Genomic DNA, 286,254 nt, shown 5'->3' with positions numbered 1-286,254 from the left:
CCCAATGCCACCCTCCACTCCTTACGTACCTCAATACCTCTCATTTTCAGTGTACATTGACATTTAGGGTAAAGTACAGACATAAAGACTTAAGTTTCTCCCCGGAGGAGGCCTCATTAGTGAGAATCACCACCTTCCTCATAAATGCTTTTATTTTTCTGATATGCCTTTGGTCTTTTGTTACCGGGACAATTGGATGCTCAGAGTACACACATTTTTTGTTCCACTAATTTACTTCCTTGTAGCTCTTCCCTTTGATTTCTCCAGAGTCCCTAATTGAAAAGCTGGTAGATTAGCTGAAGGGTGATAAGCTAACATGTTATATAGTAAAGTGCATATTTAAAGGCACGTTTGTATTATTTTGGCAGCACTATAATCAAACCAGATGCCATGGAAATATTTTCAGGTTTCTGGGGAAAGTTTCCCAAATATATTTCTTGAAAAGACTGAAGTCAAGAAGACAGTTCCAATTTTATGAATGCATTCTCAACTCTCTCTATCTATCTATCTATCTATCTATCTATCTATCTATCTATCTATCTATCTATCTATCTATCTCTCATTCTCTCTCTCACTCCCTTCCTCCCTCTCTCCTGACACAGGGTCTTATTAAGAAGCCCTGGATACCCTGGAACTTGCTATGTAGACCAGGCTTACATTGACCAGTGCCCACCTGCCATTGCCTCTGGGGTGCTGGAATTAAAGGCATGCATAACCAACACCGGGCTCATTTTCAGACTGTTTTACACAAGACAGGCAAGTAATTATGATTTAATTCTGTAGAAGCTTTACAAACTAATGAGATAGGTCATGAAGAAAGACAAAAGATATGTTTGACTCATGAAGCTAGCTTTAGTTTGTTCTGAGATTCATATCATATACCAGGTTTCTGGGGAAGAAAATAATTTCAGATTAAGAGGTTGACCCCATGTAAAGAAAATGGCAATATTAAAAGCTAGAAAGCATAAGAAACTTTCGGGCTCAGGAGCCCAGAAAGTGTATGACAAAATAGTCGATGAAACACAGTGAGCAGAAAGGCTTGATGGCAAAAGGCCTTCCATTTCATTTTAAAAAATTAATGCTGTATACTGCAGCTAGTGAATGGCTTAATCAGAAGAGTAAAATGATCAGACTTGTATCTCCATGAAACTACTCTGGCTTAAGTGGAAATGCTGGATTAGAAAAAAGTTCAAATTGAAGTTCTGAAGTTAATACAACAGCTTAATCATAAAATAAAGGCCTAGGCTTAACAGTACAAGTAGCAATAAATCAGAAAGTAATGGTGCAGCCCATCAGCCTCATCTTCAGATCCTTGCAAAATAGGCCTCGGATTCAGGTCTGGCTGTAGGAGCAAGTGAATATACAGATAGAAAATTGTATTATTTGGCTTTGATGAGTACATGAACCTTGTATTAGATGATGCAGAAGAGCTTCACTCTAAAAAAAAAAGTCAAGGAAACAACTGTGTCTGATCATGCTGAAAGATAATATTATTCTATTCCAAAGTGTTTTCAACTAGAAAACACAAACACTCAAGAAGTTGAAGAAGAAATAGTGTTTTTTAAAGGTGTCCTCTGTTGGGAGCACAGCCTGAAACATTTATTCATATAAATGTTATGTTATTATCAGGTTACAATAAATGTGTGAGATTTAAAAAAAAAAGATTATTCAAGATATAGTAAGAAGGTGGGATGAACAAGGCTTAGTGATTAATTGGGTGTTTATAAATTATTGCCTAGTTGATTATAATGACCTCCTTTACTAATGACTGTGTTATCATTAATAAGTATAATATCAGCATCCTTTCTGTGTTATTAGCAGTTTAATCAGAGACATCCTAGATTTTAGCAATGATTTCTGTAAGGACTGACTACTGCAGTTGATTCTGTCTACCCAGGTAAAGCATTGTTGAGTGATGCTATTACTTTTTTTAAATATCAGAACATATATAATAAATATTTTGTGAAAGTTCTAAGACATGATATGATGAAATTATATGTTGCATTTTATGTTTGTATAAATACAGAGTCCATTGCTGGATCTTAAGCAATTCTGGAAAATATTAAGAGTTTTCTATGGATGTCCTTATAAATTCCTAGTAGATAAAGAAGAATATGGAGATAAAAATCCAAACTGAACCCATGACAATCTGGCTGTCAATCAGCTACTCTGTTCACTAAAAGGTTTTTCCTACACCTTACTAGACCTGGATGGAGGTGGGTGGTCCTTGGACTTCCCATAGGGCAGGGATCCCTGATTGCTCTTTGGGCTGACAAGGGAGGAGGACTTAGTTGGGGGAGGGGGGGGAAATGGGAGGCAGTGGTGGGGAAGAGATAGAAATCTTTAATAAATAAAAAAATTATTTATTGGATTTATTTGTTTTAGGTGTGAGTGTTTGGCCTGCATAGATATATTTGCTTGTTTGTATGCCTCCATTAATATATTGTGTGTTTGGAGCCTTCAGGGGTCAGAAGGAGGGGTCACATCCCCTGAAAATGGAGCTATAAATGGTTATGAATCACCATCTTCATGCATGGGAATTGAACCCAAATCCTTTGCAAGAGCAACAAGTGCTCCTAACTGCTGAGACAGCTCTCCACATTCCCCCATTGCCTACTTCTTAAACATAAAACTAAATGAAAAATTTAAAAACCATGTGGAATCTTATATTTTAATCAGGAATTACTTCAAATTTCTGAAATACCTATACCTGACACTGTAGATAATTTCTCAAGATCTTGAGTTTTACTAGAAATACCTATAGGTACTATTGACATGAAATAACAATGTTGAGGTCTTTAATGAATTATTTTATTTTTTAAGGTGATAAGAAATTATAACTATTTTCTTCTGAAATTAAATAAGAAAAATTACAGGAACTGGTTTGACAAATTCTCAAAAGTTTCCTGACATTGTTTTTTTCTCCTTTCATTGAAAATTTTTTTTCCTCATTCCCTCCCATGTAAATCCTTCACTATCAGTTCTCTCTGCCAACTTCATGTACTTTTTTATGTTAAGTTCTTTTTTCTTTTTTTGTTTAATTTTTAAACAATCTTTTCTCAATTTACATACCAATCCCAGTTCCTTCCCCCTCCCCTCCTCTTACTCCCCCCACCTTCCACCCACCCCAACCCCCATCTACTCCTCAGAGAGAATGAGGCCTCCCATCGGGGAGATAACAAAGTCTGGAGCATCACTTTAAGGCAGGACCAAAGCCCTGTCCCCTGTATCTAGGCTGAGCAAGGTATCCCTCCAAAGAGAATTGGCTTCGAAAAGCCATTTCAAGCACTAGGGATAAGTCCTGGTCTCACAGCCAGTGAGCTCACAGACTGCCCCAGCCACACAACTGCCAACCACATTCAGAGGGCCTAGTTTGGTCCTATGCAGGTTCTCCTGCTATCAGTCCAGAGTCAGTGAGCTCCCACTAGCTCAGGTCAGCTGTTTCTGTGGGTTTACCCATCATGGTCTTGACCCCTTTGCTCATATTATCACTCCTCTGTCTCTTAACTGATTCCAGAATCTTGGTCCAGTGCTAACTGTGGATCTCTGCATCTGTTTCCATCAGTTGCTAGATGAAGTTTCTATGATGACATATAGGGTAGTCATCAATCTGATAACAGGGGAAGGCCAGTTCAGGCACCCTCTCCACTATTGCTTAGGGTCTTACCTGGGGTCATCCCTGTGGATTTTTAGGAATTTCCCTAAGTGCTAGGTTTCTTGCTAGCCCCATAATGGCTCCCTCAATCAAGATATCTCTTTCCTTGCTCTCCCTCTCTGTCCTCCCTCTTCTCAGCCATCCTGTTCACTTATGTTCTCCTACCCCCTTCCCTTTTCCCCTCGCACTTCCTGTATGCTCTCCCTTCTCTCCTCCACATGGTCCCAATTTTCTCAGGAGTCCCTGTCTATTTACTCTTCCCAGGGGGATCCATATATGTCACTCTTAGGGTTTTCCTTGTTGCCTAGCTTTTCTGGGGTTGTGAATTATAGGGTGGCTATCCTTTGTTTTATGTCTAATATCCACTTATCATGTACTTGTTCTTTTTTTTTAAACTGTTGAGTTCACTTAGTGATACCTGTATGTACAAGGGCTTAAGACCACATCCTGGAGCATGTGCAGAATATGTAAATATGTGAGCATATGTGAAGAAACCTGGCCCTCCCTACCCAAAGAGTCCACAGATGCCAATTGTCCTTTTATTAGAAGTGGGACTTTGCAACCACTTCCTCTCTCCATGTTGTGATTTTGTCTGACTTGATCTTGCACAGAATTTATGCCTGCTGTCCCAAGCACTGTGATTTTATATGTGCAACTTCCCTGTCGTGTCCAGAAGACAGTGTTTCCCTGGACTCATCCATCACCTTTGATTCTTAAGTTCTTTCCTCTTCCACAATGATTCTTGAGCCCATGGAGGAAGGCATGTGATACAGATTATCCCATATAGGACTGGTTCCCTCCCTCCCTCCCTCCCTTCCTCCCTCTCTCCCCCTCCCCTCACTCTCTCCCTCCCTCTTTCCTTTTCTCCCTCCCATGCTCGAAATAGGATTTCTCTGTATTATAGCTCTGCCTGTCCTGGAAATCATTTTGTAGACCAGACTGGCCTCAAACTGAGATCCTCCTGCCTTTGCTTCCTGAGTACTGGGATTAAAGGCATGTACTGCCGCCACCCTGCGATCTCTTATTTTCTGCATGTTGAACAGTCATATGTCTGTTTTAATCTTTATCTACTGCAAAAATAAAGTAGATAAATGATGAGATTCTCAGGTGAAGGGTGAAAGATGCACTGTTCTATCCATATAATGATAATTTATTAGGAATCAGTGGTCTATGTGTCTGTGTCTGTGTTTGGGTATGTGCACATTATGGGATCTCCTGGAGCTGAAGTTACAGGTGGTTGTTAGTTGCCTGACATGGGTGCTGGGAATTAAAAATCTGGGTCCTCTGAGAGAGCAGTAAACACTCTTAACTATGGAGCCATCTCTCCAACTCCAGTACTGAAGTCTTTAAATGGAGCAAACGTATTTTACAATAGTGTTCATTTTAAGCAAAGTTCTGTAATTTTAAAAATGTAAGTAAATTTAAAATATTCAAGTAACTACTCTCTAATGAGCTAAAAAGGTTCAAGCATTTATTGACCAAATAAACCAAACATAATTTCCATACTACCTGAGAATATAACATAAAATAAGACTTGTACATTAATGGAGAAAGAACATTGCAACAAACAGACCAACTTTGCCTGCAGCATCTTGACACATTTATCTTAAAGAGACCCAAGTAGATACAATAAAACTACTATAAATAGCTGCTGCAGCCACAGATCACATGATAATACTTTATGTAATAATTACACCTAATTTTGGATAGCATTTTGCAACTTATAAAGTGCCTTTTTCATACCTTATTTAATTTTCACATCAAGCCTGGAAGATAGGACTTATTTATTAACAGTTTTATTCCATATTTATAGGAAACAGGTTGTGACTTGACAGAGGTTGCAGAGATAATGGGAACAGAGACTACACCGAAATTTAATGACTCAATATACGGTTCTCTTTTCATTTATTACTCCTAAACTTAAAGAAAACACCGTGTGTTTGGAGAAGGCCACCATGATCTTTTTGTTACTTGAAAATGCCAGAACTTATTCTCCCTTTAGGGCTTTTGTTCTTGCTTTTCTCTCTGCCTGGAACATCTCTCCTGCAGATTTGTTAATGACTTTTTCTTGCCCTTCAGGTCTCAGCTCAAATGTCATCTGCTTAAAAAAAACTTCCAACAAGCACCTTATCTACCCCCCACCACTATTGCTTCTCCACATTGCCCTATTTCCATTAAAATCTTCCTATTCAAGCTGGGCTTGGTGGCACAGGCCTGCAGTCCCAACTACTCACTAGGCTATTGCAGGAGAATTGAAAGTTTAAGGCCTGCTGGAGAATTCTTTATAATATTTTTATTAATTCTATGAGATTCTCATACAATGTATTGTGTTCATATTCATCCCCATTTCCTTCCAGGCTCACTCCTACTTCTCTACCTACACAACTTCATGTTCTTAATTTTCTTTGAAAATAGATTCCTCTCTCTCTCAACACATGTCAACCACAGTTTCCCCTCCCTCTGCTCCTCCCATCTTCCCATCACCTACCCTCTCCCTGAGATCTACTCCCTATCCATTTCCCTTCAAAAAGGAGGAGACCTCCAAGAAACAACAATCAAATACAGTAAAATAAGATACAATAAGAAAAGGCAAAATCTTCATATGGAGGCTAGACAAGGCAACCCAGTAGGATAAAAAAAAATCTCAAGAGCAGGCAAAGGAGGCAAAGACATATCCATTTTCACTGTTAGTAATCCCACAAAAACACCAAGCTTACAGCCACAACATATACACAGGGACCTGGGACAGGTCCTATGCTTTCTGCTTTGGTCTCTGTGAGCCCATATGAGCCCTGATTAGTTGATTTGTTGGGCCATGTTCTCCTGGTGTCCTCCATCCCCTCTGACTCCTGCAATTTTTCCTTCTCCTCTTCAATTGATTCCCTGACCTCCAAGGGTAGGGGCCACATGGAAATCTTTAGTTTAGACTCTCTATCTACATAATGTTTGGTTGTGGGTCTCGGCACCAGCTCCCATTTGCTATTGACAACTAGACAAGGCACCTATCTACGAGTATAACTAAAACTAAGAATCATTTCATTGATTTTTTTCCAGTTTGGTTCTACCCTGGGTATCTGGGCTATCCAGTCTCCTGTTCCTGGTCATCCAGCCAATGTAGAGTGGGGGATCACTTGTGGCAAGGGTCCCAAGATTATGGAGTAGACATTGGTTGACCATTCACACATGCTCTGTGCCAACCTTGCCTCCACACATCATATAGGCAGGACAGATTGTAGGTGGAGGGTTCTGTGACTAGGTTCGTGTCCAGTTTTCTCTTTCCATAGCCTTTAGAGTACTTTCTCTCACCAAAGAGACTAGAATGTTGAGGAGAAGGCTCCATGCAGATACCAACTTTTCATTTCTACCTTCAATGAGCTGTGTGAATGCTGTTCTCGGTAATGGGACCTTGTTGTCAGTTTTCAGAGGGTGATCCCCTCTTCTAGCATCAGCCTGGACCTCCTCAGCCAAGAACTCAAGCAAATTCAAACCTGGCCCATCACTGGAAGCCATGCTGGCTATAAAAGAAGGCCAGTTCAGACTCCATAGCCTCCATTACTAGGACTTTTCACTAGGGTCACCGTCATAGATTCCAGGAAGTTCACACTGCACTAAGTTTCAACACTGACGCCCCTCCCAAATGACCCCCAATTCCATCTGCCCTCCCCACACTCTCTCCCTCCATCCCTTCCAACACACACACACAGACACACACTTGAACCCTCCCTCTCCCATCTCCACCCACCCCAAGTCCTCTCACAAAATTCATTCTATTTCCACTTCCCTGGGAGATCCATGTGTCCTCCTAGATCCCCCCTCTCTACCTAACTGCTGTGGAATATTCCTCTACACTGTGTAATAATATATTGCTGTGATTGGTTTAATACAAAGCTAAACAGTCAATAGCTAGGCAGGAGGTATACCGGGAGAGAGCTCTGGAAGAAAAAAAAAGGCGGGGTTGCCAGGAGATGCAGAGAGATCAAGACATATTGGAAAACAGGTAAAGCCACAAGCCAAATGGCAACACGGAAATTCATAAATGTGGGTTAAGTTGTAAGAGCTAGTTTTTAATAAGCCTAAACTATTGGCTGAGCTTTTATAATTAATAAGAAGTCTCTGTGTGGTTATTTGGGAGCTATCCAGTAAGACAGAAAAATCTGGCTACACCTAAACTCTCTGAGTTTGTGGATTTGTAACTTATTATCATTTACTTAACAGAAAATATCCACTTATAAGTGAATACATATGTTTTCGCTAGGGTTTTTATTGCTGTGAAGAGATGCCATAACCATTGCAACTCTTATACAAGAAAACCCCACCTCAAATCCCACCTCCACAGTAACATACTTCTTCTAACAAGATGACACCTTCTAAAAGTGCCACTCCCTTTGGAGACAGTTTTCTTTCAAATCACCACAACATACCATATTTCTCTTTCTGCGTCTGTATTGTCTAACTCAGGATGATTTTTTTTTCTAGTTGCATCCATTTGCTTGCAAATCCAAGATGTTATTTTTTAAACATCTGAGTGATATTCCATTGTGTAAAAGTGCCACATTTTCTTTATCGATTCTTCAGTTGAGGAACATCTAGTTTATTTCCAGTTTCTGGTTATTATGAATAAAGCCACATTAACATAATTGAGCAAGTGTTCTTGTTATAGGGTAGAGCGTCCTTTGGGTATAGTCCCAAGAGTGGTATAACTGGGTCTTGAGGTAAATCTATTCCCAGTTTTCTGAGAAACTGTCATATTGATTTCTAAAGTGACTATACAACTTTGCACTCCCACAGGCAATGGAGGAGTGTCCTCCTTGCTCCACATCATTGCCAGCATGAGCTGTCACTTGCATTTTTTATCTTAGGCATTCTGACAGGTATGAAATGGAATCTCAAAGTAGTTTTGATTTGCATTTCCCTGATGGCTAAGGATGTTGAACATCTCTTTAAGTGTTTCTTGGCCATTTGAGATTCCTCTATTGAAAACTCTGTTTAGATCTGCAACCAATTTTTAAATTGGATTATTTAGTTTGTTGATGTATAGTTTTTGAGTTATTTATATTTTCTGAAAAATATAAATATTAACCCTCCATTGGATGTGGAGTTGGCAAAAATATTTTCCCATTCTGTAGGCTGCCACTTTGTTGATTGATGGTGTGCTTTGCATTACAGAAGCTTTTCATTTCATGAGGTCCTATTTATTAATTGTTGATATTAGTGCCTGTTCTGTGTTCTGTTCATAAAGTCTTCTCCAGTTCCAATGTGTTCAAGGCTATTCCCCATTTTCTCTTCTATTAGGTTCAGTGTATCTGGTTTCATGTTGATGTCTTTGATCCACTTGGACTTGAGTTTTGGGTAGGATGACAATATGGATATATTTGCATTCTTCTACATGCTGTGGCCCAGTTATGCCAGCACCATTTGTTGAAGATTCTTTATTTTCTCCTGTATGTACTTCTGGCTTCTTTATCAAAAATCAGGTGTCCATAGCTGGTGTGGGAAGACTTTCTGTATATGTGTTGCTTTTATTGGTTAATGAATAAAGAATCTGTTTCAGTCAGTGTTTTAGCAGAGTAGAGCTAGGCATGAAGACTAAACTGTGTGCTGTGAATAACATTGGTTAATAAAGAAACTGTCTTAGGCCTGCATAGGGCAGAATGGAAATAGGCAGGGAAAACTAAAAAGAATGCTGGGAGAAAAAAGCAGAGTCAAGAGAAGCCATGTGGCCACTGCCAGGAGCAGATGCACCAGAACTTTACCTGGTAAGCCACAGCCATGATTAATAGAAATGGGTTAATTTAAGATATGAGCTAGCCAGAAATATGCTTAAGCTATTGACCAAATAGTATTGCAAATAATATAGTTTCTGTGTGGTTATTGCGGGACTAAGCAGCCAGGAACAAACAAGCAACCTCACATAACACCCCAGAACTGTAATTACAGACAGTTGTGAGTTGCCTTGTAAGTGCTGGTAATTGAACCCAGGGAAGAGCAGTCAGTGTTCTTAACCACTGAGTCATTTCTCCAGCCTCTCTAGTACCTTCTGTAGGGGGTAGATTTGTAGATAGATATTGTTTCAATTTGAGTTTATCATAAAATATCTTATTTTCTCCATCAATAGTGATTGAAAGTTGTGCTGGGTATAATAATCTGGGCTGGTGTCTGTGATCTCTTAGACTCTGTAGCACTGCCATCCAAGCCCTTCTTGCTTTTAGAGTCTTCATTGAGAAGTCAGGTGGTGTTGTCAGGGTTTCTGTTCTGCCCAGTTCCCTGCAATCGTTAAGTCCCAAAGAAATCACACGGAGGTCTACATTAGTCATAAAATGATTGGCCTAGTAGCTCATGCTTCTTATTAACTCTTACAACTTATATTATCCCATTATTCTTATCTGTGTTAGCCACATGGCTCAGTACCTTTTTTAGAGAGGCAGTCATATCCTGCTTCTTTTGTGGCTGGGCAAGGACTGCAGAGGAATGGGCTTTCTTCTTTCCAGAATTTTCTTGTTCTCCTTGACCCACCTCTACTTCCTGTCTGGTTGTCCTGCCTATACTTCCTGCCTAACTACTGGCCAATCAGAGTTTATTTAAAATATAATTGACAGAAAAAAAATATAATTGACAGAATATAGACATTTGTCCCACATCAAGGTGGGATTCTAATAGGTCTGGCCTTATATCTTACTATGTTACTTGGTCTTTTTCCGTTGTAGCTTTTAATATTCTTTCTTTGTTCTATAAGTTTAGTGTATTGATTATTATATGACAAGGGAACTTACTTTTCTGGTCCAAATTATTTTGTGTTCTATAAGATTCCTGTACCTAAAGAAGGGATCTCTTTTTTTGTGTTTTTTCAATACAGGGTTTCTCTTCATAGCCCTGGCTATCTTGGAATTTGATCTGCAGACCAGACTAGCCTCAAACTCATAGGCTGCGTCTGTCCCCTGTAATATGAAGTTTCTCTCCTGCCCAATCCCATAGCCATTCACTCCCAAATAAATACACAGAGGTTTATATTAATTATAAACTGTTTGACCCATTGCTCAGGCTTTTTACTAACTAGTTCTTTTTACTTAAATTCACCCATAATTCTTATCTATGCTTAGCTATATTCCTTGATACCTTTCTCTCAGTAAGGCATTCTAATCATCTTGCTTCCTCTGTATCTGTCTAGTAACTGACTCTCTTTCTTTCATCTTCCCAGAATTCTCCTAGTCTGGTTGCCCCACCCATGCTTCCTGCCTGGCTACTGGCCAATCAGCATTTTATTAAGCCAATATGAGTGACAAATCTTTATATTGTACAAGAACATTATCCCACAGAAACCTCCCAAGTGCTAGGATTAAAGGTGTGCACCAAGAAGGCATCTCCTTCTTTAGGTTAGAAAATATTTTTTCTGTGATTTTGTTGAAAATATTTCCTGGGTCTTTGAGCTGGGATTCTTGGCCTTCCTCTATTCCTATTATACTTAAGTTCGGTCTTTTCATAATGTCCCAGATTTCCTGGATGTTTTGTGTTAGGAATTTTTAGATTTGATATTTTCTTTGACTGATGTATCACTATTTTTCTATTGTATCTTCAATGCTTGAGATTATTTCTTCCATCTCTTGTATTTTCTTGGTGAAGTTTGCCCCTATAGTTCCTGTTGCATTCCTAAATTTTTTATTTCCAGATTTCTCTCAGTTTATGTTTTCCTTTTGCTTTCATTTTCCTTTCAGGTCTTGAAACATTTTATTCATTTCCTTCAACTGTTTTTTTTTCCTGGCTTATTTTAAAGGATTTATTTATTTCCTCCAATTTCTTTTCTGGTTTTGTTGTCTCTTTAAGGACCTCTATAATCTTCATATAGTTGGTTTTAAGGTCTTTTCCTCATGCTTCATCTGTGCTGAAATATTCAGGGTCTGCTGTGGTAAGACAGCTGGACTCTGGTGGAGACTTATTGTCCTAGCTGTTATTAATCATGTTCTTATTTTTAACTCCTCTGAGTCCAGTTTGTTCTGTCCAAATACTCTTGGGTTTAAGCCCTACCTTAGAGCTTGATCAACCTAGCAAAAGTCACACCCTTATAGAAAAATGATTCTTACTCTTCAATGACTGCAAATTCCAATAGCTCCTCAGCTAGTGACCCTCAGCTAGTGACCCTCTTCCCCTTCCCTCCTTGCTAAAGAAGTTTAGGAGTCTCTATCTTAAAATAAAATGTTAAAAAGGAGATGTAGCTCAGGAGGAGTCTATTACTTGTCTGTCATGGGCAAGACCCAAGGCCCTAAGTTCAGTCTGTGGAAGTTAAAAGAATGAATCATTTGGTTTTTTGCTGTATGCATGGATCAGCACTTGCAGGGCAAAGCAGAAGGCTGGTCACAAGTTTAAGGCCAGCCTGGCCTCCAAATTGACTTCTTATGCAGACTACCCTCCAAGTAGTCTTTATTATAATAATAAAAGTTGGCTGAATGTGTAAAAAAGTATGTATGTATTATTAATATCATGTAGTTGTTAGGGTCACATAGTTTTCTTATATGTCCCTTATATCAAGATCACTAATTGTCCATATGCTAGATACGTAACTTTGTTTTGGTTTTTGAGACAGTCTCTCTACATAACCCTGACCTTCCTGAAATTCTCTATGTAAACCAGCTTGGCCTGGAACTCACAGTGTATCCACCTGCCTCTGCCTCCCAGAGGCAGGGTACTGGGATTAAATGTGTGTGCCATTGTGCCTAGTCAGACATATTATAAAGAATAGGTATCATGCCAGGAGGGATAGAGTATACCTTTAATCCAAAGAGTTAGCAAGCAGAGGCAGAATCTCTGTGAGTTCAAGGCCAGGCTGGTCTACATAGTGAGTTCAAGGATGTTCCAGGACCACGTAAAGAGATCCTGCCTCAAACGAACAATAAAGAAAAACTATATATATGTGTATATATATATATATATATTTTAATATAACATATATAAAAAGAGATACTTAATATAATTCAGTACACAAGATTTTCAAAATTATAGTTAACTAGTTATAGAAAGACTCTTCTCTGATCTCATATAGTGTATACCTCCTGCCAAAATAACCTACTTCAAGCATTATGTTTATTGATGAGACTACAGTGGGATCTGTGGACTCCCAGCCATTTCAGTGTGCTAGTAACATCAAGTTACATGGTAATGAAGGAAGGGTATGTCTACAGAGGACTGTGGGAGAATTAGAGAATGAGAATTGTAGAACTGCTCCATATCTTTATTACAAAACTGTAAGAACAATATAGTAACAGTATAATGTTACTTTGTACCTTAACTTCTAAAAGAAAAGGGAAAAAAATGTCCCATTTTTTTCTATCATTTAATCATATTTGATTTGGATAAGATCAGAAGCATTTCCTTTCTAATGTCCAGAGAAATCTTTGATTCCCTTTCAAGTTCGATGATACATATTCTAAATCAATTTTTTAAGATTTATTCTTTTTTATTTTATATGTATGGATGTTTTGCCTGTATGTATGTATGTGTACCATGTAAGTACCTGGTCCTGGTAGAGTCCAGAAGAGGGTGTTGGATCACCTGGAACTGGAATTCCAGATGGTTGTGAGCCATCATATGGGTGCTGAGATCTTAACTTGGTTCCTCTGCAAGAGTAGTAAGTGCTCTTAACTGATGAGCCCTTTCTTCAGCCACAACGATGCATATTTTAAACAGCGGGTTTTATTGTTTGTTTGTTATCTAGCTTGTCTTAGTGTTTGAATCCTTCGTGAAAGTGTTTCTCATATTTGCCAGTTAGCTTTCTTTATTGTATAACTTTTGAATTGATATCCACACTTTAAGGAAATAAAGCCCAAAAATCAACTCTAAAGAAAAACTAGTTGAATGGCATAAAGATCTTAATATCAGTTTTATTCATAATAGCATCTTTGAAAATTGATTCCAAATATTCTAAAAGCAGCAATTACATGAAATACACGTATGTTGAAATGTGGAAGAGCGTGTATGAAATAATGTTGAATGAATCAAAAAAATGACACTTGTTATGTTAGAATTTCAAAAGAATGTGGTCCAAAATAAATAGCTGATCTTTCATAAATTTTCATTTATCACCTTTTCCTCTTTTTTTCAAAGAATATTTGCTGAGCATTTATTCTGTTTTAAGCATTGAACTAAGTTCTAGTAGCATCTCCAATTTAATCCTCTCAAAGCTCGTACAGAGTAGTTTCTGTTATGATCCCTACTTTAAAAATGAAATAAAGGATGGTTAGAACTTGTCTACATAGTTTGCAAGTGGTAGGTTGAATATCCAAATCCCGGTCTGAGTCCAAAGTCCATACGTTTATTGACATGCTCCAGTGTACTATTAATCATGCTTTGTTGTATAAAATGGATTTTACAAATTAGGTGAGGGCCAGCAAGATGGCGCAACTGGTAAAGGCACTTATCAGCAAGCCTAACAACCTGAGTCCAACCCTACAACCCACATGGTAGAAGGTGAGAACCAACTACCACAAATTGTCCTCTCTCTCTCTCTCTCTCTCTCTCTCTCTCTCTCTCTCTCTCTCTCCCTCTCTCTCTCTCTCTCTCTCTTTCTCTCTCACACACACATATACATACACACACGACACACTAAATAGATGTAATTTTTAAAATTCATGTTAACCCATGTCCCATGGACTAGGTGGGTGGGCACTACTTTGATGAACAGGTATGTGGTGGCAAGATGGGAGAGAAGGAGAAGCAGACCTAATCGATTGCTTCTCTAAAACCAGCAAAACAATAGCTTTTGCTTTGAATATTTCTTTAAGTAGAAATCTGGACCCTCATTTAAAAGACTTGTCTGATTAAATAAAGCCAACCTAGAATAATCTCCATTTTAATTAACTCAAGGTCAACTGATAGGGGCCTTTATTACATCAATAGATTCCTCCCCTTTTCTCATATAGCATAATTAAATCAAGGAAGTGTTATCTTATTATATTTATGAGTCCCAACCACATACAAGGGAGAAGGCTATTAAATGGCATGTATACTATAGTATAGGGATCATTGGAACCATTTTAAAATTTTGCTTATGGCAAAACCCCTGATATTCAAGGTTAAGTTATCAGTAAATATATCCACTCAAAGATCTGTACATGAATGTTTATAGCTGCCAAAAAGTAGAAAATGTTAATGTTATAAAGGTGAATATTCATAATAGCCCAAATGTAGAGCAACTCAAATATCCATCAACTGGTGACTGGATAAACAAAATATGGTATAGTCATCCAATGAAATAGTATTCAGCCATACAAAGGAATCAAGTATTGGTTCACACCACAAGACTGATGGACCTTAACAATATTCTGCTTAGTGAGAAGACCCAGAAAACCATATATTGTATGGTTCATTTGATATGAAATAGTTGGAGTAAGCAAATATAGAGATAGACTGTATATTAATGGTTGCCTACAGTTAGAATTAGGTTCTTTTTCCAAGGTAACAAAATATTCTAAAATTAATGGTAGTAATAATTGTAAAACCCTATGAATACACTAAAATCCACTGAATTGTATGCTTTAATGGACAAATTACATCATGTGGAATTACATCTATTAAGCCATTTGAATAATCAAGTTTTACTACCTGCCAACTTCTTTCATGCTTGGTAATTCAAACTCAGCTTCCTCATCCTTACATGGTTATAAGTGAACATAATACTGTCCTTAATCGGTTATAATGTCTACTTCCCAGTTTTTATAATGTTTGAATAAGTAATTATAAGGGAAAAGGGAATAATAATTATTATACAAAATACTATACAATTTTTAAATTAATATGCATTCTATTCTGTAGCTTTGCACTCAAGAAAAGACCTCTGTAATTCTTTAAAGGCTGTATGGATAACAGCACCCAATACATCAAATGTGAAGGCTGGATATTATTTCTGTATTTCCAAGACAAAGATCCTTCTTACCCCAGCATGTCTATTCCCTTTCACTCTCAAATAGAAATGCAGAACAGTTCTACCCTTTCATCTACTTCAAGTCTCTTATTTAAAATCCCTCAATCCTTCTTCGACACATCAATAAGCTAATCCAGTTTCAAAGCTAAAGAAGCCCAATTTTTTTAACTTTTATTTATAAATTGAAATATCATTGCCCTTCATCAATCTTTGTATAATATAAGAGATAAACAAGGACTACAGGCTTAAAAGTAAGGTTTACCAGTAGTCTGTCTATACCACACTATGTTTAAAGCAAAGGTCAAAGAAAGGAGGAGGGCACTGGAAGAAATATTTTATTTTATTAAAACTAAGAAGAATTTATAGGGATTACAATTCTCTAAAATTTGAAGCAGCACATGAACTCACAAAGAAAAAGGTTTGTGGTCATGCCAGTGACATGTTAACATACTCATAGTATTTTTTTAAAAAGGCACAGACAGGAAAAGTGAGAAGGGGAGGATGGGGGGAACTTGGGGAAACAGGATGATTGAGATAAAGGAAGGTTGGATAGGGGAGCAGGGAAGCACAAATCTTAGTTAAGGGAGCCATCTTAGGGTTGGCAAGAGACTTGAACCTAGAGTGGCTCCCAGGAGCCCAAGGCTATATCCCCAGTTAGTTCCTTGGGCAGCTGAGGATAGGGAACCTGAAATGACCCTATCCTATAGCAATACTGAAGAATATCTTGCATATCACCATAGAACCTTCATCTGGTGATGGATGGAGATAGAGACAGAGACCCACACTGGAGCACTGGACTGAGCTCCCAAGGTCCCAATGAGGAGCAGAAGGAGGGAGAACATGAGCAAGGAAGTCAGGACCACGAGGGGTGCACCCACCCACTGAGACAGCGGGGCTGATCTATTGGGAGCTCACCAAGGCCAGCTGGACTGTGACTGAAAAAGCATGGGATAAAACTGGACTCTCTGAACATGGCGAACAATGAGGGCTGATGAGAAGCCAAGGACAATGGCACCGGGTTTTGATCCTACTTCATGTTCTGGCTTTGTGGGAGCCTAGCCAGTTTGGATGTTCACCTTCCTAGACATGGACGGAGCGGGGAGGACCTTGGACTTTCCACAGGGCAGGGAACCCTTACTGCTCTTTGGACTGGAGAGGGAGGGGGAGAGGAGTGGGGGGAGGCGGAGAAGGGTGGGAGGAGGGGGAGGGAAATGGGAGGCTGGGAGGAGGCGGAAACTTTTTTTTCTTTTTCTCAATAAAAATTTTTTTAAAAAAAGGCACAGACAGGTGGTGGTGGTGCACGCCTTTAATCCCAGAACTTGGGAGGCAGAGGCAAGCAGATCCCTGTGAGTTCGAGGCCAACCTGGTTTACAGAGCAAATTCCAGGACAGGTTCCAAAGCTACATAGAGAAACACTGTCTCAAAACCGCCCTCCCTAAAAAAAGAAGGGCTAAATAAACAATAGTTAAGTAGGAAAGATAATGAATAATAAGGATGACTGAAAAGCCACAGGGAAGCATTATAATTACTTAAATACATATGTAACACAAATATAATATATATTTTATAAATAATTTAAATGAACTTATACCACTTGGGGTGATAATACCTCCCCCAAGAGTCAGATTATCTAACAAAACCTGCAGTCTTAGATGTGGGAAAGCTCCCTTTGAGTCCTTGGTCAGAGAAGTCCAAGAGATTCCAAAACCAACATAGGCAATTGCCATTTTCCTGAAGGTAAAACCATTTTGCTGAAAACAACAGGTATTTAGGACACAGGAATTAGAGGATTTGAGCAGGAACTTACTGCAAACCTCCTCTCTGAGAACTAGCTCTCACAGTATCCAAAGATGCTGTACCGGCTACCAAAGAGAAACACAATTAAAAGTCCTGTCCAGTTGTAAATCCTACAAACCACAACAATGAGCAACATGGAAAGATCCCCAAGGGTACAATAGTAGCACTTATATACAACACAGTCCCCTAGACCTAAGGCTTAGTGAACATTGCTGAAGAGGGAGCAAAAGTATTTTAATAGCCAAAGGATCAGAATGTCTGCTATGAAACACTGTCTTCTATATATGACAGGGAAGTGCACCCATGTTATCTTAACAATATGGTCGCCTAAAAACAGATCTGCACAATAACACCAATAGTTGATGGGTCAATATGGACAGGGGAAATCTCAAAAGGCCCCACCCTTAGATGAAGAGTTATAGGAAACTAATGGCTGTAAAGAGAGAAAGAACAGTGTTCTCGAACCCTGATTGCTTTTCGGGCTGGGGTGGGGGGGACTTAATTGGGGGAAGGGGAGGGAAATGGGAGGCGGTGGCGGGGAAGAGACAGAAATCTTTAATAAATAAATAAATTAAAAATAAAAAAAAGAAAATAAAGTCACTACATTTGAAGGTAAAAAAAAAAAAAGAACAGTGTTCTCCAGGGATGAAACCTCTGATAAATTATCCAAACCCAACTGGTCATCCCTAAACATATATACATAGAAGAACTTGTCATTTAAAAAAAAACTTTAGTGGTTTTATAAGATTGTTTTTTGCTTACTAAATAATAAATGTAAGCCAGGTATAGTGGTACACATTCTAAATTCCAGCACTTGGAAGATCCAAGCAGGAGAATCTGGAATTAACAGTCACCTTTAGTGACACAGCGATTTCTGTGCCAGCCTGAACGATATGAGATTCTGTTTCAAAAATACTATTACCACTACTACCACCACTAAGTATAAATTTAAATGATATGAAAATTCACATCATGGGAAGTTTTTGAAACACAAAAATTTATTCTATGGTATATTTCCCTAGACAGATTATTAGTAGGATCAGGGTAGAAAAAAGCATTATCCAAGCACATAATCCATCAAAGACACTGTAAACTTAAGAGTTTAAATGTGATATGCTTTCAACAGTAAATCTAAAATACAACTGAGCAAAATGGAATGGGTGCTTCTTCACATGCCAGAGTTAGGGCAAAAGCTGGGGTTCCAGAGAGTCCAAAACGACTGTGCCCAGCTGGCCAAACTGGGAAGTCATTTAAAGCGAAGACAGCAGGATAAGGAGCCTTTGCAATAGCTTGGCCACACGAGCAAATAGAGACTAACTGAATTAAATCTGTCTCTGAAGTGCTTACAACAGTCTCCGTGTTTGGAGGAGAAAGAAACGAAGGTAAAGATGGGGACCTTTCGTAGCAGCACTTCACAGTAATAGCGTACCGTGGTCTGAGCAGGCTCTGGCTAATCATTACCGCAGGCCGTCATTACGCAATGAGTTCTAGCTATGCTGGTACATAGAAAGTCTCTGCTTGGTTAGGGGTAGTTTTGACCTTTTGTCTTATGACGTTCATCAATCATGTCCAAGATGACTACACAGTGAAAAGACTCCAGAAACCTCCAAAGGAAGGGAAAGAAAGGAAATAAAACAGAATCAGTAATATAATGAAGTTAGTTAGGATCACAACTGGGCCTGCCTTCAGTGCCCACTGCTAGGCCACATATTCATTTCTGAGAGTCCAGCTAAACATGCCCCACTATGTTTCTAATTAAGCCTAACCCATTTTGACCAGAATGGACTTCTTATCATTTCTCCCACTTTTGTAATCATGGTTTGTAACAACTGAAAATTCTATGAGATCCAAAGAGGTGACTTAGTAGGTAAAGGTCTTAGCCACGAAGCTTAATAGCCCAAGTTCTCTACCTGGCACCCACGTAAAAAGCCAGATGTGGTGATACTCATCTGTAACCCAGCATTCCTATAGTGAGATGGAAGGCAGAGATGGAGACTGGCTAGATTATGTGCCTCAGCAGAAGAGAAACTGTGCCTCAACAAGGGGGAGGCATCATCAACTCCAAAAAAGTTTCCTCATGCATGCTGTGAGCACACTTACACACACACACACACACACACACACACACTACAATTTTTAAATAGCATGATTTTTTAGATGGAGGTTCTCACTATCTAACACTGACTAACCTGGAACTTGCTACATAGACCAGGCTGGCCTTCAACTCACAGGAAGTCCCCTGCCTCTGCCTTTTGAGTGTAACTTTGTTGAGACAGTCTCTTGTTGCTCAGGTTGGCCTCAACTTGGTATGTCGCTGCGGATGACCTTGAACTTCCGATTCTCTACCTACCTAGTGCTGAGCTAACATTCAAGCGCCACAACATGAAGATAAATGCAGTACTGGAGATCAAACTGAGAACCTCGAACATACTAGGCATTCTACATTCATTACTATGGGGAAATTCACAGGAAAGAAATGGGAGTTGCTTCTTGTTGATTGGACAGTGAGAACGGAAAGTTTTAGGTGCATGCTTCTGCATCTGCTCCATAACCATCAAGGGTCTTCATATGACTTTTTAAAACTTATTTTTATTTTGAATGTGTGCTTGTGGTGGTGGGAAGGGAGGGAGTATGTGCGTGTGGGTGCAAGTGCCTGCAGAGACCAGAGGTATCAGATCTTCCTGGAACTGGAGTTTGCAGGTGTTTGTGAGCTGATTGTTGCAGGTGCTGGGCATCGAACTCGGGTTCGCTGGAAGAAAAGTATATGCTCTATACCACTCATAAGATATTTGAAACCTTTCCATTCTCTTCCTTGTATTTAAACATTTCCTCCCTGCCCCCTCCCTCTTTGTCAGTTTCTCTGAGGAGAGAGGGCGTTTGAGAAGAATGGTAGTGTGATAACAGTTAAACATCAGACTTTCTGCTCAGTAGGGATAGTGATGGAGAGCTCAAATTTGGCAGTTTGTCTCTAACATTCGCTAGAGAAGAGGAAGCCTGGAAGAATATTGCAGCTGTTTTCATAGCGAAGGTGGTTACATGATAAGATAGCGTGATGCCCCCTTCTTCAAAACCACTCAGTTTCCCACTTTGGGTTCTCCATCCAATAAGTAGCATTTGATACTGAGTGAAGTCAATACTGTGGCACCAGTCCGGACGAAAAGAAAGAACTTCATTGCAAGGTAAACTGGTGAGAAAGTCACAAGCAGAGAAAGGAACAGAAACTTCCAATTCATTTTCTTTTCTGCTGGGTTTCTATAGGGACATTTACAGAAAAGAAATGGGAGGTGCTTCTTGTTGATTGGACAGTAAAGAACAGAAAGGTTTAGGCTCATGCTTCTTCACAGGTTGCATGTTTCTGCTCCATAATATTGACACTAAAGAATAGTTGAGCTTGAGTTTCACAAGGTCATTGTTTGAACAAGTTGTCTTCTTTTGTGTGTGTGCCTTCTTGAAAAATCAGTTCCAAATTGTCCTGAGATTCTGAAGGCTTTTCCTGGAAAATGATTTAAGCATTTTGCTATTCAAGGAATGTATGGCATGTCTGGTATACCCAAGCTTTAACTGATTTCACCTTCTTTCCTCTCTTATTTTTATTTCTTTTATGATGAAGAACAATAACTCAATATGGGAGAATGACTCAGTGTTAGAGGACTCCACAAAGAAAGCACAATCAAGCCAAAAGTATGAGATGAAAATTAGAAGTTTTGTGAATTTTTTCAAAAAAATCCCAAGCAATTGTCAGTCATATGAAAAAAAATTGAGCATTTACAATGTCTAGAAGACCACAGAAAATAAAGAAACCCTTTCAGTCCAGGTGGCGGTGCATACACCTTTAATCCTGGTTCTCTGGAGGCAGAGGCAGGAGGATCTCTGTGAGTTCGAGGCCAGCCTGGTCTACAAGAGCTAGTTCCAGGACAGGCTTGAAAGGTACAGACCAACCCTGTCTCGAAAAACAAAACAAAACGAAAATAATTTTAAAAAAAGAAAAAGAAACCCTTCAATACTTTCTTTAGTTATTCATTTCATTATTTTCAATTTTGTTAATGAACTGACCTATGATGTCCTAAATATTTAAGACATATTATTAAGGACGTAGTATTGCTATAATGGGACACCATGACCAAAAGTGAATTGAGGAGAAAAGAGTTTATTTGACTTATACTTCCACATTCTAGTCCATTGCTGAAGGAATTGAGGACATGACCTCAAACAAGGTAGGAACCGGCCGGAGACAGGAGCTAATACAGAGGCCATGGAGGGGTGCTGCTTATTGACTTGCTCCCGTGGCTTACTCACCCTGTTTTCTCATAAAACCTAGGACCGCCAGCCCAGGGATGACCCCACACACAATGGACTGGGCCCTCCCACATCAATCACTGATTAAGAAAATGTCCTACAACTGAATTTCATGCAGTCATTTTCTCAATTGAGGTTTCCTCCTTTCAGATGACTCAAGCTTACTTCAAGTTGACTTAAAAACTAGCCAGCACATGGATTTACACAGAGATTTTCAGCATCCTGTATCTTTTCTACACTTTATTTACTAACTTGTTTGTTTGTGTAGGGGTGAACGAAGGTGGCTTGTGCTACGGTGCATGTGTGGAGGTCAGAGGACAACCTATGAGAGTTGATTCTTTCCTTCCACCTTGTGGAAGGAATCAGCCTCAGATCAGCAGACTTGGTAGCATGTGCTAAGTAACTGAGTCATTTTATGGATCTCATCCAGTGATTTTTGTTTTTTGTTTTTGAGACAAGGCCTCACTAATATAATCCAGTCTGGCATTAAATGCATGACTTTCCTGCCTCATCTTCTTAGGTTCTAGAAGACCATATCTGGATAATATGTGTTTTTTATTTTATTCACATTTTTGTTAGATTTAGTATTTTTGTCAACATTCTGTTTGTGAAGTCAATCCAGATGGTTATACAGAATTTTATTATATATTTTTATTAGCTTGTAGTATTCCTTTGTATAAATATGCCTCATATGTTTCTCCATCTTCTTAAAAATGAACATTTGGGGTTCTCGTGAATAATCCCTTGGTGGGCATACACATTCATCTCTGTTTTGAATAGACCTAGAATTTCTGACTCATGTATCCTTGTCAGTACATCATTTTGGACATCCGTTTCACTTGGAATGTTCTGTTGTATGATGAGATCACTACACTTTTAATTTTTCTTTTTAAATTTGAACTATATGAAATTGAGCACTTTAAAATATATACCCATAACTTATATATAGAATATATCATATATGTATACATATGTATATAATATATATATTTACTTATTTGCAGCTTTTGTTCCCTTTTTTGGTTTTTTGAGACAGGGTTTCTCTATGTAGCCCTGGCTGTCCTGGGTCTTGCTCTGTAGTCCAGACAAAGTCAGAGATCTGCCTGCCTCTTTCTACCAAGTGCTGAGATTAAAGGTGTGTGCCACCATCTCCTGGCCCTTATTCATTTTTGTATTTTTGTTGTTGTAGCTTTTCTTTTTTTTTTTGAGACAGTATCCATCTATTTACTGCTAAGATTAAAGGTGTGAGCCACCATGTCAGGCCCCAAGGATTTATTTGTAGTATGTAATGATATGCCCTTAATTACTTACTTAGGAAATCTGTTTTATTCTATTAACTCAAGATTCTTTCTGATCATCAAAATTCTCCATTTTATTTCAGTCAGAGTTATTTACTTTCCTCAAATTTATTGTACATTATTGCACATTAAAGGTGGTCTACCTTTGTGTTTAATTGTATTAAATATAAACATTTCCAACTACTACATATAATAACTTTAAGCAAGGTATTTCAGTAAAGGTTGGTGTCGGGAGAAACTTCAAGTCATATTTTGCAGCCACAACTACTGAATATGTTTAATGAAAAGCCTCTTCCTAAAACCCTTGGATATATTAAAATTCAAACTCATCACCATCAATATCCTTGCCAGCATTTGAGCAATGATACTGGACACTAGGAATTGTAACAAGGATTATGTGACACTGAAATCATTTGTATGCAACTAGCAGTTGATGTATATAGGGCCCTTTAGATAGTGGCAGTCAGGACACAGTAGCTCTTTGTGGTTTAAAATGTCAAGGAAAATGAATGAGCTGTTACTTTGACTTAAATGAAGATATTTTTATGATTGAAATTCTACAACCGTGTATAGTTTTAAATAAAGAACTTTTTAAAATGGTTCCTTGACTTCAGGTGCCAATGTCTGTCTATATGGTCTGCCAGACACTCAACTGCAACATGTTCCAGATGATAGTCACTGCCTTTTCCCACCCTTCTCCTCCATGTACCCAAGGCCTCTTCCTCTATAGCCTTAAGTCTACTGCCATCTTCCCTTCATCATGATTAGCATTCTCCTTAGGTTCTTCCACATTCTGAAATCCTCTTCAGTCTATGCCCACAATATTCAATCTGTCCTCTCTTCCTCATTTCCCCACTACTACCATTTTCCAGTCCCTCATTATGGTTTAACTAAACTGTTTCCCTAAGCTTACTAACAGGCTTTTCCCCCTTAGTATGCCTTCTTCCAACTCATCCTACTCACTGTTGCCAGAAACGACCTAACGCAAGGTTAAATCATAGTCATTCTCTTCAGATAACCTTCATTATTTACAGAACAAGCTCCAATATCCTGAAGCAGCAGGTCCAAGTGATTAAAAGCACAGACTCTACATGAAGCAGATCTGAGTTCGAGTGTTTTCTGGACTATTTCCTCCTTGTTAGGCATAAGGTTAACCTGTCTGAACCGTTTCATACTCCATGAAATATTTACCTCATAAATCTCACAAGATCATGCTGTGTGCTTATTACAGCATAAGAGCTACTAAGTGTTAATTTTCATTAATGTACCCTTATGGCATCACCTGCCCCTACATTCCTTTTACTTCATTGCAAAACATTTTTGAAGGTGTATCCTTTCTGGTTCATTAACCTGGAATGCCTCCTTCTCATATTGGATTCTATCATTTCAGATTCAATTCAGCTACTTTTTAATGTCAGATTTTCTGTAATCTGTGTCCTTAACACTCAGCGAGAAAGATATTCTTCTCTCTCACCAACTCAATTTTCTCATTCTTCTATTTGGTATGTCTCTTATTCTGAATTTCACTACTTGTTTACTTTTCTATGCCCTTTGCTGAAGTTTGAATTCTTTAAAGACAATGATTCATTACCTTGACATTTCATTTTCACACCAATTATAGTGTTTTTTAAATGTTACAGTGTCTTGCTACACAAATATTCTGAGTGAATGAATGGAAGAACACATAATGTCCATTAAGGGGAAAGGAGATGTTTTGTATTTACATACTTTCTTTTAAGTTGTATGAAGTCTCTTATAATTATCATAAGTTTAGAAATCCACATTTCAACATCATTTAGCCAGCCTTCAAGAGGAGCATGATACATGATTGCTAGATATCCAAATCACAAAATATCTGGTACAGAAGAGCAACATGAAATTAAAAATTACAAGACAAGTTCTGTGGTCATAGTCACAAATAAGGTAATGGTAGGATAGAAAAATGCTAATATAAAGAAGGGAATTAAAAGAAAAATGTCTAAAAAGTCAAATGAATTTCAATAATTTTACACTATTGGTACAAAGGATAAAGATAGGAAACTCATTCTGGTCAGAGGGATTGTAAGGGTAACATTGTAATCAATTATTACATTTTCCTAAAGGCTGCCTTGACTTTGGTTTTCTACAGTCTTAGAACATTTCTAGTTTTGTTCAAATCAGGATGATTGGTCATATTAGAGTTTCTCCCGATTTCTGGGGAAACTAGTTGACACCTGTAATTACACACCAGAGAGATTGAAGCAGAAGGATTGCTGTATGTTCTAGGCTAGCCTTGGCCACATGGTGAGTTCCAGACCAGTTTACACTAAATACAGGAGACCCTCTCTGAAAACAAACAATAAAAGGACCTCATTTGCTTTAAAATAGTTACTACGATCAATATGGTCTATTTATGTATTCATTAGATTTACATGAGTCTTTCTGCAAATATAATTTAATTTCAGCTGTGGCATATGTATTGTTTCTTTTAATCTTTTCAATTCAGTACCCAATCTTTATATTCTCAAACCGGTGTGCACATAAAAGTTTAAAGTGGTCTTTTTTTAAATATTGTGGGGGGAAATGTAATATAGCAATGCTTGAAAACTACCTTTGAAAGTATTCATATGTGCAAAACAGGCCATTGCTTTAAAAAAAACTACATAAAAAATGAATTAACCATCTTCTTTGATTATATAATCCAAACCTTGTGTCTTAGTCTCACACTTCTGTAACAACATCCCAGATAAAATTAATTTACACTGAGTAAAGGAATATTTTACTCAGCTCTGGGAGTTCTAATCCCTGACTGTTTGACTTGTTGCTTTGGACCAACATGCCAAACTACTTATATCTTATATCATCTTATATCTTATACCAATAGCTGGAAAACAAAAGAAAGAGATGAGATGGAAAGAGATAAGAAATTCCCACTAGGCTTATACCCTCGATGATCTAAGAGCCACACATAAAGCACTACCTCTCAAAGGTTATACCACTTCCCAATTGGGTATCATTCTGGAGACCAAGCCTTTGATGCAAAGTTGTAGTTATTCCTATGAATTGAACCATTCTCTTCCAGAGAAAGAAGAGAGGATCATGAGTCTTAGGAAGCAAAAGAAACTTAAAATATTCAGAAAGCACTTGAAACTTAGTTTCTTAAGAGCACACCCCCAAAGTTCTATGAACAGTAAGCAATTGCTGGGGAGAAAAGATGCTCCAGTTAGCCAAGCTGCCTGAAAGCTGTGCAGGGAGCTCCAAGGATAAAGACTTTATGAATCATCACTCGTGCTAGAATGGGCTTTTCTGTGGTACATTTTCAGCAACTGTGCATGCCCTGTGAAGTATTCTTAACCCATACTCCTGTAATTAACCCCAGTACACTCACTGATTCCTTAAGCTAGACTTGGGCAGAGTCATTTGCTAAGTATACCTTTCTGGGATGAAGATGCTTCATTGTGTTTCCCCAGGAAAAGTCATACAATGAGTATTAGTAATTCAGCATATAAATCATAACAGTTTCAACCCATTTGGGGGCTAATATGATGGTTTAGTTGTTAAAAGATCCATGTTCAGGCCCATGGATCACTTTAAAAGTGATCACTTAAAAATATATATGTATATGAATGTATGGGTATATGTTCCTAAATATATAAGTACAACCTTCTCAGTTTGTATAATGTTACTTGTTTGTATATGATTTCAAGGACAATACCTTAATATTGGATAACCATTAGGAGACTCTTCCCTGAAAAAGACTATCTCTCTGGCTCTCAGCATTCCTTCAGGGAAGATTCCAGAAGAGAGGACATAAAGAGTCGAAGAGTCAGATGAACAGGAAGTCTGCATCTCCTAGAACTGTCAGGGAACCTATGTCCATGAATTCTTGACATTCATTTCTTAATGACTATTGTCCAGGAGCTACCATCTGCTCTTACAGGTCAGCCTCAGGTCATTTCTTGTGAGGTTGACTAATGTGTCCATTTTATTCCTCAAAGTCAATGAAGGAGAACAAGAAAGACCCCATCAAAACAGGTGCTACACAAGATCAAAAACACTAATGACAACTTATGCTGGAGAGGATGTGGGGAAAGGGGAACACCCCTGTATTGCTGGTGGGAGTGCAAACTGGTACAGCCCCTTTGGATATCAGTATGGCAATTTCTCAGGAAATTAGGAAACAACCTTCCTAAAGACCCAGCAATACCACTTTTGGATATATACCCAAAGGATGCTCAATCGTGCCACAAGGATATGTTCTCAACTATGTTATAACAGCATTGTTTGTCATAGCCAGAACCTGGAAACAACCTAAATGTCCCTTGACTGAAGAATGGAGAAGGAAAATGTGGTCATTTACATAATGGAGTACTACACAGCAGGAAAAAAATGGCATCTTGAATTTTGCAGGAAAATGGGTGGAACTAGAAAACATCATACTGAGTGATGTAACCCAGACCCAGAAAGACAATTATCATACGCACTCACTCATAAGTGGTTTTGAAACATAAAACCAAGAAAGCCAGCCTACAAATCACAATCCCAGAGAACCTAGACAATGAGGACCGTAAGAGAGACATACATGGATCTCATCTACATGGGAAGTAGTAAAAGACAAGATCTCCTGAGTAAATTGGGAGCAGGGGAAACATGGGAGAGGGTAGAAGGGGAGGGGAGAGAAACGGAGGGGCAGAGAAAAATGTATAGCTCAATAAAATCAATTAAAAAAATAAAAAAACAAGAGCTACAATTTTGCATATGTATTTTTATTAACTTGGGTGTAATTATGCCCTAATGCTTTACAGAAGTAATTTAAGAGGGGAAAGATTTATTCTGGCTCACAATTTCAAAGGTTCAGGCCCACCCATAATCACTTGATTCTGTGTTTCCAGGACCACGAGGGGCAAAATAGCCATACAGTAGGAGCATGTGTTAGAGGCTCCAGGCCATCCAGATGGTGGGAGCATGTGTTAGAGGCTTTTGGCTATCCAGACAGGAAGAGCATGTGTTAGAGGCTCCAGGTTATCAGACAGGAAGAGAATGTGTTAGACGCTCCAGGCCATCCAGATGGTAAGAGCATGTGTTAGAGGCTCCAGGTTATCCAGACAGGAAGAGAATGTGTTAGACGCTCCAGGCCATCCAGATGGTAAGAGCATGTGTTAGAGGCTCCAGGTTATCCAGACAGGAAGAGCATGTGTTAGAGGATCCAGGCCATCCAGATTGTAGGAGCATGTGTTAGAGGCTCCAGGTTATCTAGACAGGAGGAGCATGTGTTAGAGGCTCCAGGATATCCAGACAATAGAAACATGGAAGACAGAAAGCACAGAGAATCAAGTGGCCTATAACCTTTAAAGATATACCTCTACTTGCTCTAGCTAAGTCCCATATCCCAAAGTTTCTACCATCTCCCAAAATAGTACCACTAGCCGACCAAGCCTTCAACCCAAGAAGCCATGGGTAATATTTCACATGTAAATGATGGCAGTAGTTAATCATGCCCATATCATAGACTTTGTGTATTGTTCTGACTAACATGAAGTCTTTCAAGTGGAGGAAACTACACAAATACCTGAATATTAGCAGGTGAAGATGATGGGTCTACCATGAAGTTTGTCTGCAACCCGGAAATGTTTGAAACCTCCTTACTCAGAAAACTTGTACAATTGTTTACGAAAAGAAATGGAGCATCACTATTTGCTTCTGATTTTTTAAATTTTATTATTTTTACTTTTTTATTCATTTTACATACCAAGTTCTCCTCCCTCTCCTCCTTTCACTCTTCCCCCACCCCCATTCACTCCTCAGAAAGTGTGGGGTCTCCCATGAGGAGTCAACAAAGCTTGGCCCATTCAGTTGAGGCAGGACCAAGTCCCTGCTGCTTGCATCAAGGCTGAGCAAGACATTCCACCATAGGTATTGTGGTCCAAAAAGCCATCTCATGCACCAGGAATAGATCCTGGTCCCACTGACAGGTGCCCCACAAACAGACCAAGCTATACAACTCTTGCCCCCATGCAGAAGGCCTAGTTCGGTCCCATGCAGGCTCCTCAGCTGTTGGTCTAGAGTTTGTGAGCTCCTACAAGTTTGGGTCAGCTGTCTTTATGGGTTTCCCTGTCATGATCTTGACTCCACCCCCACCCCTTGCTCATATAATCCCTTCTCTATCTCTTTAATTGGACTCCTGGAACTTTGCTTGGTGCTTGACTGTGGATCTTTACATCTGCTTTCATCAGTTACTAGATGAAGGCTCTATGATGACAGATAGAATAATCACCAATCTGATTACAGAAGGCCAGTTCAGTCACCCTCTCCACTACTGCTAGGAGTTTTAGCTGGGGTCATCCTTGTAGATTCCTGGGAGTTTCCCTAGCACCAGGTTTCCCCCTAACCACATAATGGTTCCCTCTCTCAAGATGTCTTTTGTGATGATATTTTGTTTGTGTTTTAACAAATAAAGCTTACCTGAAGATCAGAGTGCAGAGCTAAACCACTTGAGACCAGGCAGTGGTAGCACACACCTTTAATTCCAGGATTTGGGAGACAGAGGCAGACAAATCTCTGTTAGTTCAAAGTCACCCTGGCTACCCAAAATTGATCCAGTCTAAAATAAAAACAGAGCTCACACAAAGGTGATCCTAGCACTTGGGATCCCACGCCTTTAATCGCAGTACTAGGGAGGTGGAGACAGGAGGGGGTATGGCTGGGCAGAGAGAGCCATATAAGGCGAGAGGAGACAAGAGCTCATTGCAGTCTGAAGTAGTCAGTCTGAGGATGCAGTTTGAGGACTCAGTAAAAGGTGCGATCTGAAGGAGTCAGTCAGAGGATGCAGTCTGAGGACAGGATCACCCTTTTGGTCTGAGGATTCAGTAGAGATGAAAGATCTCTCTAGTGGCTGGCCACTCTGCTTCTCTGATCTTTCAACTTTCACCCACTAATATCTGACTCTGGGTTTTTATTCAGAACAATTAAAATGTGTGCTACAGTCTCTTTCATTGTTATCCTTTTCTATTCTTCCCCCAGCTCAATCATCCCATCCCCTCTCCTTTACCCACCATCCCCGCCCCCAGTTCATCCAGGCATCACTTTTTGTAATAGATGAAACCTTTAAATAAGTCAAGTATTCCTAGAAGATTGGTTGTAGAAACGCATTGTAGTCATAATATAGAATGTTTTCAGCAATAAAGATGAATTATGTAACAACTACATGAAATAATATGAACCAATCTTTATAACATGATGGTGAGAGAGAAAACAAATGGGTCCCCTAAAGTACCTGTGTCATGAAACTACTTGTGTAAAGTTTACCCAGACATAAATCACTAAAGATGTAATATATGGAATAAAATTATGAAGGAAAGCAAGGCAATAATAAGGACTAATTTAGGTTAGTAACCATTTCTATAGAGAGAGCAAAGGGAATACAATTTGGCAGGGATTCATAATTCTCAAAGTGGATAGAGAGACTGAGAGTGTTTCAGAGGTATGTGATTTTGTGCTTGAGAACAAGCTCTTGGCCTCACACATGTCAAGTAAGTACCACCAGTCCCAAGAGACATATGATTCTTGGTTTTGTATGTATTGTTTATTATTTATTATTAAAAAACAAGTTTTAAAACTCAAGTTCCTATTTGTTAACACTCTTGATCCTTTCCTTGGTGGTCTTTTTGTCTTGAATCTAAGAGGATTCAAAATATTACGGGTTCATAAAATCATTTTTTATGCATTTTCTCTCACTTCCCCAAAAAAGAAGGCCAACAAAAAATGCTTTCCTTGTCACTGTCTAAGTTTCCCTTTTAAGTATCCCAATCCTGGAGTAAAGAGAAATAGAAATTTCATGTCTAGAGGATAGGATGGCTCTCACTGGCTCACATGTTTTAGACAATCTGCTGACAGATACGTAAAATGGCTTAGCAGCATATGTAGAATAAAATCATGTCTGTAAAAATTCATCAGCTATGTGCTCATGGGAGATTTGTGCCATGACACAGACATTCTTAAAACAAGTGAATTTAAAATTCAACAACTTGCACATAAAACAATAAAGTCTTGGAAAATCACAAGCCTGCAAGGTTACTGTCGATGCTCTCCAATGAAAGCAAGAGCATCAAGAACAGCATGTGCATTATCAAACCAGCTAATTCAGAAGAGGAAAAGTAAGAGACAATTTTCCTAGTGAGTGATCTCATGCATTTTTAATAATTTTATTTCTATACCTCAGGTAATTAAAAGAGTTTAGTGAAATAATCCTGCTAATTACTTTTAACCATAGCTTTGTGAAGCTATAGGAATGGCTTTTTCAAGTCTAGCCATGCATAGTGGTGCATGACTATAATCACTGACAGCATACAGTTGGAGGCAGGGAGACGGAGAGTTGGAGATCAGCCTGGGCTACATGACCAGACCCTATCTCAACGAACAATGACAACAAACCAGCCAAAATGAAAGAATGGCCCTTTAAAAAACTACAGAGTCATTGGATCCTCTATTCACTGAAAAAAACTACTTTGTCCAAAGTATGTTAATGTTGCAGTGTTTGATCATGGGATTTCAGTTAACAACTGTGATTGTCTCTTTTCTTCGGATACACAGGGTATACTTATTCTACAATTGTTTTGGCTTATGTACACTCTGAAAAACCTTAAATAATGTCTCCCTGTGGAGTAAGAGCCATTTGGCTATTCCAAGTTTAAGTTAGAATCTGACCTTTCCAAACAATAGCAATATCAGACAAACAAAGGGTAAATAAGAAAGAAAATGATATTTTCTTGAGACTCTTCAACTTCAAAGCTTAAGCCATACATTGATCTAATCTACATGGGAAGTAGAAAAAGACAAGATCTCCTGAGTAAATTGGGAGCATGGGGACCTTGGGGGAGGGTTGAAGGGGAGGGGAGAGGCAGGGAGGGGAGCAGAGAAAAATGTAGAGCTCAATAAAAAAAAGCTTAAGCCATCAACACAAGTAGCTACAAATAAAGTGCAATTAAAATACTACCTTTAAAACTAAGCAGTCTTATATCTGTTTCTACTAGAAAATGATTTGAAGCTAGTCATGGTAGGACACTTGTAATCCCAGCACATAGAAGACTGACGTAGGGGATTTCTGTGAGTGTGAGGCCAGTCTGGGCTAAGGGGCAAAACCCTGTCCCTCCATGTAGTAATAAGGGCGGCGGCGGGGCTGCGTCCCCAACCCCCAGCCGCCTGCCCGGCTAGCTTTTGCCCCGAAATAATTACACAGACACTGTATTCATTTAAACACTGCTTGGCTCATCTACCTAGCATCTTCTAGGCTAACTCTCCCACCTGGACTAGCCCATTTCTTATCATCTGTATAGCACCGGTCTTACCGGGAAGATTCTAGCCTAAGTCCATCCTGGGTCGGAGCTTCATAGCGTGCGTCTTCCCTGGAGCAGGTAGCATGGCGTCTCTGCTGAAGGCGTCTGCTCCCGAGAGGAGAGCTGTCGAGTCTGACCTCACTTCCTCTTCCTCCCGGCATTCTGTTCTGTTTACTCCTCCCACCTATCTCCTAACCAATGAGAGCCAAGCAGCTTATTTTATTTTAACCAATGACCTTCCTCCATCACCTCCAAAAGAAAAAAATTGCTGCTTTAAATCATTTGAACCTAGATATTCTAAAGCCTGGCATAAGGTTGGGTACACCTGTAACCTTAGTCCTAGGGAGGCTGAGGCAAGAGGATCTGGAATTTGAGGCCAGCCTGGAACCTGTCTCCAAAAAAAAAAAAATGACATCCTTGTACATTGTGATGTGATAAAAATAATCTATATCAAATATCCCTTACTGAAAAATATCCAAAAGCCACATTTATTTAGTGATTACTTAATACCTTATGTAGACAGCAAACTGTCTTACATAATTTGGTAAGAATAATTACCATTTAATTTCATCAGTGAGTACAATTTACACTGTCTTTTGAATGTTCAGCACTGTTTTAATATGAGAATTTTTAAATTGCATTTTTTGTCAAGTGTGGTGGTATATGCCTTTATCCTTAACATTCAAGATGCAGGTGGGTATCTGTGAGTTCAAGGTCAGCCTGGTCTATGTAGTGAGTTCCAGACCAGCCAGAGCTCTATGAGACTGTCTGTAATAAACAAAACCAAATAGAAAACCTAACAATTTGACTGATTGATTGATTGATTTGTCGTGCATGCTTCTGTGTTTTGGTCACAGGTGAAAATCAGAGGATAACTTTTGAGAGTCAGTTCTCTCCTTCTATCATCTCATATGGGATCTTGGGAATCTGAACTGAAGTTAGCATATTCAGGAGCAATACTTTTGTCTTTTTCAGAGTAATATATTCTTTTGTCTACAAGAATATTTCATCCTTAGAGATTAAGAGGATAAGATACTGTGGTTTCAGGAGAAATAGGTCTATTTGGATGTCTTTTCTCCAGAACTTATCATATAGAACATTTCTAAAATGAAAGTAGAAATGACCAAAAAATTTCAAACAACAACAACAAGAAACCCACATATACCACACACTGCTCCTGCTCACGCAAGCAGCCATAATTAAACTGAAAAAAAGGTCATCAAAACAAAAGTGGGCTTGATGGGAAGAAGAAAGTTTTCAGGAGGGGAGTCAGAGGATGATAGAGTGTAATGAAGTTGAAAATTAAGTATGAAATTATGAAAAGATTTTAAGAAGAAAAAAATCAGAAAAATTAAAATACATTGTTGACCATTTAACAGGTGATTGCCTTTTTCCAAGTCATTACTAAATTAGCCTTTAACATAGAATCTTTCTCCATGCTCACTTTAACATATGCATAATGTGAGTGACAGTAGCAGACCAGTAGACTGACTGCCCAATTAGGAAACTCAAGGATTGGCTTCAAGTCCCAACCCTCTGTGACCTTGGACCATTGCTTTACCTCCCGAAGACACAATTGCCTCATCTATAAACCAAGCAGTTAACCTTGAAAGTCTTTCCCAGCCCTGACAATTTTGAACTGTTAATGACGTCATTTTCTTATTTCTTTGGCATTTGTGTTGTCCTTAGGAATCAGTGGCCTGGAAGGATGGAAGTGTGTTCAAAATATCTCAGGCAAATTGCCTCAGTTTGTTTGGTTTATCGAGTACACTCGATGAATATTGTCAGGTAATATGCTATAAATATGAGTTACAATGATTTAAATCATTGGATTACATAGATATTATTATGTCGCTAGAGTTTCCTTAGGTGGCTTTGGTGACAGCAGGTAATGTCAGCAATGTTCCTAGTATTTAATGTCTTGCAAAGATGGATATGATGAGCTAGGTGGAAGAAAACTGATAGTACATGAATTTATTCATCCGTATCATTTATCAGAAACTTGACAGCACCCATCACTATAATGCATTCTCATTGGGACAAATGTGTTATTTTATGTAAAATGGTTCCAAAGGTATTTTCTTTTGCCTCAAACGTCATAGTACATTCCATAATCAAATTTACAGTACAAATCTAGCAACATATCATATATGGACAAGTCTTGATCATTATTTCAGATAAATCCAGTCTCCTTATAGTATAAGAGAGAAAGAGAATGATCATAGTCAGGGCATTACCATGTGTTCATACAAGTGGTTAATCAGGGTAAAAGGCAATTATGAATTTATTTGCATGGTTTCATGGAGTTTTGACTTAATTCTTTTTTTTCCACCAAATGCTTGTAGTTATACAGGTACCCAAGAATAGATTAAAATAGGTTGGATGTGAGATAGAATTTTAAAGTTTTATATTCTCTGGCGTTCCAGCATGCCATATATACAGGAAAGAGTTAAATGCATTAGGCCTGAGACTGCTTTTTCAGTAAGAACTGCTTATAAGGTTGTACCTTCACTTGATCTGGCGGTTTAAACTTCGTAGGTTTTCTTCATTTCTTAGCTGATTAGGGTGGCTTAATGTGCCTAAATGTACAACTCTTCCCTCCCTTCTAGAGGACTGCACTCTTGGTACCTGCAAGGCAGTGAGTATCTATATAACCAGCTACCAAGAGACACCTGTGCCACTGAGTAATGGGCTTCTTTGATAGACACTTCATATGTAGAGTGATAATCCAATACTGGAGGAATCAGACAAACTTACACAACTCAGAGGTTCGGAGAAGTTTGTGCCTGTTTTCCTTCAGATTTCACCCCATGATTTTTCCACTCTATTACTTTGCTCTATCATTTTGCTGTTATAAATGTCAGCCATAAATACAACTATGTTTTGAGTCCTGCTAATATTACTAGCTAATCCCTGATCTTGGGGGTGGTTTGTGGACCCTTACACATTGTACTATTTTTAAAATCTGAAATCATGGTGTGTTTGTTACCATTTAAAAATATATGAACTCTGAATTATTTCTATATTGAGATGTACCCATCCATTATGTATCCATAATTGAGATAATTATATACTACATTAAAATTTGAATCAAACAAGAGTGAACTGAATTACAAAATGCTCTGGTATATTTCTCACATTTTAAAAGCTTTCCAAAGTAAAAATAATTCATTTTAAATTCCCTGGTTACTAATGATGTCATCTATATTTCTTTTGAGATCAGAAATGGGCAGGAGGAGGCCGAGCAAGGGTTATCTCTATATGTAGGATATGGTAAAGAATGTAAGTCAGGGAAGAGATAAGAAAATTTTCCAGGTTTAAATATAAGAACTATCATATATAACCTATTTCCTTTATCTACCTCTTGATTCCAGATGTGCTCACGTTTACAACCAAGAATATCCATCACAATGCATACAAAATCAGAAACTGGGGGCAAGGGCAGAAAACAAGATGTCAAAATTATTTTGGTTGATGCTTAAGTCTGAAAGCACCTAATGTGGAAGGGTGGAAAACTGATATAGAGAAATGAGATTGTATGATAGGATACAGGCCTTGAAAGCTGAGCAGAGAATATTTCCTTTGATACAGTAGCAAATGATCACTTGGAGTTTGGGAGAGAGCAAATGAAAATTATTACCACAATAGCTGACCAGAGAAAAGAAAATCTGAAGGAGGCTGTAGCAGTAATACAGGGTTAAGTGATAAGGGTCTATCTACCCCTAGTTAGGAACATCAGAAATGTGGAGAACATGTGTGTTCAGAATTGTGTTAAGTAATACTTTATACATGTAAACTTTTTTACTTTATCCATGTAAATTTACTTAAGCTTCATAACAACCGTGAGATTAATACTGTTATTATTTCCATGACCTTAAGTTCTGCTGGCCTAGAAGCATTGGTCCCAGAGGTGGGAGTGCTCCTGCTAGGAGACAACAAACATTTTATTGAATTGGAAGCTTTAGACTTCTGCCTGGCCACTTTGGCCTTCTGATGCCCTTAAGCCAACAGGCTCAGAATTGAATAACAGTATTAGAAGGGATGATTGATCCAGATTACCAAGGAGAAATTGGATTGCTTTTCCGCAATGAAGGTAAGAAGGATTATGTCTGGACTGCAGGAGATCCTTTAGGGCATCTCTTGGTGTTACCATGTCCTGTGATTAAAGTGAATGGGAAACTACAACAGCCTAAGCCAGGCAGGATGACCAAGGGCACAAACCCTTCAGGAATGAAGGCATGTGTCACTCCTCCAGGAAAAGAGCCAAGATCTGCTGAGGTGCTTCCTGGGATTAGAGGAAATACAGAATGGGTAGCCGAGGAAAAGTATTATAAATACCAGCAGAAATGAGGATTATAATTGACACATGTTTCTGTCATTTTTGTTAAGAATGTGTTCATACAGACATTTGTGTTTTCTTTCCTTGATTTCTTTATTATGTAATGTAACATAAATTAAGAGAATATCAGTGGTTATCATATGTAAGTTTGAGATACCAAAAGAATATCCCTTAAAAGGCATTTATAATGTGTTTATGGTTGTATGAGGGATAGTTATTGCTTGGAAATTAAGCATGACACGAGAAGATAAGCATGACATAAGGAGATATGATTATGTGTCAGGTTGACAAGGAATGGATGAACTCATGATATCTATAAAGGATATGGAAGAAGGAAGCTTGCCCTCTTTGCCTACTTGTTCTCACCCTCTCAGGAAAGTTCATTTCTTCCCTGGCATTAGAGCCTACCTCTTCAGGATTCTAGCATATACTGAAGACAACTGAGACATCCATCGTCGTGGACTGATCAACTACTGGATTCTTGAACCTTCTGTTGGTAGACAGCCATTGTTGAACTAGCAGAATCACAGCCTGTAAATCATTATATTAAATCCCATTTCTCTCTCTCTTTCTATATATATATATGTGTGTGTGTGTGTGTATCATATATAATATATGCACACACATGTGTGTATGTATATGAGATATACATATTACACACACACACACACACACACACATATATATATATATATGATTCTGAAAGTTACGTTCCTCTAGAGAAGCTTAATACATATGTCTTGATAGCACTCAATATATGCTACTGTTCTGGAGACCACTTTTTGAGAGCAGCTACCTGTAATCCTAGAATTTGAGAGTCTGAGATGGGAGGATCAAGAGTTCTTGACTACCCTGAACTATGTATTGAATTTGAGGTCATTTTGCTTACTATTATTTCTGTTAATCAATTCTTCCTTCTCACACCCCCTATCCTATTGTCTTTGCTTAGAACAGCCTTGCCAGCTCAGACCGCATCCCTTCCGGCTCAAGACTCTATCAGTTGTTTCTGTTTTACAAATTAGTATTTCTTAATATAACCTGCATCACAGTTTAGCTCTTTATCTGTTATTTGTCCTTATTTAATGCATGTGACTTGCATGTCCAAGAACATAGTTTTTGGTGCTTAACCTTTTTCATATTTTTATTTTCAACTGACACATTGTATTTGGACATATTTACGTGATTCTATGTGGCATTTCAATACATGTGTACAATCTGTAATGATCTGATCAGGGTAATTTGCATATCTATCACATCAGATATTTGCTATTGTGCAGAGGCTATGCTAATCTGTGTATTATTTCCATCTTAGAATGTGTGCTGACACTTGGGCAGCTGAGGATAGGGAACCTGAAATGACCCTATCCTAGAGCAATACTGACGAATATCTTGCATATCACCATAGAACCTTCATCTGGTGATGGATGGAGATAGAGACAGAGACCCACACTGGAGCACTGGGCTGAGCTCCCAAGGTCCCAATGAGGAGCAGAAGGAGGGAGAATATGAGCAAAGAAGTCGGGACCACGAGGGGTGCACCCACCCACTGAGACAGTGGAGCTGATCTATTGGGAGCTCACCAAGGCCAGCTGGACTGTGACTGAAAAAGCATGGGATAAAACCGGACTCTCTGGACATGGCGGACAATGAGGGCTGATGAGAAGCCAAGGACAAGAAAGTACTGGCTTTGTGGGAGCCTAGCCAGTTTGGATGTTCACCTTCCTAGATATGGACGGAGGGGGGAGGACCTAGGACTTACCACAGGGCAGGGAACCCTGACTGCTCTTTGGACTGGAGAGGGAGGGGGAAAGGAGTGGGAGGAGGGGGAGAAGGGAGGGAGGAGGGGGAGAAGGGAGGGAGGAGGGGGAGAAAGGTGGGAGGAGGGGGAGGGAAATGGGAGGCTGGGAGGAGGGGAAAACTTGTTTTTTTTTCTCCTTTTCTCAATAAAAAAAAGAAAAAAAATTAAGTGTTTTGATCTCTATCATCATTGTTTAGGTCACATATATTCGTGTCAGTGAGTGTTTAAAGAACTGAACAGTGCAGTAACCCAGGTTCAATTGGTAAAATTCTAAACATTTTCGTTATAGTCATATATTTCAGTTTAGATAATGTACTTATGCAGTTTTATGTCGCATGTGTAACCTGAGCATTTTGACATGAAAGCCAACACAATTTCTGTACCTGATCCCATACGTTATCTATAGTACATAATAAAACTTTTTGTCAATAAAAAAAAAGAATGTGTGCTGACAAAGTGAACAAAATGCAAATATTTCGTGGCAAGAATATTTTCTCTGCATTTTCCTCATATCAAGTCCAGTACCAGGTTGAATATATATTAAATACAAAAACTTAATTATATATGCATATGTATGTATTCAATAATTATTTAACTGGCTTTGGTGGTCAGTTAATATATTTTTATTGTGAGACCTTTTTATTTTGTCCATAACTAGGCAATGATAAAGGAAAGAATTATAGAGGTCCAACTTGTGTCTTCAGCCTTACACCCAAAAGCCACACTACAAATCTCATGCCTATGATGTGAATGTTACCTGCCATGTCTCTCCAAATTTGTGTCTGTCTTAGTGCACTCAGAATTGCAGGGCAGTGATTATTATAGAAGATTCTACATAGAACACTGTTCATGATTGCAGCTCTGCACTTAATGGCAAATGGCAGCTGATTGTTTTGCTCTGCTTTAACGTAGGAAGCATGCCATAAAAGACAATTTGATGCTGACTGCTGCTTCCGTAGCTTTGTTATACTTCAAGTGCTTTCAACATTTATGACTCTGGCAGACAGTTGAGAGACATACAACATTTTATTTCATTCTGCATTAAAGGCAGTATTTGTTGCTTCAATCTGCTGCTGCTGCTGCTGCTACTAAACAGAAGATGTGGCTCTTTATAGGTTCACATAAGAATATCTAGCTTAATTTTATGATTGTTTTGTCTGTGATTTTCATAAAACATTTAATATAAAATTTAAAGATGTGAAGTCAATCATGACGCTTGAGTATTTGTTTTTATATTTGTCATCAGTGTAATACAGTTCAACCCTGACTAGAAAAGGTATGTCAATACCCCATTCGAGAAAAGGTGTGTCAATACCCCATTCGAGAAAAGGTGTGTCAATACCCCATTCGAGAAAAGGTGTGTCAATACCCCATTCGAGAGCCATGGTGTGTTCTCAGTTATTCTGAACAGGTTATTTGCAAGATGGGGATTCTTTTAACCACAAGAAAGCAGAGGAGCTCCAATTTAGCCCATGTCTTCCTCCTGGAAAAGCCTGCATTTCAATGGTATTTATTTAATTGTTAAGTCTCAAAACAGGAAATTTAAAAAAAAATGTGTTGAGGTATGTTTTTGCAAAATACATAAATAAAACACAGTAACAATCTCGGCGTATAGAGTTCAATGGCAGAGCTTTTCTAATATTCATGAAGTCCCACATCTAACCTCTAGTATGGCAAAATAAACGAACAAAACAATAGTGCATAAAAATAGGAACCATTGTTATTGGTTCCTATTGCAGTGCTGGTTTTGTACTGATGTAAAAGAACTTTCTTTTTTCTCCTTCACTAACGAGTTGAGTTGATCAGCTCAGGGGTCTTGGAATTGCAAAAGACAGTGCTGCCAAATAGATGGTTCCCAGCAAACATTTGATGTTTGCTGATAAACTCCTATCCACTAGGTTTCCTATAGCCCTGTACATAAACACGGAGTCAGGAGAGGCTCTGTGTTTTGTGTTTTGTGTATTGTTCTGTGATTACTGTAAAAACTGGAAAATTCAAGTAAAAGACTTTTCCTTAACTTGGAGCTACACAGGAAGATTCTGCCTCCTACCACAAGTGAGAAAGTTACGTATACTTATGGGTTATTTGCCTAAATAGGTGCTTGTATTTCTTCAAATACAGTCTTAAAATTTCACCATACATTTATAATATAAATGTGGTATCATATAATAAGAACTATTAACCCTTATGTTTTTCACTTTGCATGTATTTAGAAATTGAATCCTGACAATAACTTTATGATAGAGGGAAGATTAGTGTCCCATTTTAAAGATTATGAAATTGGGCTACACAGGAGTTATTTTAGTTTCTTACAGGGAACACCTCCCTAGGCTGCATATTACAGATGGCTTAAGAATTCTATTGTATTCAAAAAGTATATTTGAGGGGAAAACACATACTTTTTACTTTTCCTCACTAAATTTTGTCTAGATGTTGAGACCACATGACGATAAAGAAATTACTACCATTTACTTGATGACAGTATGTTCTAATTGGAGGCAAAGTATATGGAAGGAAATTAGCAGCCTCCTCAAGAGCTTGCTTTTTCAGACCTGAACGCATAAATTGTTACAATCTAAAAAGGAAGGAAAAAGCAAATGTCAGACACTTTCTCACAATCACACTCCTTCAGCAGGGGGTTAAACCGGACCTCCTGGGATACTGATTATAGTATTAACAAAGGAAAACTGGGTCCTCTCGAAAGTACAGATTCTCATTTAATTTAGGCCTTGGAGATGGTGGTAAACATAATAACTATGTTTTTCAGAATATGGACTACAGAGTGATATTAAATTGAATTCAAATCTCAAAGCCATTCCTAAGTCTTTTCTATCCCTTATGCCAAGTCAGTTTATCTCTTTCGACAAGAGCACCTTCATCTGTAAGGACAGGGAAAGGACAGGTAATTACATGATACCCAATCACAGCAACCACTTAGGAAGATTATTTGAGATCTGAAGCATATAAAATTCTTAGCCCAGGAAAATACCCTGATGCCACTGATTAGGAAATGGCATTCCAAACAGAAAACAGAAATAAGAGTTTGTATTAAGTACATGAAGGTGAGAAACAACAGAGAAGACTAGGAAGGATTCAGTATGGGTGGCAGGCCCTCAAAGTCACAATCACGAGTTAGTTAAGGGTTGGTGAGATGGCTCAGTGGGAAAAAGCACTTTTTGCCAAGCCTGAGTTAAATCCTTGGGACCCATAGGATGGGAAGAAAGAACTAACTGCCACAAGTTAACCTTTGGCCCCTGCATGTACACTGTGCACACATACACATAAGCCACTTTTATTTTCAAGGGTTAGTTTTGGGAGTTGAGCTACACCCCCAACTCAAAGTGTCAGTTTTAAAATGGACAAACAAATTCGTTTGGGCGGTCTGGACTAATGTCTTCCCTGATACACTATCAGCATTGCTTATGTCTGTTAACATATTCCATTTTTATTGTTTTATAATTATGCAATTATAGTTACAATAAAAATTCACATCTAGATTTTATATCTTGTACTGAAACCTGAAAGTATTATCTATTAGATTTGACTGTGAAGCTACAGTCATTTAAGAACAGTCATTGTTACTCTGACATTCTAAATTATTCTCCAGAGTCAGATAATGCAAAGGAATAAAATTCAAATGAAAGTGGTGTTTGGAGAAAAGGTTGATTTATGGAGAAGGGAACAAAATGCCTCTCAGCACCTGATCCTTCAGGACTCAGGACTGTCATCGTTAAGGTAATTCTAAGGCCAAACAGATAGATCCAAACCTGAGGAGTCAGTCTGAGGGCTATTAAGTCAGGAGTGAAGAAGATGTAAAGAGAGAATAAATGAGTCATAAATGTAGGGATGAAATAGTGGGTTGAAACCAGAGTAACAAAGAACTGAAACTGGAGCTGAGGCTAAAAGCTATGTAAGCTTGGAAAGGAGAGATTTTCAGAATTGTTCTTAGGGCTGTCTTAGAGTTACCATTGCTATGATAAAACACCATGACCAAAAAGCAAATTGGAGGGAAGGGTCTAATTCAGCTTAGCCTTCCACATTGTAGTCCATAATTGAAGGAGACCAGAACATGGTCACAAACAGAGTAGGAACCTGAAGGCAGGCACTGATGCAGCGGTCATGGAGGAGTGTGCTGCTTACTGGTTTTCTTCTTACGACTTGCTCAGCCTGCTTTACTATAAAACGTAGGACAAGCATCCCAGAGCTGGCCCCACCCACCATGGGCTAGGCCTTCCCTCATTGATCACTAATTGAGAAAAATGCCTTACTGCCGGATCTCCTGGAGGCATTTTCTCAACTGAGGATCCTTCCTCTATAATGACTCTAGCTTGTGTCAAGTTGACATAAAGCTAGCCAGCAAAAGAGCACATGTCAGAAGCTTGAGGTGATAGGAGCAATAGTAGTTTTGATTTAGATGGCTTGTGCAGGTGGCTTCATGGTTTAATCTGAAGTTCTGTATCAGAAGAAGAATGTCATGAATTGGAGGCTGTTTATAAGCCTTAAATAAATTGCAAAAGTACAAAGCTGTAAAAGTTTGAGCTTATACTTGAATTGTGAATACTTAAAGAAGGAATTTTTACTCACAGGAAAAGATAGCATGTAAACAGTTTATCTGGAAATCATGATCATTTTGCTTTTTATGCCCTGAAAAGATTTAGCAAATAGTAATCCTAATAATCCAGATCTCTGTCCCCGTGTCCTTTGTCCTGAGAAGAGAATGAAGGAACGTGTCAGTCAAGTTTTTACTGATGATTTTTGAAATATATGGTACAATAGGAAAATAGCTACCTAAATTATGGTACACCAACCTGATGGAATTTCATAGTTTATGAGAAAGAGATAAAAGAAAAATGAATTAATGAAAAACTAGATTGAATAAAGGGAAATATAGTATGGAAAGTATGCAATTTTCTGTTGCAGCCAAATAAGCATATCTTTAGAAATATACCGACAAAGACCGGAAAGAAATGTTAAGAAGTAGAAAACAATTTTGGTATAATGTAGATACAGGTATTTTTTTCCTGAAATTTTATAATGTGTTCCTTTGGCACAACACGTTTATTTCATTTATAAGAGTAATGAATGCTTATGAGAAAGGGTTTAAGCAGTACATAATTGCAGAAAGGAAAAAGCAAAAAGTTCCATTATTCAATTTTCAACAATCTTCATTTACAAACACCTTCATATAATGGAAAATGAGGCCAGATTCCAGTTTTACGCAATTATTGAAGAGCACAGTCATGTCTCTTTCTGGGTGATAACATGAAATGACTTTAGGTGCTGACTCTTTATTTTGAGACAACATTTTGATGGATATTTCAGACTGGTCAGACACTCCTAGTCCTCCAGCCTCAGCCTCTGGGGTTATATACATGCTTCATCACACCCAGCTCAACTCTACCTTAATAACTATCAAATAATTTTTAAAATATATTACATTCAGGGGTGGTGGCACATGCTTTAATCCCAGTTCTCAGGAGGCAGAGGCAGGTGGATTTCTGTGAGTTCAAGGCTAATATGATCTACATAGTGAGTTCCAAGATAGCCAAGGCTATGTACAAAGACTCTATTTCAAACAAACAAATGAACAAACAAAGAAGTCAAACAAATAAAAATAAATCACATTCATATGTATGGTGGGGGTTGCTGTAGAATGTGTCTGGAGATCAGAAGACAAGTTGTGAGGGTGGGTTCTCTCCTTCTGTCATCTTGATCTCAGGGGTTGAATCCCAGGGTTGAACTCAGAAAGCTCCTTTACTTGCTGAGCCTTATTGCCAGCCCACGACTCTCATCTTGAATTCTAGCCTTCTTTCCTGATCTTTATATCTTTATATTCATAAACTAGCCACAAAATTGGGAATTTGGGGCTACATCATGGGTACCTCAAATTCTATCCTTTTTCCATCTCCCAAACATGCTTCTCTTTCTTATTCCCTACTTTGGTTAATGGCAATTCAATTTGTCATTCAGGTGAAATTCCTTGGTTCTTTCTTTCCCTAGCAGCAAGAGCAATTTGTCTACTTCATCAGTTCTATTTCTGGAATCTGATTATAATCTATTTGCTTCCATCCTTATTGTACTTGCCCACACTGTCACTGGACTCTTGTAATAGCTTCTTTTTGTTTCCTAGTCTTGATGTACAAGTCCTACATTGCTGTCAAAGTCATTTGTTTCATTTATTTATTTTGACAGGGCCTCCACACATAGCAAAGGCTGGCCTTGAGCTTGCAATCCTTCTGCTTCTTTCTATGTGTATTGTAACTGTAGGTGTACACTACTATTAAGAATATTTGTGGTGCTCAGGATAAATCTCAGATCCTCACAAATACCAGGCTAATATTCTGTTACAAAGCCATATACCCAGCCTAAGTATTCTTTTAAAGCAGTGTTTGAATCACGGCATTCTTTTTCTAAAAACAACTGCATATATATTGAACTCCAAACATTTAATGTGTCTGGCTTTTCAAATTTTTCATGGTCTAACCTTGCCAGAGTCACCTATAAGAAGTTTCCACTTAACCTAAATGTCTGTAATTCCTATTTGGAGCCAAGTCAGTTCCTTTAACACCTCCTAGTCCCTGTCTTCAGCAGTCCTTAAGTGCAAAGTGTCCTTGTTCTTGTTCTGTAATCAACAAAATTCTACCTTGTGCAGCCAGACTAAAATGCCATATTTCTCTGAAGTCAATTTATCTGACTCATTGGAAAGTAATTGTTAGCAATTATTACTCCTTTTTCTGTTCTCAGAGCAGACTGCATGGGTTTCTTCTGTGCCCACTATTCTAAAACCCCTCTATCATAAAGGTTTGTTCTCATGGCAGTGATTGCAGATTTTAGGTGTCTCAAAGATAGAAGCGGTGTTACAGTGACTGCTGCTATGTGCATGGAGCATTGGACATACTCTTTGTGAAAGGATTCTTTTTCTTTGTTTTTTTTTTTTTTTAGTTTTAGTTTTTCAAGACAGGGCTTTTCTGTGTAGTATTTGTTGTCCTGCAACTTACTTTTGAGCTCACAGAAATCCACCTGCCTCTACCTCCCAAGTGCTGGGATTAAAAAGCATGTGCCACCACTGCCCAGAGAAGATTTAATTCTTAGACTGGGGGGTGAGCACAGTTTATCATTTGTTGCCTCTATTCACAGCCACAGGCCCAAGGATACAAACCTTTACATTGGAGAATTTTTTTGTTTCTTTCTTTTTTCTTTTCCTTTTTCTTTCTTTCTTTTTTTGAGATAAGGTCTCTTCATGTAGCTCTAGGTGTTCTGGAACTCATTATGTAAATGAGGCTGGCCTCAGAGATCCACCTGCTTCTGCCCTTTGAATAAGGCGGCCCTGTGAGAACAATTTTTAGTTAAAATGTATTCTGTTGGCCTCTGTTATGGAGGCAAGTGAAGAAGCCCAGTCTCAGGACCCAATATCTTCTCTCTTCTATTGAACATAGCCTAAGTGTAGGCAAGTCAGAAGTAGTAGCAGCAAACTCATCAGGATAGGGACAAAAGAGTTTAGAAAGGGATTGAGAGATACATCGATTGAAATCTCATCATCTATCAGGCTGTTTGGTGTTCTGGAAAGCCAGCTCACTGCTAACTACTTACTAATTTTAATTTTAGACTCATGGGTAAATATGCAGAAAGCATCAGAAGATCCACAATAACCTGTGATAAATTCTCATTGGCTTAAATGTTCGAAAACCTTAGGTTCTTATGATTCTGCTCTTAATTTACTATGGAATAGTAGGTAAGTGAATTCCTTTCTTTTGACTTATTTCCTTTAATTTTTTAAAATGATAAGGTCGAGCCAGGTCATATGCAAACCTTTTTTTTAATGCTGTGACATTGTATGCTGTAATCAGGATAAAGCCCCTACAGGGCAGCCTGTGCTCAATAAATTCTTATGTGAACAAATTTGTAAAAATAATTAAGTCTTTGAGCTTATGGCATAGTGATAAAGACTGAATAAATTTAAATAGAATAAGGTATGGTGAAGTAGAGAGTAAAGCGAACATATTTCAATCAAAAATACAATTTCTATGTTTAACTTTGAGTTTAAGAATAAACTCTGAAATGGTTTCTGAAATCCCAGAATATGAATGATTATTTTATTACTTCTTTTTTTCAAGACAGAGTCTCCCTTTGTATCTCAGAGTGTCCTGGAACTCACTATGTAGAACAGACTGGCCTCTAATTCAAAGATCCTTCTGTTTCTGCCTCTCAAGTGCTGGGTTTAAAGGAGTACATCACTACGCCCAGCTTTATTACTTATTTCTGTAAGTCTTATTTTTATCCAATTTTTTTCTTCATTGACGAGAGGAGTAGAAGGAAAAGAGGAGATAGAGTTTCCACTTGTAAAAAGCACGTGCGTGCACGTGCCTGTACGTGCGGAGGGGGGCACACACACACAGAGAGGAGTAGTTTCTAATTTAACCCTCACAGCAACCATTAGAAAAATGACTTTATTATTTATATTTTATAGGTAAAAATAACTGTGAGAGAGTTTCAGAAAATTCATCAAATTCAATTTTTTAGGAAGAGGCCCATTTAAGGCTCAAACTCACATACAAACCCCTTATTCCCTCCACTGTTACGCTATACCCAGCCCTACGGTACTCACAAAGCCATTCTTCTCGCACCACTTCTGTGTGAACAACAACCAAGACCTTCAGTTTTGGAGCTAAGGAATCAGCAATTTTATTTACATAAGTCTTTTTTACTCAGTGAGGTTAAGTTATTTAAAACCCTTGGTGCCTTCCATGTGATCCCTGAAGTTTATCCTGAGCGCTGAGATCCTAAGGAATGGAATAGATCACATAGAATCTGTATTCAGCAATGAGAGGTTTCTCATAGTTACGAGGCAGGTGGTCTTTCCATATGTTCATATTCATCATCAAAGCCAACAGGAAAAAAACTCAATATAGACAACTAGCAGATTAAAATAATATTATCCAGAAAAATCATGAATGTGACATTCCATTACCTTTTTTTGTATTCTATTCTATTAAGTAGAGGAAATTTACAGATCATGTCTACAGTCAGGGGAAGGGAATTACAAAAGGTATGCATGCACCTTAGGAGGTAGAGATCACAGCACAACCTTAGAATCTGATTGTCACAAACACTATGTTGCTGTCAAAAAGAATGAAGAAGCTAGTTACTGTCGTGGCATAATTTCTAATACCTAATGTTAAATTAAGAAAGAACATATAAAAGAATATCTATAGAGCATTCCCCTTTATAAAAGTAAAGGAGATATTAGAACTTCAGTATGTCATTTGTGTAAAAAAAGTACAAAAAGAATAGAACAAACAATAAAGTGACTTATTACAAACATGGTAGCGTTGTGAAAAGAATCTACATAATGGGAAAACAGACTGTGCAGGATGAGAGAGGAATAATCCCTGTCTGCTTTTTGTATAGCTTTGATACTTAACAACATAGTAAAGTTTTACATACTTCCAAATTAAATAATTAAAATCAGTACAGGAATAGCCCAAAATGGAGTGCAGAGAGTAACAAATATGTATGACTAATGTGGACATAACTATGGTAGAACTGAAGCAGGTGAGGAAGAAAATGTGACTCTTCTATGGACTAAAATGTGTCCTTCAATAAAAATTAGTTAAATCGCTTACCTTATAATATATTTTTGCTTGGAAATAGGAATGATCAAGTTAAAATAAAACCATCTGGTCAGGACCTGTTGTAGTTGAATGAGAAATGTTCCTGGTAAGTTCATTTCTTCGAACACCTGAGTCCCAATCCAGTTTGACTTTGATGCTTATAAAGAGGGAAAAATTGGGCTGGGCGGAACGTAATGCACGTCTTGATTCCAGCACTTGGGAAGCAGAGGCAGGCAGATAACTGTGAGTTCGAGGCCAGCCTGGTCTACAGAGCAAGTTCCAGGACAGCTAGGACTGTTTCACAGAGATACTTTGTCTCAAAAAAGTAAAAATAAAAGTAGGGGAGGGAAATTGGACACTGAAACAAACATGCATAGAAGACAGATGATGTGATAGATAAAGATGAAGTCAGAGATTGGAGTCAAAAACTGCCAGCAATCAATTAGAAGCTAGAAGGCATGGAACAGATTCTATTTCATGGACCACAGAAGGAATAAACTTTGCTAACATTGATTTTAAATTTTTTCTTTTAGATGGCGCTTTATTTTATTGAAAGTGGATTTATTTTCATACAATATATTTTACTTGTGTTCCCCTTCTCCTGACTCCTCCAAGCTCCTCCCCACCTCACTATCTATCTGAATCCACACCCTTTCTGTCTCTTATCAGAAAAATAATAAGATAAGAAAAAACAAAAACTAACAAAAACTAACAAACCAGAATAGACCAAACAAACAAACAAACTGTTTCTCTTTCTCTCTCTCTCTCTCTCTCTCTCTCTCTCTCTCTCTCTCTCTCTCTCTCTCTCTCTCTCTCTCTCTCTGTGTGTGTGTGTGTGTGTGTGTGTGTGTGTGTATGTGTGTGTGTAGGGAAGGGAGTGTCAGGAAACTAGAAAAGGAAGTATGGGAGGGAAAGAAGAGGGTCTAAGGAAAGGGCACAGACTGAGTAATGGAATGTGTGTGACATATATCTTTCTTCCTCCCTCCCTCCCTCCCTCCCTCCTGCAATGGTTCCTACTTTCCTGGCTTCTACGGTTACTACAAATTATACATTCAAACCTTAAGATCCAAGTTAGGATCTGCACAAAAGAAAGAACATGCAGTGTTTATCTTTCTGGGTCTGGATTACCTCACTCAGTATAATAATTTCCATTTCTATTCTTTTACTTGCAGATATTAGAATATAATTTTTCTTTATAGCTGAATAAAATTCCATTGTGCAAATGCACAGTACCACCATTAGCCATTCATTCGTCAATTGATGAACATCTAGGTTGCTTTCATTTCCTATTTATTGTGACTAGAATGACAAGGAATATGGTCGGGCCAGTATCTCTGCAGTAGGATGTTGAATCCTTTAGGAATATGTACAGGGGCAGTATAACTGGACATATGGTAGATCTATGTTTAGCTTTGTAAGGAATCTCTTATTTTTCCACAGTGGCTGCACTGGTTTGAATTGCTACCAGCAGTGAAAAGTTCCCCTATCTCCAAGTCCTTTCCAGAATTTGTTGGTGTGTGTGTGTGTTTGTGCGTGTCTATGCGTGCGTGTGCATGTGTTTGAGACAGGGTTTCTCTGTGTAACAGCCTTGGCTGTCCTGGAACTTGCTCTGTAGACCAGGCTGATGTCAAACTCAAAGATCCACCTGTCTCTGCCTCCTGAGTGCAGGGATTAAAGGTGTGCACCACCTTGCCTGGCCCCATCATTTTCTTTCTTAGTTTTGGCCATTCTGATTAGGATGAGATGAAATCTCAAATTAGTTTTAACTTTCATTTCCTTGATTGCTAAGGGTGATGAACACTTTTAAAGAATTTTGTAGCTGTTTTTATTTCTTCTTTTGAGAACTCTCTGCTCAAATCTGAAGCCCAATTTTAAATTTTCTTAATTTGTTCTTGATTTTTAAGTTCTTCATATATTATGGATATATTAATCTTCTTTGGATGTACACCGGAAAAGATTCTTTCCCACCCTGTGGGGCTTCCTCTTTACTGAACTGTTTCCTTTGCTGTACAGAAAATTTTAGTCTTATGGGGTCTGATTTGTCAACTGTTGGCCTTAATTCTTGAGTAAATGGAGTTCTCTTCAGAAAGTCCTTTCCTACACACACACACACACACACACACATATGGTACTGCCTATACTTCCCTCTAGCGGTTTCAGTGTTTTGGGTTTTATGATATGTTCTTTAATCATTTGGAGTTGATTGATTGTGTGTGTGTGTGTGTGTGTGTGTGTGTGTGTGTGTGTGTGTGTGCGTGTGCAGGGTGATAGACAAAGGTCTAATTTCTTTCTTCTACATATGGGCACCCTGTGTTTCTGGCACCATTTGTTGAAGATGATTCCCTTTCTCCAGTGTGTATTTTTGGCATCTTTGTCAAATATCCGGTGGCTATAATTATGTGGGCGTAAGTCTTTGCCTTATATGCTGTTTCATTGACCTACGTGTCTGTTTTTGTGCCCGCACCGTGCTGTTCTTATTACTATGACTGTGTCTAAAAGCTGAAATACGGTATAGTAATCTCTTCAGCATTACTCATTTTGCTCAAAACTGTTTTTTTTTTTTTTTTTTTTTGGTTTTTCGAGACAGGGTTTCTCTGTAGCTTTTGGTTCCTGTCCTGGAACTAGCTCTTGTAGACCAGGCTGGCCTCGAACTCACAGAGATCCACCTGCCTCTGCCTCCCGAGTGCTGGGATTAAAGGTGTGCACCACCATCGCCCGGCAAAACTGTTTTGACTATCTGGGGTCTTTCTTATTTCCATATGAGTTTTAAGATATTATTGTTGTTGTTTGTTTGTTTGTTTTTACTTTTTTGACTTTTTGTTTTTTTTGGGGGGGGGGGGCTGCCACCCAGTTCCCAAATAAATCACACACGGGGGCTTTCTTTTACTTATAAATGCCAGACTTAGCTTGTCTTATTTTTAGCCAGCTTTTCTTAAATTATCCCATCTACATTTTACCTCTAGGCTTTTACCTTTTCTTACCTCTGTACACCTTTCTTTACTTCTTTCTCCATGGCTTGCTGTGTAGCTGGGTGGCTGGTAACTGATGTCCTCCTCTCCTCTTTCTATCCTTCTCCTTCTTATCCCCATCCAGATTTCTCCTCCTATCTATTCTCTCTGCTTGCCAGCCCCACCTATCCTTCCTTTGTCCTGCCTTGCTATTGGCCATTCATCTCTTTGTTAGGTCAATCGGGTGTTTTAGACAGGCAAAGTAACACAGCTTCATAGAGTTAAACAAATGTAGCATATACAAAAGTAACACAACTTAAAATAGTTTTCTACAACATGTTATTTTCTATTTTTTTGTGAAGAAAATCATGGAGATTTTGGGGGGATTGCATTGAATCTGTAAATTTTGGTAGGATAGTCATTTTTACAATATTAACTCTGTTAATCTATGAGCATGGCAGCTCTTTCAGTCTTCTAGTGAATATGAGCAATTTGACTAGAAAAGATAATACACGGAAATCTCTAAATCATCAAATTGTTAGAATAATCAGCCTATGAAGCTGATATTTTAACTGTGCTCCATGAGATAAAGCTGAACACATGTTCTAGGAGTGAAAAATATATTCTCAGCAGAGAAACACAACTCATAACACTAGAACCAACCACACAAATTTCAGAAAAAGAGAAAAAATTATACAAGCTTGTTAGCAAAATGGAGATGACAAAAGAGTCAATGAACTTGAAGTTTGATTAAGGAAATTACTCAGAATTGGTAAGAGGGATCAGAGGGAAAAGGTGATGACAACCTAAGTTGAATCCTTGAAACTCATAAAAAAAGAGGATGGAAAGAAACAAGTGCACAAAGTTGTCCTCTGACTTTGACATAGTTGCAGTGTCACCCAGGCCTCGGTCCACTTCAAATTTGTGCACACACACACACACACACACACACACACTTTCTCAGAGAGTGAGAGAGACTTTTAAAAAATCTTTTCTTTGTTTTTTATTCTTTTTTTTATTACTTATAAATAATACCAATCAAAATTCCCACTTTTTCCTCTCCTCCCACTTCCCTCCCATTCCCGCTCCATACCCTCCCCCTTCCTCCTCCATCCTAAGATAGGGCAGGGTACCCTGCCCTGTGGGAAGTCCAAGGCCCTCTCCTGTCCACCCAGGCTTAGGAAGGTATGCATCCAAAGACAGTAGGATCCCAAAAAGTCAATACATGCAGTAGAGATAAATCCCAGTGCCATTATCATTGGCCCCTCAGTTTGCCTCAACTGTCAACCACATTCAGAGAGTCTGGTTTGATCCCATGCTGGTTCATACCCAGTCCAGCTGGAGTTGGTGAGCTCCCATTAGCTCAGGCACACTGTCTCAGTGGGTGGCCCAAACCCTCGTGGTCCTGACTTTCTTGCTCATCTTCTCCCTCTTTCTTCTCTTTAACTGGACCTTGGGAGCTCAGTCAGTACTCCGATGTGGGTCTCTGTCTCTATCTCCATCCCTCGCCGGATGGAGGTTCTATGGTGATATTCAAGATATTCATCAATGTGGCTATGGGATAAGGCCAGTTCGGGCACCCTCTCCTCTGCTGCCCAAGGACCTAGCTGGGGACATCCCCTTGGACACCTGGGAACCCCTCTAGAGCCAAGCCTATTGCCAACCCGAAAATGGCTCCCTTCATTAAGATATCTTCTTCCCTGCTTCCATATCTGCCCTTCCTCCATCTCAACCATCCCACTCCCCCAAACTCTCTCCAACCCTCCCCCTTTCCCCTCTCCCTCTCCCCTTCCCTCTACCCCCTGCCCCCATGCTCTCACCTTTTGCCCAGAATCTTGTCTGCTTCCAATTTCCAGGTGGATCTATATATGTTTTTCTTTGGGTTTACCTTATTACTTAGCTTCTCTAGGATCATGAACTATAGGCTCAATGTCCTTTGCTTATGGCTAGATTCCACTAATGAGTGAGTACATGCCATATTCATCTTTTTGGGTCTGGGTTATCTCACTCATGATAGTGTTTTCTATTTCCATCCATTTGCATGCAAAATTCAAGATGTCTTTTTTTTTTACCACTGAGTAGTACTCTAATGTGTATATGTGCCACACTTTCTTTATTCCTTCTTCAGTTGAGGGGCATCTAGGTTGTTTCCAGGTTCTGGCTATTACAAATAATGCTGCTATGGACATAGTTGAACAAATGCTTTTGTGGTATGATTGGGCATCTTCTGGGTATATTCCCAAGAGTGGTATTTCTGGATCCTGAGCTAGACAGACTCCCAATTTCCTGAGAAACCGCCACACTGATTTTCAAAGTGGTTGTACAAGTTTGCATTTCCACATCCTCTCCAGCATAGGCTATCATTAGTGTTTTTTATTTTAGCCATTCTGACAGGTGTAAGATGGCATCTTGGAGTTGTTTTGATTTGCATTTTCCTGATAGCTAAGGAAGTTGAACATGTCCTTAAGTATCTTTTGGCCATTTGAAATTCTTCTGTTGAGAATTCTCTGTTTAGTTCAGTACCCCATTTTTATTTTTTTTCTTTCTTACTTTCCGATTTTATTTTTTTATTTTTTTTATTAAATTTATTTATTTATTAAGGATTTCTGCCTCCTCCCCGCCACCACCGCCCATTTCCCCCCTTCCCCACCAAGTCCCCCTCCCTCATCAGCCCAAAGAGCAATCAGGGTTCCCTGACCTGTGGGAAGTCCAAGGACCACCCACCTCCATCCAGGTCTAGTAAGGTGAGCATCCAAACTGCCTAGGCTCCCCCAAAGCCAGTACGTGCAGTAGGATCAAAAACCCACTGCGATTGTTCTTGAGTTCTCAGTATTCCTCATTGTCCGCTATGTTCAGCTAGTCCGGATTTATCCCATGCTTTTTCAGACCCAGGCCAGCTGGCCTTGGTGAGTTCCCGATAGAACATCCCCATTGTCTCAGTGGGTTATTTAGAATTTTAATGTCTACTGTTTTGAGTTCTTTATATATTTTGGAGATCAGTCCTTTGTCTGATGTGGAGTTGATGAAGATCTTCTCACATTCAGTAGGTTGCCTTTTTGTCTTATTGACTGTGTCCTTTGTTTTAAAGAAGCTACTAAGTTTCAGGAGGTCCCATTTATTAATTATTGCTCTTACTGTCTGTGCTACTGGGGTTATATGTCTCTCCATATCTCTTCAACATAGTGCTTGAAGTTCTAGCAATAGCAATAAGACAACAAAAGGAGATCAAGGGGATTCAAATAAAAAAGGAAGAAGTCAAACTTTCGTTATTTGCAGATGATATGATAGTGTACATAAGTGATCCCAAAAACTCTACCAGAGAACTCCTACAGCTGATAAATACCTTCAGTGATGTGGCAGGATACAAGATCAACTAAAAAAATCAGTAGCCCTCCTATACACAAAGGATAAAGAAGGTGAGAGGGAAATCAGAGAAACATCACCTTTCACAATAGCCACAAATAGCATAAAATATCTTGGGGTAACACTAACCAGGGAAGTGAAAGACTCATTTGACAAAAATTTTAAGGTTTTGAAGAATGAAACTGAAGAGGATACCAGAAGATGGAAAGATCTCCCATGCTCTTGGATTGGTAGAATCAACATAGTAAAAATGGCAATCCTACCAAAGGCAATCTATAGATTCAATGCAATCCCCATCAAAATCCCAACACAATTCTTCACAGACCTTGAGAGAAAAATAATCAACTTTATATGGAAAAACAAAAAACCCAGGATAGCCAAAACAATCCTATACAATAAAGAATCTGCTGGAGGCATTACCATCCCTGACTTCAAATACTATTACAGAGCTACAGTAATGAAAACAGGGTGGTACTGGCATAAAAACAGAGAAGTCGACCAATGGAATCGTATAGAAGACCCGAATTTTAACCCACAAACTTATGATCACCTCATTTTCGATAAAGGAGCTAAAAGTATACAATGGAAGAAAGAAAGCATCTTCAACAAATGGTGCTGGCATAACTGGATGTCAACCTGTAGAAGAATGAAAATAGACCCATATCTATCACCATGCACAAAATTAAAGTCCAAATGAATCAAAGACCTCAATATAAATCTGACCACACTGAATCTGATAGAAGAGAAAGTGGGAAGTAGCCTGCAATGCATGGGAACAGGAGACCACTTCCTACATATAACCACAGTAGCACAAACAATTAAATAATCTTTAAAAAGTCAAATTATCTAATTTGTAAAAATGAGAAAAGAAACTTTGAAAAAAAAAACTCAGAGAATTGCGAAACAATTAAAAAAATTCTAAAGTACTTTCCAATGTGACTCTGGAGTAAGCAGTAGGGGGGTAGAGAAAAAGTATAAAGAAATGATGGCTGAAAACACCCAAAAATTGATGAATAAATTTAAAGATTTGTGAGGCTCAGCAAATTCCAAAAAAGATAAACTTTTAAAAAAATCATGTTTCAATACATTATATTCAAACCTGTAAAAGTTACATTCACTGTTAACCTGACACAGCATGGTGAAAATAATTAACAATAAAGCACTACATATCTCAAAATGTAAGCCAGCATTTTTAATGTTCTCCTTATAAAGAAATGGTAAAAATTTAAAGTTATAGATATGCTATTCACCCAGAGTTGAAAAAAGGAAATAGGAATAAAACCTTATGGCAACAAATAGAAAGCACTAATGAATATGGTTCATATCAACCCAGCTATATCTTCAGTTGTCAATGTTCTTAACAAACCACTTAAAAGATATTGTTAGACTAGATGAATAAATAATGCCTGCCATATATTGTCTGCAAGGAATACAGCTTGAATATAAATACACATGTGAGTAGAAAGTAAATGACTAACGAAGACTAGAATATGTGAACACAAATCAAAAGGAAGTTCAAGTAGCTGCATTAATTTTAGACAGAACCAATTTGAGAGCAGGGAAATTGTCAGGGATAACAGGAGCATTTCACAATGATGAATGGGTCACTTCTTCAAGGAGGCATAATAATGTTATGTGTCCAACAACAGAGCATTAGAAAACAAGGCAAGATGTAATAGAATTACAGGAAAGAATTACAGTTGGGTGTGGTGGATATTCTTGATTGTCAACTTCACTACATCTGGATATTCACTAAAACCCCAAAATGTAGTGGCACACCTGTGAAGGATTTTTACTAACTTCAAAGTGGGAAGATCCACTGCTAATCTGAATCTTTGAGGTAGTAAGACTCGCCTTTAATCTGGATCTTGAGGAGGGAAGACATTCCTTTAATCCAGATCTTTTGAGCTGGCAAAACTCACCTCTAATACAGGCTATGCCCTGTGGTGGAAGCCTATATAAGGACTGGAAGAAGGAAACTCTGCTCTTTGCCCGGTTATTCTTGCCTCACCAGCAAGTGCATTCCTTTGTTGGCATTATAGCCTACTTCTTAAAAATTCCGGCATATACAGAAGACCACCCAAGACAACCAGCCTCATTGACTGAATTACTAGATTTTTAGACCTACCATACAATGGCAGCACTGTTGGGTTAGCTAGACCACAGCCTGTAAGTCATTCTAAAAAATCACCTTTCTCCTCTGTCCCTGGTCTCTGTATCTCTGTGTACGTGTGTGTGTGTGTGTGTGTGTGTGTGTGTGTGTGTGTATGTCCTTTTTTTGGTTTTTCAAGACAGGGTTTCTCTGTTACTTTGGAACCTGTTCTGGAACTAGCCCTTGTTGACCAGGCTGGCCTCGAACTCACAAAGATCCTCCTGCCTCTGCCTCCTGAGTACTGGGATTAAAGGCATGCATCATCATGGCCCAACTTTCCCCCCCTTTTTTATTAAGTTTCTTAATGCAATCTTTTCTCATTTTACAAGGTTATCCCCATTCTCACTCCTTCCCCTCCTCCAGCCCTACTCTTCCCCCTACCCCACCCCTATGCACTCCTCAGAAATGGTAAGACTTCCCTTGAGGAGTCAGCAAAGTCTGTCACATCACTTCAAGCAGGACCAAGGCCCTCACCCCTGAATCTAGGCTGAGCAAGGTGTCCCTCCATAGGAACTGAGCTCCAAAAAGCCAGTTCATGCACTAGGGATAAACACTGGCCTCACTGCCAGTGGCCCCACAAACTGTCCAAGCCTCACAACAGTCATCCACATTCAGAGGGCCTGACGCAGGTTCCCCAGCTGTCAGTCCAGAGTCAGTAAGCTCCCACTAGCTCAGGTTAGCTGTCTCTGTGGGTTTTCCTATCATGGCCTTGATCCCTTTTCTTGTATTATTGCTCTCCCCTCTTTTGGACTGGTCTCCAGTAGCTTGGACTTGCCCAGTGCTTGCTGTAGCTCTCTATATCTGCTTCCATCAGTTGCTGGTTGAAGGTTCTATGATGACAATTATTAATTTTTCATCCTGTAAATTTTGTTACTCTAGAGAACCCTGGCGAACACAATTGGGATGCAGCTATTATAAAACCTGCAACTTAATAGCACTAAATACACATGCCCAAATAGCCACGAGGTTATTTGTGATTAGTGCTGCAGAGAAGTATCAGCAAAGCTCCACATCAATTTTGAGGAAGAATGAATGCATCCAAATGAAGGAGTTAGGATCAGGCAATTTAACTGCCCCAGAAAGAACGGGATTATATTAGTAGGCAGAAGAAGGAATGTTAAGAGCCAAAAAAAGGAGACACAGATGGGAAAATATACATTTTATGCAGAAAAGAGTAATTTGGCCATTCATGTGATAATAAACTGCCTAAGGTAAGAAATTTTACCTATAAAAGAACAAGTTTCTTTGTTTTAAGTTACAAGATCCAAAATGATCTAATTCTAAAACAAAGGTAGTATTTTAGGGACATTTTTGTATCCACGGGTAGTGAGAAGAGGAAGGGTTCATTTTGGTTAATGTGTGAATCAGCACAAAAGAATTTTATTACTAATATAGAAGGAGTTCATGATAAAAATTCTTTGACAGGAAGTTCAAGCCTTGCCGGTTTCTAAAGGACCTGCTAAGTGGATTCTCTTTTATATTCTCATTCATTTGCTTTTGAATAGACTCCAATATAATTAATGACTAATAAGAAGCCATCCAACTGAAGTAAGTGCAGGTAGAGGCTTTTCTGACACACAGAGAGTGTGCAGATTTGTGTTTCCCTTAGGTGAATAAAAGAAGATGCAGAAATATGTTTGGCCCTGTGTTGGGAATAGTGCAGAAACTGGAAGATAGCTCTGCATATGCAATGGTCCTGATGCTGTCCTTTTTTCTTTTTCTTTTTTTTTTAATGAGCAAAGCAAAATCCTTTAAGGAAAAAGATAGATGATGTTAAATGGTTTTCAAAAGGTCTTCTTTTTATTTTACTTTAGCCTTAAATTACAGAATAACTTACTCCAGACTAAAACAAATATAAAAGAACAAATAGCCCTTCTACATTCAGGACATCTTCCTCTTTTAGATAAAAAATGCTTTAATAATGAAAGATGCTCCCTGTATCTTATTGGTTGGCAAAAATAATAGATGCCTCCAATTTATTAGTTACAAGGATCAAGTAATACTCATTTTTGTAACCTTGTGACTTTGATGAATTTTCATGCATTTAGGGGAACAATTTGTATCAGGTAGGTGGTCAAGAAGATGTTTGGAATAATTCATGTGAAGATAATTGAGAGTGATTCATTCATAGTAAGTCAAAATGATAAAGCAGTTCAGAGTCTTCTTCATCCTACCCACTGATCTAATATATGCACCATTGTACACATTCAAATGTACAATGCATTATGATAAGCCCTGAAGACATAATGTGAAAAACATGATCTTATTCTTGAGGGGCACTGTCTGTTAAAGTGTTGGCATGTGGTCAGCAAGCCTTGAGCTGTTGCCCTCTCAAGAATTCAGTAGACTATCATAGGCAACACTTCGAGAAATCTGGCAAGTTGTATTGACCAGTTTCCTTTTAGTCATTGCTTTAAGACATCATTACCACCATGAATTCTTTTGGCATGTCCAAAACTCAACTGTGACAAGGGGAAGGTGAACTCACATTTATGGAGTGTTCTTCATTTGTTAAGAATGTACATGCCAATTTTGTTTCATTCTCAGGATAAACCCGAGAAGGGAAGTCACATGATTTTCAGTATCCTCAGGAGAAAAAGGAGTGTCAAGGCAATTATTTTGGTTTCACGATTTGGAAAGCATAAAGAAACAAAATCCAGCTCTAACTACAGAGCTCATTTATTGCTGTTCTGCCAAATTGTGAGGCTGGTAATGGAAATATGAGTCGTGATGTGAGAGGCCAGGCAGCCTGGGAGCGAATCAGAGTATGTGGCAAATCATCTGAAACGAGGCTTGCGCTTCAGAGGGTGTGGCTGCCTGACTGCTGCGCTGACAGCTACAGGGGTCTAGGGGGAATTCCACCCCTACGTTCCAATTGTTCTCTAGAATGTTTACAAGATCTGTTGTCTTGATGAAGCAGCTTTCCCCCACTTCTATTACTTTATTGTTTTTCAGTTTTCAATTATGTTGATTTCTGTTCTTTCCTTCTGGTTCTTGGATTTATTTTCTTTTTCCACATTTTTTTAAAATTAGAAACTTAGATTACCTACCTACTTGAGACTCTTACTTGTATGTGTACAATATGTGTGGATGTGTGTGTGCACACATGTGTGTGTGTGTGTGTGTGTGTGTGTGTGTGTGTGTGTGTGTGTGTCTGTCTGTCTATACGCAGCCATAACCTCAGGTGACCACCCATATTTTCTACTTTGTTGAGAAAATGTTTCTTTGATGTTAGATGCTATGTGAATGAAGCTAGAGAGAAGTTTTATCAGGACTTTTGGGTGTGTGCCCTTGACTCTTTCTGGATTGCCAACCTCTCTCCAACCTAGTCCAAGCTATAAAGAAGCTATAAAGTAAAAAGAAATTCAAGGAACTTGTTACAATGTCAGTTCTTGCATCCAAGTGTCTGGAACGTGTGAGAAGGAGAAAGTTACTGGTGCTGTATTAAAGCCATGTGGTTACTCGCTTCATTTCCTCTATGCTGAACAGGATTACTAGAGTTCTGCACAGTCTACTCAATCTTCTTGAAAAGGAGTGCAGGGAGTGGAGAAAGCCCCGAGTGAGTGAAGTCCCGAGTGAATGTGTTGTGTTATCATGAGTAGGCCATGTCAAAGATTCCAGAGCCTGAGATCCACGGAGGCATAGTAAAACCTTAGCCCGGGCTGAGATTCAGAGGGGCATGGCAAAGCTTTCCTTGGGAGACTGAGTACAGGTGTTGACAGTGTATGCACAAAATGTCTATCATAGCCTTCTCTCGCGTGAATGTTCACAGCCTGAAGCCATCTCCCCTAAAGAGACTGTTCCTACCAAGAAAGATGAACGAATCCTGGCTCCTTCATCCAGTTGTATACTCTAAGTCCTGCTTCTTTATTTATCTGTATGCAGTAACCCCATTTCTCTGTTCAACACTATATAATAAACATGTTGAACTTCCAGGCTGCTGTGGTTTCTCCAGCTGAGAGGCCAGACTATTCAAAGCCAGCTTTCTGTCTGTGTGTATGTGTTTGTCTTCTCCCACTTCCCCAATAGCTCAGTCAGGCCCAGCTCTGGAGCCATGATGGATAATGGCGAAGGGGATGTTCTATATATCATCAGTTACTTTGGTGTTCTAGTCACTGTGTTCTGTAAGTCACTTTGCATTCACATACTCAGAATATATTTCACAGCGCATGGTTTGAAATCTCCAGCTACTGTTCTATGTTGAAGTAGGAAGAGGAGGGGCCACACTTCAGCCCAGTTCTCACGTGAGAAGCTCTTCTTCCTCGCTGACTGCAGTACTGGCCCCAGGATTTCCACACAGCTTTTCCTGTGTTAAGAAAATTTCTTTCTGCAGATTTTTGTTGAGAGTTTTGTTTTTTTAATCATGAGCAGAGGTAGATCTGGACTGATCCAAGATGGTGGCTGCTGCTGTTAACTGTAGGACTGCAAAGCAGGTCCAAGGAGCCTGAGAGACCCACGGAGGCTTTGAGGGGAGACTGTGAGGAGTCTGAAGATGCTGCACTATCTCGAAACAGTTTAAAAAAAAAAGGCAGGTTGCCTGGCAGTGGTGGCACATACCTTTAATCCCAGCACTTACGAGGCAAAGGCAGGTGGATCTCTGATTTTTTTTAATTTGATGCCAACCTGGACTACTAAGCGAGTTCAAGACGGCCAGGACTACACTGATGTTGTTGATTTTGACTCTTAGACTCTTTTGGCTTTTTAGGGGGGCACCCAGCTCCCAAATAAATCACACATGGAGTCTTGTTAAATGCCCAGCCTTAGCTTGGCTTGTTTCTAGACAGCTTTTCTTATTTTGAATTATCCCATCTATTTATTGCCTCTGAGCATTTATCTTTCTCTATTTCTCTATACCTTTCTTTACTTCTTTCTCCATTACTTGCTGTGTAGCTGAGTGTCTGGCCCCTGATGTCCTCCTTTCCTTGTTCTCTTGCTCCTTCCTCTTTTCCTCCCATATTTCTCCTTCTATCTATTCTCTTTGCCTGCCAGTCCCATCTATCCTTTCTCCTACCTTGCTATTGGCCATTCAGCTCTTTATTAGACCATCTGGTATTTAGACAGTCAAAGAATCACAGCTTCATAGAACATAGTTAAATAAATGCAACACGAAGAATGCAACATTGGGCTGGAGAGATGGCTCAGCCATTAAAGGCTAGGCTCACAACTAAAAATATAAAAGACTGCAACACATCTTTGCATCATTAAACGAGCGTTCCACAGCATAAACAAATGTAACACATCTTAATATTCTACAACACACAAAGAAAACTTGTCTTGAAAAACAAAACAAAGAAAAAAGAGGCAGGTCTTAAGGGAAGGTGCTTTGCTTTTTCATAAATAGGTCTCCTATTTTTTTCTTTTCATGTCTCCTATTTTTTTTGTAAATGTAAGTATCTTCAGATGAGAGAGCACCCATTTAGTAGTTGTCTCTCTGAGTATTATTTATTTTGTTTAACATGTTATCTCCAGTTTCATTTCTTTTCCTAGAAATAATATTTTCTCTACTGTGTCTAAATAAAACTCTATTATGTATGTATGCTATATTTTTATTGTTTATTCATCTGTTGATAGTCACTTAGACTGACTTCATGACTAAACTAGTCTGAATAGAGCCACAGCAAACATGAGTATTCAGGTACTGTGGTCATTTATGAACAATAGTTTTGTTAACAATAGGATTATTGGTGGACAATTTATTATTAGAAGACTGAATTCTGCTATCTTCTGACCTACATTGTTTTTGCTATGAAGCCAACTGTTAATCTAAATGAAAATCTCTTATATGTGACATAAATTTTCTCTTGCCATTTTAAGATTTTTGTCCTTGTCCTTGACTTTCATCACTTTTATTATACTGTATCTGTTTATGGATTATTGGCATTTACTTTACTTGTGTTTTATTGTGCCTTCTGGATGTACAGGTTATTGTCAATAAATTTAGGGAGTTTTAGCTACAATTTATCTAAACATTTTACTTGCCATTTCCACTTGCTTTTTATAGCCATTAGATCCATTTGTGTATTTCATAGTTCCCCACATTTCTTTGTGGCACTGTTTATTTGTCTTCATTCTTTGTCTCTTGGCCAGCAAACTCTATACCTTCCAATATTTCTCCAAGGCCATTAATATTTTTCTATCAATTCAGATCTAATATTGAGTCCTTACAGTGTTTTTCTTTGTTTTTGCAGTTTGGTTATTGTTCTATTCTTCTCTTCCTCTTCCTCATCTGCTCCTCCTCCTCTTCTTGGAACAGGAACTCACTAGGTATCGCAGGCTGTTCTACAACTCTTGATCCTACCGTTTCTGCCTCCTAAGTAATGGGAATACACATGTGTTACCAAGCTTGACTATATTTACTAATTTTGAAAACTCAGAAGTTTGATTTAGTTCTTCTAACTAATTTATGCTACTTGATATGCTCCATTTGATGTCAAAAGGACATTTTATTTTGTTAACTTTTTAAATCAAGTTTTCCTTTAGTTCCATGGATCTATTATAATGACTCTTCTTTCCTGTTAGATCTTGTACCTGGTCCTTCTTGTAGGCAGATTGTGCTGCTGATTTGTTTCCAGTCATGCTTTCTTATTTCTATGAATGCCTCATAGTTTGTTTTTTTCAGTGTTGGAAACTGGATATTAGATGATATAGTGCAGCAACTCAGGGCATTACTTTCCCCATTACACTTACTTTTTGCTTCTAGAGTGTTTGAATTGTTTTATGAAGTTTATCTGTTCTTTCTCTTCATGGTATGCCACAGTGGTAAGCATCTCATGTTGCTTCTCACACACATACAACTTTGGGTATGCCAGAAACCTAGGGACAATAGTGATACTGTATGGTTGTTTTCTTTCACTCTTTCCCTAACCACATCTAGCCATTAAGGTCCTATACTTCCAGGATTGCCTTTGGGGCATACTTTCCATTTCAAAATTGTTTTCCTTTATCTGTAGTTGAATATTCAATGGTTTCACTATTCCTTGATCAGAAAACATCAAATAGAAATTTTCATATAAACGTAATTTCTAATTTAAATTGTATACATTCTGAGTAGTATGTTGAAATCTCTCTTCAACTTTCCCATCCTTTTGTCTAAAATTTCCACTTTCCAGTAGACATCTTGGCCACTATAAAGAAAATCACATTAACTGTTGAATATTGCAATTCTGACATTCAAATAGTAGCCTAATACTGTAGTGATATTTCATTTGTATTTTTAAAAATAAAGCTTGCCTGGAGATCAAAATGCAAAACAGCTATTCTAGTCAGCCATACAAGCTAGGCAGTGGTGGCACACACCTTTAATCCCAGCAGCTACACTAGTTAGCCATAGAGGCCAGACAGTGGTTGTGCATGCCTTTAATACCAGCCCTAGAGAGGAATATAAGATGAGATGAGATGGGAACTCACTCTCATTCAATCTGAAGATGTCATAGGGGTAAGAGCTCTCTAGTAGCTTGACTGCTTTGCTTTTCTGATCTTCAGGTTGAACCCCAATCTGTTTCTCTGGGTTTTTATTATTCATGCTACATAATACTGTGTTGATTATTAATTACTGTAATAATGTATCACAATTATATACATTATTCACCTCATTTTATTTCTTCATATAGGCATTGTTATCACATCACATGAACTAAAGAATAGGGATGAGGACAGTACAATATCTTGCAAGAAAGAGAAAAAAATAAACTTGAGATATTTTAAAATTTAACTTTGACTTTTACTTTATGTATATGGGTGTTTTGCCTTTATGTATGTCTGTGTACCATTTGTGTACCTACTACCCATGGAGACTAATTCCACATGGGTGTTGGGAGCAAACGTGCTTCTCTAGAAGAGTAGTCAATGCTCTTATCTGCTGAGCCATCTTCCCAGTCCCCCAAACCCAACTTTATTACTAGTGTATTTTTATAATTTTTCTGGGTTTTTGCTGTTGTTGCTTCTATCAGTCTTTTACTGTTTTTAATTTATAAATTAAACTTTATCATAGGGGTGAGGCAGGACAAAAAGGTGGGAGATGCCCCTTTCTTCTTCTGGAAGAAAGAAGAAACTTCAATAACACTGATAAAGACAAAATTGCCTGCAGAAACAATTCATGTTCCAAAAGATATCCCAAACAAGGATATTAAGAATAATAAACAAACTATGCCCACTCAGGTTTGAAATGTTTATAACTTTGAGATTTTACCAACAATACTCTTCTATCATCCATAAATCTAACAACACACCTCATAAAATCAGTCTACAGTTTCATTTACAAAATGGAATTCTTTAGTAGATATAAGCAAACAAGCCCATATTTAATTTTAAACTTTACTTCAATTTTAAGCTTGCCTAATCTTTTAACCTTGTTGTAAATTATACCCTGAGCAATATAACTAAAAAACAAACAAATAACAAACAAAAGATCTCTATCTCTGTCTCTCTCTCTCACATTCATACACAGAGTCACTATAAGGAAAATAAGATATGATTTACTTTGAGAAGTGCACAACCATGCTGTCGGATATTCCTTATTCTTTCCCAGAGAATCTCTCTTTATATTAACTTTACACATAAGCTCTTATGTTAAAATATCTTTTTTTTTTTTTGGTTTTTCTAGACAGGGTTTCTCTGTGACTTTGGAGCCTGTCCTGGAACTAGCTCTGTAGACCAGGCACCATTATGTAAACGGAGGCTGTGCTTTTATTTCCCAGTCACTCAGACATGAATAATCACACAGAAAGTACGTTAATTACAACACTGTTTGACCAGTGGCTCAGATGTATTCCTTGCTAGCGCCTACATCTTTAATTAACCTGTTTCTATTAATCTATGTATCGTCATCAGGCTGTGGCTTACCAGGAATGTTCTGGCATTTCTCTCCTTCAGTGGCTATATGGTGTCTCCTTGACTTCACCTATTCTCTCTCTATGATCAGATTCCTGGCCTGGCTTTGGCTGTTCATGCATGCTTCAGTATTGCCAGGGCATAAATTTCAAATTTCAAAAATCTTTTACTCTGCTAATCTATTGGCCAAAACAGTTTTATTCATCAACCAATAAAAGCAACACATATACAGAAGACATCCCACATTAATACATGTTTATATGTGCATGCACACAATCATGTTTAGTTTTGGTAGTTTCTTAAGTTTTAAGAATTTACTGCTGGAGAGGTTGTGGAGAAAGGGGTACACTCACCCATTGCTGGTGGGAATGCAAACTTGTGCAACCACTCTGGAAAGCAGTGTTTCGGTTTCTCAGGAAATTCGGGATCAACCTACCCCTGGATCCAGCAATACCACTCTTGGGAATATACCCGAGAGGCCCTATCATACAACAAAAGTATATGCTCAACTATGTTCATGGCAGCATTGTTTGTAATAGCCAGAACCTGGAAACAACCTAGATGCCCTTCAATGGAAGAATGGATGAAGAAAGTATGGAATATATACATATTAGAGTATTACTCAGCAGTAAAAAACAAGGACTTCTTGAATTTTGCATACAAATGGATGGAAATAGAAAACACTATCCTGAGTGAGGTAAGCCAGACCCAAAAAGAGGAACATGGGATGTACTCACTCATATTTGGTTTCTAGCCATAAATAAAGGACATTGAGCTTATAATTCATGTTCCTAGAGAAGCTAAATAAGAAGGTGAATCCAAAGACAAACACATAGGCATCCTCCTGAATATTAACCTTCATCAGGCAATGAAAGGAGACAGAGACAGAGACTCACATTGGAGCACCGGACAGAAATCTCAAGGTCCAAATCAGGAGCAGAAGGAGACAGAGCACGAGCAAGGAACTCAGGACCGCGAGGGGTGCACCCACACACTGAGACAATGGGGATGTTCTATCGGGAACTCACCAAGGCCAGCTGGCCTGGGTCTGAAAAAGCATGGGATAAATCCAGACTAGCTGAACATAGAGGACAATGAGGAATACTGAGAACTCAAGAACAATCGCAGTGGGTTTTTGATCCTACTGCACATACTGGCTTTGGGGGAGCCTAGGCAGTTTGGATGCTCACCTTAGGAGATCTGGATAGAGGTGGGCGGTCCTTGGGCTTCCCACAGGTCAGGGAGCCCTGATTGTTCTTCCAGCAGATGAGGGAGGGGTACTTGATCAGGGGAGGGGGAGGGAAATGGGAGGCGGTTGCTGGGAGGAGGCAGAAATCCTTAATAAATAAATAAATTTTAAAAAAAAACAAAAAGATTTTACTGAGTATCCTGGAATGCGTGACTTGTGGATAATGGAAACCTACTATAATCTAATTGTATTAGTTACTTTTCTATGGCTATGATAAAACACCAAAAACAACTTAAGGAAGACAGAGTTTATTTTAGCTGATGGCTCCAAGGGGTAAGAGTATATCATGATGGAGCAGAGACAGAACAGCAAAGGACAAGCTTGGTGGGAGGGGCAGGAAGCAGAGAACTCATATCTTAAAATGTAAGCATTAAAGTGGAGAGAGTGAACTGGAAATAGGGTAAGGCTTTAAATATCAATGCCTGCCCCCTAGTAACATACATCTTCCAGCAAGGCCACACCTCTTAAACCTCCCCAAACAACACTACCAACTGAGAATGAGATATTCAAATGCCTGAGTCAAACTACTGCACTAATCAAATTGTGCCTTCCAAGGAATGTTTTAGTCAGGATTTGCTATCTGTTCTGAACCCTGGCAGACCTTTGTGATCTATTTGCTCGTTCTCTCCTGCATGCTTGTTGCAGATAGTTTAGATTGTGTTGTCATTAGATCTACTAATCTCCATCCCAAATCCCTTTATTCTATCTTCATTCCTTTGTGGGGGCTCATAGGTTTAAACAGTTCTAACACAGTTGCAAATGAATTCAGTTCCTTTGAGAAGAGATGGGGGACAATCCATTTTATAGCCTGATTTTCTCCCCCACCCCATCTCCACTCCTGATACTGAGATTCTGAGCTGGAGGTGGGGCAATGGCAAGGCTTCCTAGGAGTGAAGCCAATTCTGTGAGAGATGGCCATTCAGTGGAAGGGCTGCAGTGTTCAGAGTTCTTTTCCCTTCACCTCTTCTGATACGGAATCGGGATTTAATAAGTTCCTCAAGTTAGAAGCTCTATTTTACAAATAGATAATGGGCAGAATAAAAATTCAACCTACTGACCACATTGCCCTGGCCTTTTTTTTCTTTTTATTAAAAATTTCCACCTCCTCCCATTTTCTTCCTCCTCCCCCCACTCCCCGCTCCCCTCCTCCTCCCTCTCCAGTCCAAAGAGTAGTCAGGGTTCCCTGCCCTGTGGGAAGTCCAAGGTCCTCCCCCATCCATCCAGGTCTAGGAAGGTGAGCATCCAAATAGACTAGGCTCCCACAAAGCCAGTACATGCAGTAGAATCAAAACCCAGTGACATTGTCCTTGGCTTCTCAGTCAGCCCTCATTGTCAGTCACATTCAGAGAGTCTGGTTTGATCACATGCTCCATCAGTCCCAGTCCAGCTGGCCTTGGTGAGCTCCCATTAGATCAGCCCCACCGCCTCAGTGGGTGGGCGCACCCCTCATGGTCCTGACTTCCTTGCTCATGTTCTCCCTCCTTTTGCTCCTCATTTGGACCTTGGGAGCTCAGTCCAGTGCTCCAATGTGGGTCTCTGTCTCTATCTCCATCCATCGCCAGATGAAGGTTCTATGGTGATATGCAAGATATTCATCAGTGTAGCTATAGGATAGGGCCAGTTCAGGTGCCCTCTCCTCAGCTGCCCAAGGAACAAGCTGGGGACATCTCCTTGGACACCTACTTGACAACAGGGTTCTACTTTTCCTATGAAGAAGGCCCTCTAAATTGCTAGGAGATAGCCAAGAATGTGGCTTCATGAACTTAAAAAAAAAAGTTTGCATATCAGCTGGGAGGGAAACCAGGAAAAGAGAAGGAAAACATTGGTTTACAAACAATTTCCTATTTGTTTTTTATGACCATTCCTCAGAGTCTTTCAATGCTGTATTTTGAACTATTAGCTCACTTCTTTTACTATTTGTATTGGGAAGCAGGTTAGCAGAGCTACTCACTCTGTCATGCCAGAAGTTTCTTTCTTAAAGACCTATGATTAAATAACCTCTTGTTAAGTTGTCTATATCCATTTCTCTACTCTTATCCTATATCACATGCCTTTAAATGTCAATTATACAACTAAGGATTTTCAAATTTATATATTCTATAAGAATCCGTACCCCTCAATGTGAGTTACATATCTGATTGTCATTTGCACTTGGGTTTCTAGCAGGTACCTCAAATTCATCATTTTAGAATGGGATTGTTGCTCTATACCTCACCCTAAATCTTGCTCTAGCTAAAGTCAATAAATAGAAATTATATTTGTTCTGGTCAAAAACCTTAGGGCCATTCTTGACTCTTCTTACTACACATTCAATTTGCTGGCTCCATTTATAGACTTTCTCTATAAAATACCCAAATATCTTACTACCTCAAACCAACATGGCCAGGTCTAAGGCACTTTCACCTCTTCTCTGGATGGATTGCTGCAATAACTTTGCAATTGATCTTTTGCCTACCTCTGACAGTCTTTGTATCACCTGACAGGCTGGTATGGTCCAGTTAAATTGCATCACGGTACATACTACTATCTGAAGTCAGAGAAAAAGTCCATGTTCTCACAATGCCCTCATTGAGTCCAACACAGCTCTCTTCTTGTGCAGTTTACTCTCTGACCTCATGTCATTACCACTGCTTCTCATACTCATTCTCTTCCATCCTATTTACTTTGCCCCTTTACAAATCGCTTTCTCTCAGTATCTTTGTAGTTTTTCACTTTGCCAGTGACACTTTTCCTTCACCTATTTCAGAAAATTGTATTTTTACTTCTTTCATGTCTTTGTTCTTATTTTAGCAGCACTGGGTATGGAATGCAGTACTATATGCATGTTAGATGAGTGCTTACTGAGATCTATGTCCCTGTCGCAAGCTCTTTATTCTTAAGCCATATTTACAACAAGCCTTTTGTAAAACACTCTCATTTTAACCTGATGTCCGTCCTCTCTCTGCTATCACTCTTTTAGTTTGGATTTGAAATGTCCCTGGGGGCTGTATTTTGAGTGTTTTCTTTCTAGCCATAGCACCACTTTGAAGGCTGTGTGTCTAAGTGGTGGAAGTAGGTCACTATGAACGTATCACTAGCTCTGAACTGCACTTACAGATTCTTGGTTTGGGACCATGTGAGCAGCTTTTTCTTATCTTCCCACAGACACAGATGGTGACTCCATCCTCCTTTCTTGCAATGATGGACTGAAACTTTTGAAATTGAAATTTAAATACATCTTTCCTCCCTTAAGCTGTTTATGTCTGATATTTGGGTCATAGTGACATGAAAATAATGAGTACACTCCCTATTTCCATTTCCTGATTGCCACCCTTCTGAATAATGGACATTTTACTTCTACATTTTGTGTGTTTCTGCCAATTGATTTTAGCACTTACAAGGGTAAAGATCTTTTGATTTATTGCCATACAACATCTAAGAAAAATGTCTATGCAAAGTTTTTATGAATATTTATTAAATGGGTGAAATAGCAGGGTTCAAGTAAAGGAACAGTTAAGAACTTTCTGGGATAGAAGAATAGAGTAGAAAAGTAAAAGAGGAGTTTTGCTCTCATTACAAATTGGTTACATCAGAAAATGAACTTTTCATTTCCACTAAAATCAGGAACAAGGCAAGGCTGTTCACTGTCTCCATATTTATTCAATATATTTCGGGAAGTTCTAGCTAGAGTAAGACAACAAAAAGAGATCAAGGGGGAAGTCAAACTTTCACTATTTGCAGATGATAAGATAGTATACATAAGTGCCCCAAAAAATCTACCAGGGAACTCCTACAACTGATAAACACTGTCAGTAATGTAGCAGGATACAAGATTAACAAAAAAAAAAAAAACAACCAGTAGCCTTCCTATACAAATGATAAACAGGCTAAGAAAGAAATCAGAGAAACATCACTCTTTACAATAGCCACAAATAACATAAAATATCTTGGGGCAACTCTAACCAAACAAGTGAAAGACCTGTACGACAAGAACTTTAAGTCTTTAAAGAAAGAAATTGAAGAAGATAACAGAAAATGGAAATATCTCATATGCTCTTGGATTGGTAGGATAGTAAAAGTGGCAATCTTACCAAAAGGAAATCTGCAGATTCAAGGCAGTCCCCATCAAAATCCCAACACAATTCTTCACAGAAGTCAAAAAGAACAATCCTCAACTTCATATAGAAAACCAAAAACCCAGAATAGCCAAAACAATACTGTACAATAAAGAAACTTCTGGAGGCATCACCATCCCTGACTTCAAGCTCTACTATAGAGCTATAGTAATGAAAACAGCTTAGTTCTGGCATAAAAACAAATACATGGATCAATGGAATCAAATCAAAGACCTTGATATTAAGCCACACATCTATGAACACTTGATGTTTGACAAAGAAGCCAACATTGTAAGATAGAAAAAAGAAAGCATCTTCAACAAATAGTGCTGGCATAACTGGATGTCGACATGTAGAAGAATGAAAATAGATTCATATCTATCCCCATGCACAAAACTCAAGTCCAAATGGATCAATGACCTCAACATAGATTCAGTTACACTGAACCTAATAGAAGAGATAGTGGGAAATAGCCTTCAATGCATGGACAAAGGAGACCACTTCTTAAATAGAACACCAGTAGCACAGACACTGACAGCAACAATCAATAAATGGGACTTCCTGAAACTGAGAGGCTTCTGCAAGGCAAAGGACATGGTAAATAAGACAGATTTGGAAAAGATCTTCATCAACCCCACAGTTGGCAAAGGACTGATCTCCAAAATATATAAAGAACTCAAGAAACAGAATATCAAAATATCAAATAATTCAATTTAAACATGGGGTACAGATCAAATAGAGAATTTTCAACAGAAGAGTGTCAAAGGACTGAAAGACATTTAAGTAATTGCTCAACATCCTTAGTCATCAGGGAAATGCAAATCAAAATGACTCTGAGATACCATCTTATACCAGTGAGAATAGCTAAGATCAAAGACACTGATGACAGCTTATGCTGGAGAGGATGTGGAACACTCCTCCACTGCTAGTAGGAGTGCAAACTTGCACAACCACTTTAAAAATCAGTATGGGGTTTCTCAAAGAACTGGGAATCAATCTACCTCAAGGCCCAGCAATATCACTCTTGCACATATACGAAAAGGATGCACAATTATACCACAAAGATATTTGCTCAACTATGTTCATAGTAGCATTTTTTTTTTTTTTGCTTTTCGAGACAGGGTTTCTCCATAGCTTTTGGTTCCTGTCCTGGAACTAGCTGGAACTAGACCAGGCTGGCATCGAACTCACAGAGATCCGCCTGCCTCTGACTCCCGAGTGCTGGGATTAAAGGCATGCGCCACCACCGCCCGGCTAGTGTTTATTTGTAATAACCAGAACCTGGAAACAACCTAGATGTTCCTCAATCAAAGAATGGATAAAGAAATATGGTACATTTATACAATGGAGTATTACTTAGCGAGAAAATCAATGACATCTTGATATTTGCAGGCAAATAGATGGAACTAGAAAAAACATTCTAACCCAGACCCAGTATGTACTCATTCATCAGTGGATATTAGATGTAAAGCATAAGATAGCCAGACTACAATCCACAACCCCAGAGAAGCTATGTAAAGAGGAGGGCCATAAGAGGGGCACACAAGGAGGGCCCCAGGAAAGGGAAATAGTTAATATATCCTGAGTAAGTGGGGAATGGGAGTAAAAGGGAGGGGATGGAGGATGCAAACATGAGTGCTCAAGGTGGCCGATTTTGGGGGTGGAGGGGGGGCAATGAAAGAGATATCTGTTGACAGAGGTTTCTGTCCTGCCTGGTCCTACAGCCATTCATTCCCAAAGAAACACCCAAAGGTCTATATTAATTATAAATTAGCTCAGGCTTCTTATTAACTCTTACACCTTAAATTAACCCACAATTCTTGTCTGTATTAGCCATGTAGCTTGTCACCTTTTATCAGTGAGGCATTCTCATCTTACTTCCTCTGTATCTGGGTGACCACTGCAGACTGAGCCTTTCCTTGCCCCAGAATTCTCCCATTCTGGTTGTCCTGTCTATACTTCCTGCCGGGCTACTAGCTAATCAGTGTTTTATTAAATCAATACAAGTGATAAATCTTTACAGAGTACAAGACCATTAGGGATTGGGGAGAAACCAGGTGCTAGGGAAATCCCCATGAATCTACAAGGATAAATCAGCTAAGACTCCTAGCAATAGTGGAGAGGATGCCTGAACTGACCTTCCCCTATTATATCAGTGACTACCCTAATTGTCCTCATAGAACCTACATCCAGTAACTGATGGAAGCAGATGCAGTGATCCACAGCCAAGCACTGGGCTGAGATCCTAGAGTTTAGATTCCCGGAGGAGGGATCATATGAGCAAAGGGGAATCAAGATCATGACTGGGAAAATCACAGAGACAGCTGACCCAAGCTAGTGGAAGCTCACAGACTCTGGACCCACAGCTGGTGATCCTGCATGGGACCGAACTGGATCCTCAAAATGTGGGTGATAGTTATGTGACTTGATTTGTTGGGGGTCCCTGGCAGTGGGACCAGAACTTATCCTGGGTGCATGAACTGACTTTTTGGAGCCTATTCCTTGTGGTGGGATACATTGCTCAGCCTTGATACAGGGCTTGGTCCTGACTTAACTTGGTATACCAGACTTTATTGACTCCCCAAGGGAGGTCTTACCTTCTCTGAGAAGTGGACAGCGGTGGGAAAGAATGGGGGGGGGGGCAGGAGAAGGGGAGGGGGAGAACTGAGTCTAGTATGTAACATTTTTAAATAAAAATGAGCTTTTGAGTATCTAATACAGTTTGGCCCCTTCATCTAATCGTTACTAGGTAGTCGATATAGAAATCACTTGGGTTGTGACAATGATTCCCAATATCCAGTTATATGGGCCGCTACTAATCAAGTTGAGATAAACCATTGGGTTTAAAATCTCCTCCATTTTCTGTCAACTAGTATAGTCACGACATTGGATGCATATATATGCATGGCCTTAAGAAGAAGAGAGTGAAGGTGTCGTGAATAGTGCTTGGAATATAAATGTTGTGGGCCTGGATTAAGAGTCCAGATCAGTATCAGTCATTATTTTACTCACAAATTCTGTATCTCATTTAGCGAGCCTTCTAAAGACATTGCATAGATTATAAATATCAGATATCTTGAAAATAGAGTCTGATGTCCGGAAGGGACTCCGAAGTACCCTTTCTTCAGTTCATGAATGAAGATCACAAGGCCCACAGAACAGAAAAGTTACTACAAATATCAGAAGGAAGAAATGGAAATCTTTGTTCTTTTCTTCTAGTTTAATGTTTTATATGGGGTACCCCAACTGAAGAGAACTCCCAAGATAGGCAAAAGCACAATATAAGTCAAATACAGTATAGTGAGTCCAAAGATTGATTTACAAAGTAAGCATAGTAAGAGATCACTGACTCTTTCAAAAGATCTTGTTGTTTATTGGTAGTAAGTGAAGTCAAGAAGACCAAAACTATGAACAAGGCAGAACTATATTATAATACATGATGCTATACTTACCAAGGAAATTTCATCTCAGCAAAACAAAGGTATAGGTATAAAAACAGGTTCATATCAGTTCATAGTCTTGCAACTCCATTTTAACAAATCAAAGCTAGAACACGTCTAATTAATTTTTGTCAATCCAACTCACTGAAAAATGGTTCTGATACTGCAGTTTGCAAAGTAGAAATTGCATGATCTCTTATGATTTTCTTTTTTAATTTTAATTTATTTTTAAATGTCATTTTACATTCCATCCACAATGATTTTCTTTTGACAGCTTAAATAAGTTCATACAGTACTTCGATAATGAGATTACCCAGAATTATGTTTCTTTCTGCTACAGAATGGATACCTCAGAAACAGGCCTAAGTTGAGGTTTGAATGAAGAGAATTTATTCGGGGAGTTTTCTTGAGAATATCTGCCTTGGAATAAATGATATGCCTAGCTTGATGATGCCAGTCTTTAATCCTAGTAATCAGGAGGCTGAAAGGCAAAGACAGAAGGATCTCTGAATTTTTGTCCATCTTGGCCCCTAGGAAAACCAGGGCTACACAGAGAGACCATGTCTTAAGAAAAGAAAAAAAGAAGAGGAGACAGAGAGAGACAGAGACAGAGAGACACAGAGAGAGAGACAGAGAGAGAGTAAAGGAAAGAAAGAAAAAATAAAAGGGAATTGTGTTCAAGGAGAAGCGGTAACAAAGATTCACTGAGTCAAGTGAGAAGTTCTGGGGGTTGAACTGGCCCTTGAGATGCTTTTCAAATTAACTCAAGGTTAATTAGTTACCTTTTTTTGTTGTTGCAACTAAATATTTTTCACGAAGGAATTTCTGGGGGAGAAAGGTTTATTCTGGTTCCTGGTTCAGGAAATATACCATATCATAGTGGAAAGGCATGCCAGCAAAACAGCTCCTATTTGTGCACTGGGAAATTGCTTCTTCATATTTCAGAAGATAAAAAAAACAGATAAAGGGGCAATGCTGAAAGACTGATGTCCCCCTTTTCTTTATATATTCAGTCTGGAACCACATTCCTAGGGGTGGGACCTATTCACATTCAGGGTAAGTCTCCTTCACCTCAGTTAAATCCGTTTTGGAAAAGCTCTTGTAGATACTCATATCTTATTAATGTCATGCTTAGTAATCCAACCAGATTGACAATTGAAACTATCCACCACAGAAGGGCATGAATCCTTGTATTCACACAGGATGCAGTCTGCCCCTGTGGAAGAAAACAGCCTGTGAAACATTGAATACAGCCAATCACCCAGATTCAGCCTAGGATATTTCTTAGGGAAGGAATTAGTTGCAAATCTTGTAAGGTAACATTCCAGGTGACAAAGGAATTAGCATAAAGCTCTTAATGGAAGATGTGGGTGGCACACCATAGTAGCCATTCCACTCTTCTTTCTTTGTATCCCACCTCCCACAATTTACTTATACTAACATCTTCAAATAGTTTCATTCATCCCATGCCTTTCTCTGTACTATAAAGCCTCTCACAGAGTTCAAAAGAATTATGCTCTCTTTTTCTTTGATTTTTAATAAACACTTTATTAATGAATAAGGTAGGAGGAAGTGAGGGAGCTAATCAGAAGCTATAAATTTGGGATGATGATCCCTTCAGCTCTTAGCATGTCGATTTTGCAGATTTTTATACATATAATGTATGCTCTTTTATATGAAATCTGCCTATACTGCCCCCTCACTTCCCTGGAGATTGTTTAGGATCTATCTCTAGGGAAGGCTTTGTGCTTAACAAGTAATTTAACTTCCAAAGACTAAGTGATATATATTCAAAATGTTACTATCATTTTAAAAATGCTGAAATTTTTGATAATATCAAATTTTGATAATATCCTCCAAAGCCTGGAGGATATATCCTCCAAAGCCTTTAGGATATTATGTTCAATGAAGTGGGTCAGGCACAGAAAGACATGTACTAGGCTCATGTTTGTGCTGAATTAAAAAAAAACTTACTAAAAAGTTAGAGAGTAGGATGGTAATTGCTAGGGCTGATAGTATGTAGGAATGAGGAGATAGCGGTAAAAGGATGTGTTGGTTAGCTTTTTATTTTTTAACTTGACATAAACTAGAGTCTAGAAAGAGGGAATATCAGTTAGAAACAAGTTCAAAGCTACACAAAAGGAGTACACTACTCTAATTTGATGTGGGAGTGTCATATATCAATCTGTTGATTTCATTGGTTAAGTAATAAAGAAACTGAAATGCAATAAGAGCCTTTGTGCAAACAAAGAGTTTAGTAGGTTGTGATGGATTAAAACATTTGCATAAAAGTCTTACAAGACGGGAGATCAAAAGAGTTGAATTCTTTATCAAAACACAAAATTTATAGTGTTTGATAGAAAATATTAATATTTACTGTTTCTTAAATGTCTTGAGGAATTCTGTAAGGTGATGTGAGATTCCCCTCTGTATACTGTGAATACCAGTGGTTAATAAAGAAGCTGCTTTGGGCCTATGGAAGGGGAGAATATAGCCAGGCTGGAAGAGATATATATAGAGAGAAGAGTCAAGGAGATGCCATGTAGCTGCCAAAAGAGAAGGACACACCAGAGCTTTACTTGGTAAGCCACCGCCTTGTGACGATATACAAGATAATAGAAATGGGTTAATTTAAGATAGAAGAGCTAGCTAGAAATATACTTGAGCCTTTGATCAAACACTGTTGTAATTAATATAGCTTCTGTGTGATTATTTGGGTCTGAGCAGCCAGGAAATGAAAGAGCAGTCTCCAGTTACAAATGGCATGACAATGTGGGGCAACTACATCCACATAAAAACTGAGAGAGCTTGGGAAGGAATTCTAGATACAAAAGAACAGAGTTAAGTACAACTTCGTACAACTTCTTGGTAGCTGCATTTTTCAGATAGACTCTGTTTCCTGGCTGCAAGCAGAGGTGCAGCACCTTTAGGAGAAGTCTTCCTGACTCAGGGTTAGCAGCAAAAAGTTGCATGGCTTCTTTAAGATCTGACATCCTGGTTCATGCTGCAAAACGAACTCTGGTTCTTTTGTGAAGTCCTACACTTAAATGGGGTCTCTGAGTAGCATGTAACAAATTGCTTAATGGTGACATAGACCCACTAGATCCTTAGAGCTGGGGTAGTAAGAATGTTTCACAGAGATGGTAAACATGCCTCTGCCATGTTGGACTAGGCAGAACAAATAGGCAGGGCCATGGAGCTAGTCCTAGTCATGCCTGCTTAGCATTTAAAAAAACAAAAAAGAAATACTCCTGGTCAGAAAATGGTTACAGATATGCAATAAATACAGATTCAGATGAAAAAAAGACCTCTGGGGCTGGAGAGATGGCTCAGAGGTTAGGAGCACTGCCTGTTCTTCCGAAGGTTCTGAGTTCAATTCCCAGCAACCACATGGTGGCTCACAACCATCTGTAATGAGATCTGGTGCAGAATACAGTATAATAAATAAATAAATAAATAAATAAATAAATAAACAAATACCTCTGAATAGGTCACAGTGTTGGATAAATGTACATAAATGTACATAGGATTGGGAGAGAAAAGAAAAAGTATAGACAGTTATAAAATAAATAGGTTAAAAAATAAAACAAAGTCTTTAAGGAGACAGTAAACACAATATAAAAAAGAACAGACAGTCATAGATCAAAAGAGTAAAGAAAAATAAGCCACATAAAAGAAGAATATACACAGAGAGTCTGGATTATGTATATTATTTTGTTTTCTTTGAATTTTTTGACTACAGAGAGAAATTTGATTCTAGGGGCTGATAAGTTAAACTAACATAAAGGTATCTTGACTTCAAAATTTGGTTCTAAGGATATGTTGCTTTGGAAAAGAGGTTCTGCTTTTGTTTCCACAGCAGATGAGAACCTGAGGATTTGTTCCTGGCTATGTGGTTTGATGGAACAAGACCCCCCTGAAAGGTCTCTGTGAACTCTAAAAATACTTCACCCCCAAACAGTAGTTTGGAGAAAACAATGCCCAAATTTCCAAAATGATTGTTTATAAATGTTTTCAGTTAAAGGGGTTGATTATAAATGATTAATAGTCACAGTCAATTTCTAAAAAGGGGGGAGAAATATAATATATAAAGATGAATACTTTATATTGGTATGAACTTTGGTCTATTGATACAAATTTAAGGTCATTTTGTTACACTGTATATATGTGTTTCTGTTCTTGTTTAAGGTATTGTGTTTGTGCAGCCCATTTAAAAATATAATGTATAGTTAATAAATACAGATTAATAGTCATCTATAATAGTCAAACCGTAGTCATTTTAGTAAGTTTTCTAGATATACAGAGATATATTTTAGATATGTATAGAAATATATTTCAGATAAATAGGTACTTTTCAAACTTTTCAAAGACCTACAGAACATGGCATTTAAAATGTTTTAAGTGCTTAGACTTTTCTCAGTATTGAGACATGTCTGCTTCTGGCAGCACCAATTACTTCAGAGAGGTTTATGGGCATTGAAAAAACTCGTTATGGAATTTGCCTTCAGTATGACAGGGCTAGCCATTTGGGCAAGAAATTGCTTTTGCCTGGACTGCTTGGTGGTATGCTATATGAACTGGACATACAGGACCCACAAAAAAGTGACTACTAAACATTCTTAAAGACAGGATAGTCCATCAGGGTTCTTGCTTCACAGAAGAAGCTACCAGACATTCTGCAGGATACAGAGGAAAGTGACTGACAAACTGCCAAGATAGGCAAAACACCTTTCAAATTTCCTGCTTCATGAAAAAGTCTGCCAGATACTATGGGCCTGTAGGTTGAAGATGGATGGCCCAATGTTACAGAAGAACTTTGGGTGACTATCCAGGCAGTGAGATATCTCTGTTGATTCTAGAGTATTAGAAGTTGCTTAAAATGTACTTCCTATTTACTTAGGTAATATTATATCCTTCTGAGGTCTTTGATGGAGTTGAAGAACAGATAGTGATATAGTTTTCCTTAGTTATAATAAAAGTTAAATTAGATATGAAATGTTCCAAATACAAAGACTAAATATTATAAGTGTAATTCTTGCTTGATAACTCTTTTGTATATGTAATTTTATTACATTAAAGTTAAATATCTTTCTTTTTATTTAGACAGAAAAGGAGAGATGATGTGAGATTCCCCTCTATACTGTGAATACCATTGGTTGATAAAGAAACTGCTTTGGGCCTATGGAAGAGCAGAATATACCCAGGCTGTAAGAGATATAAAGAAAGAATAGGCAGAATCAAGGAGATGCCATGTAGCTGCTGAAGGAGAAGGACATGCTAGAACTTTACTTGGTGAGCCACAGCCTCATGGCAATACACAAAATTATAGAAATGGTTAATTTAAGATATAAGAGCTAGCAAGAAATGCACTTGAGCCATTGACCAAACAGTGTTGTAATTAATATAGGATCTGTGTGATTATTTGGGTCTGAGTGAACTGTAACATGAAGGTGGGCCAGGCTTGTTTTGTTGGGGTTTCTGCCCCACCTGGTATCCCATAACTGTTTAGCCCCAAAGAAAATCACACATAGGTCTCCATAAATTATAAGCTGATTGGCCCATTAGCTCTACCCTCTCACTGGCTAACTCTCACATCTTGATTAACCCATTTTTCTGATCTATGTTAGCCATGTGGCTCAGTACCTTTTTTCAGTGGGGCAGACACATCCTTTTGCTTCCGTGGTCTGGGCAGAAATGGAAGGAATCAGCTTCCTCCTTCCCAGAATTCTCCTGTTCTCATTATATCATTTCTACTTCCTGTTTGGTTTTCCCGCCTATACTTCCTGCCTGGCCAATCAGCGTTTTATTTAAAACATGATTGACAGATTACAGACAATTCTCCCACACCAGTTAACAAGAAATGAAAGAGCAGTCTCTGCTTATAGTCGGGCATTTTCTTGATTAATGGTTGATGTGGGAGGACTCAATTCACTCTGGGCAGTGCCATCCCTGAGCAAGTGATCCCGAGTTTCATTAAAAAGCAAGTAGGGGTGGAGGTAGGGTGGCTTAGCAGTTAATAACATTTGTTGCTCTTAAAAAGAACCTGGGTTCCATTACAAGCACCCACATGGTAATTCTTAACCATCTGTAATTCCAGTTCCAGGGGTCCAGTGGCTTCTTCTGACCTCCATGGGTACCAAGCATGTACATGGCATACCTACAAACATGTAGGCAAAACACTCACGCATAAAATAAAATGTTGTTGTTGTTTTTAAAGAAAGCTGAGCAAGCCACAAGAAGCAAGGAGCAACCCATAAGCAGTGATCTTCCATGGTCTCTGCTTTTGTTCTTGTCTCCAGGTTCTTTCTGGAGTTCCTGATCTGACCTCCCTTCATGATGGACTGGATTGGATAGAGTAAGCCAAATTAGTCTTTTGCTTCCCAAGTTGCTTTCAGTCATGGTGTTTTAGTACAGCAATAGAACACAAACAGGACAAAGGGTACAAAATTTCAGCCAGAAAATGAATGGATTCTGGGATCTAGTAGGCAACATGATGACTACTATAGGACCCAGCCATGACAAGCTCAATAGAGGCCCGAGTTTCAGTTTACCCTAAATCAATACAGGTTCGAAGAAAAGACCACCCAGGCACCACCCAGAAACAGACCAGCCAAAGAAAATTCCTAACGTTCCAACCATTGTAGACAGGATCACCTGCCAGCACACACCTATCACTTTTCACCAGGACACCCTTAGACAAATGTCAGGCAATCGGGGGTTCTAAACCTTAGATATCCCTCACCCCAAACTCTGCTATTATAAACACTCCATGCCAACTGAGTTCAAGGCTCTCTATTATACCAATACATTGGACACATGAAGAGTCCAAGTTTGAACTTGGATAAAGAATAACTTGCTTTTACAAACAGGACTCAGTCTCCTTGTTTGTTTTTGGGGGACTCTGTGATCTGGGCATAGCAACTATCATTCATATTATATTGTATCTTTGATATGTCCTTGCCACAGAGTACAGTAGCCTTTTAGGGTGTAGAAGAGTTAATGCAGGATTTTGTTATAAAGCTCAAGCTAGGCTAGGTCTCACTGCCTAGGCTGATCTCAAACACTCTGTCCTCCTGCTTCAGCCTCCTGAAGGCTAGAATTATACCTGGCATCCACAGCAAGACTTTATTCCAATAAATAAAAAAAAATAACCAATGTAGGTGTTAAGTTTTAAATCCTGGTTAATGAGAATCCACCGCCACTGATGTAATAACCCAATCAAACCAAATTAATAAATCCAGGTTTATTCTGAGCAAAGCATTTCTGGATGGCCCCAGGTGAAGTTGAGGAGACCACAACGGGAACACATAGGTGGGGGCTTTTAATGCCCTTAGGGGTGGAATCACTGATAGTGGGCTTTCTCAAGGCTGAGTCTGGACTGAGGCAACTCCAGTGGAGGGAATTTGGGGTGAACCTCCACTTGAACATTCCAGACTCTTTGGGTATATGGATGTTAGGGGATGAAGTGAAGCTTCCATCCAAAAATTCCAGACTCTTTGGTTATAGGGGCACTGGTTTAAGTCTGGCTTCTTCCTGCTGACAAGGGACAATGTGGGGAGGTGAAGTCAGGAGTTGGTGGGCTCATATACAGCAGAAGAAGCATTGTAGAGAAGCATTCAGTTAACTGTCATCTCGAAGACTTTAGGCATCTGTTTATTGAAGGAGCTGAGAAGGAAGGTTGCCAGGAGAAAAAATAGAATATTATCATTGGCCCTATGAATGTGGCTAGCCATGGGAAGTATGACAACTTCCAGAATGAAAGGACTGGAGAAGTAAGTGCCCTGGTTGTACAGGAGAGGCGAGGTAAATGAGTGAGACATGAGAGCAGCTACGCCCTTTAAAACCAGCTCTCAGTTGCTGGGTAGGTGCCCATTTGAGCCTGGAGAGGTGGTACCAATGATGAAGTCCCAGGAGCTGGTGCAGATGCTGGCTTTATCTGGAGGATACTCTGTACGTTGGTCTTGGCCCAGGCAGGATGAGTGAACCTGCAAAATAAGCTCGAAACTGGGTGGGGTCAAAATGAACTCTGGAGACCGTTAGTTTTCATCATATCAGATTTCTTGATAGAGCAGCAGAACTTCTCCCAGGAACCTGCGGGTGACTGTGAGACAGCTAGAACAGGTTTACGTCTTGGTGTCATAGCAAAAGCTTATGGCTTTAGGCTTAAAGGCATGAACACTTTAGAAGACAAAAGAAATTGGAAACTCCGAACCTCTGAAGATACATGTGAAACCTGTTAATTCTGGACTATAAAGCTAGTGGAAGAGGCACTCCTGTCTGTACTTTTAGCAGGCAACTTAACTAATGAGGTAATGAGCTACTAGTACCCTAGTCATCAAATGCCATCAGACAGATCTTATGAGCAGAAGTGAGACAGCTTTCCAGCTACCCAGGCAATCCCAAGTCTCTCCGTGGTCTTTGGCGAACACCAGTCTTAGAAGTGGCTTCCCCTTAGCTGCTATACCCAGGAGCCTGACAGATTTTTCTGTGTGGGTAGGGCTCAGTCTACGTGTCTTGGCAGGATGAGACAATCGATTCTCCCAGTGTCCTGTCGTCTTTTCCAGGCAGGGGCCAGGCAGCTGATGAGGTCAAAGGCAGCTTTTGCTGTGTGGGTGGATTTGCCACATTCAAAGTAAGCCTCCAGGAGGAAGTTCTTTGGCCAAGTGTCTTCCTGGAGGAGCTACAGGATTCTGTAGGAGCTGGCATGTCTCTTTATCATAAGAATCGCTTTATTAAATGCCATATTCCCAGATCTGTAAAGGTGCTTGGCAATCAGTGTATCATTAGCTGTCAGGTATATCTAAATTACACACATAAGTTAAAATTGGTCTGAAAGAACCCTGGTGCGGGGAGACTCTCACTCAAGTCTGGGGATAACATGACCCCCCAGTAAGTCACGAGAGACCATCCTTGCTGCAATCACATGAGGCTTTAATGATGAGATGAGACAGGAACCAGTGCACTGGGGCTGAGACTCTTAACCCATGCAGGGGGAGAGTTTGACCCCTAGTGACCCGGAGAAGCGATTTTTAAGGGAAGAAACCACAGCCCAGTGATCCGGAATTGGCAGGGAGTGTGTCACAGAAAATACCAAAAATACCAGTGAAGTGAAGGTGGCGACCCCCTGCCTCTCAGGACCACTCCCAAGGTCATAAACAGCTAGTTCCTAAAACACATTACAATGACAATCGCAAGGGGGAAACTCCCTGTCTCTCAAGATTATTCTCAAGATTACAATCTAACTTTATCTTCAGCTAGTTCCTGAAACACAGTCGGGAACAGGCTAATCCTAGATTTTTGATTCTTCTCTTCCTGCTTGGATATTTGGCTATTTTCTTCCTGCTGAGGAGGTCTGGATTTACCCAGGTCTCACCAGTTACAGCATACCAATATTAGTAGAGGCAAGAAGATTAGAGGAAATATTTCGGTCTCTAGCATTTAGTTGTGATCCTGAGACCTAGAATATAATCCTAATCTTTAGAAGGCAGAACCAAGTTTTAATATTGTAAACAATTTAATGTTTTAAATCAATATCAAGGGTTTTACCTTTAAGTTACAAAATTTGGCTGTCAGCAACTTTTATTCCTGTACATGAATGTAGAGGTGCATGCAGCTTTAATATCTCAGCAAATAGCATTGCTATAAACCTTGATTTTTTAGGACAGGGCATAAATTATCATATAGAAATATATTGTAAACCAAAGTATATTGCAGATGAATGCCTCCTTGGTGGGGAGAGCATACGTGGGTCCCCTTAGTAAAGATGGTGTTGAGGTTTTTGTTTTGACCTCAATTAAAATGGGAGCTATTCACGTGTTTGTATTTTTCCAGAGCTGTTGTAACCTGGAGTTACAAGTTTTACAGATTTTAAAACAAGCACACATACACACAGAGACAAAAGCAAGCATAATGCGGTCACACTGTTTATACATTTTCATCCATGCATGAGGAATAAACTCGACTTTTAACAGAAACACAATGTTAACAAAAAGATGGAACAAAACTCTTCCTGGGAACCGTGTCAGATGACCAATTTAAAAAGCCTAAAGTAAGAAAGAAACCATAAGAATGAAAGGTGTTTTTATGGCATCAAGGCAGCTCTTATCAGGCTGGGGCAGCCGCCTGCTGACCAAAGCATGGAGAAGGTACTATGGAGGGAAACTGAGAGGCAGGAACAAGCAAGAAGTGGCAGGGAAGCAGGAGCCATGTGGAGGACACACTGGCTGCATCTTAAACTGTGGGTCTCCCAGGCTGTCGGGGGAAGGGGCGAGCTTCTGTGTGAATCCCAACATGGCTGGGAAGCACAGGCAAAGTTAGAGTGTCCAAGAAAGGAACAATTCGGGAAGCTGAATGCGCAATTGGGTGGAAGCTTGAAATACAGACAAGCCGAGAAGCAAGGAGATTGCCCACAGGCAAAAGCCAGGGCACAGAGAGAAAGACTAGGGACAGTGAGAGGAGAGGGGGAAGGGATGCTGTGCTCAGGAACCTGGCCAGGGTAGCTCAGTTCCGGTTTGGACAAAGTTTGTAGGGTGTTTGGGGAGCAAGCTTGTACCGGGAAGTATCCATTCACAAACCATTAGCCATTGAGTGGAAGACTAAAACAGAACATCCTCCGAAATAGCCTGGGGTCAAAACAGGAGGTTTGGGGTATCCCAGTGCAGGACGTCTTGCATACAAGGGCCCCAAAAGGTAGAGAACAGACCTACCGCCTGGCACTGCAGTGTCTTTATAGGCAGGCTGGAAGGCGAAAAGGATCCTGGATCCCTTTAGGGGCCATCGCTTGAAATTGGGTAATTCACCTAGCAAGTTTGTCCTATGGTGGGGAGTGGAGAGTGGTTTTCCACTGCCACCTGGTAGCAGGAAAAGTTTGCAATCCTAGTTAATGATGGAAGCCACTGCCGCTGATGACCAATCAAATGCCGGTGATGCCGCCAATCAAAATTAATAAATCCAGGTTTATTCTGAGCAAAGCACTTCCGGGTGGCCCCAGCTGAAGCCGAGGAGACCACAAGAGGAACCCATGAGGTGGGGGTTTTAATGCCCTCCGGGGATAGAGCCTCTGGGATTTCTCAGGGGTGGAATCTGTGCTGAGGCAACTCCAGGGGAAGGGGCTTGGGGACCGAGCCTCCATTCGAACATTCCAGACTCTTTGCTTCAGTGGATGCCAGGGGCTGGAGTGAAGCTTCCACCTGAACAGTAAGGAATATACTGAATAATGACACATTTTGGGGAAAAAGTGTACAACAGTACCTATTCATTGGCTTTTCTTTTAAATAATATATTTTTGTTTATAAAGAATTTAAAAGTATAGTGAAGTGGCATGAACATCATTAAAATCAATGCAAAGAGATTACCAATGCAAAGAGTTCAGGAGAGGCCTATTTATTTGTATATTTATTTAGAGACAGTCAAGTAACTCAGGCTCACCTTGAACTCTAGAAAGTCTACGACCTCTCACCTCTACCTACCAAGTACTAGGATTATAGCCGTGCGTCACTATGGTTATCTAAGCATAAGAATTAAACAAGATTATACCCAGATTCCTTACCTCAGTTATTTAACACAAATTTGGCACATATGTATAGTATTACAGGTGAGATATTGTCTAGTCCAATATAAGATGTGGTCCACAGTAGAAAATTATAACCAGGACTAATCTGAGGACACGATTTAAGAAGCACATTGAATTTCTCAAATTTAGTTTTAAATACCTGCTCTTGCATTTACAGCCTGCATGACATTGTCAAGTAAATTAATCTAAGTCTTCATTTTCTTACTTGTAAATGGAGATAATAAGATGAACCACGTCCGAAAGTCATTAGAAAGTCTAAGATACTTGAAAATAGAAAATCGAGTTTATTATAAGATCGCTTTTGTTTTCTCGCAACTTTACAATTAGTTGATTATTTTGAAAGACCCTCGGTGCTGGGGAGACTCTCACTCAAGTCTCGGGATAACACGACCCCCCCAGTAACTCACGGAGAGACCATCCTTGTTGCAATCACAGGAGGCTTTGATGACGAGATGAGACAGGAACCAGTGCACTGGGGCCGAGACTCACAACCCACGCAGGGGAGGAGTTCGACCCCGAGTGACCCGGAGAAGCGATTTTTAAGGGAAGAAACCACAGCCCAGTGATCCGGAATTGGCAGGGAGTGTGTCACAGAAAATACCGAAAATACCAGTGAAGATTACAAGGGGGCAACCCCCTGCCTCTCGGACCACTCCTAAGGTCATAATCAGCTAGTTCCTAAAACACATTACAATGACAATCACAAGGGGGAAACTCCCTGTCTCTCAAGATTATTCTCAAGATTACAACCTAATTTTATCTTCAGCTGGTTCCTGAAACACAGTAGGGAACCGGCTAATCCTAGATTTTTGATTCTTCTCTTCCTGCTTGGATTTTTGGCTATTTTCTTCCTGCTGGGGAGGTCCGGATTTATCCAGGTCTTTCAGTTTCTTTAAATTAAGCTTCTAAGTCTGGATTTTCTTATCTGTTTTGCCACATCAAATGAGGTAAGTGTTCTGGAGCAGGGCTGTGGTGGTGCACGTCTTTAATCCCAGCACTTGGGAGGCAGAGGCAGGCCTCTGTGAGTTGGAGGCCAGCCTGATCTACAAGAGCTAGCTCCAGGACGGGCTCCATAGCTTCAAAGAAACCTTGTCTCAAAAAGCAAAGCAAACAAACAAGCAAACAAAAACATTCTGAAGAGACTGCACAGCTACATATGAAGGACTCTTGTTTTTTTTATTTTTTATTTATTTTTTATTTTTGGTTTTTCGAGACAGGGTTTCTCTGTGGTTTTGGAGCCTGTCCTGGAACTAGCTCTTGTAGACCAGGCTGGTCTCGAACTCACAGAGATCCACCTGCCTCTGCCTCCCGAGTACTGGGATTAAAGGCGTGCGCCACCACCGCCCGGCTGAAGGACTCTTGTTAGGATGTATAATAGATCTAGTTTCTCAAAACCTTTAAGGATTGTCTTAAGTTCAGAACTTGAGCCTCTATATTCGGGAGTCTGACCAATTTAGTGCCTGGACTTTAATCCACCACAGGCTAAAAAATACACAACAAAGGCTTGCAAATAAAAAAAAACTACTCTTGTATTCATTGCTTTTCAAAATGCGTTATCTCTTAAATATATCTTTGTAACAAAGAGAAAAATGTATTAAGCTGATTTAAAAACAAACAAACAGCAAACCACCCAAAATGAAGTCATGTCAATTACCGCAGGGGAATCATCCAGCTTTTAATTTATATAGTTTTCTACCTGTATCAGAAAGGGGTAAGCGAGAAAGCCAGGATGAAATTACTTAATGTTGCTGTTTCCATCTAGTATAAAGGATTTGATGCTGAGCAAACTCATCTCTGCTCTGCAAAGATGCAGGCTTTTCACCACCACTTGAAAATTTCAAGACCTTCATTCATTTATTTGTATCTTTTATCTACTTTGACACCCAGTAAACTGCACAGATTGTAATAGGAAAGATGCACTCAGTATTTCATTAACTGAATGATTTTATGTGTGGGTGAAGATTGGATTTAGAGTTCAAAGACTAGAGCTCCTGTGTTAGCTCTATTCCTTTTGAATGAGTGCCCTTAAACAATTATTTGACTTTGTGAGACAGGGTTTGTGTTTTCTCCCTGCTGTGTGTGTGTGTGTGTGTACGCGCGCGCATGTGCGTGAGCGCGCGTACCCCAGGCTGGCCTTGAATTGGTGATCCTCCTGCCTCAGCACTCTGAGTACTGGGATTATAGTTATTTGTCACCATATCTGGATTTTTTCCTTGAATTTTGAAATAAGAAAATGCATATGAATGCTTTGTAAATTATAGAATACAAAACTTAATGTGCAATTATGATTAATCATTAGTAAATTTTATCCGACCAGAACCTCAAATATAGACCTGCTAATGCTTATTGGTTAATATAAACAAGTGTACATTTAACATGAAAGTAAGGACAGAAGACAGACTGGCAATTGTACTATTCTAATTCATTATTCTATGGCATTGAAAAGAAGGTCACAGGATTGATGAAACAATGGACAAACTCTAGGGCAGTTTTGGAGTCAGGATATCTTTGTTCATGATACAATACTGGGCTTCAGTGAATGCCCTTAAAGTATTCATTGACAAAACAGTCATTTGTTCTTGCCTACTTCACGTACGCAGATGCAGGTTTTAAACCTAGTGACCCTTGCATTTGCATTATGTGCTAGGTGGAAAGGTGTACAAGCTTTCAAAAGTGTGTGGGATTGCATTCGAGATTTTAATTTCACAATGCAATGAAATTTAAGCAGTCTACATTATATTCACAGATAGTAATGGACAGACTTGGAAGTAGGACACAGATGAGACACACAAAGAGGAAAACATGACTAATAACAACACCGGAGCAAGAAATGAGTGAATAAAATATAAAACAGACAACTAGGTCAAGGTTCATTTTCTGCCAAAGGCCTGGATAGTCCCATTATCTGTTACTCATATTTCTGTAAATTTGTGTGTGTGGGCGGGTATACTGTGGTATAGGTAATGAAAATAGGAAGGCTATCACAGCTGGGGAACAGAGGTTTTAATAAAAGGCAGGGGAGAGAATAATACATGACATGAAAGTGAAGAATGAACTACTGGGGGTTGAAGAGGAGAAATAGGGGATGAAGGAGAGGTGCGGGGGAGAAAGGTCAACCCAAATAAAGCATTATGAAAACGATATAATGAAACCTATTGCATTGAAACAAGCAAACAAACAAATAAGCAAAACAGATCTTTGAGTTACTTGTTAAAACTAAAGATTCTTTGGTCCTATTTCATAATTACTGGGTTAGAATCTCAATGGTAAGCTATGAGACGTTGCTTACATTATGAATTTTGAGACTAGGGCTTGCTGTGTAACCCAGGCTGGCTTCGAACTCTTGGGCCTTTTGTGTCAGCTTCCACAGTGCTGGGATTACAGATGTGTGCCTTTCTGTCTGGTCAAAACTTAGCATTTTAACCAGCTCGACAATTGTTCTGATACACACAGATGTTCGAAAATTACTATCCTAGACATTTGTGTTCATCTCTTTTGTGAGTACCTATGCATTTTTGAAAGGCACCTTTCCAAGTATTGCTTGGAAGAACAAAGTGACAGTGTATTGAAAATGACAACAAATTTCCATGGCAACATGTGCAGTGTAGGGCCCAACCAATACTAGTAAGAAAAACTTTGCTGATCAAGCACACTTATGAAACTGCAGCTTCTAAAACTGTCTAGAAAGGCCATACTTTTAAGTGGCCTACTAGTTCTTCCTCCTTCCGTAACACGAATAAACTATTAGCTTGAAGACGTAACTGACTCAAGTACAATTTCTTTGCCAAGTCAGAAAGTCTGAAAGCATGGGCCTAACATGTATAACGCACCCGTATTTTCTCTTGGCTGTACCAAAGGTCTGACTGCAGGAAGTTCTAGGGATTTTCCGGAGACTCAGCAACCAAGAATTTCTGGCTTAGCCGGGTTTGCCAGGCAACGTGTGAGAATCTGTAAAGCAGGAGAGACTCAAAAGAGTTAACAAACCAGCGCGCTGCAGACTGACAGAGAGACAGGCCAATAAGGTGTCTAAGCCGGCAGTACGTCTGGTGTGGGCGGGTGTGGGACAAAGTGTGCAAAAGGACCGCGGAGGCCTAGGGGTGAGAGGGCAGCCAGGGTTAGAGATTGCTGGAGGCGGGGGCCCGGAGAAAGCACGTGTCCGCATCCTTTTCTTTCCGCTCTTTATCTCTTTATCCTTAGGGTTGATAGCTGCGGGGACAGCCCGGGGCCCAGTGTATGGCCACGGAGTTACAGCGTCCGGACTCCATGCCCTGTCACAACCGGCAAGTAAACTCTACTTCTACCCCAAGTCCCGAGCATCTGGGAACAGACGACCCTATCCTGGATCATGCTGAAGAAAATAACGCTGCCATGGCTAAGCTGACTCTCCTCCCTGGGCACGCCCATTCCAGCGTGCTCTGGGAGCGGGACTCTCAGGCCTGCTGTGGCATTAATCTTCACTCTGAGAACCACAGTGACAGTAGTGACAGTGGCAACTACGACGCACCTGTCGGTGACTCCCTCCTAGGGGACTGTGAACTGTCCCGACAGATCGGGGCACAGCTTAAGCTGCTGCCTATGAATGATCAGATCCGGGAGCTGCAGACTATCATCCGGGACAAGTAAGCCCAGAGCGGAAGGGGAAAAGGGAGTGGAGGGGCTACAGGGTGAAAGTAAAAAGCCTGTGTTTGGATTTGGCAAACTGGCCTTTGAGGATTAGAGCCAGGCCTCTTTGGAGTGTGAGTAGGAGAGTCAGTTAGACACATTCAATAGCCCTCTCTTAGTTCTTGTGGCTAACATTGCTTTGTGTAGAAATGAAACCTTTTAGGCAGCTTTCAGCGTCTTCCGGCCTCTTTGTCTCTCTTAAGCAGAACCAATCCTCAACTATGCCTGGCAGGTACACACCCCTATGCCATCTGTTCAGTTCCTGACCACGTGGTAAATGTATAACCCAGAAATGGTAACTGCTTGTGGTTATTATCTCCTAACAGCCCAGGCTCACAGAAATAAAGCAATTGCAAGGGAAATGATACTGTGCTTCTCTGGCCCTCTTGACTCATAGTTTGTGACTGCAGTGTGCCATTTTGTTTACTATTTGGGAGTGCAGGTTTTTCTGGTCTCCAGAAAGTTGATCATTCCATTCTTATCAAGATTGCTTACTGAAAACTTACAGGCCTCAGTTAACTGCAAAGGCTGCCTAAGAACATGTTGGACCCTCCTAATCTCACAAATAAGTGTAGCAAGAAGTTCAAGAAGTTTGAAATATGAGTTTTATCAGATGAAATACAGCTGTCATCCTTCCTTCTTTCCTTCCTTTCTTTTTCCCTTTTTTTTTCTTTTTTGAGACAGCGTTTCCCTAAGTTGTTGCTCATACTCTGGCCTCAAACACAAGCCAGCCTCCCAAGTGGGTGGAACGACTGGACATGAGACAATGCCTGGCTCTTACTGGCGGCTTTAAATGAGTAGCTACAGCATATAAGACCACTATTTTTCCAGCGTGCCTTGACAGTTAAAAAAAATGCCCTAATGGCCCGATGGTGGTGGTGCACACCTTCAATCCCAGCACTGGGGAGGCAGAGGCAGGTGGATCTCTGTGAGTTCGAGGCCAGCCTGGTCTATAAGAGCTAGCCAGGTCAGCCCCCAAAGCTACAGAGAAACCCTGTCTCGAAAAACCAAAAGAAAAAAAAAGAAAAAATGCCCTAACTTAAATCAGATCCTACCAGCCTTACCATGCTCTTGTAGTAGGCTCCCGCATTTCCTCACTGCACTGTTCCTGACTCCCACATACATGCACCTTTTAAACACAGCAGCCTTGATTTGCTGACAGCCTCTCAGCAGCCTTCATTGGATTATCTGAACCTACCAAAGGTGGGAGTGTTTGGCCCCTTTCAATTCTGAGACAACCTTGTTTCTGCTTTCATTTGGATTTCCCTATATCCCCATTTAGGAATGGTCAGATCCTGTTTTTCAAGGCTACACTCATTCTTTCTGGATCCCTTTCCCTGACCCTTTAAAAAGGGAGACTTGTCTTCTATTTTGAATATTATTACATGTGCATGGATCTTACTTTGCGTATTAGGCTTTATTATGCTTTATGACAGAAATCTTTTTACATTTTTGAATTACAGCCATTCCTTGCCAGGAAGAGATGCTCAATCATTAAAGAGTGTTTCTATCTTTTGTAGAACTAGAGTTTTACTATATAGCTATTTGATCCTTCTGCTTTAGCTTCCTGGATGCTTGAGTTATGGGAGCGTACTACTATGCCCAGACCTAGCTCATAAAATTTTATTTATGAAACTGTACTATTTGTTTATAAAGAATCAGTGTTGAAAACTGTGATCATGTGATCTAATGGCATAGAGGTTTTGAAAAAGATAGGGCATAGGCTTGGTAGTTGTTGGAACAACTGAAGTAAACATCTATGAAATAAAGACAATTTGATGATTCTTTTTTTCTGTAGCTTTAGAGTGTGTCCTGGAACTAGTTCTTTTAGACCAGGCTGGCCTTGAACTCACAGAGATCCACCTGCCTCTGTCTCCTGAGTTCTGGCGTTGAAGGCATGTGCCACCACCACCCAGGAATTTTATGATTCTTAGAGTTAACTAATTTTGGTTCTTGGACCCTATTGTTTTTATCTGTAGATGAGTTCCAGGGCTCAGGAAATTTTTGGTTATTTTATTTTTCCATTGTCATGATAGTTTTAAAAATAAAATCTTGAAGGACTGGAATTTAGCTCAGTGGTGGAACTTTCACATTGTAGACACAAGACCTTGGATTTGATTCCAAGCACTGCAAATAAGAACATCTTTATTGCAGTACAATTCATATACAATACAATTTAAGCATTTTAAAGTATATACTTAGTTTTATGTATGTTCATGGTTGTTTATCATCACCTACCACAGTCATGACCTTACAGGTCAATCCCCATTTCTCTAATATTCCCTCAGTCCCTAAGCAGTAATTAGTTTACTTTATATTTTCTTTGGTTTGCCTATCGTGGACATTTTATCTTTCTTCATGTGTGTGGTGTATGTGTATGTTGCTGTTTGTGTGGGTACAGGTATGCATGCATGACTTATGTGTGTGGAGTGCAGAGAGAGGTCGACATCTAGACCCTTCCACAATCACCACACATCATATTTTTGTGTCAGTTTCTTTTATTTTTTTAAAAAAGAAAACTAGTAGCCGGGCGGTGGTGGCGCACGCCTTTAATCCCAGCACTTGGGAGGCAGAGGCAGGCGGATCTCTGTGAGTTCGAGACCAGCCTGGTCTACAAGAGCTAGTTCCAGGACAGGCTCCAAAACCACAGAGAAACCCTGTCTCAAAAAAAAAAAAAGAAAAGAAAACTAGTTCTTTTCATTGCACATACCAATACCAGTTCCCACTCCCTTCTTTCCTCCCATCCCCTCTACCTCCCCCACCCTCAATCCACTCCTCAGTGGGACATTCCTTTGGGGAAGGTCCAAGGCCCTCCCTACTATATTTAGGCTGAGTAGGCAGATTGATGAATATCATAAATGTCATCATAGCGCCTTCATCCAGCATCTGATGGAAACAGCGGCAGAGACCCGCAGTGGAGCACTGGACTGAGCTCCCAAAGTCCAGGTGAAGAGTGGGAGGAGTGAGAATATGAGCAAAGGGGTCAAGACATATCTTATTTTTTGAGACAGGGTTCGTTACTGAACCTGGAGCTTGCTAATTCAGCAAGACTAGTTGACCAGCAAGCTCCAAGGATCCTTCCATCTCTGTTTTTCCCATGTTAGGATTAAAGGTGGGCACCAACCCATCCTTTTACATGGATGCTGTGGGATCTGAATTCATTCCCTTATGCTGGCATGCAAACACTTTACTGACTAAGTCATCTCCCTAGTCCTTACATTTATTTAACTAATATAAAAACAAAAAATTTCAATATCAATAGACTATTACATAATGGTTAAATCAGGTTAAATCTGTTTCTTCTTCCAAGCACTTATCAACCCTTTATGGTAAAAGCTTCCTAAATCTTTTAACCTCACTTTTTGAAATGTGCGGGACATTCTTATTATCGGTAGTCAACCTACTGTGTAACAGTACAGCACGCTTCCTAACTATCTCGAACTCAGTACTCATTGATGAACCTTTCTACCTCCTTCTCTTCCTCCTTTCTCCCCCAGCCTGTGGTGAAATTCATTTCACTGTCAAATTCTTTGAGCTCAAGACTCTATATATGAGTGAGATCGTGGGGTTCTTGCTATTTTGGATAGATCAAATGAAAGGAGTCATATATATGATGCTTATGTGGCTGATTTCTTGTAGTGTAATGTTTTCAGGGTTCATTCCTTTTTGTGGCTGAATGGTACTACATTGTATAGATATAATGCAGTTTGTTTATGCATCCAACGGGTAGCGGACATTTGGGTAGCTTTCTGCTCTTCGGTTATGATGAATAAGGCTGCTGTGATGATTTGCTTATATGCCTTGTGCGGGGGTGGGAAGCTTCAGTTTTCATGACATTTCATAAAGGATCAGGATGTAAAGGTTAAAAACCATTAATACAAAGCTTGGAGAGAGTATGACATTCAGCATTTATATATGATAATATCTATATGTCTCGATTATATTTTATTATTTAGAAAAGCTTGGATTATATAGCAACCTGGGAGTAAGTGGATTCCTTTGTATTTTCCCTTGAGTTTGAAAGAGGAGACAGTAGAATCCTGTAAAGGGATCTTAGGCAAGATGTTTTGGCTTTATCATTTCTAAAATGAAGATGTTGGTACAGTCTCATGGAACTCCTGAGAGGCTAAAACAAGATACTGTCCGTGAGCAGTGTTACAAACTGTGAATCACTGTGTGTATTTACAGCATTTAAATTCTTCAAGTTGGAAATTATGCATGCTTTTTACTGACATAGTAGAAGGGATTTGCTTGTACAGAGAATTCAAATTCTTTATTTGCAAATCAATACCAAAGCTAGCTCTTGTGGCTCTTGCTGCTAATCCCAGCATTCAGGAGGCCGAGTGAAAAATATTGCTGTTGTTGGGGGTTAGTCCGTGGTGATTAGGGAGGAACAAACCAGCCATAGCTACCTAGCAAGGCCTTCCTCAAAACAAACAAAAATACCGAGAGAGCCTACATAATTTGTATCCAGCTTTGACACAGTACAGAAAGACCTACTGTGATTCTCCCCTAATGAGGTGATGCTTATTCAGGACACAGATTTTGTTTCTGTTAAGAAGCATAATCTGTTAACAGAAGCGTTCTCTTTCTTCTTCCTTTCTCTTTCTCTCTTTCTTTTTTTGACTGTCTTGCGGTTATGCAAACAAGGCCTGTTTTAGGTTCTGTAGGAGCCGACCGAGTGTCTATTGTATGTAGAGCAATATTTATGTCAGTTTAATTATGGAAGGTGCAGTCTTCCATATCATAGTCTGTCCTCTTTGAGGCATATACTTTTCTCTGTTTTGAGAGGACAGCATGTGTATATATTATGTGTCTGATAATAGAAACCTTTGGAGTACATGTTGTTTCCTTTATTGTTCCTAGTTCTTAGACTCTGTCTAGTAAAGGGATTGCTTTATGAATTGGCTCTGGCATGGAGAAATGGAGTGATCCAACAGGACTGCAAGTGTTGTATATCTATAAAGCAAGCAAGATTGAGAACATTGTACTGATTTAAAATGACTTTATTTTTTGAAGTGTACAATATTTGAAACGTAATATGTTGGCTGTATTATTGAATTTCAAGGAAATGATTTTCTCTCTTTGAGAGTGCAGTAATCTAAACACCAAATGGAATGGATAATTTACTCAGCTACACATACATGGGTCACTGGCAAACGACGAAAAACAAATGACTCCTTCATTTTCCTGTGGTTTCTTTTTTTGTTGCTGTTGAAGTGGATTAAACTACACATTCTTCTCTTCCTGAATAATAAACCCAGTAGAATGGGAGTGTAATGTACTTTCCCCCCTGAACACGGTTCATGACCTCATACGAAAGGCAATGAAGTGAATTTTTAAAATCATTCTCCAGGCCACAGTTTTCGGGCGGGGGGGGAGGGAGGGAGTTTGAGAGAGATTTTTGTGTCCTGAAATACTAGAGTAAAGCTGTCTTGTGAACTGTTGAGTCTATTCTGTCTGTATCTTCTTGTCCTAGGAGAGGCTTTGGCATGGCTTCTATATAGCCTTAGATGGAAGCTGAATAATGATCCTAAGAGTTTGTCAGTCCATAAAATGGCACCAAAGAACTACTACCTTCAGCCTTGTGACTAGTTTTTAGTCGTCCGGAGAGGAGACATTTAACCTCGGGTTGGATGAAAGTCCCGTGCCAGCCTAGCACGAGTGTTGCTTAATGTGACGTGACTCATCTAAGTCATGTAATGTTCTTAAGCAGAGCTGTGCATGAAAACTAATAGTGAAGTCTGTTTTACAAAACAAGTTCCTGGCTCTCATCCTTGGAGGTGGTTTGTGCAGTGTTGGGTGGGTCCTGTATTGCAGCATTACAAACACCACAAATGATTATTCTGTCCTCAGATGAGACGTAGGTTTTTTGTTGTTGTTGTTTGTTTGTTTTTGTACATTTCCCATTTGAATTTTCTAACTGGCTTTAGTGAAAGAGGGAGGAAATCCCGTCTTTTAGCAGCAGAAATCCCTGATATAATATGTCTCAGGTCTATCCTAATCATGACTCACCAGTGACATTGGACTCTAGCAGGTGAAAATGATACCTCTTGTTTTTCTACCTGTTTCTTGGCATTTATATTGAACTCTGCTTGGAGAGTAAACAATGAATGGAGGTCTCTTTTATGAGCTTACTAAGAAGGTCCTAACAAACTGTGGCTTTGCTGACTTGCACCTGGGGGGTAGAAGAAGCTATTTTTTTTTCAAAAAAAATTCCATTGAGTTAGATTTGTTCTAAGTATATTATTAGGGGTTTGTTGTTTGAAGGCGATGGGAGGAGCAAAATCAGTTGCAAGCCATCTGCGTGCTACAGCAAGCCTTGGAGCTGTTCTTGATTTTAGTAATCACGTAATGGAGACATAGAACTTAACACTGTGTGAGTGCTCATTACACCGTAGCTTGAAATGAAATCTATCTTTTTGATTGAGCCTGCCAGAACTGCTTTTATGCTTCACTCTCCTTCCACCTGTTGATTTTACAAACAAACAAAATGTTAAGTCTGAGTACTCACATTCTTCGGAAAGTTTATTAAATTATTCCTGTTCTTATCAGGTAAAACACAGGATGCCCAGTTAAATTTAAGTTCAAGTAAGCAATGAACACCTTTTTTAAAAATATAAGTGTAACATATATTGCATGGGATTTCTGAAGTTCAGATTTAATTGTGGATCCTGTATTTTTATTTGCTGAATGTTCACCCCAGTCTCCCTTCTCCAAATGTCACAAGCAATCCATGTGTATAATCTTCCAGGAAGAAGAGTGATGTATTTAAACTTTTGAAATGACATCCAATTCAGTGTTCCTATGATTTGATTTTAGTTAAATTGTTTTGAGTTATGACTCAGGAGAGTTTGCCTTTAATTGCTTTTGGGAAGCATGCATTTTTTTTTTCAAAGCGGGGTCTTGTTATGTGGCCCAGGCCTTAAACTTGTTAGGGATGCCAGACTGTCTTTGAACTTTGTGAACTACTGACATCATCCTCCTGCGTGTTGGTATCACAGCTTTCTACCCCCACACCCAGCAAAGGGTGTGTTGCATGTGGTAATCACAGTGGATTACTCTTTACAAGCTATATTATAAAATCATCTGCCTCTTCAGGAAGAAGGTTTTGTTGATTTGCTAATTGTACTTTATTTTGAAATAAGGTCTTGCTGTGTCGCCTGGGCTGGCCTGAAACTCCTGGGTTTAGCTGATTCTCTGTTGTGTGACACTATTCCTGGGTGAACAAACATCTATTTGTCCTAGATAGGGAGCCAGTGACACACTAAAGTAAGAAAACTACCAAAATCCATCTTGGTGAGTGAACCAGCAGTAAGTTTTAATGGGGTTACTTCCAGGAGCAGAAATGACTCAAGGGCAGCTGCATCGCCAAAGTCCACCTCAGCAGGGATGACAACTCAGAAAGGCTGGGAACTACACAGCCTGCAGGCAGCTCAATAGGCTGGAGAGTGTCCTTTCCAGGCAGCTCGGCTGGTCTGAGTCTCTTCCAGGCAGCTCAGCTGGTCTGAGGGTGAGTCTTGGCAGTCCTTAGAATTTATATATGCTTGGGGGTGTGAGGACCTAGTTTATCTGGTCAATTTCAGGGACTTTCTGAAGCTATTGAGTTGTTTATTGCTTAGCTTAACCACCTTCCCTGCAGGATGGAATTTTTCATTTCCCTTAATAACATCCTGTTGTTTCACTACGCCTTTCATATCCTGTGGCTTAACAAGCTTGCTTCCAGGATGGAAGGTTTCAATCTCCCGAGGAAACTGCTACAAGACATCCTTCTGCCTTTAAATCTTCCACTAGTTAGGCTTACAGGCATGTGTCACCACACCTGATGTGGTGTGACTGAGAATGGCCCTCCTAGGTTTATAGTTTTGAATGTTTAGTTCCAAGTTGGTGGACTGTTTAGGAAAGATTAGTAGGTGAGGTCTTGGAAGAGGTGTGTCACTGGGGGTAGACTTTGAGGTTTCAAAAGCCCACACCAGGTCCAGTCTCCCTCTCTCTCCCTCCATCCCTCCCTCTGTCCCTCCCTCCCTCCTTCCCTTCCTCTTTATCTCTCCCCATCTGCTGCTTTTGGATTAAAAGAAAGCTCTCAGCCACTGCTTCAGCACTATGCCTACCTGCTTGCCCCCATGTTCCCAGCCATGTTGGTCATGGACTCATCTCTGAAATTATAAGCAACTTTCCAGTTCAGTGTTTCTTTTATACATTTACTTACGCATGACATCTCTTCATTGCAATAAAGCAGTAACTAAGACACCTGGCATCTAGTTTTTTTTGTTTTGTTTTGTTTGAGATAGGATTTCTTTATGTAATGCAGTCTTACCTCCAACTCACTATGTAATTTAGGATGAACTCAAACTTTTGATCCTTCTGTGTCAGCCTTCTGAGTGCTTGTATTATAGGTATAAACTACCATACCTGGCTCTCTGGAGATTTTAAAGTACTATCTAGACAGTCTTACTTAACAAAAAGGAAAAATGTGCTTTTAGATACTCCAAGTTAAAATGAGTATTTGGTTTCTGGTATTATTATGCTCAAATCTGCGAAATCCCCCAAAAGCCAACAAGAAGACTGAGTCCCATATGTAAAAGCAAAGAGCCTTTATTTTATGTAAGTTTGCAAGCTTTGTCTCTCCGCATGTCCAGAGTATTGGAATAAACAGAGAACTCCAAGCTCGGTTAGAGTTGGTTTTTATAGTAGTAAAGGTAGGGGTGAAGGGTTTCTGAGGTTCAGGACCCCTGATTGGCTGACATTTGTCTAGGGGTGTCCTGGTGAGTGTGTGCTGGCAGGTGATTCTATCTACAAGGTTGGAACATTAGGCATTTTTTTTGGATGGTCTGTTCTTGGGTGGTGCTTGGGTAATCTTAGTTTATGGTCCTTCCTGCAACCAGGTATTGCTTCAGGGTAAACTACTGAGAGTCAGGCCTCAATTAAACTTACCAATGGCTGAGTTCTACTCTGGCAGATGATAATGGTTGGAGGTAAAGAACTTCCTTTGGGTGATCTGTTCCTATTTTGCTTATCATCGATGGCTCCTACATATCCCCCTTGTCCCTGGTTTTAAGAAGGTATAGAACTACTTAAACTAATAAATCCGTTAATTGACAACTTTGGACCTATTTTTCTAGTATAGGTAGTTATCTTGCCCCCATGCCAGGGAGTTCCCCTTTGTCTCGGCCTTTCTACCTATTTTGGGCAGGGAGCATGGGACAACGTGTTCCTTTCCACAACTACTTCAAGCTGACATTGGAGCATTGTTATCCAGGCTCAAGCAGGTTGAAAGGCTAGCCAAAGGTAGGGAGGAAATTTAGGCAATGGGGCACTCATCAGACTTCGTTGAAGTGACAGGGAGCGTTCATATCAGCTGGACTGGTCCAGATCAGCTTTCATGAAGTCCAGGGCTCACCGCCATTCAGAGCAGGTTGTAGTCAGCAACTGATGCTTAGATGCATCTGCCAGCCAAGTGGAAGCCTATTAAGATAAGTTTAAACTAGGAACAGAAATTAAAATGTAGAAAAAACAGATAACAGTTATCTGTAAACAGAAGAAATAGACTCATATCTTTGAGTCCTACCAAAAACTACAGATTTTGGTTAGAAGCATTTATATTTTTCTGCTGTCCAGAGAACCATGTTTGGTAGCTTTAGAATGAGCTAAAGAGTTGTATATAGCTTTATGAAAGAGTCTGAAAACCTTTTGCTGTTAAACTGGCATTATAACTGCCCTAGCCATTAATACTATCAGAGATCTCAGAAGGATAAATAAAGTGTATCTGAGTACAGACCAAATAGTTTCCGAATCTGTTAAAATTGACAGGGACCAGAGTCCATATACAGTTAGTCATACTCAGGTCTCCATAGCATTGGAGGCAGAAATATCCAGAACAGCAGTCTTACTGCCTAAGCCAGGCCCATACGGTGAATTTTTTCTCTTTCTGTGGAAGAGGGACATGGAAAGAGGGACATAGGCAAAAGTGGTGCAATCAATTCTCCAAGATCCTGCTGTTTGTCCACAGTCTGGACCGGGTCCTGGCAGCAGGAGTTGCACTGGGGCATCTCACCCAGCGGTCAGCATCATCATAATCCAGGTGGAGACATCATGGTGTCTCATAATCTTCTTTGGGAACCTTGGGTTACTGCTAGGTTCTCGGAGTCTCTGTCTAATACAATAAGCTTTTTAATCATTTTAAATGCCATATTCTGCAGATCTCTGAAGTATGAGGGCTGCCTAGGTATATCTGATTAGTCAAACTTTGTTTCTCATTATTTGTTTTAAGTTTGACTTTGAAAACATATAAAGGGAACTAAATAATGCTTATTCCTGTAACTAATTATATTAGTACTTTAAAGAGGACTGACTAACTTGTATTTCCTAACAGTCTGCAATAAGTTAGCAGCTTTCACAAGACTAGAACTCCACACTCTGTAATGATTTTGAATTAAAGCTAATAAAGAAACTGCATTAGTCATTCTGAGGATAAATACAGAACAAGTTTATATCTAGCTATTAATGCTGTCTCCTGCAAAGGCAAGGAAGAGGTCCCAGGGTAAAATGGCAAAGAATCTAAGAGTTAGCATTACCCTAGGGCAAACTGAGACTCAGGTCTACCTTCCTGCTGATCTATAGAACCCATCTTGGCAGGTGTGTGCCAAGTTGCCCTGGATCCTACATTTTTCTCCCTTCACAAGTACCAATGACAGGACTCAATCATGGGTCTTGTCTATCCAGGAGCTCAAGGGGGTGATACTGGAACCTCAATACCATCAGTCAGATAGTATTGACCTGTTCTCAAACAAAAGCCGTCAGTCTGTTGATAAGAAGAAGCAAGATCATTAGGGACCTGCTAAAGCCAAAAGTAAGGTTGGGTTTAATCTATTTGGATCAGATGAATAAGTTTTCATCCAGGTTCTGTATGTTCTGTTCTCTAACAAGGCCATTGAATCTCTAATTACCCCAGAGTGATTGACATAGAAATATTCTTTCCTCAGAAGAGAAGGTCCAAACCTCTTAGTATCAGTACAAAAATTTATGATTCAGTTTATCCAAATAGATTAAACCCAACAAAGTTAGCAAAGATAAGGAGGCTAAACATTAAAACCTGAATAGACCTTGAACAAGGAAATATATTTTAAACCATTAGTTAACATTTTAATACTTTTACTTTTTAATATAGTTTTTCCTGTTACAGTGATCTTTCCATTACAGAATTTTTCCCGTTGTTATTTTACAACTGTAGTTTTGCCTATGTTGTGAATCTCAATTTAAACATCTGACATGCAAGTGGTCCCAGACTACTCCTGTACAACCTCCAAAAGATTGAGATTCATAGACTTGGATGTTGTTCCAAGTCCTCTATCAAACTGCTTAGGTCATTGTCTTCTGCATCATAAGAAATTAACATTTTCGTTTCTGGTTAGCTTTTGGTGATTATGGCTCTGACCCTAATTTTTATTTTTTTAATTTTTTATGGTTTATTTAACTTTATTTTATGTGCATTGGTGTGAAGGTGTCAGATCCCCTGGAACTGGATCTTCAGACAGTTGTGAGCTGCCATGTGGGTGCTGGGAATTGAACCCGGATCCTCGGGAAGAACAGTCAGTTCTCCTAACCGCTGAGCCACCTCTCCAGCCCCCTGACCCTAATTTTTAGCCTTTTATTTTAAGTTTAAATATTAACAATACAAAACACAATATAAAAATTTATAGCACAGATATCTCACAGCCTTATAAATTTATTTAAATTTTTTTTCTAAAAAATTAAAATCTCTTAAATGTCTTCCTGCAATATTAAGAATATCAAAAATGAAGTACTTCTTTGGTCTCACCCTCGATAGCATATACATAGCCTGTCTTTTAGATCTCAGCCTGCTCCATTTCACTGTAGCTGATACTTCTGGTGACTATCACCTGGCACTGGCATTTTTCAAACTATTAAGGTCCATTGTTGCAACTGCACATTCTTTGGGACGCTACTCTTGCCATACATTTGTAATCCTAAGCTGTTTTTTATGATTCCTTTATGTCTTTATAACCATTATCATCTGGGTGACTCTTTAAATTAACAAAGCCTAGCTGGCAGGGCAAGGTACATTTGAGGATAAAAACATTGAGGTGCAGCTTTTAATAATTTAAATCATACACACACACACATACACACATATGTATACACACACACACACACACACACACACACACACACACACACATATATATATATATATATATATATATATATATATATATATATATATATATATATATCCCAATCCAAACTATCTTGGAGATCTGTTAGGCCCACTTCATGTGGTCACTGTCACTTAATCAAGATAGCAGTGAAATCATGTGGCATCCATTTTTCTTCTTCTTTTTTTTTTTTTCGAGACAAGGTTTCTCTGTGGCTTTGGAGCCTGTCCTGGAACTAGCTCTGTAGACCAGGCTGGTCTCTAACTCACAGAGATCCGCCTGCCTCTGTCTCCCGAGTGCTGTGATTAAAAAGCGTGTCCTACCATCGCCCGGCTGCATCCATTTTTCTTAACTCTAGTAAAATAGCAATCCAAAATTTAAAATGGAATTATGCCTTATGGTTTCTTTAAAATTACCCATGCACCAATTTTTAGTAAATAAAACATGGGTCTAACAAAGGAAGAGCCATAACCCAGTTCTAGAGCCAGCTTTTCAATAATAAAACAGCATATAGCAGTTTTAACATTATCTATACCAAAAAGTCATCTGAATTTCTGCTAACCCAAATTTAGTAATCAGAGCTCAGTGATAAATTTCTGAAGTCAGGCCCTTAAATGTGGTCACAGCAGTGATGGGTGGCAGAGACAGCAAAAATAGCTGAACCAGTTCTGTCTCAGCTCCATGCTTGTAAGAAAATCTACATAGACAAACTTTTTAACAAAACAAGCATATTCAGTATTTGCATGTATGAGAAACCACAGCAAATATAGTTTACATCCTCTTTTGATCTTTTATAACTTTTTTATATACCTTTAATCCATTTTCCTCTTTATTCTTTCAGTCTCCTGCTTTTTCCCTTGCTTTCCAGATGACATACCAAAATTTCTCTTGCTTTTTAGACTACATACCAAAATCTCTCTCGCTTTTTAGACAACATAAGAACTCTTACCAAAGTCTTACTTGTGGTTTCTTTCAGTGGTGTATGATATATTATATGGCTACAATATTTTAAACAAGAACAGAAACAGGCATATACTATAACATTAAATTTTCATCACATAAAATCTTGTATCAGCATGAAACATTTGAGATCAACAGTGGTTTTTTTCATATAGTAACCAGTAATAATTTGTAACCAGCTCCTCTAAATGATGACATATATTTATAACACATTGGATCTGGATGATCAAAGCAGCTCTGGTGGAGGGAAGTCTGGCTATAGTGCCACAATAAGGCCATTGCAGCAACACCTATAGCCAGAGTCCTTGACCCATGGAGCCAAACGTTGGTCAGGTTTGACAAGAAGTTGAGGCAGGCAGCCCCCGGGGCAGGTGGAGGGAACTCATTCACCTGCATGGGAGGGGGCAGGGAGGCATGCAGCATGGGGGGGGGGATTGTTAACCTCTCCAAACCGTAGCAATTAACCCCAGATTCTTTGTCCAGTGTTTGAAATCTTATTGGGGTACATCTGCCCCCTACAACTGTGGTTGACAGCCTTGCTACATTATAACAACAAGGCTGTACAGCCCAGCCACCCAGCCACACAAACACTCTACCCAGCAATGTCATGCTTGGGGTCAAGGCTGACTACTTTTCATGAAATGTTTAAGGCAGCGAGTAGAGGTTATTTGTCTTATTCCTTTTAGGAAAATATACCCCTATGCTTATGGAGCTATCTCTAAAGTCCTGTAAGTGATCTTGATATCAAAGTCAAAGTACTCATGATTTGAGTCTGTCCCTTATCGTCAGTGTCAGTCTAAGTCAGGACAAAAACACAGTAACACACAGACACACAGGACAATGAACAGGACAATGGTGCTAAGCCAAACCAAAGATGAGAGCCTCAAGCTGTTTTGTGGGTGCAATCCACCTGTCTGTTGAACTGAGACCGCTACCTGCATGTTTCACCTCTGCAGAAGGACCCTGGGGGCATCTCCTCAAGGCACCCCACCTGTGATCTTTTTGGGTGTCTGCCTACATAGTCTACAGGCTCTTATGGTTCCTGGGCCTGCTTACAGAAAGATATGAGACATGAGACATGGGACACTAAACAAAACACAGAAAATTTACTGGCCAGTTGAAGGCTCTACAGGTGGTAGTCCCAGTGGGCTTGGGGATCCCAGACGAGCCCCCAAATGTTATGCCCAAATCCGCGAAGTCCCCCAAAAGCTAACAAGAAGACTGAGTCCCATATGTAAAAGCAAAGAGCCTTTATTTTATGCAAGTTTGCAAACTCAGTCTCTCTGCATGTCCAGAGTATTGGAATAAGCAGAGAACTCTGAGCTTGGTTAGAGTTGGTTTTTATAGTAGTAAAGGTAGGGGTGAAGGGTTTCTGAGGTTCAGGACCCCTGATTGGCTGACATTTGTCTAGGGGTGTCCTGGTGAGTGTGTGCTGGCAGGTGGTTCTATCTTCAAGGTTGGAACAGTAGGCATTTTCTTTGGATGGTCTGTTCTTGGGTGGTGCTTGGGTAATCTTAGTTTATGGTCCTTCCTGCAACCAGGTATTGCTTCAGGGTAAACTACTGAGAGTCAGGCCTCCATTAAATTTACCAATGGCTGAGTTCTACTCTGGCAGGTGATAATGGTTGGAAATAAAGAACTTCCTTTGGGTGATCTGTTCCTATTTTGCTTATCATGGCTGGCTCCTACAGTATGAGTCTCGTTTCCATGTGATAATTGCATTTTGAAATGACTGCCTTTGGTTTTCATCATGTTACTACAGTATGTGACACGTGTATTTGAGGGGAGACTGTTTAGACAAATATTCTTTGCCAAGTGGTCTGGAGGCAGAGGTAGGCAAATCGCTGTGAGTTCGAGTCCAGCCTGGTCTACAAGAGCTAGTTCCAGGACAGGCTCCAAAGCTACCCTGTCTCAAAGAAAAAAAAATCTTAGTTACAGTTATGTCTTCGTTGTTGGACATGCTTGAAGCTTGTATCATTTTTTTTTTTGAGACAGGGTTTCTCTGTGTAACAATCCTGTCTGTCTTGGAACTCTCTTTGTAGATCAGGCTGGCCTCAAAGTTACTGAGATCTGCCTGCCTCTGCCTCTGAGTACTGGGATTAAAGGCAGTACTGCCACAATCCAGGGAGCTTGTATAATTTAAAAGATCTCAGTTTAGCTGGGTGGTGGGGGTGCATGCCCTTAATCCCAGCACTCGGGAGGCAGAGGCAGGCGGATTTCTGCAAGTTTGAGGCCAGCCTGGTCTACAAGACCTAGTTCTAGGACAGGCTTCAAAGCAACACAGAAATCCTGACTCGCAAAAACAAACAAAAAAGATCTCAGTTTAATATTAATTACAGTTCCATGCTTTGGATTTTGATTGTTTAATTGTCCTATTTATTTAACTATGAGATATTTGGTTACCTAAATGTATTTTTGAATATTCTAGGATCTGGGTATGGTTGTGCACCTCTTTACTCTCAGTACTTGAAGGCAGAGAGACGGGGATCTCTGTGAGTTTGATGCCAGCCTGGTCTACAAGAGCTAGTTCCAGGCCAGCCAGGGCAATACAGATCCTGAATTAAAAAATATTTTAGGGATATGTGTCTGTGTGATTTTGCTTTATGGCAGTTTTACATTATTTTATTTTAGCTTATTCTTAGAAGATGTTTGATATTTTACCAACCTTTTTTTTCCTGTGGGACAAGATTTTTTTGAATGGTTTTGAAATAATATAATTTTGTTTTGAAACAAAGTATATGGGGAGAATAATACCCGGAGTCTAGTTTCCATTAAAATGTGTATTTAAACAAATGATTCAGACCAGCATTGGGCCCAAAGGAAGAGCTCAGAGAATACAGGTACTTTGATCTATCTGATAAGGAAATTCTGATTTTATGAAGCTGTCTCTCAACAGTGTTAAGAATTTCAACATGATGTTGAAGGCCACTATGTATTTTTTTTTAATGTAATCAATTTAATGTATTCTAGATTTACTTTAATTTCTAAATTGATTTAAAATAAGTAGTACGAGTTGAAGTCTGTCTAAAATAACAGAAGGCAAACTAGTAATTGCTGTTTATAGTGGAACAGTGAATGATTTCTTTTGTAGGTCAAATAACTGTCAAGAGAAGGCGATTCCTATTAGATTCTCAGTGTATACCTTTTGTAGTATGTAGATAATGTGCTTATTTTGCAAAGGTTATCAGATAAAGCTGATTTCTGGGGGGAGAGAGGGTATAAAAGGTGTTAAAATGTCTGATTCCAGAGTAAAATAACAGATGGTGATATCTCTCATCACTTTCCCTGATATAACTCCTTTGTGTAGTAAATTGATGAGTGAAAGACATTGTCAAAACATATCATAGGTTATTTCTTTAAGAAACTCCAGGCTAGCTGGGTGGTTGTGGCACAGACCTTTAATCCCAACACTTGGGAGGCAGAAGCAGGTCAGTGGCTGTGAGCTTGAGACCAGCCTGGTCTATAGAGTGAGTTCCAGGACAGATAAGGATACATTGAGAAAAACCTATCTTGAAAAACCAAGAAGAAAAAAAGGAAACTTCAGACTTAATGTCTTGGGAGATGCCTCAGCAGTTAAGAGTACTTGCTGCTGTTGCAGAGAACCTGGTTCTCATCTGGGCATCCACATGGCAGTTCAGAATCACCTTTCATTCTAGTTCCGGGAAATTGAATGCCCTTTCTGACCTCCATGGGCATCAGGCATGTACATGGTACACAGATATACATTCAGGCAAAACACCTGTATGAAACAAAATCAATATAAAAATGTAAAGAAATGCATAGTTTCTAAAATAACCTGAAAAGGTCAGGGTTTTATTCCCCCTTGAAAAGAGCTGTGTTAACAGCCGGAGAGCTGGCTCAGAGGTTAAGAGTGCTGCCTGCAGTGCCCGAGGTCCCGAGTTTGATTCCCATCCCTGTGTGTGTCTGTGTGTGAATGTAGACATGCATGCATAATTAATTGGGAAAAAAGAAAAGAGGTGTGTTTTGGCTGCTTAGGCAAATTTGCATAGGTCTACCATTGAAAGCATTATTTTTTTAAAAATTTCTCTGCTTTTCATTTCATTGATAGGTGTTTTGAAAATGAGTTATAGAAATGAAAGACACTGGTCTCATTCTAAAACAGCAGTACATGTAACAGAACCTGTTTTAAATGTTATCTCTATGTATATAGGTAGGGGTGTGTGTGTTTATGTGTATATAGAATTTTTGAGTCTAGAGCATAGACTGTATAAAGACTACAAACCCATATTCTTGCTATTGCTTAATTATGTTCTTAGTTTAGGGAGTTAATAGCTACACTATGATAGAGCTGTGGTTACTGTGAGAAACACAATGATATTTGTATCTGGTATATTTTATTGTTTTCCTCTGTTAGAAAAAGGGAGTGCACATGCAAAAAAAAAAGATGAATGATCTGCTGAGATAATTGGCACTTGCAGTTGTCCTATTGATGCTGTGATGGGGAATATTTTAGTTTTATATTTTAGATAGGAAAGTAGAAAATTTTAAGTATATAAGCTGATAATGAATCCATTCTATCAAAATGTTTAATTTCCATGAAAGAGGGGAAAAGATTTTATATACAGAAAAGACACAAGTCTCCTAACATTCATTCTTTTTCCTGGTTATAGCAGCTGGTGGGAATGTGCAAGACTGAATTACTATTGCTTGAACACCTTGGGATAGGATGGTATCAACCCAGAGGAAATGTATAAGAAAATGACAGAAAAATCAAAGGAGAGAAAGGCTTCATTGGAAACCAGAGAAAAGGAACAAGTTATAAATGATTTGAGAAAGAGGGCTTAGCAATGAAGGTGCACAGTTTTTGAAAGCAGTGACCACAACAGAAGACTTACTCTAACTCTTATAATCCCCCAAAGGACAAGCAGCAAAGTAGATGGCTTACTTAGCTCTATTGTGTGCCAATAAAGCTAGGTGAACGGAGGGCAGGGTAGTGTTCTTACTGTAAAGTTTCTTCTCAGTTTGAGCTTTTCTGTCATCTTCCAGGGGATCTGTCTTCCCTGACAGCACAGTGTAATCGCATGATCTTCAATTCCTATCTCTAATATTGATGTCAAGTAATCAAATAACTTTTCCCAATAATACTTATGAAGTCTTTTCTTTTTTATGTCCGTATCCTAGTAAAAATATATTGTACACATAAGCATTTCAGCCTTTACTATGTAATAGGTCTTAATATCAGTGTTACTATGTGTATTAATTATATTTTACTTTGAAGCTCTAATTTAGACTAAAACTTGTACTGTTTTTTTTTTTTTAGGACAGCCAGTAGAGGGGACTTCATGTTTTCTGCGGATCGTTTGGTAGGTGGAGACTTTCCATTTCATTTTATTGTTATACGCAGTGATATAATTCTGGCAGGCCAGGGGGCTTTTCGTTGTAGACCATTCTGGGGTTGAGAGAGATTGCCCTGAACAACCGTCGTCTTGTGAGGCTTCTGAAGTATCCTTTCCATTATAGCATTAAAGTGCTGCCTCACTCCCTTTTACTCCAAAACATTGCCTATGAACCCATTCCTTGTCATTCTTAGATGGATCTTGGCAGTCTGGTTCTCAGCAACTCATAAAATGCCTTATCTTAGGGCCATGAACTGTAGCACATTAGAAGAAAACTGTGTTCTGAGACCTAGCATTCACCCTGTGTATGAGCTAATGTGCAGAAACTAGTTTATTTTCTTTTGTAGTTTACAATGTTAATTGTATTTGTTTTGCTTCTGCCATGTGATATATTGAACATATATGTGCATACCCCTTCTTCAAGGGCATCCTGTTAAGTCCTGAGCAAACCCAGTCCCCACATAGTCAGTGTCATCTCAGATGATCTCTTTGCCACAGCTTTCTGTTCTTGTGTTGATACCTAAGTGTGCTCCATTCTTGGAGTGAAATTGCTAAGTAGTTGCTAAGACTAATACTCTTCATTAATGAAAATAAACATTGAGTACATATTAGGCTTTGCACTAGACTATTTTGGGAGGGAGGAGATAAGACAGTTAAGGATATATAGATATGGTCTCTGCTCTTGTAGAATTTACAATCTTAACACTCTTGTCAGTACTTAGCTTAAAAAAGAAATGTGGCTTATGAACCTTGTAGGTATAATCAAATCATAGAAAATAGAAAAGGAAGAGTGAAAAAAGGCATACAACTTTTAATTTTGATTTTTTTTCTAGAGCACATAAATTCTAAAAGAGTGTAGGCTTTTCCTCTTCTGCTTTTGGCTTTAAATATTCTTGATTGAGAGACCCAATTCTATTTAAACTTACTTTGGTTTCCATGAATAGTAATAACTGATGTTAGCAACAAGAGAAATATGGTTGACATTCCTGGGACAGAAGCCGTTGTCTTTAATATTTTCTTGTGTGTGTGCATGTGTTGTTTGTGCAGGTGCATGTGTGTGCGTGTGTGGAGGCCAGAGATCAGTCTTGGTTGCTTCTCAGGAACCATCTTCCTCATCTTTTTTTTTCCAGATAAGGTTTTGTACTGGGATTTGGGGCTTGCCAGTTAGGCTAGGCTGACTGGCCATAAGCCCTCCAGAGATCCTCATGTCACTAGGTTATAAAGCATATGTTACCACTTCGCTTTTTTATATGCCTTCTAGAGATTGAACCTTGGTCTTTGTTTACAAGGACCAATTGAGCCATCTCTTCAGCCTTCTTTTATGTTTTCAGCAAAACCCAACCAAATGAACAAAAAAAAGCCATTTTTGAGGTGTTAAGAACTTCCAACTTAATGACTGCTGAGCAAAGAATAGGAGTCTCTGTTCTCTGGGATAAAATTATTCATCTTTCTTTTGTTTCTCTTGTGCCCTCTCTCTTTTTTCTTTTTGAGACATTCTCTCTTTTTTTTCCATAATGATCTCAAAATCCTGGGCTCAAGCATTCCTTCTGCCTCAGCTTCCCAAGTAGCAGGGACTACAAACCTAATGACAGCTGCATATGTTCCTTTTTGTTATAGAAAGTAGGAGTCAAATTCATGGATGTTCTAAAATGCTTCTCTGAAATAGCAGGCATTATATTCTAGCCAAGCAAGAGAGGTGGCATACTTCACCTAGGACTTGGTAACTTGGATTTCTCCATTCTTTGTAGTTGGCTTTGAAGGACCAGTGATGGGGTGGGGTTGAGAAGAATCTGTTATGGTTATGGTAGCAACTATAGCTGTTTATCTTTTTATTGTTGAGGATTTCTAATACACTGTCTCCTCAACATAAGGGTGATATCCCTGATAGTGGACAAGTGATCTTATCCTGAGTTGTTTCCTGTAGTTCTTTACATTTTAATTATTTTGGGGAGAGAGCGGTGAAGATTTAACTGGGGGCCTTGAGTGTATTAAACACATGCTGTACCCCCCAGCCTTTAAAAGGATTTGAGTCACTTTTCTTCTAGTTTTATGCTCTCCTCTTACTTAGACACACCTATCTCCATACTTTTGTTTGTGCATTTTTATTTCTTCTTTGAAAATTTCATATATGTATACAATGAACTTTGATCATATTCACCCCTCATTCTGCCTTCAACTCCTCTCAGACTGTCCCAGCCAACTTCTTGCTCTCTTTCTTTTCATAGCCCGCTGAGTTTAGTTTATGCTGCCCACATGCCCCTGGGTGTGAGGCCACCCTCTGGAGTATGGTCAATTTTTCAGGGGGGCCACACTTCTAAAGAAAACTGACTCTCCCTCCTTCAGAAGCCATCAACGGTCAATAGCTCCTCAGTTAGAGGTGGGGCCTTGTGAGCTCCTCCCCCGTGGATGTGCAATGTTGACTGGCTTGATCTTGTGCCTGTCGTGTGTAAGTAAGCACAACTACGGTGAGTGTGCAACAGCCCTGCCATGTCCAGAAAACATTTCACAGCAGTCCTCTCCAAACTCTGCCCCTGCAGACACGATCACTTCTGTCCCAGAGTTTCAGGGGATGGAGCAGGAACAAGGCTCATTTGAGGCATGTCACCAGAGGAAAGAGAAATGTACATTTCAAAGAAAAAAAAACCTTCTCTGCAATTTTCTCCTAAATAAACCTAAGTAGCCAAGGAAGGTGGTAGCTAGCAGCGAGTGTGCTCTTGCATACACTATTCAAAAGCTTTCTGGGCCATTCTCTGATTCTGCAGGGGGACAAAGTGATGGGCCATTTCCAATTGATCCCTTTAATGACAGTAGAGTGATGTGTTGTGATAACAGAGAATGAAGCCTCGTACTTCTCCCTGCTGTTCCTGATTCTCAATCATTAATGTACTATTGATTGGAGAAAATGTGCACTACGGCTCGGCACTGGCTTTGTTAGAGTGGGCTCTGGTTGCTCATGTCTCGCTGTGAGCGACTGTTTCTAGTAATTTTGAGGGATTCTTCCTTTCTACTTCATAGTTGCTATGCAACTCATAAAACTTTGTTTAAAAAAATTTTAAGTATTTATTTACTTGTGTGTGCATGTCTCTGTGTGTGTGTGCACACACCTGCTCATGCCATTGTGGATGCATGTGGAAGTCGTAGTACAACGTCTGGGAGTCAGTTCTATCCTTCTGCCTGTTTATCTGCCATCTAATTAGCCTTCATAGTACTTTTCTTTAACTGAGAAGTCCCGGGATAGTCTACTGGGTCCTCCTTCAGATCCAGTAAATTGCTTCTGTCTATCTATTCATTCATTTTCTCACAAGGACTTTTCGATATAGTTTACATTATGGTGTACCTTTGTTAGAAATGAATCTAGGTTCATTTTTAAATTGCAAAGATTTCAAAGGTACTAAGCAAGGTAGAGAATCCTAGGTGGACACTTTCCACAGGAACCCATAATTTTATTACTACCAATGGTGTTTTTGCCATAACTCTTATTGAAGTTTTGTGCCTCTCATATTCTTGACTGACTCAGAAGGCACATAGAAGCCCTTTGGTGATAGTCAATGTGCTACAATGGAGGTTGGGTACTTACCAAAAAGCAGCCTGACAATTAAATGTGTCCCTGTAGTTAAGCCATGGTAGGGGCCTCCTTCCTTCCTCTATGACCTAAGCCCTCAGCTCCCAAGGCTAGCAGCTAGCAGGAGACTATGAAGGCCCTCAATTTATTTTTTCTTTGACTTTCTAGATCAGACTTGTTGTAGAAGAGGGACTGAATCAGCTGCCATATAAAGAATGCATGGTGACCACGCCAACAGGTAACAAAGACCTGTGCTCTCAACTTTTCCTCAGAAAAATCCTGAACTAGAGTTGGGGGAGGAAAATGGAAAGAAGGCATTCTGTGTAAAAATCAGTGTGAAAAATGAGTTTAGGTAGAGCTGGTTTTTTTTTAAACATCTTTAAAAACTAAGAGACTTTTGTAAAGAAATATATGTACGTGACTTTTTGTTAATGCCTTGCTTGTCAATTCAAGTTAAAGGTTATTACATAGTCATGTAGCATGCAGGTGTTGCTTCTGATGGCAGCCCACAGGGACCAAAGTTGAGAATTGCTGGCAGCTTATCTTCACCTCTGTGGGGAAGCCACTGGCGCTAACAAATGCAAGAGACTGGTTTGGCATAGAAACTGCAGGTTTAAAAAGAAGATGAGATGTGGAAAAGGGAAAGAAAAGTCAAAATGATAAGATTTGGAGTAGGTGCTTTGCTCTAATAAGAATAGCCTACAATCCCCCTTTCAGAGATTGGAAATTCTGATTTGGATTTTTTTTTCATAACTGATGGAAAACTCTACTATTCAAAGGGTTGGCTATGAACAATTGAGGGCTGAGTTTGTTGCATCATAATTGACACAATTCAGAATGAGACCAAGTTTTGAGTAGCTTAATAACTATTTCAGCCTCTTTCTTCTGCTTTTTAAGGCAGAATGAAGGATCATAAGAAGGGATGGAATGAGGCGGCTTTCTGCTGTGACTCACAGTGGGGCCCCGGTGTGAATTGATGGGGTATCTAGTATTCATGGACTGCAGTGAGTCTCCTTTGAATTCAATTTGGAGGATGTGTATGGGAATATTGTGCTATAATAAGTCCAATTCCCACTTGAGGAAAACCTCCTCTCCCAATTATTCTCACAGGTTTCTTCTGAGGAATTAAGAAATAACTATGAAAGATCATGACTCACTACTTTCACAGGAAATCCAAGGTGCTATACATTGTGTCTGGGTTGCTTTGTACTCGTCTGCTTTGAGCCACGAGTACCTTATAGAATATGCACATGTCTCTAATGATAAAGCATCTCTTTTTTATTTTTATTTCCCAACAGGGCACAAGTATGAAGGAGTGAAATTTGAGAAAGGAAATTGTGGGGTCAGCATAATGAGGAGCGGTAGGTTTGCGTGTGTACGATTTTGTTTCTTTGCATGCATGGAAACGGTTGCTGTTTTCCAGGAGAGGCGGGCTGGCTTGTCATAATTGCATGCTGCCTTTGCTTAAATCTCACCACCTGTGTTGCCTGTCCTCATGGTGCCTTGGAGTCATGGCCTATGTGCTGCTAAGTTTGGTTAATTGTAATTGCAGGCCTCATCCCTAGTGGCCTGCTCCCACGAGCAAGGCAGCTTTTAAAATGCCTCAAAGGAGGGTGGGAGGATAGCAGGATGGGAGAATGGTTTGTAGACTGAAGGAATGTGGCATAAATTAAATTCTTTCTGAAGAAGAACATTTGGAGAGCTGGCTGGAGAAGATGCTGCCTCTGCTTTTATCTGTGTTGCAGAGAACTCTGCCAAAAGCTGGACTGATTTCATATTGTAAATTTTATATTCTTTGTATATGTGACTGCATAGGCAAGAAGCACGTAGCTGTCATTAGCTCTAGCTATTTCCACTTGCTGATCTTATACAGTCTGTATTGGTGCTTTGAGTCCAACTGATCATCTTAACTAGCAACTTTTGTGCAGCAAAATGGCATGCCTGTGATGAGAATGTGTGCCTGCTCTACAGGAATGATTGCTCCTCAGCAAACAACTTTTTTTCCCCAAGAGCTGGAAGCCTCACTTGTTTGCACTGGAAACAGACGGACTTTAAAAACATATAAACCTTCATTTTTCTCTTGCTCTTGTTGTGTTTGTGAACACTTGAACACCTCAATTACAAAAGGCGCTTTAGGCTCTGTTCCTACAGGAAGACAGCTCTTAAGCAGTGAAAACATTCTCAGAATAGTGTTGTTCAGCAACTGAAGTTGTTGAACACCTGGATATGGTTTCTTCTCAGCTCTGAAAGTACCAACTTCTCTGAGAATACCACCTTGGTCCTTGCACCTCTGATGTTTTTCTGTTGGCTTAGCGGTTGCCCATGAATCTACTGAGAGGCTGCCCCATGGGCCCTCAGTCAGTGCTCCACCAGGTACTCAAGACTTCGCCTGATGGGGCTTCTGGTCCCACAGCCTTGCTGAACTAAGTGATGGATCCTGGCCACTTATATCTAAAAGGAAAGCCTATGGCCTATAGCCCCCACTTTTTCATGAATCTTTTATATTTTTCTCAGAGGAAAGTAACAAATTTAATTGGCTTAAAATCATCTTTAAAAATAACGAGTAAAAGTATCTCTGGTATAGAAGAAGCTCAAGGAACAACCCAGTCAATCTTTCATTTCCATCATCATGGAAGCAGAACAGCTCCATACCTTGTAAGCAAGCAATAAGTCTAGCTTACTGTGGTTTCTTTGACAAGCCTTTCATCTGCTTTCTTTGAGTTCCCACTAAGAATAAAATATGAGCTCAGTAGAAGAGAAAGAAGAATGCTTCTGCCTTGATAGTGCTCTTTTTGTATTAATAGCAGTGAGAAACTCGACTTTGGCCTGTTCTTGGATTTGCACGCTATCTGCTGCATCCCTTTTGTCCCTGATTCCTTTTCATTTCCTTCTTCAAGGTGAGGCAATGGAACAAGGTTTACGTGACTGCTGTCGATCCATACGAATTGGGAAGATCCTGATTCAGAGCGATGAGGAGACACAAAGGGCCAAAGTATACTATGCCAAGTTCCCCCCAGACATACATCGCAGAAAAGTCCTTCTGATGTATCCAATTCTCAGTGAGTGGCTTGAGTTGCATTTGTAATTTTTTGTTAGAGTTTTAAATTCAAGTTAGTGTCTACCTCCTACGCACACTTATATAAAAGGCAAAAACAGTTTCTAAATGTGTTTTTCTCTGTTGGATTTGGAGTTGCCCTGGGCAGTTCACTGGGAAATTTTTATTGTGTAATAAGGGAATATACATTAGTCAAACTTTGTTAGCTCCAAAGAACATCTGTTTTGAAATGAACGCATTGAAGCAAAGGACCTAATGAAGTAAAATATATAGAACACAGAAAATATATCGAAACATGTCCTGTCTCTACCCTAATGATCATGGTTCTGATTTTCTCAAGGTTTTATCCTCTCTACAGGTAATTTTTCTGGTATTCTGTTCTCACCCCTCTACTTGCTCATACCATGGTCTCCCAGGGAGGTGAGCAGGGGTGTTAAATTTTGTATCTCAAGAAGTAAGTGAGTTTAGGGCTTGTTGTACATTTAATACCTGTTTCTGTTGTACCTATCATTAAAAATAACATTGACAAAGAACAGTCAGTCACTTTCAAATGAAGTGTTCACGAGTCAAGTCTTATGTTAAGATTCCTGCCTTGACCTTACTCTCAGAACATGTCAGTTTAGGTGTTAACGTTGCCCTTTTGTTTTAGGCACTGGCAATACTGTAATTGAAGCTGTAAAGGTTCTAATAGAACATGGAGTCCAACCCAGTGTTATTATCCTCCTCAGTCTCTTCTCCACTCCCCATGGTGAGTTGAACTTGCAGCTCCAGATGGTCATGAGATAGTGTGTATCTCTCTAGCCTCTCATCCCAAGGCAAATTATGGTGTCAGTCCATATTAAATTTAAATCTAGTTTTGCTAGTTATGACTTGTGTTTGTCATCTCTAATCTCAGTGATAATATAAAACAATTTTTTGGACAAGGTGTTGCACACTGGTCTTGAACTTCTAGACTCAGGTGATCCTTTTGTCTCATCTTCCTAAGCAACCAAGACCACGGACATAGATAAGCATGCCTGGCTTGTTTTACACTATCCTGATGTTTAATATCTTATTCCATTATTTTATACATGTATATGTTTGTGTACCTCAGAAGCCAGAAAAGGGTGTTGCATCCCCTGGAACTGGAATTACAGATGGTTGTGACTTGCCATGTGGGTGATGGGACTCAAACCTAGGTTCCCTGGTAGAGCAGCTGGTGCTCTTAACCACTGATCTATCTAGTCATTCTGATGTTTAAATTCAAATGGGAACTTATGAATTACTTCATTGAAAATAACTGCAGTTGTTTTCCCAAGTCCTATTTGACTAGGGCCTACAAATGGCTGAAAGGTCCCAAGTTTCAATGGTTTTCCCTGAGCTTGAGAACAGCTCTCGAATAACAAGGAACTTATGGTGTTATTGAAGTAATCTTTGCAATGTGATGTGAATATCAACTGTTTTTTTGAATTAGATGTCTGTTTTAAGTAGGTGTGAGGAAGTCATCTATTTCCCATTTCCTTTAAGAGATATAGCTAAATTAAGACTCTGCCTTTCTTACCAAACAATCTTGGGCAATTAGGAATACATAGTATGAAAATAATCATACAGGCATTAAGAATTTAGTTTCTAGGGTCTTCATTATGGAGTTGATTAGTATAAGAAATAATTTGAAAGTGTGTAAATGATGGCTGGGAATGAATGGTGACACATGGTTGTAATCCCAGCACTTGGGAGGCAAAGACAAGAGGATCAGTGCAAGTTCAAGACCAGCCCGCCTTACATAGAAAACCTTACTATATAGCAAGACTGTCTCAAAAACAACAACAAAAAAGGAATTATATATACTTGACTGATAAGGAAATGGGTATATAAGTAATATCTATTTAGAGGTTTATTACATACCTTGCAGAAGTTTGTTATTGGTTGTTTTAGTCTTCTTACCCTTTTCGCTTTTTGGAGGGTCCACTACTCAACTTTTAAATTAATCACACATGGAGTCTTATTCTTTCTTATAAATCCCCATCCTTAGCTTGGCTTGTTTCTAGCCAGATTTTCTTAATTACTTTTTTATGTTAATTAATTTTTAAAAACGATCTTTTCTCATTTTACATGCCTATTCCATTTCTCACTCCCTTCCGCCCATCCACTCCTCAGAGAGGGTAAGGCTTCCCATGGAAAGTCAACAAAGTCTGACACATCACTTTGAGGCAGAACCAAGTCCCCCCCCCCCTCCATATTTAGGTTGAGCAAGGTATCCCTCCAAAGAGAATTGACTTTGAAAAGCCATTTCAAGCACTAGGGATAAGTCCTGGTCTCACAGCCAGTGAGCTCACAGACTGCCCCAGCCACACAACTGTCCCCACATTCAGAGGGCCTAGTTTGGTTCTATGCAGGTTCCCCCACTATCAGTCCAGAGTCAGTGAGCTCCCACTAGCTCAGGTCAGCTGTTTCTGTGGGTTTACCCATCATGGTCTTGACCCCTTTGCTCATATTATTGTTCCTCCCTCTTCAAATGAACTCTGGGGGCTTGGCCCACAGCTTTGTGGATCTCTGCATCTGCTTCCATCAGTTACTGGATGAAGTTTCTATGATGACAATTAAGGTAGTCGTCAATCTGACTACAGGGCAAGGCCAGTTCAGGCACTGTCTCCACTATTCCTTAGGGTCTTAATCTGGAGTCATCCCTGTGGATTCCTGGGAATTTCACTGGTGCCAGGTATCATGGTAGCTCCATAATGGCTCCCTCAGTCAAGATATCTCCCATTCCCAGGGAGATCCATATATGTCTCTCTTAGGGTTCTCCTTGTTACCTAGCTTCTCTGGAGTTGTGGACTATATAGCAAGATATTTTTAGCTTAAATTATCCCATCTATCTTTTCCCTCGGGCTTTTACTTTCTTTATTTCTGTATACTTTTCTTTGCTTCTTTCTTCATGACTTGCTGGGTGGCTGGCCCCTGATGTCCTCCTCTCCTTGTTCTATCTTGCTCCTTCTTATCCCCATCCAGATTTCTCCTCCTATCTATTCTCTCTGCCTGCCAGCCGCACCTATCTTTTCTCCTGCCTTCCTATTGGCCATTCGGCTCTTTATTAAACCAATCTGATGTTTTAGACAGGCAGAGAATCACAGCTTTACAAAGTTAAACAAATGCAACATAAAAGAATGAAACACATCCTTGCATCATTAAATAAATGTTCCATGGCATGAATAAATTAACATATCTTAAAATAATATTCCACATCAAAAGTTGCTTTAGAAAAAAACATTTAGTGATATAAAAATATAGATAGCAAGTGTGAAAAAGCAGCACAAACAAGAGAATTGCATACTGTGAAATGCATCCCTCCTTCAAAGTCTCAAGGACCTTTTAGGAGGGCTGGGAAGATCTTAAGAGCCAGAAGTAGTGGATGACTTTAGGGAAACGGTGTTTTCCAGACAGAACAGTTACACATATGAACTCATAGAGGATGTATGACAGTGTGCATAAGACCCATGCAGGCTCAGGCCAGATAGAATCCTAACATGGAGGTAGGGAAGGTGGACACGGAGTCCTACCATTAGCTGAGGCGCTGCTGGCCTTTGATGGGTGCTGGGAGAGGGAGAGTCAGCTTTTTTAATGGTTTGACTCCTACCAGATCAACACACCAGAGTTGGGTAAAACAGCCTGGGCTTGATGGTTGAAGGTGAGAAGAGGAAAAGAGAGAACACAAACATCCACAAAGTTGGGTGGATAGGGAGTGGGGACGAGGTATGAATAAGATCAAAATATATTGTATGGAATTCTCAAAGAATTAATAGAAATATAAAAAAATACTGTGAAATGTTACCAGGAAGTTTAGAGATGACCAATACAAATTATAACACTAATTACCAAAAGTAGACTTCAGCATAAAACCAAATAAATTTGACCTCAACATGAGTGGCTAGGAAGATACTCAATGGTTTCAAATTGCACACACAGTGCTAATAGTGCTTATTTTCCGGTTTAATTCTGAATGACTTTCACTTTTAAGCTTTTGGGGTTTTGGACATTTTCTCAGTGTTTTACTCACTAGTTAGGCTGTTCTCGCATTTCCAGCTAGCCTAAGTTTTAGGCAAACTTCAAGAAGCCACAGCATGTGTGTTAGAAGGCTATTCTAAATAGGCTATTGTGTACTAATTGTGGTCTATTGGATTACTTTGTTCTTTTGTAACCTCAATGTACCTGTAATTCAAATACCAGCGGTGACAAAGGGTGATTTGCTTGATTGTCCATTGTATGTAGCACTGGTGACATTCAAAACATTAAGATAATCCAGTAATTATCCACCTCTAGCAAAAGAAAAAATAATCTCTTTAGTTGTAGTTGTATTAATTGGAACAGTGTATCATTGTTTGGCATTAAAACTGAAAAATCCACATTGTGTAGCAGCCTTTACTGTGGTGCTTTGGTTTGGCGTCCCAGCTAGTCTAAATTCCCTGCCCAACCCCTCACCTAAAGCTCAAATCCTTCTTTCTAAATAGTTAGCATTCTCTGACATACCAAATACGCCTTCACACTTATTTCCTGGGGTTTTCATTGGAAAACTCTCATTTCATGGGATTATCCTTTTAGGGAGTGCCATATTACTTGATTCTAGCCAAAGCTGGTATGACTGAATAATTTGATTTTCAGACCATATTATTGAGTGGGCCGGAGCATGGTCTGAACTATTAACAAAACTTTTCACATAGTGGATGTTATATAAAGAGATTAAGCATGCCTAATTCAGTATCCAAAGATGATTGTTCCCTGTTTTCTGTCAGTATTAAGTCTGGAGACAATGATTATACAATTCCTGAATTCTAACTAGTGTTACCAAAAATCTTGCAGTAATAATTATTTTTATATTTTGAAGGTGCCAAATCAATCATTCAAGAATTTCCAGAGATCACAATTTTAACTACTGAAGTTCATCCTGTTGCACCTACACATTTTGGACAGAAATACTTTGGAACAGACTAAGTTGTTAAAGGAAGATGAAGTGCTTTGCATAATATTATGGTTGTAAATGAATTTCATACTTGTTTTTATTCATTTGAGAAATAATGGAGAAAATACATTAGGAATGCCTTTTAACATTGGAAGTAGGTGTAGTAACAAGAAATATAGGAAGTTTATGTTTGATTTGATCATTTCTTCCCATGTGGTACCAAAATCAACAGTGAAGCACACCCACAGTGCTTAGAAAGATGGAAATTGTAATCATCTGCTCATGGAACTCACTGAACCCTCACTCAGTGCATGCAAACTGTCGAACTTGTGACCCTCTTGGTTTGGAGGTTGCTTGAAGCTGCAAAGAAACCCAAACTAGAGTTAGTTCTTTGGCCTACTGCAGTTTACATTTGCTTTACTGTGTTTTTAAAAAGCTCTAGGGTGTTTTTCTGTATGTGGCTGTTGTCGCCCTCCGTACTCTAGACTTCCTTGTACTATATGCACAGGCATCTTGGAAAAGAGAGAACAAGAATATATCCTGGAATTTTACATTGCCGTTAATGTCCTCACTTACTTTTCAGATCCAGGATGTCTGGTTAACTCTTCAGATAAACTGTTGTGTTCCTTATATAGATCATTTCCCAAACTGGGGGTTGAGGGAAGGTGCTTGCCAAACTGTAATACAGTGAGAACATTGGCAGGGCCTTGACGGTTTCTGGATCTGTAACATGGATGAATGTACAGGGACCGAACCATTGATGCCTGATGCTGACAAGAGAGAGCTACATCAGCCCTGCACAGGGAATTAGGGATTCTTTCCGAGGTGTGCAGGAAAGTGTAGAGGCTTTGCTGCATTTTGTGGCCAATAAGTAAATCAGCACGGTTCTTTTTATTTAGTTGCTTCTACTAGTTGTTTTCGGTTTGGAGCTTAGTTATTTTGCATGTTTTACAGCTATAGCTATATTAAAGTAGAGGAAAAAAACAATGTTCTTTAAAAATATATGAGGTTTGTATGTGATCATATCTAAGCTTCTGAAAGGGAGAGAAACAATATGAGACTCAATCTTTGCACTTTTGAAATGTGCTTGTAAAACCCCATCCCATTTTACATTGATGTTAAAACTTGTGACTGTGGCTTCTACGTGATTACTTGCATAATTACATGCTCATGGCCCCACAGACAGCTGCTGTGGGGTTCTGTTCAAAAGCATACAATTGAGCAGAAGGTAGATTCTTAAGAGAGAGCTAAAACTGAAAAAACAAATCAGTGAGGGTCAGGGAAGGAAAGCACCCTTGAGTAGACTGACTCACCTTGAGTCACCTTGAGTGGATTTTACCTTGGGATTCTAGACTACTAAGGCTCACTGTACTTTTACTTTTGTTGTTGTTGTTGTTGTTTGTTTGAGTCGGGGTTTCTCTCTGGTAGCCCTGGCTGTCCTGGAACTTGCTCTGCAGACCAGGCTGGCCTTGAACTCAGAGGCCTGCTTCAGGCTCCAGAGTGCTGGGATTAAAGGTGTGCACCACCATGCCCAGCTTCTTTAGTTTTGGAGACTATCATGTAATAAGATTAAAATTCATCTAACAGTTCTTCCATGGCATAATGTTGCCTTCAAGTTCTTACTGATTTTTTTTTTTTAAAAAGACAGGTCTCACCGTATAGCCCTGGCTGGCCTGGGATTTTCTATGTAGACCAGGCTGGCCTGGAACTCAGAGATCCTCCTGCTTGTTAAGTGCTGGTATTAAAGGTGTTCACCACCTTTCCCAGCTGCCAGTTTTATTTGCATTTGTTAGTTAGGTGGCCCAGGAATGATGTGGGTAGAAAATTCAGATGGGCCAGATCTGTTGACATCATTCTCGCATTGAATCAGTTGGAAAGATGATACCAGATGTGGAAGAGCATTTCTGTCACCCCAGCATTGAGGAAGTTGAGGGAGGAGGATTTTGTGTTTGAGGGTAGCTTAAGTAACTGAGCCAGATTTTATCTCAATTTTTTTTTTTTTTTTTGCCTGCCAAACCTGAGAATTGCTGCAACTGAATTGAATTGGTGCTTCTTTGGGCTGCAGTATTTTGTTTGAAGTGCTTTCCAGAATTTGAGATAATTTCATGTCCAACTTTAGGCGTGAAACCATATTTCAAGCAAATTCTTTTTTGTTTTGAAAGATGATCTTCTGTAGCCCAGGCTGACTTTGAACTTTCCGTGTAGTCAACTCTGACCTTGCCTCATTGCCTCCATTGAGTTCTGGGATGAAAGGCTTACAACCAGCATGCCCAGCTTAAACAAATTCTTTTTATATCATTAACCATTTAGATCCAAATGTCTGTTGCTTTTCAGCAATGAACATGACTAAAAGTTAACTACGTTTGATTCCCATGTGGGAAGCCTAGTATAAACAGTAGAAATTATTCAATAAGGTCATATTTCCCACTGATGCTTGTACTCTACACTCCTGCAGATATAACAATGGTCTCTGAATTTTGGAATGTTTTAGCAAACAAACTCTTACTTGCAGTGTTAATCACTTGCAGGACTCTATTTTCTAAAGTCAACATAAGATTAACAGACTACTAAAAGTAAGATTGACTTTAGTGACATGAACTTCAGAGCAGTATAAATTGTGTAGGTTCTTTATTGAAGAATAAAGGCTAGAGCAAAACCAACATGCAAATAACACATAGCAGTGATTCTCAAGGTATGACATGCATCATAATTGCTTAGAGGGCTACAGATTGCTGACCCCATCCCTACAGTTTCTGATTCAACGTCTTGATTTCCAACATTTTTCCTTTTTGTAATACAAACATTTATTTTAATGACATAAAACTCCCTATAAAGATTTAGCTGTTTTTTTATATGTTTTCATTTTCATTCAGGTAAAAATATTTTCCCATTTTCTTTTTATTTCCCCAACCCAGGGTCATTTAAAATCATCAACAAATTGCAAATATTTGTGCAATTTCTCCATATTTTTCTTTGATACTGTTTCCTAATTTAATTCCATTTTGGTGAGAGAATATAATTGTTATGTTTGAATCCTTTTAATTTATGAGGGTTTTTGACATAGGATCTTGTCCATAAATTATTGTTATTTGGTAAGTCTTCCATGCTTTCTTGGAATGCATGCATATCCTGTGTTGTTTACTATGAACGTCAGGCTATGTTCATTGATAAAGCTGTTCAAGTTTTCTACTCCTTGACTGATTTTTTTTCTGTCTACTTGTTCTATTGATTATTAGAAGGATATTGAAAGCTCAGATTGAAGTGTTGTATTCGTTTTTTTTTTCTTTCAGTTCAGTGAAGGTTTTGCTTTGTGTATTTAGAGTACTCTTGTTAGGTACAGACTGTTAGAATTGCAGTAGTCTCTTGATAATATGACCCTTTGCCATTCAGAAATGTTCTGTTTTGTACTTGTTAATACTCTTTGTGCTGAAATCTGTTTTAGCTGATGGTACTAACAATTCCAGTTTTCTTTGGACTAGCTTTACTTTTAACATGGTTGTATTTCATCTGAATTTCTTATAGGCAGCTTTAGGGCTGTGTCTTGCTTTTTAAAACATCCAGTTTGACAGTGTCTGCCTTTTGGTGCAGTGTTTAGATAATTTTCATGTCATGTAATTATTGGCCTGATTGGTTTTAGATCTCCAACTTGCTCTTTGCCTTCTACTTGTTCTTTATTTACTTTTTCCTCATTTTCACCTTCTTTTGGATTGAGTATTATTCATGATTCTACTTTATGTCTTGATGACATTTGTGTCAACTCTTTCCACTAAGTCTACCCTCCAGGACATTGACCCAGTCCCTTCCCCTCTTTTTGAGGAATAGTCTCTCTATTATGTAGCTCTGGCTGTTTTACTGTGTAGACCAGGCTGTCCTCAAACTTATAGTGCTGGGACTAAAGGCATGTACCACCACACTTGGTCAGCCCAGTCTCCCTTAAAGGGAGACTGTTTTGTATTTTTCTGAGCATCTACATTTAATATAGCAGTTATATAGCAGATAAGTTATAGAAATAATAACATGAGTATATCCAACATTTGGAGGTTTTCATGTAAAATATAAACAAACTTGAAGCGGTTAATCCATCCTATAAAGCCAATATATACACCTCCATATTTTATATTAATATGATTATTTTCCCTTTGTCTTATTTGAACTTTATGATAAGCTTATATTAAACTGCTTATCATTTGTTATCTATATCTAGTTTCTCCTCATGTCAGTCATTTTCTACTGATATCATGTCTTAAAGAAACTTAAATTGTTCAATACATATAATTATCCATGCATTCTGTGATCTGTTTAATGTACTTGAACTTCACCAGCAACACTCACCATCCACCGTATCATGCAGAAGTTGTTTTACCTACAGGTCACTGAAATACCATTATACTTTCCCCCAAATAATTGGCTCTTAACCATGTGCCAGATGTTCTTAGGGAAAGATGATGTCGCAGCTCAGCTGGATTTATGCCCAGGTTCCAAGTCAGTATATTAGTGTATTTGTGCTGTTGTAACAAAATACCAGACTGAATGATTTTAAAAACAGAAATAGTTTTGGAGGCAGGCCACATGTCCACAATCAAAGTGTTGATATGTTTGTGTACTTTTCAAAAGCCTCTCTTTGACTTGGCTTTCCACGGTCTTCCACCTGTATGTATGTCCTTGGTGTTTCTTTGTGTGTTCAGATTTTCTCTTCATATGATCATAGTCAGATTGTATTTGGGCCTATTCAATGGCCTTGTTTTAACCAAATCACTTCCTTAAAAGCCCTAGCTCCAATATAGTCACAGCCTGAGGTATTGGGGATTAGAGCTTCAATATGGATGGAGGGGGCACATAATTGTAGTGACGAAACTAGTCATCGTCTTCCAATCCACAGGCTTTGGCTGAGACTGTTTCCATGTGTGTTATGTGGCAGGGCCTGTTTTTTCTTTGTTATTATTACTTTTTGGAGATAGGATTTCACTATAGCCCTGCTTACTATGCAGACCAGGCTGGCCTCAAACTCACAGAGCTCCACCTGCTTCTGCCTCCGAAGTGGTGAGATTAAAGGTGTGCACTGTCACTCCTGACAGGGCAGGATTCTTATGGCAAATCTAAGGGTGTAATTTAGAATTATTTCTACTTCTGCTGTGAAATCAGGTGCGACTTCCTTTGCTCTATTCTTGGGGTGAGAACAAGTAAGTGCATATTAATATAAGTTGTTTTGACCTTCAGAGAGTTTGGAGGCTTATAGGAATTCCACAAGTGTTGATATGTCATTGCCTATCATGAAGGGCTATATCTGGGTCAGGCTCCAACTATTTTAAATTCTTCTAAAGACCCTATTTGTTCGTGATACAAGCCTTTACCCAGCTGTGAGTCCTAACACTGTCCAGCTTGATTCAAGGAATCTGCCTGGCCCAGGTTGCTAAACCCTTACCATCTTTCCAGGCTGATTCCTTTCCTTTTCTTGTCTTCTGGAAAAGTGACCCTTCGGCTCTTCTAGTCCACTTGACTCACCATTCTCTTGTGAATGCCATTCTTTAATAGGAAACTCACTTTGCTCCAGCAGTCACACTACAGAGTATGTAAGCAGAGAGAATGAAATTATCAGGCTGCAGAGACATTTGCACTCCCATGTTCATTGCAGCAGTATTGTCAATAACTAACCATTAGGAACAGCCAAAGTGTATGTCAGTGATGAATGTATCAATAAAGTATAGTACATTTGTACAATGGGATGCTATTCAGCCATGCATAGGAATGATTTTGTGACAAAATTGGATGGAACTGGAGATTATGTTAAGTGAGTGAAACTGTGAAGCTGTATGACTTCTACTATGTGGGATCTGATGACAACTAATCTTGTGCAGGTTGACAGTAGAGTACTTGTTACCAAAGTTTGGGGAGGGATGGCTGAATGAGGAAAGGCTGAACAAGTGTCACTAAGTTATAGTTACTTAGATAGAAGAAAGTTCTGCTGTGCTATTACATAGTAAGGGTGTCTGTAGATCATCATTAATGTACTATACATAAAAAATTAGAAAATATTTTGTTAAGTTTTTAATATGAAGAAGTAATAATGAGGAAAAAGATGAACATGATTTAAATTTATATAATGTATACATGTACTGAAATATGGTATCCCATTAATATGTACAAATTTTGTTTTTATGGATCACTTAAAATAAATTTAAATAAATGAAAAATAATAACGCATGCTGTCTTTCTTTTTTTTTTAAGAAAAGGTCTTACTCTGGAGCTCAGACTATCCTTGCATCACTACATAGCTTAGAGTGACCTCAAACTCACAACAATCCTTCTACCGAGCCTTCCTGGCAGTTTGATGCCTAAGCTGGTACCTGTTTCTCACATAGCTCTCTTCTGTCCTATGGACCAGTGTCTAATCCACCAGGCATGTTGTTGCCATTGTAATTGCCTTAGCACGATTAGAAAACATGTTTGGTACCTACAGATACTGCATCTCCCTACTAAGATTATGTGGATGGTAGTCATGCTTGGAAATAATTTATTCTCGGATAAAGAAAATATGGTACATTTGCGCAATGGACTGTTACTCAGATGTTAAAAACAATCACATCATGAAATTCTCAGGCAAATGAGTGGAACTAGGAAAAAATCATCCTTAGTGAGGTAACCCAGACCCAGAAAGACAAACACTTACTCACTCATAAGTGGTTATTAGTTGTAAAGTAAAGGATAACCAACCATACTACAATCCACAGCCCCAGAGAGGCTATATTAGTGACTACTCAAGTTGTCATCAGAGAGCCTTCATCCAGTAACTGATGAAAACAGATGCCGAGACTCACAGCCAGCCACTGTACTGAACTCAGGGAATCCTGCTGAAGAGAGGGAGGAAGGATTGTATCAGGCAGGCCAGGGAACCTGCATGGGACCCATATAGACCATCTACATATGTGTGATAGTTGTGTAGCTTGTGAGACTCCTAGCAGTGGGATCAGGGAATGTCCCTAATGCCTTGGCTAACTTTTGGGAACCTAGTCCTCATTCTGGGTTGCCTTGTCCAACCTTAATAAAAGGGGAGGAGTTTAGTCCTACCTCAGTTTGATATGCCATGCTTTGTTGATACCCATAGGAGGTCTGCCCCTTTCTGAATAGAAACAGGAGTGGATTGGGAGGGGAGGTGGGAGGAGGGGATGGGAGGAGAGAGGGAGGGGAAATTTTGGTTGGGATGTAAAATAAATGAATAAATTTAACTAGTAAAAAAAGAAACACAAAAAAAGAAAAAGAATTTATTCTCTCTTTTCCTTTGGTGTTCCACCTAAGATCCTCTTGTCACTATGCGCCACAGCCATCCAGCCTGGTGTCACTTGCATTTTAAGAACAATACTTAGAGACTCACTTCTGCCAGGGCATCGGACTTGGGACAGAAGGCACAAGTTAATGAATTCCCACTTCATGTTCACGTGGTGTTAAATAAATGTGAGGAACTCTCCTCTAAAGCCCTTGAGGGCCACTTGTACTTAGGCCAACAAATACGTGGGGAAGAGTTGTGGCAAGGATGGCTTTCATATCTAAGTGAGGCACCATCTTTTACATGTCATTTTCACCAACAAGATGTCCTGTGCTGAGTTTCACAGGCTCCACACAGGTATGTGTATGCCTTTTGGCAGCTCCAGGACTCCTTGGCCAGGTCATCATGTCTATCCACATCAAGCCACAGATTAAGGAACCTGGAATCGACGCTATGTGGAGAGCTAAGTTCAAGCTCCCTGGCCACCAGGAGATCCACATCTCAAAGATGTGGGGCTTCACCAAGTTTAATGCAGATGGATGAAAAGACATAGTAGCTGAGAAGTGGCTCACTCCTGATGGCTGTGTGGTCAAATATATCCTCAGTTGCAGTACTCTGGACAAGTAGCCAGTCCTGCACTCTTGAGGTCTAAATCTTACATCCAGTCAAAAACAAAAGGAAACAGTTTATTCTGCATAAGTTATAGAGACTCCTGCCTAACCTTTCTTGTCTCAAGGTAGTCATTTCCCATGGGAATTTGAGCTAAGCAATAATACCTTCTGTGGCCGGGCGGTGGTGGCGCACGCCTTTAATCCCAGCACTCGGGAGGCAGAGGCAGGCAGATCTCTGGGAGTTCGAGGCCAGCCTGGTCTACAAGAGCTAGTTCCAGGAAAGGCACCAAAGCTACAGAGAAACCCTGTCTCGAAAAAACAAAAAATAATAATAATACCTTCTGCTTTAGACCTTTCATGAACACATTGTCTCAATCTTTTTAAAGATTCACCATATTTTTAATTATGTATATGTGTGCCTTTTTGTGTGGATATGTGCTCGTGAGTGTGTGACCATGGAGTCCAGAAGAAGGCTTCAAATCTTCTGGAGCTGGAGAGAGGCAGATGTGAGCTGTCCAGTGTTGTCTTGAGAACCGATCTTAGGTCTCCTTCAAGAACAGTACATGCTTGTATTCACTGAACCATCTCTTTAGCCTCCAACTCTGTTTTAATAACTTTAAATCTGCAGAAACAAGGGTGATTTGTATATATGCACAGAACGCTTTGACATCACAGGCAATGACTATATTCATAATAGCTAAAGATCTTTTTAAGTAGTGATCAAAGTCGATAGTTATTCAGCTGTCAGTCTATCCGTTGTATATTGCATAGTTTGATGACCAGACCGGAAGTAATTTTCTGGAAGTTCATTCTCAAATGATAACCTTTGTAGTAGATGTAACTTGGAAAAAAAGCCTTCGGAGGTACCTGGTACCAAGCCTAGGGCCTAATGACACAGTAGGCTAGTGATCTACCAACCTATAGGCCAACCCTATAACCTGCTTTTTAAAACTAAAACCACACAGGTTTGTTTATAGCGCTCCTTCATAGCTGTTATTATTTGAATCTGAAATAACCTTTATAAAGGCAATTTTAAAAATTAACGTATTTCTATAGTTTTCATACAAATAAATACTATATGTTGAAAAAGTATCCCCATCCATGTCCTCATCCCACCTTTGCCCACCTGTTACATGATATTTTGTTTGTGTTCTGACAAAGCTTGCCTGGTGATCAGAGGTTGGAGGTAGCCACTAGTTAACCATAAAAGCTGAGCACTCATGGCTCATGCCTTTAGTCCCAGCACGCAGGAGTTGGAGACAGGAAGTGAAAAGGTGGGGTGGAGACAGGCCCTCAGCCCTTTTGGACTGAGGAATGAGAGAGGAAGGAAGCAACTGACGGCTGCTCCTCTCTGCTTCTCTGATTTTTCAGGTTTTATCCCGATATGTGACTCTCGGTTTTTATTGATTAAGATTGATTAGATTTACACTTCACCCGGTCATCCTCCTGTCAGTCCTTTCCACTTCCGTTTTCCTGTCATATATACTTGATTTTACATGCCTGTATTTTGAATGCTTGTTCCCCAAGTGGAGGTGCTCTTTTGAGGGGCAATGGAAGCCTTAGGAGGTGGAGTCTAGCTAGTGACAACAGGTTGCTGGGGCAGGCCTTTCAAGATTACGTGTAGCCTAGCTTCCAGTCACAGCTGCTTTCTGTTTTACTGATCTCCTGGGATGTGAGGAATCGCTACAACATACTCCCATAACCATGAATTCTGCCATACCTTCTTTATCACAGTGGACGACTGGGGATTGAACCCAGGACCTTGCCATGTAGTAGGCTAGTGATTTATCAGTGAGCGGTAGCCTCGGGCCTACAGTTGATTATAACCATAGGAAGGAACGTCACATTCATTGACTGTTGACTCTCAGTGACAGCAGTAGCAATCTGAGTCTATCTAGCAAGTGCTTTCCTTTCAGGCCATACTTACCTTGTAGAGTTGCACCGATAGAGACTCACTGGGAGATCTTAGCCACCAGGCAATGGAGCTACATTCTTGGTGAGTCCAAATTTTGTAAGATCGGGTGGAATTATAATTTATCCCATTAAGCCCCTTACATATTGTGGCCTAAAAGTTTAATGATATAATTGCAGCAGTTCTTTCTGCATCCCCGAGGGATGAACTGTAAGACTGCGGTGGGTGGCTGTAAACTGGGATAATACCAAACCACGAACTCCATTCCTTTCTATCTCAGTCAAGCACTCTTCATGCTGTGCCCATAGTTTTTGCAGTTTGAGGTGTGACTGCAAAACCAACACAAATTTCTTTCTCCTTCTTTGCAATTTCATGGGTGGAGATTCATTCTTACCGCGGGTCTTAGCAGCTTCAGAATACTTCATTGTTGTTTTCTTAAGCCAGAACTTCTGCTTTTTCACTTAAAGGAAGCACTTTATCTAAACTTTTCTTTGGCATAGCCAAAGTGAAAGTATCTCTACTTTAGTACTTAGGAACGATTATTAAGTAAAATAAGTGTTAATCAAAATTGAGCACTCTGATACTGGTTATGAAAATAATTACTAGTGACTAAATTAGTGGTTGGTATATGCAGCATGGAAACACTGAACAAAGCAATGATTCATTTCTTGGAAAAGCAAAGTAAAATGGAATGAGTTTATCACAATATTAATAACTTCACATTTCTTTTTATTTTAATGTATTTTTAACATTTTATCTTACATTCCATCCATAGTTCTCCCTCCACCCAACCCCTTCTCCTGCCCCACCCTACCTTCCCCCAGTCCATCTCCCATCCACCTCTCCCAATGGGTAAGGGTTAACTGTAATTTTCAATTCTTTTTTTTCTTATATTTATGTGTGTCGTACTGTGGTATAGTACTGAGGGTTGAAAACAGTGCCCTGTGCATAGTAGGAAAACAATTTACCATTGACCCATAGCCTAGAACAAATATAAAAGTTTGTGTTATGGACTCTCAATTTTACTTCATTACCCTTTGTTTGTATCCTTATGCTAATTTTGATTACTGGGGTTTTGAAATATATCTTGGTATCAGAAAGTGAGTTCTCTTACTTTGCTATTCCTTTTCTTCATTGTCTAGCCTTGTAATTCGTTATGCATTTTAGGACTCAGAAGAGGCATTGGGATTTTGATACAGATTCCAATGAAGCCATAGGTCACTTTGGGTAATAGTGACATCTTACTATTAAGTTTTCTAATCTATGGACATGGAGAATCTTCCCACTTACTTGTCTTCTTTGCCTTTTTTATTGATACAATGTTTTGTGATTTCCATGCCATAAGCTTTTATCTCCTTGGTTCAATTTACATTTAAACATTGAAAGCCTTTTATAATATTCTAAATGGATTTTTCTTGATTTTCTTTTAATTTATTCATTGCTAGTGTATAAAAATGCTAGGATTTTGTGTGTTGACTTTATATTCTGCAATTTTGCTGAATTCATTTAATAATTTTCATTTTGAGTATATGTTCATTAGGATTTTTCCATATACAAGGTCATGTCATCAATGGACAGGAATCATTTTCCATTCCTTTCCAATTTGGATAACTTCTTTCTCAAAGTGGCTGGAACTCCATTCCAATGTTGAATGAAAGTGGTGAAATCAAATATAATTTATTGTTACTGGTATTTGGAAAAATAATTCCATATTCCATCATTGGGTATCATTATAAAATTTATGTCTTTATCTTAATTAGCATTTGTTTCCATTTTTGGAAAATTATTTCTTTTTTTTAAATTTATTTATTTATTAAAGATTTCTGTCTCTTCCCCGCCACTGCCTCCCATTTCCCTCCCCCTCCCCCAATCAAGTCCCCCTCCCCCCTCAGCCCGAAGAGCAATCAGGGTTCCCTGCCCTGTGGAAAGTCCAAGGAACCCCTACCTCCATCCAGTGTATTAATGTTTTATATGCATGTATGTATGTGCACTATGTGGATTCACAGTGATCAGGGAGGCCAGAAGAAGGTGTCAGATCCTTTGGAACTGGAGTTACAGATGACTGTGGGCTGCCATGTCGGTGCTGAGAACTGAACCAGGTCCTCTGCGAAAGTACCAAGAGCTCTTAACCACCGAGCCATATCTCCAGCCTCTCAGTTAACAGTTTTTAAAGTATATTTGGCCAGATATAATTACTCAATTTTTCTTTGTGTGATAAATGTCCAGTCTCTCAGTTAATATTTTTAAAAGTTTATTTGGCCCATTACAACCACTTGATTTTTCTTTGCATGATAAATGGTTTTTAACCTTTTATTTTCAAACTCTTTTTATCTTTAAGTCTATATTGTTTATGGAGTTTTAGCAATATATAGCTTTTAGTTGGATTGTTTAATCCAGTTGTGCTTAATATTATTATACAGTTGATTTTATACCTATCATTTTATTTGTTATTTTCCATAAATATCATTCTGGCTCATCTGCTCCATTTGCCCACTTTTTAAAAAATATATTAAGGCAGTGGTTCTCAACCTTTCTAATGCTTTACTGACCCTTTGGTACAGTTTCTTATGTTGTGAAGACTCCCAGCATAAAATTATTTTCATTACTACATCATGTCTGTTAATTTTGCTACTGTCATGAATCATAATGTAAATATCTCTGTTTTCTGATGGTCTTATGTGACCACTGTGAAAAAGTCTTTCGACCCCCAAAAGGGGTCATGACCCACAGGTTGAGAACATCTGCATTAAGGGAACATTTTCTAATGGTATACTTGAATTACTTCAATTATTTTATATTACTTTTAGTTATTTCCTTAGTGGTTAATATACATGTTCCTTAACAAATGATAAATCCATGATCAGTTGAAAATGTCATAAATGCAAAATAAATTTAATATATCTAAGTTACCAAACAGCATAGCTTAACAACTCAGCACACTGTAAAGCGATTATGTGGTTAATGGGAACTGTGGTTCATTGCCACTACCCAGCATAGCAAGGTCATATTATATTGCATATTGCTATCCTGGAAAAAGATAAAAATTCAATATTTGGTTTCTACTGAATACATATCACTTTTTCATCATTGTAAATTCAAAAATTGTAAGTCAGCTCATCAGAAGTTGGGAATCATCCATATATTTTCACTTGCCAGAATCTACTTTATATCCTACTAGATAAGGAGAAAAAACCCAAAGTGTTTCCTGCTCTCACACACTCCCCACAACACTGGTGGTATCAGATATGTGGGATTTCGCCTCACACACCAAGCAACCAATTTTCCAGGGTGTGAGTGCCAGCTGAGTGTCTGATTTGATTCAATTCTGACCTGTTGTACCTGAAAATAGCATTTGATCTTACAGGTCAAGTGCTTCGTTCTCCATCACTGACCACCATTACCACTTCGCAATGCCAGTTGCAGTCTCCAGACTGTTTTACCCATTTCTGACCAACCAGCTTGAAATTGAGAGCTCCTAAATCACTTCCTTTGGCTTGATTAAGTTGCCACATAGCTCAGTACTTGGATAAATGCTTGTTTATTGGTTTATTGTAAAGTCAAAGATGCGGATAACAGCCAGATGGAAGAGATGCATGGAGTCATGTATTTATGAAGTGTACAGCTTCTGTGACCTTTTTCTAGGTCCTCCTTGCTTCAGGAAGCTCACTTGTTCAACAATCTTGAAGTGCTCAGAGGGTTTATGTCTGAGGGTTTATGAAGGCTTCAGTACATACGAATGGCTCATTACATCACTGGCTATTGATGATGATCTCAATTTTTTTTTCAATTATAAACTGATTGGCCCAGTATCTCAGGCTCTTCTTATTAACTAATTCTTATAACTTATATTAGCCCATAATTATGTTGTCTGTGTTGGCCATGTGACTTGGTACCTTTTTTGGTGAAGCAATCTCATCTTGCTTTCTCTGAGGCTGGGTCAGGACTGCAGACTGAAACTTCCATCTTCCCAGAATTCTCATTGCCCTGCCTATACTTCCTGCCTGGCTACTGGCCAATCAGCATTTATTTAAAATATAAGTGACAGGGAACAAACCATTGTCCCACAATACTTCCCTCCCCCTTTTTTTAACAACTCTGAATCGAATCTCCTTTGTTTAGCTATTCTGTTGACCATTATCCACAACAACTTGTAACCAACATTCTAAACAAAGGCAGACATCCATAATCCATTATTTTTTGGGAATATGGGCATAGTTTTTCAGGCTACTTCCTACTGATTAGGGGTGCTGATAATCTTATGGGGACCTAAAAAAATTGAATTTTGGTCAAGTCTTGAATGGAATATTCTGTGAGGCTTGATTATCTCAGCCAGCAATCTTGAAACTATTTTGGATACAGAACTCAGAGGAAACTCCAACAGAGGTCCTCTGAAATGCTGGATCATCTGGACCATCTGCTCCTATTGGAGATTCTTCAGGGGGTCTTCTTTGATCAAACCTGATTTTTCTTAACCTGGAATGAGTCCACAGCCTTTCATTTCCTGTGGAAACAAAAGCAAAACCTCTTCTCCAAAGTAATATACCTTTTGACTTCAATTTTGAAGTCAAGGTAATTTCAAAATACCTATCTTGGATTAATTCAGCAGCATTTATAAACAAATATCTTTTAGCAGCTGTTACTCCTTCCTCAGCATTTAAACAACTCAAAGAAAACATAATACCGTACAGTATCCAGATTATCTGTATGTTTTCCATGTTTTACGTGGCTTTATTTTAAACTCTATTTTTTGATTTTTATTTTTTGGCTTTTTGAAACAGGGTTTCTTTGTGTATCTTTGGCTGTCCTGTAATTAACTCTGTAGACCAAGTTGTCCTTTGTAGTAATAAGGGCGACAGTGGGGCTGCGTCCCCAACACCCCAGCCGCCTGCTCGGCTAGCTTTTGCCCTGAAATAACAACACACAAACTATATTCATTTAAACACTGCTTGGCCCTTTACCTCTAGCCCTTACAGGCTAATTCTCACATCCCGATCAACCCATCTCTAATAATCTGTGAGCACTGGTCTTACCGGGAAAGATTCAGCATGTCTAACCTGGTGGCTTGCTTCATCGCATGTGTCTGCCAGGGAGCGAGGCATGGTGTCTCTCTCTGAGGCGTCTGCTCCCGAGAGGAGAGCTGTGGAGTCTGAGCTCACTTCCTCTTCCTCCGGGCATTCTGTTCTGTTTACTCCACCTACCTATGTCCTAACCAATAAAATGGGCCAAGGCAGTTCCTTTATTAGCCAATGACCTTCCTCCATCAGTCCTTGAACTCACAGAGATCTGCATGCCTCTGCCTCCTAAGTGCTGGGATTAATGGTATGTGCCACCACACCTTGAACCCACAGAAATCCGTCTGCCTTCAACATGTTGGGATTAAAGATGTTTGTCACCACACCCAACTATTCTCTTTCTTTTTTATTTTTAAGGATTTTTTCTTTTTTCTCCCAAGCCTACAAATATAAACACACTGTAAACCATTTAGAGGTTTTCTTCATCTGAATCTATCTTTACTATATATCTCTCTTTTTCTGACCACATGAGTCTTTAATTTGCTAAGTGATATGGCTAGGATTAAAGCCATGGCTTTGATGGCTGGATCCAGGCCATTCCTTAGCTTTCTGAGATTCCAGCCTCATGGCAGAGGTACTGGCTGGAGCCATGTTTATTACCACAACTCTATGACATTCCAAGGTCCCTGCCACTACCAAAAATCATGCGGTCAGCTTTTCATCAACGCCATTTAAGTGTTTTATGGCAGGACCTCTTAAAAGAGCTGCAAGGTTTTACAGCTAATGCTGAGTCAGGAAGCCTTTCTTAAATGAGAGTGCTTGCCTCTAGCAAGCAGAGCCCACTTGAGAAAGTGCTGCTATCAATACATCTGCTTTATTCTATTCTTTTCTGTTTGGAATTACTTCCCAAGCTCTCTCAGGCTTTATGTGGGTGCAGGTGTCCACATTGGGTACCATTCTGTTGACCGAGGTTTTCTTTCCTGCCAGGTCTTGCAGTCATTCAGTCCCAAAGAATCACACAGAGGTGTACATCAACTATAAACTGATTGACCCAGTATCTCATGCTCTTCTTATTAACTAATTCTTTGTTGTTGCTTTTATTATTATTATTATTTAAAAAAATACCAATCCAATTCCCACTCCCTTCCCTCCTCCCACTCCCTCCACAGACCCTCCCCCTTCCAACCCTAAGTAAGTGCCATACACCCCACCCTGTGGAAAGTCCAAAACCCTCCCTACTACATCTAGGTTGAGCAAGGTTTACATCCAAAGAGAATAGGATCCCATGAAGCTGGTATATGCAGTAGAGAGACATCCCAGTGTCACTATCAGTGTCCCCACAGTCTGCCCCAACTGTCGACCCCCTTCAGAGGGGCTTGGTTGTTCCCATGCTCGTTCACTCCCAGTCCAGTTGGAGTTGGTGAGCTACCATTAGCTCAAGCAAACTGTCTCAGTGGATGACCCCATCATGGTCTTGAATTCCTTGCTCATACTTTCACTCCTTCCACTTTTCAACTGGAAATGGACTGAATTAGAAAATATTATCCTGAGTGAGGTAACCCAGACCCTCAAAAAATGAATATGGTATGTATTCACTTATAAGTGGATACTAGTCATAAACAAAGGGCAAGCAGCCTATAGTTCAGGATTCTAGAGAAACTAAATAATAAGGTGAACCCAAAGAAAAACATATATAGACCCACCTGGAAATTGGAATCAGACAAAATTTGGCAAGGGGTAGAAGTAAGGGGAGAAGGGGGAGGTTGAAGAGAACTTGAGCAAGATGGAAGAAGGACAGATATGAGAACAAGAAAGAGATATTTTGATTTAGGGAGCCATTATGGAGTTAACAAGAAACCTGGCTCTAGAAAAATGCAGAGATGACCTTAGCTAAGACCCTAAGCAATAGAGGAAGGGTGTCTGAACAGACCTTACCTTGTAGTCAGACTGATGATTATCTTAAATATCACCATAGAACCTTTGTCCAACAACAGAAGGGAACAGAGGCAATGACCCACGTTGGAGCATTGGACTGAGCTCCCAAGATCCAGTTGAAGAGTGGAAGGAGTGAGAGTATGAGTAAGGAATTCAAGACCATGAGGGGGTCATCCACTGAGACAGTTTGCTTAGCTAATTCTTATAACTTATATTAGCTCATAATTCTTGTCTATGTTGGCCACATGGCTTGGTACCTTTTTCAATGAGGCAGTAACATCTTGCTTCCTCTGTGGCTGAGTCACAACTCAATGATCTCAACCTTCATCCCTTTTCTTTTCCCAAGAAAGCTGGCTCAGGGAGAGTGGGATTGACATTTTCACTATTCTAATAATGAAGTTCATTTCCCAGGCAATCAGTTCCCATCATAAGGCAATTCAGGACCCCTCAACAATCAGCCATCTCATTACCATACACGAAGTCACTTACAGCTTAAGAGACTTTAAGGGCTTTAAGAGAGTAGTGCACCAGGATCCAGAAGAGAGATCACATATGTATTTCTTTTTCTATCACAGTACCTCAAATCTATACCAACTTAATTTCAGTGACATATGGGGATGCTACTCCTTTGTAGCACTGTTTTCCCTTCCCATCTTTGAGCTATTGTATATACTGTGTCTCTATGAATTAAAAGCTGACAAATACATTGTTTGCAATACTTTTTTTTGAGACAGGGTCTCTCTAGGTAGCCCTGGCTATCCTAGAATTCACTAAGTAGACCAGGCTGGCCCAGAATTTGCAGAGATCCTCCTGTCTGTGCTTCTCAAGAACTGGGATTAAAGGGGTTACATGTGTGTGTGTGTGTGTATGTGTGTGTGTGTCATCACACCTAGCCTGCAACCATTTTTAATATAATTTTATGTTGTCATTATTACTATGGTTTTTGGTGGTGCTGAAGGTTTCAGTATGCTAATCAAACATTTTGTACACTCATCTCAGTTTTATAAATTTTAATGAAGCCAAGTAAAGAAAAAACAAGTATGTATTTGTAGAATCTGTTAGGTTTCCATTGCTGTTACAAAATACTTGGGAAAATTAATTTAAATGGAAGAAAGGTTGATTTTGGCTCATGGTTTCAGTCCATGGTCATTTGACCTCATTGTTTTGGGCCTGATGTGAAGCAGAACATCATTGCAGGAAGTAGAGTGGGACAAAGCTGCTTGCCACATGGAAAGGGGGAAAGATGAAGAAGAGGAGAGGGGACAGAAGGAAGGGAAAACTACAAGAAGAAAGGAGTGAGAAAGGGAGAAGGGGCAGAGGGAGGAAGGGACAGAGGGACAGAAGGAGAGTGAGGAGACACACACACTCACACACACACACAGATAGAGAGAGAGAGAGAGAGAGAGAGAGAGAGAGAGAGAGAGAGAGAGAGCCCCTTAAAGGTATGTTTCCGAAAGCGTAACTTCCTCTATTAGGCACTATGTCCTAATAAAGGGTCTACAATTTATACATAGTTCTATCAGTTTGGAATCAAGCCTTCAACACATGAACCTTTAAGTGGTATTCAAGATCCCACCATATGAATTAATGCTGGTCTTTTTCCAGGTTTTCTTTCTTTCTTTCTTTCTTTCTTTCTTTCTTTCTTTCTTTCTTTCTTTCTTTCACTTTCTCTCGTCCTTCCCTCCTTTCTTTTTTTCCTCCTTTCTTCCTTCCGTCCTTTCTTTCTTTTTGGTTTTTTGAGATAGGAATTCTCTGTAGCTTTGGAGCCTGTCCTGCAACTCACTCTGTAGACCAGGCTGACCTCGAACTCACAGAGATCTGCCTGCCTCTGCCTCCTGAGTGCTGGGTTTAAAGGTGTGCGCCACCAGCAGCACTCCTCAGGTTCTTGTTTCCAACCTTGCCATGTGATCTCTTTCTCTGGCACTTCTCTCCTCCATTGTGATGCCAAATATCATGAAATCTTCACTAGAGCTAAAATGATGGCAAAACTGTGCCCTTAAACCTCTAGTACCATGAGTGAGATAAACATTTCCTTGTAAAATAACATACTTAAGTATTTTATTACTGTCTTCTAAAAGTTTTATGGCTGTATTTTTGTGATCTTTGATACATTTTGAGTTAGTTTTGTGAAGCATGATTAATAGACTCAGAGAGAGAGATTGGGATTCAACTTGAAGATCTGAAAAGCAACACAGTCAGGTACTGGCTCAATTCGAAATGGCAACCCTGCCTCCAGGAATCTCAGAATGAGACTGTGTGTTGAGAGCTGCTTCCTCCCATTTTATAATTGTCTCTAGGGCTGGGATTAAAGGTGTGAACCACCATAATTAGAGTCATGTACTGCCCGGTTTCTATGGCACCTAGTGTGGCTACTGGGATTAAAGGTGTGTGTTACCATTAGCTGCTTTGTAAGCCTGACTAGTGGGGCTGTTTTACTCTCAGATTTTTAGGCAGGCTTTATTTATTAAAATAGAATTGAAATGCCACTACAATTTTATTTATGGCATAATGTACATGTCTGACTTCATTCTTGTGTATGTAGATACTCTGGAGACTGAACATTCCCTTCTCACTGAATGAATTTCACACACTTGTCTAAAATCAACAGGCTTATTTGGGGACCCTCATTTATATTGAATTGGCTAAATGTCTATGGACCTGTTTGATTTCTGTAGCTTGTTAGTAAGGTTTACTGCTGAAAGCTGTAACCCTTTCTTTTTCAAACACAAATTGGAAACCATAATATACAAGTAAAACACCACCAAAAATGCCCAAACAAAGCAATATAAGATAAAAAGCCTTCAAAATTGTCATGGAGTTTATTTTGTGTTGGTCATCTACTGATAGTCTGGGGGTCTACCCTTAAGTGTGGTTAGTATACCCAATGATACTCTTTGGAGAAAACTATTTTTTTTTCAAATGGGTGCCAACTGCAGACAGCTTATTGGTTAAGGATGAAAGCCCGTGTCTACTTTCCCCTCTCAGTGCTAGGACCCTGTCTGGCTCGAACCTGTGTAGGCTCTGTGCATGTTGCTACAGCCTTGAGAACTGTCAATCTTGATTTGGTTAGCTCTTTGGGAAATAATTTCAAAAAGACTACAGGTGTAGCTCTTTGTAGTGGTAGGTGGTTTGCTTAGCATAACTTATGGTCCTGGGGTAGACTGCCAGTACTTCAAACGAACAATGATTATTCTGGCCACTTGGACCCCTTACAATCATCATATGAATCTGTGGATCAGCTTACTGATATTTGCAGAAAAAACAGTTGGAATATTGATAGAAATCAATTGTGTCTGTGGAGTGCTTTGGCTAGCATCACCATGATGATAGTACTAAGTCTCTCTCTATCCGTGAGGACTGGATGTTTCTCCATTTATTTATATTTTTATTAATTTCCTTGCATAGTATTTACTATTTTTCTGTGGGTAAATCTTTTACCTCCTTAGATAAATTAATTTCACGATATATATTATTTGTTTGATATTTCAAATGGAATTATCTTGTTTTCTTTTGGAATTGCTAATTGATGATTTATTTATAGAGACAAAGCTAATTCTCACAAGTAATTTTGCTGAAATAATTTTATTAATCTTTTGCTTTCTTGTGTATTCTTTGGTATTTTCTATTTTTTTTCTTACCTGTGAATGAAAGTAGTTTGTTTCACTTCTTCCTTTTCAGGTTTGTCTAATGACTATGAGTTAAATACTATCTAATTTCTTTTATGCTTTCTTGTTTGAACCATTTCTGTATAATAGTGTAATATTGAATTTCCAAATAAATATGAAATTTTTGGTTTTTTCTTGTTATTGATTTATAGTTTTGTTATCTTGCCTTTTGTAGATTGCCTGGGGGCAGAATACCATGGACTATTTGTCTTAAACAAGAGCCATTTCTTTTCTCTCAGTTCTGGAGGCTAGAAATCCAGCACCAAGGAGTGAGTGGACACCAATAGGGTTGGTTTTTTTTGTTGAGGTCTGTCTTTTTGATTTGGAGAGAGCCACGTTCTTGTGGTGTGTCTTCTACTCTCCAGTCCCACAACTGACATTTCCACCCACACTACCGGGGATTGAATCTAGAGCATTTCACATGCCAGGCAAGTGCTCAACCACTGAGTTTCATTCTGAGCCTCCCTTTTAGTTTTTATTATGATACTAGATTTCTCTAAATTCCCTACGATGGCCGTGTAGTTACCTATTTCTGTCTTCCAAGTAGCTGGAATTATAGGCCTGCGACATCCATCAGTCTTCCATTGTATACACACACAGCTGTTCTATTGGATGAGGACTCCACTCTTCTGAGACCATCTGACCTTAGTTTCTTTCTTTCTTTTTCTTTTTACCTTCTGCAATTCTAGCGACTAAACCAGGGGCATTTTTTTCATGCTAAGCAAGTGCTGAGACTCACCCCAGTCTCCTTAATGACTGTTTTTAAAGATTTTATTGCTGACTGTATTGTAATTGAGGGTTTAGATCTTCAGCATATGAACTGATGAAAATGTGATTCAGTCATTGCATTAGAGTTTGCTAGTTTTTTGTCCTGAAGTAGTTAGTCCTTTTGTTTAGCGACTTTCACAAACTAATTTTTGTATGTTTCTTGTTGCTTCTGATCAGTGAAGTCATTGTTTTTTTAGCTCATGTTTAGTTAATATTTTGACAGAGATTTTCTTGAATATTATGAGCTTAAAACTAAGTGGAAGACAAAAGAAGCAAAAAGCAAAACCTAAACCAAACCAAATACATCTTCCAGTTTTTGCACATAGTTGTGTGTCACAGAAGCCCTTTAACTCATATCAGACTTGCACTGAGCCCAGAGATAACTGTTGTTCTTTTTGCATCTTTTCTGTCATGTTCATCTTATCCTGGATATACACACAGATTTCTAAATTCACTATATACATGGGGGCTTTAGAATATTTTAATTTTCCAAACCATTTCCCCCAGTTTCTGCCCAGGTTTCAGATAGTTTGTTGTCTCAACTGTTTTGCCTCAGTTATCTGTAACTTATTCATCTTCCTTGTGATATTTAGCATCAGTGCCACGTTTCCTACACAAATTCCAAGTTTGTTTGCAGTTTGGACTGGTGGCTTCTAGAAATCCTACATAAAATGAGAACAGAAATATCATCAGTTTGTGAGTAAGCACTATTCTGTCTATAGCTTCCATCTTCTAGCTAAGTCTTGGGAGTTTCCAGCCATTGTTTGTACAGTTTTTCTGCTTTCCTTCTTTCCACTCCTGGTGTGTGTGTTCCATATAAGTTAGTGCACCTAATGATCTCCACGTTCATGTGAATTCTTACTTTTCTCGTTTTTTTTTTCCATCTCTAATCTTTCACTCGCATAATCTCTGTCAGCAACTTCATTGAGTCTTTTCTCTTACAGCTCAGACTGATTGTCAAGCATCTCAGGAAAGCTTTCATTTCAATTTTTATACTTTTCAATGTGAGCTTTCGTTTTCTAATTTCTGTTCTATTGATTTCGCTTAGTAATTCCGATATCATATTCATTACGTTACACATAGGTTTGTTTAATTCTTCAACTATATTATAGATATCATTACAGATGCTCAGAAGTCTTTGTTAAATCTGACCTCTAGGCCCTCTCATAGGCCACTTCTGTTGCCCAATCTCCTGTTTGATTGTTTACACTTTCCTGCATCCTTATCTGTTTAATATTTTTATATTGAAGATTTGACATTTCAGATAATATATTTTTGACACTCTGGGTACTTATCTCCCTGCATTAGGGCCTTTTAAACGAAATACGTGTTTTGTAGTTTCGAAACTCAGCTAAACTATTTTAGTGAAGTCTTTTTCTACTGCAATTTAAAACATATGATGTCATTCTTCAGAGGACATAGCACACAACCCTCACTGGATGACACAATTTTAGCAAAGCTCTTTTTCATTGTCATTTCCCCTCATGTCTTTGTTACGTTGTCTATCTGTAAGTATTATATTCAGCAGTTTAGCCTCTACTAATTCCTATCTTGATTGTTCCAATCTTGATGATAAAAAAAAGGTTTTGTTTTTTTCATCATCTTTGGTGCATTTGATGGCATGGTTGATATTACTGGAGACTGAAGCCTGAGCGTCATGCATATGTTCTACTGCTGAGCTACACCCGCAGCCCTGGAAGTAATTGGATTTTCTTTCTACCACAGGAAAGCTTTTCTTTACTGTCTCTTTCCCTGATTTTCTCTGGTCTATAGTTTCTTTCATTTCTCCCACTCTCAGCATCCCTTAGTAGCTTGTAGTTATTTGCCTAGAGTTGAATCCTCATGAACTTTCCCTCTTTCGTGTTAACATGTCCATGGGTGTCACCCTTGTTCAGTTCAGGTTTAGGCTATCATGAAGGAGAGACTTTACAGGGAGACACAGGTTCACAAACAAACGCCTTCTACCTATGGCGCCTATGATTTTCCTATCCCCTCTTTCATAATGTTCTCTGAGTCTTACATTGGAGTTGTTATGTAACTCTATCAGCTGGGGCTCGTCTCTACAACTCAGCATTTTGTTTTGTTGTGGTTTTCTCTAATGATCTTGTTGTTGCAAAGACAAGTTTCCTTGATGTGGGATGAGAGCTACACTCATCTGTGGGTTGAAGGACAAATACATAGAATGTAGTTAGGGGATTATGCTGGTTTAGTAAAAACACTGGCTATCCTCCAAGATCCATGACTTCACTCACTCCGAGTTATTGACTAGATCTCCAGTATTAGGCATGATTTCCCTTTTGCTGAGCAGCTCTGAAGTCCAGTTATAGAGCTGTTGGTTACTACCCATGTATTCGTGTCACTTTGCCCTTAAGGTTATGGTGCCGTGCTGGTGGTTGTTGTAGTTCATAGGCATCATCACTGGGTAGGATTGTTAGTTGATTCCCTTCTTTGGAAACTTGCATGGCACCTTCTGGTACCATGAACGCTAGTCCTCAGGGAGGAGGCTTTTGGGCCAGTTCAAGCTCAGGTGTCTCTGGGTTCTGTGTCTGAAGTACATGGTGTCTTCTAGTAAGGAACTTGAAGATATCACATAGCTCAGTGATGATTCTTTTCTTTTTTCTGTTGTATAGTTTTAAACTAGCACCTTCTATGTGATAAAATTCGCTGAACATCTTTATGCAGCTCTACACATCTAGCATGTTTCATATCTGTGATTTTTGAACTCTCGAAGTTCAGTATTTTATTTTCCATGTTTCTCCTTAATGTGATTATATTTTCTTCTTTCATCTAGAGATTATATAATAACTTTGGTGCTTTTTTGCAAATCGATGGATTCATCTTTATTAGTTTTATTTTTGTGACTTCTTTGAATATCTAATAGTTGTCCTTATGTGCCAGATGTGAATTTAATTAGGCAAGGTGCTGTTGTTTCTCTTACTATTAACATTCTTGAGTTTTGTTCTGAGACACAATACAATTACTTGTGAATAATTTGATCCTAATAAGATTTGTTTTTAGGGTTTGCTGGCCAGATCCTGAGCTCCTTGTAGCATATTTTCCCCTGTTATTCACCGTATAAAATCTTTGTGCATATTTAGATTTTCCATTCTAGCTGGTGGCAAAAATGAACTGTTTCTGGGCCCACATGAGATCCAGAGATTGTTTCCCAAGCTTCTTTTGTTTAGTTCTTTGAGATTTCCACTCTGAAAATCATTGTCATGTAGTATTATTCTATGTACAATTTGAAAAGCCATTAAAATTCCAGGCATATGACTTCCACAATCCAGTAAGTGACAGGGAGTTGTTGAGTAAAAGTGAGTACAATGTCTATGAAGATTTTTCTTTAAGAAAACATTTCTGACATTTAAAAACCATTGTCAGTGTCACTAAAAATATCACTGACATGTGCTAAGTATTCCAAAAGCTGTCATCTTAAGATTCCTTTAATTTGATGAGAAACATTTGGTCCCCTGTTGTTGGAAGAGAGGACGGTATATAATACCTGCCTTGTACATAGCCCATCCCTCAGATAGCCTTAGACACCACCATGTTGCTACTCATCCACGGCTCCAGAGCCTCAGGTAATGAGGGTGGAGGATTATGGAAATAGCAAATTTAGAAAGTAGAATAAACCAAGTAGTGCTTGGTTCACACTAATAGGTAACTGGTGGCTCAGTTTGGTAATATAGTAGTGCTGGGTCACATTCAAGTACAGTTATTTGATTTGATGCATATGGGAAGATGGAATAGAGTTTCAAGTAGAAATTCTTTTTCTGTGTGTGTGGTGCTGAGTTGGAGCTCAGGGCTTTATTTATGATGAGCATGTTTTATCACTAATTCAAGACCTAAGACCTCCAACCCAAAGTAGGAATCTATAACTACCATATAAATATATTTCAGAGCCACCTGGAAGCTTATGATATTATAAAATTATTTGTGTTTCTCTATATATATGTATATTTATTTTTATGTAAAGAGTTTTTGTAGCTTTTTCCAGATTCTAAAAGGTATTATGACCATACTAAGAGTTTTTCTCACCACCTCAGGAAGCCCTTTCCTGCTTTGCTCTACGATTTAGACCCAGTGAGTTTAATTATGCCCACTTGCATGAGCAAATGGGTATTTACTGGAACATGGGCAACTTATAAATGACTATACTGCTAAAAAAAAATGACACCCCTTTCCCAGAACCCATTAACTGCCCATAGTCCATCAATGCAAGCTTAGTTTATTTAAAATTAGCTTTTCATTTTTGAGACATGTTCTCATGTAGCCCAGAATTTGTTATATTGCTGAGGATGACCTTGAACTCCTGAAAGTGATACCTCCAAAGTGATAGGATTACAGCTGTGAACATGACGCTAAGATTTAAAATAACCTCATAAATTGGTTAGGATAATCAATGCTAATGTCTAAAAATAATTGAACTGCGGAGATAGCTCCATTGATAAAGTGCTTGCCATGTAAGCATGATGAAGAAGGACTCTTAAAAGAAGTCCCACGCTAGCTCAGAATTGAGTATAATAGAGGGTTATTTATTTAGGGGTAGACTCACAGATTACAATCCTCTGCTGGAATGGGGAACAGCAAACAAATCCCACAGCCGAAAAGAGGCCTGACTCATGCCTTACATTGGCATAAATAGTATAAGAGGCCACGCCCAAGTGGGGGGTAACTTAAAAGCTACTGGTGGTAGGAATTCCTATAGCAGCATGAGGACCCACATTGAGTCCCCAGAATTCATATACATAAAAAAACATGTGTGGACACACACACACACACACACACACACACACACACACACACCTCATATCATTTCAACCCCTGCCCCTGTTTTCTCTCTCTTGTTCTCCTTTTCCTTCTTGTCAACAATTTTTAACAAAAATGGTGGCTTCTTGATAGTTAAAATTATTATGAAGACAACTATTCAGTACATTGGATTACACTAGCTTCATTCCATTTAATAAATAACATTTTTAGTGATCAACTAGGACTAGAGTATCTTTAAAAAGAGTAATATGAAATAAAATAGTTTCTGATGGTTCCAGCTGTCCAAAACTCTTAGGTGAATAAAAAGCAGAAAACATCATAAGCTTATGGCTCATAAAAATATTTAAAAGTAACGCACTGGTACTATAGGTATGTGCCATCATATCTGGGTGCAACATTCTGAGATGGGAGGATCACCTGAGCTCGGGAGTTGGAGACCGTAAGACTCCTGAAAAACAAAAAGCAGAAACACAAGAAGTAGGCGCTTCTACTGGCCCTGTTAAGATGATCATACTGAGGCGGAGGTAGAGTAACAGGGCACAAATTGAAGTTGCCTCCAGGTCACTCAGTTTGTAGGCTAGGCACGGAGTACTAAATGACTTTTACCCTAAATAGATGGCAAATTTTTAAAGGGTTTACTTATTTACAATGTTTATTTATTTATTCATTTACTTATGTGTACACATACACGCACACACATACATACTCATACATGCATGCATAAATATAGAGATCAGAAGATCCCTTTAGAGAGTCAGTTCTTTTCACCACATAGGTTCTGAAGATTGAACTCAGATGGTCAGGCTTGGTGGCAGCCTTTACCTGCTGGCTCAGAAGTGTAAACATTTTTTTTTTGCATAGAGTCACCCCGTGTAGCCCAGGCTGGCCTTGAACTGGCAGTTCTTCTACCTGCCTCAGCCTCTTGAATGCTGGGATTTCAAGCTTGAACCACTACACCAGCAAGAACTGCAATCAAATCATCCATCTACTACTACGCCTGCTGCTCTATGCTGGGGAACCTTAGGGCCTCTTGCATTTCACACCTGCCCTATATCCCCAACTCTTCAAACTTTTCCTTCCTTCCTTCCTTCCTTCCTTCCTTCCTTCCTTCCTTCCTTCCTTCCTTCCTTCCTTCCTTCCTTTTTCTTAAGATACTCTCCCTAGGTTATAGATGCTGGCTTTGAACTTACTCTCTAGCAACCACTTGCTTAAGCCTGGGATAACAGGCCTGGCTTAAAACTGTAATTGCTATAGCTTGAAAACACATATAGTTAGGAAGTAGCTTCCCAATTTAGAGGAAATAATAATAGGTGGAAAAGGGTTAAAATGTTGATGCTTCCTATTTCATTTTGGATGATTTGCCTTGTGTTTTCCCCTAGTTTAACATTTTAGAGGATGCTCAACTCCAGCATCCTGTAGCTCTGCTGTGTGCAGATCCTTTGTGATCCCAAAGCAACTTCAGTTTTGCGTTCTATTGGGTCTCTAAAACCCATTACTCTAATAAGTGCTTTCTAATTGCTCGGGGTGTTTTATGTATGATATGAGGGTGGATTGGTAAGTGTAATTTAGTAACATTCTGACTAATTTGTCAGTCATCTACATTCTGTGATGTTTTAACAGCAAAACTTTTGCTTTCCTGTACAGTGAATTGTATTTTATTTTCACTGAAAATTTTATATGCTACAGCTGGATTGATTTGAGAGTTTGCTAACACTGTCAGGGACAGAGTATGAGACTCTACTTCATGAAGTTGACTTGAGTATTTCAGTGAAGGTTTATGAAGAAATTTCCTTTTAATACCATAAATGTATTCAAATATCATTTAAAAAAATGTCTGCTTAACTGGCTTTTTGGAGCCCTTTCCCTATGGTGGGATGCCTTACTCAGCCTCTATGCAGGGAGAAGGGGCTGGTCCTGCCTCACCTTAATGGGCCAGGCTTTGTTGACTCCCCAGGGGAGGCCTTACCCTTTTTGAGGAGTGGATGAGGAGGTGGGAGGGAGGAGCAGGATGAGGGGAGGAAGGGAGAATTCTGGCTGGTATGTAAAATGAATAAAAAATTTCAAATAAAGAAAATGTTTGCTTAAGATGTACTGTTTTTGATCTTACATTTCTGAATCTTCAAGAGTTGGTAGTCTAAACACTGAATCATGCTACTACTGTGCAAGAGTGAGTATTTTAATATTCAAAGAGGAACTGACGAGCTTTTCAATGTCACTGTATATAGTGAAAAAAATTAGATTTGAAAATTTCTGTTGCTTATATCATGAAGAAAATGCATACTAATATAAAGCATTCTATATATTTATATCTTTATAAATATCTATAACGTTTCTTTGGCTATGCCTTAAATTTCCTTGGTAACAGCCTTAACTCAAATAAGATTCTTATATAGAAGCTTCCTTTATGTCTTTCTTAATCTAGAAAGAAATTCGTTTTCCTTTGTTTCTACCACATTGTGATGCAAATGAAAGCTGTTTGTAGCCGCTGCATTGTAATATGTCAAATAGCATTTGCAGCACAGATTTTTAAGGTCTTCACCTAGCACAACGTAAATACATTTTAAAATACCAAATCTAAATAAACGACTCCTTGCTGGGTTTCTGTTGAACCTGACCCATACAGGTCGGGCTTCTCTTAAGTGGTTCCAGTTTTCCACTCTTATTTAGTCAGGTGCTCACCAAACTTCAGCTGCTTGCATTCTCCATTTCAGTGAGTTCTGCTTTCTTTGTTGGCTGATGGGAGGGGAGAGAGAGGGATTTTCATTCTTCCTGGAAAGGATGTTTTTGTGCAAGTGATGCATTTATTGATGGAACTCTTTATTTCATATCTCTCTCTCTCTCTCTCTCTCTCTCTCTCTCTCTCTCTCTGTGTGTGTGTGTGTGTGTGTGTGTGTGTGCTTGTGAGTGTGGAAGTTAGGGCAATGTCAGATGTCTCTCCGTTCACTTTCTACCTTGCTTTTCAGACAGGATTTCTCATTAAACCTGGAGCTCACAGAGTCCTTGAAACTGGCTGCTAAGCAAGCCTCAGGGATCCTCTTGGATCTGCTTCCTTGATGTTGGGATTATAGGCAAGGCATTTGACTTCTTTAAAAAAACAAAACAAAGCATAATTCTTTATTAATTTTTTGTGAATTTTACATCATTTACCCCAATCCTTCTCACCTCCCAGTCCCTCCGTATCCACCCCTCACCCCTGAAGCATGTCCCCTAAAATAACACCCCCAAAGTAATTAAAAACAAAACAACCACCCCAACCCCACTCCTCTGTCTTTCTAACACCTCTTCATTCATCCTAGTGGCATCAGGAGCTGCGGTGTCACACAGTATATCCTTTTGTCCAACCAGCTCCATGCAAAATACTCAGTGTAATGAGTCATTGGTCTGGTTCAAGGTCTCTGGCACACCATCATTTCTGGACCCTCACCAAAACTCCTCTCAGACATTCTGCTGTTGCTTGGAGTCATGGAGATCTTGCGGTTATACATCTGGCTTTTTACATGGGTGCTGAAGATCTGAATTCGGGTGCCTCACCTCAGATACTTTATCAAATAAGCCACTTGTCAGCCCTGACGGAAAATATCAGAGAGCTTACTTGATGATGCCAGTTTCAAATATTTCTCTAAGTGTATAATGTGTGGGTTAGGAGCAAGTGGGTTACTACATTTTACTCTCAGGACTATTGCCTTTTTTTTCCTTCAGGTTATATACTTTTGGAGACCAATAAACACAGTTCTCAGTATGAGAAAAAGCAAACCAGACCTGAGAGCATGTTTAGACACATCAAGCAAGACTTTTCTTTTTTCCTTCCTTTCTTTTTTTTTTTAACTATCATAATGGCAAAGTAAAAGACAGAAGGCGTGTGAGGCTGAGCAGAGGCTGAACACGATTAAGTGCCATTAGCCTGGTCAGTGTTCTATCAAAAAGCCATTACCGTTAATTTCTCAGCTCTACTCATGTAAAAGAAAAACACTGAAAGTGTAGGAGGGGGTGTTCACAAGATGAGTTGGTACAGAGAAGTCTATATGCCATACCTACCAACCCACCCGGGAGTGAGTAAACTAGTGTTTCCCTGGGAAATGAGATGTACAGAATTTGCCATCAAAGTAGCCTGAAGCTCTAGCCTTTACCAACATTGTTTTACAAATTATGATATAGAAAAGACACAATTGGGAGCTAGAGAGATGGCTCAGTCGTTAAGAGAACTGGCTGTTCTCCTAGAGGACCTGAGTTCAATTTCCAGCACCTACATGGTACAATTGTTGGTGACTCCAAGATCTGACACCCTCACACAGACATACATGCACATCGATACACATAAGATAAATTATTAAAAAAGAAAGGACACAACAAATTTATGTATATCGTTTTAATAAAGGACATAGGAAGATAAAGCATTTTTCAGTATTTCTGCAGCAAGACACACGGTTTTAAGAATACTATATACAGTCACTGTAAGCAGACTGATGGCAAAAGGGATTTATAGTAAATTGGCAACTTGAGCTTAACTGTTGAAGTCCCCCAGCGTCTTTCCTTTTCTGGCTCTCCAATACGTTCCATACATTATCAAGACCCAGTTCCCAGTTTCCTGCTGTGCTCCTTTGCTGATTTAGACAGCGGGCTGAGAGCAATTACTCTTTGAATGCATCTTATCTTACTGTTCTTTTCTTTTAGCCATCCCCTACCAAAAATCTGTATCCTGATAGATTGAATTCACTGTGTGTTTTATCTCGTTCTGTTGACAGATGTTAACTAGGCTACTCCAAAGAACACATTTAACAGTTTTGAACACTGGCAGGACACAGCCTTAGCCCTTGGGGGAAGTAAACAAGTCAAGGGTTGCATGCTGGTAAGAGCCACCCATTCTTTACTATATTTCATAATACCCACATGCAAAGGCTACAGCATAGTATGGTATATTATAGACATGGTTAAAGAAATGCAAATGTGGCATACTCTGTCAATCATTTCCTCCTGACTGGACAGAGTGCATGAACTTTCTGCAAACATGGAATTTGCAATAGGGTCTGATAATCTTGCTAGATGTCCTCTGTGCCTGCTTTTGCACAGAGCATGTCTTTTGGCCCCACTGAGTATCTTAGCTACTCTGACAGCAGATATTTTAGAACAGATGAACGAAATGTTCACTTCCTGTGATTTTGGACTTCATTAAAAAGGAGAGAACAGAACAATCCCTGTAAAATATTTGCTCTAATGACCTAGCACTTGCCTTAAAAGAAGGGTGTGCATTCATGTATTCGTGTCCATGTAAATGTGCACATATGTAGATGCGTGTGGTGAGAGTGGAAAGGGGTAGACTATGAGGGATTGTTACATTCCCGTCAGTTGTGGCCTGGTTAAATCTTAGGTGTATATTGCAGTAATGTATGTATACACAGTATTCTTAAAACATACCTGTCAGGACTGTGTTGAAATAGCCATTAACATAAATGCCTACACTCTGTGCAATTTGGCACGAACGTGAGGAAGCACATTGTTTTCCCTGGAAAAGTGAACCCTGAGATTGGGCTGTCTGGGTGCCACAAAAGATTATGGCACTGGCTGATGCCATCCAGTGAGAAATACATATGTCATATGGGGCCAGTGAGGAAAAGAGGCACATATTGCATTAGAAAATAAAGAGCTGTCTAAATCACACACTTCAAGAATTTGGAGTGTGATTCCTTTCTGTTTGTTCCTGGTGTTCTAAGGTGGTCCCTGGCAATTCCTGCACTAGAAGTCTCTCTAACAGTAGGCTGTCCAAAATATCTATGTGCTTTTGGATGGCACTTTACCTTTTATCTTCAGCTTTTGGAAAATAATTTACATTCTATGTCTTTCCAAGAACATTATTGGAACTAATGGAAGAACATTAATAAAGTACTCTAGGCTCTGCAAAATAATACTCTGTACTGAGAGTGTGGAAGGAAAGAATGGAGCAGACCTGGTGCTCAGAAATGCGGTAATAGTTAAACCCTTCATTCCAGTCCTGCCAATAAAAATATGTAAGAGCACAAGGGAGTTACATAGCACCTTTCAACTGTGGGATATTAGCAAAAGTAGCTCCATTTTCCCACTGTGGAAGAAGAGTACCAAAGATTGGGGAATGAGATCCCGCAGAAGTATTGGGCAGGGTTCCAAGAAAAGAAAGCCAATGAGTGAGGTCAGGGTGTTCTGATTATAAAGCAAACCTGCCTTCTTGATCAATAAGTAATCACTAAGATGCCTATATACAGTATCCAATGCACAAAGAATCTATGTATAGGGATATAATCAATGTCTATAAACTAATGGGATCAAGATACTAAAGCAAGAACAGGGCTTCTTCTTTCTTTAAGCACCCAGAGAAACCCCGTTTATTTGGCATTTTGGAGATAGTATAAGTCTTAAGACACTGAACAGTCAGCTTGCATTAACCTGAGCTTTACCCTTCCACTACTTCCCCGTCGTTTACTAATATTGTCCTTTGCAACAGGATTTCTAGAAGGGCTGAATGCTAGCTAATACACTCGACAGAGGAGAAGTTTCTGATGCTTTCCTGACTTTGCAGCTTCTGGATCTTAGTGGAGACAACAGTTGGGGCCGGGAAGGTTGCCTTGACGCTGACTTGCTGTGGAGTGCTGCTTGCACCGTTTTAGAGAAAGGTGCATTTGTATAGGACTAGAAGGCAAGGCCTGTGGATCCTAGAGCCATGTGAATAGCCAAATATACTTCCAAGGGAAACCTAGACAAGAAGGGTGCTTCAGACGGAGCATGGAAAGGGAAAGTTCTTCCCATGTGAAAGCATACACTTTCACTATGAATCCAGCATGCACAGTCTTCTAGGTTGCTCCTCAATCTGTGAATTTTGAAAGCAGTCCCTAGGCCCTTTCCCTAATAGGCTTATTCATGTCTTGTATTCTCTCAAATGAAATGCAGACCACAATCTATTTATTTGATGCTAAATGTCTCACCTTGGTTAAAACGACCTAGGGGGTCCAAATGGACCCATTTTGTGGTTGCTTTAAATAGCTGGACTGTTTTCTTTCCCAGTTGCATTGGCGCCCCAACACAGATTTGTTTGTGCCAAGCAACTCCTTTTCACTCAGAGACATTTTAGAAAGAATAATTTAGTAAACCCAACTATCTCGTAAGGAGTTCAATTCCTTGATAACTGTGAGCTCCCTGTAACTCCCACTGATCTCCGTTAAGAGTTGGGGCTTTTATTGTCAGCAGCTGTGCATTAGAGTGCTGGTTGAAAAATGAAAAACATCAATACTCTTAGGTACTATTATTATAAAGAAGCAGCATTAGTGTCCATCTCATTGATCCAGGCACGAGGACTGAAAGGAGGGCTGCTTATAAATAAGTGGGGAAATGGATGTAAACTCTCTTAATGGCTGAACTGCCACCGAAGCTTAAAGAAAGAGGACTGGACTATCACTGTTCAGTTAACTCTGTACATTAACTCCTGCTGTGAAAACATAGACCTTTAGCTAATCCTCAGGCTAGTGTCACATCTGAAACATTGTCGTCTTCAACAGAATTTTAATTATACCTGAAAATCACCCTTAAATCCTTTTTATAAAATGGATGGGCTGTAACTTGGGCTTACAGTACTTCTACCATTACAAAAGTAATTTACAAAGGCTAAAATAAAGCTATAGAGCAGAGAAATGAAGAAAATCGAGATTTTGAGCATAGTCTGTCTGGCATTAGAAGTTTTTAAGAAAGTAATTCCTTTTATCTTTTCCCAAGACAGGGTTTTCTTATGTAACCCAAGCTGGCCTGGAACTCACTGTGTAGAACAACTTGGTCTTGACCTTGGGATGCCAGGCACGCACCATCATGCTTGGCCTTAAAATGCTAATAGTTATGCTTACTAAAATGGAAGTCTGATCTAGTGGTCTTCCCTATTAGCTGTGGTGCTTTCCGAAACGTCTGTGACAGGGCAGGTTTTGCATTGTTGTCCAATTCTCAACAGGACCATGTCATAGTCTATTTAATCTCCTTCTTAAATTTCAGATAAATGATATAGGATTTGTTCAGAGTTCAGTGAATACTTAAATTGCTATTTAGTTGAAAAGCGTGACTAAATACAATCCTCAGTTTTTAAACCTTGACTTTTGGCAGAATTCTGCTGCACACACACACGTTTATATATGCCCATGAACATAAGCTGACTTCCCTCACAACTAGAAAGACCCTGCAGACAGATACGATTAATAGTCTTTCATGGGGGAATTAACTCCATGGTAATCTTTGGAATTCCCTTTTCTCCAACTAGATGACGATATATATAAAATGCTTAGGCTTTCATGGATTGGGAGAGGGTAAGAAAGAAAAACTGGCTTGAAACAATTGTTTTCAAAATGAGTTCAGTTAGTAAAGTCAATTTGCAAAGTCCTGAAACATCTGCACAGCACATATTTGATGGAAGGCCCAAACTGTGAAGCTTTCTATCCAACGTGGCGACTTATTTTGAGGATTAGAGTGGTTCTCAACATTGCAGTCTGTAAGCCTCATGGGACATGGTGGTTCCTGAGGACAAAAAGCAGGAATTTACAGATGAGTTGAACAACTGTGAATGGTTGCATAGTGACACCCAGTTCATAATCATTTGTAACCATTAAAATCATTTTATGAAGATATGTTTTAAAAAGACAGACATGGATCAGAGAGGAAAGGCACTTACTGCCAAACCTGATGACCTGAATTCAATTCCCTGAACCCACATGGTGGAAGGAGAAAATCGATTCCTACAAGCTGTTCTCTGAAGCCCACATGTTTACCATGGCACAACTGAGCCCCACCCCAAACAAACAAACAAAAAAGAAAATATAATATATTCATATTAGTAATTTTGGTTCTGGATTGTGTCCTATGAAAATAGTTCCAATTGATTTCTTTTCAAGGACAGCATTCATAACTTTATTGCAAATAATGAAAAGATGTGTGTGTGTGTATATATATATACACACACACAGATGCACACATACACAAATAACTTCATTCATGCATGATTTTCTATAATCCTGTTAATTGTTCTTTAAAATAACCATTTTAATCATTGTAAAATATTTTTATAACTTTTAGTAATACTTATTAGAATGATGGAGTGGTTTATTTCATCAGTCCCCTATTGCTAGATACTTGGTTCTATTTTAAAAATTCTGGCATTACAATAAATTGATAAATAATTATATAGATCTCTTGTTAATTCATTTAAATACACTCCCAAAGAGCAGTTAGTTATCAGCTAAAATATCACGAACATGAAAGGCTTTTATAGATGTCATCAACTTGCCTTCACACAATGAGTGGTGTATGGATTTAAACATACCAGCAATGAATATGAATACTTGTCTCAGTGTGTCTTTGTCAACACTAGGCAGTGTAATCATAAAACCAGCTGATTCAGTAGACAAAAACCAGCAATTACATTTTGCTAATTCATACTTCTTTAGAGTGAAATTGAATAATTTTATTGATTGTATTGTTACTCCTTTTGTCCATTTTCTAACTTGTGTGTTTTTTTAAATGAGTTTGAAGAAATTATTGAATTGAAGATGTTCATTTCTGTATGCTGCATATTTTGCCAATGATTTCCCCACATTAGTCCTTTCATTTTGAAAAAACTATGTAGAATCCGTGAGTCTTTGTGGAAAGATCATGAAAATAATTTCTTTCTTATATACAAAAGCTGAAACAAAGTAAAATCGAAGTGTTTATTGGTTGGTTTTTTTTTGAGATTCTAGTTTACCTCTATGTGTGGCTTTTTGGCCTGCACGTTTGTCTATGCGCTGTATGGATACAGTTCAAATAGAGGTCAAATCTCCTGAAACTGAAGTGAGAGGAGGTTTTGTGCCACCATGGTTGCTGGGAACTCAGTCTAGGTCCCCTGGAAAAGTAGCCAGTGCCTCTTAACCACTGAGCCACCTCTTCAGCCCCAATAGTTACTAATTCTAAGTTACAAACTTGGGTATTCATTTCATATTTTATTTTTTTATTTATTTAAAAATGTTCTTCAAAATAAAATAAAGGAAAATATATACAAAACTATAGTTTTGAACATATATATATTTTTTCAACTATTCTGTGGCTAGATATTCAAGTTGATATCAAATTGGAGATTTTACTAATACCATTATAGTCACTATCTATACATATTTTAAAATGTCTTCATAGCCCTGGTTGTCCTGGAACTCACTATGTATCTCAGAGACCTGTCTCTGCCTCCCTAGAGCTTGAATTGAAGGCATACACCACTGCAGCCAGATTCTTGACAAGTTTATAATAGTTTTCCCACTGTTCCCTCAAACGTTCTTTTATTATTATCAGAACATGGATTTCTTTTTTCCATAAAAACCAATCACCCAATTCACTTGGATAGTGTTGCTTGAAAAAGGTATGGATTGCTTAGAGGTCATTTTGGTTCCCTGGGGAAGTAGAAGCCAAGCATTTCATGGTTTAGTATTCATTCCAGATGCTCATGGAAGGTGAGGGGGAATCACATGGACATATAAATTGGGAAATATCTTACCCCACTTTGGGGGATTCCCAATATTCCTCAGCACATTAAAAATCTTAATATGTACTGCCAGAACGGCAAGGTCCCATGACTTGAATAGGAGAGGACAAGAAAAGATTTGATAGTCAAATAAACCCAAAGGCCGACTACAACTGCTGCTTAGTGAGTCACAAAGCCCACAGCACATTGAAAGGCCCATGAATTTCTACTGAGCACGCTTATATCCATGTATTCCTAAGTGGACCCTTCCACAACACTTTTTCATTAAGCAGTTAATATACCAAAATACTGGCATTTCAGACTACCTTTAGACACACATATAAATAAAGAACCATCCTAGATAGCCGAAATGCAGGTATTACTAGATATTACAAGTCGCCTTCCCAAAATATCAAGCATTTCATCAAGGGCTTGAATAAGTAAACAGACTTAACTGGTCTCTATTTTAACCTTTAGTTAAAATTGAAGCTGCATGGCCAGAGTCCATCAGGCCTTTAAATGCACCGTCATAAGGGACATGGCATGATTGGAAGCCATACAGTCCTGGGTTGCAATTTCAGGTGAGCCCCTTGGCAGCTGTGTAGCCTCAGTTTTCTCTCAAGAAAATATGAACTGTAACAGTCACCTTGGAGAGTCGATAGAAGTGCTTGGCAAACTAGCTGGCACACACGAGGTCTTTTATAGTACCTTTCCTCGTATCAGTCCATGGCAGAAGTTGTGCAGGGAAAGGACTGAAGACAGGAGAACCCACAAACAGATTAAGAGGCTTCTAACTGCTAGCCTTTCCACGGGGAAAGAAGTGACAACTTACCAGTTCAGAGCTTTGAGCACTGTGATACTTATATAGCTAAAAGTCCCCCTTTTACTATGGAATTACATTGGTTTTATTTACTCGTAAGTGTCGCAAAGTTCCAGAAGGCTGTTTGTCTTTTCAACAGGTCAAAGAGAATCCTGTGCAAAACGCTGCCTGCCCCTGATAACAAATTAGTAGCATTTAGGATGTTTGGAGTACAGGTAGGCTGCTCTTTGCTTGTTAGTGGGTAAGAGTAGGTTATTAACAGACATAATGGAGTCAAGCACAAATAACTTATTTGTAATCTGTATTGTTTTGGAGACCTGGAATGCACCACGACAAGGCTTACATAATTCACAGTATGAAAGTAAATAACCTGAACGGGATATTTGGCTGGTTTTGGATCCCCTGGGGTCTTTTAGCACAGTGTGAGTTCTTAGGGAATAAAGACATCTTTTTCAGTACATTGCACAGGGAAATTTTGCACAGGACTTCTCCTGTGTGCAACAAGGGCGAATAATTTAGCACCTTGCTCACCAGAATGCGAACACACGCCTTTTCTAGTTCTGCTCCCAAGGGTTCTTAGTCCAGGTGGCACTAAATGTGCCTCCTTCAGAGTACTGACCTGGTGGAGATGCAGAAAACATGAAAAGTGCTACGTTTCTGTTTCCATAGCAAGTGATGATGAGTCTCCTGAATAATCTGTAAGATTGAAAAGTACAGGTGAGCGCTATGTGCTCAGGGTGCCCCTCAGAGGTTTGTGCTGCTTGGTCCCCAATGTGGTAGCATTGAGTGGTGGAAACTTCCAGAAGTGGGGTATGGCAGAAGGTACTTAAGTCACTGAGTTTTAGCCTCAGCAGCAACACTGTGGTACTTATGGAACCCATGATAACTCTTGTATGAGAAGACTTTTACAAAGCAAAGCTCCTCCCAGTGTTAGGTCCTTTCTGCAGCAGCCATTTCTCTTTCTGATTGTGCACCAAGTTGTGGTGCAGGTGTGTATGGGAGACTCTGCTGTGACACTGTCAGCGGACTGTCTCAACTCTCCAGCCATCAGAAGTGGGAGACTACTTCATAAAGTACATAGCCTCTGATAACTTTTCTTAAAACAGTTTTTTGAAACAGGTTTTCTCTGTGCAACAGCCCTGGCTGGCCTCAAACTCAGAGATCTGCCTGCCTCTGCCTCCCTAGTGCTGAGATTAAGGGTATGTGTCATCATGCCAAACTCAATAACTTTTTATATTAACAGAAAATGGATCAAAGTGGTATTCAAATTCTTATATGGATGGATATTTGTTCAGTAACATTTTTGTCTAACTTTTGGATGTGGTCAGCATCCACAGAGCACCAAAGACTGATGTTCTACCCAGAAACCTTTATAAGCACAGGCATTCACATGCCAAGAGTTGCCCAGTCTGCTGTACTACTAAGAATATTTTATTTATCAACATAATCTGATCCATAAAATTGGCTGGTATTGGACTTAAATAGCTGTGATAAGGGCTCAGTGCCATCTGTCTTTAATGAAGAGTTTCAGGTTTTGTTACTCACAAAATGACTCTATCTCACTGTAATTCCATGCAGACAATGAGTGTTAGTGTAGTATCTTAGGTGTTTGTGTGTTTCTGAAAAGGAATGAGGGATCTAGACAAGAAGAGGTTTGGGGATTAATAAGAAACAACGGTTATGGTACAAATGTTTTGTTTCTAATCTGTAGCTTTTTGGAAGTGGAAAATCCCCTCTGACTCACCTTGCTTAATATACAGATACACACTTTGGTCACAGTACCTGCATCAGGAAGTACATGTCATTTTGAGATAAAAATGTTAACAGTGGTCACCCCCTACAGCATCCGGTAGATTTTCTTTTATAAAATCAACGTGCCATTCAAAGTGCTCGCAAAAGTGTGAAATCTGACTGAGGTTAACGAGCCAGGGTGGGCTACTTTTGCCATGGCAGGCTGGCAAACTCACACTATTGAGTTAATCAGGCTGACTTCAGAGCCACAGCAGTTTCTTCAAGCTATAGCGGAGAGCAAAAGAGGTCCTAAAAATGTTTGCTTTTGGAATCAGAACACTCTTGTGGACACAAGATTCTGTCTTCTCTAGAATCTCAGGGTCCTCTCCACTCTCTCCTTTCCCTCCCTTTTCCCTCCTCCACCCCTCCCCCTCCCTCCATCCCTCCCCACTTCCCCCTCTTTTTCTCCTGAAAGGTTTTTCTGTCAATTTGCAGCCGACTGCAACTGCTTTCCAAGGCCTGGTCTAACAGATGAGCAGCATTCATCACTGTGCATAGCTAGCTAGGGTAGAGTTAAGTCAGAACCGAAATCGGATAGGGTAGCCCAATCTTCAGTGAGGGCTCCAGCATAGCTCACTTGTGAAAAAAGGGAAAACAGACGTAGCAAGCGCTCAAGCATACGTCAAGAACATTCCGAGATAGCAATCAGTGGCAGCAATGACAAGTTTTAAGGGCAATAAGAGCACTGGCCTTGTTGCTCTGGAGAAGTGCTGCTAACAAACTCTTTCAACCCTCGTGACTAGCTGCTAGTTGCCTGCCTTGATACATTTTAGGTGTGTTTGGCAGGAAAATCTTCGAGAAGTTGATCTTCAGGATTTTGCTAAGTGGGTCTCTTTTATTTTTTTCCCCAGAGTGACTCACACTCTGATTTGGCACAACACTCCTACCGAACAATTATTTGAATTAAAACTGTGCTCTTGTGGGCACTGGCGCTTCAGATGAAAAACCTGATTTTCAATTTCCTTCATGGCATCCTTCCCAGGGTGAGATTAAGCTAAGACTTCATAGGTGAGGAATGAATTGAATAAAAGCAGCAACTTCAAAGAATTGTGTTCTGCGTAATAGAAGACAAATAACAGGATTTAGTAAGTCAATTCAATGCCTCCTACAGTCTGTACCTCCGCTGCTTCCTCCATTCCCTGCTCTGGCTGCTTATGCAGTAGTGATTTTCCTATTATCCAATCAAAAGTCTGTCAATTCAGTCTTATTGTATGCTTCTCAGCTCTGGTTTCCTTATGTTATCTAAGATCTATTTCCTCCTTTACTTTAAAATCTAGGTTAGCACATGAACCCTTCAACTTGGTTTTGTGTCTCTGTATGTGTATTTTTAGCTACTGGTTCTCAGAAATGAGAAGAGTAGGGAAAGAGTACAATGTAGAGAATCCAAGAACTTGAGTCATGATGGCTTCCTGACACATTACTCACTTGGAGTCATCTCATCCTTTGCCTCCAGCCTCTCAGCCTTTTTGTCTGACAGTAGGGCTGGGGCGTCTTCACTGAGCTTTGTCTTCGGATACTCTAACCATGGCCCTCTACCTTCTCTTTCCCCATTGTCTTGGTCACACCGACATATTTCAATGCACTTTATTTCCTGTCTCCACTTCTATTCTCTTACTTGATTATCTCCTGGTTGAATGCCAATGCCGTGTCTACGCAGATAACTCCCACATATCTCTAGTGAGTGGACTATCCCTAGCTGTATAAAAGATCTCTTAGCCTTGATCTTTTTTTCTCCCTTTCTATAGTTACTGCCTGCCGTGAAGCTATTATGACACATACCAAGCTTTCTGCTATTCTTCCCATTTCTTATTTCAAAATGTCAATTTGGTCTGTGTACCAGTGCCCCAGTGATCGTCATAAAATATCATTCATTATATCAATACTAACAGGAAGTGATAATATGAATAACAACTCTTTTATGAACTCTACCAAATCCTCTTCCATGTTACGTCCATTATGACTCATACCTGTTACCTATATGTCACTTGTTTCTTCCTAAGTAGCCTTCTTGTGTCTCTTCCTTCTTCCTTACAACTGTCATTAGTACTATTTCCCCCTTTATCAGTATATTTACTGTAACTCTTCAGAATAGGAAAATAGCAAGCATAGCAAAATGTTCTCTTTAGAAAGCAGTGGTCAAAATACTGGGTAGAGGTGGCCAGAGACTATAGAAAAAAGACACAGAGAAGAAATAGGTCCCCAAATTAGGAAGCTATGTTAATATTGTAAGTTGAGCATGACCTTTAGAACATAATAGCATTCTTGTAAAAAGGGAGATAGAAACTATTTGGCAAAAATTTCAGGTTATTCAGCTTAACTTTTGACCCCTTAGTATCAGGTAGGCTTGGACCTGAAGAGATCTTGGAGAGAATGGAATTGAAACTGAGGTACAGAGAAAAGTGGCTTTTCCAAAAGTCACACATTGAAACTAGCAACTGGAAACCATTTCCCATGCCAGAACTTTGCTCATGTTTCTTCATCCTTCTATTTTTGGCAAATGAGGCATAAGAACGGTTTCTTCTTAATGGAGCCTTAAAGTGTATAAACTGAATAGGAGACGGAGAAAAGGAGAGCTACTAAGTGGTGCAGAGTTAGATTTGGAGACAGGGTCTATTACTCTGCTGTGTGACATTGAGCTTATCTGATCTTGAGTTTCTTTTTCTTCTGTAAAACAGGGTTACTGAATATTTACAACTCACAAAATTGATTGACTATTAAGTGTGAACGTATGGCATGTAACAGGCGGATGTTACATCTCTCCCTTCAATAAGTTCTTATTTAGTATCCAATTGCCAAAATTCTGTAATGTAACCTGGCTGTTTTCTTCTTGCCAGTGTTAGATAGTTGGAATTCTATTTGCATTATGATGCCTTACTTACCTGCGCAGGTAACTCATAGCAAATCACTCTTATCTTAGTTTTTTATAGCATACATTTTATTATTCTGCTTATATAATAAATAGCATATAGCTCATTAATCAGTGTGTATGTGTGTGTATACACATGTGTGTGTGTGTATGAGAGAGAGAGACATGGAGGTTCATTGTGTAGTCCAGGATAGTCTCAACTTATCATCTTCCTGTTACAGTCTGCAGAGTATTGGGTTTAGAAGCATTCCCCACCATGCTCAGAAAAGTATAGTACTGTAATACTTGTAATTTTAAGCAACTTTTGATATGTCTTATCTTCCAAATAAATGAAAAGAATATTAGTTTCTTCTTCGTTCTTTTTTTTTTCTGTACTATTTCTGATCAACCATATAGACATCTTACCCTAGAATCACAATGGCTCTTGCATATAGGAATAAGAAAAAATAGCCTGTTGGAAAAGACCTACTTACCTAACCATATAATGTCTATATAATAAGACTCATGTGAAGACTAATTTCGAAGGTCTTAGAATGCATTTTTTTTGAATTCCCATTTGAAAACTTGCTAAACAACTTACCAAGTCTAAAACCTTTTCCATAACTGTTCCCATGTATTGACCCTTAATGTCAAATAATGACTGTTTGAAGAAGTGTATTTATTTTTGAGGAAGACAGCACGGATTGTATGAGACTACATACACTTCCTACTGTGATGTTTAAAGGTCTCCAGGCATGAGCAGATAGGTACAGTAACACTGAAGAGGTAAGTGGTGAGGTAATGTTTTCTTCAAGGAAGAGTTAATAGCTCTCTCTGCCTAGAAGATAACTGAACAGAGAGGCATCTTCCAAGTAACATGGCTCTTGATTGAAAGACCTCTTGTCTCCAAACTAGAGCTCTTGTATCCAGGATGTGCTTGGAGAGTTTGAGTTTTGATGAAAAGAAGGGCTCTCATCAGTCCTCTTAGAAGGTCCAGGGTTTAGAGCAATCTCTACTACATGATGACAATAAACTTTGTTAGGAGTATTACTTTATCATCTTCTGAAGAAAACAGTTTCCTCACATAACTGCCGTGATCAGAAATTTTCAGTAGTTCCTGACCACTGACAGAATACAGATTTTTTTTTTTTTGGATTTTTGAGACAGGTTTTCTCCGTAGCTTTTGGTTCCTGTCCTGCCTCTGCCTCCCGAGTGCTGGGATTAAAGGCGTGTGCCACCACTGCCCGGCTCAGAATACAGATTTTGGTCTATGGGCTCATACAATTTGATGCCAATTTACCTGCAGAGTAAATCTACTTATTTGGTCAGTAACACTTTGTACAGTGTTTTGGTGGGAAAGTTTTCATAGTTGTATCTTATCTAACTCAAATATTTCAAGACCCGTGAGTTCAAAGATAATAGTGTTTAATGACAATATGAATCCAATATTCCAACTTCAGGACACTCTCACTACATGCTAGTTTATTTCCTTTTGCTATTCTTCTCAACAGGTGCCTTGTCATCACAGTAGAAACTAAAAGATTAAAAACAAGTCAGAAACATGCTCTGCCTTGAACAGTACTAATGGGTATCATATAAAGAAAGTTTGAACAAACCAAAGAGTAGGAAATTATAGAGACTCAAGATCATTCAGGACTTTGTTGACTTGCTCCTGAGAGTCTATATGTGAAGAATTTCCTATACTGGGTACAAAATCCAAACTTTTCTGGATAAGAGTTCAACAACCAGAAGGCAGGAGATAGATTCTGCCAATTATTGATTATCATTAGCACCAGAAGGTATATTTGCAAATTCAAGCAAATTTTTGGTTTCATACTATAGGATTTTTTAAAATAGACAAAAATATCCCTGAGGAAATAATTAAAAGTTATCAAATGAAGGTTCTATGGTGCTATGCAAGATATTCATTAGTATGACTATAGGATCGGGCCATTTCAGGCTCTCTCTCCTCAGCTGCCCAAGGACCTAGCTGGGGACATCTCTCTGGACCCCTGGGAACCCCTCTAGAGTCAAGACTCTTGCCAACCCTAAAATGGCTCCCTTAATTAAGATATATACTTCCCTGCTCCCATATCCACCCTTCCTTTATCCCAACCATCCCATTCCCCCAAGCTCTCCCCATCCTCCCCTTCTCACTTTTCTCTCCCCATCTCCCCTTACCCCCATCCCACCCCACCCCCCAGTTCCCAATTTTTGCCCAGCAATCTTGTCTACTTCCAATATCCAGGAAGATAATGGATGGAGATAGAGACAGAGACCCACACTGGAGCACTGGACTGAGCTCCCAAGGTCCCAATGAGGAGCAGAAGGAGGGAGAACATGAGCAAGGAAGTCAGGACCATGAGGGGTGCGCCCACCCACTGAGACAGTGGGGCTGATCTATTGGGAGCTCACCAAGGCCAGCTGGACTGGGACTGAAAAAGCATGGGATAAAACCGGACTCTCTGAACATGGTGGACAATGAGGGCTGCGGAGAAGCCAAGGACAATGGCACTGGGTTTTGATCCTACTGCATGTACTGGCTTTGTGGGAGCCTAGTCTGTTTGGATGCTCACCTTCCTAGACCTGGATGGAGAGGGGAGGACCTTGGACTGCCCACAGGGCAGGGAACCCTGACTGCTCTTTGGACTGGAGAGGGAGGGGGAGGGAAAAAGGAGGCAGGGAGGAGGCGGAAATTTTTAATAAAAAATAAATAAAAGATAAAAAAGATTATAGATGATCATCCACAAAAAAAGTTATCAAATGAAATTCAAGTTTCATTTCTAGTCTTGTTATTTAGAGATAAAAGCAGTTTTGTCTAGCTAAGGAAAATGTGGGTCTTTTACTGCTGCATTCTTTGGAAATGGTCTTCTTATCACAGTTAGTGCACTAGTTAGAGGGCAAAATTACCATGTTCCTTGACCTGGAGCTCTCGACTGGATTGTCAAACAGTGTCATGGAAGGCCTGGGTGAGAAGTCCTTTTGAACTGGCTTTACCTTCTTTACTAGGAGCTAAAGGAACCAAGCCTAATGGATACAGCCACGTATGATTACAATTGGCAAACGCTAACTTATTAAAGTCAAAACAGAGTTTAATACCTAATCTTTTTTTTTTGAAGACTAAATTTGAGGGTCTAGGTGAAGGAATCAATTGAAAGGCCAATTACTATTTGCTCAAATTTAGCATAAAATAATAGAAACCTGGAAGTTCTTATGAACCCTGGAACAACTTGAGGCTTATGCCTAGGCTCTGAAAAAGCCTCACAGATTCAGGACCACGTGGGACTTAGGTGACTCACATCCTAAGACCCTGGAAAATCCATACCTAGGATAGCAACCTTATGGAGGCAGGATTAAGGAAGAAGTTAGATGATCAATTATGATATACAATATATAATTCACTTTGGGTTTCTCTGTGAGAGCAAGCACCCTGACATGAAAATTATAAGCGAAGTTGCTTATTTCCACCTTTGAAAGGAAACCTGTGTGTAAGATCTTCAGAGTAAATTTTCCTAACAAATAGGTTGAATTCTGATTTCGTTAAAAATATTTCTACAAACATTTCGAGAGCAGCTAACACCATTAGTCAATCATAGATGCTGATATAAGAGTTATTTCCAGGTGATATTAGCCAGATGGTGGAGTAAGAGATCTTGGCCTTCTTTTCTCCCACAAAGAGCAAACATTTGGAATCCATCCATTAATTAAAATAACTGTAAGCGCTCATGAGTCCAATTAAAAAGTTGTAGTCATACAGTGAAAGAAGCAACCCAAGGAAGGACAGTTTCATTTTGCCTGCATCCCTTCATTCTTTAAAGTGGCAGAACTCAACAGAGGGAATAAACTTAAAACAATGATGTAAGAAATTGAAGAGGACACAAATAAATGGAAATATATCTTGTGCCCACAACTTTGGAAGAACCAACATGGTGAACATGTCCATGCTGCCACCAAAATTAACAGAATTCAACATAATCTGGATCAATATTACAGTGGAATTTTTCATAAATAAAAAATTATAAAGAACTACAAGAGTTTGTTAATAGCTAAAAGAATTCTGATAAAGACAAATAAAACTGAAGGCATCATACTACTGCATCTTAAACTGTATTACAAACCTAGGATAATCATAAAGGCAGATACATAGGACAATGGAACAAAAGAAACAGCCCAGAAAGAAATCTAAGCATATTCTATCAATTATTTTTAAAAAGGGTGTCATTAATACATCTGCAATTATAAAACTACCACAAAAATATGGGGAAATGTCTTAAGAACAATGTTTAACATGACATTTAAAAGTAACAAACAATAAATAAATGGAGGTTTATCAAACTAAAAAGCCTGTTCACAGCAAAAGTAACAACAAAATAAAAAGCGATAGAACAGGATAAAATAGTTGTGAACCACAAATCTGACAAGTATCCAATAAACAAATTGTGTTAAGAAATTTATACCAGTAGCCAAAGCCAACAAATAACTGAATTTAAAATGATTAAACTATATAAAAGACATTTTTCCAAAGATGGCACAAGTATTTGGAAAAGTGCTAAAACCCTTAATGGTCATGGGAATGGAAATCGAAAGCACCACGAGATGCCACCTCATGTCTATTAGAATGGCTGCTACAGAAAAGTCAAAAGATAGGACTGTGATCAACTTGAGTGGTAGAATGCGTGAATGCTTGCCAAGCATGGTCATGGCCCGACATTTAATCCCAGACCCACGAGAATGTCAAAAAGAAAAACTGTTGGTGAGAAAGTAGAGAAAGGGCTACCTTCATTCATTGTTGCTGGCAATGCAAATTGTTACAACTGCTGTGGTGATTTCTTTAAAAATTCAAAATGGAGCTACAGATGACCATATGACCCAGATTTCTTCTGAGATATATTCGCTCCCATGTTCATTGCAGCATTATTCACAATACCCAAGAAATAAGACTGACCAAACTGTTGATGGATATGTGAAGAATCTCTCTCTCCCCCCTCTTTCTCTCTCTCTCTCTCTCTCTCTCTCTCTCTCTCTCTCTCTCTCTCTCTCTCTCTGTGTGTGTGTGTGTGTCTGTGTGTGTCTGTGTGTCTCCCTCCCTCCCTCCCTCCCTCCCTCTTATTCATTTTTAGGACAGAAGTGACTTCTCCCATTTACAACGAAATGAACTAAAACGGATGTCATTAAGGCAGACATAGAAAAACAGTAATGCATGGTCTTTCTGATAGGGAGAAAATTTTAAATGGAGTCAAATATATACCAACAGACTAGAACAGTAGTTACCCGAGTCAGGAGAAGGTGAGATGCCATGAAGAGGTAGAGGCCAAAGTCTACAGAGTGGCCACAGAGAGAAATGTGGAGACTGAAGGGGTGGCATGAGGACTGCTAGAATATGCAGGACACCAGTGTTCTGAGATGCTGTATGCTACAGCCACCACTTCACTGTATGTATGTATGCATGCAAGACATCGTACTGCATACCTCACATTTCTACAGTAAAATTAGTGACTTATTCCTTTGTGCTACAGCTTGATAGTTTGAATCTTTAATGTTCCCTAATGGCTCATGTGCTAAAAGTCTTGGTCCACAGCGGGGTGGCACCATTGGGAGATGTCAGAATTATAAAGAGCTGGGGGAAGTGTTTAGGTTACTGGGTGGGGACATTCCGTTGAGGGAGTATGTGGGTCCCAGTTCCTTACTCTCTATTTTGCTTCAAAGCAATGAAGGGAGTGGTGTTTCTCAATGGCAGACTGCCATCATTACTGGATGTTCTTGTTGGCAGTCTAAAACAATAGGACCCACTGGTCATAGAGTGGAGCCTTCAATGTGCCTGTTCTCTTCGAAAGCTGGTTATCTCCGGGATTTTCTTACAGTGACAGAAACCTAGCCCATTTCACAGGTGGAAAGGAACCCGGCTCTGCTGCTGAAGTCTGCCTCCATCGCTGTTAACTTCACTATCTACAGAAAATTGACTGTAGCTACTCTCCCTGAATGGCCACAGATGCTGCATCTCCAACAAACATCCATGATCAAAGTGTTCAGCTACTAATGTGAAAAAGGCTAGCGGTGGAAAACGGCCCAGGCTTTGTTACCTACTGAAATAAAGACAGAACAAAGAGCATTCGGAAAGGCACCAGAGCCATAAAGAGAAAACATTAAGAAATCAGTTCTTTCAGAAAATAATAAGAGGCGCCTTCCTCTGAGAAAGCCATGGAGTTTTTTAAATATCATTTTTACATGCAGGTCGAAGCTGGCTTACAGTAGTTTGCGTTTTAGCATCTCTTTGACAATCATGCCCACTTTATTATTCATGACACTTACAATAGGCAGGACTGTAGATGCTATCCATCCAATTTGGAGGAAATGGTTCCATTTGGAATAGATTAGTATAAAGACTTTTATTATCATCTCTAATTTTTTAATGTAAGATATAGGAAAATTTATAATGAGAAAAAGCAATAATGTAACAGGCATTTCTGGATCACTTCCCCAAAAAGCTAAAATGCAACTCAAAGTCTCTCAAAAATCTTTTTAAAAGATGCCTGTTTAATCTCTGCAGAAAATGACACAGATGTGCGTACTCATTTGTGCAGCTTCTGTGTATTTGTGCATTAATTAAGTACTTTATTTTTAAAAGCCTCTCCAGAGAAACCCATTTAAATGCTTTGATTTCATAAATGTGATTCTTTTAAACCTATTACTTTCCTGTATTAAATTAGGGTAGAGATTTCAAAGAACATAAACTTTTCTTCGCATTAGCATTGCATTTTCAGTTATTGAGTTGCTGTTGCAGGATTTTATCATTTTATACATTGAGTATTTTACATTATGCTATTAATAAATACATAATGTACAGCAAATGTTATATTATTGGTTAACTATTAATTCTGACATAATTTCTAAAGGAAACAGAAATGTAATTTTAACACTTACAGCACCTTTCTTGGGAATGTATTGTTAAAAGATCATGGACTCAAAGTTAGCTAGGAAGGGATAGGAGGGTGGAAAGGGCAGTTATGGAACTGGGGGATGGGTATGCTCAAATACAATGTATGAATTTATCAAATAATTTTCTGGGTGGTGGAGCACACCTTTAATCCCAGCACTTGGGAGGTAGAGGCAGGTGGATCTCTTGAGTACGAAGCTAGCCTGGTCTACAGAGTGAGTTTCAGGACAGCCAGGGCTACACAGAGAAATCTTGTCTAGAAAAACTAAAATAAGAAAACAAATCAAGGACTTAACCAAAGCATTGTTTAAAAAACATATACGAACAATCTGTATATGATCACATACACACAGAAGACATCCATGACTGAGGATAACACACAGTCAACTGGACAGAGTGCAGTTAGAGAACCTGTGTTAGAGAAAAGCACCATTAAAGAATAAAGCTGGTAGACATAAGAATGGGTTAAAATCTCCTTCATTTAAGATGGCATAGTGGTCTTGATAAAGTTAAAAGAGGTTTGTGCTCTATGGTGTATTTTCTGATTTTAGAAGCAGTTGGATGCTTCAGATAACAAGATGGAACTAAATCACAGTACCATGTCTCATATTTATTCTTCCAAATTACAGACATACTATCATACCGCAAAACTCTCAGGATTTAGAATCAGGATACCTTCATTTGATTCCAAGCACTGCCTGATTTCATGTTCTGGGATACTGGATGAGTTAGTTAACTTCTCCCATCCTCAGTTTCATTAATTATAAAATATTAGTGTCTATACAACATGATTATTGAATTCAAAGGACATAAAAATATAAAAGGATTTTATAATCTATAAAATTATATGAAAATTATGACCAGATATGTTAGAAAAAGACCAAATTTAGAGGCTGCTTCAAAAAAGTAACGTCTTGAGTGGGTGAGATGGCTCAGTGAGTAAAGACGGTTGCTGTGCAAACCTGGCAGCCTGAGCTTAATCCCTAGAACTCCTGCAAAGGTGGAGAGAGAACCAAATTCACAAGGCCACCTTCTAATTTCCATACAAATCCTATGGCAAGCACACCTACTGGGAATTGGAACTCAGCTTTGTTGAAAGCACTTTAGCTACTAAGCCGGCTCCCCATCCCCTTCGAAGTATTTCCAGTCAGGTGGCACTACATAGATCTTTAAAGTGTTTGGCTTGACAGCATAAGGCTCACATATGTACTGTTTTTCTATTATGGAATGATTTCAGTCAATTTTGAAATTAGGTATATCTTTAATTTCTGTTGGAAAGAGTCAATACCAACATAAGAAGTCCCATCTTCTGAGACTGCTAAAAGCTAATGTCTGTTTAGAGGGACTAGCGGCAGGAGGATGGCACAGCAAACCACAGCCAGCTTCTCACAATAAGCAGGGAAGTAATAGGCATTTGTGTGTGTGTTCAAAATTCTTTGGCTGGGCAAGAATTATCTTCTTTTGTAATTATACACTTGGGGCTGATTTCTCATTTTTCAAACCCATACATGTTTTCTTTTAAGATAGTACTTTCAGGTAGAGAACCCGGGCTTTGTGTGAATTTAGAAAAGCTTGTCTTCTGCATCTGACCCTCACTTGAAAAATTTTCACGTCCTCATTCAGCTTCACTTACCCTAGGTACAATTCATGATGACTATTAAAATTACCTACTTAAAAATTTCTGTTGGATACTGCTTGACTTCAACAACTGTTAAAATCTGCTCTCTGATGGCTAGTATCAACATTTGCAGAGAAGAAAAATACAGCAGAGGGTCCAGTGATGGGCAGAGACAAAGAATAGAACATATATGGCAGGAGACTATTATGTTTAGAACTTCATAAAACATCTCAAGATGACTCAATTATCTGATGGAGGAAATTGGGTGGGCAAAGTTTCCGTTTTAAATGTTTTCTTTGCCCTTACTAGAGGCATGTACAAATTCGCTCCCACATACCTTTTACTTTGTAATGTATTTACGCCATTTTACAGTGTATAAGATTTTAAAGAAAATTGAACCATTATGAGTGAAGGAGGGTAGAGAAAGTTGCCCAGTGACGGAAGTAAATCTTTATAGTCAAGTAAAATAGCAAGAGTGATTATCTGGGAAGACTGTTTACCCCCAGGCACAATACTGTCTATTATATTCCCTGATTTAGCTCTAGAGTTGTAAGTCATGGGATAATGAAGCCGGTAAGGAACTGCTTAAGTTACCATCTAATGCTCCTGTAAAGATGGCTTCTCCTTTTGGATGGTATGTGTGTATGATGTGCAATCGTGTGTATATACATGTATGCATTGTGAGTGCATGTGTGTGCAGATGTGTTTGCCTATGTGCAGTGCAGAGACTGATGTTCGGTGTCCTTGATTATTCTCTACCATATATATTGTTGCAGGATTTTTCACTGAACCTAAACTTCAATGTTTCTGCTAATCTTTCTAGCCAGCTTGCTCCAGATATTTCCTGTCTGTTTCCTGCACTGGGATTACGGATGGGCCACAAACCAGCCCACTTTGCTTTTACTGGATCTGGGGATCTGAATTCCCAATTCTCATACTTGTGTGACAAGCACTGATAAAGATAATGCTGAGCTTTCTCTTCAGATCCACCGGTTGGTCTTATCGTCAACTTGATATAATTTAGAATCAACTTCTAGGTATGTCTGGGAAGGTATTTCCAGAGACCTATCTATCAGTGCTACTTCTATCTTCCCTGACACCAGCCTCCAGTTTCTTCATTCCCCCCATGCGGAATCAAAACCAGAGGTTCTGCAGGAATCTTCAGGCCTCCAGCATCAGTCTGGGATTGCTAAGGCTTTTAGCTTTGTGGACTGAGCAGCTACTGGATGGCCATTGCTGGACTATACAGGCCCTATCATGTTAGCCATTCTAATAAATTTCTTTTTATAATACATAACATATACATGCATTTTATTGGTTATGTTCTTCTAGAGAACATTGCTTAGTATAGCTGCCTTGGCCACCCACATTTGTCAAACAAATCTAGCTATACTTTTCCTTCTCCATCCAGAAGGTACTTATGAGGTTGTCATCCTTATAAAACCTCTTTGGACATTTTTATGGTTTTTTTTTGAGACAGGGTTTCTCTGTGTAGCCCTGGTTGTCCTGGAACTTGCTCTGTAGACCATATTGGTCTTGAACTCACAGAGATCCACCTGCCTCTGCCTGCTGAGTGCAAGGATTAAAGGCGTGTACCATTACCGCCTGGTTCTACATTATTTTTTGAAACACAGATAATGTAGGGTTGAGTCTACTCACCTCGACTGTCATCTTCATTGTCTTCCCAGCGTTCCTCATTTGCCAGCAGCGGGTTCTGAGATTCATTTATAGACCTCAGAGGGAAGGAGTGTCCATCACCAGGGCTGGTGGGAAAGAAAGAGTTTGCACATGACACAAAATTGCTTTTTTTTTATTCAAACTCAGTCATACACAGAAGGAGGGAGGGGTGAGGGAGAGAGCAAGAGAGAATGAGAGAGAGAGAATATGTGTGTATGTATGCATGTGTATGTGTGCATATGTGGAGGACAACTTATAGGAATAGGTTCTGTCCTTTCACTATGTGGATCCTGGTGATTGAATTCAGGTTCTTAGGTTTGGTGGCAAGCACATTTATACCCACTGAACAATCTCATCAGCTCAGGAAGGGTCTTATTTTGTGACCTAGGGAGGTCCAGAACTTGCAATCTCCTGTCTCAGTATCCTGAGTGCTGGGATATAGGTGTGTCATAATGTCTATGTAATATAAATTTTGAGACAGTGATAATCTTCTTAGAAATGAGATATAATCATGGATTTGGGTTTGTGTTGTGAGAATTCTCTGGTCCAATTCTTTACCACTGAGCTATACACCACAAGACTTGTGGATTCTTAGTTCTTTTGTCTAAAGCCATGATCAAATAAGCTCTTATTATCATCCAACCATTATCATTTACTTGCTAAATTACCCTCATTTTCCATGTCTTGTTTGTCTGTATCAATGCTGACTATTTTTGTTTGTAAGACATTCTTTAATTTGCTTTCCACAATGCCCAGTAGCAATATGCATATGCAATTTCATAAATATCACTTAACTATGATAGTCCCAATTACATCCCATTATCAAACCGTTTTGATTCTAAATTATAAAGTGAGGTGAGAAGACTCACCATCACTAAACATTGTGGGAAAAGCTGCTATGAAGGGCGAGAAGGATGCTCCTGCACCCTGTTTTGTTTTTTACTTTTAACATAGAGTGGAAAAGAGAAATAACAAGGTGTCTCTGCAGTGTGGATTCCAGGGACCATTTATCTACATGTGAGTCTACTTTGTGGGTCTCTATGGTAATCTAGAGCATGTCCCTAATTAATTTCTGGCCATTCCCAGATAGGAGGCCATGGCAGGAATCATGGTGGCCCTAGCCAGATACTGTAATAGTTTCAGCAATTGAGTCTATATAGCTGAGTGTATGCTAAGTTTAACTTTGGATGGCTTTTGGATTATTTATTTGATGCTGTCTATACTTTTTTTCTCTTGTTTCTGAATGATGTCAATAAAAAGTTTACAGATTTTATTTATATTGCTCTACAGAAAATGTTAGAATAATGATTATGTAAGTAAATGGGCTTTGATTTTTGGTTTTGTTTTTATACTAGAGTGATGTGGTAACGGACTTTGACTATTTGTGTGCCTCAGTGTGTGATCAGAGTATATGTAGCTAATTCTTGCTAACAGTTATTAATCAATATTACCTATTGACGAATTTTGTCTTGGTATTTATAGTTAGAAGAGCTGACTATACCACATCTTAAACAAACAGCCCTATAAAACATTAACTGGCATAGAGGAAGTATTGATGCAGCAAGGGAGGCAAGGAGAAAATTTAACCTTTATTATTATGTGACTTCAGCAAAGTTTTTTTCCAACAAGAGAATATGGATATATGCTGTTTGCGCAGCGAACCTAAAGGATACAGAAAGGTCGAGACATTCTCTACAGTTCCTGTAGCTTGTGGTGGTTTCAATGGGGTCACAAAGTCACCCAAAGGATATAAGTCTAGCTCTACAAAAAAATAAATAAATAAATAAACAGGGTTTCTCTGTGTAGCGCCCTGGCTGTCCTGAAACTCACTCTGTAAACACAGGCTGATGTCAAATTCGTGATTCTCTTTCCTCGGGTTTCCAAATGCTGGAGTTATAGGCATGAACCACCATGCCTAGACTGAAGAACATTTTTGTGTGTAGTCTATTCTCCATCACTGGGATAACGGATGTTTTTAATATGTACTATCAAATTTATTAAAGATGGGTGCCAGTTTACCTTTCCACAAGTAAATCACCAAAGTGTCTATTTTATCATACCTCCACTTCATGATTTATCTTTATAGATACACAAGGGAGAAATTTGGGGAAAATCATACCTATAAGACTGATAGCAATCTGCATTTGCAGATGGGAATGGTGACACATGCCTTTAATCCATCAGTGAAGTGGGAGAATCAAGTGGACGGCAGCAAGTTCATAGCCAGTTTGGTCTACAAAGTGAGTCCAGGCCAATCAGGGCTATATAGTGAGGTCTCATCTCAAAAGAAATTGAGTCTAATTTGCTACTATAGGTGCTCGGTCGTCATCAGAGAAGCTTGCTCTGAGATGAGAAGTGGTTGATGCAAAAACCCATAACTGGCCAAGACGGCGAGAATGAGTGATAGCAGCATGCTCGGCCCTAAATTAGGCAGCTGTATTACCCCTCCCAAAGCTCAGGGAACGTCATGGAAGAAATGGTAGAAAGATGATCAGAGCTAGAGTGTAGAGAAATGGACAACAAAAAAAACTACCTTCTGGACATGACACAGCCATTAGAGCCATGAACTCACAGAAGATATGGCTATCTGCACAACACTTGTACAAGATTGGGCCCATCAACACTTCACCATAAATAGGGGATGAACCCATAAGGCCTCTCCCTCTCTCTGGTATTATTGGTAATTAACAGTTGTTGGTGGAAGTATTGTTTTCCTCAGCGGTGTAGCCATTGAAAAATTGTCCTTGCTCCAGTAAATAGCCTCTCATGCATGCATATGCCAGCAACACTAATTTAAGTGAGTCAGAAACACACACACAAAAAAAAGATAGGAAAGTAGACTTGTTGAAAAGAAGGGTTCCAGCAGGAGAGAGGAGGGATGAAAAAGGGGAGCGGGGTGTGAAAATTACCAAAATTCATTATAAATGTGTGAAACTCTCAAACAAAAACATTCAAAAATAAATTTGCTGCTTAGCTGCATGGCTCAGCATTAGCTGCTTCCAGTGGTAATAATTACCTACCTGGACCCAACAGGTATTAACCAGAACTTCTTATTATCGCCAAACACCTGCTGGATATTCTTGATGAAGCCAAGGTTAAACCCATTTTTCTCTGGTCCACTTGTAAATACTGGAGTGCAAAAGGCCTCTAAGACAGTGCAGCGGAGTTTGGAAAGAGGAAGAAAATAAAGGAATACATTTCATCACTGTGATGATTTTATATCTCTCCAAAAAATGTGGTCTGCATTTATGACATCTCTTTGCTGTTTAAGCATAGGTCCATGTTCTTAATTATTGCTAAATTACTTAGTAAAATTCAGTTAAATTATTTAATAAAGGGTGAAATTGTTATTGAAAATAAGGAATTTATACTCTCATCATTTTAAGGCAGAGTAAATACACAATGGCAAAAATAATACAGCATTCTTGAGGGGCATGTCATTGGGCTGTAGAATTTAAGGAGTGCATGAATAGATTTAAGTGTACTTTATTGGAATCAAAGTGGCAACAATAGCCAAATGGTCTCCATCTGTAGATCTGGGACCAAAGTAATGACACATAAAGAGATGGTAATGACATTGATTTGGTTTTGAAACATTTCAGAAATGAAGATGTTCACAATGAAACCTGCAATGTAAAAAACCTAGTTTTACTCCAGACGAAATGTCAATGGGTGAACTGTAATCACCTCAAAGCCTACGAGGAACTGGGCCACATTAGTGCACGTTATTTTTAGACACACATTTATCCCATTAAGCAAACACTTTCACTGTTGGGCTCTGGCTGCATCTCACCATTTCCCATTTGCTCTTTGTTTTCAGACCCTGTTATCATGAAGCTTTTAGTACTTTTCTACTTTTGTAGCTATCTCTCAACCAAAAGTGCTAATTTACTACCCTAAGTACTAAGTGCTATACGTATATTTGATTTAGAAAAATGGGTGCAAAGATTTCCCTAGCAAATGAATTCTCCAAGTGCAGTGGCTTTTACACTAAATTCCTTTCAAATCTAATTCGTCCTAGTTAAACGTTTAACACTTGAACGCTTTCTTCCTATTCCTTGTGTACTGACTTGTAGACCATGCAAATATTCACCACAGATGAAGTAATTATTGCACTAGAATTCTTTTGTTCTATATATAATAACAAGTCTAGAGTACTAATTGACAGCAAAAAAGAAAAAAACCCAACTCATTTAGTGTACTGATTTTCTGCAGATTTAATATGCATATCTCATTTGTATGGTGTTTTTATATACTCTTTTGACTGTATCAATCTGATTCTTTATAAAAAGAATTTTACATTTTTAAATTTATTTATTCATTTTGTGTATGTGTGTGTTTATGTGCACACACCTGTGTGTGCATGCCATGGTATGAGGACAGAGGATAACTTGTGGGAATCAATTCTTTCATTGATGTGGGAGTGATTTCTTATTAATAAAGAAACTGCCTAGACCCATTTGATAGGCCAACCCTTAGGTAGGCGGAGAAAACAGAACAGAAGGCTGGGAGAAAGAAGCTGAGTCAGGAGTCGCCATGATTCTCCCACTCCAGACAGATGCACGTTAAGATCATTCCTGGTAAGCCAGCTCGTGGGCTACAGCAGATTAGAAATGGGCTAGTCCAGGTGCGAGAGCTAGCCTAGAAGAGGCTAGATAGAAATGGGCCAAGTGGTGTTTAAAAGAATACAGTTTCCGTGTAATTATTTCGGGGCATAACCTAGAGCTAGCCATGTGGGCGGCCGGGTGCCGGGGACGCAGCCCAGCCGCTTTTGTTACAACATTTCATTCTACCACGTGGGTTTCAGAACTTGAACTCGGGTTGTCAGGATCTTGGAAAGCACCCTTACCTGCTGAGAAATCTCAATGGCCTGGACTTTTGCATTCATTTTTATTATTCATTTGGAGTCTTTTTAAGGTCCCTGTTTTGGGCTAAGCATCATCAACTAGATTATTGTTATTTAGTGTCCTATCTTCCTTCTGATACTCATTGCTTCATGTGAACTTTTTAGAAGTCAGATTGTAAAATTGGGGATGTACAGAACTGCGATCATTTTGAGTTCTCTATAAGATGAGACTCATGGATGCTCTGTGTAGTCCATAAGTTTGTTCACTATTGTTGTCCAGTTTAGTAAAATGTATTTCCATTTGTCTCAGGGGATATCACTAAAGCTGAAATACTTTACTATTAGTTTTTCTCTCCTTAGGGAACAGTGATATACATTAATATGCATTTTTCTAATCATAACATTCCATCTTACCTAAGGTCGTTTTGTTTCTGCTGACAAGCCAACAATGGTAACCAAAGAGAATCACAAGGCTGACAAAAAACATGCAGGCCACAAAGAGGAGAAAGAGGACGTGGAACTTAGAGCGAACACTAGGTAATTCCCCCTAGAAAAGAAACAGGAGGCAAAGAAAACAAAACATTAAAGTGGGAATGCGTGGCTATCTTTTCTATATAGATTAGTATTAGTAGTGTTTCACATGTAAAAATCCAGCTCCAATTTGAAAAACAGATTTTGTAAGCTTAAATTTTTATTACATGCATTTATTTATTTTGTGTGTGCATACACACATGTGTGTGTATGTGTGTGTTTGTGTATGCACATGCCAAAGTGTGCAGGTATGGAAGTCAGAAGACAGCTTGTGGGATTCAGCTCTCCCTCTACTATGCAGATTCCAGGGACTGAAGTCAGGTCATCAGACTTGATGACAAGTGTATGTCCTGACTATTATTTATTTATTTTTACAAAATTATTGATCATTGTACCTTATTATATATTCTTAGCTTGCAAAGCTTAAAATGGATTCTTGTTTAAGTGCAATATATAAATGCACCAATTAGAATAGAGTAATATGAAAAGGCTATGTATGCTCAGGTCATAATTGGTGTGAAGCCCATATTTCATTTAGCTTGAGAATCATGAATCACTGTCTATGGGATCATAAGGTTAGTACTGTTCATCCTATTGTCTGAGGGTGTCTATAATAGAATCCTTTTATTTTTTAAATAAAACCTCATACAAAAAGCCTATTTTAAAATATTTGCTGTATTGTGTGTGTGTGTGTGTGTGTTGTGCTTTCATGTATGTCTGTGTAACACATGTTTGTTTGGGGCCCACAGAAGCCAGAGAGGGTATCAGATCCCTTGGAACTGAAGTTATAGAGGCTGTGAGCCACCATGTAGGGGCTGAGACTGAACTTGGGTCCTCTGGAAGAGCAGTCAGTGCTCTTAACTACTGAGCCATTTCTCCAGCTCCTTATACTACTATTCTTTATACATCATGTGTCTTTGGCTGTATGTGTATTAAAAATGCTAGATTGTTGAATATAAGAAATTAAAACACAGAATTTTAAAATGTCTTCAGAAGTCATGAGCTGATTTTAAAGCTGTTGAAATTTTATGTTTTTTTTTTAACAGTTGATATAAAATTTGCTGGTATACTATACCCTGTGGAGTAGCTGTTTGGACAGTAAAAAAATCAAGCAGGATTTTATAGATAATTGTGAAAGTAGGAAGTTAAAGATTGTTAGTTAACTGGACATCTTATTTTCCATGCAGCTCCAGTTTTTGTTTGATATGCAATTCTAGAGCAGAATAAATATTCTAAAGTTCTACAGCATTCATCACATGTGACATTTTGTCTTCAGAAAAGAGACGTGGAAAGCATTTTGAATTTTAGAATGAACATCTGGAGGAATGATTATGGCTTATTTCCTCCTTTCCCTTAATGGTCATTGTTTGGCACGATGAATTCGCTTGAGGCATTTCCAGATGCCCTTCAGTGATAAAGTTAAAGTGATTCTTAAGTGAAGTGGAACTTAACTTCCTCACGATCCTATTCGACTCCACTTACTGAAGGTTAGTGCTTGGCAACACTTGCTAAGTTCAAACACTATAGGTTTCTTTCTTTCCTTGGAGGCTATTTTTATTCATTTTTACATAAGGAAATGCTGGACCTCTTCCAGGTCGGATACGTTTGCAGTGCAAAGATAAGGGGAAGCAAGCACATCAGATGCTCTCAGCTGATGGGTGGTCTGGGTGAACTGTGTACAGGGCAGAGCAGTCCAGGAAACAGCTGCCTCAAGGACTTCAACTTTCAGGAGCCTTTATCTGAAACTCTCCATCTTGAAATGTTCCTTCCGACAAAATATTGACCTAAGTACCGAAACTGAACTGGTTGGTTCCTGGTTGGTCTGATTCATGGTTTACTTTTTTCTTCTAATTTTTGCTTTTGCTGTTCTCAGGTAAAATTTCCAATAGCACTTTACAGTGCCACTCACCTTCCCTGAGACTTTCATCACGTGGGCTCTTCTTTCTGAGCCTGTATTTAAAGTTCTAAAAGCTGGCATTGACTTTCCCTTTTTACATGAAAATGGGCACTAGAAAATGGCTAAGCAAGTGAGGTTGTTCCGAAAGTCTGCTCCCATCTTGTGTAGCTGTGCTCCCAGCCTTTCCCCATCACTCTGTCTGAACTCATCTGTCTGTATGGTTTAGAATATCTGCTGTGCTGTACTTTCATAGAGTTCACAATATCAACTTTGCCTGTGCAAACAGTTCTGTGTTCAAAAATGCATTTCCAGGAGATAACCAAGCTAAATCCCTCAGAGCAATGGTCATCAGAGACAGTTCAGAGGAAGATTTGTAAAATAACATAATTACTAGGTTATAAATAATAATTCATCACCTTTGTAAAGAGGTCCGTAGCCTAGCGTGGTCGGTGCGCATTATTAATTTTGCAAAAGGCAAAGATTAATCTCTCTTTTGAGAGTAGAATTTGCTTAATTTAACACTGAAAGGAAAGAAATGATGTGATGGTCTTCTGAATCCTTTCTTCTAAAAGAGTTAAAGCCTGTCTATAGCAGAACCATCATAGGCATAGTACATGGAAGATCACAGAGGCTTATGGGCAGACTTACGTTCAAGTTCTCCCTTTGAAATTTACAGCCAGGTAGGTGATTTTTGACAAGTTACTTCTGCTGTAAGCCTTAGTTTTGTCATCTTGGAATGTGACAAATAGTTTTTGCTTTGGCTACTTCACAGGGTTGTAGTGAGGATCAGATGAGATCATAGATATAAAAATACTTCAAGAGCCATAAAGTACCATATATTAGAAGTTGCTGTTCTTGGGAGTACAGCTTGTCTCTTTGATATGGCTTTAAAAATATATGGCAGTGTTTATTTTTTATTTTAAAAGAGGCTCAATTTAAACCCAGAAAGCCTTGTATTCCTAAGCCATACTAATGTCATTTAGGCCGGAGTGACTGCAAGGAACCATTTCCCCAGTTGTTAATGCCCTTTTCAGTGTAAGGACAAGCTATGACAGGCCTCATGCCCTCTCAGATGACAGGCATAAGTTAGGCTATTGAGGAGGAAAAGCAATGAAGGAATAGGAAAAGAACAAGGTCATGCTCACCGTGGATTTGCTTGTACTGCTGGCACATTTCTCGTGATGAATTCCTATCCAGTTATCATCTTTTAAGAGTGAAGGAAGCATACAGTGCCTGGCTTGCATTTCAGTATTTGATTATTGGCTGGCTAGGGGAGTTAAAGGCAAAATGTGCGAAATGCAATGTTGTTTACTTTGTGGTAAAGGTAAAGAGTCGTGAATAAATGGTAGCCCACTGTGTTAGGGCTCAAGAAAAGCATGTAAGAAAGATCAAGGCTCACACTTCCCTGCTGATTGGATGCAGCAGATTTTCTTCATATTTATAGAAGTAGCTCAGCATGCAGATGGAATGCCAAATAGGTCATGGAAACCTGAGGAATGGGGAATAGATGTCGTGCTGTGGAAAGGGGCCAAAGAAGAAATATCAAGATGTGTAGCTTGGTGAAGAAATGTTTCCTCTTTGAAGAAAATGCAGGAGAACATCTCATCATTTCTGCTTGTAGTTTGTTTAAATTAGGGATTTTGATACCCAATATATTGCTCCTGTTTCTTACAGCTATTAATTATCTGAATTTATTAAGCAAGTTGAATAGAAAGTGTAATTTTCTACATTACTAGGAATAAAAGCACTGATTCATAATTTAAATATTTTAAAATTTAGCTTCTCAGTGTCTTGTCTTTTGCTTTCCTCCAATTCATTATTATTTCTATTCTGACCATGTGATTTGCATTCTTTCCCTGCTGGTTTACTGCTCCAGCTTAGATATGACATCCCTTGTTATATAAGGCTTTTGCAAATTTTCTAAAGTAATAACCAGTAGCTCTGCTCACATTTGTGTTTTTCTATTCATTTCAGTTTAGATAACTCTCATTGTCGACACCTTAATAACTGTATTATAGTGTAGGAAAGAGATTTCTTTGAAAGTTTAACTGGCAGAAGTTGACAAAGGGCATATTTCATAATATTTTACTTATTCACATATGCACATCTACCTTAACTTTTTTAAATATACGGGATATGAGTGATATCTCCAAGTAGGAGAAAGATAAGATTTTGAGTTTTTAAATTTTTAAGGTTTTTCTTTTGTTTTTGAGATTTTGTGATAATTCTTAGAATCATTCTATGTTTCATTGGATCTTAGCAAGAGACAAGTGCAGCAAGTAAGTAATAGAGCCAGTATTAGATCTGCTGCTCTCACTTCCCAACCCACTGGCCTTCATACAGGCTCAAAAGAGAGGCTGGCTGTGGCGGCAGATGCCCCTCGTCAGTCCCCAAACTCGAGACTGATATACGCAGATCTCAGAGTTTGAGACCAGACAGGAGGTCTACAGAGTAAGTTCCAGAACAGCCAGGGCTATGTAGAGAAACCCTGTCTCAAAAAAAGGCACCCCCCACAAAGTTCCAAAGAGACTCTCTGTATCATTTTGTGCTTATGTGCAAGTCAGTTTCTCTTTCTTTGCAACAGAAACTTTGCAGCTCCCATCTGAGCATGAAATTACTAAGTATTTTCTAACTAATTCCTATTAACTTTTTTTTTTTTAGAAACTAGTGATTTGTAATTAGTTTCAACTGTTTTTCAAATATACAGCTGGAAAGAAAGGTCTTTAAAACTCAAGCACAGACATAGATTTGAAAGAGTGGGTCAGCTGAGAGGTTACTCTCCCTGAGCATTAGCAAGCAGTCACAGATGACACAACTCATTTAAGTGGAATCTTTAGTCAACAGTTTCTTAAACTTCAGAATATTCAACATGGAAAACTACTTTTTACTGCCTTGCCTTCTGGTTACTTCATTAATCGGTATTTCAAAATGCCAAAGGCTATAGGGTGAGGAGTGCTACATTTAGAGCCACTATTCACTTCCTTCGGTGGGAGCCGATTGGGATTTTTAAAAACTTACTCTCCAGTATTTGATGAAATAGCTGAAGACGGTTGTCACAATGTACAGGCAATAGAGAATGGAATAAGCTAAGAACTGGAGGAAGAATTTGTAGTTGGAAAATCCAATGCAGTTGTTAACCCTAAAAAAAAAAGAAAACTAATTTGAAATCAGGACCTATTGACTGAGAACACACTGATAGTTAAGTGGACGAATGAAAGGAGGCACGTGACTCCTGCTGCTTCATTACCTGTTGTGTAGAAACCCAACAGAGACTGAGGCTCCTTAATATAAACAGACTGGAAAAACAAGTTCACACCTCACTAGTTTCCCTTTTTATTTGCCAGCAGAGTCACCTGCGCTACCTAATAGCTTTAGAATGGCTCCTGAAACACCCAAGCAAACCTGGATTTTCATTGCTAAATATACGTCTGTCTTAGTAGCTGCACTTTGACGCTCTCTTTTGTAATTAGGTGATTCCACACTGGCTTTTTAGGTCAGACACACAACTTTTATAGAAGAATCACTGAATTTAACTATCTGTAACATTTCAAAATCAAGTCTTCTAGAAAGAGAAACGAATTGCCTGATGTTGAAGAAGAGAAATGCTTGTGCCATATTTCATTACTGGCTCAATGGCTAAAGTTAATGGATAGGAGACTATTAGCTTTGAAACCTCAGGAACTCACTACCATACCTTTATTGGTATTTTCATCATTGTTTTAAAATGTTATCCTCCCCATAAAAACAAAGTCCAGTGAATTAAGGTAGCAAAAGTGGGCATGTTGCAACTCGGCTTAAAGAAGTGGATATATTAAACAACTTTGACCCTTTTAGAGGATAGAAATGAATCAAAAGAACTTACCATGGGCAATGATGGTCCATTTTCAAAACACATCTACAAAGAGGACAAAATACCGTATGATAAAAATGAAGAAACCCTTCAAAATTGAACTCAAGTTTTTAGCAGTATTTTTATATAGTTCAGCAAAACTATCTACAGATTTCCACTCTGGCAAGTCCAAAGTTACTGCCTCCTAAATGACTCATGGGATGATCAAGTTCCAGCACCATCCTGGGACTATGCTTGCAGCAAGTGACAACTCTAGAAGTATAGTCTTGAAAGGGATAAGGAACTCCAGACTACCGACACAGTGAAAAACTTCAAGATGTCACCTTTAGCTTTGTTTACTTAGTTCAATAATAATGCAAGGAAATATAGCCTGTGTCTGAATCAAAGGTAAGCAGAATATGGGTGGAACAGGCACTCAGGAACAAAGGTATGACAGTAATATACACTAACACAAAAAGTGGTTGTTACAAAGCTGGAACAATTTAAAAGACAAAATAAAATACAATGTTGGTTAGTAACTCAAAATAGAAAATAAATATCTATACCTCTGTATTGATTCAAATGATCGAATAGACAAATAAGTGGGGCAGAAGGGACACATCTCCTTATGCAGATGTATTCCAAATAATTTACGCATATATTTCAAGGAGAGGAGACATAACTTCCTATTAGTTTAGTCTGGAGTTATGTAGTGACTTTCATCCAAAAAGTACAGTTCAGAAATGAGAGGAGGACAGAATCATCTCACACTGGAAACACCTCACAAACATCAGTTGAGAGAGATGTTCAATATGAACACTGCAGTCAAAAGTCATGTTTGTATGTACCCTTAATACCATGTAATGAGATTAGTACATTAGCTCCATGTTCTTCTTCTACATTATCCCAGTATTAATGATCATGGGGAAAGAATAAACACATTTTAACTGAAGGACAATTTATAAAACATCTGATTCTTAATCCCCCAAACTGTAAAGGTTGTCAAAGCCAAGTAAAATCTGAGAAATTGTCATAGATAAAATGACCTACAAAGTAGATGTGACTGGTTAATGTAATGGGATATGCTGGATGGAATCGTGGAACAGAAAAAGAATATTAGGGGGAAAGTGAAGATATCTAAAAAGTATATTCCAGTTATATATAAGTCACCCAACAGAAACACTCACATACATACAAAATGACATTTGGACAAAGATGTTTATATAGCATTCGTTTGAATAGTAAAAGTAAATTACATAGAGTTTCAATAGTAGAACATTTTTATAATTAAGCTATATTACAATAGAATACAATGAAAAACAATGTCTTAATATTGGTTTATTAATCTTAGAAATGTATTATACTAATGGAACATATTAATAATAGGGGAAAGTAAGTGTTAGACATATGAGAACTCTCTTCACAATAAATCTATAAATCTGAAATCATTTACAATGAAATGTTTCTTTTGAAAATGCAGTATTATTTTTCTATCTTTAGACTAGAATGATTATCACCCCTGTGAAAGTGTTTGGCATGTGTTCATTATGTCTCAAAAGAAATGCTCTTATCTAGGCATGGTTACACGTTAGGATCAGTCATTTCGTTGTCTAGGCAACCATCAGTGGCCAGCATCAGCACAGAGAAAGTATAGTTGTCACTTACATAGCACAGACAGAACAGTGATGGCAGCGGTCTGGCTTGATTAGATGGCACCGGTCACAGAACCGCACAGCTATAGAAAATAGAAAGTGGTCAGTATGAGTTCAGGGTCAATATAAGATCCCACCATTTACTAGTTTGTGGTTATATCTTGTTACACACTGACTACAGATGGCCAAATGTATCTCAAGCTACTAAGTAAAATGTAATAACAGCAAATTGTGACATTTAAATTTTTTGTTTGTTGGACCAGTCTTAAGAGAACTTTTAAGGGATGAAAGAAGGGGGAAAAGTTTCATCTTTGGATAAGTGACAAAAAGTTTTGTATTGTAAACTAACTACTATCAACTGTTTTATGATTTGGGAAGTCATTTAGTCTGTTTATTTCAACTTTCCTCCCTGAAAACAAGAATTTATCTCCTATTTCCAGAGGTTAGATTGTATAAGATAGATACAATTCCTACAGCATGATAAAGAATGTGGTTCTCAAAATAACAATTTGGAGAACAAAAGAGACATTTTATCTAGGACAATTTGTTGAACTCCCCATTTTGCAGATAAAGAAATGGAAACCCATGCCACATAAAGTGCCATGATCAAGGCCATGTCACAGCAAATGAATGGCAGGGCTCTAATCTATGCAGTTGTTCTTCTGACTTCTTAGTTTTGGGTTCTATTCATACACACACACACACACACACACACATACATACACACACGACTCCCTAAGTGATGGAATGTTACCTGGAAGTGCAAAATAAACCCTTTCCTCTCCAGATACACACACACACACACACACACACACACACACACATATGTGTGTGTGAGTGTGTGTGTGTGTTTATGAATCTCCTTCCTTCCTTCCTTCCTTCCTTCCTTCCTACCTTCCTTCCTTCCTTCCTTCCTTCCTTCCTTCCTTCCTTCCTTTCTTTCCCAATTAAAGGCATTTATTATTTTTTTCTCAGTTTTCTCCACATTTACTGTTAGATTGTTGCTATGTATAATTGCACAATGCTGTTATTTTTGTCTAAAACCTGAAGGTACAGATAATTTGAGAAATATAACAATTCTATCTAAAGTGTACATTGGACACATATAAACGAGTTAACACAATAGGCTGCAAATTCAGCAGAGCCCCGTGTTCATTTCTGCTAATGAGTGTTTGTGTGCATGTGTATGAGAGGGGGGAGGGAGGGAGGGAGGAAGGGAGGAAGGGAGGAAACGACAGGGAGAGAACGAGCATATCATGTCTTAATATATGCCTGCAATAGTTCTGTAATTGATCATCTGCCCTTCATTGTTGCTGCCATACAGTACTTAATATACAGAGCTGCTAGATGATTTATTAAAAAGTAAATCAAACATATTATTATCCACTTGACATTCAGTGAATTTCCAACATGCTAGGAATAAAATCCAAATCTGTATCAGAGCTTGGGGCCTCTGCCTAACTTTTCAAATGTCCTTTGTACCACTGCCTATTCTCTATGCTCCAGTGTCATTGACTACCTCTCTGGCCTTCTAAAACTGCAACCTTTTGCCTATCTCGTGGCCTTTACAGTTCTTTATGTCCTTAGTGATCATCTCTCTATGCTCTTTGATCAATGGCTTGATGGCTAGTTTTTTCATAAGACAAACACTTTATTTTTCTTTTATTAGAAAAGAAAATAAACTATCTTTTTTCATTTTATTTACCAAACCCAGTTCCCACTCCTTTCCCTCCTCCTATTCCCTCTACCTAGTCCCACACTCCCCATCCACTCCTCAGAGAAGGTAAGGCACATTGCTTTGGGGAAGGTCTAAGGCCCTCCCTAGGTTGAGCAAGGTATCCATCCAAAGAGAATAGGATACCAAAAAGCCAGTACAAGCAGTAGGGATAAATCCTGGTCACTGTCAGTGGCCCTGCAGTCTGCTCCAGCCATGCAACTGTCAACCACATTCAGAGGGACTAGTTTGGACCTATGCTGGTTCCTTCCCTGTCTGGCTGGAGTTGGTGAATGGTGTGGGAGAATTGTCTGTATTCTGTCAATCATATTTTAAATAAATGCTGATTGGCCAGGCAGAAGTATAGGTGGGTCAACCAGACAGGAAGTAGAGGTGGGACAATGAGAACAGGAGAATTCTAGGAAGGAGGAAGCCCATTCCTCCTTCTCCTTCCCAAACCACCTAAGAAGCAGGATGTGATCTACCCCGCTGAAAAAGTTACTGAGCCATGTGGCTAAAATAGATAAGAACAATGGGTTGATGTAAGTTACAAGAGTTAATAAGAAGAAGCCTGAGCTAATGGGCCAATCAGTTTATAATTAATGCAGACTCTGTGTGATTTTCTTTGGGGCTTACCAGCTGTGGGAACTGGACAAGACAGAAATCCAGACAAGCCCGGCCCTCATGTTACAGGTGAACTTTCATTAGCTCAGGAGAGCTAATTAGTGGGAGAGCGTTAGATTGATGACTAGTTTTATTTGACAACTTAGTTGGTCTGCTGGTTAGTTTCTGTCAGCTTGATACAAATAGGAATCAACTGGAAGAAGGAACCTGAACTGAAGAATTACTTCCATCAGATTGGCCTGTGGGCATGTCTGTGGAGTATTTTTTGATTGATGATGGATGCATTAGAGCCCAGCTATCTGTAGATAGTGCCATCCTTGGGCAAGTGGTCCTGGGTTATAAAGAAAATTAGCTGAGCAAGCCATGGAGAACAATCCAGTGAGCAGCATTCCTCCAAGGTCTCTGCCTCTGTTCCTGCTTTGAGTTTGTGCTTTCTTTCCTTGGTGATGAAATGATATTTGTAGTGTAAGATGAAATCAACCCTTTCCTCTTTAAGTTGCCTCTGTGCAATGTTTTATCTTAGCAACAGTGAAAACAGCTGGGTGTTTCTGCTTGTTCCTGGTGTTTGCATTCCTGCTTTGAGTCACTGCCTTGACTCCCTAAGTGATGGAATGTTACCTAGAAGTGTAAGATGAAACCCTTTCCTTTCCAGGTAGCTTTTGGTCAGTGTTTTATCACAGCAACAGAGAAACTAACCAAGACAATTGGATACCCACTATGTGGATATGTTTTATATCTGTATGTCAATGGGGATGTTTCCAGAGGAAATGGCCTTTGAATTGGTTAGACTCAGGAAAGCAGATCATCTGCAGTGTGGGTTGGCTTCCTTCAACAGGAAGAGGAATTTAATAGAAAAAAAAGGGTCTGAGAAAGGGAGAATCTGCTCTCTTCCTGCCTGCATTAGTGGGGACATTAAGCTTCTTCTCTTTGACTAGATCTCACGCAATTTGGATTCCTTTTCTCCAGGTCTTGAGAAATGAACTGAAAATTGCACCATCAATCCTCTGATACTCAAGGTTTTGAATTTAGCCTAGAATGTACTATCTTGGTTTTCCTTAGGCTTAGGCCTTTTACCTCAAACTGGAGTTATACCACTACCTTTTTTGGGGACTGCAGCTTTCATATGTTCATAGTGGGAGTTTTCAGCTTTTGTCATTGCCTGAACTAAATACTAAATTTTCATAATAAATTATCTGTCTGTCTATCTATCTATCTATCTATCTATCTATCTATCTATCTATCTATCTATCCATCTATCATCTAGTCATCTCTCTACCTTATCTAATCTACTGGTTATCTTTCTTCAGAGTGCCAGTAATATAGCTTTTGGTACTGAAATTGAGTCTAGAGAAAAAATTTAAATGATGTTTTTGAATCTGTCTCCAGTTTGACTTTCTGAACATGGATTGCTTGTGTTATTCAAATTAAATTTTTAAAAGTTGATTTAATTAAATTAAACTAATTACTACACTTCAGTAGTAAAGAGCATACTGGTAATCCATGCCATGCTCTAGCAGGACAGTGTGTAAAGTATCTCCAATAAATGCTATCAATAACCACAAGAAGCAAGGAGATAGATGACTGTATATTTGTTTTGGAACATTTTAAGAAAACTAACAAAATAATGAGGTTGGCTTGTTGTTCCTAACAGTGCTGGAAAAGTAATAAAAGAAAAGAATGAGATATGGGTTTCAAATTTCCTGCACAAGAACTGTGTAAATGACTGTAAGCGACTGTGCTTCTCCTGAAGGAGATGCTTATCTCAAAGCCACAGGACAGGCATCAGTGAAAATCAAATACAGAATTTCATCTTGAAACCACTTAAATTACAATGCAAGTTGAACTCCTGGTCTTGTAGGATGTTTACTGTTAAACTGGGGGCACTGACTGTGGAACAGTAGGACTCTGTAAGAAGACCCAGTAAAGCCAGGGATATGAAGATTCTGTTGACTGCTTCTTACCAGAGGAAGATGTCTCCCTATTACCAGTGGAAACCAGCATCTTCATTATCAATGGCATTAGCTTTTCCATCCCTGAATGAAGGGGTGTGCCAGGAAACTGTGGCCACCAGACAATACAATGCTGATTCTCTCCAGGACCCTCTCTTCTCTGACTCTAGATCTACAATTAGACCAAAGGATCAGCATGCACATAAAGGTGATGTGCACAGTATGACCCATGAGGATGTACAGTATATTTGAAAAGAACTACTCAAGTTTTATAATATAAACATATAAATCCAGAGAAAATGTGTGGGAGCAGATATTAAGAATATAGGGCAATTCTGGAAGGAATATTGAATTATATTAAATATGAATTTAATAGAGTATAAACCTTAGCAAGTAGCCTGGCTCTTGAAAAGTTCCAAGGAGTCCATAGGGATGACCTCAGCTAGGACCCTGGGCAGTAGACAAGAGGGTACCTTAACTGGCCTTACCCTATAGTCAGACTGATAAATATTTTAAATATCACCATGGAACCTTCTCCCAGCAACTGACGGAGGCAGAGTCAAAGACCCACAGCAGAGCCCTGGGCTGAGCTCCCAAACTCCAGTTGAAGAATTGGAAGAGTGAGAATATGAGCAAAGAGGTCAGGAACACGATGGTTGGCACACCCACTGAAACAGCTTACCTGAGCTAATGGGAGCTCACCAACTCTGGTCAGACAAAGAAGGAACCAGCATAGGACCAAGCTACACTGTGGGTGACAGTTGTATGGCTGGGGCAGACTGCAGGGCCACTGACAGTGGCACCAGGATTTATCCCTACTGCTTGTACTGGCTTTTTGGGAACCCATTCTCTTTGGATGATACCTTGCTCAGCCTATATATAGTAGGGAAGACCTTGGACCTTTCCCAAAACAATGTGCCTTATCCTCTCTGTGGAGTGGATGGGGGGGGGTATATGGAAGAAATGGGAAGGGGAACTTGCATTAGTGTGTATGTTGAAAGGAGATAGTTTGTTTTCTTTTTTAAAAAATTAAAAAACAGGGCTGGAGAGATGGCTCAGTGGTTAAGAGCATTGCCTGCTCTTCCAAAGGTCCTGAGTTCAATTCCCAGCAACCACATGGTGGCTCACAACCATCTGTAATGAGGTCTGGTGCCCTCTTCTGGCCTGAAGGCATACATGTAGACAGACTATTGTATACATAGTAAATAAATAAATATTTTTTTAAAAAAATTAAAAAACAAAAAGTAAAAAAAAGTATAAGTTGAGATTCTGCATTAAGGTTGAAGATTAGGGAAGTTAAGTATTACACATTCTTGCTTCCGTGTGGAAGCTAAAAATGGTCCATAGATGAAGAATGTAGAATAGTGGTCACTAGAAGTGAGGAATAGCTGTAGGGAGCAGGATACAAGAAGTGCATAGTTACTTTTCTATTTCTTTGATGAAATGCTATGATCAATGTAACTTACTGAAATGTTTATTTAGGCTTATAGTTCCAGAAGCTTAGAGCCCATGATGTTGGAACAAAGGCATGTATTTTGAAGCACTATATTGAAGCAGAGAAAACAAGCTTGAAATTGTGTGAATCTTTACACTCTCAAAGTCTGCCTCCAGGGATGCACTTCCTCCAACAAGGACATATCTCTTAAGCCTTCCAAAACAGCACTACCAACTGGAGATCAAGTATCCAAATGCACAAGACTGTAGAGGATATCTTATTCAAACCACCACAAAAGGGTGAATAATGAGCATCAAAATACAGTCACAATAGGAGGAATAATTTCTAATGTTCTACAGCAGAAGAGGGTTACAGTAATTTATTATGTATTTCATAAAGAATGAAGAAAAGAACCAAAAGTTTCCCAATGCACAAAAATGATAAATACTTAAGAAGAAAATTCTAGTTACTCTGATTTAGTATTGCACACTGTATATTTGTTCCAAATACCACATTGTATCCCATAAATATGACCAATTAGTCTCTCTTGATAATAAAAAGAATAAGACATGTTAGAAATTAAACAAAATATATCTCTGAGTATAATTTACCACATATGCATCTAGTTCAAATCCTCTGTTTTTATCATATTTTCTATACTACTACTTAAAATTATCAAGTTTTCTATGTGGTTTTGATAAAAATTTCCACACTCAACCAATGTCTCTACCTACCCATAATCTAGCCAGCTGAGTTCATCTGATCCATTCCTCCACATACTCCAACCACCAAATGAAGCTTGAGTCCCACACCTAGTAGCCAATCTGGCTTGTGCCATCCCCAACCTCCAGGCTCTGGCCAGGACCTGTGTCATCTACTACGAACCTACAAACCCTTTATGTATCCATCTAGTATTTCCTCCCAGCCAGGCCCTGCAAAATATGCAGCAGGGTCTAGACAGGTGAGTTTGCCTGATCCTCCCCACATCCCCAGATCTAGTCTAGGCCCCACATCCAGTGTCTAGGCCTATTTATGACAGTCCTGATCTGTAGCGGCGTAAATGAATGCAGACAGATTGTAAAAAATATATACAGCTTTAATGGGGATTTAGACTTACAGAACCACCGTTCCCGCATAGACCAGGAAAGCAGAAGGGGCGGCTGGGCACACGCCCGGCAGATTTATAGGTAAACATTAAACATTAGCCCGAGAAGGACACGCTCCCTAAGGCTGGGCTTAACCCTACACTGATCTACAAACCATCGGCCCCAAGAACTACATGCCGCCTCTCTTCCCAGTCATGTGCTGCAATCTTCTGCCAGGGACTAGTCAGGTGAATCTACCTGATCACTCCCTCCAAATACCCTTCTCAAATCCCTAGAATAGATGAGGGAGAAGAATCCAAAGTCAACAGCATAGAAAGATCTTCAATAAGGTCATAGAAGAAAAATTCCTGAAACAAACAAAAAAAAAATCCAAACCAAACATATTCATACAGATACAAGAAGTACACAGAACACCAAATTAAGAAGACCAGAAAGAATATCCCCATGGCATAACATAATTAAAATGATGTGGGAGTCCCCTCTGTGTGCTATGATTACCATTAATGAATAAAGAATCTGCCTTGGTCTATTGATAGGGCAGAACTTAGGTAGGCAGGAAGGACTGGACTGAATGCTGGGAGAAAGAAGGGCAAAGTCAGAAAGATGCCATGGATCTGCCACTGGAGATAGACATGCTAAAGCTTTGCTGGTAGGCCAAGACCTTGTGGTGATATACAGATTAATAGAAATGGGTTAAGATATAAGAGTTATCCAATAAGAAGCTAGAGCTAATGTGCCAAGCAGTGATTTAATTAAGTTAGTTTCTGTGTGGTTATTTTGGGGCTAAGAGAGCCGGGCAGCCGGGACAAACAAGCAGTCTCCCTGAAACAATTGGCGTCCATGTGGCCAGCTAAATCCACATAAAACCTGAAAGGGCTTGAAAAGGAATTTTAGATAAAAAAAATAGAGTTTAACACAGCTTACTGCTGTTTGCTGGTGGCAGGCTGTAGCTCCATTAAGAGAGGTTTTCCTGATTCAGCCCTAGCAGAAAAAAATGCCACGTGGTTTTAAAATGTGGCTTCCTGAGCCATGCTGCCAGCACAAACTCTGGCTATGGAGCATTTGAATGGCATTTGTGGGCTCGGGTGTTTGTGTGCCCAACTCAGGGTTGGGAGGAAAGTAGCTGAGACCATGGCCACGGCTTGGTGTTCCCTGCCTGGGTAGGCAGTGGGATCAGGTCTACTAGGCTTACACAGGTAGGAGGGCATGGCAGATTCCTGCTGCCATACACAGAGATGTTTCCAGGCTGAACAATGCTCTGCATGGCAGATTTGGCTGTTACTCAGATAAAAAGGGTTTATGTGCTGTATGCTCATTCTCGGGGTTGGACTGCTGAGTGTGGCTCCTGCCTGGTTGCCCCAGAGCTGACAGTGGTGATGCTTCTACCATTTTAAAACTAGAGAGAGGCGGAGCCAGCATGCAGAGCAGCTGCAATCAAGCTGCTTAGCATTTTAAAAGCTCTTAAAGACAGTAGAGAATCACAGATAATGCAATAAGGACAGATTCAGACATAAAAGAACTCTAAATGGGTCACAGTGTTGGATAAATGCATGCAGGCTTGAGAGAGAGAAGAAAAAGAGTATAGAGAGTTATAAAAAGAAGTAAATGGTTTATAAAAACAAAGTCTTTGAAGAGACAGACTACAGATAGTCATAGATTAAAAGGAGTAAAAAAATAAGCCACATAAAAATGGAAAATTCACAGTCTGGATTATGTATATTATTGTGTTATCTTTGAATTTTTTGACTGTGAATGAGCTAAGTACAGAGAGACATATCATTGCATGGGCTGCTAAGCTAAACCAATGTGTATATTTTAAAGGTATCTTGACTTCAGAATTTGGTTCTAAGGATATGTTGCTTTGGAAAAGAGATTCTTCTTTTGTTTCCACAGAAGATGAGAACCTATGGATTGCTTCCAGACTAATATGGTTTGATGAAACAAGATCCCCTGAAAGGTTGCTGTGAAAACATCCACAAAGAAAATATTTCACCAAATAAACAGCAAGAAGCAGCTTGGAGAGAAATAACTACACCCATATTCCCAAATATTGTTTATAAATGCCTGCTTACATTTAAAGGGATATGCTATAGAGATGGATACTTTGCATTGGTATGGATCTTGGTTTATTTATATAAGTTTAATGTGAATTTTGTTATATGTATAATTGTGTTCTTGATTAAGGTATTGTGTTTGTATAGCTCATTTGAAACTGTAATGTATAATTAATAAATATAGGTTAATATATAATCATCTATAATATTCAAGCTTGTCGTCATGTTAGTTAGATTTTTCTCAATGTATAGAGATATATTTCAGTTAGATAGGTATTCTTCAAATCTTTCAGAGACCTTCAGAATATGGCATTTTAAACGTTTTAATAACTTAGGACTTTCATGACAATGAGACACATCTGCTCCTGGCAGCACTAGCTACTTCAAGAGAAAGATGGGCATTGAAGAGGCTCCTTATGGAGTTTGCTAGCCATTTGGGCAAGAAACTGCTCTTGCCTGAACTGTTTGACTGGACATGCAGGACCCGCAGACAAATGACTGCTAAACTTGTCTAAAGGTGAGATGGTTCTTTGGGGTTCCTACTTCATAAAAGACTCTACTAGACATTCTGCAGGATACAAAAGAAAGTGACTGGCAAACTGCCAATATAGGCAGAACTATCTTTGAAATTTCCTGCTTCATGAAAAAGTCTGCTGGATACTGTGGGTCAGAAGGCTAAAGATGGATGTCCCAATGGTACAGAAGAACTTTGGGCAGTGTGATGTCTCTATCAATTCTAGAGTTTTGGAAGTTGTTTACAATGCACTTTCTGTTTACTTAGGTAATATTATATCCTTCTGGAGTCTTTAGTGGAGTTGAAGAATAGATAGATATTTATAGTTATAGTTTTCCTTAATTATGATAAAAGATAAAGTAGATATAAATATTGTAACTGTAATTCTTGCTTGATACCTGTTTTGTTATATGTAATTTTACTATGTTAAAGTTAAAACCTTCCTTTATTATTTAAACAGAAAAGGGGAGGTGAACTGGGAGTTCCCTCTGTATGCTGTGATTACCATTAATGAATAAAAAAAAAACTGCCTTAGCCTATTGATAGAGCAGAACTTAGGTTAGGTAGGTGGGGAGAACAGGACTGAATGTTGGGAGAAAGAAGGGTGGGGTCAGAGAGATGTTATGGAGCCACTGCCAGAGTCAGATGTGCCAGAACTTTGCTGGTAGACCACATCCTTGTGGTGATATACGGATTAACAGAAATGGATTAAATTAAGATGTAAGAGTTAGCCAATAAGAAGCTAGAGCTAATGAGCCAAGCAGTGATTTAATTAATACAGTTTCTGTGTGGTTATTTCAGGGCTAAGCTAGCTGGGTGGCTGGGATGAACAAGCGGCCTCCCTCCAACATTAAAATACTAAGTATACAGAAGAAAGAATTTCAAAACTATAAGAGATAAGACATGTAACATGTAAAGGAAAACCATGAGAACAATAGCTGATTTCTCCATGGAAACTCTGAAAGCCAAAAGTGCCTGGAGCAATGCATTCTAAGTTCTAAAAAAGCATGACTATCAACCTAGACTGTTGTAACTAAAAAAAATTATCTTTCATAGTTGAAGGAAAAAAGCAAAACTTCACATGATACAAAGAGCTGTAAAACTTTTTATAATCAGCAGACCAACGCTAAATACAGGGAGCAGTACTTCAGCCGAAGAATAAACATAGCCAAGAGACTGTAGAAAGAAAACAAATGAAGCTGTAATGACTGAAACATGAAGGACCACTGAGAACACAAATAGCAACAAGAAAGAAACAAAAACACAATGACTGCAATCAACACACATCTTTCAATAAAATCTTTAAATATCAATGCCCTCAATTTTCTCATCAAAAGACACATACTGGCTGAATGGGTCAAGAAACAAAATCTTTCTTTCGTTTTTTTTTTTTTTTTTTTTTTTTTTTTTAAGAAACTCATGGTAGTTTTAAAGATAGGTACCAATGTAGACGGAAAGGATGGACAAAAGTGCTTCAATCAAATAGGGCCAGGAAGCAAGCACACATTGCATCCTAATATCTAGCAAAATAGACTTCCAACTAAAACTAATCAGAAGTTATAAAAAGGGATCTCATTTTAATCAAAGGAACAATTAAACAAGAAGCTATTACTATCTTAAGTACATATCCAACAGATTCTACTACACCTAATTTCATTAAAAAATGCTACTGAAACTAAAGACACAGACTAACATCAGTTCATTAATTGTAGGTGATTTCAATGCCCTATTTTTTCCAATACACATGTCATCTGGGCAAAAAAATAAACAGAGAAACTTCAGAATTAGTTAGCCTCATACATTAAATGGACTTAACAGACATCTACACAAACACCAGAGGATATATAGTCTACTCAGCATCCCATGGAAACCCCTCTATAACAGACCACATCACAAACCACAAAACAAATCTTAACAAGTTCAGAAACACTAAAAAAACTGCATGTATATCTTACCATGATACAATAAAACTTAAAATTAACAGCAAATTCTAGTAAATACACAAACTTATGGATATTAAACAACTCATTACTGAATGAGTGGGTCAATCGAGAAATAAAAAAATTTTCTTGGAACTAAATGAAAATGAAAACACAACACAAAAACATCTGAGACGTTTCACAAGTAACCGTAAAATGGAAATTTATAGCTTTAAGTGCCTACATCGAAAAATTTCATAAAAATAAACCCCAGTTTAAAAAATACGAAAGAGCAGAAGTAAATAACTTACTGATGTAACTCACAAATTTGGAAAAACAAGAACAAATCAAACCCAAACCCAGTCTATGGATAAATAATAAAAATCACAGCAGAAACTAATAAAACAAAAGCAAAAAATTTAGAAAGAATCAATGAATCTAAGAGCTGATTCTTTGAGAACATAAAACAAGATTGACAGATCCCTGGTCCAACTAAACAAAAGGGAGAAATATACAAGCCAAATTAGAAACAAACAGAAAAACATAAAAAACCAAATAAATTCAGAATATTATAAAGGAATACCTTAAAATATTTTCTCCATTAAGTTAGAAAATCTTAAAGGAATAAATGAATTTCTTGATTCACTCAAGTTACCAAAATTAAATCAAGAAGAGATCAACAACCTATACTAAACAAGGAGATTGAAACAGTAAGCCTTCTGTCTTTAAAAAAAAAAGTTCAAACCCATATGGACTACTTACAGGAGAATTCTACCAGACTTTCAAGATCTATAGGCAGTAATTTTTAAATTATTCAAAAAATGGAAACAGAAGGAAACTTCTTTTAGGAAGTCAGTATTTATATATTACAAAAACTAAGCAAAAGCACCCCCCAAAAAAAAAAACCAAAACACTCCTACAGGCCAAATTCCCTGATGAATGTAGATTCAAAAATCATAAATAAAATATTTACAAATAGAATACAGACATACATCAGAGAGATTGCCCACCCTGACAAGTTGATTTTATCCCCCAGATGAAGGTATGGTATAACATACATAAGTCAATAAATGTGATAAACCACCTAAGTGAACTTAAAAATAAAAATCACATTATCATTTCAATGGATGTCAAAAAAGCCTTTGACAAAGTCTATCATATCTTCATGATAAAAGTCCTAGAGAGAAGAGGACTAGAGGGAACATACATCAGCATATTAAAAAATATGTATGAGAACCAAAGCCAACATAATTCTAATAAGAAGGGAGATCAATACAAAAGGAGAGGGAGGTAAAACTAATATTAAGGATATCTGAAAAAGCCATAAAGAATTATATTATTATTTATCTAGCGTTACATATAATACATAGAAGTCTCTTTCTATATGTGTGTGTAGAGGGTTTAAATGAAAATTTTCCCAACTGGACATATAACGCACCCCTTGAGCCATAGATTGTCTAATAAAAACTTCAAGGCTAAGTATAAGAAGCCCTCCTGAGTTGTTGTCAGGGTTGTCCAAGAGACCCTCAAAACATTATAGGCTACAGATCTTGCCCTTGTTTGCTTCCCAAAGGTTTAAGGCAAGTCCCTATTGCTGAAGAAGCCATATAGGACTCAGAAGATTCAAACCAGTTCTGACCTGAAAGTCTCTGCCTCCTGCATGAAGACCAGCTTCTGGTACCATGCAAGTTTCCAAGGGAAGGAAGCAAACAAGAGTCCTAGCCTACTATAGTATCTATTAACTCCAATAATGACTAGCATGGCATAAAACCCTAAGGGTGCAGTAGTGGCATGCATACTTTTGCACTAACCAGTAGCTCTCTAATTAGACTTAAGACCTACTCAACAAGAGTAAAATCATGCCTAGTACTGAGAACCTGCCCACCAACCCAGGGCTAGTGACCATGGATCATGAAGGAGAACCTACAAACTTCTACTTTACTAAACCAGCATATTTCCTAACTTCATCCTAAATATTTATTCTTATATCCACAGATGTTCATACTTCTCAACCCTCATCAGTGAACTACCTCTGTGCCACAGACAGAGAATGTTACAGAAAAAGCACAACTGATCAAAATGCAGAGTTGTGGAGCTCAGTCCCAAGTGATATGTCTGTAATACAACTCCTGGACTAAAAGTTCAGGGAACTTTACAGAAGGGGTGACAGAAAGATTGTAATAGACAGGAAAAGGAAGTCTGCTGTGAGACTGTGTGTCTCTTCGAAAAATGTCAGGGTAGCTATGTCCACGAAATCTCATCAGCAGGACTGCCTAAACAAAACCCGAACAAGGACAACATGCTAACATGGAAGGAGAAAATCACATGGGGTTTCAACCATAAACAAAGAACTACAGGCAACTAAGGAATGCTGAGAACAGGAGAAATAGTCCTCCCCGGAGAAGAGAACATCAACTGGCTAGGCACTACCAAGTGTTCTGCCCTGAAATCATATACATACAAGTATCATTGTATGGAAGGGGCTGGTTGTATTTACATATTTAGGTACACACACACATACACTGTAGTAGGAGAGAATAGGCCCTTTGTTCATCCCGCCCAGCTAGCTTATGCCTGAAATAACCACACAGGAATTGTATTAATTAAATTACTGCTTGGCCCATGAGATCTAGCCTCTTATTGGCTAACTCTCACATCTTGATCTAACCCATTTCTATTAATCTGTGTTCACCATGAGGTAGTGGCTTACAGGCATGAGTCTAACCAGCATCCGTCTTGGGCAGGCGTCTTGCCACTCTGCCCTTCTTCCCAGCATTCACTTCTGTCTGCTCCACCCACCTAAGGGCTGCCCTATCAAAAGGCCAAGGCAGTTTCTTTATTCAACCAATGAAAGCAATGCAAATACAGAAGGAACTCCTACACCAATACAGACACGTGCACATTTATACAATTAAAGAAATAGAAGTCATGTATCTGAGAGAAATCAAGGGGCTGCATGAAAAGGGTTAGAATGGAAAAGGGGGAAATGATGCAATGATGTAATTTAATAAAGAAAGAATTTCTGCTCCATAAGAGACCTGGCCTATCTAGATCTGTATTCCTATAACTTGGACCAGTGTCTCGTGCCTATCAATCACTTTAAAAATTAGTATCATGGAAGTTTTTCATTAGCTACTTTTCTTATCTGTGTGATAAAATACCTTGACAAAACAACTCAAGAAAAGATAGATTCATTACAGATTCTGGCTTAAAGGGATATCGTCCAGCAAGGAAGGCAATGCATGGAGAAGGAGCGGCACATGGCTATAGTGGTGAGTGGACCAGGGGACAGAGAAAGAGAAATGCACAGTGGCTTTTTTCTCCTTTTCTCTTTTTATTCAGCATGGGACACCAGCTCATAGGATTGTGCCATTCATATTCAGAGCAGGTCTGTAAGAGCCCCTGGAGTCATGCCCAAGCATGCCCAAGCACCTTAGTACTGTGCCTTGCTCTGCACCCTCCTCTTTTTTCAAGATAGTTTCACTATGTAGCCTTGGCTGGCTTGGAGCTTGTTCTGAAGAGGAGCTAGCCTCAAATTCACAGAGATTCACCTGCCTCTTCCTCCCAAGTGCTGGGATTAAAGGTGTGCACCACCACACTCTACTCTATGCTTTTCTTAATCCAATTAAGATGACAACAAAAATCAATCATCACTATTTTCAAACATCCACTGACATAGGTTAAGAGTACAATGAACCACATGTATCAATACCTAGAGTCAACAAGTTCGATAATGTCCCATTTTTCTTTATTCTGCTCCTTCCCCTGGCTCTGTTACTTCAGCATTTAAGACAAATATTGAAACAATCACAGATATTTTAGTGTGCATGAATACTTTGAAAAATAATAACTACTATGACATTACCTCTCTAACAAAATTAAGTCCTTAATGTTTGCTGATCAAAATTTCCTCACCTGTCACATTGCCTCTTAACAGATAGCTGCTGAGTTAGCAAATGGTGAAGAAATGAACCAAGTGCCTGACAGCACCCTTTCCAAAGCATGACGCAGCAGAAGGGCCTTGCTTTCCAAACCTTCAAAGATGGAGAGCCATCTCTTCAAGTACGACTTTATTCATACAAATGAAATCCGAGAGGAAAACTCCTCCAAGTGTATTTATTTAACCACAGAAATGGTGATTCAACTTCCTTTTTTTTTTATTACTATAAGGATGTTCATAGCAAACTGATTCATACTAGCTAAGCATTGGAAACAACCCAAATGTGTATCAGCCACTGAGTAGATAACCAAGCTGTTATATTCATACAATGTATTACTACTAAGCAATACAAAGAATGAAATACACAGTAATATGAATGAACATCACAAATATTATGATGATTAAAAGGGTGCATACTTGGTTCCATCCACTTATAAAAAATTCTAGAGCAGGCAAAATTATCAGAGTAATCATTGTATGTATGTGTGAGGATTGACTGGGCAGGGGTATGGCAGAACTTCTCGGAGTGATGGTAATTTTTTTTAGCAGCTTTGATTACAGGCATGTATAATTTCCAAAGCTTGTTGAACTGTACACTTAAGATTTTTGCATGTTTCATATGCAAATTTTACTCACAAAAGAATACATATTTGGTGGCTATATACTGATGTTTGCTCTTTGTTTTTAAATGAATAGAAAAAATAAGATGATCCAATGGAAAACAGAAGGAGGGTTGAATATAACGACAGGAATGTGATAAAGCTGTACAAGATGTTAGTGGTAGAACCCAGGGTATTACAGTTACTAACAATTCTTCCAGCTCTGATAGTTGTTTGAAAGGTTTTCTAATGAAATGTGAGTTTGAAGAGATGGGAGGAAAGGGACGCTAGCCTGCTAGCACAGATGACCTGTTCCTTACATTCCTGCTAGCTGACTCTCCCAACTGAGATGATGAACTGACCTCCACTCCCGGTCCTTGTGTACACTGGTAGCTTCTTGGCCATATCCACAAGGATCTGCTTCTGGACCTCAGGTCTCTCTTCATTTTCATAGCGTTCCTTGTCTGAATAGGACAAGTGGAACTGGAAGCAAAACAGGCAAGGATTTACTTTCTCAGGTTCCCAGAAAGGATTAAAAGCAACCATAACTACCCAAATGAAAACATTTATTATCTGTCCTTGAACTCCAAATACCAATTTGTCTTACACATTTCTTTGGCCAAGAATCTTATGAGATAGGTGGCATTCTTTTTTAAATAACAAAACCCCCCAGAATGCTTAGACAAATTAAGTATCTTATTTATTGTTGCACTCAATCAACTTATAAGTAGCAAAGCTGGTCCTGAATGTACTAATGTAATTCCAATATTTACACGCTTTCCACTCCATTATGCCATGTATGACGGTATATACAGTTGTGTAATACATTGCTGCCAGGATCCCATCAATGAGTAGGCAGACTTATTGAGTGTCAATTGCTTTTTCATAGGTTCATAATGCTGATGACACTTGCAGGAAAGCTGGATGAAACGGCGTGTGATATTGCCTGCATAATTATAATTTTGCAAATGGGTAGAAATTTGGATACCCTCACTAGTTGGTACAGAATATTTTTTTTGCCAATTTAATGCTATATTTTGCTAATCTTGCCTAAGAAAGCCCAATTATTTTTTTCCAAGTAATATGGATCTGAAAACTTTTCTTTAGTCTACACAAAAGGGTAGACAGAGGTGAAAAAGGAAAGGCTCTATCGTGGGAATTTCCGGTTTAAACCTTATTATCATGAACATAAAATAGGAAATCACTTTGGAAAATTAGACATTCTTGATCTAAACTTTCACCCTATAAAATAAAGGAAATAATACATACTTCAGAAGATTGGTGCAAAATTGCTGGATAATAACAAGTAACTCAAAGTATCATTTAGAACTCCAATTATTAATTATTTAAATCTATTTGATATTCCAGTCATTTGAATTTTAATTCTTTTTTATTTTTAAAACAATCTTATTTTGCATACCAATCCCAGTTCCCTCTCCTTCCCATTCTCCCACTTCCCCCTACCCTCTTCCCACCCCACCCCCATCCATTCCTCAGAGAGGGTGAGGCCTCCCATGGGGAGTCAACAAAATCTGTCACATGACTTGAGGCAGGATCAAGGTACTATATTGTACCTACTGTGCTTTCACTCAGAACATTCACAGCTACTACTGATAATGAACATCTATTCATGACTTCATTGGGCCATTTGGGTATTCTCTTGAAACACCTATTTAAGTATTTTGTTCACTACAATAATTAGGTTTTTAGTCAGTTTCCTTTGAGGATGAGGTCTCTCATGGGTTGGTCATGGTCCAGTGAAGGCCACACATGCAAGAATATATGAGTAACATAAGCTATACTTGGTGGGTTTAATAAAAAGAGGAAATGAGTGAGTGGGTGGGTAGGTCAGGGATGATGGCTCTGGGAGGAATATGGGAGGTAGTAAATATGGTCACACTTGTATGAAATTCACAAACAACTAACAAAAATGAAAAAAATCAGGTTATTGTCATTTTATGCTGAATTGTGGCAATCTTTCATATATTATAGATTCTACTTTTTGTTGAATATTTTTCTAACAATCTGTACCTTTCTTTCAGTCCTTTTATGGTATAGTTTGAGGGACAGAAGATCTTGGTAAGAGTGTGGATTTATACATCCAGTTTGGAAAACTTAAGTACGATTTCAAGTTGAATGCATGTCCACACTATGACCTAGCAATTCCACCCCTAGTTACATAGTCAACATAAATAAAAGTGTGTGAGTGAAACATGCATTTAAATATGCCAAAAGACATATACAAGAATGATCAGACTAGGTGTGTGCATGTACATACATACATATGTACACACACACACACTAAATAAATGTTAAAAAAATAAAAAGTGAATTTAAAATAGACCCATACCCAGGGCGCATTTATTGCCATTCTCAATCAGAGTGAGAATTAAATGGCCTCCTGAGGATATGTGGAAAGGCATTTGAAGCTGTCACAATAAATATGGTACATTTATAAGCATTTAATTCTTAGCCCTGAGTTCTGCTGTGCACTAGGTAGATGCATCCTAATAAGAATGCCTTAAGTAAATATTATAAATTGATAAAAACAAAACCTCTTTATTTTGTTAAATACAATTATACTAACATGAAAATGCAAATTTTTTAGATTTTCATTTAAATTTTGATAATTGAACGTAGTGCCTTGTGGCAGTGCTTTAATCTTTGAAGTATCTGGTGACTGTGACTTTCTCACGGGACGCTGCACTACTTGAGGGGCACAAGCAGAAGTTGTTTCCATTTAGATGTGATAAACACACTGTGGTCACTCAACAAATAGTTTAGAACAAGCTGTCTGGCAGAGAGCATATTTCTGGCACTAACTAAGCCTTATTAAGGATTATAAAGCAGCGAGCTAATAAGAGCATTCTGGATGAGACAACTAATGACAGATTGGAATGTTGTGATCATTACACAAATTAATATTGTGGCTATTAAGTAGACCCAAAGAACTCTCCTTCCTTTTTTTACAAATTGAAAATGATAAAGATGTAGTCATAAGCATTAGGCATTTGCAGTACTTGATTAAAACCTACCATTATTTCATCAAGTTTAGGTCTATAAAATTCTCAGCCACTTAGCCTTTCTACTGACCTAAAAGCTTTCATACATAACATGAAGGGGATACTTAATTTTTATTAAGCTAAAATTAATATAATATGGTATTTTATTTATAAGGTACATTTTATACTGCACAATTTTGCAGCATTTAACTTATTCATGCTGTGGTGCAAACAAAACTACCTAGTTCCAAAACATTTAATCACTCCAAGAGGAAATCCTTTACTTACTAAGCTGTCATTTTTTTATTCCTTTATCTCTAGGCAGACTACAACCAGTATCTGCTGTATGGATCTCTGTCTATGAATTTGCCTTCAAAACAGTATGGCCTTGGGTGTTTGGTGTCTTTCAATTACCATATTTCAAGGTACATCTATGTTATATCATATGTCAGTACTGCATTCCCTTTTATGGCCAATGGTATTCTGGCATGTGTGCATATACAGTATACATACAGACATACTGATACACAAGGAAGACATACAATACTTCCTCCATCTATTTTTCCAAGGATGAATATTTGGGTCATTTCAATCTTTTGGCTATAGTGCTTACTGTTGCCATAAAGATTTGCAAATATGTATTTACTCGAATGCTCACTTTTGATTATTTTGAGTATATACCCATGAATGGAACTTTTGGGTCACATGGTAACTCCATATTTAACCTTATGAGGAAAAGTATAGGTATTTTGCATAGCAGATATACTGTTGTGGAATACTAGTTTAGGATGTGTTCCATTCATTTATGATGTGAATATTTGTCTAATAATGCAAAATGTGCTGCATTCTTTTATGTTGCAATTGTTTAACTCTGTGAAGCTGTGTTACTTTGCCTATCTAAAACACCTGATTGGTCTAATAAAGAGCTGAATGGCCAATAGCCAGGCAGGAGAGGGATAGGTGGGGCTGCCAGTCAGAGAGAATAAGTAGAAGGAGAAATCTAGGATCAAAAGAAGAGTGAGTATCGAGAAGAAGAGAAGGAAAAGAGGACACCAGGGGTCAGTCACACCGCCACACAGCCAGCCATGGACTAAGAAGGAAAGAAAGATATATAGAATAAAGAAAGGTAAAAAGCCCAGAGTCAAAATGTAGTTAAAGAGAAACAGAATAATCTGAGTTACAAAAGCTGGCTAGAAACAAGTCAAGCTAAGGCCTGACATTCATAAGTAAGAATTAGTCTCCATGTGTTATTTGGGAGCTGGGTAGCAAGCCCCCCAAGAGAAAAACAACCTAACTACAATCTACCATTTTATATTTCTAGTCAAATTTGGAGAATTGTGAATTCTTTGCATTCTTACCAATATATGCTATCTTTCATTCATTCATCTGTTCATTCACTTAATGGTTTCCTTCTTGGTGGTTTTGGTGTCTAGATTTGTATTTCCTTAAATTAGTAGTGGTGCTTATGAACTTTTCATGTCCTTAACAGAAAATTGTATATATTATTTGGAGAGAAATAGCTAGTTAAGACCTTTCTGTATTTTAAAATTGGGTTATCTTTAGTTGCTGAATTATAAGAATCTTTATGTATTCGGAGCACTGGATATAAGAGATGTATGAAAATACTTTCTTTAACACTTTGGGTGGTCTTCTTACTGTTTGGTTTATTTTCATTCGGCTAATTTTCTTGTCTTTCTTTTCTTTGATGTTTGGCTTTCTACTCTTCATTAAACAGTTCTCTAAAACATCAAAATAGATTATTGAGATGTTTATTCTTTTAAATGCGTTTCCAATCATAAATTTTCCTGCGAGCACTGCTTGATCATCTCCTACAATTTTTATTATGCCACGTCTCATTTTCATTACCCTCAAAGTATTTTTAATTTTTTCCTATAATTTCTTATTCAATCCATTGGTTCAGAGTATACTTAATGGTCAATGTGCAGAAAATAAGAGACTGCAGAATTCTCAGCCCTAAATGAACATCTATATTACACCCTCATCTCCCAAGGCTCAGGGGTCACTGAAGAAGAGGGCACAGAAAGACTGTAAGAGCCTGTGTATAAGGGGATACACACATTAAAGCAGCAATCTCACACACTCAACAGGGTCACTGCACAAATGAACTCACAGCTCTTCTGGTGGCATACACAAGACTGTGAAATCTTAAGACAGACAAAACCCCAGCTTGGAGAAAGGAGTGGAGTAAGAAGTCCTATCTGCAGCTGAGGAGATATTGGTAACTGATAGCTTCTAAGAGGGGGAAATCAGTTGTATGTAAGGGTGTGGCCGTTGGTAGGTTGAATACCTTCTAGTGAACACTCCGACACTAAGGAGTAGTACCTGGGTAGCACAAATGGACCGGATGGCTTTTTTTAAGTATGGGAGAGTATGAGGACACAAAGTTGGGTGGATAGGGGAAGGGGGAAGGGTCCGGGAGGTGCTGGGGGGGAATGAATACACTCAAAATGCAGTATATGGAATAGTCCAAGAATTAATAAAATTAATCATTCCCCTACACTTGTGAATTTGTAGCTTTGTCTTATTAATTTCTAGCTTTATCCCACTGTACTTAGAGAAAATACTTGGTATGGTTTCAATGTTTTAAATATATGAACTTCTTTGGTGGCCCAACAGATTGTCTATACTGGAAAATGTTCAATATGCAACTTGGAACAATGTATATTCTGCTATTGGGGGGGGTGTAGATTGCTTTATGTATACTCCCAGATTCTTCATTTACTTTTGATCTTCTACTTGTTCTATATACGACTGAAAATGTAGGATTGATGTCTTTTTAACTATGATTGCAGAACAGAATTTTCCCAGGTTTTGCTTCTATTTTTCAGGTTCATTTTAAAAATAGCTTTAACATATTGGTGAACTGACTCTTTAAATTTTTTTGTGAGGCGGGAGATCGAATTCAACAACCTGCTAGTCAAATGCTCTACCACAGACCCATATTTAGCACATTGACCCATTTATCAATATATATCGTATTTCTTTTTCTCTTATGTTTGACTTAACTCTGTTAGAAATATTTGTGTTGTGATGGATCACAGAGCCTCACAGATACACTGATTTTCTGAGCAACAATCCCAGTCCCTCTCTTCCCTCCTTCCCTGCCTTTCTTTCCTATGTAGTCTCATGTTTGAAATTAGCCATAGATACCCTTGCTTTTTTTGATTAATATTTGCTTATATTTTTCTAATCATTTATTGTGAACCTGTTTATGGTAACTCTATTATAGATAGAACAAATATATTTTAACTAGACTGAAATCATGTATACATAATATATATGATACATATCATATACATATATATGATCTGATATTAATCTAGTTAATCTCAGGCTTTTATAATATATTTTCTTGAAATGGTCTCATTATGTAGCTCTAGCCATGGAACTCTCTATGTAGTGTATGCTGGACCCAAGTTCACAGACATATACCTACCTATGCTTTAGAGTACTGGTATTAAAGGTGTGTTCCATAATATTTTAAGTGTTATTTATTATTGTTTAAGATAAAGTCTTACTCTATATCCCAGGCTGGCCTCAAATTTGTGGCAATACTCCTAACTCAGCCTCTAGAATTCTGGGATTACAAGATAAGTGACCATGTCCAGAAATTTCAGTCTTTTAAATGGATAAATTAATGCATTTATATTTTAAGTATTTTGTAGAAAAGATACTAGCCATTTTGGCCCATTATTTTCTTTCTGTGTTACTATCTTTCTCTGGGCTTTAAATTTTTTCTTTTGTATTACTTTGGCCATGTAGGAGATACTATAAAATAATATTTTTCCTGTGTTAACAGTTTTGGTAAGCTCTCTCCCATTGTTTTTTTCTAGTTCCAAATCTAATTTGTTTTAAAGCAGTTACAGACAATAAATGCCTAAGGTAACCACTTTTCTGAATTCTTTCAAATACTGCAAGAAAAAAAGTGGATTCAAGGTAACACAGCTAAAATGGGTTGGATTAACTATTGAATTTTTATTAGTATTGCCCCTTCTAGTTTCTTGCTGAGTACTATTTTAAAATAATACAGTTTCTTTCTTTCTTCCTTCCTTCCTTCCTTCTTCCTTCCTTCCTTTCTTTCTTTCTTTCTTTCTTTTTTTCTTTCTTTTTCCTTTTTTTTTTTTTGACACAGGGTTTCTCTGTAGCTTTGGAGCCTGTCCTGGAACTCGCTCTATAGACCGGGCTGGCCTCGAACTCACCTATCTCTACCTCCCGAGTGCTGGGATTAAAGGCATGAGCCACCACCGCCCTGAAAAATAATACAATTTCATAGAACTGAACTAGATGAGGTCTCAAAATCAAAGTGGCAGAGACAAATCCCAGTTTTCTTGCTAACCCCATAATGGCTCCCTCAATCAAGATATCTCTTTCCTTGCTCTCATATATGTCCTTCTTCCATGATCAACCTAGATAGTTGGGAGGGCCTTGTACTTACTACAGGGCATGGTGCCTTGTCCTCTCTTAGGATTGGAGGGGAAGGTGCGGAAGGGTGTGTGGAGGGAGTGGAGGAGGGGAGGGAGTGGGAATTTGGAGTGGTATTTTTTTTAAAGTAATAAAATAATTAAAAAATCAAAGCAGCTTCTTGTTTTAATAAGATTTCCACTGCAGATAGTGGTATCCTAGTCTTAAAGATACCCAAGTCTGGTGAATTCACAAACTTTTTCAATAGCCAATTCTACCCTTAATTCCTCTGAATGAATCCCTTACAGCTTTCCCTTAGCTGGGCTAGGTGGTATGCCACTATAGTCCTGGCTATTCAGGAGAGGTGAGACAGGGTCTCTGGAGGTTAGGAGTTCAAGGCCAGCTTGGGCAACACAGTGGGACCTTACTTGAAAAAACAAAGACAAAACAGCCTGAGTTTCTTTTAATGGGAAGGTTTTTTTTTTCTCCTTTTGTCCTGTTCTTGTTTTGTTGTTATCTTTAGATTCTTTTGTTCTTAACTTTGTGAAGCAACAAATCCTCTTACCTTCTGGTTTGGCTGCTGTGGGAGTGTGAAGATAGACTTCCAGTAGGTCCATGCAAAGAACACAAAAATGGCATGATAGAGTAGGAGGTAGACAACTGAAATTCAAACAAAGTTGAAACTTGTAATCCATCTTCAGAGTTCAAAAGAAGAAAACTAAGCGACAAATGTCTATCTTTTTCTCCTATTATATACTCCGTAGTATTATTATGAAATGTTGATTGCTACCATTTTCCCATGCAGAGATAAGAATACATGCAAAACACCAAATTTTGTACCAGAGATTTTCTGGAAATTATATCCTTTTAAAGCTGTCATGTGATTCTTCGAGTAAAGAGAGGAACTGGCCTTTGTGACAATATATGAGATGCTATTTTAGCCAGTTGTCATTATGTCTGTCACCATGGGTGCTAAAATACTACGATACAATTTGCACTTCATTAGAGTTTACAATATGCTTTTTCAAAAAAATTTAATTAAGCATGCGCGTGCTTATGTGCATGTGTGTGTGTGTGTGTGTGTGTGCTACAGCGCACATGTAACATTCAGAGGACAACTTGTGAGAGTCAGTCCTCTCCTTCTGCATACGGGTTCCAGGGCTAGAACGCAGTCCATCAACCTTGTCTGGCAGCACCTTTACACACTGAAGCATCTGGCCAGCGCAAAGCAGACTTTAAAATGTCACCTTATTTTATTTTCTCAGTAACATTGTTGAGAAAGATAATGGCAGAAGGCAGGTGATTATCTGTCAAAGATAGATAGTTCGTTAATCAAGGACACACAGCCTGTAATGTAGTCTGGCATTAAATAAAGGACTACTGACGCTAAGCCCAAAGTCATTTTCAGTAGTTTCACTGACTACACAGTTAGAAAGCATAAGCTGTGCCTCTAAACCAGATGAACGCATGACTGCCCATCTTCTCATACTTTTTGCCTTTTATACAGCTCAGTATTGGTATTCTCCACCGAGCTGGTTACAAGACGGAAAGTCACTTCAGTGTTTCATTCCAAGCCCTTGAATGGCATGGTCTTAATTCAGTCCATTAAAGAGACTCAAGAGAATGAAATAATTCAAGACCTAATTAGCAAGGTTCAGCCTCTCATTTAGCTATGCTTTCAGTCCCAGTCTCTTAATACAAGACCTTTTAGGTGGGAGATGATGAAATCTCATTTTAAAATTCCAGAAACACAGAGTAAAAGACAAATGTGTACTCCACATATGTATCTCACTTCTCGCCTGTTCATGTCAATGATGTGAATTATTCTAGATTTTCTCATGTTTAAATATTTATATAAATACATGCAGACAATAAACATATCATCTCTACAACATCTAAAATTTAACTGTCTTTTTTGTGAAATGTTCAAGTTCATACATTTTGAAATTTGAGGTAGAGAAAATTATATAGTGAAATCTCCCGTCTTTTTCAGTTACAGTCTATGTCAACAACCAATGTTATAAGCCATGACCTCAGATTTTATATTTCTAAAATAACCCAGTGTACTTTGCCATACACAGAGAAGCAGGCTGTACACAGTGTTTTGCAACATATTTCTTTTTTACTTCATTTGGAAATCATTTCACATTATATAACTTGAAAAGAGTGCACTTTCTCTTTCCTAAATAAGTCTCAGTGAAGTGACCAGCCCTAAATGAGACCCTATATCATTTTCCCCTTTCTGCCAAGGCTGAGGGACTGGCATGGGGTGGGGGGCGATGCAGAAAGATTTTAAGAGTCAAAGTTGGGGAGGATGTCTCCATAATATTGTTTTCTGGACACAGAAAACTGTTGAATATAAGAACTCACAGAGGCTGCAACTGCATAAGACAGGCACAAGATTAAGCCATCCAAAATCCCAGCATGTACCAGGGAGAGGCCCAACAGGTCCCACCACTTAGCTGAGGGGCTACTGGCAGTTGGTGGCTGCTGAAGGAGCAAAAGTCAATTTTCTTTAGGAATGTGGTCCTTGATAGACGTGCTCATGTTCCAATGGGTGACCCTACACTCATGAGCACCCAGGTAGTAAAGATTATACTCAGCTTTTTTAAAAGAGTACATGAAGACGGAAGGAAAGATTGGAAAGTGGTATAAAAAGTTGGAATGGGAGGCAGATTTTATCGAAACACATTGTATTCATTATAAAATTCTCAAGCAATAAAAAGTTGCATGGATTCTGTTGCAAAGATGTCCAATATAATCTACTGAACCAGACTGTCTTTATTATAAATTTGAATTTTGCTTTCTCTTGCTAGTACAAATAGTGATTCCATTAATATTTTATATACATGTTATCTGCATATATATAAAGAACATCTATAAAATTAACCAGATGGTAGTGATGCACACCTTTACTTGGGAAGCAGAAGCAGGTGAATCTCTGAGGTTGAGCCAAGGATACACAGAGAAACCCTGTCTCAAAAATCAAAACAACAAAAAAATTTGTAGAATCCATTTCCTCATTTGGAATTGTCAGGTCAAAAGATATGCCTCTTTCTTATTGTTTCTTTTATTTTTGATATTATAATATATTTACATTTCCCCCTTCCCTTTTCTCCCTCCAAACCATATACCCTTCCTTGCTCTCATTCAAATTCATGTCCTCTCTTTCATTAATTGTTGCTACATGCATGTATTAGTAAAACTTAAAAATTTATTTACATTCTTATCACTAATAAATAAGAGTATTTCTTTCTCCACAGTATAGCTTTTGTAAAGAATTAACACATTTTTTAAAATCCGACTAATACTTCAAAATATTCTCTTTAACATGTTATTTTTTGCCATTATAGTTTTGTTTCTATCTTAGTGAGAAGGGATACATTCATTCATGTTAATTCAGAATGGAATCAGAGTATGGAATCCTTGGTTTCAAAGATATCAGAATAAGATAATTTTATGTTTATATTGTCACCATGAACTTCAATGGTAATGAGATTAAACCAGTTTGGTTACATGAACAGATGAAAGTATTCTAAGGGTATTTATCATATCTTTTATTTCAAATGATTGAGATGGAAAATGTGGCACTTTAACTTGGTCCAAGTTCTATTACACATTAATACTTGGCTTAGCTACGGAATTGGAAACAGCTGCATCTCATTCCTCTATCAAAGGATTAATATGGTGTGGATTCTTTTTGATAGATAGAAAATAAGAGATTGTGAGGCTAAATAACAAAGACACAGTTATTCAGTAGATTGATAAAATAGGGACTATTCTGTATATTTTGTAACAGTCTTAGTTGGAGGAGACTATAGCAACCATCTAGTTCAGCCTCGTCAATTAGATAAGTAACTAAGATCCAGAGAAGGTAAGTGATTCAATCAAGGTTACCCATGGAGGGTATGGAAGCAATGGAATCAGAATTGGGGTTTCCTCACTTCCAGTCCAGAGCTCCATGCTTAGAGCAGTAAATATCAAATTAGCAGTGTGCAAGGTGGTTGAGATGGCCCAGTGGGTAAAGGCATCTATCAAGTCTAATGCCTTGAACTGTATCCTCGAGACCTAGGTGACAGAAGAAGAGAACCAACTCCTACAGGCTTTCTTCTAATATCCACATTCTCAGTATGACACATGTGCGTGAGTGCATGCATGTGTGTGTGTGCACGCACACACACTACATTAAAATACGTAACAAAAATTCAGCATATATGCTTTACCAAAGACTCAACCAGTGTCTGAATTATAAAGTGCAAGAATTTAGCAACCCACTCTCAGATCATTCTGAAGAATTAGGGGGACACTGCCTTTAGGCCATCTAGTTGTCCAGCCTACCATTTCAAGGAGAAAGATTGCTCCAGATACCTGGCATACAATAACTTCATCTCTGCCAGTGCTTTGAAGTGACTCTTGTTGAAATACAGAGAACTCACGAATCTTACATTTATGCATCCCTCTGTGCAGACAATGCTCCTGAGCTTTGCTCTCGAATAGGTGCCAGTCTAGTTCTTTCTGCATTAAAAACATGCAGCATATTTCTCTCTTGTACCCCTCTCTCTTTGGCTATTCCTTGAGACAAGTTCTCACATGTAGTTCAAGCCGGTCTGAAACTCACTACATAGCTAAGAGTGGTCTTGAACTCTTGGCAATTTTCCTGCCTCACCCTCCTAAGTGTTGGAATTACAGACACAAGTCGCCACAGCTGGTAGGCGTACTTTTGTATAATGAATTTTTGTGTCTAGAATACCCATCCTTGTAAACCACAGGGACACTGAATCTTTTAAAAATATGATTGCTCCAGGGGGGTTTCAAATCACTAGAGAAATCAAATAGCTTATGAACAACCCTGAGCTGTCACTTCGCACTGACATTGAAATGAAATGGGAAAACATCTTTTATTCCTTCAGAAAACAGGCACAGTGCAGTCCTTCACTTATCTGGCAGTGATTAATTGTAGGGCATCAGAAGCTACTGGAGTTAGGGTTACAGCATGAAAACCCAAAGTCTTTCAAGTGCTGTTTTTTCTTTCCTTTAATCAGATGCAGAAGTTTGCAAGATGACCAGGCCGTGGCCAAATGCCAAAGGAAAAATTCCTTTAAGCATGCAGTTGTTCTGCATTTCATCACTGTGTTGTAATGTGAAAAGCCCATTATGGGAACAGCTTCTGAAATGAGAATGACTGCTTAAGCACTTTCCCTAAAATAATGCTTCATAAACACCTTAATAAAAATTATGGAAGCTAAAATTGCATGCTGGAAATAGCATTAAAAAGTTATTATTAGCAACATCTTTGGACAGTAGGCTGCCTGATCTGTTCTGCTCTTAGGAGGTAGTGGGAAATGTGTGTGTGTGTGTGTGTCAGGGGTGGAGACTTGTGCAGACATTCTTGTATGCTTAAAAATGGATGGCATACACAGTTGTGAACGCAGCAATATGAGAAGCAAGGTGAGAAAGTAAAGCAGCCTCCCTCCACATTCTCAGACACACAAATGCCAAAGCTGTTACCGTGGCAATTATCTAACATACCTTTTCTTTTTTTCTTCTTTAAAAGCTATTGTTAGAGACTCTTTAGTTTAAAAAGAGATTATTTTCTGTAACATCTTTCAGACCAGTTGATGACTAAAAGCATTTGTGTTGGTAGTGAGGGAAAATTGGGAGCGAGGAGTATCTTGCAATTATGCACTGTAATTCAAATAGGAACAGCAGTTGTAGATCTGGCAATTGAGCGTCCTTATTAAAATCCCCACTTTGGCTCAGGATAGAAACCCTCAGATTATGATAAGGGGGAAATTTGCCAGCTAGGCAGTTACAGCTGCGTTTGAGCAGAGCACGGAACAATGCGGTGTTGCTGCTGATATTAAACACATTGCCTTACTTTGCTTGCACTGCCTTGTGAACTCCAGCAGAGCTGGATCTTGTGTGGCGGACATTTGCAGTAGTGAGAATGAGGAAGGAGTCCCAGAGTTTCTTTTGCACAAGGTTCTGAGAACATGGGATGAAAATTGAAGAACTATTCATATGTTATTTCCGTGGTTTAGCTAACCCTAACATTTGAATTTTTATCAGTTGGTTCCAGGGTTTAGCTAATTAACCGCTAGGAGTTTCTCTGATAGTGGTATAACGTTCTAGTGACATGGGGCACTATATTCTGAAGAGCAGAGTTTCTTTTCCATTAGTGTCAACTTCAAAAGTTAGGCTTTCATCCAGAGTATACTAATTACCCACTAGGCATCTACTGCTCATCAATTTTATATAAACCTTTTAGAAAGCTGGCTATGTTACCAACTCTTTTAAAAAAGATTTATGCATTTTATGTGTATGCTCACCACATGTGTGCTATGCCTGAGGAGGCCAGAAGGAAACATCCCAGCTCCAGGAACTGCAGTTACGGTTGGTTGTGAGCCACCAAGTGGGTGCTGGGTATTGAACCTGGGTCCTCTGTAATAGAATATTATTTTCAGGTGTGTTAGGCTAGCAACAGGTGCTGTCAGAGTTCCTGATCGTGTCTAGCCAACGAGGGGCGACCACGCAATGCCAACGGAACAGAACGACTGGATGCTGAGAGGGTAAATAAGTTTTTCAGCTATTGCTAAATTAAATGAGTCTTCCCTATCCCTTTCACCAGACTCCCGGCATCTGTGTTTGTTGGCACTGGGGAGATGGCTCACTTGGCAAATGTGCGATGCAGTTGCCCAAGCATAAGTGCCTATAATCCCAGCATGCCTACAGTATGGGAGGTTGAGAGAGGATATCCAGCAGTTCACGGAGCAGCTAGTCTGTTCCTTCTTAAAGATTTATTTTATTTTACATGTGATGTGTGTTCCTGAGTATATGGATGCATGTGCACTACATGCATGTAGGTACCCTAGAGACCAGAAGTGATCATCTAGAACTGGAGTTACTGTGAGTGACAAAATGTGGGTGCTGGGAACCAAACCCGAGTCCTCTGTAATAGTAGCAGCAGATGCCTTTTGATCACCGAGGCATCTCTCCATCCCACCAGCTAACATGGTTAATGTAGCATAAGAGACCTTGTCTCAACAAGGTGGAAAGGTGAGAACCAACAGTTGAAATTTGGTCTCTGGTCTCGACAGGTGTGCTGTGGTACACATGTGCCCACAGGCACATACATATATACCCCAAAGACTCTAACACAAAACAAAGGTGTCACAAAACAAAGCATTCCCTCCGAATTATGTGCCCTTGAGAAGCTAGTTAACCATAATATGTACATATAAATACACATGTATGCAATATGTACAAAATTTGTTTAAATGTGTCAAAATTTATAATACACACACAAAAAAAGGCTTCTCACACAAGGTTTTTATGTGGACTATTTTTTTAAATGCATGGATACATCTGACATTTTTGAATAAGTTACCCGTTTGTTCTCCTTTTTTCTTAACTCTTGGTGGTTTATATTCTAAGAAATGCTAATAAAAATTACACAGACTTTAGGGGCAGAGACACCATGGTTTGCTAAAAATGAAGAAAATGGTTTGCTTCTAGTTCTCTACTTGATGTCTAGCCAATATTTCATTGATTCATTCATGTTGGGTATACAGAAGTAAACAGGGCTAATCTTTTGGCTAACAGTATTTGGCTTCCCTCATAGCTCAAAATAGATAACTGGGGTATCATTATTCCACACTGTCAGGAATATTCACAGCAGACTTTAAAGGAAGCAGATTACCTGTTGTCTACATGGTTGCTGGGGGTTTATGGATCAATTCTCTCCGGCCAGAGAAGTGACAGGAACGCTACGAATCACAGGTTGGTTCCCTTAGAATGTATTACATTTTGTTGTTGCAATCTATAACTCTATCTCAGTAACATGATGCTGACTTGATTTTAGTCTCATAAAATTCCGAAGTTTTAAAGCATCTGGGATGTTATTTGGCACAATAGTCTAGAAGACACACATCTGCTTTACAACACCTTTAATAACCAGTTGTCTAGCTTTTGTTTGACGATGTGAAGCAATATGGAATCAATCAACTCCTAGGGGGTCAGTGCATATTATTGCTGGAAAACTCTGTCAAAGTTATTTTTCTCATACAGAAATATGCTTCCTGGCAACATCCTCCCATTGATCTTAATTTTGCTGTAAGGAAAAGAAAACAGATTTGTTTAAAAACTGAGGCCTGTACCCAGACATTTAAAGATCCTTCACAACTCAATAAAATGGGCAAAAGACTTAACCAGATACTTCCCAAAAGAAGAGTTAGATGGCAATGAGATGTGAAGATACTCGCCATGAGCCATCATTACAGAGCTACAAATTAAAGTCACAAGAAGACATTGCTTTATGCACCACAGAATGATAAAAACAAAGCTGCAAATGAGGAACAGTGACAGCAAGGATTTAGAGCAATCAGCATTGCTATATACATTGACAGGGAAGTCAAAAAATCAGAACCATAGATGTAAACACTCTGACAGCTCTTTAGCCAGTTAAACATATCACATGAGTCCCAAAATCTACTCCTTAGTATTTACCAAGAGAAATTAAGACATTCTCACAAAGGTACATATATTTCTTTCACTTTTTAAAAAATGGTTCTGGAAATTTTAGCACATGGCAGATACACACTCTACCACTGAGCTATGTCCTCAGCCCTATACCTGTATATTTTGATCAGCTTTATTCAAAGTAACTCAAAACTGTAAGGAATCCAAATGCACCTGAATTAGTGAATGAAAGACTGAATTGTGGTACAGCTGTAATGTGCACTACTAATTGACAAAAGAAACTATTCATATATACAGTGACAGGGAGGAATCCTAAAACTCTATACTACTACAAAGCCAAATATAAAAGGTTACACACTGTATGATTCATTTTATATGGCATTATGAAAAGATACAACTATAAGGGACAAAAAAGAAAATCAGTGGTACAGAGGTATGGGTGAGAGGACTGTTTGCTAATGGGGTAGATGGACTAATTTGAGATAATGTTAATATTTTATACTTTAATTATGGTGGTACTTACATCATTATCATATTTGTTAAAGGTCATTAATATGAATACTTAAAATTGCTGTCTTTCTGTTTTTATACATTATATCTCAATAAATCTGACAAAACCAGAAAGCAAAGAGATCTAAAAATGAGGCTCTTCCTTGAATTTTTTTTTTAAAGATTTATTTATTTATTATGTATACAACATTCTGCCTCCATGTATGCCCACACACCAGAGGAGGGCGCCAGATCTCACTACAGATGGTTGTGAACCACCATGTGGTTGCTGGGAATTGAACTCAGGACCTCTGGAAGAGCAGACAGCGCTCTTAACCACTGAGCCATCTCTCCAGCCCTTCCTTGAATTTTTTTAATTATAGATTTTTTTGACATTAATCAAAATAAAGAACAATTCTAATTTCCCAGACTAAATTTTAGTATTCAGGCATCTGTACTGGCCTGCCCTTGGGGCCCTGACAGGATACGTCCTCACCTGCAGCCACTAAGAGTAACTCGTGCACATTTGCTAAAGCCCATCTCCTTTCTCCCCCAACTCCCGCTACTCTTGTGCCGGGGGACCAGTCTCTGCTCCCAACTCTCTCTTCCCCACCCCTTCTCTGTCTTTTCTCTCTCCTCTACTAATAAACCTTCTATGTGAGCTCTGTTGCATGGCGTAATTTATCTTTATGGCATTTAAAAATAAATTACGACACTAATATCTTTATTTTTCTTGATAGCTAATATTCAAATACATTGAGCACTCAAGACTGTAGAATTGCAGTGTTGATGGTACAGCATTTCATTCAGTGATTCACTGTAGGAATTTTTTATTCTCTCTCTCTTTCTCTCATTTTGATGAAATGGCTTCTTTCTTTCTTTCTTTCTTTCTTTTTTTTTTTGAGAGACTTATGTAGCCCTGGCTTGTCTGAAACTCACTATGCATAACAGGCTACCCTTGAACGCACAGAAATCTGACTCTGTCTCCTGAGTTCTGGGATTAAAGGTATGCATCAACATGCCCTACCATATTCCTCATCTTGAATTAATAGATATCTTCATCATAAAGCAATCTCATATAAGGGGAGATAATTACAGGGGCATGTTCAACAGTCATGAGCATATAATAGTTTCAGACTAGAAAGAGAAGAGCCAAATCATGAGGAAATCATGACTTTAGAAATTACATACATTTACATGTCTCTAACCAAGAGAAATGCCCAAATGTCAAGGGCCAAAATTATCTTTAAATAAAAATAAGGGTCAATGTGATGGATCAGTGGGTAAAGGCACTTGCTACTAAGCCTGATGGCTTAGTTTGTGTGGTAAAAAAAAAAAGTAGAGTTAACTCCTACACATTGTCTTCTGACTTCCATACCTGTGATGTGGAACATGTACATCACCCCAATACACACACACACACACACACATTTTTAAAATATATAACTTTAAAAAATTTAAAATGTATCTGGTCTACAATAGACAATGCTGAACCTTGCTCCATCCTTAATCCTACTATTATTTCTAATGTCTTATGCTTTCTACTTCAAACATTCCTATATTGTTTGCACTTTCTGAGGTTCTAGTGTTTGTTATGATAAAGAACAACAATAAACTTTAATTTTTAAGTTCTTTGTGGTGGATTTATCAAATGAATAGACCCATATTAAAAATTACTCTAAAGATCATTTAAAACATACTTGCATGGGAAGCGAGTCATGCCTCCTACCTGGGAACTCCAGGAAGTACAAAGACAATACAGTGACCATGGCCTGTGCCCAGCTCGGTGCTATGGGAAGTGAATATATAGGTGATGGAGTGAGGGATGGGAGATAAAGAAATGAACGAATAGGTATTGGAGAAGTGGAAGGTGGTTGATGTGGGATTCCCCTTTGTATGCCATGAATATATTTTTATTACCATTGGTTAATAAAAAAGCTGTTTTGGCCAATGGCTTAGCAGAGCAAAGCCAGGCAGTAAATTTGAACAGAGATATAGAGACAGAGCAGGCAGAGTCAAGGAGATGCCATGTAGCTGCCAAAGCAGACAGATGCCGGAACCTTGCCCAGTAAGCCATGGCCTCGTGGTGATATACAGATTAATAGGAATGGGTTTATTTAAGACATAAGAGTTAACTAGAAATATGCTTGGGTCATTGACCAAATAGTATTGTAATTAATAAAGTTTCCGTGTGATTATTCAGGTTTGGGTGACTGGGAAAAAAATGAACGGCAGTCTCTGTTTACAAAATGGCACCTAACACAGGGGCAACATCATCCACATAAAAACAGAGAGAGCTTAGGAAGGAATTCTAGATACAAAAGTAGGCACCGCTTCTTGGTAGCCACATTTTTTTTTAGATAGACTCTCTTGGCTGGCACTTAGACTTTGTTTGAGGAACAGCTCCTTTAAGAAAAGTCTTCCTGACTCAGTGTTAGGAGCAAAAAATTGCATGGCTTCTTTAAGATTCTGCTTCCTGGTTCATGCCACCAGAACAAACTCTGGCTCCTTAGGAAGATTTTGCACTTAAATAGGGTTTGAGTTGCTTAATGGTGACATGGACCTGCTGCATCACTGGAGTTGGGATGGTGAGCATGTTCCACAGAGCTGGTGGTGAATGTACCTCCACCATGTTGGAGTGGGAGGGGCCAAAAGGCAAAGCAACCTTAGTCCTAGCTACACTGCTTAGCATTTTAAAAGGTGCTCCTGGTCAGAAAATGATTGCAGATATGTAATAAAGGCAAATTCAAACAGAAATAAAACTCTGAATGTGTTATAGTGTATTTAAAAAATGTGTATAGGCTTGGAGAGAGAAGAAAAGGGATAGACAGTTATAAAGAGAAATAAATAGTTTTAAAAAATAAAGCAAAGTCTTTAAAGAGACAGATTAAAGGAGTAAATAAAATAAGCAATATAAAGATGGAAAAAAAGAGTCTGGATTATGCATATTATTGTATTTTCCTTGAATTTTTTGACAGCAAAGAGACTTTTTTCTTCTGGGGGTTGCTAAGTTAAACCAACATAAAGGCATCTTGATTTTAAAATTTGAGTCCAAGAATATGTTACTCTGGAAAAGAGGTTTTGTTTCCACAGGGGAAGGGAATCTGTGGATTCTGTCCAGGTTAATGTGGTTTGATGGAACAAGACCCCATGAAAGGTTTCCATGAACCCTTAAAAATACTGCATCCAACAAACAGCAGGAAACAGTCTGAAGTAGGCAATGCCCAAATTCTCAAAAGTATTGTTTATAATATTTGTTTTCACATAAAGGGTGATATGATATAGAGATAAATACTTTGCATTGGTATGTATCTTGGTTTATTGATACAGATTTAAGGTAGATTTTGTCACACTGTGTATATGTATCTCTGCTCTTGTTTAAGGTATTGTTTGTGCAGCTCATTTAAAATGTAATGTATAATTAAAATACAGGTTAGTAGTGATCTACAATAATAAAATTTTTAGTCATGTTAGTTAGGTTTTCTGGATATGCAAACATATATTTCAGTTATATAATCTTCAGCACTCCAAAGACCTATAGAATATGACATTTTAAAGGTTTTAAGAACATATATTTTACTCAATAGTGAAACATATTTGCATCTGTCAGCACCAATTATTTCAGAGGGGTTGATGGTCAACGAAAAGGATCCTTATGGAGCTTGTAAGCTATTTGGGCAAGAAACTGCTCTTGCCTGGACTGCTTGATGGTATGCTGTTTGAATGAACATGCAGGACCCACAGAAAAGCTTGCTGAACTTGCCTAAAGATGAGACAGAATTTCAGGGTTCCTACTTCACAGAAGAAACTGCCAGACATTCTGCAGGATACAGAAGAAAGTAACTGACAAACTGCCAACCTAGGCAAAACAGTTTTCTAAATTTCTTGCTTCATGGAAAAATCTGCCAGATACCATGGGCTTATAGGCTGAAGATGGATCCCCCAATGTTGCAGAGGATCTTTGGGTGACTGTCTGATGTAGGAGTGTTTTCTTTCTATGTGTTGCTTTCATTGGTTAATTAATAAAGAAACTGCTTGGCCTGATAGGTCAGAACATAGGTAGGTGGACTAGACAGAACAGAATGCTGGGAAGAAGGGAAGTGAGTCAGACGCCATAGCTCTCCTGTCCGAGATGGAGGCAGGTTAGAATCTTCCAGGTAAGCCACCACCTTGTGGTGCTATACACATTAATAGAAATGGGTTCATCAAGATGTGAGAGTTAGCCAATAAGAGGCTGAAACTAATGGACCAGGCAGTGTTTAAATGAATACTGTTTCCATGTAATTATTTTGGGGAAAGCTAGCCGGTGGCTGGGAGCTGAGCGGCGGGAAGCAGCCCGCCACTCCTTCTACAACTGTCCAGACAGTGAGATGTCTCTGTCATTCTAGAACTTCGGAAGTTGCTTACAATGCACTTCCTGTTTACTTAGGTAATATTATATTTTTCTGGAGCCTTTGAAGAGTTGAAGACAGATAGTTATAGTTAAAGTTTTCCTTAGTTATGATAAAGGATAAATTAGATACAAAACTTTAGACTCATGAAAATAGGAGAGATGAAAGAGTATTTTCCTTAATTTGCCAACTACAAATAGACTAAATATTGTAATTGTAATTCTTGTTTGATACCTGTTTTGTTAAATGTAATTTTACTGTGTTAAAGTTAAAACCTTCTTTTTTATTTAGACAGTAAAAGGGAGATGATGTGGGATTCCGCTCTGCATACTATGATTATGTTTATTTAACACTGGTTAATAAAGAAGCTGTTTCGGCCAATGCTTAGCAGAGTAAAGCCAGGCGGAAAATCTGAACAGAGACAGAGAGAGAGTAGGCGGGTCAAGAAGACACCATGTAGCTGTAGAAGGAGACAGATGCTGGAATCTTGCCCAGTAAGTCACAGCCTCGTGGCAATACACAGTTTAAAAGAAATGGGTTAATTTAGGACATAAGAACTAGCAAGAAATATGCTTGAGTCATTGACCAAACAGTGTTTAATTAATATAGTTTCTGTGTGATTATTTGATCTGGGTGGCTGGGAAATGAACGAAATGCAGTCTCTGTTTACAATCTGAGGGAGGTGGGGTTTGTGCACTATCAAGTGAAGAAAACTGGAGATGCAAAAGTGGTTGATGTTCTTGCTCCTTGGGAAAAGGTGAATCACATTGCCCATCAATAGAGCTGGTAACAAATACAAGTGCTAGTGGTCTTATGCCTTCTTCTTTTGAGAAAACCGGCCAGTTTTGGGGAGTCACTGTGACTCCCAAAGCTGCACTCTAACCCAGGAAGAAGAACAGTACCTGCAGAATGGAGACTCACAACTGACGGTACGTGTCCTTCTGTGTTTACTTCTCATCATTGGCTTATCTGGCAATCTCTCTAGTTGGTTGTGGTGGCAATTCAACCATGAAACTGGATGGCTCTGTGTTGAATTATAGTTTTACCATGCTGTGTCTAGCTTTGGCCAGAAATTTATTTCGTTTGGAAGCTCCAGGTTGGACAAACACTTGGGGACTCCAAAGGCCCCACCTGCCACCATACAGTGTGGGCAGGAAGAATACACACAGAGACCCTGCTTGTGGCATGAGCTACTACAATGTATAACTATGGGGTAGAGAGATGGGAGAGAAAGAGAAATGGAACAGCTTGAGCACTATGAAGAAAGGTGATCTGGAGATGCAAGATGGAATGGAACAGTCTGATGTGAGCAGACTGTGGAGCCACCTGAGGTCATGGTGAAGTCACAGTCTATACTACCTCTGACCATGTCTGGGTCCATGGCTGTGCAGCAGCAAGGGTCTGTGTCAATGCCCATGGCCCATACCACCACCAAAAGCCATGTGGATGTCCCGGATCTGGACTGCTGCCTGGGACCATGCTGATATCCAAGGGTTTCACAGAGTTGATTTGGCCCCTTACTGGCTGCCGCATGTGGGAAATCTGCCTTTTCTAATTGCCTGGGCAGCCCAGTAGAGGTGACACATTAGTGAGGACAGGTAAGCCACCCCCACGGGTGTGAGAGCTGGCCCCACTTCTCATCTGCCATGCAGTGGTGTGGGCAAGGGAGAGATTTGTTCACCCTTTTGTCCACTGTGGCAAGCATGACTGCTGGCCCTGGAATGATGAGAGTGGGAAAGTGGGCTATGAACCCCACCTGGGTAGGATTGTAGAACTGGGCCTGGTGGTGTGGATGTAGATGAACCAGCCCCAAGGGCATGGCAGCAGGAGAACTGGCCACATCCCTTGCTCCTTTCTGCATAGGGTGAACTAGCCAGGGTAGTGCTAGAGAGTTCACCTAGGTGGTGAGAATGGGAGAGAGCAGTCAGGCTGACCAACCCCAGCTATCACCCAGGCCCAGAACTAGTGCAATAAATTTGCCCAACTGAACATGGTAAATACCCCATCTGTGAACTGGTAGAACATGTGAAGGGGCTGGTTCTTCAGATCCAAAACTATGGGAATCACCCTGACATAGGTCAACAACAAGATATCCAAGAGGAATTCCAGTGAAGGTCCTGTATTGCTAGCATAGCAGAAGCCAGAGGCCTCGAAGCAGACCAACAACTCATTTCAATGAACAATTGCAAGTAAAGATGTACTGACTAAAGAGTATACTGTGTGGAAATCTGAAACAGCCTGCTGTTACGGGAGGTCCTCCCACTCCTCCAGCCTATCGCCGCTGAGATACCAGCCCCTTGGGGCGTGGTCTCTCTCCCTTTAAAAAAGCGGCCACTTCCCTCTCCTCTCTCTCTTCACTTCCTGCTCCGCCGGTGACTTGACTTCCTTCCTGGTTACGCAGAGGGTTGACAGTGATCTGTAAGTTTTTTCCCCTTTAAATAAATACCACCCTATTAATCATAATTCCAAACTGGTGTGGCATTGTTTATGACTTACGCCTTCATTTGGCGCCCAACGTTTGGTTTTAGAACCTCTCCCGGCTCGCAGCCGCGAGTTCGGCTTGGCGGCCGGAAGTTCAGCTTGGCGGCCGCAAGTTCGGCTTGGCGGGCGCTTGTTCGGCTTGGCCGGAGCCCTTGCTTCCTCAGCCGCTGCCTGTGGATTTAAACTCCACAGGCCCGCGTAGTCTCTGCCCGCGTGATTTGCTCTTTTCTGAGTCGTTTTCAAATCTCCCTTGCAAGCACAGCTCTTAAGTGGCGCGAACCAGAGCACGCGGTTGCTGAAAGCTGCAACCCCTCAGGGTGACTCTGTCACGTGGAGGCATAAGTAGCTTCCAGATTGCTCTTCTCTACCCCTGGATTCTAGGTTTCTGGTTCCATCTCTGGAATTGATTTAATTACATTTACTTTGTTGAGCAACTTACATTTTCCAGTTTTTAACAAATACTAGGCGGACTCTGAAACAGGACCGTGTTTTCGTCGAGACTTGGCAACAGCGCCACCTGCTGGATAATAGGTAATATGGCAGTTCTCGTTTCCAATGCGAATTTTACTGTTCTGGTTACCAATACAATGGGTTATATCATGCAAGGTTTATATGACTATGGGGATAACTTAATTTACTGGTTACTAGGTTTCAGTATTCTTTTGAATATTCTATCATTTAGGAAGATCATGGCACTCCTAAGAACCATACAATCTTTACTAGAAACTCATGCAGGTCAGGAGATTCAGGATTCAAAAGAGACAATAATAAAGACAATAATAAAAAGACTTGAAATGATTGAAGAAATGATTGGAGCTGGTGAACAGAGTAATAAGGCACAAGGACAGGATACAATGCCAACACCAGCTATTAGAACTGGCTTACCAAAGGTTTTAGCAGCATACCCTATACTTAATTCTGACAAAGCGTCAACTTCTAAAGGCTCAAAGGGAGTCAGAGAAGCTAGATGGACGCCAATAGCAATGAATGATCTAAAAGAAATTAAGCAAGCTATTGTTAATTTTGGCTTGCACTCTGCATACGTAAAGGAAATGATAAGGACTTGGGCTTCTAATGCTAGAGCTACCCCCCATGATTTCCATCAGTTAGTGTCTGCAGTTTTAGATAATGGACCTTCCTTGATGTTTGGAATTTATTTCAGAGAAGAATCCAAACATATGGAACAGCAAGGAAGAGCAAAAGGTATTGAGGTTTCCCAAGATCAAATTCTTGGTGCAGGAGAATATGCTGATCCACAGGTCCAAGCTCTTTATGATGATGAAGTACTGTGTCTATGTCACCAAGCAGCTTTAAATGCTTGGAATAGGATACAAGATCCAGAAAAAAGGGTTGAATCATATACCAGAATTAGGCAGGGACAGAGAGAACCCTTTATTGACTTTTTGCAAAGATTAATTAAGGCTCTGGACATAGGGGTAACAGACCCAGAAGCTAGACGAATACTTCTTGAATCTCTAGCTTTTGAGAATGCAAACATAGAATGCAAAAAGATAATTGGGCCTTTAAAGTCTAGATCAGCACCTATGGATGAATGGATTCAGCATACGATGAATGTTGAGACGTTTAGCTATAACGATGAATCTTGGGTAGGAGAAGCGATTTCCACAGCAATGAGGAGACATCAAACTGCCAGGTGTTTTAATTGTGGTAAATTAGGACATCTGAAAAGGGATTGCAGGCACAGAATTTCTAGGAATATTATCTCCTCTGGGAATGACAAAGATAGGAGACCTAGGCCTTCAGGTATATGTAGGAGATGCGGTAAAGGCCGACATTGGTCCAATGAATGCAGGTCAACAACAGACAAACAAGGCAACCCGATACCGTCGGGAAACTCCTTGAGGGGCCTCTCGCAGGCCCCCAAGCCAACAGTGGCCCAGTCATTCCCAGTCACAGTGGAGAACGTGCCTCACCAAGAAAATTAAAAGCTCCAATTTCTGCTGTAAAAAGTAATACTGGTCTAAATGATGAAATCCATGTGGAGGATGAGTCAAAAAACCCAGTTCGACAGAGTAAACGTATATTTTGGCAGACTTCTATTAATGATCAAAGACCAAAGCTAAGAGTCTGTATAAATGGCACTTTTATTGAAGGCTTATTAGACACAGGTGCGGATGTAAGTATCATTACCCCAGAATCTTGGCATCCGAATTGGCCTCTTCAAGAGGTAGATGTTCAGTTCCTGGGAATTGGAACCCTATCTCGTGTAAAACAAAGCACAAGATGGGTTGAATGCATAGGGCCCGAAGGGCAAATAGGAAGACTAAGGCCATATATAGCCAATATTGCCATAAATTTATGGGGCCGTGACCTGCTACAGCAATGGAATACCCAGATTAACATTCCTGTAGTTCCAGGAACTCATAATTCTGGGAAGTATATGATGAGGTATTATGGAAAAAGGTCACTAGCCATTCAGGCTGTACAAGAACATACAGCAAATACCAAACCTTTAGAGGTACCAACAGCCCTACCTTTAAAATGGCTAACTGAGAAGCCAATATGGATCAAACAGTGGCCTCTAGCTGAAGATAAACTACAGGCATTGGAACAGCTGGTGCAGGAGCAACTAGATGCTCACCACATTGAAGAATCAACCAGCCCTTGGAATTCTCCTGTGTTTGTTGTAAAAAAGAAATCTGGTAAATGGAGAATGGTGACAGATCTAAGAGCTGTCAACAAAGTAATTCAACCTATGGGCCCACTACAGTCTGGAATTCCTTTGCCTTCTCTGTTACCAAAAGGATGGCCTCTTATAGTTATTGATTTGAAAGATTGTTTTTTCACTATACCGTTACAAGAAAAGGATAGAGAAAAATTTGCCTTCACAGTGCCTACTTATAATAATTCTCAGCCTAATAAGAGATATCAGTGGACTGTCCTCCCACAGGGTATGCTCAATAGTCCTACACTGTGCCAATATTTTGTAAGTAAGCCATTGGAAATAATTCGTAAACAATTCCCCAAGTCCATCATTTATCATTACATGGATGACATCTTGTTATCTGATTCAAATAAAGATACTTTAGAAAGGATGTTTGAAGAAGTAAAGAAAGTCTTGCCTAGGTGGGGATTACAAATTGCCCCTGAAAAGATTCAAAGAGGAAACTCTATTAATTACCTAGGTTACAGAATAGGGTTAGAGAAAATTAAAACGCAAAAGGCACAAATTAGGAGAGACCGCTTAAAGACTCTTAATGACTTCCAAAGATTGTTAGGAGACATTTCCAGTCTACGACCAGCTGTTGGGATAACACCTGATCTAGTAGTTCATTTAAACAAAACCTTAGATGGTGATAAAGATTTGAATAGTCCAAGAGAACTGACAACTGAAGCAGAAAAGGAACTGACAATGATCGAGGAAAAATTACAGGAGGCACATGTGGATAGGGTGAACCCTAATCTTAGCTGCATCCTAGTCATATTGCCTTCCAGAATTTCTCCTACAGGGATTCTAATGCAGAGGGAAGATATTATTTTAGAGTGGATATTTATACCTAATAAACCGAGTAAAAAATTAAAAACTTATGTGGAAAAAGTCTCTGAATTAATTATAAAAGGTAAGCTGAGACTTCGTCAACTAGCAGGTATAGACCCAGCAGAAATTATAGTGCCTTTTACTACTGAAGAAATAAAAAAGTTATGGGAAGACAATGAACCGTGGCAAAGAGCTTGTGCTAATTTTTTGGGAGAAATTAATAGCAACTATCCCAAAAGTGGTAGACTTAACCTCATAAAAAGAACTTCTTGGATTCTTCCTAGAATTGTACGTGATGCTCCAATAACTGGAGCCCGTACGTTCTATACTGATGCAAATAAATCAGGGAAAGCAGGTTACAAGTCAGATGAATTGAGTAAGGTGGAACAAAGCCCTTATAATTCTGTCCAGAAGGCAGAATTATATGCCATTCTTATGGTGCTAAGGGATTTTAAAGAACCTCTTAATATAGTTACAGATTCACAATATGCAGAAAGAGTTATCTTGCATATTGAAACCGCTGAATTTATACCAGATGACACAGAGTTGACTTCATTGTTTATCCAGGTACAAGACATAATCAGGAACAGGCTTTGTCCGATGTACATAACACACATCCGGTCCCATACAGGTCTGCCTGGTCCTCTAGCCCAAGGCAATGCTGAGATTGATCAATTATTGATTGGAAGTGTGTTGCAGGCCTCAGAATTTCATAAGAAGCATCATGTCAATAGTAAAGGCCTAAAGAAAGAATTTTCCATTACTTGGCAACAAGCTAAGGACATTATAAAGAGATGTCCTACTTGTTCTTTCTATAATCAAACACCGTTGCCTGCAGGGAGTAACCCAAAGGGCACTAAGAGAAATGAAATCTGGCAGATGGATGTGTTCCACTTTATGGAATTTGGTAAATTAAAATATGTACACCACACCATAGACACGTATTCAGGTTTTCAATGGGCTACTGCCCTGAGCTCAGAAAAGGCTGATTCAGTAATCACACATTTATTGGAAGTTATGGCCATCATGGGTATACCTGCACAAATAAAGACAGACAATGGTCCAGCATATGTATCTAAGAAAATGAAACGCTTTTTTGATTATTATAATATAAAACACATTACAGGTATACCAAATAATCCTACAGGTCAGGCAGTTATAGAAAGATCAAATCGTACTATAAAGGATATGCTGAACAAACAGAAAGGGACCGAAAATACCCCCAGAAATAGATTACATAATGCTTTATTAACCTTGAATTTCCTTAACGCTAATGAGAAAGGAACGACAGCAGCAGAAAGACATTGGATAATGGAAAAGTCTGCTGAACTAAATCAACCGATTTATTTCAAAGATGTGCTGACCTCTCAGTGGAAGCCAGGAGATGTGCTACGTTGGGGAAGGGGTTTTGCTCTTGTTTCCACAGGAGAAGAAAAATTGTGGATACCATCAAAATTAATAAAGTTTCGATTTGAAGAAGAGAAACCTCTTGGAAAGGAGAAATGACAACTCATCCACAATGATTATATTCATACAGGTGGTAAGAAAAACATATAGAATGGGGGCAGGGTTCTGTTCTTATCTCCACAGGAAAACACTCATCTTTGAGAAATTCAAGGGACCCTGGATGTTTGGATACTGACAGATGGAAAAATACCTGCCCGATAGGAAATATCAAGAAAACTGAATGGGCTGTGTAAGTAATATTAAACCATATTTCTAAATTTATAAAGCTGGTTTTGAAGTTGGACTCTGGCTCAGTCCCTCTCCAATTCCAAGCCTGTTAGTAAGAGAAAAACCCAGAGTTTCTGGAGTTTCTGTCTCATGTCAAGAGCCATGATGTGGGACAGAAAGAAATATGAGTTTAGAAAACATCTTTGCTTTTCTTCATATCTATCATACTTTTCATTGAATATATCTATCATGTCTTTCATTGAATATATATATATGTCTATATGATTAATGCTTAAGTTTTTCATAATGAACAATGAGTTTTTCCTGAAGTGACATTTGAAGTTTCCAGGAAGAAGATGGGGCCCCATAACAACAACTCCACCTGGTTGATATGACGTCATGATACTGATAGCGCTACAACAAGACCTGCTTTGGGTACCAGCTGCACAAGACAGTTCCAACTTGGTTAGCTGAAATGGTGCACATCTTATACAACATTTTGGCCAGACCTGCACAAAATACTCAGAGACTATTGGCAATTTTAAAAGACATTGATCTTGAAATTTAACCATCATTTTACTTTCACAGGATCCCCCAGAAAGAACGTCGCCCCCATGACAGCTGGAAGTAATTCTAGAGGACGACGTCCCCTCTCCCAGTAAAGTTTGCCCTTGGGTTTAGGGACATCATTTAGGGGTTGATTATAATTAGTATACGATTGAGGGTTGGGGGAGGAATTTTATAAGCTCAGGGATCATTTTGAAAAAAAAAAAAAAAGAGGGATGATGGGATAATAGATTTGTAATTGTGAGTTACTGTTTTTAGACAAATATATTGGTATAGATTCTTGTATATTGATACAAAGTTAAATTATATTGACTATTGTATGCATGCATGTTTCTACCTTGTTTAAAACATTTTTATGTATTGACATATATTGTATTGTATATATTTACCATATTGCTGTGTACATTTCTACCTCTGATTAAGATACTTATATAATGTTTGTGTATTGATATATATTTACCTACTGCAATGTATATTTGTACATTGTTTATATTTGGAGGTCATTGTCCTCATTTGTTTCACAGTCGTTTATTGTCTTAGTCTTTAAGTTAGATAGATATTGAGAATTATATAGACTAATAGTCATCTAAGTTTGTCATTTATAATTAGACTAATCAGGTTCTTTAGATATATAGAGATTATACTCAGTATAGATAGATAGTCTTCAACTTCTTCAAAGAGCTGTAGAAAATGGCCTTTAATCTAACTCAGAGTTTTGTGGTAGTGAGACACAATTGCTCCTGGCAACACCACTCTATTCCCGAGAGAATGTTGAGCACCAAAGACACTCCACCTGGAGCCTTTCCTTTTGGCAGAACTGGCCTTGGGGAAAAGAAATGCCCATACCTCAACCACTGACAAAGATACAGAGCATGCATCAATGGATAAAACAGGGCTGTCTTATCCTGCCAAGACAGGGTAAGATAGTTTTGAAAAGTTGCTTGCCTTTGAAAATGGTGTGTCAGTTATGTTAGGCCTTAGCCAAAGTTGGTTGCTTCAACGCTGCTAATGTGACTTTGGGTGATTGCCTAGGTAGCTAGTTGTCTCTGTGATTTGTTGCATGTTTTGGAAGTTGTTTTACTGAACTTCCTAATTAACCAGGTAACATTATTTCCCTTCTCAGATCTTCGATGGGGTTGAAGACTATATAGATGTAGTTACTTTTCTCTCATGACTTGGCCAAGTTATTTATTATACAAGACCTAAGCTAGTTAGAATAGGATATTTGTACTTATTGTATATAATTTCATAGTAGGTTTAGAACTCTCTTATTTAAACAAAAGGGGGAGGTGTTACGGGAGGTCCTCCCACTCCTCCAGCCTATCGCCGCTGAGATACCAGCCCCTTGGGGCGTGGTCTCTCTCCCTTTAAAAAAGCGGCCACTTCCCTCTCCTCTCTCTCTTCACTTCCTGCTCCGCCGGTGACTTGACTTCCTTCCTGGTTACGCAGAGGGTTGACAGTGATCTGTAAGTTTTTTCCCCTTTAAATAAATACCACCCTATTAATCATAATTCCAAACTGGTGTGGCATTGTTTATGACTTACGCCTTCAGCCTGCTACCATACAGGGAGGATCAAGAGATGAGTTATCAGCCATCCGGAAGGACACCCCACTCTCTAGGCCCTCCATACTAGGACAAAACCTTAGCCCCCTCCCCCAGCTGCCTTGGCTTCTTTAGCCCCCCAGCAGGTGAGTTTCCTGCAGACAGGCTGCTCCAAAACCCCTGAGACACAGACAGTGACAGTACAGAGCAGACCAAGAACAGTTCCCAAGAAACAGACAGCCACTGCAAGGATTGGACCCAGATGCAAAGACACTGCCAGCATCAATTGAAGAAAGAGGTGTGTAGGCGCCAATGTAAGAATTCATCCAGCAACCTAAAAACAACATGGTAACACCAGAACCCAGTAGTCATAGAACAGGAAGACTTGATCATCCTATCTCAGAAGAAGCAGGGAAAAAAAAACAATTTTAAATGTAACTTTATGAAGATGATAAAGACCTTTAAAGAGGAAATGGAAAAATCCCTTGAAGAAATGAAGAAAAAGAAAAACAAAAAGTGGAAGAAATCAACAAATCTTTTCAAGAAACACAAAAAAACAACAAGAAAAGACAATCAAATAGGTGAAGCAAACATATCAAAGCTTGAAGAGGGCAATAGAGGCAATAAAAAACATAAACTAAGGGAATTCTGGAAATGGAAAATCTGGGTAAATGCATGGGAACTACAGAGGCAAGCATAATCAACAGAATACAAGAGATGGAACAGAGAATCTCAGGGGTTGAAGATACTATAGAGGAAATAAATTCATAGGTCAAAGAAAACATTAAATACAACAAAATCTTAAAACAAAACATCCAGGAAATCTGGGACACCATGAAAAGACCAAAAGGGATGGAAGAAGAAGAAAAAATCCAGCTCAAAGGCACAGAAATATATCCAACAAAATCATAGAAGAAAACTTTCCCAACATAAAGAAGGATTTCCCTATGAAGGTACAAGAAGCTTATAGAACACCAAATAGACTGAATTTTTAAAAGCCCCCTTGCTATATAATAATCAAAATGTAAAACTTACAGAAAAAATAAAAATATTAAGAGCTTCTAAAAAGGTCAAGTAACATATAAAGGTAGACCTATCAAAATTACGCCCGGCATCTCAATGGAAACCATGAAAGCCAGAAGGTCCTGAGCATATTGCTATAGACACTAAGAGACCACAGATGTACACACAGACTACTAAACCCAGCAAAGCTTTCATTCACCATCGATGGAGAAAACAAGATATTCCATAACAAAACCGGATTTAAACAATACCTATACACAAATCCAGCCCTACAGAAAGTACTAGAAGGAAAACCCCAGCCCAAGGAAGCTAACTGCACCAACAAAAAAACAGGCAACAGATAACCTCACAACAACAAAATCCAAAGACGGGAAATACAAACTACCACTGAAAAATAACAGGAATTAACAATCTATAGTCATTAATATCTCTTAATATCAATGGACTCAATTCACTTATAAAAAGACACAGGCTAAGAGAGTGGATATGAAAGCAGAATCCAGCCTTCTACTGTATACAAGAAACACACCTCAACCTCAAAGACAGACATTACCTAAGAGTAAAGGGTTGGGAAAAGATTTTCCAATCAAATGGACCTAAGAAACAAGCCGGTGTAGCCATCCTACTATCTAACAAAATAGACTTCAAATTAAAATCAATCAAAAGAGATGGATGGTGTGGGAAGTCCTTCTGTATGTGTGTTACTTTTATTGGTCAATAAAGAAGCTGCTTTTGGCCAATGGCTTAAGAGAATATAACCAGAATGGAAAAGATATATATATATATATAGACACACACACACACATATACATGTATATGTACACACACAGAGAGAGAGGGGGGGGTGGGAGAGAGAGAGAGAGAGAGAGAAGAAGAAGAAGAAGGAGGAGAAGGAGAAGGAGGAGGAGGAGGAGGAGAGGAGGAGGAGGAGGAGTCAGGAGAAGTCGTGTAGCTGCTGCAGGAGACAGATGCCTCTGATGGAGCCCACTGAAATTTTGCTGGTAGACCACGACCTTGTGGTGATACACAGATGAACAGAAATGGGTTAATTGAAGATGTAAGACTTAGCCAGAAATACGCTTAAGTGATTGGCCAAGCAGTGTTTTAATTAATACAGTTTTGTGTGATTATTTCAGGAGTCTGGGCAGCTGAGAAACAAATGAGTAACCTCCAACAATTGGCACTAGCATGGGTGACTTCATTCATAAAACCTGAGAGAGCATTCTTTTTTCAAATAGTCTCTGTTTGCTGGAAGCGAGTAGGAGCACCATGGCTCCTTTAAGAGAAGTCTTCCTGATTTAGTGGTAGGAAAACAAACACAAAAACATGCAGTTTCTATATGGCTGCTTCCAGGTATGTGCTGCCACAAGAAACTCTGGCTCTTTCAGGAGGCCAAGCACTTGAATGGGGTTTGTGAGTGGTATGCTGCAAGTTACTTGATGGCAGCATGGGGCCAAATCATTCCTAGAGTTGAGGTGGTGAGCGCAGCTCCCACCCAGCAGTCTCAAAGGCAGTGAACATACTTCTGCCATGTTGGACTGGGTGGAGCCTAAAGGCAAAGCAGCATCAGCCCTATCCACACTGCTTTGCATTTTAAAAAGCGGTGCTTGGTCAGAAAATTACAGATACACAATAATTTTAAAGACATAACACCCTATCTTATTTTATACTAAAATGATAATAATAAATAATATTTATTTTGCTTTTATAAGTATATTATAAAGATGCTCTTCCTCACAATGATACTATGTTGAAGATCTTAACTGCAAATTTTTCCCTCTCCTAACTGTGAAATGAAGATTGTCTTAGCTAGGGTTTCTATTGCTGAATTTGAGCCTAATCCAGTGAACTCATTTTAACTTAATTACTTCAAATAAAGTTATATTCTGGAGTACAGGGAGGTAGACACCATCCATCAATTTTGGGGGGGACTCAAGTCCACAATAGCTTTAATATTTATAAAGTACAACCATTTTTGAGAAGGTAAGTAATTGCAATCATTTAACTTTAAGGAAGAACCCAGAGAATTTAGAATGTAAACCTTCAAAAATCTAATGAATCTGCAGAGGATGCACTGAACTTTTGTTTACAATGATTAATGGTGTTTTGCAAAGATGAGCAACTGTGAACAGTGTATTACTTTTAATTATAATTGGACCAAATGATGGATCATTCCTAATGTGCATGTCATTCTTAAGTTTATCTTTAGCCTTACTTCATTCTTGGTTCTTATTAAATTTCCACTTGTTAGCTTATCTCTGATCCTTGTACTGGTTTGTTTTGTGTGTCCACTTGACAAAAGCTAGAGTCATCAGAGAAAAAGGAGCCTCAGTTGAGGAAATGCATCCACAAAACCAGCTGTAGGGCTTTTTCTCAATTAGTGATAAATGTGGGAGGGTCTAGCCCATGGTATGGTACCATCCTAATGTAGGATTCCCCTCTGTATGCTACGAATATGTTTTATTACCACTGGTTAATAAAGAAGCTGCTTAGGCCTATGGCAGGGCAGAATAGAGCTAGGTGGGGAAAACTAAACAATGCAGGGAGAAAGAAGGCAGAGTCAGCCATGTAGCTTGTGAAGGAGAAAGATGCAGGAATCTTACTGGCAGGGCACAGCCTCATGGTTATACACAGATTAATAGCAATGGGTTAATTCAAGATGTAAGAGCTAACAATGAATACACCTAAGCCATTGGCCAAACAGTGTTTTAATTAATATAGTTTTTCTGTGGTTATTCAGGTCTGGGTGACTGGAAAACAAAAGAGCAGTCTCCGCTTACACCATCCCTGGGCTGGTGGTCCTGGGTTTTATAAGAAAGCATTCTGAGCAAGCCAGGGAAATCAAGCCAGTAAGCAGAGGTCAAAGTTCATACAATATCTGTAATGATTGTTCTGTCTCTTTAAGAGACAAGCCATGTCCACTCCTTCTCTCTTCTCTCTCTCTGCTCTTTTCCCCTTCTCCCTTCCCCCTCCATAACCCCTGAATAAATATCCGACCTCAGTCTGCATGACATGCCTATCCATGTCTCGGTCTCTTACCCTCCCGCCATTGTGTCTCCCTGCCTGGGGCCAGCTACTGCTAGGGGGACAGGCAGCCATCTCTGCCTGGGACTGGCTGCTCTCAGGGCCCCGCTGCCTGCTTCCACATGACCCACTACCACTGCTTGGGGACCTACAACATTTCTGCCTGCTGCCACGGGGATCCTGCAGCATTTTTAATTTTTCCGTTATAGTATCTATCATTGCGATATTTGCTGCAGATGACCTGGACTTTAGCCTCTATTCTTTTTCACAAGAATCAACATTACTAAGTAAAAATATTTTATTTCTTTAAATCTCAACTGTTCTACAATATGTATACATGAACTTTGACCATCTATTCACAAGTGGAATCATGAGGAATTATCGTCCTTGGAATATGGCATACTTCTTAGAAGAACCTTCCAGTTCCTTTCCAATGTTAGTACCAGCAATTATTATCATCAGACAGTAATAGTACCTACTACTACTTCTATTTATCATATACCAGGCACAATGCTAAATTATTTGCTCAGAATATTCATAGAAGGTAAGTGTTATCTTCATTTTACAAAAGAGGAAAGTGAAACCTAATTTAATTTCCCCATGTCATATACATTGGGAAGTGGCAAAGTCAATTAATCCTAGGAAGGTCTGACACCAAAGTCTTACTTATCTGTTAATGTTACAAGTCTCCTAACTTCTAAAGCACTGTTGAAAGAATTTTGAAATTTGAAACTTACTAGTCACATTATTAGTTTCCTGGGGCTTTAGGAAACTAAACTTGGCTGGTTTACTGTGGAGCCTATTTCCACATTGTCCAAAGGTCAGAGAATTGGAACTTACCTCTATTCCTTCAAGGTTTGTGTTTCTACCTCAAACGAAGGTCCCACCTAGATTTAGAGCAGAGAGTTCTCCTCTCCCAAGGTTATTATCAACAGGTGTGGCTAATATCCAGACCTTGTATTTAAGGAATAGAGAAGTAGATATGCTTCTACCTCAAACAAAAGTCTAAGGATTCAACTAATTTCCAGCCCCATTTATGGAGATAACAATGGATTCCTCCCAGGGAGTGGTTTGCCTACAGAATGTTTCGGTCTAGGGTGTGGGTGTGACTTGTTTTTTTCTAGCAACAGAATGTTTAACTATGACCTTCAATTGGTCTGTTCATTTCCTTGTATCATGTTAATGCAGGTTTCTTTTTTTTTTTTTTGGTCTTACTCCTACATTTTGGGGCCAGGGGTACCTTAAGCAATTGGAAATTAATTCGGACGAATTCCAGTACTCACTGAAATTCCCTCCTGATACTTTTCTGTTTCTCTATTTTATTATTTTCATTTGCATCTTCATATTCTTTACTATATTTCCAAATCCCCATGCCTCTACCCTGGCAAGAAGTATTTTTGTTTTTGTTGAGTCTGGTCCCTGACAGTTTATAAAACAGAAATGTATTCCCTCAAAGTTCTGGAGTATACTCTTGCTTAAAACTCCAGTACCAAGCCAGGCGGTGGTGACGCACGCCTTTAATCCCAGCACTCCGGGAGGCAGAGGCAGGCGGATCTCTGTGAGTTCGAGACCAGCCTGGTCTACAAGAGCTAGTTCCAGGACAGGGTCCAAAACCACAGAGAAACCCTGTCTCAAAAAACCAAAAAAAAAAAAAAAAAAAAAAAACTCCAGTACTAAATGCTTCCCTGCTTTTTCCTAACTTCTTTTGGTTGCAGATAAACTTTAATGCTCCTTCAAGGGCACCATGACCACTCTTCCTCCTGACAGTGGGTCTTTTATCTTTCTACAAATGCAAATTTCCTTTAGAACACAAATTACTGAGGCTCAGACTAATCTGGTATGACTTCATCTTGACATGATTACATAATGACCCCAAATCCTATTATAAATAGGGACATGCCCCAAGGATTCAAGTGGCCATCAATTTTGCTGGAAGACTATTTAACCCAGTATAGGAGCCATAAAGGGGACCAAAAATACAAACCTTTTCCAGTATGCTTGACTATAGTTTTCTTCAACTTTGGAGACAATAAAAAGTCATGTAATTTGGAGATTTCCTTTCCACCTGACTGTCATGTTACTTATTTAATTCTACTTTAAAGATTCAGTGTTACTGGAGACAAGTCACAAATTTACAGAGTTTTTAGGGAGCTCAGCTAGTCATTAGCTTACTGTGTATAGCAAGTCTGCTTTGTTAGGTGTTAATGTCGCAGTTGTTACTCTTTTACATCAGGATTCCTAACAAGCAGACTAGCTACAGATACTTATTAGTTTACAGTAGAGCCTTGAGATGTCAAAGTGCTGCTATTTTTTACAAAAATTAAAGTTCAAAGAAGGCAAGTTACCCAATGAACGTCACAGAGCTAGCAAATGGCACAGCTAGATCTCCAACCTATACCTTCTGTTTCCTAAATTCCACTATACCCCAGTACAGAATGTAGATGCAAAATCTAATGTCATTGATTACTGTGTGGATAAATTTAAGAATTGTCAGGGGAAAAGAACTTTGGACTCCTAGAGTCAGAAGAGACAATAAAATTATACATTTTTGTATTAGCAGGATACAAAGCACAATAAGTTATTATTATTATTTGGAATAATAAGAACATTGTTATGCTTTTTATGGTAGAATATCAATTAAGTTAACCCCATCCAGCTGGTATTGAAAGTTTGTAATTGAAAATATTTATAATTATTTAGTATTTATACAAAATGATTTCTGTCTGTAAGAACCATACATAAGAATAGATGGCAACTTAAGACTTGCTCTATTGCTGTCACAATAACAGTACATGTTTATTGAGCTTTTAGGATGTGCTCTGTTCACCTTTGTTCTAACTGCTTTATGTGCAATTAAACTGTCTTCATAACATCTTCACAAATTAGGTAGTATTATTGCTTCTATTATGTATGCAAATAATAGGATGAGGGTAAGATATTTTATTAAGAAAAAAAGAACCAAGCTGTAAATTCAATCTGGCTCTAGAGCCCACACTTTTAAGTACTATTATCCATTGTCTCCCATTCCTACTGCTCTGTTATTCATGTTAAATGACCAATAAATAGCAAAGCAGAATGGTAACACAGCAGATCTTGAATGCTGGGAAGGTCCATGAATTCTAACAACAAACTCTCATGAAATGAGAATTAAAAGTGACATTATAAACTACACTATATATACTCTGGATCTTACTTATAAAATAATATAGAGCTAATTGTTCATGGAGACTTATGATTCGCTTACACATTTTAAATGCAAAGTGCCTCCGTGTTTTTAAAAAATGTATGTAGATCAAGCTAAGATGGTGATGATCTGGAGAGAGCACAAAAATATACAGGAGCTGCGCTGGTCAAGGTCTGTGGGATCCTCACTCTATATCTTAGAGAGGGGATGGGTTGGGAAGAAAGGTCAGGTATCTAGCACAATAATGGCAGAACAAGAGAGAGCTTAGGAGTCACTGTGGAAGAGAATGTGATTACCTGTGTCCACCTCACGATGAATATCATTTCTAATTGCTATTTTAAAGCCAAAAGGGCCACCAAAAATATGATTTGCTCTATTTCTGAGTAAGCTTCATTTAATAAACCACCCTAATTGTTCTAATAAACCAAGTATATTTTTGTTAAAGTTCCTCAGTTTATAGACTTTATATAATTCGCTTTTTGAAAAAGAAAAGGATACATAATACATTTCTAACCAACACAGTTCACAATACACACTTACCTTTTTCTACTGGGCTCAAAACAGTAACTGTGGACAGAAAAGAAAATGGGAGATAGAAGAGAGGACAGGGGAGAGAGAGAGAGAGAGAGAGATAAAAATTAGTGAAATTGATAACGAAGCTATATCCCAGTTAACCCACTATGAAAAATATCATTAACCTGAAAGTCCTCTGCTAGGGATATAGGCCAACTGGTAAAATGTGTGCCTAGCTTCCTTCCGCTCCCCAGCACCACATAAAACTGAGAATGGTGTTGCATGTTTGCAAACTCAGAACTTGGGAGGTGGTAGGAGGAGGGGTTGGCTGACAGTAGAGATCATCTGCAGCTACAAAGTGAGTTGAAGGGCGATGTGGAAAGAAAGAAAGGGAAAGAAAAGTATTTTAATATATCTAACTTATTGAATCTCATAGCTTAGCTTGCATGACCTACTGTGCTGGATAGTTTCATGTCATCTTGGCATAAACTAAAGTCATTTGGGAAGAGGGACTCTCAATTGAGAAAATACCTCCATAATATAGGGCAGTATCCAAGCCTGTAGGGCATTTTCTTAATTGATTGGTGGTGGAGTGCCCCGGCCTTTGTTGGTGGTGCCATCTTCGGGCTGGTAGTCCTACAACTGGTTGTTATAAGAAAGCAGACTGAGCAAACCATGATGAGCAAGCCAGTAAGAATCACTCCTCCATGGCCTCTGCATCAGCTTCTGCCTACAGTTTCTCGTCCTAATTTCCCTCAGGAATGCATGACAAGCTATAAGATAAAATAAACCCTTGCATCCATAAGTTGATTTTTGGTCATGGTACTTTATCACAGCAATGGAAACCATAAGACACCTATCTTTAACATCCTTAGAATATTTAGGTAAGCTACCACTGGGCAAAAGTCACCTAATAAAAAGTCTGTTTACAATAGAATGTCAACTAGCTTATGATTCATTGAGCACTGTTCTGAAAGCAGTAGAGTTGGGACTAGATTCTAGTCTCCGGAGACTTCCCCATATACTACATCTAGCTCCTCCAGTCATCTCTTGCAGGTTTACTGTGAGTTATGTATCATTCCTGTTTAAAACACCATCATACAAATGGGACATATCTGTTTTTATCATCACCATCTGTGTGTACTTGATAAGGCAAGCAGAATTCCAGTCTTAAATCATTTTTGGTTTTTTTTTTTTTTTTTTTTTTTTTGGTCAGAACAGTTAAGAGTGAGAGAAATGGGGGATGGAGTCAAAACAGTGAGCGAGAACATATTTTAGATGCTATTTCTTCAGGCCTTTCATTAGTCATACTTTTTCCTTCTTTTTACATACAAGCTTGTGGTTTTAAAATTATTCTTTGAATGAACATTTGAGTTTTTTTTTTAAATGATACATTTGGTCTGTGTTAAAAATCCAATAACTTGATTTCTTCTTTTCTCTTAATATGTGGGTTTGTTCAGATATGATATAGAATTCTATTCAGCTGAAAAGAAAAATGAAATCATGAAATTTGCAGGCAAATGGAAGGAACTGGAAAAAATATGCTGAGTGAGGTAACCCAGAAGCAGAGAGACAAATGCTTACTGCATGCTCTCTTTTAATTCTTGTTACTAGTTCCGAATCTTCAGATTTGCATACATAACTTGAGTAACAAAAAGTCAAGAAAGTAGAAAAAGACCACTGAGGAAGGGAGGAGGAGTACTAGAGAGAGGACTAGTGGAGCACAGGCGCTGGGAAGGGTGCCAAGAGAAAACGGGGAGGGGCTTGAGGCAGTAAGGATGGGTAATGCAGAGGGAAAGGGAGGAAGGAGAGATAAAGAACACTAAGAATGTTTGAAAAACCCGTAAGAAAACACATTATTTTATAAGCTTATTTAAAATGCATTATATGTTGGGCAGTGGTGATGCACGCCTTTAATCCCAGCACTCGGGAGGCAGTATAGGATATATTGAAAAAGAGTTACCCAACATGGGAGTGAGAATGCTCTCCCAAGAGCCACAGAGTATCTAACAAAAATCCCCCCAGGGCCAGGAGATCCATCAGAACAATATAGGTTATTTCCATTCCCCCTGATTACCTCCCACAACTTGAAGGCATGGCCCTATTGCTGAAAACACCATGCACTTTGGTTACAGTCCAGACCTGGAAGCCTCCTCTCTTAATGGCTAGTTCTCAATGTATCCAAAGGTGCTATGCAAGCTGCCTAGGGAGAAAAGTTATTAAGAGTCTGACCCAGTTGTCAACCGGAGAACCACAATAACAACTGAACTGACAGGATTTCCCAATAGTGCAAAAGTGGCAGTTAGGTCTGAGGACTACAAAACAGTTGTCTAATTGGACTTAAGACCCATTCAGGAGGAGGTAGCTAATTCCTGTTCCTGTAAACCCAGTCAAGAGCCTGTGCTTGCAGAAGTCATAATCCTAAGAAATAACCTACTACTATCATTTTTTAGAATAATCAATCCAGCTTCAATATTTAGATTTCTACTCAAAGATAAATGTACCTCCAGCCCTTATTTATCAAAGAAGCATCTTTTATCAGCGGGGGGGGGGGGGGGGGGGGCGGGGGTGCCTCAGAGATCCACACCTGACCAAAGAGCAGAGAGCAACTGACTGTTTTATGTCTACACCCACCTGGAATATCTACAACACAACCCCTACAACTAAAGTTTGGGGATCATTGTAGAAGAGGGGGCACAAAGACTGCAAGACTCAGAGGACCAGAGCAACTGCAGGGAGAGCTAGTCTTCCTGACATGACCGGGGTGCTGCGCCCATATACTCTAAATATGGTTGCATAGGACCTTCACAGTGGTCATGGAAATGAGGATACAGGAAATTTTCACAAGGCTGTTGCACATCTAGATGAAGAGCCGCAGGCAGTCAACAGCTGCTACAGGAGAATTAGTTTTTCTCAGAGATGAGCCCCCTGATAACAAATTTCCCAATCCTAAGTGGCCACTTCTAACCATACACATGTACATGTGGGCAACACTAACTAGACTCATTATTTGTAGTTGGTTCTTTTTTGTTTTTACACTTTTGATCTTTGGGGACTTGCCACAGAACTCTCAAATAAATACACAGAGACTTATTCTTACTCATGAATGCCTGGCTTATTTCTAACCAGCTTTTCTTAAATTATCCCGTCTACCTTTTGCCTCTGAGCTTTTACCTTTCTCTAGTCTATATACCTTTCTTTACTTCTTACTCCGTGCTAGCTGTGTGGCTATGTGGCTGTTCCTTTCCTTCTCCCTTTCTCGCTCCTTTTGTTTCTCTTTCTCCTATTTATTCTCTCTACCTGGCAGTCCCACCTATTTCTCTCTCCTGCCTAGCTACTGGCTGTTCAGCTCTTTATTAGATTAATCAGGTGTTTTAGGCAAACAAAGTAACAGTTTCACAGAGTTAAACAAATGCAACATAAAAGAATGCAACACATCTTTGCATCATTAAACAAATGTTGCACAACATAAACAAATGTAACCAATCTTAAAATAATATTCCACAACAACTTTTTGTTTTGCTTTGCTTTTGGTGTACACAACAGCAATAATTATCAAAAAGGTCATGAATTGTAGGGAGTATGGGAAGGGGACACAGGAGGAGCTGGAGGGGCCTATAACACCAGTTCCAGGGGGATGCTAGCCTTCGTGGGTACATGCACACATATGTTCATGAGTGTTCACACACACAAACACACACACATATACAAAGACATCCTAAAAATGTGAAAATCTTAAAGAATGAAGTAAGTAAGAGATGAGTTGCCTGGAGACTAATACTAATGACGATTAACTGTTCTGATACAACAGGTGGATTGCTCTTGTTCTCATTTACTTAATTATCTTTAAGTGAAACTCATAAATAAAGCTGTACTTATTAGTGAGGTACCATGTAATGTTTGGTGCATGTATATGATATGTTTTGTTTAAGTCCAGGTAAACAGATTTATAAATTCTTTATGCATAATTGCTTTTAAGTTAATCGGAGGCCCTACTTCTCATTTTTTTGGCCATTTACTACAAGACTACGGGTGAGAGAAGTTCACTTGTTGGTACTGGAATGAGACAATGTATATACAGAAAATGGAGCACAGGCAGCTTTAACTAACTGCAAGACAATTACCATGTAATGAGATTAGATCATACAATCCACATGCAGAAGGAAGTAGATGGCCAAAACAAAACGAACTCAATAGCATTTTTGTCTGGTTGTTCTCTTGCTTGTATGCTTTCCAATTTTGTGTTTTTATGGATTTTGGGGTGTGTGTGTTGTTGTGCTTCTATTTTCTTTTTTTTTGTTAATTCTGATTTGTTTGTAGTTTTTCTGTTTGAAAGAAAGGGGAGGGGAGGGATAAAAATGTAGAGAAATTCTGGGAGAAGTTGGAGGAAAAGAAACCGATCCAAGCACATTTTCAGAAAAATTATTTTTCAATAGAATGACACTAGCTTCAGAAAATGAAATACAAGAAGGAATAAAAAATATCTTTTTAATAATTGTATATGGATAATATGCTGAAGTGGAAATGTTTTCATATATTAGATTAAATAAATTCAAATTAAATATTTAATAAAATATTAATTAAAAATTAATTTCACTTGTGCTTTTTAGCTTTGTTTCCTTCCAAAACTTTAAATATCACCACTATTGTTATGTTTCTATTTGGCAGCCATAACACAGAGTTTCTTCCATGCTCTCTCGACCACATTTGTTGATTATCCCATTAAGCCCCACGTACTCCACTTTTTGAAATTTGTCTTCATGTTCAGTTACAAACAATCAGTAAGCATGGAAGAGAAATGAGAACAAAAAGCTGTTCGATGCTCCAGTCCTCTCCTTTCCTAGTAGTCAACTGAAATTTGAAGAAACGCAGTTATAAACTTGTCTAACCACATCATTCTATAACCATGCACGGCAAATTCGTCATTGAATTTGCTAACTGTACATTTATTCAAGAGATTCCTCATAAGAGATTCATTTTGCAAAAGTTTGAGATGACTCTTACAACACCCTCATTTCAATTATGACTAGAATGTCTTAGTCTCTTTCTAAAAAAAAACTCAGTTCTGTGAAAATAAGTGTCATGATCTTTTAAAATACGGTATTTTCCCCTCCAAAGTTTGTAACTCTTAACTGGAAAATTTGCAAGAAAGGATTTTTCCCTTATATTGCTGGGTTCTTTAAAGAATTTCAGGTGTAAAAATACTTTTGAAATCAAGTTCATTGTCAAGCTCCCATCCGAATGTCTTCTCTTCGGCTGCATTTTCAAGTGTTTGTAATCCTGAGCTCACTCCTTTTCTCGGCTGGTGGCCATTGTTCACCTTTCTGCCGCTGCTCCCGCTCCCCAAGCTCCTCGTCGTCATTTTTCCTGTGGTGAACTGCGCTATGCTAATGTGCAGCTTTCAACCCGTATTTGACTTCTGCCTTCTGCGTGTGGCTCATCTAAACTAATCCCATTACATATTGAATCCTGCAGTAAAGCTGGCCGTGCTCCATCTGGAGAACTCACTGTCCTCACTCATCCTTCTGTGTACACAGTCTCATTCCAGTCCTGACAAGTGAGCTTCTCTCATCCATAGACTTTGGTCTTTTCCACGCTTGGTCAAGAGAAGGTCGACCAAACAGACAGCTGGTGGAAGGAGGATAATTAAGTGCGACCATGCGCACCACAGAACTGAGAGGGGCGTGCAGACATTCAAAAATGTGATGCCTCTTCTTAAAAGGCTGCAAAAACTCCAAGCTTTTACTTCTAGGTGGACTTCGGAAATGGAAAAACAGGAAGAGGTGGCTTAGGTATAGTTGTAAACAGCCTATTTAACGACGACTAAAGGGAATTCCAACACAAAGCCAATCTGCAAAGACTGAGACATTATACTTTTACACATATATTTTACTTGAAGCATCCATGAAATATGTAGAGAGTACAAAGTCCTTGTGTACACAAATAAGCACTAGGAAAACCAGGAAATTTAAACCACAGGCTTATCTCTTCAAAGGAAGTAGATGTTTGTCTGTGTTCCACATGGAATGCTGGGGAAGGATGTAGTCTATGACCTGCTAATCTTTTGCTATCTGTAGGGCCAGGCTTCATCGAGTACCCCAGACTATTATGTTTGTTTCTCCCAAATTTTCTCCCTAGACCTTGAGCATTGTTTCTCAGTCCATTATCTGTAGGGCCAGACCACACCTGTATCCCAAAGACTATTATGAAGACTCTTCTTAGACCTTGAGAATTGCTTCTCAGTCCATAAAACCCATCCTATGGGAGACGTCACTTGCACTTTACAATAGTCTAGGTAACCTCTGTGCTATCCTAGGGTCAGGCCACTCCTGACTCCCACAGGCTTTGCATTTACCTCACTCATTCTCTCTAGACTCTTATCTTGAGCATTGTTTCTGACTTAACAGAACCCATCTTTATGGAAGAAGCCATATGCACTTTCAAAGTTTCATGAGTTCCAATGTAAACAAGTCTTAAACTTTGTTGTACACACAGGATTCAGTCAATTATCACTTAAATATGGCTAAAACAAACTGCCTAGTGTCCGACTTTAGAAGTTCGAACCATTACCAGTTACCTAAGTCACAATGAACCAGATTTCCGTCTTGTTTCTCATAGGTCATTTCCATGCTGGCTGTAAGCTTTTGTAGAAACTCCTACACCACAAGCTGAACACTATTTTTTTTTTTTGACTTTAGTTTCTTTTTTTTTTTGGTATTTTTTTTATTGAGAAAATGAGAAAAAAAAAACAAGTTTCCACCTCCTCCCAGCCTCCCATTTCCCTCCCGCTCCTCCCACCCTTCTCCCTCTCCCCCACTCCTTTCCCCCTCCCTCTCCAGTCCAAAGAGCAGTCAGGGTTCCCTGCCCTGTGGTAAGTCCTAGGTCCTCCCCCTCCGTCCATATCTAGGAAGGTGAACATCCAAACTGGCTAGGCTCCCACAAAGCCAGCACATTACGTAGCTGACACACTATTTAAGGAACAGAGAATTGGATAGACCATGGCTGGCAAAGAATATAGTCTTTAAACTATAGGTTAGTGTGATGATTTGAATGTACCCAGTAGTTTCAGGCTTTTGAATACCTGGTCCCCAAGTTGGTGGTAGTGTTTGGAGAACCTTAGAAGAGGAGACCTTATTGGAGGAAGAATGGCACTGGGAGTGCGCTTTGAGAGTTAAATGCCTTGTACCATTTCCAGCTCACTTGTTCTACTTCCTTACTGTGGATCAAACTGTGGGCTCTTGGTATTCTGCTCCTGCCACCATGCCTGTGCTTGCTGCCATGTTGCCCACCATGAGTGACGCTCATACCTATGGCACCATAAGCCCAAATTAACCTTTCCTTCTAAGTTGCCTTCGACATGGTGTTTTTCACAGTAATAGAAAGGTAAAAAATACAGTTAGTAAGTCATTAAGGAGCAAGCAACTCAACAGGAAATAACAGATTCCATAGAAGGAGGAGAATCTGACTTGCAGAGGTGCCATCAACAGATAAATGGAAATCAAATAGCTATAAAGAAAATAAAAACAAATATTCATAGGAAATGGATGAACTGGAGTTGATTATGTTCCATGAAACAAGCCAACTTAGAAAGACAAATGTTGCTTATTTTCTCTTACATGCAGAATATAGATTTGAACTCCTATATACCTATATATGTGAAAGCTGGGCATAGTGGCACACTCCTTTAATCCCAGCTTTTAGGAGGCTGAGGTAGGTGGATCTCTGTGAGTTTGAGACCAGTCTGATATGTATAGTGAGTTCTAGGACAACCACAGCTACATAATAATATCCTGTCTTAAAAAAACAAGAACAACAACATATATATGGGGGATAAAGTAGAATGAGAGAAGATGGTGAAGTCTAAAGAGATCAAACAGTAGCATGTAATAAGGTACAGATGTGACATGAAAGCAAAAGGAGGGACTATTTTGTGGGTAAGTGACCAAACAAGAGTAAAAGATTGAGAACTGGGGAGGGTGGTTGAGGGCCAAATACAGTATAATGACATACTTGTGAAAATGTCACAATGAAACCAAACTCTTTGAGTCCTAATTTTTAATAAAATAATATATAAAGAATATAAACATCTAGAATAAGAAGAGATTAAAATAATAATAGAGTCTTCTAAGAAAGAAAAGTACAGAATAAGGCAGATTTACCACCACATTCTGCCAGATCTTTAAAGATGAACTATCAACTATTAAAAATGATGCTCAAACTATTCCATAAAATAGGAAAATGAGAAACACAACCATTCTCAACCTCATTATGTGAAGCCAGTATTACCTTAGTAACAAAACTAGATGTGTTCTCTGTCTCTTCCCTCTCCCCCTCTCTCCCACACCCACTCTACCCTCCATACACTAAATTTACATAATGAACAAATAACACAAAAATTCTTAATAGAATAAAGGGATGATGCAACATATGCAAGATAATAAGAGTAATACAGAGCATAAACACACTCAGGGACAGAAATAACATAATCATATCAATAGATGAAAAGGCCTTTCACAAATTCAATGTGCCTTCATGATAGCCCCCGGAAAACTATGCATAGAAGGAATATGCCTCAGTATAATAGAGGCTATATACAACAAACCCATAGCCAATGTAATACTAAATGTGGGAAAATTTGAAAGAGTTTCTTTTAAAATGAGAAGAGTACCCATTTTCTCCACTTTTAGTTAACATTGTGCTTGAATTCTTAGACAGAACAATAAGGCAAGAACAAGAATAAAAGAGATACAAATAGGAAAAAAAGCAAATTATCTCAGCTTGAAACCACATGAAACTATACTTAAAGACCTTAAAAACTCCACTAGAAAACTCATACATATGATATTTTCAGCAAAGTAACAGGACCTAAAGTCAACATATACAGACTGTAGCTTTTCTTGTGTGTGTGTGTGTGTGTGTGTGTGTGTGTGTGTGTGTGTGTGTGAGAGAGAGAGAGAGAGAGAGAGAGAGAGAGAGAGAGAGAGAGAGAGAATTTTATGTGTGTATTCGTGCATGTGTGTGAAGGACAGTGATCAACCTCAGGTGCTGTTACTATCCACCTTGGTTTTTTGTTTTTGAGGCAGGATCCTCTCATTGCCCTTGAGCTCACTAGGCAGGCTGGAATAGTTGGCCAGTCAGCCCCTGATGTGGGAGTGTCATATATCAATCTGTTGATTTCATTGGTTAAGCAATAAAGAAACTGATTGGCCTCATAGGTTAAAACATAGGTGGGAGGAGCAAACAGAATAGAATTCTGAGAGGAAGAGGAAGTGAGCTCAGACTTGACAGCTCTGCTCTCTGGACCAGAGAGATGCCATGCTCCTCTCTCCAGGGCAGACGCACGCACGCGATGAAGCAAGCCGCCAGGTTAGACATGCTGAGTCTTTCCCAGTAAAACTGGTGCTCACAGATTATTAGAGATGGGTTGATTGGGATATCAGAATTAGCCAGTAAGGGCTAGAGCTAAAGGGCCAAGCAGTGTTTAAATGAATACAATTTGTGTGTTGTTATTTCAGGGCATAAGCTAGCCAGGTGGCTGGGGTGCTGGGGACACAGCCCCACTGCTCCTATTACAACAAGTCCCCAAGGACCTGCCCGTCACTGTGTCCACAGTAGTGAATACAGATGTGCATCACTCTGCTCGGATTTCTTTGTGGATTATGGTGGCTGAACTTTTTCAGGCTTATGCAACAAGCACTTTACCAACAGAGATACCTCTCCAGTCCATCAGCAGCTTTTCTCAATGAAATTAACCTGGTAAGACCAAAATCAGGAAAAAGACTCCATTCACAAGAGCTTCAAAAATGTAAAGCACCGAGGAAAACACTAACCATATGAAAAGACAGCTACAGCCGGGTATATGGTGGTGCATGCCTTTAATCCCACACTTGGGATTAAAGATCAGTCGGGTACAGATCTCTGAGTTCAAGGCCAAACTCAAAAACTCCAAATAATGCAATCAACAAATGAGCCAGAAAATTCAACACATAGTTTTCAAAACAATAAATACAAAAAACGACCAATAAATGTTTTTAAAGTGTCCAAATATTTTAACCTCCACAGAAATGTAAATTAAAACCACTTTGTGATTCCATCCGACTCCCGGCATAATGGTTATTACCAAGGAAGGAAATGCTTGCAAGGATTCTGGGGGAAAAAACTGCATACATCACTAGTTGGATGTAAACCAGTGCAGCCACTATGGAAACCAGTACAGACATTCCTCAAAAGAGTAGAAATAAGGAAAGGAGGCTATCACTAAGATGGAATGTCTATCCTAGATTCCTCAGGTCCAGACATGAATAAAATTTGTGTTCTCTGTTAATCTCTTTCTTCTGGTTTTCAGGAAAGCAAAAGGAAGCAGAGCCTATGGGTTTTGGCAACAGTTTTGGTAGGCTTCAGCCAGGACAAGAGCCTCGGAAGTTCAGGTGACACAGGCTTTCTTTGTATCCAGGAAAGAGCACTTTTGAGAAAGTGACTGAAAAACCTATCATGCAGAGTCAACACCATGGATAAGATCCTGAGGAAATCCTGCCACCTGTCATGACAACGCTAGCTTCCTGTACTACATCTCAGGAGTCGTTTTGCTCGTTTGTCTGTCTCTCTGTTTGTTTGTGCCTCTGGAAGTGTGATTATTTTGCCAAAGTATACCAAGGTTTGACATTTTGGACATCTGTCTCTTTAGATTTGAGTTTAATCAGTCTTCTCTACTCTTGAGACAGTACAACCATTTGATCTCACCTGGGTCACTAAGCACCAGTTGGTGTGAGTAAACCACCTCCACTAAGGCATGAATAGCCATTCTCTTAGGTTTGGGGTTATTACTGTCATGGGGTAAAGATTCAGAGGGCCCAAATCCCCAGGAAACTGTGTTTCCATTTCCATTTGAGTCAATGTTTAGGAGTGTTCTATAATAATTCGTGTAAGCATGGGAAATACTAAGTCTAGATGTCTAGTTCTTTTATGAACCAAAGTAAAATCTGAATTAATCTATCCATTCTTGTGTGTCATTTCAGACATTAGTTTTTGAGTGTTTGCTTTTGAAACGATCTTACTGCACACTAAAATTGCTATTCTAGCACATCTCACGAACAATGAAAGGATGTTGCTTTCAGAGAAACTGGTGGAATTTGAAATCACCATATTAAGTGAATTAAGTCTGAATCAGAAAGAAGCACATTTCTTTCATATGTAGTATCTACATTTAACAGTATGTCTATCTATTTATACTTATATATGATATGGAAATCAAAGGGAGTATGTATGGAAAGGGGACCAAATTGGGAAACAAAGGTGGTAGTGGGAAAAAAAAGATACCCAAAGTTTTCTCTCGTATGTAGAATTAGTTATATATACATATAGATTATGTATGTATATTTGCATGCACAATGCATGAAAACAGACTACTTGGAGGAGATGAAAGGGACCATCAGGAGAGGGAGGAGACGGGGGAGTAAGGAAAGGTAATGGGAAACTGAATATGAACAAAGTACAAAGATGTGTTTCTGAAATTTCACACTGAAATTCATTACTTTGTATAGGAACTAAAAATCAATGATAAAAAGCCTCAAAAATAGAACTAACATATGACTCAGCATTACCACTCTTGGGCATATAGGTAAAAGAATCTGTGTTGGCATAGCATGCAGATATTTGTACATTCATGCTTACTGCAGCAGTTTTCATAAGAGCCCAAATATGGAATTAGCCTACATGCCTATGAACAGATGAGAAGATAAATGTGATAAATACACATACATACATACACAAAATGGAGTTTTGTCCAGTTGTAAAAATTAATGAAATCTTGTAATTTGTATAATTTGTAAGAAATCCATCAGAATTGGAAATCATTGTCATGTTAGGCAAAATAAACCAGACTCAGAAAATTAGAACGCTTTCCCTTCTTTGTTAACTTTAGAATTTAAAAAGAAAGATATCTACATTTAAGCAGAAGGGAAGCACATGAGGAGAGAAGAAGGGATCAGAAAGCAAGGAAAAGGGAGTGATGGGAGGTGAAATAAATCTCTCTCTCTCTCTCTCTCTCTCTCTCTCACACACACACACACACACACACACACACACGACACAAAAGCAGAAGAGGGACTTTTTGGGGGAGAGGAAGAGGACAAACAACACAGACAAGCAACATAGGTGACATGCACAAAGTTCAATCATATACAATATGAAGATTTTAGATTGAAACTCATTTTGCATGTTAAGACATTTTAAAGAAAGAAGATGAAAAAATGAAGACACATATTTTAAAAGATGGGAAAAAGCAATAGTTACTTTTCTTTTTAATATTTCCTTTATTTTTTGAGATTATATCATTTCCCTCCTCCCTTTCCTTCCTCCAAATATGCCCCATCCCTTGTTCTCATTCATTGTGTCCTTTTTCATTAACTGCAGTTACATGCATATGTATGTGTATATTCCTAAATACATAAACACAACCTGCTCAGTCTTTATAGATATTTTTCAAATAAGATATAAAAATGGTCAAGTGACTAAAATATTCTCAATATATTTACTTATTTAGGAAATACAAATCAAACCACAAAAGATACTGTGTTACTTTATACCAAGGTAGTCATTTTTAATGAAAAAAAAATATTGGTAATAATGCCAATAAACTGAAACACTTTCTCTTCATTGTTAGTAGAAATGTAAAATGGTTTAATCATACTAAAAAACTGCTTAGAGGTTCCTCAAAAATTACAATACAGTTCAATCATTCCCATCTTTCTCTCTGTTATCTATTTTTAAAAACTGGAATACACACACATATGTATATAAAATCATTTCCATACAACTGTTCATAGTAGCCTTGTTCAGAACAGGAAAAAAGGTGAAAACATCCCAAAAGTCTCTGAACAGATGTATAGACACACTCTGGCAAAGACAGAGAGTAGAATATTACTAATCTGTTAAAGGAATAGTTTACTGTTAGATGCTGCAATGTAGGTAGATTTTGAAAACATAATGCTAATTGAAAAAAGCCAGATACAACCGGACACAGATACATGCACACACACACACACACACACACACACACACACACACACACGAGGGGGAGGGGAGAGAGAGGGGGAGGTGGGGGGATTATAAGATAGGCAAACAGAGCTCGAATATAGAGGAGTGATTGTGACAGAGACTGGAAATGAAGGGAACAGGGAGTTACTTCTCTTTAACTTCTTCCAAATACATCCCAATTGTTCCTAATTTAATATCCTTTTATTAAATAACCCACGGACTCTAATTTGTGCTTCTCATACACTCATGGGTGTGGTGGGGCCACCGAATGTGTTGGTGAACTACCATGTACCACACCCTTAGAGAAAACGGACTTTCTGTCCCCTATGTGGTTTTGGGGGGAAATAACAATAATAATTTGGGAATTACATTGACGTAATGGCTTTACAACATTATAAATGTAGTAAATTACTGAATACTTTAAAATGATTGTCTTTTGTCACATAACATTTACCTTAATGAAATGGATACTATTATTTTCTTTCTTATTAAATATGTAAGCTTCTAGGGGGAACTGGCTGTAAATACTTCATGATTATCTATTTGAAATTCAAAGAGGGAAAGTGATGGTTTTAAGATCAAGTCTTATTTTCAAGCTTGAAACTTTCAAGGCTTTTAAAATATGATACAAAAGTCAAATGAACATATTAATGGTCAATACAAAAAAGTAAGCTTTTTTTTCTTGAAGGAGGTAGAATACTTTATATTCTTATTGATGTAGTAAGTTGGCATCTAATACACTCTAATAATGTGTTGTGAATATAGTTCATAGTTTTCAGACATCACATTATTTAAACTTTGCAATAGCAATGCTTGGTATATATTAAGTACTGAGCAAGTATTTGTGATATGAATTAACAACCATACTAGTGAGAGGCATATGAAAACAGCTGAGGTTGAAAAAGATTAGGTGGGTTGGAGAGATGGCTCAGAGGTTAAGAGCATTGCCTGCTCTACCAAAGGTCCTGAGTTCAATTCCCAGCAACCACATGGTGGCTTGCAACCATCTGTAATGAGATTTGGTGCCTTCTTCTGGCCTGCAGGCATAGACACAGACAGAATATTGTATACATAATAAATAAATAAATATTTTAAAAAGAGAGATTAGGTGACCTGTCCTATGTCTTCTGGCTTGTGAAAGCAGAATTAACAGTAGCAGGAATCAAAAAATTATAGCTCAACTGATATATCTACAACACAATTCCTGCACCTAAGGCTCAGAAATCATTATAAAAGAGGGAGTGGAAAGACTGGAAGCGCCAGAGAACAGGAAGTTTAATGTGAGATTATGTGTCCTAGATATGTCAGAGAGGTTACATCCATGCATTCTTATCAATAAGACTGCCTAAACAAGGTCCGAATGAGGACGACAACAGTAGACATGCTAATATGGAAGGGGAAACCTCAGGAGGTCTCAACAAAGAACTCCAGGCAACTAAGGAGAGCAGGAGATATGGTCTTCCCAGGGAAGAGCACATAAATTGGTTATGCAATACAAAATGGTCAGGTCTGAAAACATATACATACAACTACATGATACAGACTGATCAGGTTGTACCTATGTATTTACGAGTGTGTGTGTGTATGTGTGTGTATGCATGTGTGTATGTATGCATGTATGTGTATTACAACAATTAAGGAAAAAGCCATGAATTTGAAACAGTGCAAGGGAGTGTGTGGGAGGAATTGGAGGGAGGAAAAGGAAGTGGGTAATGATGTGATAATTTTACAATTAAAAATATAAAATAAAAATAGAAGTACAAAATTATCACCTTTAGTTTCAGTAATAGCCTGATATTTAGGAGAGATGAGGTTCGCTTCAGAAAGAAGTTAGCTCTTTCATATTACTTTTTAAGTCATCTCAAAACCCTAATTTACTGTTTTTGTTACATTGATAAAGGAATGGCTTTTTTATCAGGCAGACTTGACTTACAGTCCTCAATGGTATACGAAATGTAACTTTAGGAAGTTTTGATTCACCATTTCTGAAATCCAGGTCATACATTTGTTCAAAGATTGTAAAATGAAGGACCAGCAAGAGGGCTCAAAGTGCAAGGGCATTTGCCATCAAGTCTGAGGGCCTGAGTTCAATCCCCAGAACTCATATGCTGAAAGGACATAACCAAGTCCTACACTTCCTCTGATTTCCACAGCATACTGTGGCATATCACTCCAAACAACAAAACTCACTCTCTCTCTCTCTCTCTCTCTCTCTCTCTCTCTCTCTCTCTCTGTCCATTTAAAACTTTAGAAAACATTTAATATTGTAAAGTGGACATGGCATCACAGAATGGCGGAGCCAGAAACAGAAGTCAAGGCCAGGCAACTTATATTACTGATTTTTATTTTTTGACATGGGTTCTACCTATATTATAGAGGTTTGTTTTGAACTCCTAGACTCAAGTGATCCTCCTATCTCAGATTGAGAATCTTTGCTGGGTTTAGCCTAGTTTAAAGAATGCCATCTGATACTAAAATGTTAAAAAAACAATACGTTTGACTTCAAACTTTCCTGGTAGCTGAGGATGTCCTTGGACTCCTGATCCTCCTGCCTCTGCGTCACAAATGCTGAGACTACAGGTATTTGCTACCACACCTATTTGCTTACACTCTTGGTTTTACCTCAGCTTGTTGACTCAGTTTACATATCTGCACAGTGGGGATAATAATGGCACCTACCCTATACATCTGTGAGGACTGAATGAGGTGATATATAGACTGGTAATATAGCTACATTAATGAGGACATTTTGTTTCCTGGCACAAAGTAAGTACTCTATGTAAGAGCTAACTCTCCCCATTACTGATTTTTAACATGATTTCTTGGGGAGCTCATATAAGTCAGTACTAAAGGACTTTAAAGTAGGTTTAATAGTGTTTACAATGTGGCATTGTTCCTAGGAGCAGTGTACATACAATAACAACGGGGCTGAACTTTTGATCTCTAGTTAATCATTCAAAAAAGCTAACGTGATAAGGTCAGAGAACAGGACAACTTCCCAGTCACTGTAGAGTCTACTTCATGTACCTTAATATTGAGATGAAGAAAGGGAAAACAGCCTAAATATCGATCCATGAAAGCAACAAACAAAATTTCTTTGTAAAAGTCTTTTCTGTATTTCCATAACATCGTCAAGAAGGCCAGATAAAAGTCAAATCTTAATGTATAGAGTTGACTAGAAGGAAGTATTATATCAGAAAAACATGGCAACTTCTTGCCTCCCTACTTCACCTAAATCTGTGTAGGGGTGGGGTTTACCAAATATGTAATAGAAGCTGTATAAGTGTAGTTGGGTCCTGGGGCTGAAAAGTAGCGCAATACCCATAGTATTTCAGGTGTGAAGTTAAGATATGAGGAAATAAATGAGTCGTGGGAAAGCAAATTTGAGATGTCTGATGGAGCAAGTGGGGTGGCAATAAGAAGCCCACATTGAATAAAAAGGAGAAATTGCTGGCCACAAGTGTATGGATGCTGTTGGCAATGGAATTCTTGTCCTGACGTGATAATAGGTATTAATGAGTTCTCATTTGAAAAGATATGGGGACTCTTCAATGGTTTGTGAGAAATTACTCTTGAAAGGAGAAAGGACATATTATGAAAATTAATTTGAGTTTATGGCTATGTTAGAAGGTCATGTGCAATAGACAAAGGACTTGGGGCCTAGGAATCTAAGTGTATGGTGGTGGGTAAATACAAGGAAAGGTCTTGGATTTTGTGTTGTGAAATACTGTAGAATTCTGAGTTTGAAAGAACGAAAGATATGGTGGGAAATATATTATAAATAAGGAGGGACTAGAGTAGTTTTTGGGTGGCCGGCCATGCCATAAGAAAGGCCCAGCATCATTAAAGGGGGTGGTCTAATAAGAGGAAATGAGAAATGATATTCCCATTGGAAAGGGGCAGAAAGTGTTACAGACTTCAGCAAAAAAGAACTGAATTTCCCAGGCTTGGAAGGCAAGGCGGCAAGTGCACTCCTAGAGGAAACACGGACAAACACCAGAGACAGCTAGTGACAGAATGCGGTGGGGGCAATGGGAAAACACTGGAGGGGTGGAGAATGTCTCTCAGAAAAGATAACAAGGAAAAATCACCACTCTCATGACTTCTTAGTATGCTCTGTTCTACATGTGGTGTGTCAGAGAATAATGCGGGCCTTCTAATGGGAAGGAGTTGAACGCTTCCCAAAGTGGAAAGGGAAGAGGCTGGAGGTCACCCTAAAGTGGTACGATTAGAGCCCTAGAATGAGAAGAGAGTGTTGTGTAGAACCCCACACCACTGTAAGAATTCTGAAAATGAGGAAAGCCCATGGGGAAGGAAAGAGGAATGCTTATTACCACTGTGTTAACCATGAGGTAGAACAGAGCATACTGAGAAGTCGTAAGAAGGTGAACATATGAAGCCTCTCTCTCTCTCTCTCTCTCTCTCTCTCTCTCTCTCTCATCTCTCTCTCTCTCTCTCGTGTGTGTGTGTGTGTGTGTGTGTGTGTGTGTGTGTGTGTGTGCGCGCGCACTCCGGGATCTTAGTCTTAGGGAAAGGATGGTGGGATATTACTGTAGGAAAAGTGAGATTGAAGATTGACCAGAATTCTCTGATGGGAGAGGGAGAGGGATCATAAGTGGGTGGAGATGGGAAACATGTCAGCCTGTATGTGCAGAGAGAAAAGTATGGGTCCCAATGTGGGAAAAGGGTGAGCTAATTAATGTTAGAGTACAGGAAATAGTTTTGGATTCCTAGTAGGGAATCCCCAGCACGGAAGGAATCCTAGTAGGAGGGGAAAATGGTGGGACTCTTAGTTGGTTCCCTTGGTTAAGCGGGCACTTTAAGGACACAGGATATGGTGCTTCCTCAATTGATTGGGTGGGTTCAGAAGGAGAAGACACAGCCCTAAGTGGTTACCCTGTACAGGAAAGGGGGGTTCTAGTGGGAAGAGCCAGGAGATTATCGTGGGGAGGGCAAAGAAATAAGAAAACCCAGAGGAGCGCTGAGGGCGACGTGGTGGGACCCTCGTGGCAAGGCACGTGGGAGATATTGTGATAAGCCCAAGGTTGTAGACTAGGAGTTTTTCCGGGAACGAAAAGAAAACCGCAGAGTGAGGGCTGAGCGCACTGGGGACATCAGTGGGAAGGATAGGGCAGACGATTATGTTAGAGCATAATTTCCCCACTTTTTGTGCCCAGCCCCACTTACCGAGACAGAGTTCAAAGACGTAGGCATAGTAGGACCAGAGAACGACGAGGACAATAACGAGCACTGGCACCCAGGACAGTACCCGGCGGCAGCACCACAGCCCCCCAGACAGAGCCATCTTCCAGCCCCGCCGCATCTTCGGCTCGAAGATCGACCGAGCAGGCCTGCTGGCGCCGGCCGGGAAAGGCTTGGGCGGCGGCTGGGAGGCGGGAAGGCGCGCTGTGCGGCGCTCCACTGCCTAGCCTGGCGGGAACGGTCCCCAAACCGTTGCCACCTGTGGGGCTGCGCTGCTCAGCGCGCCCCGCGTGGCACAGTACGTGCGAGTCACGGCTGGAGGTTCCGGGTGTGATGGGACAGAAGGGGGTTGCCAGGCAGTCCAGGCCGGTGGGCTCAGAGGGATTGAAGTCCCTCCCCTTTCCACCTTTCCCCCCACCCCCAACCCCTTGCTTGGCTCAGCTTGTAGGGCTGGACCTCTGCAAAACTGTTTAGCCTAAGAATTGTGGGTCCGCCAGTCTGCCCTTACTGCACTGCGTCCACCTTCTCTTCAATTTCTCTTTTCCCTCTCTTCCTTCCCGTCTCCCCTTTTCTCTGCTGTCCCAATCCCCAGACACACAAGTACACAGAACTGTGTGAAAGATGCACACCACACAGTAGCATCTCATGAATTAAAGGTCATCCATCCCCATCCTCCACTGCTGCTTGAGCTGTATGCTTAACACGTAGTGCCGCAGTCTCTGCTGGGGTAAATCTCTTGACAGGACACTCCTTCCTCCCTTTCTGTCTTCCCTGCAGAATGAGCTTAGTATAGTTTCAGAATAAACACAATGATGCAGAAGTCAAGCGAGGGCCACAAAGATGTTGTGCTCAGTAAAAACTCTAAAGGTAGTGAGTGCTGTTTGATCTAAGCTTTATTAATAAAGGCATTTTTTTTTCAGGCAGAAGAGAATCGATGACCTTTCAAACCAGAAACATGTTTGAAAAGGCATGGCATAATGAGAATTCCAAAGTGTTCCAAGAACAGCTGGTGTACCTTGAAGAGAGTTTATGGGAAAAGGAGAGAGTGGGGATGAGACTGGAAGGAAATACAGTGCCACCATGGTATGAGGGCTCTTCTGTGCCCCGTCAGACTGGGAACACTATCCTGAAAGGCAGAGCCTGAAGGTCTGCAGAGGTGGAGGGGCAATGGTGAGGTGTCACAATAGTATTTTTGTAAAACAATAGGCAGAATTTCTGAGAGGAAGATAGCCTGGGGCAGGGAGACCAACCTGCAGGCAATTTCATTCAATAACTAATTTTGTAGTCGGTGCTTTCTGTTAGGTCAACTTTAGTATAAATAAAAAATGACAAAGCGGGGACTGCCTGCCACCTGGAAACTCACGTCCTCATCCAGGCGACAGGTTGTTGTTTTTGACACAAGTACAATAATAGAAGTGTGATAGGTGGGCATCTATGTAATTCACACGCATTGTTTAAATGATTTCCAAAGGTCTAGTACATGAAGATACTATAATTTCGCTGAGACCCAGTTTTGACTTACATTCTGTGTAACTGATGTGTGGGAGCAAGAGGTTTTAAAAGGTTGTTTGGTGTTTGAAATGTGTGGTTATACATGCAATAATGTTCCTAAAGCTTTATTGTTGCTTTTCAGATGAAGATAAAGGTTGATGTTACCAAAGTAATAACATAATGAAATGCAGTGTATATTTTAGTTACAATATTTAATAGCCCGATCAGTTCTTTAGCTCTGAAGTTTTGACACAAACACTTCAGATTTCCATTAATCATGGATTTGAGGATCTTAGAACTTATATTTTGAGACCGTCGCATCTACTTTGTTTAAATCAAGTATATTTGTGGAGGTAATGATTAAATGTAGAAGAAATTCTGAGCTAGACTGAGTACTGACTAGCTTACTATGAAGGTGACAAGCTTAAAGAGGGAATTAGGGGGAAAGGAATTCCAGGTAAAGGAAATTATGTAATGCTGAAGATGTCTAAAACTTTATGGCATATTTGAAGAGACTGTAACTCTGTCTCATTCGAAGGTATCACAGTAGGCTAGCATCTTGATTAATATTTTGACAGCAAGAGTTTGGGCATTAGGGGTTGGAGAACTGGCTCAGTGGTTACAAGAGCTTGTGCTTCAAGAATTTGGTTCCTAGCACCCACATCAGGTCCCTTCTATCTGCCTGTAACTGTATCTCCTGGAGCTCTGGGGCTCTCTTCTGATCTCTGGGAGCACCTGCCCACCTTACACACACACACACACACACACACACAATTTAAAATTAAAAAAGACTGTGGGCCAGATGGTGGTGGTGCATGCCTTTCATTCCAACACTCGGGAAGCAGAGACAGGAGGATCTCTGTGAGTTCAAAGCCAGCCTGATCTACAGAGCTAGTTCCAGGACAGGCTTCAAAGCTACAGAGAAACCCTATCTCGAACAACAACAACAACAAAGACTTTGGGTCCAAAGCAGGGGAAGAAGAGGCACATGGAACTGTTTGGGGAAATAAGCAATAGAATTTGTTAATCACTTGTAACAAGTGAGGGGTGAGATAAGTCTCTGTCTCCTCAGTGGTAGGATTAAAGGCGTGTGCCACCATTGCCCAGATCAAACTAAACTCTTTATATATTCTAGATTATTATCCTTGTCACATGTATAGATAGCAGATTTCTCTCTCATTCTCTAGGCTCTCTCTTCATTTTAAGTTAGCATACAAAATAAGGAAAAAAGTTTTGTGACAGGTTTTTAATACATGTGTACCATTCTGTTGTGTTCTGATTTGTCTCCCTCCTCCATTGCATATAGCAATCTCAATGATTGGTTATATACTTGTAGGGTTCAAAATACATTATTCCAGTATTTTTGAGCTTTTCCAGTTTCTAAAGAAATATTGGGTGTCATTTTTATGCTTGTCTTTGTAGGTGAGTTGGAATTTACCCTTTAAAGGTATTAATATTGTTTCTTTCATTGCTACTTTTGATATTTTAAGGAGAGATTCTTCACTGTTTGATGTATATTTGACTTTCCAAATGTCTATTGTCTTTGGTTTTCCATTTCCTCTAAATTTTGGAAATTTTCTGCCTTTATTTTTATTTTTAATCTTTGATCTTCCCTATACCTATTTAGTTTGATTATTTAGTTTGGTTTCTTTGTTGTCTAGAGTCAAATACAACATTCTCTTTAATATTCTTTCTTCAGTTTCTTAAAATTATTTGCTGATGCTTTCTACTTTGGTTTAAATTTGAATCATTGAGGTTTTCATTTTTAGCCTTTCTTTTTTCCCCTGAAAGGCCTTTTATTTGCTTCATTTTTCTTCCATGTTACAGGATGTATTGTGCACAATTCTGGTTTTCTTAAATTTTCTTCTCTATTGCTGACTTTCTGCTCCAGGTCTTAGATTGAATTCGGTTTGGTTGGAAGCATCACCCCAGACCCTGACATTCATTTTGGAATGTTTGATGGAAACTTCAATTTCAAGCCTCCTTTCCTGGAAGTTGCCTCAGTCCAAATTCCACCTCTGAGAAAGCCTGCCAAAAGGTGACACCTCCCTAGGGAGGGTCAAGACCACTCCCACAGACTGCCCCCTAGAGAAGGAACATGGTCACACCAGTTGTTCTTCCCTCCCCCTCCGTGGTTTCCTGGTCTGGGGGAGGGGGCTGAAGGGCCACTGGGGAGTGCTGGCATCCATTAAACCTGGGCATTTTCTAATATGGTTTGATTTGGTCTGATTTGGATTATTGCCTTGGTGGAGAGATTTGTCAAGCCAGAAAAACTTTACAAATTCATGTACATATTTGTATATTCTTTGAGGTCATTGATTATTTTTACTAATAGACTTTAGAAATCTTCACACACTGTTTTACCAGTTTCAGTATCTTTGAATTCAGTAGTTGAGAAGTTATGATCTTCTAGAGGCTTTGCTTAGTTTTCTTTTTCATATTTTTATGTGGATGTTGGTTTGGACTGCTATGCCACTTTTGTTTGTACACCTTTTTATTGAGTTACCTAGTAGTTTTCCTTTTTATTGGGAGTATTTAGTAAGGACATTTCCATATAAATATGTAACTTTTCGGGCTGGAGAGATGGCTCAGAGGTTAAGAGCATTGCCTGCTCTTCCAGAGGTCCTGAGTTCAATTCCCAGCAACCACATGGCGGCTCACAACCATCTGTAATGAGGTCTGGTGCCCTCTTCTGGCCTGCACCACAGACAGAATATTGTATACATAATAAATAAATATTAAAAAAATATATAACTTTTCATGTATTCCTCCTCATACCCCCTGTGCCATCTCCTTTATCACTCTCCACTCTGATTATTTCCTTCATTCCATTAGACAGTTTCGTTGCTATTTTCATGTCATGTATTCATCCATAATTTTATGTTTCCTTCTGAATTAAGCATTTACAAATGAGAAAAAACATATTTGTTCCTTTGAGTCTAAATTCACTTAACTTTAGTATTTCTAATTGCACCCATTTTCTTTCAAGTGTAAAATCTTCATTCTTTTTTATACCTGATTAAAATTCCATTGTGTCCCTAAGGTGGGATACATTGCTCAGTCTTCACACAGGGGGAGGGGCTTGATCCTAACTCAACTTCCTGTGCCAGGCTTTGTTTACTCCTTAGGGGAGGCCTTACCTTCTCTGAGGAGAAAATCGGGGTGGGATGGGAGGAAAAGCGGGTAGGAGGGAGGGAGGGAGAACTGGAATTGGTATGTAAAATTAAAAAAATTAAGAAAACAGAATACAGACACACATTACCAAAAAAATTTCCATTGTGTTTGTATACCACACTTTATCCATTACTCTGTTTACAGACACTGAGATTGGCTTCAAAACTTAGCTATTGTGACGAGCACTGCAATAAACATTGATGTTTTATGGAGTCTCTGAAATTTAAGTTCAGAATTATTTTTAGGCATATAGGTGTCCCGTTGTTCTAGCTCCATTTGTGAAAAAGCCAATCTTTTCTCCATGTATTGTATTTACTCTTTGGTTCAATGTCAGTTGACAATATTTATGTGTGCCTACATATGAGTCCTCTGTTCTGTTCAGTTCTATCTCTTCTTTGATCTATTACTACTACCCTGTCTCAGTTACTATAGCTTCACAGAATGTCTTGAAAGTGTCCTTCTTCCAAAGTGGTTCTTCTTTAATATTGTCTTTGCTATTTTAGGACTCTATAAACTTATAATTGTTTTTATACCTATCAATAATTTCTTGCAATTTTGATTGTGAACACATTTAATGTATAGATTTAATTGGCAAGGACTAACATCTTAGTGACATTCTGACTTTTATATGAATGTGGTGAAACCTCTCCATTGTTTTAGTTCTAATCTGCTTTTGTTTATCAGTGTTCTTCATGTAGAGCATGTACACATTTATACAGATTGATACTTAAATATTTCATTTTGGAAAACACTAATGTTAACAGTATTATGGTTTTTTTTTAGTTCTTTCAGTTCTCTGTGTACCCCTGGCTGTGTTGAAACTCACTCTGTAGACCATGCTGGCCTCAAATTGTGAGATCCTCGCTCCAGCCTCTGCCTCCTGAGTGCACCTCCACTACCCATCTCAATATTGTCAGTTTTTTATTACTTAAAAAAATACCAATCCAATTCCCACAATTCCCTTCCTCCCACACCCTCCACAGACCCTCCCCCATCACCCCCTCCAATCCTAAGGAAGGGCAATGCACCCCACCCTGTGGAAAGTCCAAGTCCCTCCCTACTACATCTAGGTTGAGCAATGTATACATTCAAAGAGAAGGATCCCAAGAAGCCAGTATATGCAGTAGAGACATATCCCAGTGTCACTATCAGGGGCCCCTCAGTCTGCCCCAGCAGGCAACCACCTTCAGAGGGACTTGTTTGTTCCCATGCTCCTTCATTCAGACCAGTTGGAATTGGTGAGCTACTATTAGCTCAGGCAAACTGTCTCAGTGGGTGAACCCCTCATGGTCTTGAATTCCTTGCTCATACTCTCACTCCTTCCACTCTCAACTGGATCTTGGGAGCTCAGTCCAGTGCTCCGATATGGGTCATTGGCTCTGTTTCCTTCTGTTGATAATCATCAGTATGACTACAGGGTAAGGCCAGTTCAGACACCCTCTCCTCTATTGCTTAGGGTCTTAGCTGGGGTCATCCCTGTGGATTCCTGGGCATTTTTCTAGAGCAGAATTTCTTGCTAACCCATAATGGCTCCCTCAGTCAAAATATCACTTTCCTTGTTCTCATATCTGTCCTTCCTCCATCTCAACTATCCCAACCCCTCAAGTTCTCCTCAATACCCTCTTCTCCCCTTCCTTTTACCCCCTGTACCCATGATACCAAATTTTTGCCTCCAATTTCCAGGTGGATCTATATATGTTTTTCTTTGGGTTCACCTTATTACTTAGCTTTTCTAGGATCATGAACTATAGGCTTGATGTCCTTTGTTTATGACTAGTATCCACTTATGAGTGAGTATATACCATATTCGTTTTTTTGGTCTGGGTTACCTCACTCAGGATAGTGTTTTCTAATTCCATCCATTTGCATGCAAAATTCAAGATGCTATTATTTTTTACCTCTGAGTAGAACTCTAATGTGTAGATGTGCTACATTTTCTTTATCCATTCTTCATTTGAGGGGCATCTAAGTTGTTTCCATGTTCTGGCTATTACAAATAATGCTACTATGAACATAATGGAACAAATGTTTTTGTAGTATGATTGAGCATCTTTTGGGCATATTCCCAAGAGTGGTAATGCTGGATCCTGAGGTAGGTTCATTCTCAGTTTTCTGAAAAACCACCACACTGAATTCCAAAGTGGTTGCACAAGTTTGCATTCCTACCAGCAATGGATGAGTGTTCCCCTTGCTCCACATCCTCTCCAGCATAAGCTATCATTAGTGTTTTTTATCTTAGCCATTCTGACAGGTGTAAGACGGTATCTCAGAGTTGTTTTGATTTTCATTTCCCTGATAGCTAAGGAACTTGAACATTCCCTTAAGTGTCTTTTGGCCATCTGAAATTCTTCTGTTGAAAATTCTGTTTAGTTCAGTACACCACTTTCTAATTGGGTTATTTAGAATTTTAATGTCTAATTTTTTGAGTTCTTTATATATTTTGGAGACCAGTCCTTTGTCTGATGTGGGGTTGGTGAAGATGTTTTTCCATTCAGTAGGCTGCCTTTTTGTCTTATTGACTATGTCCTTTGCTTTACAGAAGCTTCTCAGTTTCAGGGGGTCCCATTTATTTATCGTTGCTTTCAGTGTCTGTGTTACTGGGGTTATATTTAGGAAGTGGTCTCCTGTGCCCCTGCATTGAATCCTAAATCAGGCTGTTTTCAGTAGTGTAGCTCTGTAGTAGAGTTTGAAGTCAGGGATTGTGATGCCTCCAGAAGTTCTTTTATTGTACAGGACTGTTTTGGCTATCCTGGGTTTTTTGCTTTTCCATATGAAGTTGAGTACTGTTATTTTGAGGTCTTTGAAGAATTTTGCTGGGATTTTGATGGGCATTGTGTTGAATCTGTAGATTGCTTTTGATAAGATTGACATTTTTCCTATGATAATCCTGCCTACCCAAGAGCATGGGAGATTTTTTCACTTTCTGGCGTCTTCTTCAATTTTTTTCTTCAAAGATTTAAAGTTCTTGTCATACAAGTCTTCCACTTGTTTGGTTAGAGTTACTCCAAGATATTATATGCTATTTGTCACTATTGTGAAAAGTGTTGATTCTCTGATTTCTTGCCCAGCCCTTTTATCATCTGTGTACAGGAGGGCTACTTATTTTTTGAGTTAATCTTGTATCCTGCTACATTGCTGAAAGTGTCTATGAGTTGTAGAAGTTCCTTGGTAGAATTTTTGGTATCACTTATGTAAACTATCATATCATCAGCAAACAGTGAGAGTTTGACTTCTTCTTTTCCAAATTGTATCACCTTGATCTCCTTTTGGTGTCATATTGCTCTAACTAGGAACTCAAGAACTATATTGACTAGATATGGAGAGAGTGGCCAACCTTGTCTTGTTCCTGATTTCAGTCGAATTGCTTGGAGTTTCTCTCCATTTAGTTTGCTGTTGGCTGTTGGCTTGCTGTATATTGCCTTAATTATGTTTAGGTATGTTCCTTGTATCCTTGCTCTCTCCAAGACCTTTATCATGAAGAGATGTTGTAGTTTGTCAGAAGCTTTTTGGGCATGTAATGAGATGATCATGTGGTTTTTATTTTTCAGCTTGTTTATATGGCGGGTTACACTGACAGATTTTGGTATGTTGAACCATCCCTGCATGTGTGGGATGAAGCCGACTTGATCATGGTGGATGACGGTTCTGATGTGTTCTTGGATTCGATTTGCCAGTATTTTGTTTAGTATTTTTGCATCAATATTCATGAGTGAGATTGGTCTGTAATTCTCTTTCTTAGTAATGTCTTTCTGTGGTTTGGGTATCAGGGTAACTGTAGCCTCATAAAAAGAGTTTGTCAATGTTCCTTCTGTTTCTATTGTGTGGGACAATTTGAGTAGTATTGATATTAGTTCTTCTTTGAAAGTCTTATAGAATTCAGAGCTGAAACCATCTGGTCCTGGGCTTTTATTGGTTGGGAGATTTTTGAAGACTTTCTATTTCTTCAGTAGTTATAGGTCTGTTTAATTTGCTTATCTGGTCTTGATTTAATTTTTGTAAGTAATATTTATCCAGAAAGTTGTACATTTCCTTTAAGTTTTCCAATTTTGTGGAGTACAGGTTTTCAAAATATGACCTGATGATTCTCTGTATTTCCTCCATGTCTGTTGTTATGTCCCACTTTTCATTTCTGATTTTCTTAATTTGTATATTCTCTCTCTGCGTTTTGGTTAGTTTGGATAAAGGTTTTTTTTTTATTTTCTTGAAGAACCAGCTCTTTGTCTCATTGATTCTTTATATTGCTTTCTTTGTTTTTATTTTGTTGATTTCAGCTCTCACTTTATTTTCTGCTGTCTAGTTCTCTTAGGTAAGTTTGGTTCTTTTTGTTCTAAAGTTTTCAAATGTTCTGTTAATTCACTATTCTTGGATTTTTCCAGCTTCTCCTCCCATTTCCCTCCCCCTCCTCCCACCCTTCTACCCCTCCCCCACTCCTCTCCCCCTCCCTCTCCAGTCCAAAGAGCAGTCAGGGTTCCCTGTACTGTGGAAAGTCCAAGGTCCTCCCCTCTCCGTCCATGTCTAGGAAGGAGAACATCCAAACTGGCTAGGCTCCCACAAAGCCAGAACATGAAGTAGGATCAAAACCCCGTGTCATTGTCCTTGGCTTCTCATCAGCCCTCATTGTTCTCCATGTTCAGAGAGTCTGGTTTTATCCCATGCTTTTTTAGTCACAGTCCAGCTGGGTTTGGTGAGCTCCCAATAGATCAGCCCCACTGTCTCAGTGGGTGGGTACACCCCTCGTGGTCCTGACTTCCTTGCTCATGTTCTCCCTCCTTCTGCTCCTCATTGGGACCTTGGGAGCTCAGTCTAGTGCTCCAATGTGGGTCTCTGTCTCTATCTCCATCCATCACCAGATGAAGGTTCTATGGTGATATGCAAGATATTCGTGAGTATTGCTATAGGATAGGGTCATTTCAGGTTCACTATCCTCAGCTGCCCAAGGAACTAACTGGGGACATCGCCTTGGGCTACTGGGAGCCACTCTAGGTTCAAGTCTCTTGCCCACCCTAAAGTGGCTCCCTTAACTAAGAATTGTGCTTCCGTACTCCCCTATCCAGCCTTCCTTTATCCCACTCATCCTGTTTCCCCAAGTTCCCCCCATCCTCCCCTTCTCACTTTTCTCTCCCCAACTCCCCTTACCCCCATCCCACCCCACCCCCAAGATCCCAATTTTCTCCCCGGCAATTTTGTCTCCTTCCCATAGCCAAAACGATAACTATATGTTTTTCCTTGGGTTTACCTTCTTATTTAGCTTCTTTAGGTTCCCCTATTATAGACTCTGTGACCTTTATTTATGGCTAGAAACCAATTATGAGTGAGTACATCCCATGTTCATCTTTTTGGGTCTGGGTTACCTTACTCAAGATAGTGTTTTCTATTTCCATCCATTTGCATGCAAAATTCGAGAAGTCATTGTTTTTTTACCGCAGTGTAGTACTCTGATGTGTATATATTCCACACTTTCTTCATCCATTCTTCCATTGAAGGGCATCTAGGTTGTTTCCAGGTTCTGGCTATTACAAATAATACTGCTACGAACGTAGTGGAACAAATGCTTTTGTCATATGATAGGGCATCTCTTGGGTATATTCCCAAGAGTGGTATTGCTGGGTCCAGGGGTAGGTTGATCCTGAATTTTCTGAGAACCGAAACACTGATTTCCAAAGTGGTTGCACAAGATTGCATTCCCACCAGCAATGGATGAGGGTACCCCTTCCTCCACAGCCTCTCCAGCAAAGGCTATCATTGGTGTTTTTGATTTTAGCCATTCTGACAGGTTTAAAATGATATCTCAAAGTTGTTTTGATTTGCATTTCCCTGGTCGCTAAGGAGGTTGAGCATGACCTTAAGTGTCTTTTGGCCATTTGAACTTCTTCTTTTGAAAATTCTCCATTCAGTTCAGTGCCCCATTTTTTAATTGGGTTAATTAGCATTTTAAAGTCTAGTTTCTTGAGTTCTCTATATATTTTGGAGATCAGACCTTTGTTTGTTGTGGGGTTGGTGAAGATCTTCTCCCAGTCAGTAGGTTGCCTTTTTGTCTTAGTGACAGTGTCCTTTGCTTTACAGAAGCTTCTCAGTTTTAGTAGGTCCCATTTATTAAATGTTGCCCTTAATGTTTGTACTGCTGGGGTTATACCTAGGAAGCGATCGCCTGTGCCCATCTGTTGTAGGGTATTGCCCACTTTCTCTTCTATCAGATTCAGTGTGTTCGGGCTGATATTGAGGTCTTTAATCCATTTGGACTTGAGTTTTGTGCATGGTGATAGATATGGGTCTATTTTCATTCTTCTACAGGTTGACCTCCAGTTGTGCCAGCACCATTTATTGAAGATGCTTTCTTTCTTCCATTGTATACTTTTAACTCCTTTATCGAAAATGAGGCGATCACAGGTTTGTGGGTTAAAATTCGTGTCTTCTATACGATTCCATTGGTCGACTTCTCTGTTTTTATGCCAGTACCACACTGTTTTCATTACTGTAGCTCTGTAATAGAGTTTGAAGTCAGGGATGGTAATGCCTCCAGAAGATCCTTTATTGTATAGGATTGTTTTGGCTATCCTGGGTTTTTTGTTTTTCCATATAAAGTTGATTATCGTCCTCTCAAGATCTGTGAAGAATTTTGATGGGACCTTGATGGGGATTGCATTGAAGCTATAAATTACCTTTGGTAGAATTGCCATTTTTACTATGTTGATCCTCCCAATCTAAGAGCAAGGGAGGTCCTCCCATTTTTTGGTATCCTCTTCAATTTCTTTCTTCAATGCCTTAAAGTTCTTGACAAATAGATCTTTCACTTCCTTGGTTAGAGTTACCCTAAGATATTTTATGCTGTTTGTGGCTATCGTGAAAGGTGAAGCTTCTCTGATTTCCCTCTCTGCTTCCATATCCTTTATGTATAAGAGGGCAACTGATTTTTTGGAGTTGATCTTGTACCCTGCCACATCACTAAAGGTGTTTATCAGCTGTAAAAGTTCTTTGGTGGAGTTTTGGGGGTCGCTTATGTACACTATCATATCATCTGCAAATAACGAAAGCTTAATTTCTTCCTTTCCAATTCGAATCCCTCTTGATCCCCTTATGTGGTCTTATTGCTATTGCTAGAACTTCAAGCACTATATTGAAGAGGTATGGCGAGAGTGGACAGCCTTGTCGTGTTCCTGAGTTTAGTGGGATGACTTTGAGTTTCTCTTCATTTAATTTGATGTTAGCTGTCGGCTTGGTGTATATAGCTTTTATTATATTTAGGTATGACCCTTATATTCCTAATCTCTCCAAGACTTTTATCATAAAGGGATGTTGAATTTTGTCAAGTGCTTTTTCAGCATCTAATGAAATGATCATATGGTTTTTTTCTTTCAATTTATTTATATGATGGATTACATTGATAGATTTTCGTATGTTGAACCAGCCCTGCATCTCTGGGATGAAGCCTGCTTGATCATAATGGATAATTTTTCTAATGTGTTCTTGGATTCGGTTTGCCAGTATTTTGTTGAGGATTTTTGTGTCGATGTTCATGAGTGAGATTGGATGTAATTCTCTTTCCAGGTTGATTCTTTGTGTGGTTTTGGTATCAGAGTAGCTGTAGCTTCATAAAAGGAATTTGGTAATGACTCTTCTGTTTCTATATTGTGAAATACATTAAGGAGTATAGGTATTAGCTCTTCTTGGAAGTTCTGGTAGAATTCCAAATTGAAACCATCTGGTCCTGGACTTTTTTTGGTAGGCAGGTTTTTGATAACAGCTTCTAATTCTTCACGACTAACAGGTCTATTTAGATTGTTCACCTGGTCCTGGTTTAACTTTGGTATATGGTATTTATCTAAAAAAGTGTCCACTTCTTTTACATTTTCCAGTTTTGTGGCATATAGGCTTTTGTAGTAAGATCTAATGATTCTCTGAATTTCCTCTGTGTCTGTGGTTATGCCCCCCCCTTTTCCTTTCTGATCTCATTAATTTGCATATTCTCTCTCTGCCATTTGATTAGTTTGGATAGGGGTTTATCAATCTTGTTGATTTTCTCCAGGAACCAGCTTTTTGTTTCATTGATTTTTGGATTGTTTTCTGTGTTTCTATTTTGTTGATTTCAGCTCTCAGTTTGATTATTTCCAGTCTTCTACTCCTCCTAGGTGAGTCTGATTCTTTTTTTTTTCTAGAGCTTTCAGGTAGGCTGTTAAGTCTCCAATATGTGCTTTCTCTGTTTTCTTTAAGTGGGCACTTAGTGTTATGAACTTTCCTCTTAGGACTGCTTTCATAGTGTCCCATAAGTTTGAGTATGTTGTTTCTTTATTTTCATTGAATTCAAGGAAGACTTTAATTTCTTTCTTTATTTCTTCCTTGATCCAGGTGTGGTTCAGTAGTTGACTGTTCAGTTTCCATTTTCGAGAAGGTTCCATGAGCTGCAGAGAAGAAGGTATATTCTTTCCTATTTGGGTGGAATATTCTATGAATGTCTGTTAAGTACTTTTGATTCATTACCTCCATTAATTCTTTAATTTCTATGTTAGGTTTCTGTCTGATTGACCTGTCCATTGGTGAGAGAGGAGTGTTGAAGTCTCCTTCTATTAGTGTGTGCAGTTTGATGCCTGCCTTGAGTTTTAGTAATGTTTCTTTTACGTATGTGGGTGCTTTTATATTAGGGGCATAGATATTCAGGATTGAGACTTCATCCTGATGAATTGTTCCTGTTATGAGTATAAAATGTCCCTCTCCATCTCTTCTGATTGATTTAAGTTTGAAGTCAACTTTGTTAGAAATTATTATGGCCACACCTGCTTGTTTCTTAGGTCCATTTGCTTGATAAGCCTTTTCCCAGCCCTTTACTCTGAGTCGGTGCCTGTCTTTGTGGTTGAGGTGTGTTTCTTGTAAACAGCAGAATGTTGGATCCTGTTTTCATATCCAATCTCTTAGCCTGTGCCTTTTGAGTTGAGCCCATTGACATTAAGTGATATCAATGACCAATGGTTGTTAACTCCGGTCACTTTTTTAGTAGTATAGTTTGTGTGTTTCCCTTCTTTGAGTTGCGCTGGTGAAGGGTCTCTAGATGTCTGAGTTATTGTGGTCATTGTTGGACTCCTTGGTTAGTGATTTTCCTTCGATTACTTTCTGTAAGGCTGGATTTGTGGCTACGTATTGTTTAAATTTGTTTTTATCCTGGAAAATTTTGTTTTCTCCATTTATAGTGAACGAAAGTTTGGCTGGGTATAGTAGTCTGGGCTTGCATCCATGGTCTCTTAGTTTTTCAGTACATCTATCCAGGACCTTCTGGCTTTCAGGGTTTCCATAGAGAAGTCAGGTGTAAGTCTGATAGGTTTACCTTTATAAGTAACTTGGCCTTTTTGCTTTGTGGCTCTTAATATTCTTTCTTTATTCTCTATGCTTTGTGTTTTGATTATTATATGGCGAGGGGATTTTTTTTTTGATCCAGCCTATTCGGTGTTCTGTATGCTTCTTGAACCTTCATAGGTATATCTTTCTTTAGGTTGGGAACGTTTTCTTCTATAATTTTATTAAATATATTTTCTGGACCATTGAGCTGTACTTCTTCTCCTTCTTCTACTCCAATTATTCTTAGGTTTGGTCTTTTTATTGTGTCCCATATTTCCTGAATGTTTTGTGATGAGAGTTTGTTGGACTTGCTGTTTTCTTTGATCAGTGCGTTTATTTTCTCTATGTTATCTTCAGAATCTGAGATTCTTTCTTCTATCTCTTGTATTCTGCTGGTTATGCTTGTTTCTGTAGTCTCTATTCATTTACCTAGATTTTCCATGTCCAGCCGGCCCTCTGTTTGTGTTTTCTTCTTTGCCTCCATTTCAGTTTTCAAGTCTTGAACTGTTTCCATTATCTGTTTGATTGTTTTTCCTTGGTTTCCTAGGGTATCATTCACTGATTTATTCAAATCTTGAAACTTTCTGTTATACTTCTCACCCGTTTCTATAAGGGCATTTTTTACATGCTGTTTAAGGGTGTCAATCACTTTCATAAAGTCAATTTTTTCTACTTCTTCTTGATTAAGGTGTTCTTGTCCTCCTGTTGTGAGGTCGCTGGGTTCTGGTGGTTTCATGTTGTTCTTCAGATTGTTTGGTGAATTCTTGCATTGGCGCCTTCCCATCTCTTCCTCCTAATGCTTCCCTCTGTATCTTATTTTACAGGATCAGGTCTCCTTGCCTACTGATGTACCTTCCCAGTGATGGCACTCCCCAGTGATGGCTCTCCTGGTGCTCGAGTGATGTCTCTCTTGGTGCCTAGATCAGATCTCTGTGCTGGTTAGGTCGCTCGTAACAAAGCACCTACCTTGCTTGCTGCAGGCAGGCTATTGAAACAAAGGAGCTCCCGCCTGCTAGGTTGCCCTCGGGATTTGGCCCCAGAGCCCCAAGAGGGAAGGGAGGCAGAAGGGGGGGGGTTCTGGATGCAAGCTGGGTGGGATAAGAAGAGAGAGGCAATATGCTGGGAGTATAGGCCCAGCAGGAAGCCCAGGAAGTATAGGGAGGATGAGGAAAGTCTGAGTTCCCTGTCCCTGGCTGCTGCTGCGGGTCCCAAACTCACCCCAATGATGGCTCTCCTGGTGCCAAGACCAGATCTCTGTGCTGGTTGGGTAGCTCGTAAACAAAGCGCCTACCTTGCTTGCTGCAGGCAGGCTATAGCTCCAGCTTCTTTATGTAGGCATTTAGTGCTATGAACTTTCCTCTTAACACTGCTTTCATTGTGTCCCATAAATTTGAGTATGTTGTGTGGTCATTTTCATTGAATTTTAGGAAGCCTTTAATTTCACCTTTTATTTCTTCCTTGACCCATTGATGATTCAGGTGAGCATTGTTTAATTTCCATGTGTTTGTCGGTTTTCTGGAATTAGTATTGCTGTTGACTTCTAATTTTATACCATGGTGATCTGATAAGGTACATTGTGAATGTGTTTATAAGTTGTAGAAGTTCCTTTGTAGAATTTTTGGGGTTGCTCATGTAAATTATCTTATCATCAGCAAATATTGAAAGTTTGACCTCTTCTTTTCTGATTTTCATCCCCTTGATCTCCTTTTGGTGTCTTATTGCTCTAGCTAGGACTTCAAGAACTATATTAAATAGATATGGAGAGAGTGGACATCGTTGTCTTCCTCCTGATTTCAGTGGAATCGCTGTTTCTCTCCATTTAGTTTGATGTTAGCTGTTCTGCCTTCAGTTCTTAACCTGACTCCTCTCTCTCTCTTTCTTTTGGTCTTTTTTCTCTTTCTTTCTTTCTTTCTTTCTTTCTTTCTTTCTTTCTTCCTTTTTCTTTTTTCAAGACACGGTTTCTCTGTGTATATCTGGCTGTCCTGGAACTAGCTTTGTTGATGGGGCCAGCCTCAAACTCACAGAGATCCACCTGCCTCTGCTTCCCTGAGTGCTGGGATTAAAGGCTCTGACTTCTCTCAGTGATGGACTATGATTGGGAGCTGTAAGCTCAAATAAACCCTTTCCTCCCCAAGCTGTTTTTGGTCAGTGTTTTAATCATAGCAATAGGACACAAACTAGATCAACAACCAAAACCAGTTAGAGATTTTTATATACACTAAACATTATTCCTGTACAAGATAGTTGTTGAATAGCTTGCTTAACTCTTCACAGGGTATTTTATAGAGTGGACTTTATAAATTAGGATGAGGTCTAATATCTTTTTTTAATTTATGGACTATACTATTGATGTTACTACTTTCTAGATTGCTTTTGTCTACTATTTTCAAAAGCCTAACTAAAATGTATTTTGATATGAAGGGTAATATTCTACATAAGATTCCCTCAGCTTTTTTAATCTGTGGTTTATGGTTTTTGTTTTGTTTTTTTTTTGTTTTTGTTTTTGTTTTTTTTTTTTTTTTGGTTTTTCGAGACAGGATTTCTCTGTGGCTTTGGAGCCTGTCCTGGAACTAGCTCTGTAGACCAGGCTGGTCTCGAACTCACAGAGATCCGCCTACCTCTGCCTCCCGAGTGCTGGGATTAAAGGCGTGCGCCACCATCGCCCGGCTGGTTTATGTTTTTTGACTAGCGAGTTTTTTTTGGAATTACTTCTTTAAATTTTCAGTGCCACTTTCTTTAGTGTTGCAATTCTGATGACATGACTATTAGATCTTTAACAATAGCTCCTCACTATGCCTCAGGTTTTGTGTATGTGTGTGTGTTATTAAAAATGCCAGGTAAACACTCTTCTGCCACCAAAATATTGCCATTTCATCCTTTTGCATTTTATTTTAAGACAGTGTATCATTAAGTTGTCTAGGCTGGCACCAAACTTCTAAGTTTCCAGCTTGAATGTCCCAAGTTGCTGACTGCAGGGGTGCGCCACCATATCTACTGCCTACGGTTTGCTTTCTAACTATTTTTCTCTTTTTGTTTTAGATTGTTAAATTTCTTACTTTTATATTTCTTTCTCTTTCCTTTTTCTGAAGACCAGAAACACTGTCATATTGAAAGAGGGACTGAGATCTGGTGACCCATCAAGTCAATCTTAGGGATCCTGACATAAGGAAAATTTATTAGAGGCCACCCATAGCTAAGCAGTCCCTTCCCAGTCAAGGTGTGGTCTCACACATCATTGACCCATTATTGTCTCTCCTCTAAGACAGTCTGAAAAATTGTAAACCTCTTTCCAGAAGAAAAGTTTCCCCTCTGACTAACATAGGCTTTAAGTTTTCTTCTTCCAAAGCATGAGATTCTTGGGGCAGGGTGGGGGGGATTCCAATTTCTTGAGAGTTCATTGTTTCAACAGTATGATAGTTAAAGTGAGGGTCACAATATCTCCTATCTTCATCTCTGCCATGCTAGTTACAGTTTCCCTCTTTCTAGTTCAATGAGCCAATCTTGAAGTTGAATGTGTCTGTATCTTAAACAACAGCACGAACAGAATGCAAGTGTGGCCAGTCCAGGGTCAGAACATACTCGGTTTGAGTAAGGCAACTGTGCATAAGAACTATTCCTTTATTATCTCTTAGCTTTTAGCTACTTTTAAAAAAGATTTATTTAATTTTTGATTACTTGTGTATGTATATCTGTGTGAGTGCTATGTATACATGGGTTCCCATAGATACCAGAAGTGGGTGTGTGGTCCCGTGGGACTGGAGTACAAGCAATTGAGATGCACCTGACATAGATACTAATAAAGAAATTCAGATCTTCTGCAAGAGCATCGAGTGCTCTTAATTGCTGAGCTGTTATCTCTCCATTTCCCCCTCACTGCATTTTGGAGGGCTGGCACAAGCAATTCCATATTGTTGGACTGAGGCAGGATCTCTCCATGAAGCCTAAGCTGGCCTCAATCTTAACGGTCTGCTTACAGCTTCCCAAGTGCTGTGATTTGAAGCAAGCATTACCATGCCCAGCATGACTTCATTTCAATTCTTCCAAAATCCTCCCTTCTCTCTGAACAATATTCCCGAAGACATGGCTGACTGAGCTTCTTGAAGTTTGCTCCCTACTGTCCCTTGTTGCCAGAATAAGATTTTTCCTGGTTAGTCTGATTTGATCCCACACTGTGGGCTGTGACAGACACTAGGAACTCCAAACTGTGCTGCCTGATAATTAAAAGGCATTGGATACCGGTAAGTCAGTAAACAAGTACTTAATTTAGGCTTATTTTTGTAAAACTTTGTAACTAATCTATTAATACTCTGCAAAAATGTTTTCTCTTGATGTGTGTTTGTAGCGCCTTCTGACTACTGTCAATATTCTCCAGAACAGCTTCTCTTGAAAGGAACCTGATTAGTGTTTTTAGATGCTAGGATATTATATGCAGGACAAGCAGAATGAACCCCAGGTGCGCCTGGCCTAAGAGCCACTCTTTTTGTGCCTATTGCAGGCTTTAAATAAGTCATAAAGCATTTGTTGTACTAACTTCTTGCCATCTGGATTGTTTCGTTTCTATTTGCTTTTCCAGTACACTGAATCTTTTTTTGTTCCCTCTGTTCTGCTGTTGAGTCTTTAACTTTTGTTATTGTATTTTCCACTTCTAGAATTTGAATTTTATTCTTAATAACATCTACTGTATCTTTGCCAAGACTCTAGCTTTAATATCTCATGGGTATTTTTAATTGTTTAGTGGAACATATTAATCTTGTGTGCTTAAATTTTCTGAAAGGTAATTTTAATGTATCTCCCTCAGTGTTTAAATCTATTGATTGTATTTTTTAAAATTTATTTGAGATCTTCCTGGCTCTTTGTATGAGTGAGAATAAATCAAGACTGGTATATTTGCACATTATGGTGTGAGGCTGCAGATATTGTTTCAACCCCAGATCTTAGCTGCTTTCCTCAGACAGCATCTTATCAGGGAAACAGGCAGTGGTGACGCATGTTACAAGTAGGATCACTACCAGTGGAATGAAGTCTGGGCTTCTCACTTGGCATCTATTGCTACCTGAAGGAAAGAAATGGGAGTTTCAGGCACTTATAGCTCCCCCACTGATGTCCACTAGGCTATGAGGCAGAATTAAACCTTGCTACTGCTCCCAACCATGACAAATGAAAATATGGAGGACATACAGCTCATTCTTACTGGGTCCTAATGTTAAGATACTAACATCCAATAGTCTTCTGGTGTCTTTATAGAGTGTAGAAGTGACAATATCATGCCCCATTCCTGCCTGCTAGTCCTGAGTGCAAGTATCGGTCCATAGTGATACTGCAGAGGGAAACATCATTATTGCTTCACAGGGACTACTGGATCTACAATATTGTTTGAGAGTGGAGAAAGAAGAATCCTCATTATGTCAGGGTTCAGGCATATACCCTGGATTTATACTGTCTCCCCAGGAGACACCATGGAATGGAAGTATGTGTTATTTAACACCACCTGGTTGGGATCAAATCTTGGGCTCCCTACAGACAACACACTGGCAGAGAAATTGGTACACACTGTTCAATCTAGTAGGAGTCAAGATTCCTAGTCCGACTTTCTTTCTTTCTTTCTTTCTTTCTTTCTTTCTTTCTTTCTTTCTTTCTTTCTTTCTTCCTTCCTTACTTCCTTTTTGTTTTTTTTTATATTGACTAGATATAGGATTATGGTTTTTCTATGGCTTTTAGCTGACATAGAGATGTTATTATCTAAAAGATGGTGAACAAAAGACAAATTTTGGAAGTTGATTCTCTCATTCCACCTCGTTGAGATGAGGTCTATGTTCAGTTTAATTTTTATGTATTTATTATTATTATTATCATTATTTGTATATGTGTCTGGATGCATGTGTGTGTGTACATATGTGGAGGACAGAGAACAAGTTGGTGGATCTGCTTCTCTCAATCCACCTTCACCTGTGTTTAAGGGATCAGACTCAGGTCATCAGGCTTTCCAGGCAAGTCCTTTACACACTGAGCCATCTCATTAACCCAAAGTGAGTCTCTCTTGTTTCTGCACCTCCATACTCCAAGATAGCTGGCCCATGGGCTTCTGGCCCTGAGCACTGGGAAGAGAGATCAATGCCTCTATATTAGACTTTTTCCTGGCTCAAGGGATCAAGCCCAAGTGATCAGTCTTGTATATCAAGTATTTTTACCTGGAAAAGCATCTTTCTTGTCCCTAAGAGGTATTTTTTTGTTTGTCTGTTTGTTTTTTAATCTTAGTGGTACTCTCTCCTGATCCTTTAGTTAAAGAGAACATTTTCCTCCCTAGGAAAAGCTTTTTATCAGGCTTACAAAGACAATAATACAGCATAATTGAAAACTATAAAAATCAAATTAGCAATAGGCCAAGGTTTTTTTTTTTAAGAATCCAGAGGAAGTTAAAAGTAGATTTAAAGAATAATCTAAAATTTTACTGTTTTTGGTCTCTTTTCCAAAGTACTGACAATATAGAAATGATGAGTATGACCATCCTATGAAAACGTGGGCAAGTAACATTTCTAATTCTGTTCTATCATCTGTCGAATGGGGGAAATAATGTCTTTCTTGTGGAGTCCTAGTGAAGAGAACCGAATTTTTATATGGTATATTTGTTTTATTTTATTTTTGATCTCCATGTATTTCTGTTTACAAGTTGCTGCTTTTTCTATAGCTCCAAGCCTGGGATATATAAGGCAAAAAAATCAGAGAATCAAGCACCCCCCACTCCAATCTGGCTCCAAGGTTCCAGCACCTTCTTTCTACCTTTAAGAGTCTGCTTAGCTCATTTGAGCTACCATGCCTATCATTGTTGATGTAGTTGTTTTTGAACTCAGAAAAAAATAGTGGAAAGTATGTCTACTATAACACTAGGAAGTCTTTCATGTACATTTTAAAAAAATCTATGAATATTCATCACATAACTGAGTGCTTGCTTTGCCTACACAAAGTCCTAAAAGTCTCTGCTTATCACTTCCTAGTTAAAATCAATATTGCCTGTACTGTTACTCTATTTCCATTTGTGCTGAAACTTGGGCATGGTCACCATCCCCTAAGTTAAAAATCAGGGTTTCTTTTTGTTTTTTGTTTTTTGGGTTTTCGAGACAAGAGTTTTTCTGTAGCTTTTGGAACCTGTCCTGGAACTCATTCTGTAGACCAGGCTGGCCTCAAACTCACAGAGATCCGCCCACCTCTGCCTTCCAAGTGCTGGGATTAAAGGTGTGTGCCACCACCGCCCGGCTTTAAAATTCAGTTTCTTAATCCCCATTCTTTCACTGGTCTTCATTCTAATGGTTAAAATTATCACTTTCTTCTTTGAGCGATAGTCACTTAGACAAGTTCAAACTGCCTGGATTTTAGAGCACAGGAAATTTGATATTTTTCTCTTTCTCTTGCACTTCCTCTTCTGGTTGTGGAAATTTAATGGGCCTTGATCATATTTGAAAACCAACACTTCCAGCTCTCTGCAGCCACTCAGTAGAACCAGCAGTAAGATCCCAGAGGTTCCATATTAGTTAATAAATTTAAATAAAACAAACACTGTCACCTTCCCCGTTCTTTGGTTTATCTAGGCTTAACCTTTAGCCAAGGCCACTATCCTGACAAGGGTAAAAGGAAGCATTTGATAAGTTTTGTCCGGTAAACAAGGGGGGAGTAGGGGTGGGGGGAGGGGATGATGTACTAGAGCAATGGTTCTGAACCCTCTCAATACTTCAAGCTTTTAACACAATTCCTCATGTGTAGTGACCTTTCAACCATAAAATTATTTTCATTGCTATTTTATAAATCAAGTCCACATCACTCAACATTGTACCACAAACATATGCTTTCAATCACTTCCCATTGACTACAGAATACACTCAAATCTCCTTTGGTAAACAGAGGACCTTTTCTAGGCCACAGAACTGTGAGCTACCTTACTGTTCTGCCATTCATGAATGGCTCTCCTGAGACAGGCCTTGGCCTTAGAAAAATTTCTTCCTACATACCACATGAATTAGTTCTTCAATCCATGTTAATGTCCTATCCCTTTTCCTAGATGAGAGATTCACAGATGTCATAAGGTTGGAGTTTATATTATTTTAAGACCACATTTTTGTTTTGTAGATAGGGAAATGTTTAGTCCTTAGTTGCTAAGGGTGAAGACTTTGACCCTCCAAACTGCAAAAGGAGCGGGATGTTGGTACCGTCAAGCTGCCTGCAAGCTGTGTAGAAAGCTTCAAGACCGCAGGCTTTTAGGAGTTGTCACTCAGCCTTTAGTGGGCTTTCTGGTTATGGGGCTGCTTTTGAGTTATCCCTGCTATTTGTAAATAACCCCTCAAACTGCACAAATGGAAGCCGGATTAATCATAAATATGTATATTTGCATTGAATATCATTAATATGTATATTTTATTCATTAATAATATCATTAATATGAATATTTGCTAATAAAAATACTTTTTAAATGGGAACTTTTCCCCAAACAACTTGTGATCTGTGGGCCATTTGCTATGTCCTTAAATAAATCTTGCATATTCCCTTATTGACTCCTTTAACTTGGTCTTTTTGTCCTCCATAACTATGTCATTCCAGTCCATGATCACATCTTATAAGGAATTTTTGTCTTTCCTGAACTGACAATTTTATCACTCTCTTCCTGCACTGAAGGCTATATTTCCCATAAAGCTTTTGCCATTGGCACTATATCTGATAATCAGCTATATGACTATGGATTTGGAGACACCAAAGAACAGAGGATATTAGTCACTTTTCTCACTGCTGTGATAAAATATCTAACAAAGCAAGTTAAGGTAGAAGCAGCTTATTTGGGCTCAAAATTCAAGGGCACAGTCCATCATGGTAAAGAAGTAATGGTAGCAGAAGCAAGAGGTCACATTGTGTCCGCAGTCAGGAAGTGGGGGAGTGGGGAGGAGTGCTGGTGCTCTCCATGCTTTCTCCTTTTTCATTTCTCCGGGGACACAGGCCCATGGAATGGAGCCACTCAAGTTTGCGGTGGCTGTTCCCGCCTCCATTAACACAAAGTAGGAGCTCCCTCACAGTTATGTTCAGAGTTTTATCTCGTAGGTAACCGTAATCTTGTCAAGTCGATGATCAATATTAACTGTTGCATAGGAGTTATATGATTTGTTCAACTGAACATCTTGTAGACACATAAAATACTGTGGTGCGCAAACTAGAGGCATGATATGCTTTTATTTTTATTTCACAAAGAAAATGTTGAAATCAGAGATGTTAGGAAATTTGTCCACAGATAACCAGTTCACAGATAACAGCAAGAGGAGGACCGGGATATAGGATATTTAGACTTCCAGTGTAGCAGTCTTGTTAGTCTCTGTGGATTCATCATTATACAAGAAAGATTTGAATAATATGGGTTCAAAAACAGAAACAAACACCATTTCTATTAACCAGTTCCCCTGGAAATTGGTCTAATATAAATAGGGGGATATTAAGAGAAGCTACAGCCTTCTTAGAATCCCTGACATCCAGTTCAAAGCCTTTTTTTAAAATCCTTTTCTACAATCATATTGAATAACTTTGTAAGCTACCAATTTCTTCCAAGATCACCAGATCTTTCCCTTATTTTCTCAATTTTCCCCTACAAGAAGTTAAATCATTCAGAACTGTGCCACAAGCATGAGCTTTTAATTGAGACACTTTCCTTGTGCTAAATAATTTATTAAACTTCCTTTAATGAGTATTTGTAGCACTATTAATAAAAATCCAGAGACAGATATTGGGATTCAACCTGAAGGTCAGAAAAGCAAAATAGCCAGCCACTGGCTCTTACCTCTACCTCAGTCTGAAATGGTGATCTTACCTCCAGGAATCTCAGAACAAGACTGTGTCTGAGAGCTGTCTCCTCCCATCTTCTATTCCTCTCTAGGGCGGGGGTTAATGGTGTGAATCACTGCCTGGTCTGTAAGGCTGACCATTGGGGCTGTTTTACTCTCTGATCTTCAGGCAAGCTTTATTTATTAAAATACAAATAAAATATCACTACAAGTATTCAGTGTTTTTTTTTCCCCACAGAAAACAGCACCACTTGCACACACCAGATATCTTCACATTTCTGAGCTCTGTCAATGTTGAATTTTTGGGGAAAGGGGGGCAGATTCATCACTAGAATGATCTTACCCAAGTCTTTTAGTCCGACATCAAATCTTACATATCTCACAGTATTAATAACATCTAGATAAATTAAATGTTGCTAAGTTTTGTCTCTGATATTGGCTCCCAAGATCTCCTGTACCATGTTCTTTACTCTTGATAAATATTACAAAATCCACACAATTTCTCAAACTTTGCAGACCTTCTATTTCTACAACCTTTGCACATGCCAAACGACACTGGAAAGAATATTATCTCTCTTCTCCTGTTGCCTGTACAATAATTATTCAAGCTTTAGGTTTCAGATTGGATGTCACTCCCTTGAAGAAACCTACATTGAAACACAAATCCTGGTCATGTGTCCCTTTTATGAGTTTCCAGTAAACTCGGTGTAAACATCCCACTTTTCTGATAACACAGATCATACTGCATTACATTTTCAATTTCCTGTAGTTCCCATTGGAGCATATGTTCCCTGAAAGAAAAAGATTCTGTCCAACATTTTCAATATCTTACACAGTACCTAGATGGAACATGCAGGCTGTTTTAAAATAGATGAACGGACAGAAAGACTGATAAATGTGTGATATATCTGTAGACGACAGTATAGTATTATAAATTCTTTATTTTGATCTATTTGAATCTCCAGCAAGTTTACCCAGAGCAGACCTTTCCCATACCCAGGATTTCACATTTGCATTTTATCATTGATACTTAAGATTATCTTCCTCAATTTTCCTATAATTTCCTAACTGAGACTTCTCTATCAGAAGGCATTGGGTTTCTTTATTTTCATATTCAGTGTAACCTAGAGCATTCAATAATCAGAATCCTAGAAGGCTGATATAAGAACAGGTGCATGAGTGGAGAGGTAGGTGGTGTTTCAGGTGGCGAAAGTGGACTAGTGAGGGTTAAACATTAACAAAGCAGTGAACAGCAGAGTAACTTCTAAATCATGAATTAACCTTTAAGATCTGTCATATGAATTCTAGCCTACTCCAGTATATGATGTGATTTGGAGTCAGGAGATAAAGAAATTGGAAAAGTCTGAAAACATTTCTTTGTGAGAAGACTTACCTTTTCACATGACCTGAAAAGAGGTGTCAAAAAGTGTGCCTACATCACACACACCTTAGAAGTTTGACTAAAAGTACAATCAGGATGCTTTTGCACTGACACTAGGAGTCGTGGACGATTTAATATTATTTCTACATAGGAAATGTACCCAGCTGAGTAGGGGTCAGTACATGGGCTATTCAGAAGAATGGAGTATGACTCAAACCTTATTAGAGAATGTGGACCACTTGCTGACTAGAGACCAGTCAGGCAGAAATGTTTTGAGCTTAAAGACTCCCCAATGTGTCTTTACTTATTTTCTTTGAAACATTTGGAGAATCAAAAGACACAAAGCTTAGATTAATGTGTGTTAATGTATATGGTCCAGTAAAGACAGAAAAGAGAATAATGACCTACATTGACTATTCCCATGACAACCCACTAGCTAGAACTTAACCACCACCAGACTGGTGATACAAAGTAGTCGAATAAAGAAATCTCATAGGATTATGAGTTGCAGAACAGATTCCCAAGTTTATTCATGTTTACAGTCAAGGAAAAATGCACACTTGTCTTTTTATGCAATTATTTCCTTGGTGATAGAAAACAAAAAGCAGTGAAAACATCGAAAAGCAGCATCATTTGGACTTATTATACAGCTCTCATGCTCATAATCCTTGAAATCAATAGTGATATGAAGAAGCCAAATTGGAATGGTACTTGGAGTCCTGGACTAATATGTTACAGAAATGGAAGGGGGAAGCAGGTCCTTGTCTTGGAAGAGCATTTAGCTCAGGCTGAGGAAACAAACTGTCACTCACGGTTGACTACAGTAAGCAATAGGGAGAGGAAATCCAGCCTGACTGTGGTTTGTCAGAGTCAGGGCTTGGAGATGTTCTTTTCCCTTTAGCCCTATTCTATAGGACTTGATGGATACTTGGAATAGTTGTATAAAAATCAGTTTGAACTGAAAGAATAAGTAAATCTGAAAATTATCCAGTCAAATAATGAAACATCTGTAAAGGGGCTTGTTGAAATAGGAGCCGGCCGCTCACACGGCTAGCTTTACCCGAAATAATTACACGTAAACTGTATTTTTTTAAACACTGCTTGGCCCATTATATCTAGCCTTTTCTCGGCTAACTCTCGCACCTGGACTAGCCCATTTCTTATAATCTGTATAGCCCACAAGCTGGCTTACCAGGAATGATCTTAACCTGCGTCTGCCTGGAGTGGAAGAATCATGGCGACGCCTTGACTCAGCTTCTTTCTCCCAGCATTCTGTTCTGTTTACTCCGCCTACCTAAGGGTTGGTCTATCAAATGGCAGTTTCTTTATTAATAAGAAATCACTCCAACATCAGGAGCTTTTCCTCCAAGTATAAAAGGACTAGTTTATTTAATACACTACAAGGGATCTGATGCTAGCACAGTAATGCTAGAAGGGACTGTAGAATTAATTGCCTGTACCAAAGCCATGGATTGTTACTGCTTTTGTAAAATGCCATTGTGTATATTCATTGTGCATGCACTGTGTTACATGGGGACATTTTCATTTTTAAAATATTTACTTTATTTGGGGGTTGGAGAGATGGTACTGTGGTTAAGAGCACTTGCTGTTTCTGTAGAGAATACAGGTTGGGTTCCTAGCACCCACATGGTGGCTCATAACTATCTATCTGGTATGCACAAAAAAATGTGTGTTAGCAAAAACACCAATACACATAAAAAATAAAAATAGATGTTGTTAAAAGATTTATTTTATTTTTAATGGTGTGTGTGTGTGTGTGGACGCATGTGTCTATGTGTGTGTTTGTTTCTGTATGGGTATGGGCACATGATGAATTCAAGTGCCCACAGAAGTCAGAAGAGAACATCAGATCTTCCGGAGCTGTAGTTGCTGAAGATATGAGCCACCACACTTGGATGCTAGGAGCTGAACTTGAGTCCTCTGTAAAGAGCAATATGCACTCTTAACAACTGAGTCATCTCTCCAGCCACATAAGGCCATTTTCCTAAGGGTATATCATACATATGAGCACATGCCTCCATACATCCATACTCTCTCCTTTCTCACCCCAATCTGTTCTTTTAGTACTATTTGTTCCCCTAGACAGTTTTTCTTTTACTTTTACATCATACACACATCTTATCAAGTATTTATAGAAAGTCTAAGATCCACAAATAAGAGAAAATATATTTGTCTGATACTGTCTTAATCTGAATATCTTTAACTGCATCAATTTTCCTGAAAATGACAATTTCATTCTTCATGATTGAAAAAACTCCATCATGTGTATATAGCATATAGCCATTCCTCTGTTGTGAAATACCTACATTGCTTCTGTACATTACAGCTGTAGAAAGTACAGCAATAATTGTTGATGTGCAAGGATCTCTGTGATATGTTGGAGTTGTTTGGGTAAAGACTCTGGAGTGGTATAGCTGGGTTATGTGACAGATCTATTTTTAGTTTTTTGAGAAATCTCCATACTGTTTTCTTTAGTAGTCATACTGGTTTTAGCCCTTTGAGAAAGCTCCACACTGATTTATGTAGTGGCTACACTTGTTAACATTTCCACCAGCAGAATATAAAGGCTCTTTTTTGTGGTTTGTTTAACACATAATTTAGAAATTATGCTAGGGCTTGATGCTATGTTACTGTTCAATATAACTGTTCAGTCCTCGGTAGTCCATAGTGGGTTTTTTCTGGGCTCACTATCTACCTCTCAGTCCCCTCTCATACACCTGTACTTATATGTACTTACATCAGCCTCTATGTCGATTATTTCAATCAGGGTTTTGTTGTTGTTGTTGTTTTGTCATTTTGACAGAGGCAAGGATCATCTGGGAAAAGGGAAATTCAATGGAGAAAACACCTCCATGAGACTGGCCTATCAGCAAGTCTTTGGGGGAATTTTCTTGAATGATGTGGAAGTGCTACCCCTGAGCAAGTGGTCGTGGAAGGTGTAAGGGGTAAGAAAGGCAAATATGAACAGTGCCTCGCTCAGCCATCATCAGAGGAGCTTCCTCCTGCAGCAGATGGGAACAGACACAGACTGACATTACCCAGAGATTGTGAGTTCTTGGAACACTTAGCCCTAAGTGGGATGTCTCCATCAAACCCCTCCCCTCAGGGCTCAGGAAACCCCACAAAAAAGAGGCAGAAAGAGTGTGAGATCCAGAGGGGATGGAGGACACCAAGAAAACATGAGCGAGGCACACATGAACACACAGACACTGAAGCAGTAAGAACAGGGCCTGCGTAGGTCTGCACTGGGTCCTCTGCATATATATTTTATGGCTCAGGTTTAATGTGTTTATGGGATTCCTGAGGGTGCAAATGAGTGGGTGTTTGATTCTTGTGCCTTCTTTTGGGCTCTTTTCCCTTCATTCATTTGTCTTGTCCAACTCTAATGTGTTAGTTTTTGTTTTATTTTGTATTTTATTTTGTTGTATTTTATTATTATCTCTTAGAA

At 39.1% G+C, this 286,254-nt stretch overlaps 2 protein-coding genes and 1 pseudogene across 5 annotated transcripts; 2 read left to right on the top strand and 1 right to left on the bottom strand.

Moving 5' to 3' along the window:
* Positions 1-89,714: 89,714 nt before the first annotated feature.
* Uprt (uracil phosphoribosyltransferase homolog) lies at positions 89,715-126,562 on the top strand. 3 transcript variants are annotated; one of them, XM_075958582.1, is made up of 8 exons: positions 89,715-89,757; positions 89,858-90,279; positions 108,740-108,782; positions 112,546-112,615; positions 113,676-113,738; positions 115,275-115,436; positions 116,082-116,180; positions 120,291-126,562. In XM_075958582.1, exons 2-8 carry the CDS (start codon positions 89,894-89,896, stop codon positions 120,395-120,397), a joined length of 930 nt encoding a protein of 309 aa, XP_075814697.1. In that variant the 5' UTR covers positions 89,715-89,757; positions 89,858-89,893; the 3' UTR covers positions 120,398-126,562. The 3 variants fall into 3 exon arrangements, with proteins under 3 accessions (XP_075814697.1, XP_075814698.1, XP_075814696.1); XM_075958583.1 differs by lacking the exon at positions 89,715-89,757 and having other exon boundaries at positions 89,764-89,940; XM_075958581.1 differs by lacking the exon at positions 89,715-89,757 and having other exon boundaries at positions 89,764-90,279.
* LOC142840382 (large ribosomal subunit protein uL16-like) lies at positions 124,783-128,253 on the top strand (annotated as a pseudogene).
* Positions 128,254-150,650: 22,397 nt separating this feature from the next.
* Zdhhc15 (zDHHC palmitoyltransferase 15) lies at positions 150,651-257,806 on the bottom strand. 2 transcript variants are annotated; one of them, XM_075958579.1, is made up of 12 exons: positions 257,592-257,806; positions 239,397-239,423; positions 209,069-209,163; positions 201,442-201,562; positions 185,239-185,308; positions 183,607-183,639; positions 182,763-182,883; positions 177,731-177,863; positions 175,491-175,617; positions 172,453-172,556; positions 158,225-158,301; positions 150,651-154,816 (listed from the first exon to the last, which is right to left on the bottom strand). In XM_075958579.1, the coding sequence occupies exons 1-11, from the start codon at positions 257,725-257,727 to the stop codon at positions 158,255-158,257; spliced, it is 1,014 nt and encodes a 337-aa protein (XP_075814694.1). In that variant the 5' UTR covers positions 257,728-257,806; the 3' UTR covers positions 150,651-154,816; positions 158,225-158,254. The 2 variants fall into 2 exon arrangements, with proteins under 2 accessions (XP_075814694.1, XP_075814695.1); XM_075958580.1 differs by lacking the exon at positions 239,397-239,423.
* Between the last annotated feature and the right edge of the window lie 28,448 nt (positions 257,807-286,254).

This window comes from Microtus pennsylvanicus, chromosome X, assembly GCF_037038515.1.
Source record: "Microtus pennsylvanicus isolate mMicPen1 chromosome X, mMicPen1.hap1, whole genome shotgun sequence".
In the NCBI taxonomy this organism is placed as follows: Eukaryota; Metazoa; Chordata; class Mammalia; order Rodentia; family Cricetidae; genus Microtus; species Microtus pennsylvanicus.
Note: the sequence above shows the minus strand (reverse complement) of the source record. Positions and strands in the feature narration are given on the sequence as shown.

What these genes read in the sequence shown, in the direction of transcription:
- Uprt (XM_075958582.1), top strand. Translation starts at nt 89,894, where the DNA reads ATGGCCACGGAGTTACAGCGTCCGGACTCCATGCCCTGTCACAACCGG. An exon ending in CAGACTATCATCCGGGACAA is followed by an intron (nt 90,280 to 108,739) that starts GTAAGCCCAGAG and finishes TTTTTTTTTTAG; the next exon opens with GACAGCCAGTAGAGGGGACT. An exon ending in CATGGTGACCACGCCAACAG is followed by an intron (nt 112,616 to 113,675) that starts GTAACAAAGACC and finishes ATTTCCCAACAG; the next exon opens with GGCACAAGTATGAAGGAGTG.
- Zdhhc15 (XM_075958579.1), bottom strand. Translation starts at nt 257,727, where the DNA reads ATGCGGCGGGGCTGGAAGATGGCTCTGTCTGGGGGGCTGTGGTGCTGC. An exon ending in CGTCTTTGAACTCTGTCTCG is followed by an intron (nt 239,424 to 257,591) that starts GTAAGTGGGGCT and finishes TTCTGTCCACAG; the next exon opens with TTACTGTTTTGAGCCCAGTA. An exon ending in CACTGTTCTGTCTGTGCTAT is followed by an intron (nt 183,640 to 185,238) that starts GTAAGTGACAAC and finishes TCCTCTTTGTAG; the next exon opens with ATGTGTTTTGAAAATGGACC.